Source organism: Budorcas taxicolor, chromosome 8 (genome assembly GCF_023091745.1).
Source record: "Budorcas taxicolor isolate Tak-1 chromosome 8, Takin1.1, whole genome shotgun sequence".
NCBI lineage: Eukaryota > Metazoa > Chordata > Mammalia > Artiodactyla > Bovidae > Budorcas > Budorcas taxicolor.
The window spans coordinates 34,927,756-35,216,113 of NC_068917.1; the positions used below are offsets into that span (position 1 = coordinate 34,927,756).

The following is a 288,358-nucleotide window of genomic DNA, read 5'->3' on the forward strand; positions in this document are numbered from 1 at the left end:
CTCAAAATTCTCCAAGCCAGGCTTCAGCAATACTTCAATTGTGAACTACCAGATGTTCAAGCTATATTTAGAAAAGGCAGAGGAACCAGAGATCAAATTGCCAACATCTGCTGGATCATCAAAAAAGCAAGAGATTTCCAGAAAAACATCTGTTTCTGCTTTATTGACTATGCCAAAGCCTTTGACTGTGTGGATCACAATAAACTGTGGAAAATTCTGAAGGAGATGGGAATACCAGACCACCTGACCTGCCTGTATGGGAAACCTGTATGCAGGTCAGGAAGCCACAGTTAGACCTGGACATGGAACAACAGACTGGTTCGAAATAGGAAAAGGAGTAGGTCAAGGCTGTATATTGTCACCCTGCTTATTTAACTAATATGCTGAGTACATCATGAAAAACGCTGGGCTGGAGGAAGCACAAGCTGGAATCAAGATTGCTGGGAGAAATATCAATAATCTCAGGTATGCAAATAACACCACCCTTATGGCAGAAAGTGAAGAACTAAAGAGCCTCTTGATGAAAGTGAAAGAGGAGAGTGAAAAAGTTGGCTTAAAGCTCAACATTCAAAAAACTAAGATCATGGCATCCAGTCTTATCACTCCTGGCAAATAGATGGGAAAACATTGAAAACAATGGTGGGCTGACTTAATATTTTTGGGCTCCAAAATCACTGTAGATGGTGACTGCAGCCATGAAATTAAAAGACGTTTACTCCTTGGAAGGAAAGTTATGACCAACCTAGACAGCATATTAAAAAGCAGAGGCATTAATTTGTCAACAAATGTCCATCTAGTCAAGGCTATGGTTTTTCCAGTAGTCATGTATGGACGTAGAAGTTGGACTATAAAGAAAGCTGAGTGCCGGAGAATTGATGCTTTTGAACTGTTGTGTTGGAGAAGACTCTTGAGAGTCCCTTGGACTGCAAGGAGATCCAACCAGTCCATCCTAAAGGAGATCAGTCCTGGGTGTTTATTGGAAAGACTGATGCTAAAGCTGAAACTCCAATACTTTGGCCACCTGATATGATGAGCTGATTCATTTGAGAAGACCCTGATGCTGGGAAAGATTGAAGGTGGGAGGAGAAGGGGATGACAGAAGATGCGATGGTTTCATGGCATCACCGACTCAATGGGCATGGGTTTGGGTAGATTCTTGGAGGTGGTGATGGACAGGGAGGGGCATGCTGTTCATGCCTGGTTCATGGGGTTGCAAAGAGTCAGATATGACTGAGTGACTGAACTGAACTGATCTTTGTTTTCCCCAAGTTTATAAGTCAGGTGGCTGGTTGTGGTATGCTTTTCATGGTATATCTTCTTAGCTTCTTAAGCTAAACTAGGTCTTTGCTTTCACACTTGCATTGATTTTAATGTTGGTTTTTATTAAAGGTCTCTTGTGTTAACTTTGTTGATAAGAATTTATATGCTTTTAGAGAATTAATGTAGATTATCAGATCCATTGTATCCTATTTTACAAGTTGTTGTGGCTTATCCTTAATGACTTTATGGATACAAAACTCACCTCAGAAGAGACTGCTGGGGAGTTCAGCCATATTCCTATCTGTCTCTTTCTCACTTCAACGGATAAAATATTTAGATAGCTTACCAAATTACATATTGATTTGAGTTAAAAGACATTGATCTGTTTTTACTTGCAGATATCTGTATTTCCAGAGGGGCCATTTTGCTTCCTAAAATCTTGTTCTCCTAGTAGTTCTCCCCTACTACTTATCTTCCTAAAATCTTGTTCTCCTAGTAGTTCTCCCCTACTACTTATCTTTCAATGTCCTACTTATTACAATTCTGAGAAAATTATGATTTGCCAGACTAATAGGAAGATGTGCTTTTGTGTTTCAGCATATCCTTATAAGGTGTCTTTTTGTCTATTTAACTGTCATTTTCTATTTTAGATCCTTAGTAAGTCAAATGCATTAGCAATTAATCCAGGTTGTTTAGCTTTCACTGTAAATAACATGGCTATTGAATTCTCTGTATCTTCAGAATCAACTGGCCTCTGCTGCTGCTGCTGCTGCTAAGTCGCTTCAGTCGTGTCCGACTGTGCGACCCCATAGACGGCAGCCCACCAGGCTCCCCCATCCCTGGGATTCTCCAGGCAAGAACACTGGAGTGGGTTGCCATTTCTTTCTCCAATGCATGAAAGTGAAAAGTGAAAGTGAAGTCGCTCAGTCGTGTCTGACTCTTAGCGACCCCATGGACTGCAGCCTACCAGGCTCCTCTGTCCATGGGATTTTCCGGGCAAGAGTACTGGAGTGGGGTGCCATCGCCTTCTCCGCAACTGGCCTTAGGGATACATGAAACCTGAAAAACAATGTGATATTCACTGTCTGTAATCTTTCTGCTTCACTTAATCTATTTGTATGGGGAAAAGGAATGAAGAGAACTTTTAGAGAAGGAATTAGATTTCTCTGTCTGTTCAGCACTTGATGCATTCCCTCATAAAATTCTCTTAATGATACTAAAAACCTCTATCACTGTCTCCACTGTCTAGATGAGTTAGTTAAAATTTGCAGTGTGCTAAGTCGCTTCAGTTGTGTCCAACTTTGTGCGACCCTATGGACTATAGCCCATCAGACTCCTCTGTCTAGGCAAGAAAACTGGAGTGGATTGCCATGCCCTCCTTCAAGGGGAGTGAGTTAAAATTTGGAGAAGTTAAATATCAGGCTCCAGGTCTTACAGCTGATAAGACACCATCAGGATTTAAAACTAGGTCTGCTGATTCCATAGTCTGCACTTTCTCACTAATCAAATTGATTTCATAATTTTGCATTTTAGGTTACCTTGTGTTTTCATTATTTATATGTATATTATTTCTTCTTTTTAGATCAATGATTCTCAAAGTGTGACTCCTAGAGTATCAGCATCAAATTCACCCAAGCTGAGTGTTTGAGTACCAATTTTTAGTCAGATCCATCAAATTGTAAAATCTTAGCAGAGGACAGAATCTGTCTTACTAATACGAGTCCCAAATAAATCTAATGCACAATATAATTTAAAGCCACCCTTCTGAGAGCCATGTTTGATACATCTATTCATTTTCTGCATTTCCCAGGTTAGTGTCAGATAGTTGGTGCTCTGTAAGTGCATTTCACATCAGATTCTGAACATATTTTAGAATCCTTGAGTAAGAAGTTTGATTTTCTTTTATATTAAATCAATCAAGTAATTGTCTATGATGTTGGCTACCAGAACTCCCCTATAATTCCTTTAAACTGTAGCCTTTTGGATTCTAGAAGGCAATGCAGAGAACATAGAAGACTAGATTACAGAATTTTACAAAAGCATATGGACCGATTGATACCATTTGACACACAAAAAAATAGCAATGTGAATATCTCAAGTCTAGTTTAATGAATAGCTTTATAAAGAATTATATGTTTGGTATGCCCTATTGATAGTGTTCACCATTATGCTATTCTCTTTGTCCCTTTCCCTTCACCATTAAAAAAAAAAATCAGCCCATGAGATATTGTTAAGGGATATGGGAATAGATAGGATTTTATTAGGAAAAATAAGACGGAAAAGCCTAAAAATATTTTAGAAGCTTAAAAAGCTTTCAATACAAACGTTTTTGTTCAGGAATCTTTTCTTGATATCTTTGAAGCTTCAGAATTTTTAAAATAACCAGTGGGCACTGAAAACTCTCCCTTGGTTTCTAGGCTTTCTATACGTCATGACACCATGGGACTCATTTGGATTTCACTCCATATATTGAATTAATTGTTTCAGTAAGTATCAAAATTACATATCAGCTTTGGAAAAGTTAAATTGAAAAGTAGTCTGTGATTTGTGAAAATGCTAATTTTTAAAAACTATTTGGTCTAATGGGTGAGGTCCATGGTGCCTCCACCAAGAGATCAAAGATGTCTTAAGATAAATCTATTGTAGTCTCTTATAGATTCTTCTGATCCTTTTTTGGGGGGAGCCATGCTACATGACTTATGAGGCATTAGTTTCTCTACCAGGTATCAGACTCCTGCCCCTGCAGTGAAAACACGGAGTCTTAACTAGTGGACAACCAGGGAAGTGCCTTGGCTCTTCTAATTCTTATGCAGAGGACCAATAAGCTCTTCCAAATCCAAATGATCATGCATTCCATATTAAGGCCCTCTCAATATCCATGTGTCAATAGATGTAGTTATTTTCTGTCATTCATAGAACAAAATAATGGAATCAGTTATTTTTCTAACATATTCATTTGCTATTATGTTTGGTTCATAAGACAGTAGTATTATAATATAGGGAAAAATTTCATTATTATATCTTATAGATATATTCATTGCAGTGCTTACCACATAGTCTTCTAATAATTTGTTAATCATTTCTTCTTGACATATTTTGAACATATGTTAACTTCACTTCAGGGTGTCTGGATGATATTTTTCTACTATCAGATATAAAAATAGCCAATTATAATAGATTTCAAGCAATTCTAAAAGTTAAGAGAGTATTGAATTTCAGTTCACAATTTATATGTGATTGTATGTGAAGTCATATGCATCCAACCCTCACCTTTACATTTTCCTAAAGGAAAAGTGAACTTATGTAACTTTATCTATTTAATTGTAAAGAGTGTTTAATCTAGCAAATGAACAGACAGATATTCATGGAAATGTCTTGAGAAAAAAGAGCCATGGAAACAATTGAGGAGAATTTCCTATTATTAAGCGGTTGGTATTTTATAGCTTTCTGACCTAGAATATTTCTAGAATATGATGATGACTGTATTTATTCTACAAGTATGTATTTCCTGCAGGATTTTCTTTGCCTGCTTACACCGTGGTAGCTAGAAAAGCAAAACACTTTCTTTTTTAGTCTCCCTTGCAAAGTAGGGTGTCAGTGTGATATATATTCTGGTTAATGAGATGTCAGTGAAGCCTGTTGGGACGGCTAAGAAAGTTTTTACTTCTTGATGTAAGCAGCATATGTCACCCAACCTCTCTCTCTCTTTCATTCCTTCTCAAGTTCACTCATCATGGTGGGATCTTTAGAAGCTACCTTGCAGGAAGGAAGGATCAGAAAAGGAAAGAGCAAGAGACTCTGTGACATCAGCACTATTTTTATTGGTGACCTAATGTCAGAAGCTCTATAATCATAGATTTGTTATTTTTGTTTTTTTAAGAAAAGGAAGGGAGGAAAAAAATATCTGTGATTTATATAAGCCACTGAACTTCGGTATTCTGGTGCTTATAGCCAGATGCATTCTGAGTCATGCCTTTAACCCTTATGGCAGGTAGGAGATGTATTTGGACATCATAGATTTGTCTTCTAACACTTGGGAATTTTGTAGACTTGTAAGACTTTTCCTTATATTTAGAATTCATATAACCTGTAAAGAAAAATATTTTATCCAGGATAGGAAAACAGAATGACTTAGAAAATGATCAAATGTTTGGAGTAGTTTTTCATTCTAATTCTTAGAAGAAAATGGAGGTACAAATTATAATAGCAGGGAAAATAGAATATATTTTTAAAGTAACATTAATGATAGACATAAGTTAGCATTCTGATTATGATGAAAGTTATTCCTTAAAATGGTACAGTGTATATGTTTTTTAATTTATGTATACTAAATGCAGGGGACTATCTAGGATAAGATTCTGAAACAGCAAAGAGACTTTATTGGAGAGCAAGTGAAATCCAAATAAAGTCTTCAGGTTAGTTAATGGTAAGCCATTGATGTTAATATTTCACTCTAACCAATTCTCAGTTATTTAAGATGTTAGCATTAAGGGAAACTGAATGAAGGGCCTATGGAAAACTCTTTGTCGACACTTCTCTAAATATAAAATACTGTTTCAAAAATTTTAAATGTATTAAAATTATATATACATGTAAAAGTATGTACATTTTCCCTCTGTGGATAATGCAAAAGTTCAAGCTATTCACGCATATCCACTAGAACTATTGTAACAGAGGTGTTGAACTTGCCTTGTTACCTTTTGGTAAAAGGACCACTCCCAGTGCTGGAGAACTTACGTGTTTCATTCAGGAGAGCATACGAGCAATATTTTTCAATAGACACGTTCATTTTGTGAGAAGAAGCCTTGGGTAATATATACTCATGTCATCTTTGTTCCTCAACCACAGTTTCAATAACAGTTGTCACCAAGTTCACCCTCCCGTGTGGTTTGGTGTTGTAATAGCAAGACTGTTAGGCAGCCTCCTTTGAAACTTCCGCTTATTATCCTTCCTTAAGCTGGCAGGAACAACCTTTACTTCCCACATCACTTCCACACTGAAATGTCCACCCCACTGCCCTGTGGCAGGTACAGTGGCTCCCCGGTGCACACTGGCTGCTGTGACTTGTATTGAGCTTTATGCGTGCAGATACTTTTCAAGAGAATAACACACTCTTCTCAAATATTGAATGGATTCAATTTGTGTTCCTGCTGTTAGAAATCTATTTCCCATGCTCCTCAGTTGACTGCTTTTTGATTTAGGTATCATCAGGAGTGGCTTAGTGAGGGTTATCCTAACATAGGCTCTCTTTCAGGAAAAACAGGTTTTGTGGTTTACCGCAATCATGCCCCAGAGAAGGCAATGGCACCCCACTCCAGTACTCTTTCCCAGAAAATCCCATGGATGGAGGAGCCTGGTAGGCTGCAGTCCATGGGGTCGCCAAGAGTCAAGACATGACTGAGCAACTTCACTTTCACTTTTCACTTTCATGCATTGGAGAAGGAAATGGCAACCAACTCCAGTGTTCTTGCCTGGAGAATCCCAGGGATGGGGGAGCCTGGTGGGCTGCCGTCTATGGGGTCACACAGAGTCAGACACGATTGAAGTGACTTAGAGCAGCAGCAGCAATCATGCCCTTTTCAATATTCAGTTCAGTAGGTCAGTCGTGTCTGACTCTGCAACCCCATGAACCACAGCACGCCAGGCCTCCCTGTTCATCACCAACTCCCGGAGATCACCCAAACCCATGTCCATCAAGTCGGTGATGCCATCCAACCATCTCATCCTCTGTCGTCCCCTTCTCCTCCTGCCCTCAGTATTTCCCAGCATCAGGGTATTTTCAAATGAGTCAGCTCTTCGTATCAGCTGGCCAAAGTTTTGGAATTTCAGTTTCAGCATCAGTCCTTCCAATGAACACCCAGGACTGATCATGCCCTTTTCAATATTATGGTACTGTTAAATAAGCATTATAAAATGAATTTTAATAATTTACCCCAAATTCCTTGCCTTAAACCACTAAGCATATGTTTTCTTCACTTTTCCTTTCAATCACTTATCACATATCTACAGTTTTTGTAGTTTCAACAGTCATGCCAGGGAAATATTCTTTACTTAAAAGTAAATAATTTCATTTTGTGAGCTCATCATCTGTATGATTTTAATTGATGCAGTCTGCTTCATTAGTTTAATATATCATCATTTAATTATATTCAACATACAGTTTATTATTGTTTCTTCTATGTGGATTATGGTACTGAATGTCTGTTATGAGTTGAATTGTGTTCCTCCATTTGTCCATTAGCTAAATTCATATGTCTAATTCCTAACCCCCAGTACCTCAAAATGTGACCTTATTTGGAAATAAATTTGCTGCAGGGATAATAAGTTAAGATGAGGTCACTGGGGTGGGCCCTGATCCAGTGTGACTGATGTCCTTATAGAGAATGGGAAATTAGACGTAGAAACCCACACATGTACAGAAAGAACCCCACGTAAAGATGAAGACAGAGGTCATGGTGATGCTTCTACAAGCTGTGAATTTTTAAAGATTGTCACCTATGTATCAGAAACTACAGAAGAGGCATGGCACAGATTCTTTCTGATGGTCCTCAGAAGAAACCCACCCTGCAGATATCTTGATTTGAAACTTCTGGCCACTAGAATTGAGAGGTGATAAACTTCTGTTGTTAAAGTCACCCAGTATGTGATACTTTAGTCATAATAAACTAATGCAATGTCATTGAAATATCCTATTTGATTAGTGTATATCAATCTTGTGTTTGGCTCAGTGCCTATATTTATACTTTCTTACTCAGAATAATTTTTGGTTAAGCTTCCCTAGTTAAAGAGTAAACACAACTTATAAATCATATATACTTTCATATATACAAAAATATATGTCTTCATACATAAATATGTATATTTACATACAATGTATCTTTAAAAAACATGTGTATGGACATGTTCAGACTGTGGCACAATTGCACACATTTCACATGCTAGCAAAAGTAACGCTCAGAATCCTTCAACAGTATGTAAACAGAAATTCCAGATGTACAGGGAGGGAGGTGGGAGAGGGGTTCAGGATTGGGAACACGTGTACACCTGTGGTGGATTCATGTTGATGTATGGCAAAATCAATAAAATATTGTAAAGTAATTAGCCCCCAATTAAAATAAATAAATTTAAATTAAAAAGAAAAGGCAGAGGTATCAGATCAAATTGCCAGCATTCGTTGGATCATAGAAAAGGCTAGAAAATTCAAGAAAAACATCGACTTCTTCAGTGACTATGCTAAAGCCTTTGACTATAGATCACAACAAACTGTGGAAAATTTTTAAAGAGATGGGAATACCAGACAACCTTTCCTGCCTCCTGAAAAACCTGTATGCAGGTAAAAAGCAGCAGTTAGAATTGGACATGGAAAAACAGACTGGTTCTATTGGGAAAGGAATACGTCAAGGCTGTATATTGTCACCCTGCTTATTTAACTTATATGCAGAGTACATCATGTGAAACGCTGGGATGGATGAAGCACAAGCTGGAATCAAGATTTTTGGGAGAAATACCAATAACTTCAGATATGCAGATGATACCACCCTTATGGCAGAAAGTGAAGAGGAATTAAAGAGACTCAATGAAAGTGAAAGAGGAGACTGAAAAAGCTGGCTTAAAACTCAGCATTCAAGAAACTAAGATCATGGTATCTGGTCCCATCACTTCATGGCAAGTAGATGAGGAAACAGTGGAAAGAGTGACAGACCTTGTTTTCTTGGGGTCAAAAATCACTGCAGATGGTGGCTGCAGCCTTCAAATTAAAAGACACTTGCTTCTTGGAAGAAAAACTATAACAAACCTAGACAGTGTATGAAAAAGCAGAAACATTATCTTGCCTGAAAAGGTTCATATAGTCAAAGCTATAGTTTTTTCAATAGTTATATAAGGATGTAAGAACTGGACAATAAAAAAAACTCGAGCCCTAAAGAATTGATGCTTTTTTTTTTTTTTTTGCTTCATCCTCCTTTTTTTTTTTTTTAATTTTTATTTTTACTTTATTTTACTTTACAATATTGTATTGGTTTTGCCATACATTGACATGAATCCACCACGGGTGTACATGCATTCCCAAACATGAACCCCCCCTCCCACCTCCCTCCCCATAACATCTCTCTGGGTCATCCCCATGCACCAGCCCCAAACATGCTGTATCCTGCATCAGACATAGACTGGCGATTCGATTCTTACATGATAGTATACATGTTTCAATGCCATTCTCCCAAATCATCCCACCCTCTCCCTCTCCCTCAGAGTCCAAAAGTCTGCTATACACATCTGTGTCTTTTTTGCTGTCTTGCATACAGGGTCATCATTGCCATCTTTCTAAATTCCATATATATATGTTAGCATACTGTATTGGTGTTTTTCTTTCTGGCTTACTTCACTCTGTATAATCGGCTCCAGTTTCATCCATCTCATCAGAACTGATCCAAATGTATTCTTTTGAATGGCTGAGTAATACTCCATTGTGTATATGTACCACAGCTTTCTTATCCATTCATCTGCTGACGGACATCTAGGTTGTTAAAACCCTAAAGACTCCACCAGAAAATTACTAGAGCTAATCAATGAATATAGTAAAGTTGCAGGATATAAAATCAACACACAGAAATCCCTTGCATTCCTATACACTAATAATGAGAAAGTAGAAAAAGAAATTAAGGAAACAATTCCATTCACCATCGCAACGAAAAGAATAAAATACTTAGGAATATATCTACCTAAAGAAACTAAAGACCTATATATAGAAAACTATAAAACACTGATGAAAGAAATCAAAGAGGACACTAATAGATGGAGAAATATACCATGTTCATGGATTGGAAGAATCAATATAGTGAAAATGAGTATACTACCCAAAGCGATTTACAAATTCAATGCAATCCCTATCAAGCTACCAGCCATATTTTTCACAGAACTAGAACAAATAATTTCAAGATTTGTATGGAAATACAAAAAACCTCGAATAGCCAAAGCAATCTTGAGAAAGAAGAATGGAACTGGAGGAATCAACTTGCCTGACTTCACGCTCTACTACAAAGCCAGAGTCATCAAGACAGTATGGTACTGGCACAAAGACAGAAATATAGATCAATGGAACAAAATAGAAAGCCCAGAGATAAATCCACACACCTATGGACACCTTATCTTTGACAAAGGAGGCAAGAATATACAATGGAGTAAAGACAATCTCTTTAACAATTGGTGCTGGGAAAAAAGGTCAACCACTTGTAAAAGAAAGAATTGATGCTTTTGAACTGTGGTGTTGGAGAAGACTCTCGAGAGTCCCTTGGACTGCAAGGAGATCCAACCAGTCCATCCTAAAGGAAATCAGTCCTGAATATTCATTGGAAGGACTGATGCTAAGCTGAAGCTCCAATACTTTGGTCACCTGATTTGAAGAGCTGGCTCATTGGAAAAGACCCTGATACTGGGAAATTTTAAAGGTAGGAGGAGAAGGGGACTACAGAGGATGAGATGGTTGGATGGCATCACAGACTCAAGGTACATGAGTTTGAACCAACTCTGGGAAATGGTGAAGGACAAGGAAGCCTGGCGTGCTGCAGTCCAGGGAGGCACAAAGACATGACTGAGCAACTGAACAGCACTGGCAACAGTGTCAGTGGCCTCTATTCTATTAATTAAAATTAATGACAGCATAAGAATATCCTCTCATAAGCATCACTCTCAAATATTAACTTATTATTTTGAATGCTTTTTATTAAATTATTTTTTCAATAGCATTATGAATTTGTGGACCATTCATAGTGTCAACTACTTTTAATAATCTGTAATTATTTTTAATTTTTAAATGATTTAATTTGATCAGGAGTAGGCCTCAACAGGCAACAGCCATCAGTGGCTGATTTTGCTTTCTAACAATGTCCTTGTCATTCCTGAAAGCAGTCTTAACATGTAATAAATGGAAGTTACAGACCTAATCTGAATTTTCCTACCTCAGGAAATGGAGTTATCCCCCTTCCCTTTCAGTGGAGAATGTTCTTAGAGGGGTAGTTCAGAGCACGTGTTGAACTCATTAGCATTGGTGGTAAATGCTAGTGTTGCTACAGTTGTTTATCCAGTTTTGTGAATAAAAATGAAAAGGTGGTTTTTTTATGTGATCACAGGTTCATATCTATCCTTCTGTCTTTGCATTTGACATACGTTCCTCAAAACTATTTTTGTCTTTGCTTTGAAGTCTGGTAGGCTATTCAGCTTTTGACTCCAGTTAGAGTACGGCAATGGAATTGGGAGCTGTGGACCAAATGGATGGTAGAGGATGTCCTAGAGGTGTGGCTCTTTGGATTCTAACTTAAACAGAAAGGAATTTAATATAAGGGTCTCAGGTTAGTTTGGAGCATTGACAGGAAGGCTGAACAAGCCGGCATGGGACTCCCAGGAAGCACAGGAATATCATGCAGCAGAATGGAAATACCTTCTTGATCATCACAGGTGTACCCCTTTGCCATGAAGAAGACTAGAGAATCTTGTCATATAATTCTCCTAAGATATGCCCACAGAGTGCAGGAGAGTGCTGAGTTATATGCCAAAATGTGGCTGGGCCATCAGATGTATATCTATTTTAAGAACAGAAAGCATTCGAAGGCTATCAAAATGAACTAAGTGAGAAGTCAGCTTTACCTAAGAAAAGGGTAGTGGACAAGGAGAAAAGAAGTGGATAAAGGGCAAAAGAAATCAAAGCTATCTGATTATGTTAGAAACTCTTCAAGGAATTATGAGACAAAATGACATTCCCAAATGTGGTATTAATATATTGGGTCACATTTTTCTTGTATTTTTCTTCTCTGTAAAACCTACCAGGCCATAGACTCAGGAAAGCATCACTCTCCTGTTGATCAAAATAGTAATATTAAATGATGATAAAAAGTACATGGTCAAGGTATGGTATGTTTTAGCTCAATATATATAAATTTCCTTTTATGAAAAGTTATGGTAATTTGTTGAGAAACCAGGAAATAGTGAAAGGCAGTGAAGCCTGGGGTGCTGCAGTCCATGGGGTCACAAAGAGTCAGATACGATTGAGTGACTGAACAACAACAACATGAAAATTTGTTGAAAAACCTGAGTATATATTAACTGATGATGCATTGTTTTCCTTGAATCCAGGATTTATTTAAAAATAAGAACAGAACAAGCAATGGTATAGCAATGCTATCACTGTTATCAATAAGGAGCAGGAGAGAAGGAATAAAATGATTGGAAGGTTATAAAACTGTTAAATCTGGCTGGGATTCCAGTGACTAAAAATAGTGCACTGAAGTTTAGGACAGAAGACTGAGATAGAGTTTGGCATCTGGCTATATTATAGTCACATTTAAAATGATGCATTTAGATAAGATTATTAAGAGAGAGTTCAAAGTCAGTGAAAGCTTAATATTTGTTCTATTTAGGAGAAAGAAAAGGAAATAATAAATAATAAATGTGGCAGAAAAGGAGATTATTTCATTTTCCCCCTTAAGAGCAAGAGAAACATCTCATTAAAGGAGAATCAATATGGCTCTCCATTTTATAATCATACCATATATAATTTATAGATAGATTAACATTATGGTGGGCTTCCCTGGGGGCTAAGATGGTAAAGAATCTGCCTGCAATGTAGGAGATGCTGGCTCAATCCCTGAGTTGGGAAGATCCTCTGGAGAAGGAAATGGCAACTACCTCCAGTATTCTTGCCCGGGAAATCCAATGGACAGAGTCGTCAGACATGACTTAGCAACTAAGCAACGACAACACACATTTTAGTAAACTAATTGGTATATGATTGTCAAAGCACTTTGAAATCTAAGATCAAGAACAGAAGGAGTGGCCATCTTCTAGGGTACATGATGAAGTGCTTAAGGGCAGAGGGTTTGGAATTAGAAAATCCTAGGATTGAATCCTGATTCCATCACTTATGAACTCGGGTGAGTTGCTGAAATTTTGTAAGCCTCATTTTTCCACATCTATCAAGGTATTGTACAATCTTTCAAATGCATTCTGTTATCTGACACATTTGTTATATCACCTTACCACCCACATTTATTTGGCAATTTATATTTGGATACAATAGAAATAGATCTGACTGATAGTTCACAAATTACCACTAAAATAGTCTTGCTTGTGGAGCTGTTATTTAAAATGTGACTGTGTGTTGTTTGGTATGCAGATTCATTTCATTTTCATTTCCATTCCTTCTCTATGAAGCTGTAATAATCCCACAGTCAAGGCCCCAAATCTAAAAAAAAAAAAAACATGAAAGCAATAATTAAACCCCGTACAGAGATAAAATTCACAGGCCTGAAGAAAATGAAATCAACTCCATCTTGTGTATGTTCATTTACTCAGTTTCCAGGAGTTTTGTGGTTATTGGGGAATTTGTAATGTCTTTGCTCTCATCAAACAAATGTTTTCTTTAAAGCTAGTGCAATGGGACAAGGAAGAAAGCAAAGATGATTTAGAGCCCCGGAAAACATGAGACAGCAAAACTCAGTCACGTGTGCTTGTTTGTTTGTATGTTTGTGTGTGTGTGCATGCACATGCAAGCTGGGGGAGGGAGAAAGCTGTTGGAAATAATTTTGAAAAATATTTTAATTTTCTAAAATAACCTCTAGTGTTTCCATTTTAAAGCTATGCATTGTATGCAGGGCTTTTCAAATAGCAACCGAGAATAAGAGACATGCACGATCAGAATTAGTATGGGAATTGACCTTTGCCAAAAATTTTTGAAGTAGTTTTTTAATGTCATTGATTTCCTTTTGTAAGAGCTATAAAAATTGTCACCACCCCACCCCACCCAGTATACTTTCTGCCTGCACTGGACTTCTTTTACTTTTTCTAATGTTTCACAATCCCTCTGTCTCAGAGCTGTTTCCATTGTGTGAAAGAACTTTTTCCCACCTCATCAGGTTATATCATTAATTCATACATATTCTTTTTTAAGATACTCAGTAGTTTATAGTGATTAAACTCAAGGCCAAGAGGGATTTCAACAGGGTTAGGTTTAAGTAAAAGGAATATGATTTCCCAGTAAGGAGATTGGAAATTTGATTGGCATTTAGATTAGAGCGCAGAGAACCAGATTCAGGTAGACCTTGTCCCAGCCAGATATTAGAGACCACTTGAAAGGAGGCATCATACTCAGGAGAAGCTTCAACATTCTAGCTTCATCTAGAATTGCAGTAAGCATTGCACTAGAATGCAATAAGTATTCTTCTATCAGGGAGGAAGCATCATTGAAAATATCCTTTAGAATCTAATCACGGACATAATAAAAACCTGCAGTCAAGGGCAAGAGGTTTGTAGGATTCTCCTATGACCTCAGCTTCTCTTATTGGCATTTCACCCTGTGCATAAGCTTCATCAAGCCCTGTTTCATGTCTTTGTTTCTTAGACTTTAGATAAATGTGTTTAGCATTGAAGTCAGTATGTTATAGACATTATAGACAACTGTTGCTGTTCTATCTGTAACAGCATAGTTGGACAGGGGGCTGGAAATAGACGTAGCTGATATTTCCAGAAAACAAGATCACCACCATGAGATGAGAGCTGCAGGTGGAACATGCTTTGTGCATCCCAGCAACTAAAGGGATCTTCAAAACAGGTGAGAATTCTCAAATAAAAGATGATGATGCATGAAAAGGGGATCATTATGAACACCAATTCTTCTGTCATTACTGTGATTTTTTTTTTTTTAAGAAAATGGGAGGAACATGGCAATTTTAGCACTGACTGATCATCACAGAAAAAGTGGCGAATGGCACTAGAGGCACATAAGCCTCTTGATGAAAGTGAAAGTGGAGAGTGAAAAAGTTGGCTTAAAGCTCAACATTCAGAAAATGAAGATCATGGCATCCGGTCCCATCACTTCATGGGAAATAGATGGGGAAACAGTGGAAACAGTGTCAGACTTTATTTCTTTGGGCTCCAAAATCATTGCAGATGGTGATTGCAGCCATGAAATTAAAAGACGCTTACTCCTTGGAAGAAAAGTTATGACCAACCTAGATAGCATATTCAAAAGTAGAGACGTTACTTTGCTGACTAAGGTCCGTCTAGTCAAGGCTATGGTTTTTCCTGTGGTCATGTATGGATGTGAGAGTTGGACTGTGAAGAAGGCTGAGTGCCGAAGAATTGATGCTTTTGAACTGTGTTGTTGGAAAAGACTCTTTGAGAGTCCCTTGGACTGCAAGGAGATCCAACCAGTCCATTCTGAAGGAGATCAGCCCTGGGATTTCTTTGGAGGGAATGATGCTAAAGCTGAAACTCCAGTACTTTGGCCACCTCATGCAAAGAGTTGACTCATTGGAAAAGACTCTGATGCTGGGAGGGATTGGGGGCAGGAGGAGAAGGGGACGACAGAGGATGAGATGGCTGGATGGCATCACTGACTCGATGGACGTGAATCTGAGTGAACTCCAGGAGTTGGTGATGGACAGGGAGGCCTGGCATGCTGCGATTCATGGTGTCGCAAAGAGTCGGACACGACTGAGTGACTAAACTGAACTGAAGGTGAATTAGTTGGTCAGGAGAATGTGGAGGGAGTGGAGGTTTGGAATGCAGATGGAGAGGACCAAAGCAGAACACAGCCTCTGTGGTTCATGATGGTGATATAGCTGAAGGGATTACAGATGGCCACACAGTGGCCAATGGCCATGGATGCCATACATATTCTTTATATTACACTTTAAATATCTCTTTCTTGAAAAATCTTCCATTCCATATAGATTACATCAGTGTTCTTTGTTATTTAGACTGCGTCCTTTTTTTTCATACACTTATCACAGGACTTAGTAAGGCATTTTGCACAAAGTAGGCATTTAATGATGACTTACTCAATGAACAAAGAAAATATAAGTGACGCTTATATCTGACCACTCAGATGACTTGTGACCTTGCTGGAGCACTCGGATTCCATAAAATAATATTTCTTCTATCATGTTAGTGGTTTTAACACTTGATCCTGAGTCTTTAATGCCACATACATCCTCTTCTCTTCACTTCCTAATTCTATATTTGCAATGATAGGAAGTTGACCATGAGTGTCAAATTAAAATTCATGAACAGCATCTTTTCATGTGTTTGTTAGCCATCCGTATGTCTTCTTTGGAGAAATGCCTATTTGGTTCTTTGGCCCATTTTTTGATTGGGTCGTTTATTTTTCTGGAATTGAGCTGCATAAGTTGCTTGTATATTTTTGAGATTAGTTGTTTGTCAGTTGCTTCATTTGCTATTATTTTCTCCCATTCCGAAAGCTGTCTTTTCACCTTGCTTATATTTTCCTTTGTTGTGCAGAAGCTTTTAATTTTAATTAGATCCCATTTGTTTATTTTTGCTTTTATTTCCAGAATTCTGGGAGGTGGATCATAGAGGATCCTGCTCTGATTTATGTCGGAGAGTGTTTTGCCTATGTTCTCCTCTAGGAGTTTTATAGTTTCTGGTCTTATGTTTAGATCTTTAATCCATTTTGAGTTTATTTTTGTGTGTGGTGTTAGAAAGTGATCTAGTTTCATTCTTTTACAAGTGGTTGACCAGTTTTCCCAGCACCACTTGTTAAAGAGATTGTCTTTACTCCGTTGTATATTCTTGCCTCCTTTGTCAAAGATAAGGTGTCCAAAACACATGAAAAGATGCTCAACATCACTCATTATTAGAGAAATGCAAATCAAAACCACAATGAGGTACCACTTCACACCAGTCAGAATGGCTGTGATCCAAAAGTCTACAAGCAATAAATGCTGGAGAGGGTGTGGAGAAAAGGGAACCCTCCTACACTGTTGGTGGGAATGCAAACTAGTACAGCCACTATGGAGAACAGTGTGGAGATTCCTTTAAAAACTACAAATAGAACTGCCTTATGACCCAGCAATCCCACTGCTGGGCATACACACCGAGGAAACCAGAATTGAAAGAGACACATGTACCCCAATGTTCATCGCAGCACTGTTTATAATAGCCAGGACATGGAAACAACCTAGATGTCCATCAGCAGATGAATGGATAAGAAAGCTGTGGTACATATACACAATGGAGTATTACTCAGCCATTAAAAAAATACATTTGATTCAGTTCTGATGAGATGGATGAAACTGGAGCTGATTATACAGAGTGAAGTAAGCCAGAAAGAAAAACACCAATACAGTATACTAACACATATATATGGAATTTAGAAAGATGGTAATGATGACCCTGTATGCGAAACAGCAAGAGAGACACAGATGTGTAGAGTGGACTTTTGGACTCTGAGGGAGAGGGAGAGGGTGGGATGATTTGGGAGAATGGCATAGAAACATGTATACTATCATGTAAGAAACGAATCGCCAGTCTATGTTTGATGCAGGATACAGGATGCTTGGGGCTGGTGCATGGGGATGATCCAGAGAGATGATATGGGGAGGGAGGTGAGAGGGGGATTCATGTTTGGGAACTCATGTACACCCGTGGCAGATTCATGTCAATGTATGGCAAAACCAATACAATATTGTAAAGTAAAATAAAGTAAAAATAAAAATTAAAAAAAAAATTCATGAACAGGTCAACTCCCAATACGGAACATTAATTTTAGTACCCAATATTCAACTTCCATGAAACTGTAAAAAAAAAAAAAATTCTCTAAATTCCAGAAATCCATGTTTTTAAAAAGAAAGAAAAATACTTTCAGTTATCTTTCTGAAGTGTACAGTTTTTTTCTTTTTAACAGCATCTAATCTATTTTTAAGACTACTTGATGAACAAAAACCTCACCTTTTTTTCAAATTTGCTAAGAATGACTAGGAGTGGAATTATTAACAGTAAAATTATGTCATTTCTTAGTCACTCAGCTAGCTTACTTTTTTAAAGAAATGCTACCTTGAGATCTCTGCACCTGAAAGGAAAAAAGAGAGATTAGGGACACATTTGCTATTTTTTTCAGTAGAAATGGAAGAGGTGTTATATGTCTGTCCTCTCATAAATACTTTAAGAATTATTTTTAATGATATAAGTTGTAGGAACAAGTTAAAGAGAGCAGAAAGTATCAAAATAAGCTAAACTTAAAAGCCAGCCACTTGTGTGATCATTCAAAGTCAACAGCAACTCAGATGTAATACATTCTCATGCATAGGAAAAAGCATCAGGTTTTAAAGATGGAGATACAGGTAATATCCCAATATCTCCTGTTGACCTTGACATTCATGTAGTAAGGCATAAATGTAGTTTGAGACTTGATAAGTTTTTATTTTTACTATAAAATTTCCACCAATACCCCCACTTAAAGGCACAATATTCAAAAAGTATCTGCAGAGAAATAAAACCTCCTCAGCATTATGCAAATTTTAGATTCATTTTGCCCCTTAGATTCAAGGAAAAGTAGCAATACACTATTGAAATACATTTTAAAAATCTCTCACAGAAACAAAGCAAGCAAAACAAAAACAACAACTTCCAGCTAGATATGAAAAGTAGAGGTAAATTATAAAGGTTTGGCCAAGGTCATACTGGAAATCTCTCTCCAGAGGTTATGCAGAGGTGCTTCTATTCTGCTTATTTTCTATTGTTTCCAGTTTCTTTTTCCTCTTTAAAAATTTGTGTAAAAATTCAACCTTGAAGCTCTTTGTAAATTAAATACTTACATTTCTATTATAAAGTCTACATTTAAAATTTACTAATAAGCTTACATTAAAGGTAACAAAGCAGGAAGTATACATAATTAAAAGCCTCATTATAGGGACTTCCCTGGAAGTCCAGTGGTTAAGATTTAACCTTCCAATTCAGAGGGTGCGGGTTCGATCCGTGGTTGGTGAGCTAATATCTCACATGACTTGTGGCCAAAAAACTGAAGCAATATTGTAACAAATTCAGTAATGATTTTAAAAATGGTCCACATCAAAAAACATGTCAACAAAACAAAATAAACCTCATTACACATTATGGACAATGGGCAACTAATTGTTAAATGCTTGATTTCAAAGATATCTAAGCTAAGTGACTAATTCTGTTCTAAATACATTATATTTTGGGGGGCAGCTATGTCAATATGTTTATTGTTCAGTGATAGAACAGTGATTGACAGTAAAGATTTACTTTAATTGTAAAGTAAAAAGTCACTAAGTTTTGTTGACTTCATACTTACATTTTAATTTTCAGTGAAGAGTCTACATTTTTATCTCAAGGAGAACTGTATATAATTTTGGCATCAAATAAGTAAAATGTTAAAAATCACGTTTTGGTGAGTCTGTAGTCTAACATAGGGCCCTAATTTTGATGTATATTGTTTGAGTAGGTGTGCAGGAAAGGGATAGGCTACCCACTCCAGTATTCTTGGGCTTCTCTGCTGGCTCAGCTGGCAAAGAATCCACCTGCAATGCAGATGACCGGGGTTCGATCCCTGAGTTGAGAAGATCCCCTGGAGGAGGGCATGGCAACCCACTCCAGTATTCTTTCTGGACAGAGGCACCTGGTGGGCTACATGGGGTCACAAAGAGTTGGACAAGACTGTGACTTTTACTCATTCTTGACAAGGGAAGAACATGACTACATGCTAAGGATTGGAATTAAAGGGGATAACTGATCAAACTAGAAATAAAGGCAGAAACACTAAGAAACTTGGGAGATTTTAAAATCCTGACTATAGAGTGGACATGGTAGAGGTGGTGGTGGTTAAGGCACTGTTGTAGAAAATATAGTTACAATAGCAAATAGTTCAAATTCCCTAGTCTTAGAGAAGTTTAGGATTTACTAGGCATAGAAAGGCAAAAATAAACTACAATATAATGGATGAATCAAGAAAGGTGGAAGAGAATGGATGACATTGGAGAAGGGGTTATTTACTGAGATATTTTCTTGGCTGCTGTTAAGGGTATGAGGGGCTACTTTGAGATTTCACACTAGAATGTAGTTGATGTGAAACTACTTAGCCCATTTCACTAAGGTGAATCTGGGAACACAGACAGCCTATGTTACGTTATCACAAAATGATTGGTTAGACCACATGCTCAGAATATTTTTAGTAGAAATTTGATGGTCCTACTTGATTGCTGAAAGTGAATTGATTTCAAACAGAATGGGCATAAAGAATGGTTTCAAGAAAATGAAGTAAAAGAATGATTGATGACTAATGAAAATGTATAGTGAGAGAGATCTAGGTTTATGGAGAGGACATTATTTGTTCCTATAAAAGTTACTGAAGAAAAGTTACATGAAAACACATTGTAGTACTGGTCAGCAGTAGTTTTAGCCCAAGTGCCATGTAGAGTAATTATGCTTCAGCAGTTTCAGTACAGCTAGTTCACCAGTGTCATTGTTGGGAAGTTGTATGAAATAGTGCAAAATGAAAGGTTTAGATATCAAACAGATACAGGTTTGAGAGTAGTTCTGCCACCCAGTGGTTAAGTAGGAATTAAGTAGGAAATATAAAGATTTGCTTGGCCCTGGCACAGGTTGTACAGGGGTAGACTGGTAGTAACCTTTATTCTAGAGAGTTATGTAAATGATTCAGTTCTGTGGATAGTTTAACACTGCATTTAGTGTGCAAGAATTTCATGGTTTCTATTCTTCTCACATTGCTCTGAAGTTCCATGTACACAGATGGAGAATAAGACATACTTTAAACTTGCTACTTCAGTGTTTTATATTTTGCAGGTAAATATTTTATATATCAAAAGCTTAGCCCAAGTCACTGCAAAGGAGGTTGAGAAATGCAGCCCAGGACACTCTCAAGAAAAGGAGGTTATGTTTTGGTTAGTGCATAAAGTCACTGGCAGTAGTAACATTTTTCTCATGTTTTTGGTGCTTTCTAATCACCAAATATACCTTTTCATCTCCTTGTCAGGTATGAACACATTTTCACGTCCTAGGAGATGATAAACTGAAGGTGAATTGAGTGTGTGTAGAATGCTTGCATCCACCTCAAAGTTTAAGATGTCTTGAAGAGGCATGATTCTGTTCATCTATTAAGGTTGCATTTCCTTATAGTCTGGTGACCTCTAGTCAATCAAATAAGCTTTTTGTCCTCACCCTCCATAATCCAAACTCCTAATTTATAATGATAGAGTAAGCACAGGATTATTGCAAGTACATACATACATAGGTACTTACGTACACACACAACATTGTGAAACATACAGCAGTCACATGTTTATACCAGTGGTGGAAGCGCCTTGGGCAGGCAGTGGAAAAGCCTCTAGCCTTGGCAGTGGCGTCAGTTCCTTGACGAGATGTAGCATATACTTTGTGGGAATCTCCAGCTTCTAGAAAACTTATCCTTGTCTATTTTCAACCATGAACGCACAAGTTGACAATCGAAGAGGGAGAAGCTTTGGGGGCTTATGCATCCTGCTTCTTCTGGTATTGAAGAAATTCAGTTGAATTCTTGAACTGCTTAAAGTTCAAGGATTGTTTTGTAGATCAAACAGTGAAAGGATGTTCTAGACTTTCTCCCAGGGAATTTACTCAAAAGCATTTTAGACATCTATTCCACTTGATTCCAATCACCTCCACATAAACTTCTTTCCTAGATTAATTTTTATTATCCTGCTTTATTTCTTCACTTCCTTCTCTGAATCCTGTCTCTTATTAGTTAGTTGATTATTGTCATCTAAAACCATGTGGATGGGCTTCACTGTAGGCCTGTGCTTGCCTGAAGAAAGAGCCCTGAGTCAGCAACGGGGACATCAGTGGTGTAAAGAATATGGGAAGCTTACAAGTCTGAGTCAAGGTCCCGAAGCATCAGACAGTGGGGCAGGACAGTCTTCATTGTGGGGCAGAGGAAGGTTAGCAATGATGGGGGAATTGATGTCAAGTTGGCTTACTGTTTACCAGGGAAACCAGAAGAGGGGCATGTTCCTCAACTCTTTGATAAGCATAGTAGAGAGTTCTGATCTAAAGCTAGAACAATCATTAGCTGAGTCCTGGTGCAAGTATGTAGGAATGTCAGTCACATGAGTAGGGTGTAGGTGAAGCAGGTGCTGGTGGAGCAGAGTGCATGAAAACAGCCTTGAGTGGTGTGACCAAATAATGGTCTACCCTTTGTCTGTCTTTGCCACAGAAATGAGTTCCCTTATAAAACTGAGAAGTCTTAATGAGTCTTTGCTGCTCAAAATTATAATCTTCATTCCTACTCTGGAATTCTCAGAAGCAGTAACAATACCCTGTGAGAGTATAAATTTTTGGCCACATTCTAGTCCCCTTTATTTCTGTTTGCAAATTCCTTGCCTGATTCCTTGGGCTTCCCTGATAGCTCAGATGGTAAAGAATCTGTCTGCAATGCAGGAGATCCCTGTTCAATTCTTGGGCTGGGAAGATCCACTGGAGAAGGGATAGGCTACCCACTCCAGTATTCTTGGGCTTTCCTTGTGGTTCAGCTGGTAAAGAATCTGCGTGCAGTGCGAGAGTCCTGGGTATAATCCCTGGTTTGGGAAGATCTCCTGGAGAAGGGAAAGGCTATCCATTTCAGTATTCTGGCCTAGAGAATTCCATGGACTGTATAATCCGTGGGGTCCCAAAGAGTTGGACATGACTGAGTGACTTTCACTTTTACTTTGTCTGACCTCACCTCTTTCTTTAACTACTTTGTTATAAAGAACAAGCAGCCAAGGGTAAGCACTAAAATATAATTCCTTCTAGTAGCTTTTCCTAAAAATTAGAGGCTCTACAGGCATGACTTGCCTTCTAATCATAATAGGCAACATTTAATCACATGTTTTATTACTGTATAACATGAGTCTCTAGCTTCTTGGCAAAATATATCATTGATTTGCATTTAGTATCATAAGTTTTGCTATGATAGTAACTCACTTTAAGTTGCATATTTTCTGTACTACTATATTAAGCTAAATTTCAGCAACAAATAACCCCAAACAGTATAATGTAGCAAATGTAACAAAATATATTTCTCACTTTTAATAGTTCAAAGCAGGTATTCTGATTGGACAGCCTTTTTCCCCTATTCATTAATTTACAGACTCTGGCCTTTCTGTCTTGTAGAGATACCCATACCAAAACCTTTTCAGCATTTCCATCCAATCAGGAGAAAGAGAACTTGAAGGGATACAGTTTCTTTTTCAGATCTTTGACCTGGAGAAAGCACATTACATACCCTTGTATTCCTTGGGACAGTTTCAGCCATATTACCAAAACTGGCTCCAAGAGTGACTGAAACATATGATATAGCTTCTGAGCAGAAAGAAAGGGAAGTGAATCTTGGGGAGCATCTAGTGTCTTGCCACCTTCTCCCACATTCTCTGTGCTCCAGCGGCACAGACTTCTTTTCAGTTCCTTGGCAATGACATACTCTTCTGTGATGGAGAATATGTCCTTTTCACTTCCCTCTACCAAAGTGCTCTTCCTACTACTTCTGTGCTTCTACTAACTCCCAGCTCTGTGTTATATTTTTTCTTATGCAAGTCTCTGTCAGGTCACATTCTATTGTCTGTGTTCATCCTGGCAAGGTCCTTCACTTCTGTAAGGCCACAACTGTCATCAAAGAGCTCTATGCTATTGTTCGTGATCGAAAGAGCATCAACTTTCCCAATATCGGAAACATCACTAGTTATTGAATGCTGAATAAATGAATGAATCAGTGCATATGTGATATTCTAAAAGCTTATTGTTAGGATCAGTTGACAGAAATTATATAAGAAGGAGGAGACAGAGGATGAGATGGTTGGATAGCATCACTGACTCAATGGACATGATTTTGAGCAAACTCCGGGAGATAGTGAAGGACAGGGGAGCCTGGGTTGCTGCAGTCTGCGGGGTCACAGAGAGTCAGAAATAACTTAGTGAACAAACAACAATACCATGCCCTATTTTTAGTACCATTAGTTATGTGAGAAACAGTGCTGGGTATATGTAGAAGTGGAAACAGATGTTTCTGAGATTAGTATTTCTGTGCACAAAGTTATACAAATGATATTAAAAACAAGTAACTAAATGTAGAGTGGGAAACAAACACAGCTGATGCTTTGCTATGTGATAATTAAGGATAGGGAATGTAAAGCCAAACCAGAAATATTTAAGAAGGTATTGACTTAACCATCATTTTCAGTACTTTTGCCACTAAAGCCTTTTCTTAGACTGATTAAATAAAGGTAAACATTATAGGCTTGAATCTTTATCTTTGGTAGTTTCTTTACTAATATCAGTTCAGTTTAGTTCAGTCACTCAGTCGTGTCTGACTCTGTGACCCCATGAATCGCAGCATGCCAGGCCTCCCTGTCCATCACCAACTCCTGGAGTTCACTCAAACTCACGTTCATCGAGTCAGTGATGCCATCCAGCCATCTCATCCTCTGTCGTCTCCTTCTCCTCCTGCCCCCAACCCCTCCCAGCATCAGGGTCTTTTCCAATGAGTCGACTCTTTGCATGAGGTGGCCAAAGTACTGGAGTTTCAGCTTTAGCATCATTCCTTCCAAAGAACATCCAGGACTGATCTCCTTTCGAATGGACTGGTTGGATCTCCTTGCAGTCCAAGGGACTCTCAAGAGTCTTCTCCAACACCACAGTTCAAAAGCATCAATTCTTCGGCACTCAGCTTTCTTCACAGTCCAACTCTCACATCCATACATGACCACTGGAAAAACCATAGCCTTGACTAGATGGACCTTTGTTGGCAAAGTAATATCTCTGCTTTTCAATAAGCTATCTAGGTTGGTCATAACTCTCCTTCCAAGAAGTAAGCATCTTTTAATTTCATGGCTGCAAACACCATCTGCAGTGATTTTGGAGCCCCCAAAATAAACTCTGACACAGTTTCCACTGTTTCTCCACGTATTTCTCATGAAGTGATGGGACCAGATGCCATGATCTTTGCTTTCTGCATGTTGAGCTTTAAGCCAACCTTTTCACTCTCCCCATTCACCTTCATCAAGAGGCTTTTTAGTTCCTCTTCACTTTCTGCCATAAGGGTGGTGTCATCTGCATACAATTGTAATTACTAACTTTGGACTACATTTGACCTTATTAGGCTAATTGCATATCAATTCTATCTGGCAGCTGATAATTTGAAGTATCATTTATTTAACACTCTTAAATTCTATATTCTCACCAGTTTCCCATCTATGAACCTGTGGTTGTATATATTTTTCTTACTAATGACGTTGAGAATATATGTAATTTCGGCTCTTTAAGTGGATGAGAGCAAATATTAGGTTGTTGCAAACATTATTATGATTTCAGACTGTGAATTTTAAATCGTTATGACTAGGCTGAAACACGTCTTTATTAATCAAAATAGGAACCATTGCAATCAACAGATTTTTGCCAATGAGAAATAAATGTTTATTCCTGTAGTGTAAAAATCCATGCTTCAGGACGAACTCTTGGAAAGCATTTTTCTGCCTCTTGTTGGTTGTGGAAACATTTTCCTTGCAAAAAGTTGTTGAGATGATTGAAGAAGCAGTGGTCGTTTGGCCAGAAGTCAGGTGAATATGGTGGATGAGGCAAAATTTCACAGCTCAATTCACTCAACCTTTGGAGCATTGGTTGTAGGACGTGTGGTTGGGCACTGATGTGGAGAAGAAGTGAGCCCTTTCTGGTCACCAGTGCCGGCTGAAGTCTTTGCATTGTTTGGTGCATCTCGTTTATTTGCTGAGCATACTACTCAGACGGCATGATTTCACCAGGATTCAGAAAGCTGTAGTGGATCAGACAGGCAGCAGAACACCAAACAGTGGCCATGACCTTTTTTTTGGGGTGCATGTTTGGCTTTTGCAAGTGGTTTGCAACTTCTTCTCGGTCCAACTACTGCCTTGATCATCACTGGCTATGATATTATAATCCACTTTTCATTGCACATCACAATCCAATTGAGAAATGATTTTTTATTTTTGTGTAGAATATGAGAAGATGACACTTCAAAACAATACTTTTTTTTGATTTGCAGTCAACTCACGAGGCACCCACTTGTCGAGCTTTTTCACCTTTCCAATTTGCTTCAAATAAATGCCAAATGACCAGATGGTTGATGTTGAGTTCTTCAGCAACTCCTCTGTATCTGTAAGAGGATCAGCTTACAGCAATCATCAGGATGGATGATATCTCTCAATTGGTTGTTGTCAACTTCCGATGGCAGACCATTGCACTTGTCATTTTCAAGGCTCTTGTCTCCTTTGCGAAACTTCTTGAACCACTGCACTGTACATGTGTTAGCAGTTCCTGGGTCAAATGTGTTTTTGATGTTGCATGTTGTCTCTGCTGCTTTACAACCCATTTGAAATAAGAAAATTGCTTGAATTTACTTTTTGTCTAACATCTTTTCCATAGTCTAAGATAAATATAAAATATTAATAAGCTAAGTCACTTCAGTCGTGTCCGACTCTTTGCGACCCCATAGATGGCAGCCCACCAGGGTCCCCCGTCCCTGGAATTCTCCAGGCAAGAACACTGGAGTGGGTTGCCATTTCCTTCTCCAATGCATGAAAGTGAAAAGTGAAAGTGAAGTCGCTCAGTCCTATCTGACTCTTAGCGACCCCATGGACTGCAGCCCACCAGGCTCCTCCATCCATAGGATTTTCCAGGCAAGAGTACTGGAGTGGGGTGCCATTGCCTTCTCCAATAAAATATTAATAATAACCAGCAAGTAAAGGTCATTAGTAAAAAATATAAAGTGGGAAATATGCAGGAAAATGATGTATAACATAATCATATTTATTTAGAATGTATTCTAGTATCAAACCACAAATTTCAACAATGCATAAACCATAACTAGTTTTGCACCAACATAATATCTTACCTTTCTCTAGTAAATTATTTTCTTTCAAAATTCCAATTGCAAAGTTTGATTATAGGGAGATGGAAAAAAATTCTGAGACCAAAGTGCTTAGAACTTTAAAATTAGCTTATGAATATACAAATAATTAATGCTATTTCATTCATTCATTTAGAAAATATTTATTTTTCCTAGTTGTTTTCACTTAAATGACAAGGAAGAATATTTTCTGTTGTCATAGAGCTTCCATTAATCATGTATCTTTTCTTCAGCCTTGCACATCTTACCATGTTTATTGAATACTATTAGAAGCTAGTTGCTGTGCTAAATGTTGGGATAGCATGGATTAAGAGGCCATGGTCCCTGATATCAAAGAACACACAGACCAGTGTATGCAGTACTTCTTTAGCATTTAGTGAGCCAATATATTTTAAAAATAAGCTTGGTAGGTTAATTGGGCTTCCCAGGTGGTGCTAGTGGTAAAGAACACAACTTGTAATGCAGGAGATGTACGAGATGTGGGTTTGACCCCTGGATCAGGAAGATCTGCTGGAGGAGGGCATGACAAGCCACTCCAGTATACTTATCTGGAGAATCCCATGGACAGAAGAGCCTGGCAGGCTACAATACATGGGGTCTCAAAGAGTCGGACATGACTGAAGAGACTTAGCATACACACATGAGCCAGTATGTTTTAAAAATAAACTTGGTAGATTAAAGAATGGAAGATATGGAATTTTTTGGTGTGAAGATTTGGTTGAAATTTATTTATGGTGAATAAGTATTTCTGTGCTTATTAAAAAATAATCTCATCCTAAGGAACCTACCTATCTATATATAGGGCATGTAAGATGACAGAAAGTGTCTCAAAAGAGCTTAGGAAAAATATTTCAGCACTTGAAAAGTTACTGGCACATAGCAGTAACAATTGAAATGAATATCTGTGCAAACTTAAGTATATATTATTTAATGCCAACCAGTGCTGTTAACTATACGCCATACTTTACTTTTCTAGTTCATATTACATTGTGCCTCTATCTGCTTTCACTATAAGATTTCTATTTCAGCCTGAGATAAGATAGAAGGTCAAGACATCAATAGAACTTCCCTTGTATTTCTAGAAAAGTGAGTGCAGTCTTTTCTTCTCAAGAGTTTATCAGAAATATATCCATGTATATCACTTGAAATAAATTTCTTCCTCTGCTTATAACTTTTAAAAATTTCTGGCCCCTGTTAGTCTCCAAGGTTGTAGAAGCCTTTACATTTCCAGATAAAGGACATAAGGGTATAATTTAAATCCTATACAGATGCCTATCTCTCCAAAATAGTACATCTAAATTCAGAATCAACAAATAGATTGTGGCAGAATAAACATACCATTTTCCTCAAATGGTGAAAACATTTTACAAATAATTATATAACTTTGTAGTCAAGATGCATGACTAAATTATCAGGATGCTCTACGAAGCTCATGGAGAAGGTCATTTGTAAACTGATAAAAGTATTTTTCAAAAAGCAGGCTAGGATGTTATCAACCTAGAAACACATGCAAGCTTCCTGTGCCATTTCATTCACTGTAACGTACATTTCATTTTACAAGCATACGAATCTTTATCAAATCATTTTTGTTCTTCTTAATGGTCAACTTTAGCATTCATTTCATGGGTTTCAGAAATGCATGTGAAAATCCTTATCTGCAACCCTTTCGGCATTTAATCAGCTTCTCTTGAAATTTGTCCTTATATTTTAGACTTATCAGATGCCATTGTTTGCTATAATGAACATGATACCAAGTGTTATATTCATCAGGCCATCTTTCTTTCCTGAGGTATTCTCCAGATGCTTGCTGCTAAGACTCTTCTATCCATACAAGCTCTGTTGGAGCCACTATAAAAAGAAACTGTTCAGGGACTGGGAACCCACTGCCTGTGGGTTCCAGCCTGAACTGTGTGGTAAAACACAAATTTGCACAAGCCTCTTCTTCATCAGCATTCTCCCCATTTCTACCCAGGGCACCAGGTAGCATCAATAGACCAAGGACTCCAAAAAGTTCTCCTCCATTAGGACACTTAGAGACCTTAGCTCATTAACTGTTCTGTGGGTTGAGAGAGAAAATATTGCCTGCCATGTCAGTAAACAAAAGATGTTGGAGCCATCAAGCCAGCACATTGCTGCCGCCCTGACAGTGAGCTCTGAGAATGGGAGCAAAGGATGCCTGTCACCCAGCAGTCATCAGACTGCAGCTGCCCCTGACGGAGCAGCTTGAGGAAACTCCAGAGGAGAAACGAAGGATGCTGGTTCCAGCTGGCTGAGGTACATAGCAGAGGAATGATTTCAGTGAGTCCAGACTGTTGTATCTTCTCATACGTAAAAAATTGCTAAATTCCTTAACTTGATAGTTTTCTTTTATGAACGGTAATCTTTTATTCTGACTACCTGATATTATTGCAAAAACTCCTGTATATCCTGGCTTCCCACCCATCCTCTTTGGAAGAGTTTTTTCAGTGTTTTCTCATCTCAGCATCTGAGATACTGTCCCCTGGGCTTAAATTCCTAAGAATGTCTCCTGAATAAAGGTTGTGCATTTTTTTTTTTTTTTCAGTTGACAAGGGGCAAAGGCGGTTTTCAGCAGAGTTCTTATCTGTCATGAGGTTGAGAAGTGTTGTATGAATGAGCCGAAGGTGGCTTCTGTGTATTGGCTCCTGGGTTATTTCCTCACTGCAGGCTGGAACTGTTAGTCCATTAGCTCATACATTTAAAAAAAATATAGTACAAGCAAGCAAAAATTTACCTTGTTAGGGTTTGCTTATTTATGTGCCCTGTGAAACCTCTCCATGATAGCTATCACCCACTGAAAAGACCTAACGTAGCTATAATGACCCAAGTCCCTGCTCCCCTTCAAAGTTCTCTGACCCAGAGATGCCCTGCTGTCCTGATAAGTGACATCACCTAGGTACTTAAGCCCCCTCTCTGATCTTCCTCTCCTTGAGAATTCCCTTTTCTTCTTCCCCTCTGGGTAGTAATACTTCCATCCTCTCCCCCTCCCCTAACCCACCCAAAGCATCTAGACTCCCCCATAGGCAGACATGTCAGAGCTCAAGTTGGTGTGTGCTTCAGCCACCTGACGGTAGGATCTTTCCCCTAGAAAGCGAAAGTGAAAGAAAGTGAAAGTGACGTCGTGTCTGACTCTTTGCAACCCCTTGGACATAGCCTATCAGGCTCCGATGTCCATGGGATTTTCCAGGCAAGAGTACTGGAGTGGACTGCCATTTCCTTCTCCAGGGGATCTTCCCAACCCAGGGATCGAACCCAGGTCTCCTGCATTGCAGACAGATGCTTTACCATCTGAGCCACCAGGGAAGCCCTCTTTTCCCTAGATTAGTCTCCAAATCCTTGGAACTTCTATGAAAAGCTATTTTCCCACAGAAACAGTAACAAGAAAAAAAAAACCAAAACCCTTCAACCAGACAATGGCTTGAAATTGTCATTTCTGGGGGAGAAATCTTCACAAAGGCTGAGATAGGAGAGGGGGGGAAAAGGCAAACATCAGAAGATAGCTGAGAAGACTTGGTGGCAGGTATATGTAGAAGGTATCCTGCATTGTATTAGAAATAAATGAAAAATATATTTTAGTGAGGCTGAATTCTTACCATATAGGATAAAATGAAAGTCAGAAAATAGACATGAGTTACCTTTAAATGTTCCATATAGTCACCATAGAGCTTCTACTTGTCAGGGCTTTCTAGTATGGGGACTGACCCAACAAGCTCGTACATGATGCCATAAACCCAGCATCCTATACTGTGAGAATTTTTACCATGTGAACAGGGGTTCTTGACATTGAATCTGTGAGACAAATTCTTGGGATAGGCTTCAGGAGGAGAGCTTCATAAACCACCTGGAATATGAGTGCAAAATGTACGGGTGCATGTCCAATGCATGTGGCAGAGTCTGCTGGTGGTCTCTTAGCTTCCATCTTCCTAATCTTCCTTAGATTTTGCAGCCTCTCTTGAAGTTGGTGTGGTCATACATTTCAACCAATGAAATGTTAGTAGAAGTAAGATGAGAACTCTGTGAAGTGACTTTTAAAGAACAGAGGATGTCCTTTATCTTTCCTCCCCTCCTGCTGGCTTGAATATAGACAAAATGGTAAGAGCTGCACCACTTCCTGGGGCCATGAGAGGTCTCAGAAATGACAACTGTGCCCAGTAAAACCACAAGATGGAACTAGCTTGGCTCCCTACCACCATGTGGATGCCAAATTACCCCTGGACTGCTTATCTACATGAAAGAGAAATGATCTTCTATCTCTTTTGTTTTGAATTCTGTTTCATCCTAGATTATTTTTCAGTGATGCAGTGCATTTTTATGGGGAAAGTTTTCACATTTTTTCATTAGTTTCTCAAAAAGGCTTCTGATGTTGAAATATTTGCTAACTTATTGACTAAAAGAATATATAGACCCTAATAGGACAGACTCTGGTAAATAAATTACCTCACACATACTTTGGGGAATTTTGTGGGATCCTGATCATTTGACAATAATGAATGAAAGTTAAGCCGTTAGTACTGATGAGTAGTCCCTCTATATTCAGATTTAAGAAATGACTGTGGTTTATATATTTTGAAAACCAAGTATCTGGCATTTTAGTAATTTTTTTTCATGAGCTTCAGATTGTTACTATTCAAGAATACTAGAGGGGCTTCCCAGGTGGTGTAGTGGTAAAGAATCCACCTGCCAATGCGGGAGACGCAAGAGACCTGAGTTCAATCCCAGGGTTGGGAACATACCCTGGAGGGGGAAGTGGCAACCCTCTCAAATATTGTTTTCTGGAAAATTCCATGGATAGAGGAGTCTGGCAGGCTACAGTCCATGGGGTTGCAAAGAGCAGGACATGACTAAGTGACTGAGCACGTATTAATACACAAGGATACTAGAACAAATTATCTAGTTATTTTCTGATGGGCAAAGATTAATAGAAAGAAGCCACTGAGCTGAAGTGGTAAAGGAAGAAACCAGTTTAAAAAATTTTGTGGTTGGAAGTACATAGAGGTTCTGAGAATAGTGAAAAGTTTCATCAGTTATAAAATATTTATTTTGAAAGTAGTACTAATTTTCTCCATGTGTGCATGCTAAACTGCTTCAGTATGTCTGACTAATTTTAGGGAAAGAACAACTTTTGAGGCAAGGGGAAGTGGATTAATCTATGATGTTCAGCATATAGAGTATATTACATATATGAGTAGTGTATGATGAATTAGTATAAGACTTCCTGTGATTTCCTTGGCTGATGCTTCTTCTTGGTCTTTTTAAATATAGCTATAATTTATTATTGATAGTATCATGAATAGATTAATTGTATTTTGAGTGCTAATCTTACAGTTAACTTATTTTCTCTTTAAAAGGTCCTTTACTCTTTATGGAAATAAAACCAAAAATAAACAAATGGGACCTAATTAAACTTAAAAGCTGTTGCACAACAAAGGAAACTATAAGCAAAGTGAAAAGACAGCCTTTGGAATGGAAGAAAATAATAGCAAATGAAGCAACTGGCAAAGAATTATACAAGCAACTCCTGCAGCTCAATTCCAGAAAAATAAGTGACCCAATCAAAAAATGGGTCAAAGAACTAAACAGACATTTCTCCAAAGAAGACATACAGATGGCTAACAAACACATGAAAAAATGATTAACATCACTCATTATCAGAGAAATGCAAATCAAAACCACAATGAGGTACCATCTCATGCTGGTCAGAATGGCTGCTATCAAAAAAGTCTACAAACAATTAATGCTGGTGAAGGTGCAGAGAAAAAGGAAACTTCTTACACTGTTGGTGGGAATGCAAACTAGTACAGCCACTATGGAGAACAGTGTGGAGATTCCTTAAAAAACTGGAAATAGAACTCCCATATGCCCCAGCAATCCCACTGCTGGGTACACACTGAGGACACCAGAATTGAAAGAGACACGTGTACCGCAATGTTCATTGCAGCACTGTTTACAATAGCCAGGACATGGAAGCAACCTAAATGTCCATCGGCAGATGAATGGATAAGAAAGCTGTGGTACATATACACAATGGAATATTACGCAGCTATTAAAAAGAATGCACTTGAATCAGTTCTAATGAGGTGGATGAAACTGGAGCCTATTATACAGAGTGAAGTAAGTCAGAAAGAAAACAACAATGCAGTATATTAATGTATATATATGGAATTTAGAAAGATGGTAACAATGCCCCTATATGTGAGACAGCAAAAGAGACACAGATGTGAAGAATAGACTTTTGGACTCTGTGGGAGAAGGGTGGGATGATTAGAGAGAATAGTGTTGAAACATGTATATTATCGTATGTGAAATAGATCACCAGTCCAGGTTCAATGCATAAGGGTGCTCAGGGCTGGTGCCCTGGGATGACCCTGAGGGATGTGATGGGGAGGGTGGTGGGAGGGTGGTTCAGGATGGGGAACACATGTACACCCATGGCTGATTCATGTGAATGTATGACAAAAACCACAACAATATTGTAAAGTAATTAGCTTCCTATTAAAATAAAACAAGCAAACAAACAAAAAAAGTTCCTCTACTCTTAAGTCTAACTTTATAAAATTTGGGAATCCAGTATTTTTACTGAGAAAGAAGTTTCATTTTAAAATAAATATTGATAGGAAGTCAGGTTCAATAAATAAAAAATGTTATACTTTCTCAACTTTTGAAAATATATGTAAAATTTTTAGACAGATTCACAGTACACTCTAAAAATATCAGTTTTATTATTATTGTTAATTGACATAAAATGGTATTTTTAGTAAAAAATAAAGTTATTCAGTTATATCTCTATTGGTAGATATTTGAGTAAAGTATTACATTCCAGTTTTTAGAAACTTTTTGCTATGAAAGTCAGAATAGATTTTTGTATAGAAAATGTTGTTAGCTAAGATTAAAAACAAACAAAACTTAGGTTATACACACAATCTATCAATGCTATACCAAAATCTATGACAACTTTTCTTTGCCTAAAATTAATACTAAATAATTTATAGAAAATACATTTAAGAGTAGAAAAATGAACCAGAATGTTTCATTCAGTTCAAATCACTGTTAGCAATTTCATATACATCTAACTCAAAACTGTATATTACCAAATGGGATAACTTGATAATATGCAGTTGTTTCATAAGCAATGTTATGGCTTTTCCACTAAATAGTGTATCTTATTCATCTTTCTTTATTCTTTAATAACATTATATCAAAGGACTTCAATCTTATATGTGCAATTTATAATTTACCTATATTTTTGAATTTGTCATTTAGATTACTTACAACTCTTCCCCCATGTATACAATGCTGTAACATCTAGTACTAAATATTTGTACAAGATGATTTCTCTAGCATGGATTTCTAGAGGGCTGAGATGTACTCATGCCTAAGAAATATATTATGTGCCTTGCTAAATTTTGCCCCAAACATCTTGTGTAACTTTCTGTGGCCCTTAACATTGTAAGACATTACATTTTAAAATACCCTGGCTGACACTGGGGAGTCATTTCCCTTTCTTCTCCTCTTCTTTTCCGTCATGTATTCTTTTCTTTCTCCCTCTTACCCTCCTTCTTCCCTTCCTTCCTTTCCCCCTTCCTGCTTTCTCATTCCCTATTCCTCCTTTTGTAACTTTATTTACTGTTTCTTCCATTTTGCCAATTCAGTCATGAACAAAAATGGCACTTTACTCTTTTCAATTTTACTTGAATCACAGGAGTTTGAATACTTTTCATGTTAATTTTTTATTTATGTTTCTTCTTTTGTGAATTGTTTGATCAGTTATTGACATATTCAGTTTTATGAAGCTCTTTAAAGGTGTTACCCTTTGCCTGACAAGAATTTAAAATTTTTAGAGAGACATTTCTGGTCATTTTTATAGTATAATGTCTACTTACACATTAACAGGTTTTGGACATGTTCACCTGTATTTCCTTTCAGTATTTTTAAATTTTTTGTTCCTTCCATCTGTCCGTATTTCCCCCAATAATTTAAAAATCTTTAATCTACTCACATTCCTAATTCTTACATGACCAGGAGCTGTTTTCAGGCTCTGTTGCTCTCACTTCCTCCATCTCTCTCTTTTTCCTTTTGATTTATCTGCCTGCATTTTGCCTCTACTTGTACAATAGTTTTAAAATTACAGTGTCTCTATATATGTTTTGATAGTTTCAGAGTTAGTGACCCATTACTACTCCATTACCTTAGTTATCCATACTCATTTATAAAATATATAATTAAAAAATTGCAAGTCAAAACTCAGAATACAAAGGTCAAAAGTTTAGAGTAGTTCAAAATGCAATGGAACCAAAATAGTAATACTCTATGTATATGGATAAGTAAAAACATAGATTCAAAGATCTGTATATTCAAAGATGTAATCTGTTCACTATTTTGTATATCCAAAAGGGTACCAGAATCTCATGTGTGTTCCAAGCATGCATGTGCACTATAAAAATGAAAGCGGAAAATTTATACTGGACATTGAAATTTGTCTATTATTAGAATATAGATTAATACACCAAGGATGATTTCTTATTGTGTTTTAGGTAGGCTTTATTGATAATTTATGATGCTTACTAGAGCAGAAAAAATAAATGAACCATTATATTCAGTATATGTCACAAAATATTGTCAGCTATAGTGCAACCATTTAAATAAATGAGACTAAATTAAAGTTAGCAGCCAACCTTTTGGTTACTTAAATTGTTTCTTGGCCTAACTTTCCAAAATATGTATTTCTACTTAGCACAGTATCTGTCACAAAAAGGAAAGCTTTACATTAAATATATAGGAGTAATCTCTTTAAAAATTAAAAAAAATTTTCTCATATTTTCCCTCTAATGTTCACCATATTCAAATTGAAACAATTCCTATTAGAGCTAGTTATTTTATTATTTTTCAATATTTATAATAGTCATGCTATTTAAATAAATGACTAAAAATCTTCGAACACTTAAAGTTTCAGAAAAACATTATGGTTACCATAGAAGTACAAGTTTTTTATCTGTGAATTTCAAAATGAGTGCTATATGTGATTTCTTTGTACCATATTCTAGCCTGATGATATCAATAATGATCACTGCTGATACTTTATGTGTAATGAATTGATGGTTTTTTATAGATTATAGGACTTTCCTTCAGTTTGAGAAAATTGCAATCACAATTATCATTAACAAGAAAGAGAAAACAAGAAAGAACAATGCCAAATAGAAGAAAAAAGAAAAAAATTAAAGATTGGTTTCAAAGCATAAGAAAATAAGTGAAAACAAATCTGTAACAAAAATAATATGACATATTATGTACATTCAGTCAGGTTCCTAGTGTTGACTAATATCACATTTCTCTCTGCACACACACAAAAATACAGCTCTTTTATTCCATATGAGTTAGAAAAAGATGCTGGAAGTTTCAGTTTCTGCTGTACATTCTGGCACTGTTCATTTTCTTTTTGTTTACTCTCAGTTGAATTGGTTTGAAAGGAGCTAGATTAATAGCCCCATAAACATAACCCTATGCCATTATGCAGTTAGTTTAGTTTTGTTTTCTTGAAATATGCTCTTGGATGGAAGACTTAAATATATGTTACATGTAACAAACCCGTGACCCAATGTGGGAGTCTCACTATTTTCTACCTTAAGAGTTCATTAGATAAAAGGGAATGTATATTTTCTTTCTCTTAGTGTTTGCTATCAGATATAACCAGGCACTCCATAGCAAGCAAAGCAACCCTTCCTTAGTCCTCCAGAAAACAATTCACCATGTGTCTGCATTGACGTATTTTGTCTTTTACCTAATCCTTTCTCCTCACTGCAGCCTCTCCTTTATTCTCTTACTCTATTTCAGTCTTTTTAATCTTCAGACCAGTTCTAGTTGTTTTATTTTTCAATATTGAGAAAGTAATATTTACTTATTAAATTATAGCCTTCCAAGTTCTGAATAAATTTTATTGTCAAAACCATTCATCCCACATCATATTAAACACACTAAAATGTACCCATGGTCCACATTAAATATAATTTATATGTAACTATAAAAGTTTAGTTATTATGTATTTTAAGTTTTGAATCAACCCTTTATTAAGTTTAATTTCACGGTTTTATTTTTGCCTTTGGAGCTAATGCTTCTTTTCAAATAGTAAATTTATTTTGCAGGCAGTGGGAAAGCTCACAGAGTTTAAGCACTGTGTCTAACAAATAAGATGGACTTGAATTTCATAGCCGATGGTCCCTACATCTTTTTAAATTGTCATCTCTCTACTGAAATAGCTATCACTTTCAGTCTATTTTGCTATATTCTGATCACCTCTCACTCATTGTATTAGTGATGGAAGGATCTTCTGCTCTAAATAGTCTGAGATAATTGAATGCCTGATATTTATCACTGGGCAGATGAGATGGGCAGCAGTTTATTGGCCACATGTGCTCACATTCCAGGAGAGGGTGTCACTGCAGACCACACAGGGCCACGTGGGGGCTGTACTCAGAAGCAGACTGAACCAGTGGGTACTGTGGGGGACAAGCTGTGTAGTGACTAGAGGGCGAGGTGACCTTCGATTTCCTCAGAAGCTTGTGATTGGCTTGTTTGTATAATTTTGTGTCTGACAGTCAAGTGAAACTCACTAGATTAAGGACTAAGTGGAGTGCAGCAAGTCTGGGTTAGAGAGGGGAATCAGTGGGTAGGGATGGGGAACCTTCCCTGCTGGGCAGGGGGGCATATCTAGTGAGAGCAGGAGCTCTCACGGTGAGGCATTTGGGAGCCAGTGACGGTCACAGATATCAAGGCAACACATGAAATGTCAGACCTTACAAAGCACACCCAGTTTGCAGACTTTGCCCTTCTTCCCTCCCTCAATCCTTAGTGACCATATTATTCAGGCTATAGATGTGGCCCACATAGGAATTCCTTGGTGGCTCAGATGGTAAAGAATCTGCCTGTGAAGCTGGAGGCACGGGTTTGATCCCTGGGTCAGAAAGATCCCTGGAAAAGGGAATGGCAACCCACTCCAGTATTCTTGCCTGGAGAATTCCATGGACAGAGGGGCCTGGTGGGCTACAGTCCATGGAGTCACAAAAGAGTCAGGCATCAGACATTACTGAACAACTAACACATAGAGGGATGGTCTGTACTGAAGTTCCTGTTCACTATAATATGACATTGTTTTTCTTCTTAAATGATGAAAAATGTGCTGTCCAAAAGAGAAAGCTGTATTTCAGCAAGGATTATCAAAATAATGAAATTTGGCATTCTACGTTTCTAGTCGGTATGGGTTACAAATGCTAGGATTCCCACCCTCCACTCCCAATCCAATATCATTGAGTTTTCTTTTCCCTTGTTTATATCTCAAGTAGAAGATAAATTTATATCTCTATAAATTTATATCTCAAGTAGAAGACTCTGGGAAGATACCTAGGTTTTAGCTTAATTTATATCTCATTTATAAATTTATATCTCAAGTAGAAGACTCTGGGAAGATACCTAGTTTTTAGCTTAATTATTGCCATTTAAAAATAACCATTACTTTTGGACTCAGAGGGAGAGGGAGAGGGTGGGATGATTTGGGAGAATGGCATTGTAACATGTATACTATCATGTAAGAATCGAATCGCCAGTCTATGTCCGACGCAGGACACAGCATGCTTGGGGCTGGTGCACGGAGATGACCCAGAGAGATGTTATGGGGAGGGAGGTGGGAGGGGGGTTCATGTTTGGGAATGCATGTACACCCGTGGTGGATTCATGTCAATGTATGGCAAAACCAATACAGTATTGTAAAGTAAAATAAAGTAATAAATAAATAAATAAATAAAATAAAAATAACCATTACCTATGGCTGTTACTAATACTTCAAACTCTAGGTGTGTGTGTGCTTAATCAAACATTATAGTAATTTTCATAATGAATAATACATTTATTTTCCACAATAAAACATTATTTGCTTCAGTCAGTTCAGTTGCTCAGTCATGTCTGACTCTGCAACCCCATGAATTGCAGCACGCCAGGCCTCCCTGCCCATCACCAACTCCCGGATTTCACCCAAACTATTGTCTATTGAGTTGGTGACGCTATCCAATCATCTCATCCTTTGTCGTCCCCTTCTCCTCCTGCCCCCAATCCCTCCCAGCATCAGAGTCTTTTCCAATGAGTCAAATATTCGCATGAAGTGGCCAAAAATTGGAGTTTCAGCTTTAGCATCAGTCCTCCCAAAGAGCACCCAGGACTGATCTCCTTTAGAATGGACTGGTTGGACCTCCCTGCTGTCCAAGGGACTCTCAAAGAGTCTTCTCCAACACCACAGTTCAAAAGCATCAATCTTTCGGTGCTCAGCATTCCTCACAGTCCAACTCTGACATCCATACATGACCACAGGAAAAACCATAGCCTTGACTAGACGGAACTTTGTTGGCAAAGCAATGTCTCTGCTTTTCAAAATGCTATCTAGGTTGGTCATAACTTTCCTTTCAAGGAGTAAGCGTCTTTTAATTTCACAGCTGCAATCATGATCTGCAGTCATTTTGGAGCCCGAAAAAATAACTGACACTGTTTCCACTGTTTCCCCATCTATTTTCCATGAAGTGATGGGACCAGATGCCATGATCTTCGTTTTCTGAATGTTGAGCTTTAAGCCAACTTTTTCACTCTCCTCTTTCACTTTCATCAAGAGGCTTTTGAGTTCCTCTTCACTTTCTGCCATAAGGGTGGTGTCATCTGCATATCTGAGGTTATTGATATATTTCCCAGTCTTGATTCCAGCTTGTGCTTCTTCCAGCCCAGTGTTTCTCATGATGTACTCTGCATATAAGCTGAATAAGCAGGGTGACAATATACAGACTTGATGTACTCCTTTTCCTATTTGGAACCAGCCTGTTCCATGTTCAGTTCTAACCGTTGCTTCCTGACCTGTGTACAAGTTTCTGAAGAGGCAGGTCAGGTGGTCTGGTATTCCCATCTCTTTCAGAATTTTCCACAGTTTATTGTGATCCACACAGTCAAAGGCTTTGGCATAGTCAATAAAGCAGAAATAGATGTTTTTCTGGAACTCCCTTGCTTTTTCCATGATCCAGCAGATGTTAGCAATTTTATATCTGGTTCCTCTGCCTTTTATAAAACCAGCTTGAACATCAGGAAGTTCATGGTTCATATATTGCTGAAGTCTGGCTTGGAGAATTTTGAGCATTACTTTACTAGCGTGTGAGAGGTGTGCTATTGTGCAGTAGTTTGAGCATTCTTTGGCATTGCCTTTCTTTGGGATTGGAATGAAAACTGACCTTTTCCAGTCCTGTGGCCACTGCTGAGTTTTCCAAATTTGTTGGCATATTGAGTGCAGCACTTTCACAGCATCATCTTCCTGGATTTGAAATAGTTCAGCTGGAATTCCATCACCTCCACTAGCTTTGTTTGTAGTGATGCTTTCTAAGGCCCACTTGACTTCACATTCCTGGATGTCTGGCTCTAGGTGAGTGATCACACCATCATGACTATCTTGGTCGTGAAGATCTTTTTACAAACTTACTGTATCATATATTAAAAGGCTTGATCATGTGGGACAGTTTGTCTGTGTATTCTTTCCACCTCTTCTTAATATCTTCTGCTTCTGTTAGGTCCATACCATTTCTGTCCTTTATAGAGCCCATCTTTGCATGAAATATTCTCTTGATATCTCTAATTTTCTTGAAGAGATCTCTAGTCTTTTAGGCAAATAATAGGAAACATAATTGTTAGAAACAATTCAAAGGTACATGTTATGATTAATTTTGGTATTGTTTCTAATACTTAAAAGTACCACTTCCCCTCCCCCCCCCCCCATCAGGGATTGAGTTGTTAAAGTGAGCAGGATAACAGCAAGAGGAGTCAGCCAGCTTTTTAGTTCTTACCATGAGCATTGAAATCCAGTCTCCTCTCAAGATAGACTGAAAACCCAAAATATCTGCTCTTGATTAAACTGAGGAGATGATATTAAAAATATACAATTCCAGTATACCACGGGCACTGACACTGAACACTGTCTGAACAGGATGAATGCTATCTATTTGGACTCAAGCAAAGTCTTGTGGACCTCTGCAGAGCTGGGCCTGAAGTCCTTTGTGACTGGACTGTGAGGAGCTTGTGGGCAAGGATGCCAGCAGAGGGATCTGGTTGAGCTCGCCTGAGTATGCTTGGTGTTTGAGGCTCAGGGTGTTGGTTAATTACCAGCTGTTGTGGAGGCATTTTAATATTTTAGTAACCAACATGGGGTACCAGTCCATCGTGGTTAAATGACTGCCAACCCTGTAACCGCAGAATAAGGATAAAGGACCTAATCTGAATCTTAATAATTATATAGCAAGATATGTTCTGTCTATTTTGTAATCAGCATGGACTGAAAATGGTTTATGCTGTTAAATTTGGGCCATTAAATTATTTTAAGTCCTCATAACTTCCATTTTTAACCCAATATTTATATTACTGAAGAGGCATGTTTTGCCTAGTTGAATTAGTCATTTTTCAGAAATTCAGTTTTACAAACGAATGAAACAGATAATATGATGGTCTGGTGTCTATTTTATGAATGTTTCTTTACCTCAGCACTTCAAATTTAGTACTTTTAAGGCAGCATGAGAGAACTTACAGTATCATATATTAAAAGACTGAAAGCTTATGTCTTTGTTTGAAATGCTTCTCCCTTTTTTTGCTACGTGCCTTGAGTGATGGAATGTGTTTCTCTACCCTTTTAGTTTGGGGCTTGACCATGTGGTCTTCTTTGGCCAATAAAATGTGAATGGGAGTGAGAGCTTATCAGTTCTGCACAGCCTTTTTGTACTTCTACTATTGGCATGAAAAAAATATGACTCAGCTGGCCCTTTGCTTCAAGGACAGTGGGAAGCACATGGGGTAAAACTGAATCCAACTCATAGCTTGCTGTCTAGCTTAGCAATCCCACTGATGGATGAGAAAAAATAAAAGATTGTAGTTTTAAGTTATAGAGGTCCCAGGTGTTTTTTTAAAAAGCAGTATGTTTGTATCATTACTTTCCTGATGCAAAGACCTATTAAAACACTGTACTAACTGAGAATGCATCCAAATGTGTGGAATTATGAACTTTAACACTTTAAAATGCATCAAAAATATACATAGCCAAATGTTCCAGAAGTTAAGGGATCAAATAATTCATTCTAATAATATGCTAACAGAGAGATGTGTTCAACTAAATCTGTAGAACTCAGAAGTGAACCCCTAGAAAATACACCAAACATTTTGAACCCTTACACAAACTACTGAAGTTTCTATAAACCAGAATGAAATTTTGAGGTCATGATCTCCTTGGATATTTATGCTCTTTAAATAATCAGAATAAAATCCAAGATCTGTCACAATAATTGACAATAATACCTGAGATTGTGTGGTTTCCACAATTCATATAGCCATTAAATCCAGGAACTGAGTCTTATCAAGAGGAGCTAGGTTAAAAAAAAAAAAAAAAAAAAAAAAAAAAATTATTCCGGATTTTGCAGTATTTAAGTCTTGGTTATTTGTCTGAGATCAGTGTCAACTCTAGTGGCAAAGTTACTAATTAACAGTTCACCCTGAAAATTGCTTAGGTAGCTGCTGAGGAAAATGTGGGTGTGAAGAAGTGACTATGGCAACATGATTTATTTTCCTGGGTGTCAAATATTATTTTATGAGTGTTTCATGGTTGTTACCCTAAGAAAGAATCTAGACTTTTGGAAATCAGTTCCCAGTGCCTTCATGAACAGAGGAGACAGGGTTCCAGTCAGACAAATAGAAATAAGTAAGTTGTTTTAAATTCTGGAAAAATAAAATTAATTACTTGAAGCAGGATTTCCAATAAAAGCATATATTCTAATCAATGACTCTTGAACCTTTTAGTCATTAGAATTCATGATGGGGAGAAGTCTGAACCACTTAAAGATGTTTTACTACCAAAGGAGACTGATTCATTACAGTTTTACCTGCATACAGATTCCTCTATTGAAACCATGTCAGTGATGATTCAAGGTCTCCCCCTTCCAAAATAAAACATAATTTAAACCATGCCATATTATATTAATTGAGGTACCTGGATCCTTTTTAACCTAGCAGTGATGAATATTACAACACTGTTTATTTTTATTATCTCGAGACAGGTGAATCCTCACTCCATTTGGAAAGATTATTTCTTGCTTCACTACTCACTGATTACTCACTGACCCAGAAAAAAACAACTTCATAACAACCCCTCACTTTTTACTGAGTTAGGAAACATGCATTTTAAAATAGTGCTAAGAAAATCATTATGGAGTAAGTCTCAACAAGCTATTTTCCAAGCACTGCAGGTCTGAGTTATGGAAGTGTGACATAACAAATCTAGTTTTGACAGAAAATGTATGGTTAAGGGTTTATAGAATCTCAGCTTTGAAAGAATTCTTCCTAATCCTTTATTTTTTAAAGTCTTTCCAGCTGGATAGATTACATTTTAGTTGCTCCTTTCCTCCTTTCAGGTTATTCTTCTCTTCACCGTCTATATTTGTGTTTCCAAAATTATCTAGTGTTCAATAGCCCATAAAAGCTTTGTTTATTGTTAGGTTTGGGTTTTAGGTTTTTTTTGGCTAACAAAATAGTTTCCTCATTACTTTCAGTAAAATTTGGATGTAGGTCAAGGCTGAATCTGCATGCTCTGCTGTAATATTCTAACTGTGGCATTTATTTTATAGTTCAGATGACTAATAACATGTTGGACATTAAGAATGACAGGATGTGAGTAGTAGAATCAGCCCCCATTACATGGCTTAGGGCAACAGATTTATAAGAAGAAAGTTATAACACAGCTACTGTTGCCTCCTGTTGTTTAGGGCTAAACTCAGGGCTGAAAGCAAAGGGTAAAATTAGCTTTCACTGTGACAATTTGGTGTCTTAACAAAATGGAAGAGAACAATGTTCTCCTAACTGATATTTTAAAAATTTTAACTATTGTAATTTTATAGTTCTTTGAGTTAGACAAGGATGTGGTAACACCCCAAAAAGATGTCATTTTCATTATAGGGGACTGGAATGCAAGAGCAGGAAGTTAAGAAATACCGGGAGTAATGGGCAAATTTGGCCTTGGAGTACAGAATGAAGCAGGGCAAAGGCTAGTAGAGTTTTGCCATGAGAATGCACTGGTCACAACAAACACCCTCTTCTAACACTAGAGAAGACTCTACACATGGAAATCACCAAATGGTCAATACCAAAATCAGGCTGATTATATTCTTTGCAGCCAAGATGGGGATGCTCTATACAGTCAGCAAAAATAAGACCAGGAGCTGACTGTGGCTCAGATCATGAACTCCTTATTGAAAAATTCAGAATTAAATTGAGGAAAGTAGGAAAAAACAAGAAGACCATTCTGGTATGACCTAAATCAAATCCCTTATGACAACACAATGGAAGTGACAAATAGATTCAAGGGATTAGACCTGATAGAGTGCCTGAAGAACTATGGATGGAAGTTTGTGACATTATACAGAAAGCAGTGATCAAGACCATCCCCCCAAAAAAGAAATGCAAAAAGGCAAAATGGTTGTCCAAGGAGGCCTTACAAATAGCTGAGAAAAGAAGAGAGGTGAAAGGCAAAGGAGAAAAGGAAAGCTATACCGATTGGAATGCAGAGTTCCAAAGAATAACAAGGAGAGATAAGAAAGCCTTCCTCAGTGATCAGTGCAAAGAAATAGAAGAAAACAATAAAATGGGAAAGACTAGAGATCTCTTCAAGAAAATTAGAGATACCAAGGGAAATTTTCATGCAAAGATGGGCTCAATAAAGGACAGAAATGGTATGGACCTAACATAAGGGAAAGATAAGAAGGGGTGGCAAGAATACACAGAAGAACTATACAAAAAAGATCTTCACAACCCAGATAATTAATATGGTGTGATCACTCCTCTAGAGCCAGACATCCTGGAATGTGAAGTCAAGTGGGCCTTAGAAAGCATCACTACGAACAAAGCTAGTGGAGCTGATGGAATTCAGTTGAGCTATTTCAAATCCAGGAAGATGATGCTGTGAAAATGCAGCGCTCAAATGCCAGCAAATTTGGAACACTCAGCAGTGGCCACAGGACTGGAAAAGGTCAGTTTTCATTCCAATTCCAAAGAAAGGCAATGCCAAAAACTGTTCAAACTACTGCAAAATTTCATTCATCTCACATGCTAGCAATTTCAAATGCTAGAATAATGCTCAAAATTCTCCAAGCCAGGCTTCGACAGTACATGAAACCATGAACTTCCAGATGTTCAAGCTGGATTTAGAAAAGGCAGAGGAACCAGAAATCAAATTGCCAACATTCACTGGATCATCAAAAAAGCCAGAGAGTTCCAGAAAAACATCTATTTCTGCTTTATTGACTATGCCAAAACCTTTGATTGTGTGGATCACAACAAACTGTGGAAAATTCTTCAAAAGATGGGAATACCAGACCACCTGACCTGCCTCCTGAGAAATGTGTATGCAGGTCAAGAAGCTACAGTTAGGAGTGGACATGGAACAAACTGGTTCCAAGTCGGGAAAGGAGTCTGTCAAGGCTGTATATTGTCACCCTACTTATTTAACTTATATGCAGAGTACATCATGAGAAAAGAGTACATCATGAGAAATGCTGGGCTGGATGAAGCACAAGCTGGAATCAAAATTGCTAGGAGAAATATCAGTAACCTGCAGATGGCACCACCCTTCTGGCAGAAAGTGAAGAAGAACTAAAGAGCCTCTTGATGAAAGTGAAAGAGGAGAGTGAAAAAGTTGGCTAAAAACTCAACATTCAGAAAACCAAGATCATGGCATCTGACCCCATCACATCAGTGGCAGACTTTATTTTGGGGGGCTCCATAATCACTGCAGATGGTGACTGCAGCAATGAAATTAAAAGACGCTTGCTCCTCAGAAGAAAAGCTATGACCAATCTAGGCAGCTTATTAAAAAGCAGAGACATTACTTTGCAAACAAAGGTCCGTCTAGTCAAAGCTATGGTTTTTCCAGTAGTCATGTATGGATGTGAGAGTTGGACTATAAACAAAGCTGAGCGCTGAAGAATTGATACCTTTGAACTGAGGTTTTGGAGAAGACTCTGGCAATTTCCTTGGACAGCAAGGAGATCCAACCAGTCCACCCTAAAGGCAGTCAGTCCTGGATATTCATTGGAAGGACTGATGCTGAAGCTGAAACTCCATTTCTTTGGCCACCTGATGAGAAGAACTGGCTCATTTGCAAAGACCCTGATTCTGAGAAAGATTGAAGGCAGGAGGAGAAGTGGACAACAACAGATGCGGTGGTTGGATGGCATCACTGACTCGATGGACATGAGTTTGAGCAAGCTCAGGAGTTGGTGATGGACAGGGAAGCCTGGCGTGCTGCAGTCTGTTGGGTCGCAAAGAGTTAGACAGGACTGAGTGACTGAACTGAACTGATAGTTCTTTGAAAAAACATCTGAGGTCTCACTAAAAGTAAGGTATGTATGTATATTTGTAAGTAGAAGCACAAATTAGCCTGAGAGGTTGTTGTAATGTTCTTTATTAATGTTATGTGTATTAGTTGACTTTCTGTGGATTGATATCATATAGGATACTTTCAATAAACATCTATTTTATTGGATACTAAACCAACTATGGTATTTGCCTTTCAGATTTAGTTTAGTTTATAACTGACTTACAAAGAGAGGGCAGAAAAAGTTAAGTTTCAAAATGTAACTTAAGAGTAGACATAAAAGGGTTTTGGCATATAGTACCTGAGCATACCCACACAAATGTATTAAGCTAGAAGTGAAACTGTGATTCGCTCAGTCATGTCCAACTCTTTGCCACCCTATGGAGCTTGTCAGGCTCCTCTGTCCATGAGATTCTTCAGGCAAGAATACTGGAGCAGGTAGCCACTTCCTTCTCCAGGGGATCTTCCTAACCCAGGGATCAAATCTGGGTCTCCCACATTCTAGTCAGATTCTTTGCCATCTGAGCCACCAGGGAAGACCCTAGACCCAGTTAATACTTCAGTCAAGTTAGAATCTGAATATTTGGGCATCTTATTAACTTTATACGGAGAAGGCAATGACACCCCACTCCAGTACTCTTGCCTGGAAAATTCCATGGATGGAAGAGCCTGGTGGGCTGCAGTCCATGGGGTGGCTAAAGAGTCAGACACAATTGAGCGACTTCACTTTCACTTTTCACTTTCATGCATTGGAGAAGGAAATGGCAACCCACTCCAGTGTTCTTGCCTGGAGAATCCCAGGGGCAGGGGAGCCTGGTGGGCTGCTGTCTATGGGGTTGCACAGAGTCTGACACAACTGAAGTGACTTAGCAGCAGCAGCAGCAGCATTAACTTTATAACAGAGAGTGGCAAAATGTTCTCCAGACAGAAGACTGAGCTGCTTAAAAGTGTATGTATGGAATGAGGGGGTGGGTTAGAGAAGTGTTGATTAGAGGTCTCAGTGCTGGGAAAAATGTGAGGGTTTATAGTACCAGATGTAATAACACTTTAAGGGAATGTCAGGTACCATATTTCAATGTTCAGATGTTTATACAATGGTTCATTTGTTTGTACTGATTCAGGGTCCAAGTATACTAATCCCATGGTGACTAACCATTTAAAAAACCTTTTATTTGATTATAGATGGATATTAATTCCTATTATCATTAATGATGGTGATTATGAGATTTTTATCCATATTAACAACTCATCGATAATGATAAACCTGATAAATTATATAAGGATTTTTGGAATAAAATAGTAAAAAAATAAAACAATGACAAAAAGTTGCATGTCAGTCAGTCAGTTCAGTCAGTTCAATTGCTCAGTTGTATCTGACTCTTTGAGACCCCATGAACCACAGCACTCCAGGCCTCCCTTTCCATCACCAACTCCTGGACTCCACCCAAACCCATGTCCATTGTGTCCATGATGCCATCCAACCATCTCATCCTCTGTAGTCCCCTTATCCTCCTGCACTCAATCTTTCCCAGCATCAGGGTCTTTTAAAATAAGTCAGCTCTCTGCATCAGGTGGCCAAAGTATTGCAGTTTCAGCTTCAACATCAGTCCCTCCAATGAACACCCAGACCTGATCTCCTTTAGGAGAGACTGGTTGGATTTCCTTTCAGTCCAAGGGACTCTCAAGAGTCTTCTCCAATACCATACTTCAAAAGCATCAATTCTTCAGCACTCAGCTTTCTTTATAGTCCAACTCTCACATCCATACATGACTACTGGAAAACTCATAGCCTTGACTGGACGGACCTTTGTTGGCAAAGTAACGTCTCTGCTTTTTAATCAGCTGCCTAATTTGGTCATAATTTTCCTTCCAAGGAGTGTCTTTTAATTTCCTGGCTGCAGTCACCATCGGTAGTGATTTTGGAGCCTGGAAAAATAAAGTCAGCCACTGTTTCCACTGTTTCCCCATCTATTTGTCATGAAGTGATGGGACCAGATGCCATGATCTTAGTTTTCTAACTGTTGGGCTTTAAAACAACTTTTTCACTCTCCTCTTTCACTTTCATCAAGAGGCTTTTTAGTTCTTCAATTTCTGCCATAACGGTGGTGTCATCTGCATATTTGAGGTTATTGATATTTTTCCCAGTCTTGATTCCAGCTTGTGCTTCCTCCAGCCCAGTGTTTCTCATGGTGTACTCTGCATATAAGTTGAATAAGCAGGGTGACAATATACAGCCTTGATGTACTCCTTTTCCTATTTGGAACCAGTCTGTTTCACGTTCAGTTCTAACTGTTGCTTCCTGACCTGTGTACAGGTTTCTGAAGAGGCAGGTCAGGTGGTCTGGTATTCCTATCTCTTTCAGAATTTTCCGCAGTATATTGTGATCCACACAGTCAAAGGCTTTGGCATAGTCAATAAAGCAGAAATAGATGTTTTTCTGGAACTCTTGCTTTTTCCATGATCCAGCAGATGTTGGCAATTTGATCTCTGGTTCCTCTGCCTTTTCAAAACCAGCTTGAACATCAGGAAGTTCATGGTTCACGTATTGCTGAAGTCTGGCTTGGAGAATTTTGAGCATTACTTTACTAGCATGTGAGAGGTGTGCTATTGTGAGGTAGTTTGAGCATTCTTTGGCATTGACTTCTTTTGGATTGGAATGAAAACTGACCTTTTCCAGTCCTGTGGCCACTGCTGAGTTTTCCAAATTTGTTGGCATATTGAGTGCAGCACTTTCACAGCATCATCTTTCAGGATTTGAAATAGCTCAACTGGAGTTCCATCACCTCCACTAGCTTTGTTCGTAGTGATGCCTCCTGAGGCCCACCTGACTTCACATTCCAGGATTTCCTGCTCTAGGTGAGTGTGAGTGATCACACCTTCATGATTATTGGGTCGTGAAGATCTTTTTTTGTATGGTTCTTCTGTGTATTCTTGCCACCTCTTCTTAATATCTTCTGCTTCTGTTAGGTCCATGCCATTTCTGTCCTTTATTGAGCCCATCTTTGCATGCAATATTCCCTTGGAATCTCTAATTTTCTTGAAGAGATCTCTAGTATTTCCCATTCTATTGTTTTCTCCTTTTCTTTGCATTGATCATGGAGGAAGGCTTTCTTATCTCTCCTTGCTATTCTTTGGAATTCTGCATTCAAATGGGTATACCTTTCCTTTTCTCCTTTGCCTTTCACCTCTCTTCTTTTCACAGCTATTTGTAAGGGCTCCTCAGACAGCCATTTTGCTGTTTTGCATTTGTTTTTCTTGGTGATGATCTTGCTCCCTGTCTCCTGTACAATGTCACGAACCTCCGTCCATAGTTCATCAGGCACTCTATCTATCAGATCTAATCCCTTAAGTCTATTTCTCACTTCCACTGTATAGTCATAAGGGATCTAAGTCATACCTGAATGGTCTAGTTACTAAATAGAAACAAAAAATTGTATTAATTGCACAAGCTCTATGTATTGTGATTAAAAACAGAGCAGGTAAATGTTTGATTCATTACAGTAATGCACTGTTATTCATAGTGTTGATCCATACCCTCAGTGTCTTGAGGACACTCATACTCAAGAAATTAAATGATATGCCTATTTCATAAAATTAATAAAAAGCTACCTTGGAATTAAAAGTTAGGTTTCTCTTAGTTCTAACCAGTGTTTTTTCTATTCTTCTGAATGATCTTAAATATTTCTCCATCCCTCCCCTTCCTTCCAGGTTTTCCCCCTCAGTACAATCTCATACTAAACCATAACATAGGAAACAGTTAAAGTCAGAGCCCAAGTTTGCACAGAAGACAGTGACATGGAGCTCTCATCTCTCTCCCCATCTCTGCATCAGCCTGAGGCACCTCCACACAACCCAGCTTGCTGCCCACCAACAATACATGGATGCTCACTGCCCAGTAGCACTCTCCCTCCAAAGTGAAGGGAATAGAAACTAGGAAACTAGCAATGACCATGTGCCTATTAATCCCCAGTTGTTGTGCATAATTTAAATCATGTAATTCTCAAAAAACAAAACAAAACAAAAAAAACCCCAAAACCAAAGTAATTTAAATGTGGCTAAATCTATCTGAAGCCACTCAGTGTCCAAGAAGTCATGGGCTAATTGGATCACAAAACATGATGACATTAGAACTGCATATGGAACCTACCGAAACTTATTGGTGAATGAGTAAGTAAATTTTATTATTTTATATTGTCAATGTCTCATGACACTCCAGATGCAGGGTTTGCTGGTAAAACAGTTCAAGTCCCCAAGGGACTCTCGTTTGCCTCATCTAGCTCCCAGACTGTAGAGGTTGACTCTACAGTCTAGCTGCCCATGTCTTCCTGCTCGTGTCTACTTAAGGAGACATGATAGGGCATAAAAGTTCCAGAATCAAGTCACCTGGCAGGAAGTATGGGATGGAGAAGAGGTGGAAATGTTAGCTTTCTCTGAGATGAGGGAGTATGGAATATTTGGACATGTTTTCTTCCTTTGCCCTGAGAGGGCTTCCCTGGTGGCTAAGAGGGTAAAGCGTCTGCCTGCAGTGCGGGAGACCTGGGTTTGATGCCCAGGTCAGGAACATTCCCTGGAGAAGGAAAAGGCAAGCCACTCTGGTACTCTTGTCTGGAAAATCCCATGGATGGAGAAGCCTGGTAGGCTATAGTCCATAGGGTCGCAAAGAGTCGGACAGGACTGAGCAACTTCACTTTCACTTTCTTCCTTTGCTCTCGCACCTACCCCAGTGAATGTGACTCCATAAATGCCCTGGATTTTGAATCATGAGATCTGTACTTTCTTTTCCCTTCGGCCAAGGCAGAGGGTCTTTAAAATAGGTGTAGAATCATCCTATACTCCCTACCTGTCACTGTATGAAGTAATAGTCATTAATCTGGTTTTGTTTCCCTGTCATCTTTTACTGCATCATGATCAGAAGAGAGCAGATCTGGGTCCTTCTTTCCATTAAAAGATAAGAGCCCCCCTCCTTAAAAAAAAAAAAAAAAAGGAGTAAAGAATGTATGCTGAGCACACATGCAAAATGATTGATACAAACAATCTGATGGTTCTCAGGCTCCCAACAGAACCAACTAAAGGAGGAGCCTCTTTTTCTTATTAGTACGGATGAGGGAGATGGTGGAAACTGTCTCATTCTTATGTGTGTGTGCTTAGTAGCTTAGTCGTGTTCGACTCTTTGTGACCCCATGGACTGTAGCCCGCCAAGCTCCTCTGTCCATGGGATTCTCCAGGCAACAATACTGGAGTGGATTGCCATGCCCTCTTCCAGGGAATCTTCTCAGCTCAGGGATCAAACTCAGATCTTATGCATTGCAGGCGGATTCTTTACCTTCTGAGCCACCAGGGAAGCCCTCTCATGCTTATGCTGTGGCTGTAAACGACCTGATGAAAGGACTCTTGATTTGCACCACATATGGGTAGCCCCCAAAAGCTGTTTCTCAAATCTCTTACACCAAAAAAAAAAAAAAAAAAAAAAAACAACCCATCTCATTTTCTTAGATAATTTAATTCCTAGACAGCTGTGCTGATGTCGGAGTCTTTGCAATGGACCCTCAGAGGAAAATGCCAGAGATTTTAAAAAAAAGTGAAAAAAAACACCTGGTTTTGGCAGACTTTTCTCTCACCAGAGGAGGCAGGTTTGAGTGCCATCTGGTCAGCAGCCATGTTCTGCTTGTCCTTCTCTCCAGTCCATCTCCCTGTGGGTCGCACAGGGCCAGGCTGGCAGCAGATTGCAGCGACCCCAGCACTGCAGCTATCCTGGGACTTGGAGCCCTACAGCCTGCGGGCAGAAGTCATCCCTCCAACCTGTGTCCATCTGCGGCCTCTCCTTTTGACCTTCCTGAATAGTATTTACAGCAGCAATTAGTGACTCTCCTGAGTCCAGCAGCTGGCCTGTTTAAAATCTTTTCAGTGTTTGAATACATTGTTTTAACCAGTTGACCTTTATTTGTACCAGTGAAACTAGATCAAACAAACAAACAAAACAAAGTATTTTGGTTTGTGACTAAAAACAGAAATTGCCATTTTAGGACTTTTTCTAGAGTCCTGCTTACCCCTGCCTTTAGCTGCCAACAAATCACAGGAAAACAGCCAAGTGTTCAGATGCACCAGCTGTGTGTTCATTCACTCTTCATATAACACCTCAGTTTCCAATGTGTTCTGTGGTATTTCCTAACAGCTATTGATTTACAGTGTATTCTGTTTCATTCAGATTGTTATGTTCTTAAGAAATAACTAATATCCTTTCTTAAAAAAAAATGAAATCTGTTGTGGGAGAAAGGTCCATTCTAAAAAATATTGGAGTTTTCTGATATGCAATACTGGGAGAAGCTGTTTAATTCCTCCCCACCCCCATTTTCAGGTTCATTTTGTCTGTCTTTTGTTAGTGTAACCTCTATGTGGCAGTCTTTTCCCAGCCTCTGTTACAGTTTTCAACATTTTTCTTTCCCATTGATCTTCAGGAAGGACAAGTGCATTGCTGTAAATTCAGTCCAGTAGAGCAGAAGTGATCACGTCCTATTTTACGGACATTCTGGGGAAGAAGATAAAGAAGGGAGTTTACATACTTTAAAATATCCTCATTAGGTGTTTTCACTCTGCTGAAAGTCTTGCATCTCTAATTTTGGGGGACGGGTCTTGTTTCATATTTCCAGATCTTTAAAAAATGTAAATCTGTAATGTATGTAAATTATCTATATATTGCATTACCTATGCCTCTCAAATCTTGCATCACTTCACTCACTGCACTCCCCAGAAACAATGGAACTTCCAATTATTGGAATCTGTCCTCTGGAGAAGGCAATGGAGATTATAAATAACTGCTTCGCCTTTTTTTTTTTTTTTCCTGTTATGCTGACATACCATCTACAAATTCAGACAGAAATAAGCTTATATAAGGGAGCAAAATTGGTGCAAACTGTGCCAGGATGGTCCCTGAGCTGTATGAAATTCATACTTTCAAGAGATAAATTCTAGCTGCATACTCCACATTGGAATATCTTCTCCTTACAAAACACATAGAAAGGATTTTTTAAGCATATTTACATATTGTTTATGAAGCAACTTGAAAAGAAGATAAAAACAACAATAACCTCACATTTCTTTGTACCTGTCTTGTGATCATTGGCAATTCGCTTTTCTTGCTTACACTGATTTGTTAATATTTCTGATATCATGATTTCATATCTCAATATTCAGTTATAAATTCATATTCTAAAAGTTACACTAAGAAAAAATTCAGAAGAATCCAAATATGAAATGAATAATTCACGCTTTCAGTGCAGGAAAAACATGTTCAAATTGGTGGGTTTTTTTTAACTTAAAGTAACAATGGTTCTAATTCCAGTGGAATGGTGGTTCTTGAGGAAAATAGGGCCTACTTAGCTTATTGTATATGTAAATCATGTTAAGCAAGATAAACAAGGATTTCTGTTCCTGCTGATGTTATGTGGATAAAAGGTACCTTGTATAAATACATCCTTATGGATCCATCGCCAGTTTTCTTTGTTTAGCTTCATGGCCCAGTGTGACTCTCTATGTGGACCTTCTTGGGGCTGCTTTCTAGAGTAGGCATCCAGGTAACCCTATTGCTAAGCTATTGCCCAGATGATAACCAGTGCATTCTGTTATAAAGAATTAATGCTGGAAAGTGATCTTCAAAATTCCCAAAGGTAGAGACTTTTATATATTAAATTCAAGATAAAATAATAAAAAATAAGTATGTCCTCTTCAATCTGTTTTAATCCTCTAATCAACAAGGTGACTGGTACTAATTTAAGTAGCTAGGTTGGGTTGGGTTTTGTAGGCTTGGGCTTACAAAGAAATTTTTTTGTGTTTTGGAACACTCAATTATGTCCGACTATTTGTGACCCATGGACTATAGCCCACCAGGCTCCTCTGTTCACAGAATTCTCCAGGAATCTTCTCCAGGGGATCTTCCAAACCCAGGGATTAAACCCAAGTCTCCCTCATTGCAGGCAGGTTCTTTACCCACCAGAGAAGCCCCTTTTTGGAATCTAGGTGCCAATAATTTATACTTACTGAGTATTTATCATACCCAGGCACTGGTTCCAGTGTGTTCTGTGTGGGACGTCTTTTATTCCTCATAAAGACCCTATGGGTTGTGTATAATTACAGATAAGATACAAACTGAGGCACAAAGAAAGTAAGCATCTTGGTGAAGGTCAAACAAACAGTGTGAAATCAGGATTTTCACCTAGGATGACTTGAGAATCTGTGGCTTTAAACAAATGCTAGATGGTAAAGAATTTGTCTTCAATGCAGGAGACCCATGTTCAATCCCTGAGTCAGGAATATCACCTGGAAAAAATGGTAACTCACTCCAGTATCATACCTGGAGAAATCCTTGAACAGAGGAGCCAGGTGGGCTATACAGTCCATGGGGTCTCAACCGAGGGACAAACATAAGCCCATAATTATAGAACACTCAGGATGCAGAATGAGTAGGTTCAGAGGTCACAAATGAAAAAGAAGCCCAGCAAAAAGTGTTACCAAACTGAAGTTCCCTGGAGGTTGACATGCAGAGCTCAATATTATATTCTCCTATTTTCCCTTTTCAAGATAGCCACTTGCCAAAATTGGAAACCTAGAAATCATGCTTTTTCAATTCCCCTCACCACCTACCTCTAATCATTTACTAATCTGTGTTTATTCTTCCATAGAAATAGGTCTTAAATCTCTTTTTTTTGTATTTCTGCATGATGCATCTCTAATAAATTTTATTATCTATTAAAGCTTTAGGAAGTCATTCTGTAAAAGAAAGAGTTGAATTTGATAACTGAATTGGAAAAAGCCTATGAATTTTCTCATCAGAAATTGAATCAGTCCTTAGGATAATCCTCAGATTCTTCTCTTTTACCTTAGAGATTCTCTATAAACTGGTTCCACACTGTATTCTAATTCTGTCCTCTCTTGTCTGAGGAAGGGACAGGCTTGGCTCAGACAGTAGAAATTCACAGTTAGAAGTGGATAGAACAAAGCTTCCCAGGTTCTAAAATCAGGAAAATCAGTGACTTCTAGAGAGAAGCCAGGTATAGCAACTGAAGAAGGAAGTCTTAAGGGGCAGCCAAAATTTAGAGCCCAGAAGTGGAAAAAAGAATAGGATTTAATATACGTTGTTCATAATTGGTGAAGGAAAGTGGGATAAATAACAAATTGCTTATAAAAGGACAGGAATGAAGCACAAACCAATGTTCCTATTTATCTGACTCATTTTCACTCTACATTCAGGGTGTATGTACATTCATTTCTTCACCTTTGCACAAAATGCTTCTGTTTTCCCATTAGGGACCTCTTTCCCAGAATAACTTCCAGTCTCTTCTCTGCTTATGTAAGCCCTACCAATTAAGTAGGTCATGCCCATCCCTTTATCATGGGGCTTCCCTTGTGGCTCAGTGGTACAGAATCTGCCAGCAGTGCAGGAGACACAGGATTGATCCCTAGGTTGGGAAGATCTCCTGGAGAAGCAAATGCCAACACACTCCAGTATTCTTGCCTGGGAACTTTCCCATGGACAGAGGAGTCTGGTGGGCTACAGTCTATTGGGTCGCATAGAGTTAGACGCAACTTAACAACTGAGCACACACGCATCCCTTTATCATAAAGCCTTCTCCAGTATGAATCTGGCCAGTTGCTCTTTTCCCTGAATATGTTTGCAGTACTTATACATGTTATTATTGTAAATGGTTAATATTACATACTTTAAATTATTTGTATTTTTTAACCCTTTTCATAGTAGGTTTTTCCCTCGGCCAAACTTTAGGTTTCTTCAGAATTATATATAGGTGAGGATTAAGAACTTACTTTTTTCCTCGTCTTTCTTTAGGAGAAAAGTACTCATCTAATGGGGTCATATTCCATAACATGATTTGGGTTATATTTCCTTCAGTATGTGGTGACAATAAATTAAAGATTAATTAGCCATTGGTGTTTTTGTTCTGTTTACTTAGCCTGGCTTCCCTTCAAAGCAGAGCTTGTGTCAAAGGGTAATATATAAATATTTTATATGAGAATATGTTTCCATAGGTTAGGGCTGAATTATAAGGAGAAGAGAAATAGGGAAGGAAAAAAAATAAAACTGAAAAAATACATTTTCATGTTCACTAATACAATGGATAGCTAGTCTTTGATCCAGTGTAACTCTTACCCTGATGCTGTGAAAGATTGAAGGCAAAAAGAGAAGGGGACAGCTGGAGGATGTGATGGTTAGATAGCATCACTGACTCAATGGACAAATTTCAGCAAACTCCAGGAGATGGTGGAAGACAGAGGAGCCTGGTGTGCTGCAGTCCATGGGGTTGCAAAGAGTCGGACATGACTTAATGACTCAACAGCAGTGAAATTTACCTCAGAACTGTCTCCCTGGAGGAAGAGAGGGGAAAGCATTTGTCCAGTGTTTCCCTACCTCCATTAGTCAAGAGAAGCACATGAGTATTCATTTGCACAGATTCTCATGTGAGCCCTGGGCATTTAGGCAGATGATCTGCTAAGCTAGTGTGAGGAAATGAACCCTGAGGCAAGATGAAAGGGTTCTATGATGTGAGCCTGATGCAAAAGTACTGACAGTTTGCACCTGTGCAAAAGTGATCCACGCTTTGGAGCTGTTCCTGCAGCAGTGACTGGAGCAGGAAATGAATATGTGTGTTTGTGGTGGGGAAGAGGCATCAAAGTGTGTATAAGAGAATCCTATTATACCACATGAGATTATTTCTGTTAGAGGACTCAGGTCTTATCTCTGAGCAAGCCCAGAGAGCTCTTTTGTTCACTCTTTTGCTCTCTCTTTCCAATACGTCAAATTTACAAAGTCCTGACTGAATCCTAGCAACACAGCTCTTTGGTCCTCACTTCTGTTGACTGCATCAAGGCTCAGTCATATCTTTTGAGCTCAGTGTTTATCTCATGGTAAGATTAAGACCTGGCTGTAGGGAGAAGGTAAATATCTGCTTAGTCTCTGAATTTAAATCACAGCTTCTAGACGGTTCTGCAGTAGGAGTTCCAACATTAAGCTAAAAATAAGATGGCAGCTCATTTTTCCATTTTCTCTTTGGTGTGTTTATATCTTCTTAAGTAGTTAACAGAAAAGGATGCCTAGGTCAAGATAAAATATGTTATTTAGGACTCCTTGTATGTAGTACTATTAAATAGTGCCTCAAAACCTACTGTGATTTGTTTATTATTATTATTTTTTTTGTAACTAAGACCACAGTTGTCTCCCACAGACAACCTCTATTACCTTCTCACTTGCTTAGTCACACACACACATACATGAGACTGACATATTGGGACAGACAAAAGCCTGAATTTAAATAATTGAATTTGGATGTGAAAAAGTCTGGTTTAAGAACACAATGAGAGTGAAGGAAAAGAATAAAAATGTCATGTTCCTTTTTTCTTTGGGAATGAAAAGTGATGAAAAATTCATTAATATGTATATAGTAATATACTCTAAAAATTCTTACATCAAGAAAATCTAGGGTTGCAATCAAATGAAATGTATAATAAAATTAAGCTACTGATAATTAATAACATTTATTAAGATATATTTGGGGGAAATTGCTAAGCATATAAAATTAAATTTGAGTTCATTAAAAACAAAAAACTCAGTCTTTCTTAGCCAAACACAATTTCCTTGATTAAAAAAGAAGGCAAGGACACCATATTACTAGATATTCATATAATATTTTGCCCTAGGGATAATAATTACTGTTTATACTGCCAGATGAACAGCATTTAATACTCAAACTGGAAAATGAGTCTTGTTTACAATACTTTTAAGTTTTTGAGAAGAAATTGTACATTACTTGATCAGTAATGTACAATTTTAAAGATTAATATGTTAGCAATGTGTAGACTCTCTAGAAAAAGGGAAGGGGACAGAGTGAGGGATGAAATGAAAGAGTAGTATTGACATATATATACTACCATGTGTAAAATACATAGCTAGTGGGAAGCTGCTGTGTAACCCAGGGAGTCTAGCCTGATGCCTGTGGTGACCTAGAGGGGTGGAATGGAGATGGTGGGAAGGAGGCTTGCAAAGAGGGAATATATGTATACATACAACTGATTCACAATGTTGTACAGCATCAACTAACACAACATTGAAAAGCAATTATACTGCAAAAAAATTTAAAAGTCATAAAAAAGGGAAAGAACATCTAGATTTCTGTGGATCCCAATTTGAAAATCATTGTCTAATTCAAGAAATTATCTTGAGATAACCAGCTAAACATCCAAAAAATTAAAACTTTTAATGTGGAGCTTTGTCACTACAATGCCTTTGGATCCATGAAAATGAGCATTAGTTCTTATTCTTGGCACCTAAAATCAGCCAATAAACAATAACAGGGATTCTAACACAATAGAGTCACAAAGATAGAGAAAATAAAGCAGGTTCTTTATTTTAACTTAATATTTATTATTTTTTTTCCATATAGCTAAAAGCCAGAGGATAAGATGTTTGGATGGCATCACTGACTCAATGGACATGAGTTTGAGTAAATTCCAGGAGGTGGTGATGGACAGGGAGGCCTGGTGTGCTGCAGTCCATGGGATTGCAGAGTCAGACGTGACTGAGCGACTGAACTGATCTGAACTAAGAGCCAGAAGTGGTAGAGAGGAGTGAAAGAGATTAATGCAGGTATGTAGCATAAATATTGATATGTCCATTTTTTAGTGGAAAACAGGGGAAGAAATAGGGTGAGCTTTGAGTGAGGCAAATATAAATATTTTAGATGGACTTTATTCAAATTTTAGACTCTTTGCATCCTAGATTAGTGTGTCATGCAAAAACAATAATTCATAGGAGAAGAGGTATAAGGAGAGGAGATGAGAGGGAGAGAATTCCATTCTTTACTCAGACTCTGGAAATGCATTAAAAGGAAACTAGATGAGATTCCTAGCAACACTTTCTGGGCTTCCTGGCTCTCTGCCCCTAATTAACTTTATGCACTTTTCTCTCCAACACAATTCGGACCTTCTTCTTTATCAGACAGAGTACAAGCTGCCCTTTCTTTGCAATACTTCATTTTCTCTAACCCTTATTCACTTGGTTTTTAATATATTTCTCTCCCCCTTTTCTTATAGCTATTAAGTGGATTTGACATCTTCTTTTGGTTTAGGCTTTTAATTGACTGTTTCACAAGGAAGATACAAGGGCATTGGGAAGAATTCACAAATACTCTCAAAGCAGTTATTTTTCACCTACATACATATAACACATTAGAACTTTTGTAAATGGGAAGATTAATTTGAGGATACAAGGCATATATCCTACCAATTTTAAATAATAGCTAATATTAGTGGTAAAGAACCTACCTGCCAATCCAGGAGACATAACAGACACAGGTTCTATCCCTGGATCTGGAAGATCCCCTGGAGGAGGGCATGGCAATCCACTCCAGTATTCTTGCCTGGAGAATCCCGTGGACAGAAGAGCCTGGTGGGCTACAGTCCATAGGGTCACATAGTCGGACACGACTGAAATGACTTGGCACAAGGCACAAAACATTTACCATGTAGTATGTACTAGTAAACACTATGTGTCAGGTATAGTGTTTTTTTCTAAGCCTTTTACATATTTTATCTCATCTTCCAATGGCCCTCTGAGGCAAGTACTATTAATATTCAAATTAATGTTGAAGCTATTAATATTTTCTCGATGAGGAAACTGGGACTACTTAAATTATTGTTATATTAGCTTATTATTTGGCTTATTGTTATATTGGCTTTATTATAAGCCTATTTCCTAAGGAAATAGGACAGTTGTTGGGTAATTTATTCAAAGTCAGGAATAAGTAAGATTATTATTTCTGAATAATAGGTACAGAGAAATGTGAACCCAAGGAGTCTATATCCAAAAAACTTGAGCTTAACATTATAAGGCCTCACTCTTCATTTTTGTAGTTAAAGGATACTGCCTCATGTACTTATTTTATAGTGATAAAAATTTAAAATCTGTGTTTTCATGGATAATAGATGATTTCCTGCTGAATTGAATATCAGTTTAGTATAGGGAGAAGTATATCTTAGCAAGATAATTTTTACAACTCAACTAAAATTTCCTGAAGTTTTCTGCTGAAATACTCTGTCTTCTACTTTGTTACTTTTTACATTTACTGAGTTTTTGGAACCCAGAATTGGGGTAATTAGCAAGTGATAAATAACTAAATATTTGTTGAGTATTTACTATTATTCTGATTTTTCATTTTTCTAAAAAGAGCAAGAATAATAAGCCAATATAACAATAATTGAAAAAAAGAAAAACCCTACAGGAACTGTCCTCAAGGTGCTTGCAAAAATATTGAATAATCTGTAATAAAACACAGGGATATATAGAAACTAGAATTGAAGCTAGCAGCCTGTACAACTATTGGTATAGCTGCTATTCATCCTCCAGCAAGTTATCAAGGAACAATAAGCCACACTAGGGAAAGTTTCTAAACTTCCATTTTTTTGTGATAGATGAACTTAACACTTTTTAATCACAATAAAACTCTTAAACTCTGTTCAAGTGGAGAGATTGTTGGAGGGATTTGATGGTGCAATTTTTCATACTTTCCATTAGAAAATAATTTTGGAAATTCTACAGGAAAGTAAGTTTTTGGACTATTGAAATTAATTATCAAAGTGTGTTGGAATAATATATTCATTTATTGATATATAAAACTAATTTTTACTTTGTGCTTTAAATGGTCTTAAGCAGTGGATAAAGAATAGTAAACAAAACATACATAGCCTGTACCTTTGTGTATCTTACATTCTGATGAGAGAGGTAGGAAACAAACCGATGATTATATGACATATAATAGAAAATAAACAATATATGATGTCAGGTAGTGTCTGGTGTCATGGTGAAGAATGCAGTGAGAATGAATAGCATATTGGAGCTCATTGTTTAGATAGGGTTCTCCAAGGCAGGGTTTTGTGAAATGTAATATATGACAGAGGCCTGAGAGAAGCAAGAGACCATGGGATGGTAATATTCATGGAAAATAGAATCTCAGGCTGAAGGAATGGCAAGTTCAAAAGTCTGAGACTGGAATATGTTGGAAGAATGACAAAGAAGCCAATAAGATACTGGTGCATACAGTGTTGTAGAAGAATGCTTGTTGAAATTAGGCAATGCCTGTGATAAATCAGTTCAGTTCAGTTGCTCAGTTGTGTCTGACTCTTTGTGACCCCATGGACTGCAGCACGCCAGGCTTCCCTATCCATCACCAACTCCCGGAGCTTGCTCAAACTCATGTCCATCAAGTCCGTGATGCCATCCAACTACCATCTCATCCCCTGTCGTCCCCTTCTCCTGCCTTCAATCTTTCCAAGCATCAGGGTTTTTTCTAATGACTCAGTTCTTTGCATCAGTGATAAAGGAAAATATAACATAGTATCCAAAATATTAAACAATTAATTGCTATGTATAAAAGCAAATCAAACTATATGATAATGTGTGTTATATAAATGTAAAGATGTACAAATATAAGTAAAAGACTGTCAATACATATTGTAGACATGTACCATGTACCAGAAGTAATACTGATTATTATCTCTGGTATTTGTGACATTTTTCATATTTGCTTTTCTGTGTTTTAGTAGTTTTGCGCATTATGCACATGTTATTTTTAAATCTTAGCTTAAATTGATCTAGTTAGACAGCAGAACTTTAAGAGTTCTGTTATGCAAAGTCATTTAACCTCTGCTTTGACTTTTATGCATGGCTTTTACATGACAACAAAGGCAGGGTTAGAAATATAATAAAAACATATAAAGTCAAGTGAAAATGTTAGCGGCTCAGGTGTCCAGCTCTTTGTGACCCCATGACTGTAGCCCACCAGGATTCTCTGTCCGTGGAGTTCTCCCGGCAAGAATACTGGAGTGGGTTGCCTTTCCCTTCTCCAGGAGATCTTCCCGAACCAGAGATCGAACCTGGGTCTACTGCATTGCAGGCAGACTCTTTACCGTCTGAGCCGCCAGGGAAGTTCATAAAGACATAAAGCTAAAGCCAACTGGATGACCGAAAATTACAGACTAGAGAAAGCAAATGAATGTGCTGGGTAATAAATACAATAAATGAGTCTAAACATTAGACAAATTGCTCATCAGAGAAAAGCCAAACATGGACTAGAGAATGGACCTTGTAAAGATCTATAATGGACCGAGTAAAGCACGATTCTGGGGCTTATCAGTGTAGAAGTGGTATACAGCACTTTGATGGATAATCAGGCAGCACCTGAACATGATTGCTGGTATTAGCTTAATAGCAATACAGAATTAATGAAACATTTAGCAGAAATTTAACATCAATTCATCATTATGTATTATCTTTAATCAAAGGCATTTTTAAGGAGAACTTTCTGTGGTTTCATATGGTAAGTGTTTTTCAAAGGAGAGCTAAATCCCCAGTGTGTTAAACACCATCCACTGTATTTCTTTTATTCAGACACATAAGGCTGGATTACAGAAAAATAAGAAAACTTTTAGCTTTAGTGAAATAGCTTTTTATCAATCAAGCCAGAAGGAACAGCAGAGTGTTTTTAGTGTGTATTTGCTTGACTTGACACCAGTCAGTTTTGCATAAAAGAAAGACATCAGTGTGTATATGTAATCAGGATGCCTTTGAGTCAGGATGCTGCTTTCAAAAATGGAATTTTATTTTATAGCAGAAATAGACAACTGGCAGTTAAATGGTCCAGGCTCCTTTCTATTTGTGCCATTAGTTTTGTTTATCACCTGAGGCATAACAATTTTATTATCTGATAAATGAAGAAAGCAGCACTAGCCTGTGCCATGCAGAGAGAAAACAGTGATGACCATTTTATCTTGCAACACACACCGGTGAAAAATTAGTTTTCATCTTTATAAATAACGCAGGTTTTATATGGCTTTCCCATCTCCAAATATACCTGCAGCCTTTCTTTATAATGAGTGTATTCATCCTCATAGCTATTTAGAAGCGATCCACACAAGACAATAAATAAACATTTGTGTGGTTTATATCTATCATGTACCATAAATGTCACCCGTTTCCCCCCCCCACTGGTGAATTTTCTCGTTTTTTTTTTTTTTCGTATTCTACGTATTTAAGGTATTACATATGTATCACTAAATATTAATAGAATCACCTTAAAGGTAGCAGAGATACAACTGTAACTACTTGTAAAGTGAGTGTATGATAGAGACACAGCAGCTGCCCTTCTCTGACTGTGTTATTTTTATCCACTCACCCAGCCCACACCTGTGCATTGTTGGCTGAACTTCATTAAGCCCTGCTGTTACTTTCATATCCAACCCCAGTACAGAAGTAGGTAGGTCTTGTGTTTTTCCCAAATAGTGCAGAAAGGTCACTGCCCTGGGAGTCTTACTGTTTTGATTTGCTTCTTGTCTTTTCACTTATTGTGTAACCCAACCTTCCTAGAATTCTTTTTTTTTTATCATCTCTAATATGTGACTGATAAAAAGTTTTAAAAAGGACTGAATAGGCTAGTGTATATAAAGTCAGTTTTCAAAATATAAACCATTTTCCAAATGTGTTGGTAACTAAAATGTCGAAATTTAAAGGTGATTTGCCACTGTGTTTGTGGCTTTCTTCAGTGTTATGTAGGATTAAGAAATAGGAAGTAAGGTCCCAAGATATAGCTTATGATCTGGTTAAGGAAACAATACTTATGATAGAGTAAGAAAAATAAATGGGCTTCCCAGGAAGTGGAGTGGTAAGGAATCCACCTGCCAATGCAGGGCACTCAAGAGACACAGTTTCAATCCCTGGATCAGGAAGATCCCCTGGAGCAGGAAATGGCAATCCACTCCAGTATTCTTGCCTGGAAAGTCCATGGACAGAGTCTGGTGGGCTACAGGTCGTCGGGTCGCAAAGAGTTCGACACGACTGAGCAACTGGGCACAGCACAGCACGAGAGATAATACACTTGTTAGGACAGCATTTGGAAACTGTTGTAATACAAGAGTAGAAGGGGAGTCAATTGGTAATCGGTACTGATAGACAAATGATGATAAATGATGATATGGGCGATAAGTGTTATTTCCCAAGGGGGTAAATGGGCTTTGCAATGAGATGAATCCATTGGACCTTGTGGAATTGGGTAGGCCAGGAGTATGTGGTTTAAAGCCTTGCATACCAAGAGAGGCTTTAAGCATTAGCATGGTGAAGAATAGAGAATCTTAATTGGACCTCTCAATTTTACCTAGCTGTGTCTAGGATTACAAGTGGTAATATATATTTTTAAGAAAAATTATGTCATTCTAAATTGGAAACCAACCTTTTTAATGATTTAAAAACCTCATTCTGTGTTTTCAAAAGTTTATTTGCTAACAAATAAGTTCACCTAAAAAATGAGGTAACATATTTCATGAAGATAAATTCTACTTATATTCCTTTCATGTTGGAACTAAATCCAGGAAGCCAACTGGAGAAAACTAAGTGAGAAAAAGAAAAGTGAAAAAACAAACTAGGAAAATCTTACTATTATATTTCACTAAGGGTATTATATCAGGTTTGTGGCATTTGTAAGAAATTAGAGTGAAATATCTGTACTGAGTACCTGAGAAAAGAATAAAGATTTATTGAATGTCTTCAAGACCTCTTTGTTCTCCTCTTTGGTGAATGTTGAGCTGTATAAGGAATAACAGAATGGGGGTTGGACTTAAACAGAAAATGAAATTGTGATTGATGACAGAAGATTGTGATTGATTACAGAAGAAAGAAATCAGTAGAGAAACCATTGATCTCAATTGTAGAATGTTCAAATTTTGGTTTCCAAAAGAGATAGTTGGAAGAGGTAGGGGCTATATCCCAAAGAGAGTCAAAGTTGGAGGGAGATGAACATGTACAGACTATAGGGAACAATATTCACGAGGATTCTTTTAGAACCTGAACCATTTGAATCATCGCTACAGTAGCATCTCACCTAGAAGTGTTTTTGTGTGTGTGTGTGTGTGTGTGTGTGTGTGTGTTTGTTTTATTTTGTTTTTGTTCATCATAAATAGCCCAAGTAACTTTTCTGGACAACCAAGTTCTCTCCTATCTGGCCTACTTCCATCTCCAGATGATTCATCAACCCTGCAGTTGACAGAACTGTCTCATGGCATCTAGGATAATGCAAAATACAGAGTGCCCAAGCAGAGTAAATACTGAGGGTGGTGACATGAGATAATGATAGATTTCTCTTCCTGCTTCCTCTCTTGTTAGTCTTTCTCTGTCCTCATTTCTAACTGCTCTCTTTTCCATGCAAGTTGAATACCTATGGTGATTTAATCATCTTTCCTCCTCAGTCCTACAGACTGCTATTCTTTACATTTTTATTTACAATTTGGTTTAGGAGTATATTTTAAAGATTTATTTTCAGAGTGCATCAAATTTTAAATAAAACATGGAGTGAAATTCTAAGTTGTATCTCCAATATTCAAGTTATATCATTAATTCATTAGGTTTGTCAGTGACATGAATTATACAACTAACTTCTCAAGTCATACAGCTGATTTGAATCTATAAATATCTCTCTTAATAATAGCAATTTGTTTATAAGAACTGAGTTTATGTGTTAATCTATAGTTTTTCTATTCCTAACTATATCCTTTATTCCAATGTCACATTCAAAAATGACAAGACTGAAACAGATTTATATTCTCAGAAGTTATTTTGCTGCTATCAATTTGTTCATCCATACATACATCCAGCCAACCATCCATCCATTCATCCTTAGTTAGGTGCCCACTATAAAACATGCTGAACACAGGACTCATGATTGTACAAAAAACTATCATAGTCCTGGCAGCTATGTAGGCCACTAATATTGAAACACAAGAAACAAATATTATTGGTAATAGACCTGGGCACCTAGGGCCCCTACTTTTATTTCTATGCTTTTAGAGGGCCACATCTAGGTCTTCCTTTGGCTCTGCCCCCACTTACAGAGTCAAGTGTATGGAAAATACAGAGTCAGGTGTATGGAACCACATGCCCAGTACAAAGGAGATCATACTGTGGATAACCAGGACTTCTATACTCCCTGCAAAATAACCTTAAACTGCTTCCTTCCAATGCCTATTTCAGACTCTACCCTGGATCAGTACTTTGAGGTTCACCCAGCACCCAGTGATGTTCACACTCTGAGGCCTAAGGGTGTTAATGGGTCATGGATCTGGTATTCGAAGGATTGGAAGTGAAAAAAGAGTGAGACACATCATTAGCCTGAGGCCTTCATTTATTTTCTGGTTCTAGGCCTTTCAAACAATGGATGATACAACAGTAGGTCCTACAAACAAAAAATAATAGGATTTATATATAGACCCAAAAGTAATAAGATAATTGAAGGATGATATGTACGGATGTGGTTACTTTGCAGCTGGTATGTGGTAGCATTATGCTTATCTTTAGGGATGACAGAATTTTGGCAGTGAATCTTGGCCAGGATAAGAATGCAGTGTATGAAATAGTGATTTATGCAGTATAAAGTCCAGGACTCCTCTGGAGGCATCTTATAACATCTTATTTACATTGTTTGTTAAAATTTTATAGATTGGTATTTGGCAGTTGGGTTCCGAAAACTGGCTTTAGCCAAGTGACCAGTGAAAGAATAGTTAACTTGTGCCTTGAGACAGGAGTATCTTGCATGGACCATGGTGGTTTATAATCTGAAGATAAAAAGGATGGGGATTAAGGCCCAGAGCTACAAGAAAATGGTCCAGGTCATGGCTTCTGAACGTATCAAATTACATTGATGTTTGCCTTTGTTTTCTTAGTCCTTGCTATACAGCACCCTTTTTGTGCATGCTCAGTCACTTCAGTCATGTCCAACTCTTTGCGATCCCTGGACTGTAGCCCACCAAGTTCCTCTGTTCATGGAATTCTCCAGGCAAGAATACTTGAGTGTGTTTCCATGCCCTCCTTCAGGGGATCTTCCTGACTCTGGGACTGAACCTGTGTCTCTTACGTCTCCTGCACTGGTAGTTCTTTACCACTAGCGTCGGACATGACTGAGCGACTTCACTTTCACTTTTCACTTTCATGCACTGGAGAAGGAAATGGCAACCCACTCCAGTGTTCTTGCCTAGAGAATCCCAGGGATGGGGGAGCCCGGTGGGCTGCCATCTCTGGGGTCGCACAGAGTCGGGCACGACTGAAGTGACTTAGCAGCAGCAGCAGCAGCAGCAGCAGCATTACACACTTTATCTTTATTAAAGACTTAGCTTAGTATATGTTATAGAAGCTTGTGAATTCTTTTGGTTAGCTGACCCATACATATGTGAATGCTTTAAAACACATATATTTGGGATAGAAAATAATGAAACTACACATTCCTTTGGTTTGAGGGCCATGGAAGACTACCCTGAGTAGGTAATATTTAATCTAAAACCCTAACGGATAGAGCTGAAGTACATTCATGGGGAGACTGAAAATTTTTGAGGAAAAGGAAAGAACAGTAGATTATGAGGAGACCAGTTCTGATTTAGAAGAGTTTTGCTTTGTTTGGGATGGAAGAGAGGCTGATTCAACAACTTGACTTTTCAGCAAACATGCTCTAATGTGTCTTTTTGTACTTCAGGCTTTAGTATCTGTCCTCCAGAAAAGGACCACTTAGGTCCCATTTAGGTCATCTGAAGTAAGGACAGTTCCCAGCACCTAAGGCCTGCCTAAAAGAGTATTCTTTACATAGGTTCATTGTTAAGGGGTTATTTGAAGTTCTTGTAAGAGATGGTGCCTGTCTTTCACACTGAAGATAGTTTACTAGATCACAACTTGTCCTGCCCTGGGATAATTTTGTTCAAGTCTGATGTAAATAATTTCCAGTCTTATAAACTATCTAGATGTGATTTAATGATGTGACAGGACTTTCTAGAAGTACACTAATGTTACAGTCATAGACCTCATGTGTCTTTTGGAAATCAAGGGCTTTCTAAAGAGTGCTATAATAATAAAAAGTTTTTAAATGGCTCCATTTAGATACATGTAAGAATAGTCTATATTTTTCTCTTCCTAACTGTTTTGTCCTCACTGGAAATAGCTCAGGTAAAACTAAAGATATGTAGTATTACATTGCATCTAAGCTACATAGCAAGAGACTGACAGTTAAGGCTGTGTGTAGAGTACATGAGATAAAACCTATGTCAGGGTTGTCCAGAGAAACAGATTGAGCAGAACATATATATGTCGAGAATGAGATTTATTATAAGGACTTGGCTCACAGCTATGGAGGCTGAGAAGTTCCACGTCTGTGAGCTGGAAACTCAGAAAAGCCAGACAACTGATGCTATGGATTCCAGTCCAAGTCCAAAGATCTGAGAACCAGGAGTGTCTAATACAGAGGATCACCATCTCAGTTTGTGCAGTTAGGCAGAGTATGAATTCAACACTCCTTCACCATTTTGTTCTGCTGAGGAAACTCAGTGGATGAGATGCTGCCTGCCCACACTGGGAGAGCCACCCGCTTTACTCAGTCTGCTGATCGACATGTTAGTAACTTTCAGAAAGAGTGAAAGACACACTCAGACATAATGTTTAACCAGATTTCTGGGCTTTCCATAATCCAGTCAGTTTGACACATTAACTCTCACAAGGCCACCATTTGTCAGCTTGATACAATATGCATCTTCTCAAGCCAGACTTAATCTCAAAATAAAGACAATAACAAGACCAAGATTATTCTAACATGATACAAATATGCTCTATACAACCAAAAATGCAGTCACTGTTTCCCTAAAGAGGAGGTATGTAGAGTTGTTGAGAGGTATTTATTCTCCTTGGTATCCTGTAACTTAAATGCTAGGATATAAAATTAGCAAGTCTTAAGTACTATAGTATAAAATCAATACATCTTATATGATAAAGGGAATATTAGAAGAAAGAAAACAAAAGTATCTGATATATATTCATCTTTATATGTCATAGAAGCAGGAAGCAATGATTCTGCTAATGAGTACCTAAGAATTATAATGAATAGTGCCATTCTATTTCTACCCATTGATTCCTGGACCTGGGAATCTGGCTGTATGAGAAATAATATTTCTACCTAATAGAAATATTGCATGCTGATTCAGTGCATGTACAGCCTACTGGAGAATCTTACCCCAGCCCTACAAGATATACCACCTAGCTGGTACTGTAACTGAGTCTTCAAAAGACCATTCCATCATTCTATCAAACCAGCCTCTTCAGGATGGTGGGGGTCATGATAAGACCAGTAAATTTTATAAGCATGGGCCCATTGCTGAACTTCATTTACTGAGAACTGAGTTCCTTGAGCAGAAGCAATACTGTGTGGAATACCACGATGGTGGATGAGGTCTTCTCTAAGTCATTTTGGTAGAAAGTATTGCATGCAAGAATGTCAAATCTTTGTCTAGAGTATGTATCTATTCTAGTGAGAACAAAACATTGCATCTTCCATAAGGAAAGTCAAGCCGTGTAATCAGTGTGCCACCAGCTGGTTGACTGATCGTCCCAGTGAGTGGGGCCAATGAGGGACTCAGTGCTGTTCTCTGCTGTTGAAAGACTGGGTACATAGTAGTGACTGTATCCATGCTGATGTTGCTGAGTAGAAGTCTTTGTTGCTGAGCGCATGCATAGCTTCCATCTCTGCCACCATGGAAGCTTTGTTCATGAGCCCACAGCTGGAGAAAGAGGCTGACTGGTATTCATAAAACAGGTCATCCTATCCTCTTATTATCAAAATAGTCTTCTGAAGTCACCTTTGGTAAGTATTCACTTGGGACATAGGTATCTTCAGGATTTTTCCCGTTCAGAGAACTCGGTCTATATACTTCTTTCCTGGTTTTCTTTGTCACCAATTTCCAGTCGTGTTCCCTCCAAATCCATGACTATCCAGCCACACTATTGCTCCTTGAATGAATTAATATACAATTTTATATCTGGCCATTTCTCCTTTCTATCAAATTAGGCAACCAGATACACTGATTGAAATTCTGCACACTGGGAGGATTTCCCCTCACCATTCTCTTTTAAGATTATCTCAAAGAGGGGCTGGAGTGCTACGGCTGTGCATGCATCCGTGCAGAACCACCTGTGAATTAGGCCCAAATCGTCTCTTCCTCTGTCAGCCAATCATAGGGAACTCCCCATGAGGGTGCAGGGGACAGACAAGGCAGTGCAGCAGGAGAGGGAACCATGGGGACATGGGCCACTTCTTCGTGTAATTTACCTATAATTTTTGGGCCCATTTGGGCGCAGTCATGTATGTATCATTTGCATCTGATGATGGAGAGCTGCTGTACATGCCCAACTTTATGGCTTTGTGGGTTAATAACATCCAGGTCCTGACAGGCAGCTCAGGTTACACACCATCTTGGTAGCCCGTCGCTAGATGTTTAGTCTCTATAAGATCAGTTGTTGTTCAGTCACTAAGTTGTGTCCAGCTCTTTGCAATCTCATGGACTGCAGCATGCCAGGCCTCCCTGTCCCTCACCATCTCCCAGAGTTTGCCCAAGTTCAGGTCCATTGAATCGGTGGTGCCATCCAGCCATCTCATCCTCTGCCACCCTCTTCTCCTCCTGCCCTCAATCTTTTCCAGCATCAGGGTCTTTTCCAGTGAGTCGGCTGTTTGCATCAGGTGGCCAAAGTATTGGAGCTTCATCTATAAGGTCTAGTAGCAGACAAATAACTGTTTCTGAACAAGAGAGTAGTTACCTGATTTGGAGTTTTGCTCCAAAATCTTAAGGGTCTGAGCCATAGCTCATTTATAGGAACCTGCTGGAGGCCCCAGACATCATCCCTACCTGCTGTTAATACTTCAGCCACCATTGAATCTGCTGGATCTCATGGCCCAAGTGGCAAGGCAGCTGGTACAGCAACCCGGACCTGTTGCAGAGCCCTCTCCTGTTCTGGGCCCCACTCAGAACTAGCAGTTTGGCGGGGGCGGAGGGGGGGGGTGGTCACTTGATAATTGGGCCATGGTAACATGCCAAAATGAGGAATATGTTGTTTAACAAAATCCAAAAAGACTCACTAGGCATTTGCCACTTTTTAGGTTATGTGTGAGGGTGTCAGAGGAAGCAACTTCTCCTCCACCTGAGAAGGGATATTTCAACATGCCCCATACCACTGACCCCCTAGAAATCTCTCTTGGGTAGAGGTCCCCTCATGGTGTTTCTTAGATTTGTTTCCCAAACTCTGTCATGGGAATGTCTTATCAGTAAGTCTAGAGTAGTTGCTATGTCTTGATCACTAGATCCAATCAGCATAATAAACCAATGTAATGGATCAGCATTATATCTTGTGAAAAGGAAGAGTGATAAAGATTCCTGTAAATTAAATTATGACCTTGGGCCAGAGAACTGATATACCTGCTGATATAAAAGACTGGAAGTGTATTGCTGGTCTAGACAGCTGAATGCCAGTTGATTCTGGTGGACCATATTTACAAGGATGGGGAAAAATTCATTTGCCAGATCAATAGTTCCATACCAGATACAAAGGGACGTGTTAACCTCCCTGGTGGCTCAGATGGTAAAGAAACTGCCTGCCAGTGCAGGAGACCTGGGTTTGATTCCTGGGTCAGGAAGATGCCTTGGAGGAGGAAATGGCAACCCACTTCAGTATGCTTGCCTGGGAAATCTCTTGGACAGAGTAGCCTGGTGGGATACAGTCCATGAGGTCACAAAAGGACGGTACACAACTTTATAATGGAACAACAACAATAAAACCTGCTCAAACAATGAAACCACAGCTGACACAGCCACTATAGTTGGAGTCACTGCCTGATTAAGCTGACAGTTATCCATTGTCAGTTCTTTTGTGTCCATCCATCTTTTACGCAGACCAAACAGGTGAGTTGAGTGGTGATATTGTGGGAGTCAACACTCCTGCATCCTTGAAGTCTTTGATGATAGCTAGCACTAATCTCTGCAGTTCCTTCAGATATGTGGTGTTGCTTTAGGTTTACTAGTTTGCTATGTAGAGGAAGTTATAGTGGCTTCCATTTGGTCTTTCTCACCCTGGTAACCCTCACTCCACAGATCTGGTAACTAATGTGGGGATTTTGACAGCTGCTGATTATATCTATTCCAATTATTCATCCAAGAAGTTGAGAAATAGGATGGGTTCAAAGACCCACTGAATCACTGTGCAGATGGATCTGCACGAAAATGGTTGATGACCTTGATACCTTAGCAGTGAACGGTGAATAGTGCCGCGGATTCACGGTCTCCGAAGAAGATTTAACTCTGGGACCAAAGACAGTTTCAATCACTCAGAGTTTTGTGTAAACTTTTATTTAGAGTGAAAGTGACAGATAAAGCTTCTGATGTAGACATCGGAAGGTGGTAGGAGAGTACCTGCCTCACTAGTTTAAGCAGGGCCTTACCTGCTTTTCAACAGGCTGCTGAGAATAGATAAAAATAATGCCTCAAGGTTCTAAGAGTTCCACAAGACCCTTTCCCAAGGCATACTTCCTAAGACAATGTTCTACAAGATTAGCCAGGGAGACCTGGTTCTGAGTGAAGTCTCTGGGCAAGATACACTGTTGCTCTGTAACCAGGGGTACAAGTCTTGAGAAACAGGTTCCTGGGCAAGATTTGTTACAATTATGACCATAGAGCCTAAGAAATGTATTTCCATAAGACATTGTGCTGTGTGATCCTTAGTTCCCAACCTAAAGAAAGGCCAGTGCTTGGGCGAAATACATTGTTGCACCAGGCTTAGGGAAAGTATGAGTGACAATGTTCACCTCCTCCTTTTAGGGCCACAAGCTTTAACTCCCTCGATCTGACCTCCATAAGCCCCTAATGTGATTGATGGGGCACAGTGATGTTTGGAGGGCTCTTGGAATCATTGTCAGTTCAGGGCCAGTTTCCCCTAGTCCTTGGAAGACCTGATTATTTCTTTTTTTTAAACCAGTGCACAGTTTCCCTAGCAGAGGCTTTTAGTGCTTTCCAAAAGGTTGGGCGAAAGTTTAACAGAGTAAATTTTTGGTAGTACCTCAGGATCTTTCTTTAAAGAGACCCAGCCTCCTCCTCATGCAAGCTTTTCTGGGTCTATTGAGAGTTCATTTCTGGGAATTGAATAACATACTGTGACGCTCTAATTTTATAATTCAAGTTAGACTTTTATTCATTCAACCAGGAAATTTTTTGCTCATGGAGATCAAGGAAGAATTTAGTAGGCTTCCTGTATATGTTACTTCTAGGAACACTGTGAGCAACTAGTCAATACTGTAGGCCTGCTTGAGTCAGATAATACTGATTGCTGCTTTAACTCTGCTCATTAAAGTAATCAGGTACACCTTGCCTTTGGCAGTAGAGTGCCTGCACCTGGCCCCTTCTACACCAGGATCTAATTACTCCCACTGTATTTAAGTTTCCCAAGCAAGGTTTGGGCTGTAGAGAGAATCTTGGAGCTCTTTGGGGACACTGGGGCTCCCAGAACAAATTTGTTTCTCACAGTACTGGTGAAAGGTGCATTTTCTTCACCATCCCAGCAGGGGTGAGTAAAACTTTATTTAGCATGATACCCTTCATGGAAGCCCTGGGCCCAGTGAAATGCGTGTTTTTTTTTGTTTGTTTGTTTTGTTTTGTTTTTTTGACTTTGTGTGTTAGGAACTATGCAAAATGAGCTCTTTTGCTTACAAGGTAGTGGGGCTCCAGTGAAACTTATATGGGGAATTTTAGTACCCTTGTTTGTCGTTTCTAAAAAGTCTTCATTTTATTCAATGACTGCCGAGGTCTATTGGGTAAATTTGCCTGGTTTGCTTTATTTTTCTTTTAGTTGCTTTATTTCCATTCTCTAATTCTGAACCAGTGTCCCTGCTGAGAAGAATTCCATGCTCATGGAGTTTAGAAATGCCATGAGTTTTGTTTCTGAGAGTTTTGATGCTTTCTGGAGGATCTTTGTGTTTTCTCTAATCCCACTTCTGAATAAAGGGTTCAGGCTGTTCTGTTTATGCCAAGTGTCTCAATGGAGATGGTCCATCACACTTAAAACACAAAAACACATATCATTTTTCCCTTGCTTTTTAAACTTTCTCTTTAGGCTTCAGAAATTGAGGAAGAGAAATCTGTTCTTTGAACTAGAATTTCAATTTTTTTTTTTTAAGCTGGGAAGTTCTCTCAGATTTTATAATATGGCTATATTGCTTGCTATTTTTTTCTTTCTTCCAGTATTAGCTTTATTAGCCCTGTAAAGGGAGAGGGAGAGGGTGGGATGATATGGGAGAATGGCATTCTATCATGTATACTATCATGTAAGAATTGAATTGCTAGTCTATGTCTGACGCAGGATACAGCATGCTTGGGGCTGGTGCATGGGGATGACCCACAGAGATGTTATGGGGAGGGAGGTGGGAGGGGGGTTCATGTTTGGGAACACATGTAAGAATTAAAGATTTTAAAATTAAAAAAATAAAAAACCTAAAAAAAAAAAAAAGTCCTATAAATGGATTATTTTCCTAGAGTAGGAAATGGCAACCCACTCCTGTATTCTTGTCTGGGAAATCTCATGGACAGAGAAGCCCAGTGGGCTACATGCCATAGGTTTGCAAAGAATTGAACATGACTGAGTGACTGAGCATAAAGGGACTATTAATTATATTTTTATTAAAAAATTAATAGCAAATCTGTTTTGCCGATGGGATTTTCCCACTTTGACTGGTGGTGGTTTCTACATACAGCACTGAGAAGATTTGTTCATAGAAAAAGAAAAATAAATTTCATATGTTGCTGCCTTGAATTTTCAGTGTATGTTTAGTGGTGATTGTGTAATGCCATAAAAATCACCAACACTTTTTTGAATTCAAGGTATTCCTCTTCTAGTTTACAGCATATTAAAATGAAAGATAAATAGCTGATTTCTGAAGTAATTATTGTCTATTCCAGCTAAAGAATATGGTTCTATTTGTCCCAGCTGAACCACATAAGTACCAATGATGTGTAATTTCTTTTTACTTGAAATACTTCTGAAATTATCAGGGCTTTATTCTTGCAAATTAAGAAAGCAGCATTTTGAAAAACTGAGTATGAGAATGTGGAAAAAGGAAAAGAATAGGAGGTAGAGAAATGGAAATTAGAGAAAAATGGTCTACAACAACAAGGAGATGTCAGTTCCTATCACTGTGATGAATGAAATGCATACTGGAGGAAATTTAACTAAGACGTGTTATTGAGTGGTTTTTGTACAGGCTCCTCTGGAGAATGGTGTTGCTAAAGTCTGTGTAGCACAGTGGAAATGAGCATGGGCTCTCCGACTAGAATGACGGTCTAAGTTGCTGCTCCATGAAGTGTCAGTTCTGTAATCTTTGTGTCTCTTTTTACTCAGTTACAACACAAGGATACTGTTAGTACCTGACTCATACAGTCATTATGGATAAGAGACAAACTGATATATGTAAGGTGGATTGACGAGTACCTAGAATGTGGCTACTAATGCAGGAGGTGGGAAGTCTTAGGCAGGTATCCTCTACTGCAAATGAGTCATTACTCCCTGGCTATATTTCCCTCCTGTTTACTTTAGGAAAATATCTGATGCTCATTAAAATGTACATTCTAGCATGCATTATAATGCCAGAGGCGTATTACATGGTTTCAGTTAAAACAAGGGAAATCAATTCATCTCTGCAATATACTTGTCTATGTCTAAATATGATAAAGCAGATTACACTCCTTATATAATTTCATTGCTGCTTTCATTGCTTTGTACTGGGGTTTATTCTATGTTTGTTTTCTTTGTACTTGTTCAGCTTTTAAGATAGGTTTCGTTTTATTTGGTTTGTATCAAAGAGACCACATTGTAAAGGCTGATCATCATTGCATTCTTAATATTGTTTTGTTTGTACAAACCATGCATTGGTGATTAATAATCTTAACTCCCTAATTAGTCCAAAATACATTTTTATGTTCTTGGAAAAAGATTATTTCAAATTTATAACTTTTTGAGACATGTTAACTTCTTTTTATTAACTTGTGATAATATACATTTTTACAGATTATGTAGAGTTGAAGACAACTTTTGCTAATTTATGGGTGTTTTGATATAGTTTATTTCATCATTTTAATGGAAATAAAAGTTTGAAATTAGTTTGTATTAAAGTAGTGCTTTTCAAATTTACCTTTAAAATATACTTTAAAAGAAACAACAAAAATATTTTTACTTTTAAGTTCATCTGGATATCTTGAGTTTTGAGTTATAGAATAGTATTTCATGCCCTGTGCATCTAATGACATTTAGCCTGAGGCCTCCCTCCTAAAAAATGCGTAAAGTATTTGGCCATAACTTATGTTCTGCTAAGTCTTACTGCTTTGTTTCTGCATATTTTTACTATCCACCTCCAATCGCCAGAAATATTAGAGACTCCAAGGAAACTTTCTTCTTTGACATTATCCCTATTCAATGTACTGAATCTGCATTGGCATGTTTAAACATGATCCACAAGGAAATTTAGATAGCGTGGACATGGAAAGAATGAATGGCTTTAGCAAACAGAATATTTTGTCATAAATAGCCCTCTCTTAGTCCAGACGGTGGTAGCGGTAGTTAATAAGTGAATTTAGTGAAAAAAGGAAGATGAAAGTAGCCATTCTAATCAAATTCTGTCGTAATTTCTCAGGGGTCTGGAATTTATGGCACAACATTCAGCAAATCTCCAGTGATACATTTCCGTAACAGGAGTTGTAAATCCATTGGCAGTTTCATTAATCAGACAAAGAGCTGTGCAGTTATTGAAATAACTCCTCAAATAATTGCCAACTTGCCATGCAGTGACATTACTCCTAAGAGAAGTGCTTCAACAATTAATGATTGAGCCCTGGTAAATTAGCATTTCTGACACTGAAACATCATTGTTGGGCATACCATGGTTCCGAGGAAGCAATTCCTGGCATTGTTTCTCTTCATAGGCAAGATTTAAGGAGTGCTGATGATCAATAATTTCCTTATTTTACACATGAGAAGTGTGCAGGCTGTGCACTCATCCCTCTCTATGCTGCAGTTAACTACTAAGCTAGTATGTTACGATTGTTGTTCACTTGCCAAGTTGTCTCCAAGTCTTTGTGACCCGGTGGACTGCAACACACCAGGCTGAATGATATGGTACACTGGAGCAAATGCTGTCACAGAGGTTCTACCAACAGAGGGGAAAATATTAGTTATCTAAGTGGGAAGAAGATTGGAATGGGAGTACAGTTATGTGTTCTTAAGCTTTTTGATACTTTGTACCTTGATTTTTCACTTAAAAACAAATTGATTTCCTTCTATTTTTATGATGAGTTCCTAACTTAAATTTTAAAAAGTTAGAAATAGAATTTTGTGTGGGAGGAAAAAACCCAAAAACATAAATATTAAATTAATGGTATTTTATGTCTTGGAAAACTACAAAGACAGAATTTCAATATGTTTCTAGTAGATAAAAAGTAGTCATGTGTCATAGTCATATTTACATGATATAAAAATACTTTCTGCTGTTACTCCTTTTGTTTTTAATTAAATATTTTTTAAAATTTGCTAATTTATCTGCCTGCTCCTGATCTTATCTGTGGCGTGTGGGATCTAATACCCTGGCATTGGTTGAATCTGGATCCCCTGCATTGGGAACTTGGTGTCTTAGATACTGGACTGCCAGCAAAGTCCCTACATTATTCCTTTTAAGTATCTCGTATGTTCTCTTTTAGCTCTAGATTTAAATTTGCAAAGGGACACAATTACCCTCAGTGATCTAAAGACATAATAGTAGAATACAGTGGGCAGTGTATAATGCTTTATAAAATTTAACCTTTTTACCTACTTTATTTGATCCATTCCTTAAGATTCACATTTATTTTTGTTCCATTGCAAGTTGTGTCTGACTCTGCGACCCCATGGACTGCAGCACATCAGGGTTCCCTGTCCTTCACTATTTACTGGAGTTTGCTCAAAGTCCTGTTCATTGAGTGGATGATGCCATCCAACCATCTCATCCTCTGTTGTCCCCTTCTCCTCCTGCCTTCAATCTTTCCTGGCATCAGGGTCTTTCCCAATGAGTCAGTTCTTCACATTAGGTGGTCAAAGTATTGGAGCTTCAGCTTCAGGGTCAGTCCTACCATTGAATATTCAGAGTTGATTTCCTTTAGGATTGACTGATTTGATCTCCTTGTCCAAGGGGCTCTCAAGCTTCTGTTTCAGTATCATAGTTTGAAGGCATCAATTCTTCGGCGCTCAGGCTTTTTTATGGTCCAACTCTCACAGCTATACCTGACTACTGGAAAAAACATAGCTTTGACTATATAGACCATTGTTGGCAAATTGATGTCTCTACTTTTTAACATGCTGTCTAGGTTGGTCATAGCTTTTCTTCGAAGGAGGAAGCATCTTTTAATTTCATGGCTGCAGTCACCATCTGTGGTGATTTTGGAGCCCAAGAAAGTAAAATCTGTCGCTGGTTTCCTTTGTTTCCCCATCTATTTGCCATGACGTGATGGGACCAGATACCATGATCTTCATTTTTGAATGTTGAGTTTTAAGCCAGCTTTTTCACTCTCCTCTTTCACTTTCATCAGAGGCTTTTTAGTTCCTCTTCACTTTCTGCCATAAGGGTGGTGTCATCTGCATATCTGAGGTTATTGATCTTTATTCCGGCAATCTTGATTCCACCTTGGGCATCATCCAGCCTGGCATTTCACGTGATGTACTGTGCATTTAAGCAAGGTAACCGTATACAGCTCTGATATACTCTTTTCCCAATATTGAACCAGTGTTCAATGTTCCATGTCCAGTTCTAACTCATGTTTCTTGAGCTGCATACAGGTTTCTCAGGAGGCAGGTCAGGTGGTCTGGTATCCCCATCTTTTTGAAAATTTTCCACAGTTTGTTGTGATCCACACAGTCAAAGGCTTTGTTGTAGTCAATGAAGCAGAAGTAGATGTTTTTCTGAAATTCTCTTGCTTTTTCAATGATGCAACAAATGTTGGCAATTTGACCTACTTGCCTCCTTGTTCTACAGAAATTAATATAGTCTTTTGATTATGCATTAGTTCTGATGTATCAAATTGCTTTCTATAAATACCTATGAGGTTTTCATCTGTTTTTGTATATACAAAATAGTTAGGTGAAGCATCCATGATATAATTATTCTCCAAGTTGAATTTTGCTTTTGAATATATCTTATTAGTGTAAGCTGATGCAGTAAAACTTTATATAAAAATTCTGAATTTAAGAGCTGAATACTTGAAAATAAGAAGTTATACCAAAATATGGTGGACTATTGTAACAGAATATGTTCTTCAAGAACACTACTCAAATGGTCAGTGTTCACATTCACTTATATAGACTTTATCAATTATGTATTTATTGTCATGATTACCTGTTGTACTAAAATGTGTATATGTCGGCATTGTTCACCTCACCATTATGTTTAGTGATTATAGCAATGCCCGGCACATTGTATTACCATATAATTTGAGGAATTATGCCAAAATTATGTAAAATCAAGTATAAGTAGCTTTGTCAATTAAATGAGATTTTGTTGAGTATATGTGAAAACCTGAAATATTATTTTGCTGAATTCCTTAGCTTACTATTTGTTGCATTGGTAATAGAGAAATATCATCTTTTTTAGCAAATAGGCTGAGTTTTTTTTTTTCAAAGTTTGACAGTGAGTGAAGTAAATTAGAAACTAGATGTGATCTGTTTCTTGGTAAATCACTTCACTAAAATGTTAATAATGACTTTACTTTTCCCATCACTGTCAAACTTCTGACAAAGGTGAACTTTTAAAAGAAAAACTTACTCCTTAAACAGAATTATCTTTAGACTTGGTTGAGACCAGGATATCGAGAGCCCTAGGGATTCTTATTGTTTTCTGTAAATCCCACATAAAAATGACTGCTCCCCATATTTGATGTCTATACTTTTTGCTTACAGTGACTAATTTTGTGATAAATTTTAAATAAACTTAAAATTCACAATGCTTTGTCCCCCCCCCCCCCCCCTCCAAATTTGCTTAGAGATAGTCTTCATCAACTTTTCCTTTGGGCTGAAAGCTGGCAAATAAGAGAGGAAAAAAAAAATAAGATAATATCATGATTGTAAAAAGGTACCTGTGTTGAAACCTAATCCACTATAGAATTCTAAAGAAATGGTTTATCTACCAGTTATTTTAAGCAGTTCCTTGAGCAGGCAGATGTAATATAAGTTGCTTAAGTCTTGGGGGCAAAGGGGGTCAGGGAGATATGCCCCTTCCCATTATAGAAAGAGAAAGCAATGGTTTTGCTTATTTCTTACCTGAATTAAAATCATATGATTTGTGGATGAATGAATATATATCTTATTTTCTTTTATTAAAAGTAGATCTTAACAGAAAGGGTAAAAGAGCCTAATTACAGTACTGAGGAAAAGCCTACTCTGGGTATTCAACATACTTTATTCTGTGGAATTACCCCACCAGTCACACCTCACCAAATACTGTATCGCCTTTTGCTTACATGAACAGATTCAACAGTCTTTGTTGCAAACACTGGCACAGGCCAGCTTTCCATTGCTTCCTCTCATCTAAGTGTTTTCCTAAATTTGGGGCTTTAAAAATGTAAAGCTTTCTACTGCAAAACTGACATTTTGAGTAACTTCACGGATTAATCATTCAAGTTTAGCTCATCTCAAGGGCTCATGTCTTGAAACAATTATAAACTTGTAATTCTTTCCAAGAGGACAGTAATCCTCCTTAGGATAACATGATTATGAACATGCCACTTTTAATAGCCCATGGTAAAAAATAGGCTGTTAATAGGATGTTAAGTCTGACATTGTTTGAATTTGTTTGTGTCTAAATGAAAGCAAGATTTTCTTGAGGTTCGAGGTTAGTGTATGTATCTTCATTAAATTTTGTATGATTTGCTTCAGCACCAAAATACACATTCTATTTCAAAGAACAAAAGAAAATGGATTTTTAATTCAGTGCCTTTTTTTATACCATTGAAAGTAAAGACTAGACCCATCCTTTTGCTATGCTTTTATTTTATAATGCTATTCCCCCTTGACTTGTGTACAAAAGGTAGCAGATGCTTTGGGTTTTTGGAGCACACCTGGTTTTTATGCAAAGAAAATGTATAATTTGGACTATCAAGTGAGTAATTAATGTCAAATTAATTCAAGATGCATTATAAAAAAATCACGTGTGAGATTTCTCGCTTTCTCTAGGAACTGCTGATATAGGCATCTTTATTTTGAGTTTTCCTCCACTTCTCACTAGAAAATTCCACTCAAAGATGAAACATTTGTGCTGATTTTTCCCAGAAAAATTACATTTGCTGTTTTTTTTTGTTTGTTTTTTAAGAATATGTTCACTCTTGTAAAATGCAGGCTTTGTGATATACCTTGAACTGACATAGCACTTTCCAGAAGATGGCTATTTCCTGGGATATCACCCCAGAGATTTAGAAAAATGCCTGTGTCAGAGATCTGCCCATATTTCGATTATTAATGGCAGTGTCAAGATATATGCAGAAGGATTTGTCTTGTCATGTGCTTGGTATTTAGAATCCCAAATCTTGAAGTGATGTCTGTATTTAACCGCTGGCTTTCAGGGAATGGGCTGGGCTGGTTGTTGGACCAGTTATGCTGCAGAGTAATTTTGCTTTGTATGTCTACAGACAAATGAGTTTTTTGTTTGTTTGCTTTCAGATAAATGACATTAATTCTAACTACTTTTCCACCCCCATGCTTTTATTTCCCCCTACCTAGGGAGATATGAAAATAGTCAAAATTTCTTTCAAAGTATTTGAGGAGAATGGGGACAAATGACAAGAATTTGGCATGAAATTCTGTGGATTTAATGTCAACATATAAAAATAAATATTAAAATCTACCTGAAAAATGGGAGCGGGGGAACTTAAGTGTATTTTAAACTTCTAAATAAATAGCACTGTAAAAATAATCTTATCTCAGCTTCTAGCAAACTGATGTAATTTGCAGATGTTTAGTTAATAACAATTTTTGAAATAGTACTATACATTCATGGGCTTCCCAGGTGATTCAGCAATAAAGAATTCACTTGCAATGCAGGAGATGCAGGAGACCCAGGTTCGATCCCTGGGTCAGGAAGATCCCCTGGAAGAGGAAATGGCAACCCACTCCAGTATGCTTGCCAGGAAAGCCCCATGGACAGATGAGCCTGGTGGGCTGCAGTCCACAGAGCTACAAAGAGTCAGACACGACTGAGCGACTGAACATGTGTGCATTATATACATACAATGTGTGTATGAACATAAACCAGCCCTGATATTGGTAGGCCCATCACATTGCACTCCTCAGTGAGTATCTTTTACATCCACTGAAGCAAATCAGCTATTTTTTTCTCAATGTCTCTCATGCCTGATTCTCTCTAAAATGTAATAAATCAGGAGCTCTGCATTACAACCCACCCCAAAAGCTAATGATCCTTCCCTTTTCACTTGAGACTACATTATCCCATCAAATAACCATTCGTAGCTATAGTTTTAATTCCAGTTCAGTTAGAATGTCTGTGGGCTGCCTAAGGAAAGTTACTTCAAAAAAAATTTTTTTTTATATACAACAGTTTTGGCAGACTCTGCATGTCTCTCCATTCCATGTTTCCCAATAAAATGGTGAACTACTACAGAGCTTCACCTCCATCACCATATAAACCTTCTTCAGATCTTTCTATTTTAAATATCTATTACTGTGGGATACATCTGTGCTATTTCCATAGGAAGGTTTGGCTCTAAGTATTTCACTCTCTGCCTGTACTCTGAGGTCAAATATCTGGTCAGGCTTTAAGAAAACAAGTGCCAGTGGCTGCCTGGACTCTGACCCACAGATTCTGAGAGAAGATTAATCTTTGTTTATGGAGTGGGATGAAGATGGGGCTTCCAAAGCAAGATCAGCCTTCATCCATGGAGTCTGAGATTGCTGTCTCTTATTGCTGGGTTACCCTCTTAGAGAAGCACACCTTCAAAAGCTATTATTTTTTAACACCCACACTAATGTCAGTTTCTAAGAAGAATTATCTCCAATATTTCAACAAGGCGTTAACTTTATCCTTTAAAAAATAGGTTTTTGAGAAGCATTTTGACAATTTTATTTCAGTAACCACATTAATAAAACCCACTCTAAATGGTATTAGTTCTCTCTTTTCCAGTAGTCATGTATGGATGTGAGAGTTGGGTTGTGAAGAAGGCTGAGCAGCGAAGAATTGATGCTTTTGAACTGTGGTGTTGGAGAAGACTCTTGAGAGTCCCTTGGACTGCAAGGAGATCCAACTAGTCCATTCTGAAGGAGATCAACCCTGGGATTTCTTTGGAAGGAATGATGCTAAAGCTGAAACTCCAGTACTTTGGCCACCTCATGCAACGAGTTGACTCATTGGAAAAGACTCTGATGCTGGGAGGGATTGGGGGCAGGAGAAGAAGGGGACAACAGAGGATGAGATGGCTGGATGGCATCACTGACTCGATGGACGTGAGTCTGAGTGAACTCCGGGTGTTGGTGATGGACTGGGAGGCTTGGCGTGCTGCGACTCATGGGGTCACAAAGTCGGACACGACTGAACGACTGAACTGAACTGAACTGGGATCTCAGAGAGATTGTTTAGTTCAATTCAGTCCCTCAGTTGTGTCTGACTCTTTGTGACCCCATGGACTGCAGCACGCCAGGCTTCCCTATCCATCACCAAATCCCAGAGCCTACTCAAATTCACATCCATCGCATTGGTGATGCCATCCAACCATCTCATCCTCTGTCATCCCCTTCCCCTCCCACCTTCAATCTTTCCCAACGTTAGGGTCCTTTCCAATAAGTCAGTTCTTCACATCAGGTGGCCAAAGTATTGGCATTTCACCTTCAGCATCAGTCCTTCCAATGAATATTCAGGACTGATCTCCTTTAGAATGGACTGGTTGGAATTCCTTGAAGTCCAAGGGACTCTCAAGAGTTTTCTCCAACACCACAGTTCAAAAGCATCAATTCTTCAGCGCTCAGCTTTGTTTATAGTCCAACTCTCACATCGATACATGACTACCACAAAAACCATAGCTTTGACTAGATGAACCTTTGCTGACAAAGTGATGTCTCTGCTTTTTAATATGCTGTCTAGGTTGGTCATAGCTTTTCTTCCAAGGAGCTGCTGCTGCTGCTAAGTCGCTTCAGTTGTGTCCAACTCTGTGCGACCCCATAGATGGCAGCTCACCAGGCTCCCCCATCCCTGGGATTCTCCAGGCAAGAGTACTGGAGTGGGGTGCCATTGCCTTCTCCTTTCAAGGAGCAAGTGTCTTTTAATTTTAATTAGATTAAATCCCTTTCATGACTCCTCATCTTTGCTGATATAAACGGACGTAATTAGTTAAAGTGTGTATGCTGCTGCTGCTAAGTCGCTTCAGTCGTGTCCGACTCTGTGCGACCCAATAGATGGCAGCCCACCAGGCTCCCCCATCCCTGGGATTCTCCAGGCAAGAACACTGGAGTGGGTTGCTGTTTCTTTCTCCAATGCATGAAGGTGAAAAGAGAAAGTGAAGTCGCTCAGTCGTATCTGACTCTTAGCGACCCCATGGACTGCAGCCTACCAGGCTCCTCCGTCCATGGGATTTTCCAGGCAAGAGTACTGGAGTGGGGTGCTGTTGCCTTCTCCAAAAGTTTGTATAATATTAAATAAATACACAAATGAAATAGTAAAAAAACTGTTCTAAATGAGTGAATAAATATAACAGTTTCTGAGCATTTGGCAATATATACTGATAATCTTTGAGTAGATTTTCTGATGACCTTTTGGATTATATACAAAGCTATTTTTTATCTTATAATTTTTCTCTTTGAATTTAAACAGTTTCTTTCCATTTGCAAACCCAGTTCAGGAGGAACATCATGATGATTGAAAACTTCAAACTTCTAAGTTCTTTCTTATTGTTTTTATTAAAACAAGGTTAAATAAGATAGTTTGAATTCTAGAAAATGGATCTATATATTATCTTCATCTTTATTGTGTTCCTTTTTTTCTTACTTGAAACTTAATTTTATATAAACATAGAAAAATTTACAGATAAACAAGTTTATACCAATTTACATAAGGCGCAGAATTTATTAATTGTAATATTTCATAGTATTTATATCATGTATATAAAGAATTAAAGTATATTTCTAATCCCCATATCAATTCCTTACTTTTATCAGAGATAACTATTATATAAAAAGATACATGCAACATGCACATATGCACACGCACACACCATATTGTTTGTATCATATTGCCTCTTGCTTTGTTTGCTTAATAATTTAATTCTATTATTTATATGATATATATAGATCTCATTCATTTTAAAATATGTCTATATATTTATATTTAATATATTTATGCTATAAAATATACTAGTTTATATATATTTATGTTAAATAAATATATTATAATTTATTATGTTTCCATATGTGAATTGATAAGACTCATGGCCCCAGAGACTCAAGTTGCCTAACACGTAAATGGAAAAGGGTGAAGCCCAGCTCTAGTTTCCTTGGGACCCAGGGTCCTCCACAATTCCAAGTGCGAGCTTTCTTTATATTTTAGAAATATCTTTTAAATGTGAATTCTTGTGTAATTATTCAATCTGAGACTCTTTTGTATTTGCATATTCTGTTATATTTATTGGAAGTATTGATAGCGTGAGTTTTTCCTAATATCTTAGTGGTTTCCAGTCAACATTTTTTTCTTAGATCCACTATTTTCCATCTTCATTTTTCTTGATCAAGTTTTTCTGTTTATTAGCTTGGTTGTAATTCCATTTTACTGTTTTAATAGGTAGGATCATATTATCTGATGTATACTTTAATTGAAATACCTCTGCCTTATTATCTCATGGACTTGACCTGACAGACTTTAGAATGATTTGACATATGAACTTTAGGATGATTTACTGTTGGCTTTAAATCAGAAGTTGCATTGCTTTCCCAGTTTAAAATCATTTTCTTCACTTGATTCTAATGGATTATGAGAAGTCTTTTGTATAAAATATGTCTGTTATCATCTTATTTTTTATTTCTCTTTGTATTTGGTGTTCTTCATTTTGTCTAGAATATGTATAGGTGCTAATTTCTGATTTGCTATCCTGCTTGGGAATCAATCCTGCTTGGTGTGATAATCAAGTTTTGTGTGTGTATTTTTTCTGAATTCTATAAGAAATCATAGTCATTGCCTCTTTGAGAATTTCCTTTAAACTCATTTTCTTTATGCTCTCCTTATTCAGCTCTTCATAGTTAAGTTAATTTTCTATATTCTGCCTTTTCTATATTTAAAAAAAAATTATCTTTCTAGGTCTAAAATGATTATTTCTCTGGATCAGCATTCTAGTTCATTATGTCTTCAGCAAGACAGTCTGTGATTTAAGCTTTTCATTGTGTCGTTTAATTTTATAAATTTATTATATCTTATAGAGCAGTCTTCCTATATTCTATATTTTTATTTTATCTCTCTAATCATGGCAAATATTAACTTAACCATTGCAAAAAGCTTTTTGATGTCTCTTGATATTATCATGGATTTTCTTTGCTAGTTTCTTAATGTGATAAATTATTTAGCTTAATTTTCAAATGTTAAGCCATGCTTTGTGGTAAAACTTCCCTAATTTGGTATGATGTAGTATTCTTTTAGCATATTTAAAATCTAATTTGATAGTATTTAGTTAAGAGTTTTATGTCTTTTTCTGTGGGACATTGTGGTCTGTGGGATTTTTTGTTTTTTTAATTGTAATAATTTTCTGATTTTGGTGTTAGTATAATAGTGGCATCATAAAATGAGTTGTGAAGTGTTCTCTTCCCTCCTATTCAGAACTGACATTATGTTTTTATCCTTTCGGTCAGTTTGGAGTTTGCTTCATGGGAAGATTTTTAACTATGAAAATAATTTTTTAGGTACCTATGATGTTACAAATATTATGAAGTTATTCATGATTAAGATTTAGTATATCGTGTTAAAAGAATATCATTTAACTTGTAAAAATAATTGCTATAATATTTCCTTAATATTCTGTTTCATTAGTGATATTTTTCCTGTACCTTGAGTCTCTTTTCTGTTTTTCTCATCATTTTAGTAAAGTACTTTGAAGTGTCAAAAGTAGAGATATTTTAAAAAAAATTAGCTCTTATTGTATCTTTAAAATATTTATTTTAATTGAAGTATATTGTTTTTCTTGTGTTAGTTTCTGCTGTAGAACAACACAAAACATCTAGCTGCTGCTAAGTCACTTTAGTCGTGTCCAACTCTGTGCGACCCCATAGACGGCAGCCCACCAGGCTCCCCCGTCCCTGGGATTCTCCAGGCAAGAACTCTGCAGTGGGTTGCCATTTCCTTCTCCAATGCGTGAAAGTGAAGTCGCTCAGTCGTGTCTGACTCTTAGCGACCCCATGGACTGCAGCCTACCAGGCTCCTCCATCTATGGGATTTTCCAGGCAAGAGTACTGGAGTGGGGTGCCATTGCCTTTTCCGCAAAACAACTAGAGGTATACATATATCCCCTTCCTCTTGAGCCTCCCTCCCATCCTACCCCTCGACATCATCACAGAGCACCAAGCTGAGTGGTGCTATACAGCAGCTTCCCAGTAGCTACCTATTTTACGCATGGCAGTATGTATATGTCAGTGCTACTCTCTTCATCTGTCCCACCTTCTCCTTCCTGTACTGTGTCCACAAGTCCATTCTCTCCATCTGTGTTTCTATCCCTGCCCTGAAAATAGTACCATTTTCATAAGTACCATTTTTCTAGATTCCATATATATGTATTAATATATATTTGTTTTTTCTCTTTTTGACTTACTTTTTATGACCTACTCTAGGTTCATTTAAATCATAAACAATGAAAGTTAAATTCATTTCTATAGCTGAGTAATATTCTATTGTATATATGTACTAACACTTCTTTACCCATTCATTTGCTGATGGACATTTAGGTTGCTGCCATGTACTGGCTATTGTAAATATCACTGCAATGAACATTAGGGTACATGTGTATTTTTGAATTATGTTTTTCTTGGAGTGCATGCCCAGTAGCAGGACTGCTGGGTCATATGTTGGTTTTAATTTTAGTTTCTTAAGGAATCTCCATACTCTTCTCCATAGTGGCTATATCAATTTACATTCCCAACAGAGTAGAGTTTTCCCTTTGCTACGCATCCTCTCCAGCATTTATTGTTTTTAGCTTTTTTTGATGATGGCCATTCTCATTGGTATGAAGTGATACCTCATTGTAGTTTTGATTAACATGTCTCCAATAATGAGCAAAATTAAACATCTTTTCACGTGTTTGTTGGCAATCTGTATATCTTCTTTGGGGAAATGTCTGTTTAGTTCTTCAGCCAATTTTTTGATTGGGTTTTTTTTGTGATATTGAAGTGCATGAGCCACTTGTATATTTAGAAGATTAATCCTTTGTCATTTGCTTTGTTTGCAATTATTTTTTTGTCATTCTGGTGGTTGTCTTTTCATATTGTCTAGAGTTTCCTTTGCTGTGCAAAGGATTTTATGTTTAATTAGGTCCCATTTGTTTATTTTATTTTTTCTATTTCCATTACCTTAGGAAGTGGGTCAGAGGATCTTGCTGTGATTTATGCCACAGAGTGTTCTGCCTATGTTTTCCTCTAAGGGTTTTATAGGGTCTGGCCTTACATTTAGGTATTTAATCCATTCTGAATTTATTATTGTATATGGTATTAGGAAGCATTCTAATTTCATTCTTTAACATGTAGCTGTCCAGTTTTCCCAGCGCTGCTTATTGAAAATGCTATCTTTTTTCCATTGTATACTTTTGCCTCCTTTATCAAAGATAAGGCTTCCCTGATAGCTCAGTTAGAATCCACCTGCAATACGGGAGACCCTAGTTGGATTCCTGGGATGGGAAGATATGCTGGAAAAGGGATAGACTTCCCATTCCAGTATTCCTGGGTTTCCCTTGTGGCTCAGCTGATAAAGAATCTGCCCGCAATGCGGGAGACCTGAGTCTGATCCCTGGGTTCGGAAGATACCCCGGAAAAGGGAAAGGTTACCTACTCTGGTATCCTGGCCTAGAGAATACCATGGGCTGTATAGTCTATTAGGTCACAAAGAGTCAGACACGACTGAGTGACTTTCACTTTCAGATAAGGTGACCATAGGTGTGTGGGTTTATCTCTGAGCTTTCTAGCTTGTTCCACTGATCTGTATTTCTGTTCTTCTGCCAGTACCATACTGTCTTGATTACTAAGGCTTTGTAGTATAGTCTGAAGTTTGAGAGTCTATTTCCTCCAGCTCTGTTTTTTCTTTTTCAAGATTGCTTGGGCTTTTGTATTTATTATCACTATTATCACTCTTTTCCATTTCATTAACTCCTGCTTTTATTCTTATTTCCTATATACTGCTTGGGGCTTCCCTAGTGGCTTAGACAGTAAAGAATTGGCCTGTAATGCAGGAGACCAAGGTTTGATCCCTGGGTCAGGAAGATTCCCTGGAGAAGGGAATGGCTAGTCTCTCCAATATTCTTGCCTGGAAAATCCCATGAATTGAGGAGCCTGGTGGGATATAGTCCATGGGGTTGGATATGACTGAGTGACTAAGTATACATACTGCTTACTTTAGGTTTAATTTGTTTAAGAATTTTGGATCATTAAATCACTGAAATACACAAATAACTGAGTATTTCAATAGGAATCATATACGTACTAATGAAATCCATTCTTAACTGAAAAAAATCCCATGAATAAAACTCACAGGCCTTCATAGATGTCAAATAAGCACATGAGAAGAGGATCAGCACCATTAATTATTAGATAAATGCAAATGAAAACCACAATAAGAATCTGCTAAACACTTAATGATATAGATAAAAGTTTGACCATTCAAAATGCTGGAGAACACGAGGAGCAAGTGAAACTTTCATGTACTGTTAGTTGGTATGTGAAAAAGTGGTACAACCACCTTGAAAAATATTTTGACAATTCTTACAAAGTTAAGAATTTAGTTACTGTATGACACAGACACTCTACTCCTAGATATTTACCCAAGATAAAAATGTTATGTGCAAAGACATACACAAAGACAAATGTAATAGCCATAAGTTGGGGAAAATTCAAATGTCTATCATCAGCTGAATGGGTAAATAAACTGTAGCATATTTATAGTACCCAAACAATGGAATACAATTCAGCATTTAAAAGTAATAGATAATTGACAGTAGCATGACTCTGGGCTTTGCTGGTGGCTCAGGTGGTAAAGAATCCTCCTGTAATGTGGGAGACCTGGGTTCGATCCCTGATTTTAGAAGATCCCCTGGAAAAGGGAACAGCTACTCACTCCAGTATTCTGACCTGGAGAATTACATGGATGGGGAGCTTGGCCAGTCCCAGTCCATGGGTTCGTGAAGAGTCAGATGTGACTGAGCAACTTTCACTAACTAAACTAACATGAATCTGAAAATATTTTTTGAGTGAGTGAATGCAGATGAGAGAATGTTAATATCAATATTACATGATTCCATGTATATAAAACTCTGAAAAAAGCAACCTATGATGAGAGAGAGCTCATCAGTTGTTGCCTGAATATGAAGAGAAGAACTGAGATTTGGGAAGGGATTACCAAGGAGTATAAAGAAACTCTTGTGGGTCATGTTCGGTCCCGTTCATTCGCTCAGTTGTGTCCGACTCTTTGCGACCGCATGAATTGCAGCACTCCAGGCCTCCCTGTCCATCACCATCTCCCGGAGTTCACTCAGACTCACGTCCATCGAGTCCGTGATGCCATCCAGCCATCTCATCCTCAGTTGTCCCCTTCTCCTCCTGCCCCCAATCCCTCCCAGCATCAGAGTCTTTTCCAATGAGTCAACTCTTTGCATGTGGGTCATGTAGAAGCCCATTATTTTGTTTTCACTATTTTTTTTGTATACACAATGGCAAAAGTTATCAAATTGTTTTATTTAAATAAATATGGTTTTAATTTTGTGCCAGTTTTACCTCAAGAAAACTTTAGAGGAAAAAAGCACTAGATTCAGCACAAAGAAATGAATTTATACACGGGTAAGTTGGTCTTGATTATGCATTGGCATTTCCTTCTCCATCTTTAAAACAAGGAAAAAATAGTGGTTCTGCCTTGCTTATGCGGTTGCTTAAGATCAGACAGAATTATATCTATATGCTCTTTAAAAAAGTATTACGTACCATGAATCATTATTATAAAGGGTCTGGTTAGATTTGAGCAGTTCAGTTATGATGCACTGCATTTGCATTCGTGTGTGTGCATGTGTGTCCCATTGGCAGGATTCTGGCTATGTTCCCCCGAAGGTTCTGATTTCTTCTTTGCAGGTGCTTTGCTTTAGTGAGAAATGGGAAAAGGATAAATGGAAGGATACTAGCAGCTAGCATTTTCTTCGGTACACAAGATAAGCAAATGAGAGAAACATGATTGGATTGGCATGTGGGGATTTTCCAGGTGGTGCAGCTGATAAAGAATCTGCCTCCCAATGCAGGAGATGTAAGAGACGCACGTTCGATCCCTGGATCAGGAAGATCCCCTGGAGAAGGAAATGGCAACCTACTCCAGAATTCTTGCCTGGGAAATCCCATGGACAGAGGAGCCTGGCTGGCTTTGGTCCGTGGGTTCACAAAGAGTGAGACACAACTGAGCACAACACAACATCACCAATAAATGTTTAAAGGGGTGGCTGCCTGAGCAAGGTGGATGGCTATGTGGTAGATGTAGCACAGCAGCAAAGTACCCCACACTTGACTTTTTTGACCAACTCCGTCATTTCTCAAGTCCCGGTTTCCTTCAGCTTGCATGTGGATGGAGGATGAGTGTCTCCAAATTTCTAAATTATTGTGTGTAAGGATTCCAAGTCAGGGTTTATTTTCCTGGAGCTGCAGAAGATGGCTGCAAGAAAAATGAAGGAATATGTTTCCAGCTTTTACTATGGTTTGCATACAATGATTATCTTTGATTTTATTTGGAAGATGAATTCCAATACTGATTGAAAAAAAAAAAATGTTTGTTTCCCTTAGGAACTCTGCTTCTTAGCTTCTCTAAAGGGAAAATGTTTATTTAAGCTTTACAAAGACACAGACATGCACATTTACACAAACATACATTAATGTCACCAATGTTTGTGGGTCTAAATGTCATCAGAGGAATGTTGGAAATAGGTAATTAAAAAATAGACAGGAATGGAGCAATAGCCATTATCAGAAGCATGTCCCTTCAGAAGCAGCTGAGTAATGTTTAACAGAGTTGGAGTTGATAGAACTCCTTATCTACATATCTATAGCAGTCTTATTTTTAGAAACTTTAGTAAGAACTAATAATCTTTCTAATATCCAGGCTTACTAAACTTTGTACATGGAGATAGCTCATATCTGACAGTGACTGTCAATGTATTTTATATTCTGAGGTCAAAGAAATAGCCTCTTCTTTGAGGTAGATAAATCACCTCCAGATTTAGGAAACGGTAGCATTCCTGCCAAACTTGTATAGCAGACTCCTTGCCCTCTACTTTCTACTAATAGAATGAGGGCTGAAAGGTGAGGGTAGACTTCATAAAAGAGAAATGAGTTCATAAAGTCATAGACGATTTCTTCCTCCTGCCCTCATCCTTCAACTTGTAGCCGTAGAATGGAATACACTCACTGTGCTCACTTCACATTTGTGAGTGCTTCAAGATAAGACAGTGTGAAACTGGACACACCTGCATCTTATTCCTGGCAGGTTGTTTGCTGAGTCACTTTGGTCCTATCAGAACGTGGAGAAAGAATTGAGGAAGAGGGCAGAACAATGTCACAATTTGGGAAAGGGCAAATATTGCTTACCAGAGTTAGCCGAGGAGCCAGATCCACGTGTATTCTGTGGGTTTGAGTAAGGTGAGAAAAGGAGCTGAAGGCAAGTGTTGGCGGTCTACCACGCCACCGCCACTAGGGACTGTCCAGGAGAACAAAGATCAACCTTGTATGGAATGCAAATGTCCGGCATTGGTTAAGGGAAGCACTCATATTTCTCCTGTATTATTTGTTATTTAGCCTATGGTTAACATCTGCTAGGTCTTCAGTGATCAGAAAATGAGCTCTAAAATACAGCAGAGAAATAGCCACTGTAAAAAGTAGGAGGTCAGACTCACTAATGTCCCCAGCGACCAGAGTCAGCGGGGCCATAACAACAAACAGTAATACAGTTCTCCACACCTACCCGTGGCTCTTTCTCCATTTAAGAAAATCTCCCCACAGCTGCAGCCTCTATGACAATAAGAATGATGGTAGAAATAAAAGAAATAACTTGATTTTTTGCAAGTAACCTCATACATATAGACTAAGCTGAGTCAGGAGTTGATGTTTGTTGTGTAGTCACTACGTCATGTCTGACTCCCTGCAGCCTCATGCACTGTAACCTGCCAAGCTCCTATGTCCATGAAATTCTCCACACAAGAATACTGGAGTGAATTGCCATTTCTTTGCTAGGGGATCTTCCTGATCCAGAGATTGAACCCATGTCTCCTGCATTGACAGGTGGAGTCTTTGCCACTAAGCTACCAGGGAAGCCCTGGGTCAGTGGAGCTTTGATTATTCAGAGTGGACTAAGACTTGAACCAGGAAGTAAGGTTAAAAAGTACTGAAGCTGACATGGAAAAATCAGGCATAACTGAGAAACTATTAATCAGAAACTTTAGATTCCCCATCTTCCTTCATTAATGTAAAGGAATGAGTGGGGAGGTTGGGACACTTTGAGAATAAAGTTACTATTCATGTTTACCAGATATGTTATCTCAATGAATGCCACTAAATCTAAATTATAAAATAAGCCCAATTAAATGAGTTTCATACAGACAACACATATTCAACATATCCTCAATTAAATGTATTCATTACCTTTCGCTAGTCTTCCTTCCATGTTCCATATTTCAGTAAGTTGTGAGGCTGTCCATTTGGTGAATAGGGAAGAAATATTTTTCTCTTTGATTACTCTCTTAGTTAATTCTGGCTGCTGTAACAAAGTACCATTGATTGAGTGACTTATAAACAACATAAATCGATTTCTCTGAAGTTCAGGAGGCTGGAAGTGTGAGATCTGGTGGGAAACCTACTTTCCAGTTGGCAGATGGCTGTCTTCTCACTGTTCCTCACAGAACAGAGAAAACTCCTTGGGGGCCTCTTTGATAAGGGCACTAATCCCATTATTGAGGGCTCCCTCTCACAACCTACTCATATCCCAAAAGCCTCACCCTTTAACACCATCATATTGGGGATTAGGACTGCAACATCAGAATCTGAGGGGAGACAAAACCCTTCAGCTAATAAGCTACTGTCAGATAATTATCAATACATCTGACCGTTTTCCTCAACAACTCTCATGTCTACTTTTCACTCATTTTCCTCATCATTACCTTGGTTCAGGCCTGTGATTTCTCAGCTGTCATTATCTTAGGGCCTCATATCTTATGGCTCCTTGCCATGATGGTGAAAGTAATTTTTTAAAGCATAATGGGATCGCCCACCCTTGCCCCCTGAAAGTTATCTCATCACTGTCCTCAATATGAGTTTTAAACGCACATGTAACTTCAAAGGTCTACTCACATGTGAACTTCAATAATAATTTACAAAGTCCTTCACAGCCCATTTATCACTTTGTTTCCGTTTCTTCCTGTCATTTCCATCATGCTTGAGCCTCTAGTTTAGGGACTTAAAAGCCATGTTCCAAAGAATGTTAGGCTTTTACAACATACTTTCAGAGACTATTGGGTGTGTGTGTGTGTGTCTCTCTGTCTGTCTGTCGAGTTTGTTTTGAAGAATGCAGGAGCAATTGGGGCAGAACCTCACTCCAAGACTGCTTTGAAACTTGATGTTCAATCAGAGTAGCTATATAGGTGGGGAACGGGGAGAGGGTAAATATTGGGTCTCCATATGCATGGTTCTTTAAGGAAAGAGCGTCATGGCTTAAACACTGATCAAATAAAACAAAAACAACTTTCAGGACCACTACTCTGCCTTTCTGATCGATAAATATTTTCTTGGAAATACCATGCATTTTCTTTTTGAAGGTTCTTTTTCTTTCTGATAATCTTGTTCTCGAAGATTCCTATACTTTCTTTCATTCTTATCACCTAGTCACCTAGGTAACTCCCACTCATGTTTGAACTGTCCAGAAGCCAAATATTTCAGGAAGACTTCACTGAGTTTTCAAGATTAAATTCACTGTCTTTGTTTTTTTTCCCTATATTTTCAGCATTCATCATGGTTGATTATAATTATTTATCAGTAAAATTAAAGTGTTAAGTCAAGTTTGACTCTTTATGACCCCATGGGCTGTAGCCTGCCAGGCTCCTCTGTCCATGGAATGGAATTCTCCAGGAAAGAATACTGGAGTGGTTTGCCATTTCCTTCCCCAGGGGACTTCCAGACCCAGGATCAAACCCAGATTTCCTGCATTTCAGGCAGATTCTTTACTGTCTGAACCACCAGGAAAGCCCAATTTATCTGTGTTCCTCCCCAAAGGGCAAACTCATGAAGCCATGCAATATGCTGGTTTCATCATAGCACTCAAAGGTCCTAAAGGAAACTCCCAACATCTATTTATCTTAAGATACATAAACTCTTAAAAGGAAAGTTTAGATAGCCAAAGGGAGAAGATTGTACTCCATCAACTTTCCTCCAAATCTAAACTCAAATTTGACACTCTTTTTGAAGAAATAAGCAGGTAAAAACTGTTTCCTACAAAAGTCGCCCTTATTTTTTCCCAGGAATTTTTTTGCCTTTATGTCACTGCCTGTTTCAGTAGATTTTTCTGTATTTCTGCATTTGCGTCTTTAGGATTGCTGGCTGCTATTTGTAAATATACTTTGCAAAAGAAAATCTTAAATGAATAAATCATGACATTCATTTGCTTGATGGAAAACACCTTAAAGCCCTATAAATAAAGGATGCTTATTTGTTTGCTTAATTTATCTTATTCATATCTCTTTGAGAAAAATGTTTTTCAATATTTTTAATAAAGTATCAGATGTTTCACCTTAATTTAAAACCTTTTAAAATATTTTTCTTACAGATTTCTGACATATGTAAGGAAGACCAATGAGCAGACTAGGATAATGTGATTTCAGTGACAACAGATAAAAATAAACCAGGATCACTGCAAAAGGGTTTGTTTTTGAATAGAAATCCATTTACACTGAGACATGAAATTATGAACAATTAAAATGCATGCTCACTTGAATTGAAATGAACATTTATAAAGCAGCCAAAATAAAGGAGTACCAGGTGACCTTTTATATGTTTTTGGAAAAAAAGAGAAACAGAAATGGTAGAATCATTATAGAAAGCCATATGTAGTGAAATGATTTTGAATTCTTTCAAGTAAATAGGAGATTTACATTTCTGAGCATCTCATTAGAATGTTCCAATTCATTAAGCCATTTGCATTTAAAGAAAGAGTGTGAATCAACAGAAGTCTTGCTATTAGCTTTTCATGTCCTGTTATTAGGGTTTTTCAACTTGCAGAGCCTGATAGATCAAAATATCTTCAGTAAAACAATCACCAGGCATAATCTCACTCACACACCCAGAAGTATATGACCTTGTACAGATTGCATTACTTCTCTGACATCTGCTTCTCTTCACTGACAAATGTAGGTGAAAATCTCTACCTCGTATGTTCCTAAGAGTTTTGAAAGCAGTAATGCTTGCAGTATACCATACGCATGTGTGTATGCTCAGTTGCTCAGCTGTGTCTGACTCTTTGCGACCCCAGGGACCAAAGCCCAGGTTACCTCCTCTGTCCGTGGGATTCTCCAGGCAAGAATGCTGGAGTGGTTTGCCATTTCCTACTCCAGGGGATCTTCCCGACCTACAGATTGAACCTGAATTTCTCTGGCATCTCCTGTATTGGCAAGCAGTTTCTATACCACTGAGCCACCTGGGTAGCCCCATACCCAATATAGACCCTGACGTATAACATGTGCTCAGGGATTGACGTTTTTCAAACTGATGTCACAAGTCAAGGAAATAGATACCCTGGTATTGTTTTCACGTTAAGCCACTTTATGAGTAATAACTGTGATGGAAAAATCTTGAATGAGTGAGAAGAGGGGTAAGAACTGTGCAAATGGTTATTTGTATATATGAGTTATGCTTATTTCATAACCAGGAGTGACTGAGGACTGCAAATGAGCAAGAACACCCATAAACAGAGATTTCTAATTGACAGGCTACTGATAAAACAGTTTTTATTCTAATATGATGAAGCAAGTAAAGCAAACATGATTGAAGCTGCAGTGTGAAAAAGAATGCAGAGTATGCTTTTGAAGTAGAAAATGATATGTTTAATTACAGTAACTTTGATCGACATATATATTAATATATGTAGATATGTGTATGCATATATCATGTGCTATCATGTGCATGTGTGTATATAGAATGTTTGTATATGTATGTGTGTATACATATGTATTTTTATCTATCTGAAATCCTTAGTATAGTACAAGGCCCATAGTTGAGAGTTAAATGAAGACATTGAATGATTATGTGGCAAAACAAAAAGTGAGAGAGACTTCAAGAATAATCATCCCAATAGAAAACTGTTGGAATAGATAGGGGAAACATCTTAGGACCTAAGACTTGAAAATTATAACATGCATGTAACACACACCACACGCATACCCAACAATGTTTGATACAAATATTAGGAAGACAGGTATCACAAAAGAAAGGAATAAAAGAAAGACTTGTGTGTCATTTGTCATTATTGGTTTCTCTGTTGAAATCAACAGAGCTGATTTATACAGCTGTTTAAACACTTCTTTTTAAAAATTTCCCCTCATGTTTAAGCTTCCTGGGACTCAAAAATAGTGCTCCTTTTCAACTGCAAAATTTCAGCTTTCTCTTCTAAATCACATTTTATTTTTCCTTTATGTCCTTAATATCTCTCCTAGAATATAGTCTTGAATTCCTGATAAATATGACTAGCTCTCTACTTGCTACGTTTGGATTAAGTGTCATCTCTCATTATTCCTCTTCTGAAGGTACCTGGGTTATCCTCTCCTCAACTTTTTTAACTTGTTTTTTCTCTTTCTTCATCTGTCTGTTTCTAATGGTGTAAATTGTATAATTATTTCTAATTGTGCATGTGTGTATTCAAATCCACTTCCAGATCTTCCATCAATCTGGTTTTGTAGTTCATTTCCCCAGAAACAACTTGGCAGATCGAGATGGAGTCAAGTTCATATTTCTGAAGTCACTCAATACTATTAACATATTTCTTTAGTTTTCAAATACACAGGGGCTTCATGGCATTGTAAACATAAAACTGACATAAGATAGAACTAATTTCAAATACTCATACAGTTCTAACCATTATTTTTCTGCTGCTAAGTCATTTCAGTCATGTCCAACTGTGCGTGACCCCATAGAGGGCAGGCCACCAGGCTCCTCTGTCCCTGTGATTTCCCCAGGCAAGGACACTGGAGTGACTTGCCATTTCCTTCTCCAATGCATGAAAGGGAAAAGTGAAAGTGAAGTCACTCAGTTATATCTGACTCAGAGACCCCATAGACTGCAGCCTACCAGGCTCCTGTATGCATGGGATTTTCCAGGCAAGAGTACTGCAGAAGTTATTTAAAGCCTCTGGAACCTCAAATTTGTCATTGGTAAATTCATAATGATGTCTCATTTTCATAGAATATTTTAATATTCCCTAATTCATGTATGACCTAATTCAAATCCCTTATGATTATACAGTGGAAGTGAGAGATAGATTTAAGGGATTAGATCTGATAGAGTGCCTGATGAACTATGGATGGAGGTTCGTGACATTGTACAGGAGACAGGGAGCAAGACCATCCCCATGGAAAAGAAATGCAAAAAAGCAAAATGGCTGTCTGGGGAGGCCTTACAAATGCCTGTGAAAAGAAGAGAAGCAAAACGCAAAGGAGAAAAGGAAAGATATAAGCATCTGAATGCAGAGTTCCAAAAGAAAGCATTCCTCAGAGATCAATGCAAAGAAATAGAGGAAAACAACAGAATGGGAAAGACTACAGATCTCCTCAAGAAAATGAGATGCCAAGGGAACATTTCATGCAAAGATGGGCTCGATAAAGGACAGAAATGCTATGGACCTAACAGAAGCAGAAGATATTAAGAAGAGGTGGCAAGAACACACAGAAGAACTGTACGAAAAAGGGCTTCACGACCAAGATAATCATGATGGTGTGATCATTCACCTAGAGTCAGACATCCTGGAATGTGAAGTCAAGTGGGACTTAGGAAGCATCACTATGAACAAAGCTAGTGGAGGTAATAGAATTCCAGCTGAGCTATTTCAAATCCTGAAAGATGATGCTGTGAAAGTGCTGCACTCAATATGCCAGCAAATTTGGAAAACTCAGCAGTGGCCACAGGACTGGAAAAGGTCAGTTTTCATTCCAATGCCAAAGAAGGCAATGCCAAAGAATGCTCCACTTTACCGCACAATTGCACTCATCTCACAGGCTAGTAAAGTAATGCTCAAAATTCTCCAAGCCAGGCTTCAGCAATACTTGAACCATGAACTTCCAGATGCTCAAGCTGGTTTTAGAAAAGGCAGAGGAACCAGAGATCAAATTGCCAACATCTGCTGGATCATGGAAAAAGCAAGAGAGTTCCAGAAAAACATCTATTTCTGCTTTATTGACTATGCCAAAGCCTTTGACTGTGTGGATCACAATAAACTGTGGAAGATTCAAGAGATGGGAATCCCAGACCACCTGACCTGCCCCCTGAGAAACCTATATGCAGGTCAGGAAGCAACAGTTAGAACTGGACATGGAACAACAGACTGGTTCCAAATAGGAAAAGGAGTACATCAAGGCTGTATATTGTCACCCTGCTTATTTAACTTCTATGCAGAGTACACCATGAGAAATGCTGGGCTGGTGGAAGCACAAGCTGGAATCAAGATTGCTGGGAGAAATATCAATAACCTCAGATATGCAGATGACACCACCCTTATGGCAGAAAGTGAAGAGGAACTAAAAAGCCTCTTGATGAAAGTGAAAGAGCAGAGTGAAAAAGTTGGCTTAAAGCTCAACATTCAGAAAACGAAGATCACGGCATCTGGTCCCATCACTTCATGGGAAATAGATGGGGAAACAGTGGAAACGCTGTCAGATTTTATTTTTTCGGGCTCCAAAATCACTGCAGATGGTGACTGCAGCCATTAAATTAAAAGACACTTACTCTTGGGAAGGAAAGTTATGACCAACCTAGATAGCATTTGAAAAAGTAGAGCCATTACTTTGCCACCAAAATCTGTCTAGTCAAGGCTATGGTTTTTCCAGTGGTCATGTATGGATGTGAGATTTGGACTATGAAGAAAGTTGAGCACCGAAGAACAGATGCTTTGGAACTGTGGTGTTGGAGAAGACTCTTGAGAGTCCCTTGGACTGCAAGGAGATCCAACCAGTCCATCCTAAAGGAGATCAGTCCTGGGTGTCCATTGGAAGGACTGATGCTGGAGCTGAAACTCCAGTACTTTGGCCACCTCATGGGAAGTGTTGACTAATTGGAAAAGACCTTGATGCTGGGAGGGATTGGGGGCAGGAGAAGGGGACAACAGAGGATGAGATGGCTGGATGGCATCACCAACTCAATGGACATGAGTTTGAGTGAACTCCGGGATTTGGTGATGGACAGGGAGGCCTGGCGTGCTGCCATTCATGGGATCACAAAGAGTCGGACACGACTGAGCAATTGATCTGAACCGAACTCAATATACATATAGATATGTGATTTAAGTTGCTTTATGAATAATCGACACACAAACTTGTAGGTAAGATACTTATATATAAATATTTATATATACAGCACTATAATTACTGTATTGACATAATAACATAAAGCAGTCAGTTCAGCTCCTGAAATGCGAAATAGTACATAGCTATTATTTTCCTGATTTTTATCATATATGTAGTAGTTCATATAAAAGTGCCTATCTAAGTATCCATGTGTTATTGTGAACCCTTCTTCCCATATTGGTTGTCACCTTTCTTCAAAAGACCTTTTTTAAAAAAATATGAATTGTTTCTCTGACTTCCTGTTGCGTAACTTCCAGTTTTTGCATTGTGTGTTAGCTTTATGTCAGATGGTGAGATGACAAAAGGAGAGAAGACAAGCCCAGAATGATCCAGAGTCAGTAATTATTAACAACTGAAAATGTTTAAAGAGGAATGGTATTTGCTCAAACATGGAAAAGGTGTTAGGTCTGGAAAAAGTGGGAAAATTTGTTTCCTCTTCTCAAACTTCTTTTCACAGAAGGTAAAACTGAGAATCAGCTTAGAGTATTTGCCGTTATTTTTTTCTAGCAAAATCATGATATTGAATCCCAATTTCTAGCAAGATACTAAGAAATTCCTTCTTATTCGTCTTATTTCAGGTGTGGTGTAAGTTGAGTATTTCAATCTCAAAGAAACTATCTTAAGGCAAGGCTTACTTTAAATGTGTGTGACAATTAAATCCCACATACTAGAAAACAAGTTAATCACATGCTTGGTGTTTACATTTCAAGAAGAGTGAACAGTAAAATGGCTTTTTAGGGAAAGACGATTATAGTTTGCTTTGCTGTGCTCATTCAGTCTCTTTAGGGGATGCAGAAATTTGGTTTTCTTCTGCTTTATAACTTTTAGATGGCAGAAAGCCTGCCCACCTATCTTTATTCTGCTGTACTGTCTCCCAAATACTCCCTTGCCCTTGATGATATTAAGTATCAAGGACTTTTTGAATCCTTTAACATGGTTCTTAGCATCTACCCAGCTTCTGAGTAGCTCTAAAATATTGTTTGTAGTCTCTGTTATAAGAGCCACGCAGGACCAAGAAATGATGAATATTATAATTTAGATAGTACAGAAGTGACACCCACAGACCTAATGACTTACATGATATTATCAGACCTTTTCTTCATTAACTGGGCAATGAATATTAATTTTCAACAGCAGGCAAAATTACTGTGATTTATTTTATCCTCCTTTGTTAAAATCCAGGGCGGGTGGGTATGCCTGATTGCTATGTTTCATCATTTTGAAGCTATAAAAGTAGAGTGAAACTAGGACACACAGAAATGCTGAGTGTATAAATGCAAGGACGGATAGGAGAGTCCGGGGATCCTCATCACTGTAAAGCGACATTGAGATTATAGAGGACAATTCTGCCTTCTGGCTTTGCCTGAAGTTACTGGATTTGAACTAGGTTACAGTCACAGTACAAGTGAAATAAATAATATGGGTTGGATTTTGTGAATGCATTTGCTTTTTTCTCTGTGTGCGAAAAGCTGTAGCTTACCACGGTATTGGAAGCAGATTCCTTTACTGCATCATTTCTACCCTCCAGATAGTGGTAATTTTTATGACCTCGGAGAAAAGCTTCTTCATGATAGAACATTCAGAAAATACAAAAAAAATCACAAATGAAATAAAAATCTGTTGAAAAAGTCAGGGATAGCTATTACTAAAATCTTGCATGCGTAGTCATATTTGTCTCTTTATGTATATTCAGGATTATATTTGTATAATGTATATCTTTTAAATTTTAGGAAGTTATTTCTGTTTGAATACACATCCTTATATAATATTTCTAAACACCTATATATTTCCTAAAATTTAAGGAATACAGAATTCAAGCTTGAAATTGAGGGATAAAAATGGTTAGGGGATATTGCTGGAAAATACAAAACTATTTCTCTAAGTAGGGGTAGTCCCTAGGCTCTTGAAGACAAAAAATCAGCCTCACTTTTCCCTTTGCATGCTAAGAGCTGTTACTCATTGAGAAACTATAAAAGGATTCCAACACAGTACAGTCCATATATGTCTGCAAATTGCAGTGAGCACCCAGTAAAATCTTGAAGGGAATTATACTAAAGATGGAAATTTTTAATGAACTGGGGAACTGAAAAGAGCATATAATTCTATCCAAGATGTTTCCTATAAGTTATACTTACAAATGGGAATTGGTATAAACAAGAGAACTTATACTCATTTTCTAAATCACATATTTTTATGTGTAAACATGTATAGGTGACCTGCAATCCTGTCATATATAAACTTTAAAGTCCAAGGTCCTTACTGTCTGAATTCTTCATAGATATGTATTAATTAAATTTTCATACAGGAGCAATTTATCCTTTGGAAGGGACAGAAAAGCTTATTTTGCTAATAGTTACAATCCCTGGTGGCTCAGGTGGTTAAGAATCTACCTGCACTGCAGGTAGACCTGGGTTCAATCCCTGGGTTAGGAAGATTCCCTGGAAAAGGAAACGGCAACCCACTCCTGTATGCTTGCCTGGAGAATCCCATGACAGAGGAGCCTGGCACGCTACAGTCTGTGGGCTGGCAAAAAGTCGGACATGACTGAGCAACTAACACTTTCACTTCACGGTGTAAACTTAGGACAATTACTACATATGTTTCTATTTTCCTTTAGGTGGTAAATCATAATGGAATTTGACAATCTGCATGTGTAAATTCAGTTGAATCAACAGTGCTTTATGGAGTGTCTCTAACTTGATGGCATAACTGACTTGGTAGTTAGATTATAGAGGAGTGGAATGATGTAGGATAGAGTTTTATGTAGCATAACAGAGAAGGACTTTAAGAATAATTACCTTGACAATATGGCACTGTCCTTTACAATGGTCACTTACTGATAGGACTGTATTTGTTCAAATTGCCAATCCATTTCTGCATTCCACTTCAGAGCTCCCATTAGCTACTACTCATTGAGATTTTTCTTAATGTGCTCATTTCCAAAGGGGCAATGGCTGCAATATCAGCAGAATAGACAGAAATGGCAATCCAGACCTCTTAGAAACAGATGAGCTTATGTCTCTTAAAGAGACTTCTTTTATATGCTCTATTCCGGCAATGATCTTTTAGTATTTAATATAATGTGCTAAATACAAGTTTAAGATAAAGAAAAAAAAATATATATATATACACATATATTAAATAACATCTTTATTAAATAACTATTATATACCAGGCCTTCTGCTGTGTTCTACACAAATGTCAAGATTGACAGGAGAAATATCAATAACCTCAGATATGCAGATGATACCACCCTTGTGGCAGAAAGTGAAGAGGAACTAAAGAGCCTCTTGATGAAAGTGAGAGAGGAGAGTGAAAAAGTTGGCTTAAAGCTCAACATTCAGAAAACAAAGATTATGGCATCCAGTCCCATCCCTTCATGGCAAATAGACAGGAAACAGTGGAAACAATGGCATATTTTTGGCGGGGGTTGGGGGGTGGGGGGGGGGTGGGGGGGGGCGGGGTGAGGGACTCCAAAATCACTGTAGATGGTGACTGCAGCCATGAAATTAAAAGATGCTTACTCCTTGGAAGAAAAGTTAACCAACCTGGAGAGCATATTAAAAAGCAGAGACATTACTTTGCCAACAAAGGTCCATCTAGTCAAGGCTATGGTTTTTCCTGTGGTCATGTATGGATGTGAGAGTTGGACTGTGAAGAAAGCTGAGCGCTGAAGAATTAATGCTTTTGAACTGTGGTGTTGGAGAGAACTCTTGAGAGTCCCTTGGACTACAGGGAGATCAGACCAGTCCATCCTAAAGGAGATCAGTCCTGGGTGTTCATTGGAAGGACTGATGCTAAAGCTGAAATTCCAATAATCTGGCCACCTGATGTGAAGAGCTGACTCATTTGAAAAGACCCTGATGCTGGGAAAGATTGAAGGTGGGAGGAGAAGGGGACAACAGAGGATGATATGGTTGAATGGCATCACCAACTCAATGGGCATGAGTTTGAGTAAACTCGGGGAGTTGGTGATGGACAGGTGCTGCAGCCCATAGGGTCACAAAGACTCGGATATGACTGAGCAACTGAGCTGAACTGAAAACGTGTATCATCTCTGCATTTTTAATTTCATTGGTAACAAAATAATTGCACCTAACATTTATATCACACAATATAGACAAATATCCAATAAATTTATATATCATGTCTTATTTAATCCTTATAGGGATAAATATTTTAAGGTAAATACTAGTATTATCCTTCTTTTTTTGTGAAGAAACTGAGGGGCAGGTAGGCCCAGTATTACTAACGTACAATGTGGTGTGCCTGGAATTCCTTCTGAAACAGCCCTACATATCAGTTCAGTTCAGTCGCTCAGCCGTGTCTGACTCTTTGTGACCCCATGAATCGCAGCACGCCAGGCCTCCCTGTCCATCACCATCTCCCCGAGTTCACTCAGACTCACGTCCATCAAGTCAGTGATGCCATCCAGCCATCTCATCCTCTGTTGTCCCCTTCTCTACCTGCCCCCAATCCCTCCCAGCATCAGAGTCTTTTCCAATGAGTCAACTCTTCCCATGAGGTGCCCAAAGTACTGGAGATTCAGCTTTAGCATCATTCCTTCCAAAGAAATCCCAGGGCTGATCTCCTTCAGAATGGACTGGTTGGATCTCCTTGTAGTCCAAGGGACTCTCAAGAGTCTTCTCCAACACCACAGTTCAAAAGCATCAATTCTTTGGCGCTCAGTCTTCTTCACAGTCCAACTCTCACATTCATACATGACCACAGGAAAAACCATAGCCTTGACTAGACGGACCTTCGTTGGCAAAGTAATGTCTCTGCTTTTGAATATGCTATCTAGGTTGGTCATAACTTTTCTTCCAAGGAGTAAGCATCTTTTAATTTTATGGCTGCAGTCACCATCTGCAGTGATTTTGGAGCCCCCCCAAAATAAAGTCTGATACCGTTTCCACTGTTTCCCCATCTATTTCCCATGAAGTGATGGGACCAGATGCCATGATCTTCGTTTTCTGAACGTTGAGCTTTAAGCCAACTTTTTCACCCCTCTTTCACTTTCATCAAGAGGCTTTTTAGTTCCTCTTCACTTTCTGCCATAGAGTGGTGTTTTCTGCATATCTGAGGTTATTGATATTTCTCCCAGCAATCTTGATTCCAGCTTGTGTTTCTTCCAGTCCAGCGTTTCTCATGATGTACTCTGCATAGAAGTTAAATAAGCAGGGTGACAATATACAGCCTTGATGTACTCCTTTTTCTATTTGGAACCAATCTGTTGTTCCAAGTCCATTTCTAACTGTTGCTTCCTGACCTGCATACAGATTTCTCAAGAGGCAGGTCAGGTGGTCTGGTATTCCCATCTCTTTCAGAATGTTCCACAGTTTATTGTGATCCACACAGTCAAAGGCTTTGGCATACTCAATAAAGCAGAAATAGAGGAAAAAGAAATAGAGGAAAACAACAGAATGGGAAAGACTAGAGATCTCTTCAAGAAAATTAGAGATACCAAGGGAACATTTCATGCAAAGATGGGCTCGATAAAGTACAGAAATGGTATGGACCTAACAGAAGCAGAAGATATTAAGAAGAGGTGGCAAGAATACACAGAAGAACTGTAACAAAAAAAGATCTTCAACCCAGATAATCATGATGGTGTGATCAGTAATCTAGAGCCAGACATTCTGGAATGTAAAGTCAAGTGGGCCTTGGAAAGCATTGCTACAAACAAAGCTAGTGGAGGTGATGGAATTCCAGTTGAGCTGTTTCAAATCCTGAAAGATGATGCTGTGAAAGTGCTGCACTCAATATGCCAACAAATTTGGAAAACTCAGCAGTGGCCACAGGACTGGATAAGGTCAGTTTTCATTCCAATGCCAAAGAAAGGCAATGCCAAAGAATGCTCAAACTACCACACAATTGCACTCATCTCACATGCTAGTAAAGTAATGCTCAAAATTCTCCAAGCCAGGCTTCAGCAATACATGAACCGTGAACTTCCAGATGTTCAAGCTGGTTTTAGAAAAGGCAGAGGAACATCTGCTGGATCATGGAAAAAGCAAGAGTTCCAGAAAAACATCTATTTCTGCTTTATTGACTATGTCAAAGCCTGTGACTGTGTTGATCGCAGCCCTACATACAGAGCTTTGTTAATCAAACTATGATTTTGTTTTCATTGCTCTGACTGGTTAAAAAGAAAAAAAAAACTACACTGGGGGGCAAAATTCACATAATGATAAAGAACTGTATGGTAGCACACTGAGCTCTGATTCCAATCTTGCTATCATTTTCATTTTCCTATCTTAATTTTCACGTGTCATTTTTTTAATTAAAAAAACTACTCTTATTGTTCAAATTCTATATATGTCTTCAAGTTTTTCACTGTTTAATTCATTTTGGGAGAAGGTGGCATAAATAAGGAAATTTAGAAAATCATCCCATTGCTTCCACCAACTTTACTGCCTGGTTAGGTAGGTTTTTGTGAATTCTGGGATTAAAAGACACAAAATGTTTTGGTCAAGATCACACAGCTTTTAACAGCCTAACTAGGCTATGGTTCCTTAAACCCATTCCCTTTCATTCAACATTCATTCAACAGATATTTATTGATCACAGATGTTAATTCTTTTTCCAGGATTCCATGCTGCCTTTTGTTCACCAAAGCAAGTTTTTAATATTGGTGTCACTCAGATCTTTGTACTAAATGTGCATTAATGAGAACATAGCAGAAGGTTTGGGTGCTAATCTTTAGTGGTAACTGGTGGCTGTAATAGAGGATTCTGTGCTATAGGCATGCTCCACAGGCCTGTGTGCAGAGCCCTAACCTTAAGAAAGCACTGGTGAATATCATGTCTGACCAAATGCAGTGTAGGTATCTACTGTCCAATATAGTAGAAACAGGTCACATGTGTGGTTACTGAGAACTTGAAACATGGCTGGTACTAACTGGAATGTGCTGTATTTGTAAATTCCATGTCAGATTTTGAAGACACAGTAAGAGAAACAATGTAAACATTTAATTAGTGATTTTTATGTTGACTAAAGTTGAAATGATATTATTTTTGTTAAATGAAAATTAAAATTAATTATAAATTCATTAAAATTAAAGCAAAATTTACCTGTTATTTTTACCTTTTTAAATGTATGTACTAAAGTTTTATGTGGCTCTCATATTGGGCAGCACTGATTTAGAGCATAAAAATAACTTATTGTAACTTTCACTTTCTATTTCTCTCTTGTATTTGACTCAAACAAAAGAAATCATAGAATAGATAATTGCAGTCTGAAAACTCAACCATTTTGCAATACTCTGATGAATTTCTTAGCTTCTCTCAGGTTTACTTTTTTATTATGTATTAGTTGGAGCTGTTTATATATTTTGGATATTAATCCATTACATATTATGCCATTTGCAAACATTTCTGCCAATTATAGCATAAATTCTTAACTCTTTAATATATCAGAAGTCCCCTAATTTATAGTTAAAGAAGATTTTCATTTTTTCTGCAGTTAAACTTGTCATTCTGTTTCTCTATGACATCTTGACTATATGTGGTTTAGGAAATAGTGTCCTCATACCACAATTACAATTTTCTTCTATTTTTCTTTTAATATTCTTTTATTCATTTGACATTTAGCTTTTAACCACCTAAAATTTAATTTTGCATATTTTTATGTAAACCTCTCACCTACTTTTAAACTTCTTACTTTTGTATGGGTAAAACAATATTCTAATGTTATAAACTGAAAAGCCTATCTTTCCCATTTTTATTTTTAATGCAATCTTTATCATATAATACATTCTTATATAGTCATGGATTTGTCTTTGGATTATTAATTATTTTGAATCAGTTCTTGCAGTGGACTGATTGGATCTTCATCCAGTCCTCTCCATTTATATGTTGAAACTTTAATACTACTTTGATATTATTTGGAGGAAGGGCCTGTGGGAAGTAATTAGGTCATGAGGGAGGAGTTCCCATGAATGACTCTACTGGCCTTCAAAGAGGCTAGACATCTAGCTCGCCTTCTTTCTGCCATGTCAGAATATAAGTGGAGGTAGGAATTGTGGTGTTGGAGAAGATTCTTGAGAGTCCCTTGGACTGCAAGGAGATCCAACCAATCCATCCCAAAGGAGATTGGTCCTGAGTGTTCATTGGAAGGACTGATGCTGAAGCTGAAACTCCAATCCTTTGGCCACCTGATGCAAAAAGCTGACTCACTGGAAAAGACCTTGATGCTGGGGAAAGATTGAAGGCAGGAGGAGAAGGGGATGACAGAGGATGAGATGGCTGGATGGCATCACCTACTCAATGGACATGAGTTTGACTAAACTCCGGGAATTGGTGATGGACAGGGAGGCCTGGCATGCTGCAGTCCCTGGAGTCACAAAGAGTTGGACACTACTGAGAGACTGGACTGATGGAACTGAGGCAGACTGCAGACCTGAAAAGGGTCCTCAGCAGAACGTAACCATGCAGGCACTCTCATCTTAGAGTTCCAGTTTCCAGAACTATGAGAAATGAATGTTTGTTGCTTAAACCACGCCAGTCTATGGTAAAGTGCTATAGCACCTCAGAGTGACTAAGACAGTTATTATTATTATTTTTTATTCCTATGCCATATTTTATTCTTTCAATTTCTCTTGACTTTACTTTTTATCCTGGTGTGACCAGTCTTTCCTCATTATTCTTTTAAAATGTATGCTTTCCTCCCCACTAGTCTCTCCCTTCCAGAAGAACTTTGTAATCTGGAGGTCAAGATGCATAAACCATATTGTTTATTATTTCAATTACTTTTGATTTATTAAAAGAACTGTCATTGTAAAAATATTGAGTCTTTTGATGTAAAGATTATAAAAGATTGTAAAGATTCCCATGTGAAATGTAGAATTCCCTTATAGAATCCCTTTTCTCACATGAATTTCTTTTTATTAAATGTCCCTACTGATTTAATGTTAAGTCCTATATATTTTAAAGCTTAAATTGATATTACAATTTTCCACTACCTTTAATTGGGCATTACTGTTATTTAGGGAGCTGTTGATTTTTTAATTTTGCATTTATCCTTTTGAGTATGTTTGTAGCTTTTTGCTTCCATATTGTATTAACTAGGGCATTTAGCATACTGCTAAAACGTTGTATATTTATGGTTGTCTTTGAGTTGTTCTTGGCATTTGAATATTTTCACTTTTAGGGATCATTCTTTTGGAGTTTTAGTTCCTGTGCCTTATTAAAGAAGTCTCATTCTTTTTCCATACTTTTACATTCTGGTAGTGTATAGCAACAAAGAAGATTTTAAAAAAAAGTTTATTTCGTTGGTAAAAAAAAAATACAAGAGTTTTTATTTTGTTTTAAGAAAATTTATTTATTTTTAGAGAATATATCTAACACCCTACATCTTCTATCATTAAACACAAACTCTTCCTTCAAAATGTATCACAAATAAGCCTTTTCAACCCTCTCAGAATGAAAACAATTCCATTCTGCTGTGCTCCTATAGAAGTTTATATATAATTGCTATAGATGTATCTTATATATAATTCTTACATATATTTACTTTAAAAGTTCCAAATCTATTAGGAGTCATTGTTCAAGTAGTTATATATCCAATAGCTACATGAAAGTGAAAGTGTTAATCTCTCAGTCGTGTCTAACACTGCAACCCCATGGACTTGTAGCTCACCAGGCTCCTCTGTCCATGGAATTCTCCAGGCAAGAATACTGGAATGGATTGCCATTCCCTTCTCCAGGGACTCCTCCTGACCCAGGGATTGAACCCAAGTCTCTGGCATTGCAGGCAGATTCTTTACCATGTTAAAGCTGGATATGCAGCTCTTTATATTTAATTATTTGGGCTTCCCTGGTGGCTCAGTTGTAAAGAATCCACCTGCAATGCGGGAGATGTGGGTTCAGTCCCTGGGTCAGAAGATCCCCTGGAGAAGGAAATGATAACCCATACCAGTATGCTTGCCTGGGAAATCCCATTGACAGAGGAGCCTGGTGGGCTATAGTCCATGGGGTTCCAAAAGAGTCAGACACAGCTTAGTGACTACTGCTGCTGCTAAGTCGCTTCAGTCATGTCCAACCCCATAGATGGAGGCCCACCAGGCTCCCCTGTCCCCGGGATTCTCTAAGCAAGAATACTGGCGTGGGTTGCCATTTCCTTCTCCAATGCATGAAAGTGAAAAGTGAAAAAAGTGAAGTCACTCAGTTGTGTCCGACTCTTAGCGACCCCATGAACTGCAGCCTATAAGGCTCCTCCATCCATGGGATTTTCCAGGCAAGAGTACTGGAGTGGAGTGCCATTGCCTTCTCTGAGCTTAGTGACTAAACAGCATCAAACTAAACAGCACCAAATATTTAATTATGTATCACTACTTATTGCTTCATATGTGGCTTCCCAGGTTGCTCAGTGGCAGAGAATCAAACTGCCAAGCAGGAGACACAGGTTCTATCCCTAGGTCAGGAAGACATGCTGGAGGAGGAAAAGGCAACCCATTCCAATAGTTTTGCCTTTAAAATTTTATGGATAGAAGAGCCTGGCTACAGTCCATGGGGTCACAAAGAGTTAGACACAACTGAGCATAGAAGCAGCAACATTGCCTCATAGAGTTAAAGACTGGTATAAGTTGTACTGTGTAAAGCCAAAAAGTTTCTTGGAAGACTCAGGGTTCTTGTACATTCTATAGCTTCTGTTTTTTCTTACATGCTCCTCCAGTGCTATCATTCTATATATCTATACTTATCTCCTTAAAACGGAAAAAAACGTTTAGACAAACATATTTTTTATCTCCATCATTAATATAAATACAATGATTTTGAAGTTTCCCCCTCTTCCACACGATGTAGAGAATTCACATTTTTGTGACACCCTTTCCCAAAGCCTATGCAATTTCATACCTTCTGCACTAAGTCACATACTAAGTGGTAATAAGTTTTTAATTCTTGCTTTGGGCTTTAAAATTTTGACTTCTTAGTACACAGTCAGACTTATCATAGTTTAGTAGTAGAAGACATAATATTACTTCCCAAAATATAAATGCTAACAACTGTTTAAGACAATGCATGGGAACTTTATTTATGTATCTGGTGATGTTTTTAATTTGTAAAACTGTAGAAAAAGAGTTGATATTCTAAATAAATGTTTTCCTAAGGACAGGTATAAATCACATCAAAAAAAATTTTTTAAAGGTAATTAAAAAAAAATAAAATCCAGAACATTGTGGTCTCATTAAGCATAAAAATGGCTTGCTTATACATCATTCTTCCTTTAGTTGATTAGTAGGAGAACATTTTAGTAGACTTCATTTCTAAATAGAATCTTGTTTATTTTAGAGACATGAAATTTTCTCCTTCCTTCCCACATGTTCTTTGTTAATTATATCATTTAAAAACTATTTAGAGTCTATACATCTTCCTCAGAATTATAAAAAGTTCACAATGTAGAAAATTATAGTTGTAATAGATTTTAGAAATTGCCCAGTGTACCTCAACTAACATAATTTCATATTGTTGCATTTGTTGATAATATTTTATTACAATGTAATGAATACTATATTACCATTTCATTTATTGTAGGTGATATTTATATTTTAATATTTTATTATAAAATAAATATGACAAGTAAATATATGTCAATATGTTTTACTTATCGTTATTGGATCATTTTATATCTCTGTGTGTCATATATATTTAACATTTATTTGTCTTAATTCATCATTCAGGGCTCATCATTTTCTTGACCAGTTAATTAAAAAAAGTCAATATCCCTTTTTTCTGATTCTCATGACAAGACCCTGTAATGTGTTTCTATATTGTTTTCAATTCGATCCATTAGTTACTGGCTTAAAATGTTCCCTGATGCCAAATCATCTTAAATATATAAGATCCTTCCTGACTTGTCCCTTTTTCCATGCCTGGTTTTATCTCTTGCCATTCTAATACATATAATATAGATCTGCCGTTAGGAACTAAATTGTAATTTCACCAGCTACCACCTATTCTCCCCCTGCTGAGACTTTTCACGTGCTATTTTCTCTGTCTGTAACGCCTTTAAATCTCTGTTCTCTTCACTTTTATGATTCCTAATTGACCTTCAAAATTTTTCTCAAGTATATTACTCTGGGGGATGTTTTTTAAAATGTACCCCAAACCTAAGACTGCATTAATTGCTCTTTTTTGTGTGTGCTTTTATAAGGTTCAACATAAAACTTGATCAAATTCCTCATTACTATCCATTATAATTTTGTACTAGCTTGTGTTCATCTCCCATGAGACTGACATTAGGGATCCCTCAGCTGATTAACTCCAACTCATCTGTATTATAATATTAACAGTCAAGTCTACACACCAGCTTACTAAAGTTGTACATTATTGTATGTCTGTGTATATGTAATCTCTCAAAGATTATAAGCTTCCTGAAGAAATTCTCTAAGTTTGTTTCTCCTATATCTTTGGAAATATATAGCTCAGTGTTGAAGTATACCATGAGTAAGGACCAAGTTTTAAAACAGTGTTCAGCAGTGGAATGAGCAAACAGAAGTAGGTTTAAATCACAGATTTGTCAGTATTTAACTATTTCAACTTGCATATTTCATTTAAACTCTGAGTTTTAGTTTCCACATGTATCAATGGACATAATGTCATTTGCTTCATGAGAACCTTTGTCACTTTAACTGAATTAATGTTTATAAAATGTTGAGTGCTGTGTGGATGGTGGTTTAGTTGCTAAGTCATGTCCGACTTTAGCAATCCCATGGACTATATAGCCTGCAAGTCTCCTATGTACCTAGTATATTCCAGGCAAGAATACTGGAGTAGGTTGCCCATTTCCTTCTCTAGGTGATCTTTCCGACCCAGGGATTGAATGGGGTCCGCTGTACTGCAGGCAGATTCTTTACTGACTGAGCTACCAAGGAAGCTGTATTTATCTAACTTGGATCTTGTGAACTTCAAACCGTTCAGATATAGATACATTAATATTCCCACTTTGTGCATAAAATCTGAAGTGCTGAGAATCTTTTTAATGGGTGCTGTATTTATTGTTGGTGGTTGCTTTTGTTATATGAAAACATAATTTTAACTGGTAGAAAGTAATATCTACTATTCTTTGTTAGTATCCTTAACCTTAGTACTGAGATGTACAATAGTTTCTCAAAATATTTTTGTAAATATTACCCTTATAATGTAAAAACTTATTTACATTATGTAATAATTCCACCCAGATATTTATAATTAATGGTATATCATCAATGCTGACCAAAAACAGCTAAAATAAGTAAATTTGGAATTAACAAAAATTTGATCAGAATTTAGAGAAAAAAAAAGGCCACATCACAACTAAGAAAAAAATGTTAATTTAGGACATATATTTCTAAATGTTAAAGATAATGCTAAAAATCTTTTTGAAAAGTCAAAAGTTATTTTGTACTTTTAAGTTTGCAAAAATCAACCTATATTCAAATATAAATCATGGGAAAATTGAATATTTGCAATATCAGAATTGATGCTGCCATAATATAATACTCAGCAATCTTATTTTTTGTGTTAGGGCACAAAGCTCTTGATAATTGAAAAAAAACAAAAAGGAAAAATTTACTCATCAGTTTCCTGCAAATTTATGTATTCTAGGAACATATTTCCCCTACTTATATATTGATTACTATGAGGGAATAAGTCTTGAATTGAGTTTTGACTTTATGTAAACAGCATAACTTTTTCCATGCCTTTTTAATTTCCAGAATGCAGTAGACATTTAGTGTAATATAGATAATCTAATTAATATTAAATTCCAGGAAAAAAATTTAGTACTGAAGTTTTGATCTTGTTTTAAGTCAAAAGTTCAGTTCTCTATGAGCACCTTCTGAACTTTGTAATTTGGTATGAATATTATCATTTCTCAGAAAACATCTTGGATGTTGTTGTTCAGTCGCCAAGTCATCTCCAACTCTTTGTGAGCCCATGGGCTAAAGAACGACAGGCCTCCCTGTCCCTCACCATGTCTCGAAATGTGCCCAAGTTCATGTCCATTGAATTGGTAATCCCATTCAACCATCTCATCCTCTATTGTTCCGCTCTCTCAGGTTTCCCAGGAGGCAGGTAAGGTAGTCTGGTATTTCCATCTCTTTAAGAACTTTCCTCAGTTTGTTGTGATCCACATAGTCAAAGGCTTTAGAACAGACAGTGAAACAGAGGTAGATATTTTTCTGAAATTCCTTGCTTTCTCGATGATCCAGTGAGTGTTGGCAATTTGATCTCTGGTTCCTCTACCTTGTCAAAATCCAGATTGAACAGTTCTCAGTTCATGTACTGCTGAAGCCTCACGTGAAGGATTTTGAGCATAACCTTAATTGCATGGAAGATGAGTACAACTGTTCGAGAGTTTGAACATTCTTTTGTACTGCCCTTCTTGGGAACTGGGATGAGGACTGACCTTTGCCAGTCCTGTGGCCACTGCTGGATTTCCCAAATTTGCTGACATACTGAGTGCAGCACTTTAATAACATAATCTTTTAAATAGCTGGAATTCCATCACCTCCACTAGCTTTATAAACAGCAGTGCTTCCTAAGGCCCACTTGACTTCATACTCCAGAATGTCTGGCTCTGGGTGAGTGACCATACCATCATGATTATCGGTATCATTAAGATATTTTTTTGTACAGTTCTTCTGTGCCTTCTTGTCATCTCTTCTTCATCTCTTCTGCTTCTATTAAGTCCTTTATTATGCCCATATTTGGATGAAATATTCCTTTGACATCTCCAATTTTCTTGAAGAGATCTCTAGTCTTTCCCTTCTGTTTGCCTCTATTTCTTTGCATCATTCATTGAAGAAGGCCTTCTTGTCTCTCCTTGCTATTCTCTGGAACTCTGCACTCAGTTGAGTATACCTTTCCTTTTCTCCCTTGCTTTTCATTTCTTTTCTTTTCTCACTGTTTGTAAAGCCTCCTCAGACAACCACTTTGCCTTCTTGCATTTCTTTTTATTTGGGATGATTTTGTTCATTGCCCTCTGTACAACATTATGAACCTATGTCTTTAGTTTTTCAGATAATCTGTTTACTAGACCTAATCCCTTGAATGTATTCATCACATCCACTGTATATTCATAGGGGATTTGATTTAGGTTGTACCTGGCTTGACTAGAGGTTTCCCCCACTTTCTTTAGTTTAAGCCTGAAGTTTGCTATAAGGAGCTGATGATCTGAGCCCCAGTCAGCTCCAGGTCTTGTTTTAACTGACTGTAGACAGCTTCTCCATCTTCGGCAACAAAGAATGTAATCAGTCTGATTTTGACACTGACCATTTGGTGATGTCCATGTGTAAAGTTGTCTTTTGTATTGTTTAAAAAGGGTGTTTGCTATGACCAGTGTGTTCTCTTGGCAGAATTCTGTTAGCCTTTGTCTTGCTTCATTTTATACTCCAAGGCCAAACTTGCCTGTTACTCCAGGTATCTCTTGAATTCCTATTTTTGCATTTCAATCCCCTGGGATGAATAGGACATGTTTTTTTCGTGTTAGTTAGGAGGTCTTATAGGTCTTCATAGAACTGATCAGCTTCTTCGGCATTGGTTGTTGGAACATAGACTTGAATTACTGTGATTTCCTTGGAAACGACCCAAGATCATTCTGTTGTTTTTGAAGTTGTGTCCAAATACTGCATTTCATACTCTTTTGTTGAAAATGAGGTCTGCTCCATTTCTTCTGTGGGATTCTAGCACACAGTAGTATAATGGTCATCTGAATTAAATTCCTGTCCATTTTACTTCACCGATTCCTAAGATGTCAACGTTCACTATTGTCATCTCCTGCTTGACCATGTCCAGTTTACCTTGATTCATGCAATACTGTTCCTTACAGCACTGGATTTGACTTTCACTGCCAGACAGATCCACAACTGAGCATCATTTTTGCTTTGGCCAGACACTTCATTCTTTCTGGAGCTATTAGTAGTAGTCCTCCACTCTTCCCCAGTAGCGTATTGGACACCTTCTGACCTGGGAGGCTCATCTTATAGTGTCATTTCTTTTATACAGTTCATGGGGTTCTCATGGCAAGAATACTGGAGTGGTTTGCCATTCCCTCCTCCAGTGGATCCAACATTTTGGATGCTTATATCTTATTCAAGCTGCATCCTGCTCCTTGCCAAGCCTCCCACAGCCCTGAAGTCAGAGCAGGTCTCAGGGTGCTAAGACTTCCCAGTCACAGCAGTTTGTCTTCTCCTTTGCCCCATTCGCACTTTGTCATGGGACATGAGGAAGACGTGTGGCCAGCCCCCCTAGTGTTTCTTGGTCTGGGCCTTTCGAAGGCAGTTATCCCTTGGAAAACATACAAAACCTCTCACTGTTGCTTCAAAAATAGATGCCAACATCTAGTTTTTGTCTTTTAATAGAAGTCAAGCTTTTATAGCAAAGAAACATAGATTATAACTACTCAAATCTTATTCTGTGTGACAAGAGATATATAACTTCTACTTTCATACTTTTTTATGGCTGTGTTTTGTGCTGGCTGTTACTTAGATATCTGTAGGAAAAGAGCATAGCTAAAATCTTGCCTAATGCATTATTCAAAGAAAGGATCATTCATATATTTCACTCATTAATACAACCAAACTACAGAGAACATGTCTAAAGACTGCTTGATATCAGAGGGCTGACCTTTCTTGAGCAGTAAGTATTCTCGTTTGTGAAATATTTTGTGGGTCTTTGAAATTGTCAGAAAACTTCTGTAGCTCAGAGTATACTAGGAACATAAGAGAACAGGGCGAGTTATTGCATTTTAAATCTACAGATGTAGTAAAAATCAGTTGCAGCATGAGATGGAGTGCAATATAGTTTTCAGGTTCTATTAATAGATGAATGCATAAATTTTCAAGACAGTCAAATACCACTACTTATATTTCTTAAAAAAAAATATATATTGCTAAATTTATCTTAGCACATTAGCATTATAAGCCTTAAAATCTCTTCCTTAAAAATATGCTACCCATCTGTTTTTCCTGTATCTCTATAGATGCATTGCTTCTGAAAGTATAGATACACTTTTCACATATCAGGGGACATTTAAGTATGTTAGAGTATAAAATTGTGGCAAATATATAAATTCTTGAGTTACTGCATTTTTCCCTGGAATATTGGAAGATATGAGTACTGGCAAACACTGCTTCTACCAACCTTACTTCCCTAGATTCATTGAGTTTTAAACCAAATGATAACTAGTTGCATTTGAGTATTAGACATAAAGTGAATTCCAGTTCAAGAATTACCATTTGAGTACCTCATAACCACATTGTACTGAGGTGAACCCTGATAAAGGCTGTGATTGTTTTTATTTCTAACACCAGATGGCACTCGTACATTTGTAATCAGCTTTGATTTTTTTTTTTCTTTAACATTTTTCCCCACATCTCTCTTTTTCAGGAAGATTTTGCTTGAAAGATTAAAGTCCATATATGTTTTCTCTCATGTAAAACTTAGTTGAAGGCTTTCACGTATTGATTAAAACTCATAGCCCATTTTCACTTTTTTGTTTATTTCTTTTCCTTCATTGAGCAATATTGTTAAAGAATATTGAATATCACAGGAGTAACTGGTAAAGAGGATCTGCATTAGTGACCTGAGGGAGCTGTCCAAAAAGTCACTGTCTAGTTATTTAGCAATCCAATTCATTTAGAAATTGCTCTAATTTTCAAAGTGATTTTAGCCTGGGTTTCATTCTTCTGTCTTATTAGTATAAGAAGAACTACACTAGTAACTAGGAATTACATTTATCCATCATCCATAAGAGAGCCCTGTCTATGTGCAAATTAGTTTTATGTGAAGCCCCACGGGTGTGTGAAATTATTCCTCTTACAAACAGTCTCTTGTTCTGCCTTATTCTCACGTTTCAAGATCTCTGTCACTTTATTTTGCTTAAACTGTCAAACAGAAAATAGCATACAATTAGGCTCCATATTATAAGAGCATTAGCCATTGCTGCTGCTGCTTTTTTTTTTTTTTCCTTTCTCTCTCCTCTCTTTCCCTCTGAATTGATTAGAACTAATTTTTACTTAGTCCATGGGGTCGCTAAGAGTCAGACAAGACTGAGTGACTTCACTTTCACTTTTCACTTTCATGCATTGGAGAAGAAAATGGCAACCCACTCCAGTGTTCTTGCCTGGAGAATCCCAGGGATGGAGGAGCCCGGTGGGCTGCCGTCTATGGGGTTGCACAGAGTCAGACACGACTGATGCTGTTTAGCAGTGGTAGCAGCAACAATTTTCACTTGGGAGAGATGTGGCATGCTATAAAGAACATTCTCTATACCCTGTCTCTTCATTTTAACAAAAGCTTTGTAAGTGGGCCTTAAGCCCTTACAGCAGTTGCTTCCCCCCTGCCCACCCCCAAGAATATATCAACCCCCTCTGAGACACTAAGTTTAAACAGGGGTTCCCCACCAACAACAATAATAAGAGAAACACATATCCCTGCAATGTGTATTGTAGAAAACTGACAAAACTTTAAATTGAAGAAAACTTTTGCCATTTTTATTCTTTATTTTTGCCTTTTAGTGAAAAGTGGTGGGAAAATACAAAACATATTAAATGAAATTCACAGGACAAAGGCAATAATCACATCCTTTACAAAAAATTAGTCTGAATGTGAGAATGAGGAGATGTGTTTCTCAAAAGAAAAAAAAAAAAGAAAGAAACCCTATTTCCTTTCCCCTGGCTAAAATGCAAATTGCTCTTCTCATTATAATGAGCCCCTTATCTAGCTCAAGAAATTCATTTAGGAACTTGAAACTTCCCTTGTTATTAGTTGAGAGGATTATTGACCAAAGTGCTTTGGTTGACTTTGTTATGCTAATAGTAGCACCTAGATTGTGATAATGGTCTTACTACCCAGACTCCTGGACAGCTTTGATCCTATCTTTTCAGGAGAAGTCTATATTACTTTTTGGAAATATTCCCACATAAGCCACCAAAAAGTATTTTGTTTTAACAGACCGTTTTTCTCTTGGAAGCCCTTTCCTAATGCATTGAAACTTTATTCAGAATCAAAGTTAAAAAAAATTTGATTTAAAACCTTGTTGAAAATTGAGCAAGATTAAGGAAACAGAAGAGAAGGCTTTTGACCTTTTTCTTTTTACTCAACTGCTATAACATTAAGATTTTTACATTAGTCAATCTTCCACTTATTTGAGGAACTGGATCTCCTGCAACTCAATATATATTTTCCACATAGCAGCGTGTGTTTTTTTTTGTTTTTTTTTTTTTTTTTTTTTTAGTGATAATGAAACAGAACAGAACCCTGTAGGGGTACAAATCCTTTCCTTGTCCATATTACTTGTTTGTAGAAAATGGGCTTCATTCCGCTTTCTTGACCTTTCCTCAATTCTAAAGGGTAGATGCAAGCAGTTGCTTCTCAGGAAAGAAAGGGAGTGCAGAAACAAAAAAGGAGCAGTCAAGAAACAATAGTGAAGCCCTGGTCCTTCCACCTGATCAAGGAATACTCATAACAATACTTTTGAGTTCTCCTCTAGGATCTAAGGGCTTCCCACGTGGCCATAGAATCCACCTGCCAATTCAGGAGACAGGGCTTCTTCAGACTGAACACAGGAATCCTAGAACATTGCCTTGTTACCTCACCACCAACCAGTCAAAAGAAAAAGTGCATAAAGTGGAAGATAATCTGAACCAAGAACTGCCAGATGTACAAGCTAGATTTAGAAATGGCAGAGAAGACAAGATCAAATTGCTAACATCTGTTGGATCATACAAAAGGCAAGGAAATTCCAGAAGAACTTCTACCTCTGCTTCACTGACTATGTTAAAGCCATTGACTGTGTGTTTTACAACAAACTGGAAAATTCTTAAAAAGATGGGGATAACAGACCACCTTACCTGCCTCCTGAGAAACCTGGCAGGTTAAGAAGCAGCAATTAGAACCAGACATGGAATAAGAGACAGATACAAAATTGGGAAAGGAGTATGACAAGGCTATATATGGTCATGCTCCTTATCTAACTTACATGCAGAATACATTTTACATGCAGAAATGACAGGTTGGATGAAGCACAACTGGAATCAAGATTGCCAGGAGAAATATCAATAACCTCAGATATGCAGGTGATACCACCCTAATCAGAAAGCAAAGAGGAACTAAAGAGCCTCTTGATGAAAGTGAAAGAGGAGAGAAAAAAGCTGACTTAAAAATTCAACATAAAAAAAAACTAAGATCATGGCGCCTGGTCCCATCACTTCATGGCAAATAGCTGGGGTAAAAGTGGAAACAGTGACAGATTTCATTTTCTTGGGCTCCAAAATCACTGCAGATGGTGACTGTGAAAGGTTATTGCTGAGCTGTGAACAATGCTGGGGTTCTTGGCCGCCAGAGGAAAGGAATTCAATCCAGGGCCAGTGATGAGGCTAGATCACTCAGAGCTTTTGTGTGATAAAATTTTATTAAAGTATGAAAGAGATAGAGAAAGGTTCTGACATAGACATCAGAAGGGGACAGAGTGTTCCCCTGCTGGTCTTTAACAGGAAGTTACATACCTACTAGCAGATTGTTAATTAGAGAAAAGAAATGCCTCAAACCTCAGAGAATGACACCAGGCCCCTCACACACAACATGCATTCTAGGATAACGTTGGCACAAGGTGAGTCATCCTGGGCCATAGAATGATTGAGGTGGATCTTGAAGAAAGGGAGGTTTCCAAGCAAATACATAGTCTCATTAACATAGATTAGGAGAACAATTTTGAGTAAAACATACTGGTTTGTTGAGCCATTATCAGTTCTGAGTCTTAGGCGTAACTGACTTGAAGAAAGACAGAGTCTTGGGTAATACATAGTTCGTTAACATAGCTTAAGAAAAATATTTCCATAAGAAAAATCCATTGGTTAGCTCAAGGTTTGAGAAAAGTTAAGTTCAGGTGGAACCAGGGGCCGTCATGGCAACACAGAAGTTTAAAAGAAACCTCCTTTTAATTTTGTATAGAGAAGGGGAAAAAAATCTGACACTTGTAGTTTGCTTCCTCCTACCACTTAAGAGAGAGAGGAAAAACGTCTTACACTTGCAGCCTATTTACTCCTTTTGGGGACCCCTAGCCTTCTTGCCTGTTACCCTCTAACTGCAGCCACAAAATTAAAAGATACTTGCTCCTAGGAAGAAAAGCATGACAAACCTAGATAGCATATTAAAAAGCAGAGACATCACTTTGCTGGCAAAGTTCCATATAGTTAAAACTATGGTTTTTCTAGTAGTCATGTATGGATGTGAGAGCTGGTCCATAAAGAAAGCTGAAAAATTGATGCTTTTGTACTGTGGTGCTGGGGAAGACTCTTGAGTCCCTTGGACAGTAAGGAAATCCAACCAGTCCATCCTAAAAGGAATCAGTCCTTAATATTCCTTGGAAGGATTGATGCTGAAGCTGAAACTCCAATACTTTGTTCACTTGATGCAAAGAGCCAATTCATTGGAAAAATCCTGATTCTGGGAAAGATTGAGGGCAGGAGGAATAGGGGGTGACAGAGGATGAGATGGTTGGATGGCATTACCGACTCAATGGACATGAGTTTGAGTAAACTCCGGGAGTTGGTGATGGACAGGGAGGCCTGGCGTGCTGCAGTCCATGGGATCACAAAGAGCTGGACACGACTGAGCAACTGAACTGGAACTGGAACTGGATTGGCATCATTGACTCAATGGACGTGAATCTGAGCAAACGCAAGGAGAAAATGAAGGGTATGAAAGCTTGGCGTGCTGCCATGGGGTTGTAAAGAGCTGGACATGGCTGACAGACTGAACAACAAATGTTTCTGATGCCCTTCCCGCACAACTCTCCCTTTAAAAACTTTCATGGTCAAGCGGAATCTTCAGAGCTGGATTTTTGACCTGACTCTCTTCTCCCCAGGTTGTGGACCTCATGAATAAAGCACTCTTTTCTTTTAAACCAACACTTATCTCTAGAGTATTGGCTTTCAAGTAGGGGGTGGCTAAACCATAACAGCAAACAGAGCTTGTAAGGTTGCCTAGCCCAACCTTGACCAGTAAAGAAACTGCAGTAGTGTCCAGTGAAAGGACTTCTTCCATGTTTGTGGCAGAACTGGCATTCAAGAGACATTCAGTACTGATTTCTACTGCAGGGTAGTATCCTATTTATTATGTGAAGTTATTAGTATGCTTGTTTTGCCCCAGATTTTCCATTTCAGAGGGGAAATGGCGTCAGAGGGGAAGCCAGTGTTTCCATTTGCCTTAATGGATCTTATGATCCTATGCCATCTGGCATCTCCCCATTTCATTACCTCTCATCTTATCCCCATCCCTTCATCCCCACCGAAAGCATTGAAAGCACCCTGTTACAACCATGCTGGACTCTTTTCAGTACTCCCCAAACACAAACTACAATTGCAAGGTTGGGATAATATTACCCCAGATAGCTGCAAGACTAAATTTCTTTAAGTCTTTGTTTACCTTTTGCCTTCTCAATGAAACCTATTCTGCCTATCCTATTTTAAATTATACTCTTACCCTTGTGTCACTCTGGATTATTCTTCTCCTGCTGTCTGTAATTTTGTATTTATTAACACATAGCATATATTAACTCATATCCTTTATATTTTGCAAGACATTTTTGGTATGCCAAGATGGAGATAAGGGTAAGCACTCATAGCCAATTGAAATAGATATAAATAATACTCCTAAGTTTATATCAGTAGAATGCTTTCTTTATTAAGTTTAAATATGAAAAGATATCCTTGTTTTTAGACCTAATTTATTTTTAAAATTCAACAGTCACTCAATAGAAAAATGTTTGGATATGTCTAAAGATTGCCAGCTGAAAAAAAAAAAAGAAAGAAAGAAAAACACACAACCTAAAAGTTGTGAGTTAGGTTGTTTGGGGACCTTACTGAGGAATATAGCCTGGGAGGCAGCCTCTTGGATAGATCCGAGGAACTACTCCAAAGAGGTAAGGGAGAAGGCAGGATACATAGAAATATTTTACATAGGAGTACAAAAAAGTTCATAGTATAAATAAATAATGTAATCATATATCAAAGAGTATTGCTAATCACAAAAAGCTGACACCTCAAGGTAATGATTTTAGTGTTTTTCTATGTATGAGAAGACACAAGAATCAGGGTTTGTTGAAATTATTCCTTATATGTACACCTTTACTCTCTAGGGTTAGTATTCAGGGCAAGGAATGCCTCCTTTTTTTTCCCATCCTGAATGCCCCTGAGGATGCACCATGCGTGGAGGTGGGGGGCTGTAGTAACTGAAGGCTTGAATGCAGACAAACATGTATTGTTTACTGGAATGGCAGAAAACATTCTTTGTCTGCAGGATCAAGATCTCCTTTACAGGAGAATCTCATATTTTCAAGTGTGGAAATAAGTTAAGAGAACCCAAGTGAGAATGAACACAGGCTCTTATTTGGAGCTTGCTATAGTAAGGAAACCAGTAACTATTAATTGTGTTTGGCAGAGACTGAAAGGCAAACAGGGCAGTGAGAAAGCTTTGTTAATGAAAAACTAGGGAAGGTTTTAGGTTTGCTTTGAGTGAAGGTTGTTGGCATTGATCGTGGGGTGTCCATAATGCCCGCCCCCCCCCCCCCCCACAGCTTGTGTAAACTCCCCTGTTCCTGACTAAAAGCTCCTAACCCCTCTTTGCTTTCTCATGAAAACTTGGAATTGTAAATTCTCTTCTCCTTTGAGATGTAAATCTTCCATATCACAGGACTGTTTTTCTCAAGGACCTGGGAGTCATCCTTTTGAAAAATGAAAGTGAAAGCTGCTCAGTCATGTCTGACTCTTTGTGACCCCCATCAACTATACAGTCCTTGGAATTTTCCAGGCCAGAATACTGGAGTGGGTAGCCCTTCCCTTCTCCAGGGGATCTTCCTAACCTAGGGATCAAACCCAGATCTCCCTCATTGCAGGCAGATTCTTTACCAGCTGAACCACAAGGGAAGCCAGGGGCATTCATCAAAAGAAAGAGCCCCTCGCTCCCAGTCTCTGGGGGGTTAGGAGTTTAACTTTTATAAGAACAACTAGTAAACACAGGGGACTAAATCACATTGACATACCTCCCAGTCACCATCCACCAAAGTTTTATATTAATTCTTCCCAGCATTTAAAAATCCTTCTGCCTTTGGTTTCAGAGAGTTTAGTTCAGTTTCTCTCTCTTCTTTCAATGGTCTTGACCTCTATAGAAATAGTTTTGAATAATTCTTACACCAGAAAAGTCTGCTGTAATTTTCTTTGACAGAATGAGGAAGCTGGAAGCAGTCTAACTAGAAGCTAGGTTCTATGTGACTGATTGGAGAGTATATTTGGGTTTTTCTATAATAGTTGGTCTTGAATTGGAAGCAGGAGCAAAAATTAGAGGAGATGAAAGTCATTGACCAAACTCTTACCTTTTGCCTATTGGTATAGAAGTGTCAGCTGGCTTTCTGGACTATTTGCTGCAGAGACTGTGGGTCAGCCTTCTCTAGTAATTTATGGCCTGCCCATTGTCTGTATATTCAGTGTCTCACAAGAACACCGATATTACTGAATGTAGGAGATTCCAGCATTGAACCTGGAAAAGAGAAAGTGTGTATTATATATTATATAGGTGTATTTCTTTACTTCCACTTGTCCTATGGAAAATGCTAGAGGATCCCAGATAAGATGAAGCAATGATGTAACACTGAGAATCTACTTGGATAAAATTAAGGAGAATCTGGACTATTGCAATGCTGAATTGGAGTATGACAGGTCAGGGTTACTTCTTCACTTTTCAAGCAAGAATTGAAATAGGAAGACTTTTAGGGAATGTCATAACTTTAAAACAAGTGGAATATAATTTCAGTGGGATGGTAAAGACAGATGATGACTTGCAAGGCATATGTGAGAGGGATTCTTCGCATCCAGTGGGGAAACTGGTAGAAAGGGTTTTCAATAGGGCTGGCTGCTAGAAACCACTGGATAATCGTTCCCAGCACTCACTCCCAGACATAAGCACAAAGTATGTGCAATATAACAAAGATAGACTAAACAACATCAAACAACCCAGACTGAACAATATAAAAGCCACATGACAGTCACTTGGAACTAAGTGTTTACAGTGACTGATTTCTTACTTGACGCTTTATCTTGACCAAACTTCAGTCAGGCTCCTATTTCCTATAGTCCCCTGAACCCTGCTTACCTGCAGGCTTGAGCAGGCACCAAAAAAAAAAAAAAAAAAAAAAAAAAGAGGGAGGCACCTGTTATGGACTGAATGTTTGTATCTCTTCCCTCTCCCACCCAATTCATATATTGAAATCCTAGATCCAAATGTGGTGATCTCAGGAGGTGAGGCCTTTGGAAAATAATTAGTTCACAAGGAAGAAGTCCTGGTGAATGGGATTCGTGCCCTTATAAGAAGACACAGAACTCTGTCTCTCCACTCTGTAAAGAAACAACATGAAGAGAGCCATCTACAAGCAAGGAGGCAGGCCCTCACCAGGCAGTTGATCTCTTAATATCTTGATCTGGGACTTCTCAATCTCTAGAACGAAGAATTAAATGTGAATTGTTTAACCACCTAGTCTATGATGATTTATTATAGCAGCCCAAATTGACTAAGTGCCTTCTCCTGAGCTTTTCTTGGGACTCAGCTAAGCATCCAGTGAAAACTTTGCTTGTCAAAACTTTCTTGTCATTTCTCCTTGCTTGTTCAGCTTCCTCTCCAAAGATTCTGTTTACCCTTCCCTTATGTTATTTTTTTTTAAATTCTGATTTTATTTTGGAGTATAGTTGATTTACAGTATGTTAGTTTCAGATGTAGAGCAAAGCGATTTAGTTATATATGTAATCTATTTCAGATTCTTTTCCCATATAGTTTATTACAGAATATTGAGAAGTTTCCTGTGCTATGCAATGGGTCCTTGTTTTTTTTATTTTATATGTAGCAGTGTGTATATGTTAATCCCAACCTCCCAATTTATACCTCCCATCACCACTTTTCCCCTTTGATAACCATAACTTTGTTTTATAAACCCATGAGTCTATTTCTGCTTTATAAACAAGTTCATTTCTATCATTTCTTTGATTCCACATATGTGTTATTATATGATTTGTCTTTATCTGACTTACTTAACTAAGCATGAAAATCTCTAAGTCTATCCATGTTGCTTCAAATAGCATTATTTCATTTTTTACGACTACTATTCCATTGTGTGTGTGTGTGTGTGTGTGTGTGTGTGTGTGAGTGCACACTATATCTTCTTTACCTATTCATCCATTGATAGATATTTAGGTTCCGTTCATGTCTTGACTTCCCTGGTGGCTCAGAGGTTAAAGCGTCTGTCTCCAATGCAGGAGACCTGGGTTTGATCCCTGGGTTGGGAAGATCCCCTGGACAAGGAAATGGCAATCCACTCCAGTATTCTTGCCTGGAGAATCCCATGGACAGAGAAGCCTCGTAGGTTACAATCCACGGGGTCTCAAACAGTCGGACACGACTGAGCGACTTCACCTTCACCTTCATGTCTTGGCTATTGTGAATACTGCTGCAGTGAACATTGGGATGCATGCATCCTTTGGATCATGTTTTTCTCCAGATATATGACCTGGAGTGGGATTTCAGGGTCATTTGATAGCTTTTTTTTTTTCAGTTTGTTAAGGAATCTCCAGACTGTTCTCTGTAGTGGCTGTACCAGTTTACATTATCACCAACAGTGTAGCAAGGTTCCCTTTTCTGTACACTCTCCTCCGCATTTATTGTTTGTAAACTTTCTAATAAAAGTTTACAAACATTCTGGCCATTCTGACTGCTGTGAGGTGATACCCCATTGTAGTTTTGATTTGCATTTCTCTAATAATTAGTGATGTTGAGCATCTTTTCATATACTTTTTGACCATCAGTATTTCTTTGGAGAAATGTCTATTTAGATACTCCACCATTTTTTTGATTGGGTTGTTTTTTTTTTATTTTGAGCTGCATGAGCTGTTTTTATATTTTGGACTTTAATCCCTTGTCAGTGGCATCATTTATAAATATTTTCTCCCATTCTGTGGGTTGTCTTCTCGTCGTATTTATGATCTCCTTTGCTGTGCAAAAGATTTTAAGTTTAATTAGGCCCCATTTGTTTGTTTTTTATTTTTTCCCATTACTTTAGAAGATGGATCTAAAAAGATATTGCTGTGATTTATGTCAGTGTTCTATCTATATTTTCTTCTAAAAGTTTTATTGTATCCAGTTTTTTGTTTAGGTATTTAACCCATTGTGTATTAATTTTTGCGTGTGGTGTTAAAGAATATTCTAATTTCATTCTTTTAACATGTAGATGTCTGGTTTTCTTAGCAGCACTTATTGAAGAAAGTATCTTTTCTCCATTGCATGTTCTTGCCTCCTTTGTTATAGATTAATTGATCGTAGCTGCGTGGGTTTATTTCTGGGCTTTCTATTCTGTTCCATTCATCTATATTCCTGTCTTTACAGTAATCAAAACTATATTGTCTTGATTACTCTAGCTTTATAGCATAGTCTGGTTCCTCCAACTCCGTTTTTCTTTCTCAACATTTCTTTGGCTACTTGAGGTCTTTTTGTTTCCATTAAGTGCTATTAAATACAAGTTTTCTCTTTTATTTGAGACACTTGTAGACATGAATAGTCACAGTGTTTTTCCTGTTGCAATAGTCCCTTTTTCTCCCTTGCAATAATCCCTTTCTCTCCCTTGCAATAATCATTCTGAATAAAAGTCTCTACTTATTAAATCCTGACTTGTTTTTCTTCGATAGAGCCCATAGAAGTAATTAATTAACAAAACAGCTAACATTTCTGGAGAGCTTACTCTGTAATAGGTGATGTCCTATGTACCTTACATGAACTACCTCATTTAATGCTCCAACAAGCCTATAAGGTAGGTATGGTGATTATGCATTTTTTTTTGCAAGTGAGAGAACTGAGGATTAGACTGATTTCTTCTTCAATGTGGCACAGCTGAGAACTGACAGACAAGACCCAGACCTGAGCCGTTTGACTCTATATTTGGTCTCTTAGCACCACGCTCTATTACCTCCGAGGGGTAAAAAGAGAGAAGGAGCATGCTGCGTAGAAAATCTTTTACAAGAAGGTTAAATCTCATTGATTTGATACAGTACCAGTTAGGGAGGTCACATCATTTTTAAAGAGGAAGGTATTTTTTTCTTCCTCCTCAAAGCCCATCTGTTAAAAGAAAGCTTTTTCTCTCTTGTTGATTCATAAGACCTGGGTGCAAGTCAATATTTATTTGTCCTCTGCTCTTTTTCCTGATATGTGGAGATGAAAAGAACCAAGAGGTTCCTCTGAGAGATTTCCTCCATGTTTTATGAAAATGAGTTATGGCTTACTTCTCCTGGATAGGAATCTTTGAGCTTTTCTGCAACTGGTTGTGTTTCCCAAAGTGGAGTCTGACTGCTCCTTAAAAGCCAATAATGAGGCAAGGCTTGTGGAAAGGAAAGTTTGCTTTATTTTGGAGGTCAGCAACCAGTGGGGGAGGGTGGACTTCTGTCCAAAAGTCAACTCCCCCTGACTGGCAACCGGTGGGCAAGAACTTTTACAGATGGGGGGAGGGGGCCTATTTACAGAAACAGTACAGTCAGCTCTGACAGTCATCTTAAAATTGGCTATGCAATGGTCTGATCAGTGTCATCTTGATTGTTTAAAATACAGTTCATCTTTAGTTCCAGGATCAATTTTTTCCTGTTTCTTTGAGACCAGCCTTCTGAATTCTGGCAGCTTAACAGACTGGTTCCAAATAGGAAAAGGAGTGTGTCAAGGCTGTATATTGTCACCCTGCTTATTTAACTTATATGCAGAGTACATCATGAGAAACGCTGGACTGGAAGAAACACAAGCTGAAATCAAGATTGCTCGGAGAAATCTCAATAACCTCAGATATGCAGATGACACCACCCTTATAGCAGAAAGTGAAGAGGAACTAAAAAGCCTCGTGATGAAAGTGAAAGTGGAGAGCAAATAAGTTGGCTTAAAGCTCAACATTCAGAAAACAAAGATCATGGCATCCGGTCCCATCACTCCTGGGAGATAGACGGGGAAAGAGTGGAAACAGTGTCAGACTTTATTTTTTGGGGCTCCAAAATCACTGCAGATGGTGAGTGCAGCCATGAAATCAAAAGACACTTACTCCTTAGAAGAAAAGTTATGACCAAACTAGATAGCATATTCAAAAGCAGAGATATTACTTTGCTGACTAAGGTCCGTCTAGTCAAGGCTATGGTTTTTCCTGTGGTCATGTATGGATGTGAGAGTTGGACTGTGAAGAAGGCTGAGAGCCGAAGAATTGATGCTTTTGAACTGTGGTGTTGGAGAAGACTCTTGAGAGTCCCTTGGACTGCAAGGAGATCCAACCAGTCCATTCTGAAGGAGATCAGCCCTGGGATTTCTTTGGAAGGAATGATGCTAAAGCTGAAGCTCCAGTACTTTGGCCACTTCATGTGAAGAGTTGACTCCTTGGAAAAGACTCTAATGCTGGGAAGGGTTGGGGGCAGGAGAAGGGGACGACCGAGGATGAGATGGCTGGATGGCATTACTGACTCGATGGATGTGAGTCTGAGTGAACTCCGGGAGTTGGTAATGGACAGGGAGGCCTGGCGTGCTGCAATTCATGGGGTTGCAAAGAGTCGGACACGACTGAGCGACTGAACTGAACTGAATGTCTTGGTTACAGTCTGATTGGTTTTTATGTAGTTAACTTCTTCCATCTAAATAGGGGTTTAGTCTCTATAAGACAGCACACAGGACACGTATCGGAATATTATCTCTATCCCTTGAAGAGTAACTAAAGGCCCTTGGCCATATTTAATGATTAAACTATTATTAAGTACTCTTGTTGGACTGTTTTCCTTTATTTTTTCATTTTCTCACTTCTCTGAATAAGTTTCAGTTCAGTTTAGTTCAGTTGCTCAGTCATGTCCTACTCCTTGCAACCCCATGAATTGCAGCACACCTGGCCTCCCTGTCCATCACCAGCTCCCAGAGTTCACTCAGACTCATGTCCAACTAGTCAGTGATGCCATCAAGCTATCTTATCCTCTGTCGTCCCTTTCTCCTCCTGCCCCCAACCCCTCCCAGCATCAGAGTGTTTTCCAGTGAGTCAACTCTTTGCATGAAGTGGCCAAAGTACTGGAGTTTCAGCTTTAGCATCATTCCTTCCAAAGAAATCCCAGGGCTGATCTCCCTCAGAATGGACTGGTTGGATCTCCTTGCAGTCCAAGGGATTCTCAAGAGTCTTCTCCAACACCACAGTTCAAAAGCATCAATTCTTTGGTGCTCAGCTTTCTTCACAGTCCAACTCTCACATCCATACATGACCACTGGAAAAACCATAGCCTTGACTTTACTCTTTGGCTAAAATTGTTTCACAGACAAAAGGCAGCCTGAGAACTTGAGGGGCAAGAATCTTAGCATTATACTCCTTTTCAGTTGACTGTAATTTCATTATTAAGAAGGATGTTGGCCAGAGGAGGCCCCATCATAATCTTGGTTTTAAGCTGTATTCTTCTATTATTTACCATTAATCATGAAGTTATTTTCCTTTCCATGTACTTCCTATGTCACTTGCTCAGTTGCTTCCGAACACCAAGGGGAGACAGATTGTAATTAATTGATACCTTAAAAAAAATGTGCTTTCCATTTCATGTCACTTTACCAGCTTAAATATTTGACACAAGGTAAACTTATCTGCATTTCTAAGACTCTCTCCTCTCAGTCTCCTGGAGTTTCAGAAGGTTTCCAGAGGCAAAGTGGCATTTTCATGTTGTAAGTTCTGATGAGATGAGGTGGTGCTTACAGTAGAAACTCTTAGTAGAATAACTTGGATGGAACTGGGTGACTTAGAACTCATAAGGCTAGTAATGTTAGTGAAATGGACAGAAGATGCCATTGCATTAAATGTACAGAGTATATATTCTTTTAGCATAATTGTATTATTTTCCAAAGATGCATCTATATTTCAATAATGGCCATTTTTTAAGGATTTTAACCTATGTGGAACTCCATTATTATGTTATTAAAGTTCTTGGTTACCAGTAACACATTGCATGCACATTGCATACAGCCAGAAATGGAGATGTGGCTGATGGTGTCTGATAGTGATCATTGCAATGCTTCTGAATAGTCTGGCAATAAATATTTTGGCCACTGTTACTACCCTATAACAATGAGTAATTAATTGTTTAATAGCTTTAGAATGTATGTAAGCAGATGCTTTGTCTTACAAGTGGTTTTTTAAAAATGGAAGCTGATGAATTGCCGTTGATCTAAGATCACACTAGCTGGCAAAGTAACTTCAATCTTCTAAACCTCTCTGTAGGAATATGATTTTGTAGTTGAAGATCTGTCATAGTGCCCAAACTGGTTTTTCTAATGTTTTGTCACTTGCTAGTTATGGTATCTTGATATAAGTATAGCTTAATCTCTCTACATTTCATTTTATTTATTTATTAAATGGAGACAATGATACTTTCAGATTTATTTTGAAAGACTCTCTTCTGTTCTGAGATATGTTATTTGGAAAAAATGGTCTCTGTTTTTAGTTATATGGCTTGGATCAGAATACTTAAAAACAGTTAGGCCATCCCATTGATAGACAGGAACATGATCGTATTTGAGCCAATGAGACGTGAGGAGACAATGTCTGGGGCATCTGGGAAAAACATGTCTTTTCTTTTCCATAGAAGCTGTGAAAAGAGATGTTTGCTTGTCCTCCAGATAATGGAGTTAAAGATGTGTTGCCTCGGGGACAGTCCAGGGAGGCCGCAGTTGTGGTTTTCTAAGCTTAGAATCAGTGCTGAAAGAAAACAACACATGAAAAAGTATAGAAGTAAGAGAACCACAGTTAGACTTGAAATCTTGATGACTATGAATTTGCAGATCAAAACCTGTCTAAATTCACACCTACTTCTCAGCTTTTGTTTATATAAACCAGTTATTTTATTTGTTTATTTAAAGACATCTAAATTTTAAGTTGTTGCTAATAAGCAAAGAGCCTAAACTGATAGGATTACTTTAAGGATTAAAGGTAAATTTATAAAGACTATATAAATGGCCAGTTTACATATGGGAGCTATAGCTCTTAGTGCGGTAGATTCCTTCTTTAATTTTAGTGCCAAGGGAAAGAACTAAGACAGAAGTTATATCCCCATTAACACATTAAGTGTTTATGAAATGTAGTTTGGGGAGGATGTCCTTTAAATAAGGGTTTGTTTGAGGTCACATAAAAATGAACTGGAAGGATTGATCTCATTTTAAGATTAACTTAGAAAGAACATTCTAGAAAATATGTTGAATGGAATATTTAGAATCAACAAATTTTTGTAACTGAGAAGTAAGGGAAGTAAATCATAGTTTTACCTTATACTTTTAAACATCAGGATAAATATTAACCAATAGTATGGGGAGAGGGGAAATAGCCCTGATATTTATTAAAATTTACAGTCTTATTGAATTTCCTATGCTTCATATCAAATAATACTTAATATACTTGCACTTTTAACACACAGAATGTGTTATAAGCATTCTAGTGTTATTGCCTAAACTGAAAATCAAAACTTTAACTCGTTTTACACACTCAGATGCCCACCAGTCAATCCCTGACTTTATTTTTTCTATAATTTACACAAAGCAGGAGTAAATGTAAAGGGATGGCTTTGTTTATTAAACTGAATTTCTAGCAGGTTTTAACTTTAAAAATGTATATGCATGAGGTTTGCATGATTTCGTGGCCTCTCAATAATTAGTTGGTTTAATTAAGTCAGTGAGAGAGAAAAGACAAACTAATAGCTCTTCATCACTTGGTCCAAACAATTGGTTAATCAGAGTAAAAATAATAATGAAATATGTCATGTGTTCTCTAGACAGGATCTATGAGTATTCATTAGGATTTTAGCTGTTAGAGTCAGAAATTCCATTTACTTTGTTGAATCTTTTTCTATCACAATCATAGACCTATCTTACTACAGTAAATGAATACTATTTTGTCTATTATGTAGAAAGATAACTTTCAAAAATTAAGTTTTAATTCTTCTGATTCAAGCAGTAGAATTAAAAAGAACTTCAAGAATGCCTTGGTGAGTCCTATAATTGGATGAATTGCCTAGGATTGATCTATTTTACAACTTCAAGTTCACATAAAGGAACATACAATGGTACATATAAAACTGCTCTTTTAGGAATTTTCCAACATTGTGAAGCTACACACTGAAGATAATAGAGTTGAAACTTTTTAGATCTCACATTTTAATCTATCATTGTTTTTCCTTCTCATGGATGAGTATTTGAAAAGTTGTATCAAACTTTAACATGAGTGTTAAATGTTCAGTTGTGTCTTTATAAAATCTATATGCTGATAGCCTAACCACTAGTACCTCAGAACATGACCTTAGTTGGAAGTCATTGTAGACGTCATTTGTTAGGACAGACTGTCGTCAGGGTGGAGAAGGATGGGGTCCTAATCCAATATAATATGTCATTTATAATAAAGGGAAATTTGAACACAGAGTCAGGTATAGAGAAGATGATGTTAAGGCATATCTACACATCCTCAGGGAGGTGAAAGCCATCTACAAGTCAGGAGTGGAATAGAGCCTTCTTTCACAACCCTCCAACTATTATGACACCTTGATATTGGGCTTCTAGCTTCTAAAACCAAGAAACAATAAATTTCTGTTAAGATGCTTAGTTTGACGTACTTTTATATGACAACCCTGGCAACCTAATACAATCACCAAAGAGAGATCTTCAAAGAGGGAGGTAACTAGAAATTGGTTTCTTGTCCCTGGAAGAAATCTGGCATTAAGATGCTTTCTACCATGTACTCTCTGAAAAGGGAATAAAAACAAAATGGTACAAATAATAAAGTATCTTTGAAAAATATTCATTTCTTAAATATCCAGTGATTTATTCCTGAAAGTGAAAGAGTTAGCTGCTGAGTTGTGTCTGACGCTTTGAAATTTCATGGACTGTAGCCTGCTAGGCTCCTCTGTCCATGGGATTCTCCAGACAAGAATGGGTGGGTTGCCATGCCCTCCTCCAGAGGATCTTCCCAACTCAGGGATCGAACCTGGGTCTGATGCATTGCAGGCAGATTCTTTTCTGTCTGAGCCACCAGGGAAGCCCCAGTTTCTTTTTAAAGGTCCTTTTTCAAGATATTGTGTCAGTGTTTTGAGTTCCTTAGAGGAGTAAAGCCAGATGAATATAATTACAATCTACTTAATCATAATTAATAGTTAGGATGAAAACAGTTAATACAGTTCTGAGTGATTCATATCCAGCTACTACATTTTTTCCCCCAATATATATTTTTTCTTTTTAAACCGTTGCTCTACAGTTAAATGGCTCAGTTGGTAAAGGATCTGCCTGCAATGTGAGAGATCTGGGTTAAATCCCTGGGTTGGGAAGATCCCCTGGAGAAGGGAAATGCTACCCACTCCAGTACTCTGACCTGGAGAATGCCATGGACTGTACAGTCTTATGTGGCTGCAAAGAGTCAGACACAACTGAGTGATTTTCACCTCACTGCTTCACTACTTTCTACAGTCAAATGGGTTTTTTTTTTTTTTGCAACTAGATTGACTTTGAAGGAAACAGTTAACAGCATATAACTTAGAGAGGAAAACAAATTGGGTAATAACTGTGCCGTCCGGTGAGATAGGGAAGAGCAGACGCAGAGTGACCTGAGGTGTAACGTCTTAGATACCTGGACCAGGAAGCTTGAGCAGAGGCCTGGGGGCAAGGCTGTCTGGTGAGGTAAAGACTTTCTGACCAGGTGAGAGTGAACAGAGGAGTCTCATGGGGACTCATCGCCCAGATCGACGGATAGGGTTGGAGCATTGCTTCGGGGCCTGCTTCTAGGGGTTGGCAGCTAGTGATTATTTGGAGCTTACATTTCTCCGCATGTTTTCAGTCTTTTATAGCCGAGTAGGAAGGTAGCACAAACAAGTTTCTTAAACATGAATGCATCCTCTGAGTGAGCGGGGGGCAAAGGTTAACACTGATGGTCTTCAGAGTATTCCTCTTTCAGTTTTCTGTAACCGTGGTTTGCTTTTGTTTTAACAGTCTGCAAAACTTGTCTCAGGTACTGAGCTGTTTCTCTGACTCATGCCCCCAGTTGCTGTGAGTAAACATTTGAGAAATAGTTTCTTTGTTTATATACTGTAACTTTAATACTAAATAAATAAACTTTAATACTTTTCTGAACCTCTGTAGAGTATTCATGGTGAAAATAATATTATTCTGATTCATTGACAAGGTTGCTAAAACCCAGAAATATACAGTTATTTGGCAGTGGTGACAGTTTGGGCTGATTTTTGAAATCGGTGTTGGATTCTGCTCAGCCCTCAGTTGTCAGTAATGGCTGGCAAGATTGGGAAGAAGGTTGACATAGTTTGCCTTCTGTGTAACATCATTTTCCTCCTCCTTGAATTACTGCTCCATTTTCCTTCTTGATAATATTTTCATGTTTTCAGCTGGTGACATGCCAATCGCTCCTAAGCTTTTAGTATTTGATGCTTGCTGACGAGGACTTAAGATGGCACACCACTCAGGGACACTGTACTTGGAAAGACAACTTGTTACTGACAGTATGAAAGATCTCACTGTTGGAATGGCCAGCCATGGGATTGCTGCTCTGCGGGTGACACTGCTCAGAAAACCCTTGAATTACACCTGTGATTTGAACATCTCTTGCTTAAACAGTCATCACTAAATATTCTTTAACACAGATATTCCTATCCTATGTTTAAGACTGCAGTTATTGCCCACCAGGGCCCTAAATTTGGCATAACAAGCATGTCTAGGTTGAGAATTTGATCATCTTTGGAGCTCTGTTACTGCTTTAAGTCATGAGACTGTTCCTCAGTTTTCTTTGCCATCCAACTGTAAGAAATATGATTTATATGCTGCAGGGCAGCCCACTGGCTCCCATATTTAGCCTTTAATTGATAATTAATCATTTTTAGCCCTACATTGTCTCTCTCTAAAACATCAGTTGTATCCAATGACAATCATTCTTTTCCATTATTGTTACTACTACTATATCTTCCATATTCTTCGAATTTTGTAGATTTGTAGATTTCTAGTATAGTTCCTCCTACAAGCGTAACTTCTAGTTCATCAGCTATGTAACTTATATTTAATTACATAGCCACCTAGTGTCTGCAGCTAACTTTACCTACACACTCTGATAGAGTACACGTTTCCAGCTGTAGTGTGACTCGCAAAGATCTTCACACTAGTGTAAGCCTCTCCTCTTGAGTGTTGGATAAACCTCCTGATTGTTTCTAGCAAACAGAATTATGACAGGATGATGGGATGTCCCATCCATGATTTGGTTACAGAGAACTATGACTTTTCACTTGCTGACTTTTCACTTTTCACTTCTATCTTTTTTCTTGTTTGGTCTGATCCCACTGTGTATCATGAGTTATTCTATGGAGTGGTTCCCATGGCACAGAACTCATAAAGGATTCCAGCCAACAATTTATGAGGAAATGAGACCTTACTTCAGTAGTGCATGAGGAATGACTCCTTCCGACAACCATGTGTGTGAACTAGAAAGCAAATCCTTTCCAGTCAAGCTTTGAGATGACTGCAGACTTGTAAGAGGCTCAGAAACTGAAGATCTGGCTAACCTTTGTCCAACCTCTTGACACATCTTATCTTGGTAAAGTAATAAATGTTGTTTAAGGCACTAAATTTGGGGGTAATTAGTTGCATTTTTGTTGTTCATTCGCCAAGTCATGTCTGACTCTGCAACCCCATGGACTGCAGCACACCAGGCTTCCCTGTTCATCACCAACTCCCGGAGCCTGCTCAATTTCATGTCCATCAAGTTGGTGATCCATCCAATCATCTCATCCTCTGTCATCCCCTTCTGTTCCTGCATTCAGCTATTCACAGAATCAGGGTCTTTTCCAATGAATTGACCCTTCACATCAGGTGGCCAAAGTATCGGAGCTTCATCTACAGCAATAGTCTTTCCAACAAATATTCAGGGTTTATATCCTTTAGGATTGGCTGGCTTGATCTCCTTGCTGTCCAAGGGAATCTCAAGAGAATCAGTTGCACAGCAACATGTAACTAATCAGTTCAGTTCAGTTCAGTCACTCAGTCATGTCCGACTATTTGCGACCCCATGAATCGCAGCACGCCAGGCCTCCCTGTCCATCACCATCTCCTGGAGTTCACTCAGACTCATGTCCATCGAGTCAGTGATGCCATCAAGCCATCTCATCTTCTGTCGTCCCCTTCTCCTCCTGCCCCCAATCCTTCCCAGCATCAGAGTCTTTTCCAATGAGTCAACTCTTTGCATGAAGTGGCCAAAGTACTGGAGTTTCAGCTTTAGCATCATTCCTTCCAAAGAAACCCCAGGGCTGATCTCCTTCATAATGGACTGGTTGGATTTCCTTGCAGTCCAAGGGACTCTCAAGAGTCTTCTCCAACACCACAGTTCAAACGCATCAATTCTTTGGCGCTCAGCCTTCTTCACAGTCCAACTCTCACATCCATACATGACATCTGCCTTTTCACGAGGAATTGTTGTAGGCAGCCTACAAGATGGTCCCAGACGATTCCTGCATTCTATTATTCGTACTCTGTGTAGCTCTGTCCTACAATATATCAGGATTGCTCTCCAAGACCATAGTATACAGCAGACATGCTAAGTATGTTACTTTTGAGATGAGACTCATAAAAAAATGTGGCTTTGGTCTTGAGCTCTCAATGTCTCCCTTGGATATTTGTTTTGTGGGAAGCCGGATGCCATGTATTGAGGCATCCCCTTGGAAAGGCCTATGTGGTAAGAAGCTGAAATCTCCACCCAGTGGCCAATGAGGGACTGAAGTTTTCTGACAGCCACTTGAGAAAGCTTGGAAGCAGACCCTTCAGCCTCAGTGAAGCCTGAGATGAATGAAGTCCTGCCTGACAGCGTGATTGCCACCTCCTGGGAGACCCTAATGTAGAACCACGTTGCTGAGTGATTCTGGATGCCTAACACTCAGAATTTGGTTGAAATGATAAATGTTACAAACTGACAAATTTTGAGTAGCTGTTACACAGCAATTGATAACTAATACATGCATCCATCACCATAATACAATTTTAGTGTCTGCTATATTTTGGTCATTCCTAAATCAAGCCTTTTATGGAAGTGAGAATGCAGGAAATTTATTTAAGAAAGATATCAGGATATCAGAGACATCACTTTGCTGACCAAAGTTCATATATTCAAAGCTATGGTTTTTCCAGTAGTCATTTATGAATGTGAGAGTTGGACCATAAAGAAGGCTAAGTGCTGAAGAATTGATGCTTTTGAACTGTAGTGGTAGAGAAGACTCTTGAGAATCCCTCAGACAGCAAAAATATCAAACCATTCAATTCTGAAGGAAATCAGCCCTGAATATTCATTGGAAGGACTGATGCTGAAGCTGTAGCTCCAGTACTATGGCCACCTGATGCAAAGAGCCAACTCACTGGAAAAGACCCTAATGCTGGGAAAGATTGAAGGCAGGAGGAGAAGGGGGTGACAGAGGATGAGATGGTTGGATGGCAGAATCAACTCAATGGACATGAGTTTGAGCAAACCCTGGGAGACAGTGAAGGACAGGGAAGCCAGGCATGCTATTGTCTCTGGGGTCACAGAGTTGGATGCAACCTAGCAACTGAATAACAACAATCAGAATATCTACTTGTGGAGAGAAGGAGGAAAAAAAAAGGGGGTGACAAAGGAAGAGTTTTGCCTGAGGTAGAATCATAAGAAAACTTCACAGGAACCAGTAGAGGATGCTGGAACTAGGATGACCATCAAAGTTATCAACAATTTGAGCCAAAGGTCAAGTTTTATGTACTTGCAAGTGCTAGTAATTGGAGGTAGGCAACACTAGGATGAATCTTAAGTAAAGGAGATCTTTTCAGCTGAGCAAGTTCCCAGAGGCCTGACTGCTGATATTTTTCAACCACTGACCCTCCTGAGGACAGCACACTACAGCAAACACAAAGTTAAATTCAAGCATAATTAATCTCAAAGGAAAACGACATAATAGTCTTATAAAGCAAAAATAAAGTAATAGGATTCAGTGCAATTTTTCTGAACCAGAAGATTTGAAGCTACATTTTTTCAATGACATCAAAAAAAAAAAAAAAAAGGAAAATTGATCCAGCATAGAAAAAACTAAGACATAGGCTAGCAAGTTAGGAAAAAATGGGGCTTTTCTTAATCATCTCTAGGTAAATAAATTTGAAAAATCTTTACCAAGGATCAGTTCAGTTCAGTCGCTCAGTCATGTCCGACTATTTGCGACCCCATGAATTGCAGCACGCCAGGCCTCCCTGTCTATCACCTACTCCCAGAGTTCACTCAGACTCATGTCCAACAAGTCAGTGATGTCATCCAGCCATCTCATCCTCTGTCGTCCCCTTCTCCTGCTGCCTCCAATCCCTCCCAGCATCACAGTCTTTTCCAATGAGTCAACTCTTCACATGAGGTGGCCAAAGTACTGAAGTTTCAGTTTTAGCATCATTCCTTCCAAAGAAATCCCAGGGCTGAGCTCCTTCAGAATGGACTGGTTGGATCTCCTTGTAGTCCAAGGGACTCTCAAGAGTCTTCTCCAACACCACAGTTCAAAAGCATCAATTCTTCGGCTCTCAGCCTTCTTCACAGTCCAACTCTCACATCCATACATGACCACAGGAAAAACAATAGCCTTGACTAGATGGACCTTAGTCAGCAAAGTAATGTCTCTGCTTTTGAATATGCTATCTAGGTTGTTCGTAACTTTTCTTCCAAGGAGTAAGCATCTTTAATACCATGGCTGCAATCACCATCTGCAGTGATTTTGGAGCCCCCCAAAATAAAGTCTGACACTGTTTCCACTTTTTTCCGCATCTATTTGCCATGAAGTGATGGGACCAGATGCCATAATCTTCGTTTCCTGAATGTTGAGCTTTAAGCCAACTTTTTCGCTTTCCTCTTTCAATTTCATCAAGAGGCTTATTAGTTCCTCTTCACTTTCTGTCGTAAAGATGGTGTCCTCTGCATACCTGAAGTTATTGATATTTCTCCTAGCAATCTTGATTCCAGCTTGTGCTTCTTCCAGCCCAGTGTTTCTCATGATGTACTCTGCATAGAAGTTAAATAAGCAGGGTGACAATATACAGCCTTGATGTACTTCTTTTCCTATTTGGAACCAGTCTGTTGTTCCATGTCCAGTTCTAACTGTTGCTTTCTGGCCTGCATACAGATTTCTCAAGAGGCAGGTCAGGTGGTCTGGTAGTCCCATTTCTTTCAGAATTTTCCACAGTTTATTGTGATCCGCACAGTTAAAGGCTTTGGCATAGTCAATCAAGCAGAAATAGATGTTTTTCTGGAACTCTCTTGCTTTTTCCATGATCCAGCAGACGTTGGCAATTTGATCTCTGGTTCCTCTGCCTTTTCTAAGACCAGCTTGAACATCAGGAAGTTCACAGTTCACGTATTGCTGAAGCCTGGCTTGGAGAATTTTGAGCATTACTTTACTAGCATGTGAGATGAGTGCAATTGTGCGGTAGTTTGAGGATTCTTTGGCATTTCCTTTTTTTGGGATTGGAATGAAAACTGACTTTTCCAGTCCTGTGGCCACCACTGAGTTTTCCAAATTTGCTGGCATATTGAGTGCAGCCCTTTCACAGCATCATCTTTCAGGATTTTAAATAGCTCAACTGGAATTCCATCACCTCACTAGCTTTGTTCATAGTGATGCTTTCTAAGGCCCACTTGACTTCACATTCCAGGATATCTAGCTCTAGATGAGTGATCACACCATCGTGATCATCTGGGTCATGAAGATCTTTTTTGTATAATCATTCTGTGTATTCTTGCCACCTCTTCTTAATATCTCCTGTTTCTGTTAGGTCCACACCATTTCTGTCCTTTATCGAGCCCATCTTTTCATGAAATGTTCCTTTGGTATCTCTAATTTTCTTGAAGAGATCTTTAGTCTTTCCCATTCTGTTCTTTTCCTCTATTTCTTTGCATTGATTGCTGAAGAAGGCTTTCTTATTTCTTTTTGCTATTCTTTAGAACTCTGCATTCAGATGCTTATATTTTTCCTTTTCTCCTTTGGTTTTCGCCTCTCTTCTTTTCACAGCTATTTGTAAGGCCTCCCGAGACAGCTATTTTGCTTTTTTCATTTCTTTTCCATGGGGATGGTCTTGTTCCCTGTCTCCTGTACAATGTCACAAACCTCTGTCCATAGTTCATCAGGCACTCTATCAGATCTAGTCCTTTAAATCTATTTCTCACTTCCACTGTATAATCATAAGGTATTTGATTTAGGTCATACCTGAATGGTCTAGTGGTTTTCCCTACTCTCTTCAATTTAAGTCTGAATTTGGCAAAATGGAGTTCATGATCTGAGCCACAGTCAGCTCCTGGTCTTGATTTTGTTGACTGTATAGAGCTTCTCCATATTTGGCTGCAAAGAATATAATCAGTCTGATTTCGGTGTTGACCATCTGGTGATGTCCATGTGTAGAGTCTTCTCTTGTGTTGTTGGAAGAGGGTATTTGCTATGACTAGTGCATTTCCTTGGCAAAACTCTATTAGCCATTGCCCTGCTTCATTCCATACTCCAAGGCCAAATTTGCCTGTTACTCCAGGTGTTTCTTGACTTCCTACTTTTGCATTCCAGTCCCCTATAATGAAAAGGGCATCTTTTATGAGTGTTAGTTCTAAAAGGTCTTGTAGGTCTTCACAGAACCGTTAAACTTCAGCTTCTTCAGCATTACTGGTTGGGGCATAGATTTGAATTACTGTGATATTGAATGGTTTGCCTTGGAGATGAACAGACTGCATCCAAGTACTGTATTTTGGAATCTTTTGTTGACCATGACGGCTACTCCATTTCTTCTGAGGGATTCTTGCCCACAGTAGTAGAAATAATGGTCGTCTGAGTTAAATTCACTCATTCCAGTCCATTTTAGTCGCTGATGCCTAGAATGTCGATGTTCACTCTTGCCATCTCCTGTTTGACCACTTCCAATTTGCCTTGATTCATGGACCTGACATTCCAGGTTCTTATGAAATATTGCTCTTTACAGCATTGGGCCTTGCTTCTATCACCTGCCACATCCACAACTAGGTATTGTTTTTGCTTTGACTCCATCCCTTCATTCTTTCTGGAGTTATTTCTCCACTGATCTCCAGTAGCATATTGGGCACCTACTGACCTGGGGAGTTCCTCTTTCAGTATCCTATCATTTTGCCTTTTCATACTGTTCATGGGGTTTTCAAGGCAAGAATACTGAAGTGGTTTGCCATTCCCTTTTCCAGTGGACCACATTCTCTCAGACCTCTCCACCATGACCCGCCCATCTTGGGTGGCTCCACGGGCATGTCTTAGTTTCACTGAGTTAGACAAGAATGTAGTCTTAGTGTGATTAGATTGACTAGTTTTCTGTGAGTATGGTTTCATTGTGTCTGCCCTCTGATGCCCTCTTACAGCACCTACCATCTTACTTGGGTTTCTCTTACCTTGGGCGTGGGGTATCTCATCACGGCTGCTCCAGCAAAGCACACCTGCTGCTCCTTTCCTTGGACAAGGGGTATCTCCTCACTGCCACCCCTCCTGACCTTGAACGTGGAGTAGCTCCTCTTGGCCCTCCTACCATTTTCCTTATGAATATTAAAATGATGATGTTAGATAAAATATCAGTATGCAGAAGGAGATTAAAAGAATCATATAGTTTTAAACAAATGGATATTATTTTGGAAATGCAAGGGTAATGCAAAATTTAAAAATATTTTAGTATAGTTTATTATTTGATATATTTAAAGAGAAAAGTCATGTTTAACTATCAGATAAAGTATTAAGAAAATCATGTTTTCAATACAGTAGATCAACATCTCTCATTTTGAAATTTGAATACAAATGATTTTTTCAATTTCATTAATCAAAAGTTAGTTTAATTAGTCATCTCTAAACACTTTGTACTATGCTGCTGCTGCTGCTGCTAAGTCGCTTCAGTTGTGTCTGACTCTGTGTGACCCCATAGATGGCAGCCCACCAGGCTCCCCTGTCTCTGGGATTCTCCAGGCAAGAATACTGGAGTGGGTTGCCATTTCCTTCTCCAATGCAGGAAAGTGAAAAGTGAAAAGTTAAAGTGAATTTGCTCAGTCGTATCCGACCCTCAGCGACCCCATGGACTGCAGCATACCAGGCTCCTCCATCCATGGGATTTTCCAGGCAGGAGTACTGGAGTGGGGTGCCATTGCCTTCTCCCACTATATCACACAATTTTTCCATATATAGTACTTAATATTTACAACACAACACAAATGCTAATTACTTTTACTGTATCTTCAGCAGTTAAAGGTATTATCCATATTCTTACAAGTGGTAGAGCAAAAAAATAATAAGAAATGCAGAAATTGTATCAAAAATTGGGAGCTCCTTTTTTTTCTTTTTTTTAATAAGGCATTTGACTAGGCTTCCCTGGTGGCTCAGAGGGTAAATGATCTGCCTGCAATGAGGGAGATCTGGGTTCGATCCCTGGGTTGGGAAGATCTCCTGGCGAAGGAATTTGCAAACCTGTCCAATACCCTTTCCTGAATAATTCCATGGACAGAGGAGTCTGGCAGGCTACAGTCCACGGGGTCGCAAAGAGTCAGACACAACTGAGCTACTGATGCTTTCACTTTCTATGACCAACATATTTGCAGGAAAAGATAATTTGAAAAGTTCTGTAACAATTCTGGGTCATTCTTTTTTCTAGTAGGTTTTGGGCATATCTCCAGTCATAGAGTGAGGATGAACCAGTGGGGTGTTGGTATGAGATGCGACAGTTGACTCTGACAGCCAGATACTCATATACAGAATAACGACTTGGTAATAATAATGACCATATTATGTTATGGTATTATGTTGTTATAAGAGTCCCTAAGAGTATTTCATGTGCATTGACCCTTCAAATAAGCATAGATGCTATCACTTTTTTTTATTCCTCATTTCACATCTCTCCCAATGATACACATGGATATACTGATTTCCTATTGGTGATAAGAAGTAATGGCAAAGGTAGAAGAAGAAAACATGTCATTTCTTAAAGCTTTAGACAGTAATATGACCTATTATATTTCATTCAGTAGCATCTGATTTCTTCGGATGTGTGAATATTTACAAAGATAAGGCATTTTGCTATCTGTAACACTTTTTCACCTTCATGATAGTAAATTAACTATAATTTTCCTAAATTTAGCTTGAAAATTATTTGTTACAGAGTAAAAATGTTAAATATACTATGCCTCCTTTTATTAAAATAGCAATAAAACAATACAGTATCAAAGGAAGGAAAAACCTGAAATCGTGGTTGTTTATAGCTTACCATTCCACTGGAGTTTTATTAAACAGATAAAATTAAATGGATAAAATGAAAACTAAACTTAAAAAAATACAGTCCTTTTTTTGTTTAAATAATGACTGGAAGTCATAAATTATAACCATGACTGAATTAAATGATTCTAGTTCCATTTGTGTCTTTTCCCCATTGTTACTGCTTTAGAGTTTCAATAAAGTACAGGTGTGTTATGAGATTTGATCTAAGAATAACACGGTTAAGTCTATTGCATAGGAGAGAGTAGGTTTCTGCTTTGTATTTCTAAGGATCCATGAGTGGGAAGCATTGCATGAAACTGCAAAAATAGCTGTAGCTTCCTAGAAATAAGTAATTTAGGGCAAACTGAATAGTTAATCTCATTCAATTTTTTGAAAACTGGCTTGTATCAAAGAATGCTTCCCAGTATTTTTGATGACTTTCTGTGCAGTTACTATAATCTAGGGTGGTATGCCATATAAGGAGACACATTACCGCAGTGCTTCCTTTCAATCAGGTTACAGAATTCATCCTTAAGTAAAACTTTAAAAGTCACTCAGAACTTCCATAATTATTTTTATAGGCCAATATTTATACTTGTATCATGTATGTGATTTAAGTTTGAGGAGGATTAGTAGTTCTTTGTGTTTTTTATTCATTTTATATTTTATTTATATAAATACTCTTTCATTCCCAGCACTCACAGTTCCATCTGTATCAGTACCAGATTAATTTTTAAGCAAATATTCTAGTTATTTTCCTACTATGGACAAATACTAACAATCTTTTTTGGGGGAAAGAGGAACCCATAATTGTGTGAAGAGGAATTTGCTTTCTTTAAATTTATAGACTTGATATACATACACTTTATTTTTCAGAATGTTGTGTCTACCCACATTATTCTACAAGGACACCTTATAATAGGATACTATTAACCCGAATACCTAAGCATACACGTTAAATGTCCATGTGAAATACTCTGGAAGAATTGTATAGAGAAATTATAGGTATAAATACATTCTGACATCTTAAAAAGATTTTCAAAACTAAAAAGAGATCCTGTAAAATATGTGATTATTTACTTCCAAAAACGCATAACATTTTGCAATCTTAAAATTTAATTAAAAAAAGCCACAGAGATTTAAAACTCTACCATTTTAAAAATGAAAAACATGTTGCCTAGACAAATTCAGTGACTGTCTCATTCTTATGGAAAGTTAGATTCCATTTGGGAGACTGAGAGTGCTGTTGGGTGACACAGCTTGCTTCCAGTCATTCATTGGTGTGAGTTGATATATGTAAGGATTTGATAATTTGTTTTAAGTGGGAAAGGATTAGGGAAACCAATTTTGTGGTGGAAGGAGATCATATGTATGCAGATGCTCAAAATGAGGAAAGGATACATTAAAATAGAGACTAATATGACATTTGTCCCTGCCTCTAAAGAGATGGCACTAGTGGTAAGAACCTGCCTGCCAATGCAGGAGATGTAAGAGATGAAGGTTTGATCCCTGGGTTGGGAATATCCCCTGGAGGGGAACAGGGCAGCCACTCCAGTATTCTTGCCTGGAGAATCCCATGGACAGTGGAGCCTGATGGACTTTGGTTCATAGGATTGCAGACAGTCAGACAAATATTGAAGAATGAAGCAGACACAAATGAAGCAACACAGCACACTGAAAGATATCAGTATTGAACTCCTGTGGGTTTCTACATAGTGAAGAGAGTTGTTTTAACTGGAAAATACAAATACATGTATGTACATGAGATTTCTGTTTCATGTATTTTTGAAATCCCAGAAATAACTGAGGATACAGTGCGAGATGGAGGTTGAGTTTAGATAGTCTATAGAATCATGCTAACAAACTAATGAGGTTTGAATGGTGGTATTGTTTGTACCCCAAAATGGGTGAAGCTAGAGACATTGATGTTACTTTTTACAAAATGAATCTTCAAATTGCTGAAACTAAGGAAAATTTGTATTGACCTAAAAAATAAGTAACATATTTTCCTCTTCTTTTTTCTTGGAGTTTTGTGACTAGAGCTTAGCACCAGTCACATGGATGATCACTATATATTGTGAAATTTCTGGTTTGTTGTGCTTCACCTAAACTTTACTGTTTGTTTTTCACTCTTTAGACTTCCATTTCTAAAACACTTCTTCAATATTTGTAGGCAATACACAAATATACTTATATTTACGTTAGAAAAAAAAAAAGGTGAACTCCATGATGACAAAGGAGACAAGGGGTAACGTAGATCAGCGGCACATTGCTTCTGTCTGTGGCCACATAAAGATGGGGAAGTCAGTAGGCACATAGCAAGTTCTGTTTTCTTTAAATGACACCTAAATGCAAGCTAAGCTGTGGCTAGCTAATGCACTTAGGTCACTTTTTCTTAAGGTGCTGTCTTAGAGAACATTAGTTACCATCCTCAACCATTGCTTAGTTGGAATATAAAAGTGTGTGTGTGTTAATCATCCAGTCGTGTCTGACTCTTTGTGACTCCATGGACTGTAGTCTGCCAGGCTCCTCTGTCCACGGAATTCTCCAGGCAAGAATACTGGAGTGGGTAGCCATTTCCTTCTCCAAGGAATCTTCCCAGCCCAGGGATTGAACCTGGGTCTCCTGCATTGCAGGCAGATTCTTTACCATTTGAGCCACAGAATATGGAAAGTGAAACTATTACAAATGCAACTGGTTAGGATATAACTACCAGTTCTGGAACCTGAATTATGTATAAATCATACACTGCATCATAAGCCTGTAAGACTTCCATGCTTAATCCTATATGTGGTTCCTGTGAACACTATGGCTCTTAATGAGTGGCTAATCTTTCTAAATCATGATAATCCATTCATCCTTATGAAAGCAAATTTTAGCATGTAAGCTCTTTCCTGGGGAGGAAAAAAAAAAATCTTTTACTCTATGAAAAGGACACCAGCATGGTTTCTTATGTTTCTGTTTCACTTGATTCATTGACTGGAGTGGAATATGCAATTGGATTTGTTTCTGGAATTTTACTCACATAAAGGAGTCTGGCTCTTTATTGATTAAGAGTTACAATTTGATGACTAAAAAAACAACCAAAGACCAACAACAGCAAACATCTTTGGAAATCAGTTCTTGTGGTCTTAGTTCATTTCTTCCATTGACAAAGGACACTGCCTCTACCCATTGTAAAATCTGGTTAAATTACCTAGCAATACAGCTTTTACCTCTTTCTTTGTGGAGTGGGAGGATGGTAAAGTCTATCAGTGGCTTCTGCCTTGGATCTGGTCAGAGACAGACAAGAATGGATTCTTCACTGAATTTTTCAATTTAGTGTGCTTTACAACAAGACAGTGAGATATATGTGAAAGAAGATGGAGATAGAATGCAAAACTGGTTCTCTCTCATGTAAGGCAGGAAAGGATGAGGAGAAATGACAGATAAGGACGTGATTCTGTGTCAAGAGGGGTGATTCTGTGTTGAGAGGGCATAGGAAAGTTCTGGTGTGCTCACCATTGGCTTTTGCTTCATTTTGTCTTTCTCACTCTCTTTCCCCCTACTCTCCTCCTTCCTTTCCACAATTATTTGAGTGTTTACTTTGATTAGGAGATTAATATGCAAAAAACATTTTAATAAAGGCCCTTGCTTTAATTGAGAAAAACTCCATGCTTGGTATAGTGTATCTTTACAGATGCTCAAAAATTTTTTTTAATTTTTTAAATTACTTGTCCTTACTCCCAGATATCATTATTTTATTCCCTGATATATGTAATCCCCAATATAGGGTTTACTTCTCTTCTGAAAGCTTTCAATCAGCTCCCATGTTATTCATTTACTTTCAGTTACCTGGTTGAAAATTTTTCCTGATTATTCATTTCATAGAAAAGAGACTAACTCTCTAGCTCTCATATATATTCTTTAAAATTCATCATTGTGAGCAGTTCTTACATTTAGTATGGGTGCCGATACAGGAAAAGCTAGTTGGATTCATTCAGCCAAAGATATATCTAATGTAACAAAGCATTTTAACCATTAAAGATAAAACTCATACATTCTATATTTAGAATAAGGGTAATTCTTTTTATATGATTATATCCAAGCATTCATTCTTCTAAAGTATATAGCTATGACATCTATAATGTATAGGAGAAGAAAGAAATAGTGATTCCTATATTGGAAAGAGTATTGAGGAAGAAGTCAAAGATGAGATCTAAAGAGGAAAAGTGAAGTATTTATATTTACTGATTTTTTTTCCTTCCAGTAATGTAACACAGAGTTCCCACTGAGCTTTGACAGTAGTTTGGAGTGTTAAAGGGAGCTTAAGTCATTCATATTGCACCCTCTGGAGAGGTCATTTCTCTTGTGTGACTGGACAATAAATGAAGGTGCATATTCTGGACATCTGGGGCCAGATCAATTTTTTTTTTTTTTTCCTTCTTTGCTTGCCTGAGAAGTCTCTAGATAGTATTAGCTATTGTGGATAAAAATGGAATTCTTCACTTCTGTAATATAGAGACATATTCTCTTATGATTTTGACCTCTCAGATCTCTCCTTTATTGTTCCAAACCATAGCCATAGATTTAGTCCTAAGGAGGTCTCCCTTTCCTGGCATTTGTATCTATGGGATGGATGATGGTATGCTGTGACCTTTTTATGCCAACAGGCCACACCATCTTTTCTGTACTGTTGCAGATTTTTCTCTTAAGAAGTAGTGCTGCTCTGAAGACTCCTGGAGATCCTGACAACCTTTTCCATCAACTGGATCAACCAAGAAGCATTGCTACTTCAAGGAAGTAAGGTATCAATATGAATGTGAATTTCCTTATTTCCTGTTTCAAAGTTCATAAAGGGAATTTTCTTGATAGAGTTAAAACATCAAGGGTATCTGTTTATTTCAATATGAGATTCCTTGCTGTCTTGATGTTTGGTTTTGCATTTGGTAAGAAGATAATCTTAAAATCTAAAATGCTTCAAGTATCTTTTGCTTTGCTTGTATGCCTCTTTGAAGTATTATTTTCTTCATTGTCCCTGAACAAATAGAAATAGAGCCTCAGATTCATTGCAGGGTGTGAATAATAATTTTTTTCATATAAAATCTAGATGATCAGATAATATTTTATATACAGTCTCAGATAATCATTCAATGCAGGGTGCTAATCATAATATTTTCATATAAAATCTAGATGATCAGATAATATTTTATGTGAAAATTGTTATTCTTGTAACTTTCTATTAACCCTGTAAGATGTACTCAAGTTTTAGTTTTCTCTTCTGAGGATATTTCCTCAAGAAAAGGTTCAACTCAGGCTATTAGGCTTGGTTAGTAATTGCTAGTTTTTATGCTGAAACTTGTTCCTCTTTTTCCTTAAAATTGGAGAAGCCTTAATTACAAGTTTACTCTGCTTTAAAAAAAAAAGATAACTAAGTCTGTGGGAGAAATGCCACAGGAGAGAATAAGTAAGATTATTTTCTAAATTCCCTGAGGGCTCAAAAGACTAGAATTACTATGAATGTTTCTTTCCCTATTGGCAGAGGATGGGGGAGATATAAAGAACAATGATGACATCACTGATAACACAAACAAAATGATGTCATCATATAGGAGTCATATAGAAGACACATCTGAGAAAACCATATGCAAGTTTCTTGAGGTTTCAATTTTTTTTAAATTTATTTTTAATTGGAGCATATTTGTTTTACAATATTCTGTTGGCTTCTGTGGGTTTCAATTACATATGAACAGTCTACAACAAGTGAAAAAACTCACTTGTTCCTAGAAAACCTATAAAATTGTCTTGGAAAAGGGGGATAAATCTTTTGAGAGAAGAGAAAGTATAGTGTGTACCTAAAAATAGCAAGAAATAGGATGAAAAAAGGAAGGAAGAAAACAGACAAGATACTTTCAATACTTGGTAAAAGATCTTTTGGCTTCCTTCACCATGATAGCAGTCTTTGCTTCTCCTTCACAACGTTTGATACTTATAATTATCCAGGCGTGTATAATTAATTGAAGTAATTTGTCCTTGGGTTTCACCACTAAAGGACAAACTTTTTGAGATTATGATTTATATTTGCTCATATACTATACCTTTTCTTTGCTACAGTATGAAATGTACAGTTGGATGATATCCAGTAAATATTTCCTAACTAAATCTGTCTAAGAGGATTGTTTGAGAGATCAGAAGCAATCTGTATAAGGAAGGTTTTTAAACAGTAAATAAATGATAGCTTGATAACTTTATTATGTACATGGGTAGGGACAGAAGACTAAGGAACTAGTGTTGATGTTTCAAGGAAATTCAGTAGAAATTTATGTAAAACCCTAATGTAAACATGAAAGGATATATTTCAAAGTTTAGAAGTATGTTATAATTTAAGTTTAGTTCAGTTAGTTGCATAGTCATGTGCAACTCTTTGCAACCCCATGGTCTGCAGCACACCAGGGTTTCCTGTCCATCACCAAATTCTGCAGCCTCCTCAAACTCATCTCCATCGAGTTGGTGATGCCATCAACCATATCATCCTCTGTCATCCCGTTCTCCTCCTGCTTTCAAACTTTCCCAGCATCAGGATCTTTTCAAATGAGTCAGTTCTTCACAGTTCAGTTCAGTTCAGTTGCTCAGTCATGTCCGACTCGTTGTGACCTCATGAATCACAGGATGCCAGGCCTCCCTGTCCATCACCAATTCCCGGAGTCCCAAACCCATGTACACTGAGTTGGTGATGCCATCCAACCATCTTATCCTCTGTCGTCCCCTTCTCTTTCTACCCTCAATTTTTCCCAGCATCAGGGTCTTTTCAAATGAGTCAGCTCTTTGCATGAGGTAGCCAAAGTATTGGAGTTTCAGCTTCAACATGAGTCCTTCCAATGAACACCCAGGGCTGATCTCCTTTAGGATGGACTGGTTGGATCTCCTTGCAGTCCAAGGGACTCTCAAGAGTCTTCCCCAACACCACAGTTCAAAAGCATCAATTCTATAGTGCTCAGGTTTCTTTATTTTCCAACTCTCACATCCATACGCGACCACTGGAAAAACCATAGCCTTGACTAGATGGAACTTTGTTGGCAATGTCTCTACTTTTTAATACTCTGTCTAGGTTGGTCATACCTTTCCTACCAAGGAGTAAGCGTCTTTTAATTTCATGGATACAATCACCATCTGCAGTGATTTTGGAGCCCAGAAAAATAAAGTCAGTCACTGTTCCCACTGTCTCTCCATCTGTTTGCCATGAAGTGATGGGACCGGATGCCATGATCTTCGTTTTCTGAATGTTGAGCTTTAAGTCAACTTTTTCACTCTCCTCTTTCACTTTCATCAAGAGGCTTTTTGGTTCCTCTTCGCTTTCTGCCATATGGGTGGTGTCATCTGCATATCTGAGGTTATTGATATTTCTCCCGGCAATCTTGATTCCAGCTTGTGCTTCTTCCAATCCAGCATTTCTCATGATGTACTCTGCAAAGAAGTTAAATAAGCTGGGTGACAATATGCAGCCTTGATGTACTCCTTTCCCTATTTGGAACCAGTTTATTGTTCCATGTCCAGTTCTAACTGTTGCTTCCTGGCCTGCATACAGATTTCTCAAGAGGTGGGCCAGGTGGTTGATATTCCCATCTCTTTCAGAATTTTCCCCAGTTTATTGTGATCCACACAGTCAAAGGATTTGGCATAGTCAATCAAGCAGAAATAGATGTTTTTCTGGAACTCTCTTGCTTTTTCCATGATCCAGCAGCTGTTGGCAATTTTTGATCTCTGGTTCCTCTGCCTTTTCTAAAACCAGCTTGAACATCTGGAAGTTCATGGTTCACATATTGCTGAAGCCTGGCTTGGGGAATTTTAAGCATCACTTTACTAGCGTGTGAGATGAGTGCCAGTGTGCTGTAGTTTGAGCATTCTTTGGCATTACCTTTCTTTGGGATTGGAATGAAAGCTGAACTTTTCCAGTCCTGTGGCCATTGCTGAGTTTTCCAAATTTTCTGGCATATTTAGTGCACCACTTTCACAGGATCATATTTTAGGATTTGAAACAATTCAACTGGAATTCCATCACCTCCGCTAATTTTGTTCATAGTGATGCTTCTGAAAGCCCACATCGACTTCACGTTCCAGGATGTCTTACACTAGGTGAGTGATCACAACATCATGATTATTCATGTTATCACATCATCATTAAGATCTTATTTGTATAGTTCTTCTGTGTAATCTTGCCATCTATTCTTAATGTATTCTGCTTCTGTTAGGTCCATACCATTTCTGTCCTTTATCAAGCCCATCTTTGCATGAAATATTCCCTTGGTATCTCTAATTTTCTTGAAGAGCTCTCTAATCTTTCCCATTCTATTGTTTTCCTCTATTTCTTTCCATTGATCATTGAGGAAGGCTTTCTTATCTCTCCTTACTATGCTTTGAACCTCTTCTATCAAATGGATATCTTTCCTTTTCTCCTTTGCCTTTCAAGTCTTTTCTTTTCTCAGCTGTTTGTAAGGCCTCCTTGGAAAACCATTTTGCCTTTTTGCATTTCTTTTTATGGGGGATGGTCTTGGTCACTGCCTCCTGTACTGTGTCACAAACCTCCATCCATAGTTCTTCAGGCAGCCTGTCTATCAGATCTAATCCCTGAATCTATTTGTCACTTCCACTGTATAATCGTAAGGGATATGATTTAGCTTATACCTGAATGGTCTCGTGGTTTTCCCTACTTTCTTCAATTTAAGTCTGAATTTGGCAATAAGGAGTTCATGATCTGAGCCACAGTCAACTCCTGGTTTTGTTTTTGTTATCTCTTTAGAGCTTCTCCATTTTTGGCTGCAAAGAATATAATCACTCTGATTTCAGTATTGACCATCTGGTGATGGCCATATATAGAGTCTTCTCTTGCGTCGTTGGAAGTGGGTGTTTGCTATGACCAGTGAGTTCTCTTGGCAAGACTCTGTTATTCTTTGAGCTGCTTCGTTTTGAACTCCAAGGTCAAATTTGCCTATTACTCCAGATATCTCTTGACTTCCTACTTTTGCAATCCAGTCCCCTATAATGTAAAGGACATCTTTTTTTGGGTGTTAGTTCTAGAAGGTCTTGTAGGTATTTATAGAACCGTTCAACTTTCGCTTCTGGTCAGGGCATAGACTTGGGTTACTGTGATTTTGAATGGTTTGCCTTGGAAACCAACAGAGATTGTTCTGTCATTTTTGAGATTACATCTAAGTACTGAATTTCAGCCTTTTTTGTTGAGTATGATGGCTGCTCCATTTCTTCAAGGGATTCTTGCCCACAGTAGTAAATATGATGGTCATCTGTGTTAAATTCACCCATTCCAGCCATTTTAGTTCACTGATTCCTAAAATGTTGATGTTCATTCTTGCCATCTCCTGTTTGACCACTTCCAATTTGCCTTGATTCATGGACCTAACATTCTAGCTTCCTATGCAGTATTGCTCTTTATATCATTGAACTTTACTTCCATCACCAGTCAGCTCCACAACCGGGTGTTGCTCTTGCTTTGGCTCTGTCTCATCATTCTTTCTGGAGTTATTTCTCCACTGATCTGCAGTAGCATATTGGGCACTTACTGACCTGGGGAGTTCATCTTTCATATCTTTTTGTCTTTTCATACTGTTCATGGGGTTCTGAAAGCAAGAATACTGAAGTGGTTTGCCATTCCCTTCTCCGCTGGACCATGTTTTGTCAGAAATCTCCACCATGACCCATCTGTCTTGGATGGCCCTACAAGGCATGGCTCATGGTTTCATTGATTTAGACAAGGCTATGGTCCATGTGATCTGATTGGTTAGTTTCTGTGATTGTTGTTTTCTTTCTCTCTGCCCTCTGATGGAGAAGGATAAGAGGCTTATGGAAGCTTCTTGATGGGAGAGACTGACTGAGGGGGGAGACTGGGTCTTTTTCTGATGGGCTGGGCCATACTCAGTAAATCTTGAAACCAATTTTCTGTTGATGGGTGGGGCTATGTTTCCTCCCTGTTGTTTGACCAGAGACCAAACTATGGTGGAGTTAATGAAGATCATGGTGAGCTGCTTCCAAAGGTTCCATGCACACACACTCTTGCACTCAGTACCCTCAACCCTGCAGCAGGCCACTACTGACCCACACCTCTGTCAGAGACTCCTGAACACTCACGGGCAAGTCTGAGTCTGTCTCTTGTGGGGTCACTGCTCCTTTCTCCTTGGTCCTGGTGCACACAAGGTTTTGTTTGTCCTCTCCAAGAGTCTGTTTCCCCAGTCCTTTGTAAGTTCTGGTGGCTCTCTCATGGGGTTAATGGCAACTTCCTCCAAGAGGGCTTATGCCATACCCAAGTCTACCCAGAGCCCCTGCTGCAGTCCGCTGCTGACCCATACCTCCACAGGAGATAGTTAAACACAATTCTAGCTCAGGTTTTGTGGTGTGTCTGGGTCCTGGCATGCACAAGTCTTGTTTGAGCCCTCTAAGTGTCTCTGGCAGGTATAGGGTTTGATTTTAAAGGTGATTTTGTCCCTCCTACTGTTTGCTGGGCCTTCTCCTTTGCCCTTGGATGTGTGGTATCTTTTTTTGGTTGGATCTGACATTCTCCTGTTGATGGCTATTTAGCAGCAAATTGTAATCTTGGAGTTCCCACAGGAGAAGATGAGTGCATGTTTTCTACACTTGACCTAAATTATAATTTCTTGGTTAATAATGTGTTTCTCCTTAAGACAGCAAATTCAAAATATATATATTTCTCAGTGATGTTATTTTAATCATTTGCTTATTTTACTCAATCCCTCAGTAGATTAGCTCTTTTTCCTATTTTATTTAGTCATGGTAAATTAGCCAAAATTAGCCAAAAATGACAAATGACTTACTATATGCCTGTGGAGAACAAGATTACTTTTAACAATTGCTCCTTTTGAAATGAGAAATATAGAGACAGAAAAGAAAACAATTTAGAAGTCAGAAAAGCAATAATTTAGGGCAAGTGGAAGATTGGCTTATCTCTCTAATTTTTATACCTACTTACACATACCTAATATACATATTCATTTGCAAAGTAAATCAAGTTGACTATCTCAGAATAGTGAGACAATGTCTCACTATAGTGAGACAATCTCACAATATATCTTAAATCATGTTGATGATCTCATAATATATCTTGTATCTTATCTTATATCTCACAATATATCTTATATGTGTGTTATTGGTCCATAAATATTAATACTATATGTTTCTTAATAGTTTAAAACATTTTACTTTACTGAACTCAAAGACCATTTGCTTATTGTATCAAAACTTCAATGAAAACCTCTAGAGCCTTATTATGTGGGAGAACATATGAAACCTGCTTTTACTTTTTACAAATGTTGAAGTAGTTTTATACTGATAATGTTTATTGCAACATTTCTTATGTTCTCTCAGACCAAGTCAGAAGATATTTGACATCAATTAGAATTGAAACTCACATTTATGTGGAAACTTTAGTGAAATATTGTATTTTGGCAGTTGCTTACCAAACCAGCTTTGATATTTGCCCTTTGGATAAGTAGACCTGCTTTAATGTCTGTTTCTAGGCTATGTTCCATGGTCTTCACTTTTGCCAGAGAGCTGTACCAAAGCCCAGCTGGTAGTATAAGCCCTCGAATATGGTCCTTATTCTCAAAGATAGCAAAAAGGGGGAAAGGACATTGGTGCAAGCCAGCTAATAAGTGGAAGTCGACTATATTGTGGTTTGAAAGATTAAAGTGAAAAAAGACCAACACGCCCATCTCATCCAGTTGCCTGGGGCAACTGCAGTCTTTTTTCTATACTTAGCTTTTATTTACAAAGCCATTCACCAAGAAATGACATATATTAACTAATTAGTCTTCCTAATTTTTATGCATGTACTAACATGGTTGGATCACAAAAACAAAATATGGGAAACAATACCAAGACAAAAAACAAAAATAACAAAGACACCAATTTTTATTAGGTTCACATGAAAAATGTAATACTTAAAAAATATAAAGAACAGACTTTTGGACTCTGTGGGAAAAGGCAAGAGCAGGATAATTTGAGAGAATAACATTCAAATATGTATATTACCATATGTGAAATAGATGACCAGCCCAAGTTTGATGCATGAAACAGGGCACTCAAAGCTGATGCACTGGGACAACCCAGAGGGATGGGATGGGGAGAGGGGTTGGTTTGGGATGGCGGGACACATGTACACCCATGGCTGATTCATGTCAGTGTATGGCAAAACCACCACAATACTGTAAAATAATTAGCCTCCAATTTAAATAAATTAATTAAAAATGAACAAACAAAAAATACATACCTAGTTTGTATAACTGCAAAGGAAAGTAACAGTTACCTCTCTTTGGGAGAGAGAAATTGGATCAGGAAATGACACCTGCAACTTATAGGATGCTATCCAGCTTTCACTTTACCTAGATAACTAATTACATAGAGACATATGTACGGTTGTATTTACAGAGAGCTGCAGGGTCTGGGGACTAGAAGAGGAGCACATTCAACCTAATGCTAATGGGTGGATGATTTCCTCTGTTCCAAGTATCTGTTTGAATCCTTTTTGTTTGTTTTCCTTTCACTTCTATTCAGATAGAATCAAAATAACATTTTATAGTGTTATGGTGTATAACATGATAATTTGATCTCTATAAATCCATTGATTTAACCAGTGGCTAGAAAAGGCTTTAACAATTGTTACACATAAGTAAACATTTTTCAGATGTTCATTCAGAATGAATCATTCCTGCAACTTTTCTGTAAGTTTGAAAAATTTCAGAATAAAAGGGCAAAAAGGGTAAGAAAATTATTAATCACATGTTTAAAGACAAATCAGAATAACACATTGAACTTTCAGGGTCCTATTTTAATAAAAGTATCACCTAACATGGTCATTTCTGGTAGCAACCAAAACCCCCAAAAGAATTGGACCTTTGTGACAGTGGTTGGGTTCAGACATTTACAGACAAGGAGAATGTATTGAGGGATACTTGTGATAGAAAGGGGGAAAAAGAAAGAAAGAGAGCATCTTTCTGATATCAGTTTACCCTCATCCATTGGACCTTATAGCTTGAGAATCAGTCTGCCAACTTACATTTGTAAGTGCCTATTGATATTCCAGTGACTATGCTTCATTCACCTGTTGACCCAGCCTAACATGCTTGCACATACACACATGCGTATATAGATAATTATGTTATTTTTATAAAACATATAATTGTTATATATAATTTTTATATAAATTATGTTTATTTATAGGAAACTCACTAGAAAAGGAGAGACAGGTAGTCTGGATGTTAGTAAAGCTTGTGAGAAGCTAAAATTTAATTGATTTCCAATGTGGAGGACCTTGCTATAAGTATTTATGGTTTTTAGTTATCAAATCATGTGTGAAGTTTTATGGAGGGTAAACAGTGCTCCATCTGTGTCTTTGCAGAGCATGATTGATATTATCCATTGACAGTCAAACAGTGTGAACCAAAGCAAACAGGTGATTCTGCACAGCACCCTGCCCCCCTCCAAGGGCAGACTAGGGCATCTTACCACCAGGGATATTGTTAAACAGAATTTGAAATGAATTCCACTTAACAATTCAGATCTTCCTTGTTCTATTCTGCTCCACCTTTATATGCATCCATTAGATACCCAACCGGAGCAGGCAATGGCACCCCGCTCCAGTACTCTTGCCTGGAAAGTCCCATGGATGGAGGAGCCTGGTAGGCTGCAGTCCATGGGGTCGCTAAAAGTCGTCACGACTGAGTGACTTCACTTTCACTTTTCACTTTCATGCATTGGAGAAGGCAATGGCACCTCACTCCAGTATTCTTGCCTGGAGAATCCCAGAGACAGAGGAGCCTAGTGGGCTGTCATCTATGGGGTCGCACAGAGTCGGACATGACTGAAGCGACTTAGCAGCCGCAGCAGATACACAACACCTTTGTTCTCAGTTGCTCATAGTCTTCTTCAAATGATTGCCAATCCAGTTCCAGTCCCGTCACTCAGTAGTGTCTGACTCTTTGTGATCCCGTGAACCACAGCACGCCAGGCCTCCATGTCCATCACCAACTCTCAGGGTCCACCCAAACCCATGTCCATTGAGATGGTGATGCCAACCTATCATCTCGTTCTCTGTCATCCCCTTCTCCTCCTGTGCTCAATCTTTCCCAGCATCAGGGTCTTTTTAGATGACTCAGCTCTTCGCATCAGGTGGCCAAAGTATTGGAGTTTCAGCTTTAGCATCAGTCCTTCCAATGAACACCCAGGACTGATCTCCTTTAGGATGGAGTGATTCGATCTCCTCACAGTCCAAGGGACTCTCAAGAGTTTTCTCCAACATCACAGTTCAAAAGCATCAATTCTTCAGTGCTCAGCTTTCTTTATAGTCCAACTCTCACATCCATACATGGCCACTGGAAAAACCATAGCCTTGACTAGATGGACCTTTGTTGGCAAAGTAATGTCTCTGCTTTTAATATGCTGTCTAGGTTGATGATAACTTTCCAACTAAGGAGTAAGCATCTTTTAATTTCATGGCTGCAGTCACCATCTGCAGTGATTTTGGAGCCCCCCAAAATAAAGTCTGACACTGTTCCCACTGTCTACCCATCTATTTCCCATGAAGTGATGGGACCAGATGCCATGATCTTCATTTTCTGAATGTTGAGCTTTAAGCCAACTTTTTCACTATCCTCTTTCACTTTCATCAAGAGGCTGTTTAGTTCCTCTTCACTTTCTGTCATAAGGGTGGTGTCATCTGTCTATCTAAGTTTATTGATATTTCTCCCGGCAATCTTGATTCCAGCTTTTGCTTCCTCCAGCGCAGCATTTCTCATGATATACTCTGCATAGAAGTTAAATAAGCAGGGTGACAATATACAGCCTTGACGTACTCCTTTTCCTATTTGGAACCAGTGGTGTTGTTCCATGTCCATTTCTAACTGTTGCTTCCTGACCTGCATATAGATTTCTCAAGAGGCAGGTCAGGTGGTCTGGGATTCCCATGTCTTTCAGAATTTTCCACAGTTTATTGTGATCCACACAGTCAAAGGCTTTGGCATAGTCAATAAAGAAGAAATAGATGTTTTTTTCTGGAACTCTCTTGCTTTTTAGATGATCCAGCGGATGTTGGCAATTTGATCTCTGGTTCCTCTGCCTTTTCTAAAACCAGCTTGAACATCTGGAAGTTCACGTATTGCTGAAGCCTAGCTTGGAGAATTTTGAGCATTACTTTACTAGCATGTGAGATGAGTGCAATTGTGTGGTAGTTTGAGGATTCTTTGGCATTGCCTTTCTTTGGGATTGGAATGAAAACTGACCTTTTCCAGTCTTGTGGCCACCGCTGAGTTTTCCAAATTTGCTGGTATATTGAGTGTAGCACTTTCACAGCATCATCTTTCAGGATTTGAAATAGCTCCACTGGAATTCCATCACCTCCACTAGCTTGTTCATAGTGATGCTTTCTAAGGCCCACTTGACTTCACGTTCCAGGATGTCTGGCTCTAGGTGAGTGTGAGTGATAACACCATCATGATTATCTGGGTCTTGAAGATCTTTTTTATACAGTTCTTCTGTGTATTCTTTCCACCTCTTCTTAATATCTTCTGCTTCTGTTAGGTCCGTACCTTTTCTGTCCTTTATTGAGCCCATCTTTGCATGAAATGTTCCCTTGGTATTTCTAATTTTCTTGAAGAGCTCTCTAGTCTTTCCCATTTTATTGTTTTTCTCTATTTCTTTGCACTGATCATTGAGGAAGGCTTTCTTATCATTTTTCTTTTTAAACTTTTCATTTTGTATTGGGGTATAGCTGGTTAACTAACAAATTTTTGATTGTTTCATGTAGACAGTGAAAGAATTCAGTCATACAGAGAGATGTATCCATTATCCCCCTAACTCCCCTGCTGTGAGGCTGCCTCATAACATTGAGCAGAGTGCCACATGCTATACAGTAGGTCCTTGATGGTTATCCATTTTAGATATTGCTGTGTGTACGTGTCAATTCCAAACTCTCTAACTGTCCCTTTTCCCCCATACTCCTCCCTGGCAACCATAAGCTTGTTCTCAAAGTCTGTGAGTCTCTTTCTGTTTTGTAATTTCATTCATATAGTTTCTTTTTAGATTCCACATATAAGGGTGGTCATATGATATGTCTCTTACTCTGTCTGACTTGCTTCACTCATAATGGTACTCTCTAAGTCTATCCATGTTGCTCTAAATGGCTTTATTCCATTCTTTTTAGTGGTTGAGTAATAGTCCATTATATATATGTACCGCATCTTTATCCATTCCTCCACTGATGGACATCTAGGTTGCTTCCACGTCTTCGCCATTGAATGTAGTGCTGCAATGGACATTGGGGTGCATGTATCCTTTTCGATCACACTTTTCACTGTATATATGCCCAGGAATGGGATTGCAGGGTTATATGTTCGCATATAGCTTTAGTTTTTTAAGGAACCTCCATACTGTTCTCCACAGTGGCTGTACCAATTTACATTCCCACCAACAGTGTAGGAGGATTCACTTCTTTCCACAACCTCTCCAGCATTTATTGTTTGTGGATATTTTGATGATAATCATTTTGACTCATGTGAGTTGATATCTTATTATAGTTTTGATTTGCATTTCTCTGATAATTAGTGATGCTGAACATCTTTTCATGTGTCTGTTGGCTATCTGTATGTCTTGTTTGAAGAAATGTCTATTTAGGTCTTCTGCCCATTTTTTGATTGGGTTGTTTGTTTTGATGCTGTTAAGCATCATGAGCTGTTTGTAAATTTTGGAGACTAATCCTTTGTCAGTCACATCATTTATAAATATTTTCTCCCAATCTGTGGGTTGTTGTTTCATTTTATTTATTATTTCCTTTGCTAAGGCATATTATTTTTGATTCTTGATTCTTTTCATATTTCCAAAGATGTTTTTAAAGAATTACTAAATTGCTATTGTTGAAAATAGCTTTAAGAATCAGTTAATTAAGTAATACCTGAATATAAATGTTACCTAAGAGGTTCATAACATGTCTTCACTTTGACTTTTAGACTTTTTTTTCAGTTAAAAGTCCAATATTCTAAATAATTTGGCTTCTGTATGAGTGAGGTGTATAAACTTTGCCTCACAAACCATATCAAAGACAGGTTTTCAGACAGGGATATAAGAAATTTCCTCTAGAAAAATAAAAGTACTAAAAGGCCAAAATTTCTTATTGTCTAAAATTTCTACAACTTTGGGCCAAGACATTTTCTAGATGAGTCCCTTGAAATGCAAGGAAGGATGATGGATAAGACTTTACTAATTCTTATCTCTTTAATGTTTAACACTGGTAACAATGCTATCCATTTCCATAGTGCTTTTTAATCTTTATAAGATCTTCATAATCTTTTGCTATCAGTATATAAAGCAGAGGTCCCTGCTTAATAGACGAGGAATCAGAGACGAGAACAATTAAGTAAATCAGCTGAGATAACTCTTACATTGCCATCAGGGTTTGAAAACAGCTACTCTAACCCAAAGTCTTAAGTTTGAAAAAATCTAACCACCAGTGGACCAAGGCTGGGTACATTATATATGCCTGTGGTTTTCAAAATTATAACTGAGAAAGTCGGTCCTTTTCAAGTAGTTGTTTCTTTCTTTATGAGGCTCATGAGCACACTGGTGTTCATTGTTTCTCACTTTGTATGAAAAATCAGGTTTGCAATGAAATGAAAAACAAAGAGTGGAAAGATGTGGAGGGTCCTAACAACACTGAAGATGCTCATTCCCTGAGTTTCTAAGGTTGACCTGCATGTCTGCTTTTTACCAAGTGAGCTATTCATCTTGGTTGAATTAAAAGAATCAATCAATCAAAATTTCCTCTTACATGTCCTTTGGGTAAAAATTTTTGACTAATTCATACAGCTAGCCTGAAAAGTTTGAGAGTTTTCATACCATTTTTGTCTACTATTTAAATCAAGAATCTGTATTTCCTTTGGTGAAAATAAAAAATATACTCCTAATTGGCTGTGTGTAATGACCTAAGTGATTAAATTAGTGATTAGTTCAGCCCCACCCCTGGAGTTGGGCTTCCCAGATGAGGCTAGTTGTAAAGAACCTGTCTGCCAATGAAGGAGATATAAGAGATTGTGGATTTGATTCTTGGGTGGGGAAGATCCCCTGGAGGAGGGCATGGCAACCCACTCCAGTATTCTTACCTGGAGAGTCTCATGGACAGAGGAGCCTGGTGGGCTACTTCTGTAGGGTCACAAAGAGTTGGACGTGACTGAAGCATCTTAGTGTGCATGCAAAGATCTTTATTTAAAGAGAACAATCATGTGGCTGCCAGAGAGGAAAGCTTGGGAGTATGAGCAAAATAGGTGAGAGAGACTGAGGTACACACTTCCAGTTACCAAATAAATGAATCATGGGGATGAAATGTATAATGCGGAAAATTTTCATAGTAATGAAATATCTTTATGTGGTGACAGATGGTAACTAGACTTATCCTGGTGATCATTTTGTAATATACAGAAATATAGGATTACTGTGTTGTGTTCCAGAAACTAACACAATGTGTAGGTCAATTTTACTTCAACAAACAGACATGGAAATAAACTCATAGAAAAAATTAGATCAGATATTTGACTACCAGAGATGGGAGCTATAAGGAAGAGGAATTGGATGAAAATGATTACAAGGTACAAACTTCCAGTTATGAGAATTATTTACGTGTTGTTATATATGAAAGTTAAGAGTAAATCCTGAGTTCTGATCACAAGGTAAACATTTTCTCTTATATGTTTAAGAGATGATGGATGTCCACTAAACAAATGGTGATAACCACTTCATGATGTAGGTTACTCAAATTATTATGCTGTACAGTTTAAACTTATGCAGTGCTGTAAATCAATTACATCTCAACAAAATTGGGAGAAAAATTTATGAATGAGGAGCTAGATCACTAGGGAGGCTGATTTCAAAATCCAGCTCCTGTCACATTTGAAGTATGGTTTGGGGTTCAGACTATTGAAACTGAAAGGGGACTGTAATATGAAGGAGGCTTTTTATCACAAGCTTATCTCAGTGTTTATCCAGGAACCTACATGACCATCCCCAGACTCATTTCAGGAGTCATGACACTAGGAACTTTAAAAAGATTTTAAGGTTTTGTGATTCAAACTGCTTTGTTATCTTTAAAATTATCCTGGAATTCAGAGTCAATGTTTAGAAGGGTTCTTAGTTTTGCTAGAAATTTATTATCTTGTGAGGGTAACTGAGCCTGTACTTCCTATGTTGGAGGCTTTCAGAGATGAAGTATCTATTTTCTCTGCCTAAAGAAACTCTGACATTTTCCCCTGTCTCTTTTAATGGCTAAATCTATAGTTACATCTTGAACATTCAGCTCAGATAAGGAATTACATCTTTTGGACCACCTGAGTTTCTACCTTGGCTCCTCCATTTTATGAGTTGGATGTCCTACCTATAGTGCCCCAGCATCCAGTACAGAGCTCCACAGAGTCACTTACCATTACTCTGCATATCAGTTCACTACATGGTGATGCTCTGAAAGGCAGAGAGCATCTTCCATTTACTGGTTGCTAATATTGAGCATGTTGTTGGATCCTAGTAAATGTTTGCCAGATAATTAAATAAGGTGACAATAACTCCTTTAACAATTTATAGCACAGAAGTATCTGTCCAGTCTCTTGTGCTGATATTCTGTAGGAAATCTTTCTTTCTGAATATGTGTTACTTAACTAGAGAAGTCTGTGAAATATTACATACCGGATTTGTCTTCCTATCTCAAAATAAAAAAAATAAAATACATTGTGTTTTTGAATTGCTTCTTGTGTTAAAACTTTTGTGCAAATTAGAAATGATTTTTCCCTCAATTATAAAAAATAAATCATTAACATTAATCTATAATCACTGTTACCACTTGGGCTTTATTCTTTTATCTATGTACTCTCTCTTTTTGTGTGTGTGTGTACCATAATAATGATTATTATATGAAATATATATTATTTTGACTACATGCTGTGTCAGAGAAGATGCACTTAAAAATTTTTATATGCCATCCTCTTTTTGCTCTGAAAGTGGAAGTGAAATGTGCTCAGTTGTGTCCGACTCTTTGCAACCCCATGGACTATACAGTCCATGGAATTCTCCAGGCAAGAATACTGGGTAGCCATTCCCTCCTCCAGGGAATCTTCCCAACCCAGGGATCAAACTCAAAGAGTCATACATTTCAGGCAGATTCTTTGCCAGCTGAACCACAGGAGAAGCCCAAGAATACTGAAGTGGGTAGCCTATCCCTTCTCCAGAGGATCTTCCCAACCCAGGAATCAAACTGGGGTCTGCTACACTGCAGGCAGATTCTTTACCAACTGAGCTATCAGGGAAGCCCAGATCTCTAAAATCACTCTAGATGGTGACTACAGCCATGAAATTAAAAGACACTTGCTCCTTGAAAGAAATCTATGACCAACCTAGACAGCATATTAAAAAGCAGAGACATTACTTTGCCAACAAATGTCCATCTAGTCAAAGTTATGGTTTTTCTAGTAGTCATGTATGGATATGAGAGTTGGACTATAAAGAAAGCTGAGCACTAAAGAACTGATGCTTTTGAAGTGTGGTGTGGGAGAAAACCCTCGAGAGTCCCTTAGATTGCAAGGAGGTCAAACCAGTCGATCTTAAAGGAAGTCAGTCCTGATTGTTCATTGGAAGGAATGATGCTGAAGCTGAAACTCCAATACTCTGGCCTCCTGATGTGAAGAACTGACATATTGGAAAATACCCTGATGCTGGGAAAGACTGAAGGCAGGAGGAGAAGGGGACGCAGAGGATAAGGTGATTGGATTGCATTACTAACTGAAAGATATGAGTTTGAGCACGCTCTAGGAGCTGGTGATGGACAGGGAAGCCTGTGTTTTTGCTCTCCATGCCATTAAATACAGCTGGCCTAGTAAAAGGAAAACTTGAGATATTTCCTTAACTGTCCACTGGATGGCATCAGAGTTGTCTTCATAAATCCAAATGTTAGTGTTTTTCTCTGACATTTATGCTCTAGACTCTTAAAGCAGAAACTTTCTGATCTGAAGATTTGAGTATTCATAACATCTTTTTTATGGTTGGTCCTCATATCTCCATTTTGATGCTAATTCCCAGTGTAGTTACATGGGTGAATAATCAGCACAGCACTAAGAGGAAATAAAAAACTCAGCCTGAGCAAGCTTGAATAAATGTCAGGATTTAAAGCACTTACTAAATGCAAGGAGAAGGAAATATAGTTTTCTGATGGCAGGGGTACCAGCAGCTGACTTGTTGATTGGATGTTTAACAGAGCATATAAATTCAGCTACAGACAGTTGCCAGGAGCAGTTGCACAATTCACATGAAGCAAGTTTGCATCAGGGTAAGTCAAAACCATGCTTTGCATTTTTCAAGCTACACTTATTCTCAGAAAGATAATATCTAGTTTCTTCAATATTCGAGGGCTGTACAAGCACAGATATGAATAGACACTTTCTCAGAATAATCGAAAGCAAACTTGATCTCAACTTCCAAGGCATACTCTAGATGTAAGAAATTGGGACAAAGACACTTTTTCCATATTTCAGGTAGGAGCTAAAAATGTCTAGATATTCCCTTTTCTTGTAGCTGTAGTGCAGATCAGATCTGTGACCAGGCATCCTGGTAGCTGTTTTTTTTTTTTTTTTTTTTCCTCAGAAAGGCTTTGCAATACTGGGTGTTGCCTTAAGTTGGGAATCTGTGAAAGTAGAGCTTTCATTCTGGGTACTTTGCTAACTGTACATGTGATTTGAGACAAGCATTTTAACTAACCTCTGTCTTAGTTGTTTTTTCCTCATTTTAAAACTTAATAGGTGGAAACATATGGTCTTCAGGAAACCTTCAGCATCTCATGTTTTATGAGTGTATTTCTATTTGCATTAATGTTTCTGATCCTCACTGTTCTAATTAAAAAACACATTCTTTTATATTACAAGTCTGTATGTAAGTCACTTATTTAGAACTCAAATGATCTTTTTCCAGGAATGCAAACAATACATTTAGAGATTATTTTTCCTAATTAAATGTCTAGCAATAACAAAGGATAAAAGCAGGAGTTCAGTAGTAGGAAATTGCAAGGATCTTTGACAAAAAAAGTTTTAACAAGGGATACAGAAGAACAGCTGTGAAGGGTAAAGATGAGATGAGGTTTGGAGAAAATTTGCTGGTAAAGATTCTAGTGAATAAGCAACCTTTTCTGAGTAAAAGCAACTCTTAGAACTGTGGGTTTTTCAATAAAGAAGGAGAAATGAATACATTTGTACAAATTAGATGTCACCATTTGTATACATAGTTGAATTTCTAATCCACATTGTATAGGAGTACTATACCCTTTTATATATATTGTATATTCATAGAATAAAATATTCCACAGGAAATGAATGATAAAAATATGCTAAATTAAATCAAGTTAAGTTCCAATCAAAATGCATTGCCCATGTCATGAGTATGATATTTTGCAAGACTTGAGATGCAAAGATGGCTTAGATCACCTCTGTTTTTAAAAAGCATGTTTAAAACATTAAACAATATATAGCATAGTAATAATAGGATGAATAATTTTAGTATGGATGAGAATTAATTGAGCTATCTAAGGCATTGCAGAATCACAGGACCTGTTTTAATTGAAGTATAGTTGATTTACAATGTATTTATTTCTAGTGTACAGCAAAGTTATACATATATAAATATATATATATTCTTTTCCATTATGGTTTGTTACAGAATATTAAATATAGTTTCATGGGCTACACAGTAGGACCTTATAGTTTATATCTATTTTGTATATAGTCATTCATATCGGCTAATCCCAAACTTCTAATTTATACTTCCTCCTCCCTCTCTTCCTTTAGGTAACCACAGTTTGTTTTCCATGTCTGTTTTCGTTTTGAGAATAAGTTCATTTGTATAATATAGATTCCACATGTAAGTGATATCATATATTTGTCTTTCTCTTAATATGATAATCTCTAGATCTATCCATGTTGCTGCAAATGGCATTATTTTACCTTTTTATGGCTAAATAATGCTCCATTATGTATGTGTGTATAAATAAAACATCATATCTGTATTCCACATCTTTTTAATCCATTCTTCTGTTGATGGACATTTAAGTCGTGTCTGTGTCTTGGCTTTTGTAAATAGTGCTACATTGAATATTGGGGTGCATCTATCTTTTCAAATTATAATTTTCTCTGAATATCTGCCCAGAAGTGGAATTGCAGGGTTATAAGGTAACTCTATCAGGATCTGATTTCTAAGTAGAAATTTGACCATATGGTGATAGGGAGGAGATTTTAAGAAGATTTCAGGTATAAAAAAGGCAAAGGTATGAGTGAGCATCTTGAGTTTTGGGAACTATAGTTACTTTCCAAGTGGGTAATACTAAGAAAGGGAACAGGAAAGATTATTCTGATTAAGAAGGGTCTGGTATGTATGGTACATATACTTTTTTTATGGTTAATGGGAAATCATTTCAGGACATTAAATGTGAAAATCAGAGTACTGGAATTTCCTTTAACAAAAAAATCTATCTGGAACAGTATCAAATGAAAAAGAGGATTGTTAGTAATCATCTAGGAGAGAAAGTACTTTGACTAAGTCATTGTTAATATTTGGAAAAGAAAGAGGAGATTCTAGAAATATTTAGTCACAGAGTTTAATAAATGAACTCAAGAAAAATACTTCGTTTTTTTTTTTTAATTTTATTTTTATTTATTTTATTTTTTATTTTACTTTACAATACTGCATTGGTTTTGTCATACATCAACATGAATCTGCCACGGATGTACATGAGTTCCCAGTCCTGAACCCCCCTCCCACCTCCCTTCCCATACCATTTCTCTGGATCATCCCAGTGTACCAGCCCCAAGCATCCTGTATCCTGCATCAAACTTTTGGAAGAAAATTTTTTCCTGACTGAATTAGGATAGGCTATGCTTATAGTTTATATACAACTTGGGGTAAACAGTGGATTGCACAGGGTTTAACTTTGTATTCACTTAGATGCTAAATCAACAGACGAGTAGTGCAAAGGACACTCTTGAGTTGAAAGATATCAATGAGTAGATGCGACTTTCCCCGGTTTTTCATGGAGGTTTACATAAAGTACATAGGCAAAACACTCTCAGACATACATCACAGCAGGATCCTCTATGATCCACCTCCCAGAATTCTGGAAATAAAAGCAAAAATAAACAAATGGGATCTAATTAAAATTAAAAGCTTCTGCACAACAAAGGAAAATATAAGCAAGGTGAAAAGACAGCCTTCAGAATGGGAGAAAATAATAGCAAATGAAGCAACTGACAAACAACTAATCTCAAAAATATACAAGCAACTTATGCAGCTCAATTCCAGAAAAATAAACGACCCAATCAAAAAATGGGCCAAAGAACTAAATAGACATTTCTCCAAAGAAGACATACGGATGGCTAACAAACACATGAAAAGATGCTCAACATCACTCATTATCAGAGAAATGCAAATCAAAACCACAATGAGGTACCACTTCACACCAGTCAGAATGGCTGCGATCCAAAAATCTGCAAGCAATAAATGCTGGAGAGGGTGTGGAGAAAAGGGAACCCTCCTACACTGTTGGTGGGAATGAAAACTAGTACAGCCACTATGGAGAACAGTGTGGAGATTCCTTAAAAAATTGCAAATAGAACTACCTTATGACCCAGCAATCCCACTGCTGGGCATACACACTGAGGAAATCAGAATTGAAAGAGACACATGTACCCCAATGTTCATCGCAGCACTGTTTATAATAGCCAGGACATGGAAACAACCTAGATGTCCATCAGCAGAGGAATGGATAAGAAAGCTGTGGTACATATACACAATGGAGTATTACTCAGCCGTTAAAAAGAATTCATTTGAAACAGTTCTGATGAGATGGATGAAACTGGAGCCGATTATACAGAGTGAAGTAAGCCAGAAAGAAAAACACCAATACAGTATACTAACACATATATATGGAATTTAGAAAGATGGCAATGACGACCCTGTATGCAAGACAGGGAAAAAGACGCAGCTGTGTATAAGGGACTTTTGGACTCAGAGGGAGAGGGAGAGGGTGGGATGATTTGGGAGAATGGCATTCTATCATGTATACTATCATGTAAGAATTGAATCGCCAGTCTATGTCTGATGCAGGATACAGCATGCTTGGGGCTGGTGCATGGGGATGACCCACAGAGATGTTATGGGGAGGGAGGTGGGAGGGGGGTTCATGTTTGGGAACACATGTAAGAATTAAAGATTTTAAAATTTAAAAAAATTTAAAAAAAAGTGAAAAAAAATACAGTAATTTAATTCCATGAATTTAAAAATTTTAACAATCTCAAATGAATTTAAGAATCTACCATTTAGAAGACACCAGAACCCCAAGTTTGATGACTTTTGTGTGAGTGACTGAAAGGAGAGAAGTGAGTACTTACTGATATAACTCCTTAGCATATAAGGAAATTTCTTCTGAGCTAGGGTTACACACTTCTGTTTTTGATTTCTCACTGAGTCATAAGGCTTTGGCAGTCCTAAATTACCTATCATGTGGAAGAAAATGCAATACCATATGGGGACATATTTTAATAAGCTTAGCTAGAGGCATTTTTCTATTATTAAAGAAAAACATGAAGCTTCTCTCTGTAATTTCTCTGTAACCCCACATATTCCACATTCGAGCACATCTAGTACATAATTATATGGTTGTCATATATTAAACTTCCATTATTTTTTATGAAATATTTTGTGGCAGTATTGCAGAACATCTGTACATCCCATATCTCACACAACTGAATCGGAATGTTCACGGAGTGCATAAATTACCAGAAGTTGTATAATGAGAAGAGCCAGGAAGGTATCACAGAGAATTCAAGTCACATTCAATGGCAGATGACAGTAACACAGAATTTCAATTACTCCCACATTCATGGTAATAAGAATTGATAAATGACTTAGGAAGGCCCAACTATCTATGGAGATAATACAGGGCTAATTGTCTACCCAGTTCAATAGAAAATCAACAAGATCAGTCCTGCTAGCAAAGTCAGAGCGAACATGTTAACAACAGAAATGGTAGTAAGAAATGTGTAACTATAATGAGAGAAATTCAGATATGAAATAGTCTTCATTGCAAAAAGAAACGGCACCTATTGACATATACTTTTGAGAAGTGACTTAGAAAAAGATTGCATTGAAAAAAACCCAAGTTTTTAGTTATTCCTCATGTAGCACCTAAAATTTGAATAGCAATTAAAGAAGAGAATACAATATGATAATTTTAATTAAACCCAATTGCCAAAAATGACAACTGTAAAACTTTTATCAGTCAAGTTATGAGCAGCTTCAAAGACATGCAAGTACATTTGTGTGTGTGTGTGTGTGTGTGTGTGTGTGAATTTTTCAAAGTAGGATAGAGAAGTTAGAAAGAAAGCAATCAAATATTACACAACAAAGACAGAGGCTAAATAAGTTGAAAAAATGAGTTTAGCAAAACCTTGTTCTTAGAATTTTTATATTGGAATTTTTCTAACAAATGACAAAATAGCCCCAAACGCCTTATTTTCTTATTTAAGTAGAAAAGAACGTTGGCTTTCAGATTCTTCACACTCTAGAGCTTCATGAGAATCTGTTTGTATTACAAATTTTAGATGGAATGCAGAACAGTTTTGTAGCTTTATTTCACAGACAGTTGCCCAAAACACCATTTAAAAAAAAATATTACTGGGTATCTACTGTGAAAGATTTCAAGATAAACTAATTCTCCTGCCATGAAAAAAATGTGCAAAGAAATAAAAATCCAGTTTTATTAAAGCATAGAAAAAGGGCTCATACTGATCTGGAAATAGGAGATTCTTTCAGTGGTACAAGTTGCTTGAGTGGTGAAATTTGAGTAAAATTGTGATAGATAAAGTTTATGGGAGATTATTTCATTAGAGGAAACTGTATGAATAGAAGAAATGATCATGTATTAGGAGGAGCTTGTTTAAGACATTAAGTTTGATTAAAGAATACATTGAATATAAAAGTAGGACATATAAATTAGTAAGAATCAAATTTGAAAAGGTAATGGCTATACTAGTTAAGGATTGGGCAATGTTGGCTTTTATTCATAATAGGAAATTAAGAGAAAAGGAAGTAGAAATTGACTATTAAATATGTATCAGGTGCTTTATGTATTTTTATGATGTCATCCTCACAGCTATAAGGTGGGTTATTGAAAGTGAAACCCATGTAAGTTGCCCAGGGTAGTATACTTTGCAAGGAGAATTTTTTTTCCCACACTCCCAAAGTCTTATATAATAAAACATTTCCAATACTAGACAGATGGGGCTTCCCCAGTGGCTCAGTGGTCTAGAATCCCCCTGCAGTGAAGAAGATGCAGGTTTAATCCCTTGGTGGTGAAGATTCCTTGAAGAAGAAAATGGCAACCCCCTCCAGTATTCTTGCCTGTGAAATCCCATGGACAGAGGAGTTTGGCAGGCTACAGTCCATGGAGTCTCAAAAGAGTAAGACACAACTTAGCAACTAAACAGCAACAGCAAACAACAATTAATAAATAAATATAAACTCTAAGGCCATAGGCCTTAGAAAAATATTTCAAAAAAAGCCAACCTGAGACAATGAATGTTCATAATAGAAAATGAGAGTGCTGAATAGGCAGAGAAGTTTGAATAGCCAACCAAACTCAGGATGCTATAATGATTTTTTTTGGTCTGAAGGTATAGGCATCCTGACTTGACCCTCACAGATATTCATTTAGATATGATGGAATATGTTAATAATTAACACCTACAATAATGTGTTAAATGTTAAATACATTAAATATTTTTTCCTGGGAATATCATTTTAATTAATTTTTAATGTTCTTGTCTAGCTCAAAATAAATATTATTCACATTAACATTTAAAAACGCAGTTATAAAGTAAACACACAGACAGGTGTTCTGTAAAGTACAAATTATTTTTATTTCATAATATAATATAGCAAGCCTCTTGTTTTTAATTTAAATAGAATTTATTATGTAAAAGTATAGTTTAATCTCATCTAGTTTTCTCATTATGTCATATATGCTATTTTCATATTCATCTTTGTAAAATCTTTATTATGTATCAGATGAAAAATATTCTTTTCATTTATAACACATACTTAGTGAGTCATGTGGCAAAGTGATAAGAATATTTTGAATCTGAAAAATCATGTATACTTTGAATTATATCCTATACAGTTCTATAAATTGTAGTTTATATATTAAATCATTTGAAAATTTACAAAGTGCTTTTTATATACTATTGTTTCATTAAAAATTGATAGAAAACTATTACAGTGAGCCATGGTAGAATGTCTTGTTCTACCATTCTTGTTAGAACAAGAATGTCTTATTCCAACACAGAGTCTATTATTCTATTTATAACTTCATTGAAACCCCATTTCTTATATACAGGTAACTTACCACAGCATATTGTAACAATGTAGAAATGATGAAATAGTCTATATACATTTTAGGAGGATATGCACACCTAATGAGTAATGAAAATAAGTACCAGAAGATATTAAATGATAGTATATGTAGCTGTTGACTTTAAATATAGTGATTTATTTCTTTGATCAGTAGATTTGGTCACGATGATTTGTGTTTGTTAAATTAAAACATTTTTCAAAATTGTGACTTTAGAGTGATATCATAATGAAAACAGTGGAATGAGAGGTCAGAGTGGAGATTAGATACTACATCACACGGTTAAGCAAAGGATAGAAGTTCCAACAGCAAAGACTAGGATATATCCAGCAGGCAATAGGAGCAGTTAGCAGAGAGAGAGAGCGCGAGAGAGAGGAGTAGAAATACCAATAGGTAGTGTAGGGGAAAAGTTGAACTCTGTTCCTGTATGTTATTCAGACTCTGGAAAATCAGGCAAGATATGAGTCAGCTTTAAATTTACTAGTGTAAGTCACATTATATACAAAAAGGGTTACCGTTAAAATATAGAATGGGATTAACCACAAGGGCCCTGGGCTGAGTGATTGCTAAATGTGCCTGGCTCTGACATTTAGAGAAATGCAGGTATTAGACACAATCAGATAATTTACTCCAGCATTTCTGTTCCTGGAGCCTCCCCAATAGGGAACATGTCCTTCTCAAGTGTAATAGCTCAGTGTTATATAAAATTTTGTGTCATATGAGAAGATTGAAAAATATCCTTGGAAATGAAGTTTATAATACCATGTTAATTCATAATACCTAAAATAGTACCTTTAATATAATGAGCATCAATATATATCTGCTCATTCATTCACTCATCATTTTTCAAATTGGATTAATGCAATGTGTCAGGCACTTTTCTGCTCTGGAGAAGCTACAGTGAAAAAAAAAAAGCCAATCTTTTCCTTTTCTCTCATGGAATCTATGTTTCAGTAAGATAATTATAAAAATTATAGATATGTAAGTAGAGAATAGTATAATACATGTTATTTAAAAAACCAAGACTAAGGGGTAAACAGTGAAGAGAGTAATGTTGGTGGAGTATTTGTGCTTTTCATAATGCTTTGATAGAGCAGTCGGGGTGCATCTCAGAGAAGGTCACATTTGAGCTGAGACTTATGTTTAAAAAAGGAGCAAAACTTATGTATGCAGGTAGAAGGAAGGATAATAAGCACAAGGGCCCTGGGCTGAGTGTTTGCCAGTTTATGAGGAAATAGCAGACATCTATCTGGTGGAATTAGTACAGTGAGCAGGTAACTGACATGAGACCAAGTCACACAGTTGTGCAGTCAGATCATGGTGACCTTGTGAATTACGAAAGAAGCTTTTGTATGAAATGGGAAACCATTGCAAGTTGACAAAGTGCTGCATGACTTATATTTTATTTGGGTCATTCTAATAGGTGGAAATAAGCCGTAGGAGAGAGAGTAGGAGGGAAAGCAACAAGACCAGTTCAGAAGTGAATGTGTTAAATAAATGCTGTTGTATTCAAGCACTAGATGATTCCTACATGTAGCTGGTAGCTGGGGTTTCAAAACAACAACAAAAAAAGAAATAGGGACTTCCCTTGTGGTCTAGTGGTTAAAACTCCCCATTCTCAATGCAGGGGGTACAGATTTCATCGCTGGTTGGGGAGCTAATATCCTCCATGCCACGTGCCACGTGGTAGGGCCAGAAAAAACAAAATCTAGAAAAGAAGAAATATATTGACTCGTCTATTGTGTTCCCTGATGATATCACACTAATTATGTTTAAAAATAGGAATGATTTAATTTATACAATATCACGAAGAGTTGTAGGCATTTCAGGCTCCACTTTACAAGTGGAAAATGGAGTTTGAGAGAGGTTCTTAAAACTCTTGATTGAATTAGAATTGCTATAGAGAAAGGTAGTAGTTAAAACATGTATAAGCTTTGGAGTCATACAGACGTGGGTTCAAGGCACTTTTCTGACACAAAGCAGTAAGGTCAAGTCAAATTAAGCCTCTACTCTTGACATTTTCAGTTTCCTTCATGTTTTCTGGAAAGTGGACTTAAGAAAAAATTTACTCCAGTGGGTCGAAGCTAGGTTAAATGAGATGATTTATGTAAAACGCTTATTACCATGTCTGGAATATAGTAATTGCTCAGTCAAATGTTGCAGTTATCATTATTTTTAACCTCAAAAGTCATCTTTAACATAATTGAAAGTTTTCAACAGCCTGAAAGTTGATTCAAGATAAAGCTACACCATCAAATCATATGTCTGGTTTAAAGACATAGAGACATCTCCCTTTTTGAGTGGTCTGTATTTTTTCTTCTGGACTCCTGGATCCCTCCTTATATACTGGCATCCTTCAGATTCCTTTTTTTTTTTTTTTTTTTAATTTTAAAATCTTTAATTCTTACATGCATTCCCAAACATGAACCCCCCTCCCACCTCCCTCCCCATAACATCTCTCTGGGTCATCCCCATGCACCAGCCCCAAGCATGCTGTATCCTGCATCAGACATAGACTGCCGATTCGATTCTTACATGATAGTATACATGTTAGAATGCCATTCTCCCAAATCATCCCACCCTCTCCCTCAGATTCTTCCCACTAGGAAATGTCTTCCTTCTGGATTACAAAATCCTATGCTTTAAAAACTAGGAATTCAACAGGACACATTTCATAAATGTAAAAAATTATGATTTACAGTATCTCTGGAAATATCATGACTGCTATTGTCAAATAAAATTTTGAATGTGTTCTTGCATGCATGCACATTTCCATAAATAGGATACTCACCCCAAAGCAGTATACGTATATAGGGCCTATACATTCACTTATCTTTGGATTTAGCAAGACATACACTATAATCCAATTAGAAAGTAAAATAGGCTTAATTGCTTAGCTCAGATCAAAGAACATAAGCTGCAAAGAATCTAATTAAAATTAATAATATAATGGGTAACTTTATCTAATGCCTAATCTAGGGCATTTCATTTTAATTTAAACTCCACAGTTCTCAAATTCACAGGAAGGTGGCATCACTGTTGCTGATTATTATGAAACTGATAACCCTGTGGCAAATCTTTTCTGTGTATTTGTTGCCTAATTCTATGTAATAGATTTAACTCTGTTCTACAAAGAGAGGTCAGAAAGTTCACTCTGCTACATGTTTCTATTGAATTTCTTTAGCTTCCCATCTCTTATTTTAGCCTGATTAATATTCTTCAGATGTTATTGAGTAGCGTAGCGCAAATGATGTATGAAATGTACATAGCCACAAGCATATTTATATTGAATAAGAGCAGCACTTAAGTTAATCAGGAAGTCACATTAGTTCAGTTCAGTTGCTCAGTCATGTCCAACTCTTTGTGACCCCATGGACTAGAGTACGCCAGTCTTTCCTGTCCATCACCAACTCCTGGAGCTTGCTAAAACTCATGTCCATCAAGTCAGTGATGCCATCCAATCATATCATCCTCTGTCATCCCCTTCTCCTCCTGCCTTTGATCTTTCCCAGTATCAGGGTCTTTTCCAATGAGTCAGTTCTTTGCATCAGGTTGCCAGAGTACTGGAGTTTCAGTTTCAGCATCAGTTCTTCCAATGAACATTCAGGACTGATTTCCTTTAGAACGGACTGGTTGGATCTCCTTGCAGTCCAAGGGACTCTCAAGAGTATTCTCCAACACCACAGTTCAGAAGCATCAATTCTTCAGTGCTCAGCTTTCTTTCTAGTCCAACTCTCACATACATACATGACTACTAGAAAAACTATAGCTTTGGCTAGATGGACCTTGGTTGGTAAAGTAATGTCTCTGCTTTTTAATACGCTGTCTAGATTGGTCATAGCTTTTCTTCCAAGGAGCAAGCATCTTTTAATTTCATAGCTGTAGTCACCATCTGCAGTGATTTTGGAGCCCAAGAAAATAAAGTCTTGCAACTGTTTCCATTGTTTCCCCATCTATTTGCCATAAAGTGATGGGACCAGATGCCAGGAATTCACATGGATGCCTCTAAACTGCACAAGTACTGCTTATTTTAATGTTTGTCCTAAATTGATCCCCTGATAGAGCCCAACATCATTTTGTTGATAATCTGTAAAGAAAGAAATCTAGTTAATTTATGGATGTACAATCTTCACTGTTAACTTCCATGTGTGTGCATGTGTACACATGTACATCATAGGAATTACACATCCAGACCAAAGTGGTCATCCTTTTACCTTGATTGGTTAATGCAGGCCTGAGTCTGTTGTTTAACTTTCAGGCAAAATGACATATTTCCATCAGCTATTATAATTGCCTTAAACATCTTTCCAGGAAGATAAATCAAAACATTGTAAGTTGAACTTGACTATGAGCTTCATCCTTATTTAAACAAAGATTTTAGAGGTAATTTGATACCAAAACAGCAGCAATTGGGTCTGCAGTCAAAAGAGGTAAGAACTCAGGATATAGCCCCTTAAAATGTCAAGGGCAGCTTTGGGAGAATAAGCACAGTCAGATGCAGTTATCCAGATAAGAACAAAGTTATGGTAAAACAGGATAAGAGCCACAATGGATGGCTTAGATGAGAACCAAAGTGGGAAGAAGCTTTAAAAAGAAAATGGCGTTTTAAGAAAAGGTTACAAGTCTGGAGGCTTGCTGGGGATATTCTGCTCTGTGAAATGTATGTGCTGGCTCTCTTTTGACAGTTATGCAATTATGTTCTGACAGGCTTCCCTTCATGCATCTTACAAAGCCAAAGGTATTAAATCTTAGTGTCTCAGTGTACAGAAGTCTGGCTAAAGAGACCAGATTTCTAACACATGCCAGGAAAGAGAAAAATAAATCATTATGTTGGTGAATTATTTTACATAAAAATATTTTCTGTAAAAGTCTGATTAAGCTCCATTATGAAAACTAAACTTGCTTGAACTGATTGGCTAATACATCAAAGTGATTGAAATGCATGGTTATACACAGCAGGGTAATTCTATTGTAGAGAAAATTCATTTAGTCAATATCCTCCTTGTAGTGGTGCTTAGACTTCAGCACTCCCTGATTGTTCTACCTGGTTTATAAACTCCCTGAGAGTGTACATAATCAAACACTTGCGCTCGTAGAGGGTTGAGCCACAATATTATTTTGCCCTTGGAAATGTTTCTCTGTCTGCTTTGCAACCAACCACAGCAATTGTTTCTGTGTTACTCCAGTGGCTTTGTATCAATACAGCAGGAGACGTTTTGGGTACCTTTTGATTAGGCACTTTCTTGCCTACTACATATTAAACAAACTAAAAAAAATAGTTTAAGATGGATGAACGTTTATGTTATGGATGAACATTTAAGTTGTGAAAGTTCATTAATTTTGAGATAGTGGAAGAGAGAGAGAGAATGGAATACATTGGACAGATTAAACAGGATGATCTGATTAAATTTCCCACACACCAAAAAAGAAAAAAAAGAAATATAAGACTGATGACCACTAAGGGAAATTTTGTACCTCTATAGAATAAATGTTGTTAGGAGAATTCAAATATGAAGGTAGGAAAATATCATTATTGTGTTGAAACATTTAATACAGAGATGAATTAGTCTGCAGTACAGAGTACATAAAATACAAATACATCATGAAGGAGATGAACATTTATTGTGTTATTTTTTTTGAAACATATTGTGACATCTCTATTTTGAAAAAAAAAATGCACTTGCTTGCATGTTGTTAATTATGAAGAATGGAGAAAAATAACTGAATAATCCCAAGGCACAAAACACATAATCTTGTTTTGATTGGATTACCATGGCTGAATGTCAAGAGTGCCTTAAATTAATCAAATAACATAGTAATCTTCAGCTTTTTGAATATGTCAACTTGACCTTTGAGTCATCTTTGATAATATATTTGAATAATTGGAAATGTTTTGTCATTCATATTTTACCATAAAATAAAAATAATCGTAGAGTCTGGGTATTTCACATATCTTACATATACACTAGATCCCAGATATCAAACCATGTTAACAGAAAAGATTATTCATCAGGTTTTTATGAACAATGATTCTTCACAATTTCTTAGAATGCTAGCTATGTTGTAGAGTGACGTGGAATGATGAACCTAAATCAAATCAAACCAGTTTTTTAAAACTGATTTTATTCAAGGCTTTATGCCAGTAATTTTGGGGGAACAAAGAAGGTACAAAAGTTTCTACTCTCAGAATGCTTAGGATATAACATGTTAAATGAATACATGAGAGGTAACAAGGATATTTCCTGAGGAAAGGGAAAGATGGGACTTGTTTCTGTGTCACAAATAAGGTTACCTCAAGTCAGTCTCCATGGAGGAGACTTAACTGAACTGATGATAATTGTCAGGAATTTGACACAGGAAGAACAAAAGCATACCAAATGTAGGAGTTTTTAAAGAGACAATGGGATACAAAAATGCCAAGTGTTCTTGAGTAACGGTCACTCTTCTAGTTTAGTTGGAGCTAGTTGGTACACAGATAAGGGGAGGGAGGGATAGGTGGGCAACAAGAACTGGGAACAGATCAGGGAAGATTTTGATGGCTGTGCTGCAGAGATTGGACCGAATACTATAGACCTCAGTGGTTCATTAAATTGTACAGTGACTACCAGTAGGGTTCTGGAGGTAGACAGTGGTTGCTCAAATCCCCACCCCGACAAGTACCTAGGTAGCTGCCAAGAATTTAGGTAGGCTTAAACCTTCCTGATTTATCTAAAAAAATGGAGATGATAGTGGTACCAATGTGTTGTTTTGAAATCCACGGCAGTTAAATCTGCTGTGTAGCTTAGAACACTTCCTGACACATAGTGAGTGTTATATGTTACCCATCATTAGCCTTGAACCAGAAAGATATGCACAAAACACATTTGACAAGGTGAAGTATGGGAAATGTTAGAAATAATTCTTATTGGATTACTCTTCTGGAAGATTCACTTTGCTATTAATAATCACTTTTGGCATGCCAACCCTGTCAGGTTATTGATGGTCACTAGTATGTTACTTCTGCTAAGAACACTGATTTAAAGGATGAATTTTTTAAAAAACATTTACTTTTATTTTTTATTAAGTTATTTTTAATTGGAGAATAATTGCCTTACAATGTTGGGTTGGTTTTAAAACATAATTTTGAATTATTAATGAGAATTATTTATTTTCAGTTAAATATACAAGGTGTTTAGTGGGTAAAACCAGAAGCAAATACCACAATCAATGAAAATTTAAAAACAAGCAGAACTTAAAATAACTTTTTTAACCATTCCAAATAAAGGTAATTATATTTTTGTCTTTATACCTCCTCAAGATTTGCTTTGCTTGAAACAAGATTTTTTCCCTAAGCAAATAGTGTTATTCTCCCTTACTTCCAGTTTTCTTGGTTCTAAGAAGCCATCTAGCTGTAAGGTGACTCATACTTTTTATTTTAAATTCTCAGCACATCCTGGTTCTTTTTCTTAATTCTATATTAATAACATATACTGAAGAAGGAAAGAGTAAATATTGTATCATATTAGACAACTTTGAAAAATTATAAAATGCAATTGGTTTTAATGTGCCCTGAAAACCTACTTAAGTCAAAAAAAGGAAAATGTCACTTTGATAATTGAAGCAGTGGGAATAGTTAAGAACTGGGGAAGGACACATCAAATAAGATAGTAGAATTAAGGTTAAAATGCTGGGAAACTGCACAATTTCAGAGTTGAAGTAAAAATAACACTTTAATTGAGCACTTATTATGTGGCAGGTACTGTAATAAATGCTCTACATGAATTATATTATTTAATCCCTGCTATAACACCATGGGATATTTACCATTGTTTTTTACCAGTTTTGCAGATGAGTAAAATGAGGTATAGTAATTTGTACTCTTGCATAGGTAGAAAGTGATAGAGTGATAATTTGCACCAAGGAAGGCTAATTTGGAGAACATGGTTTATTAAACTATTATACTAAAGAAAATGATTTAATAAAGAAAAATGAGAAGGAATCAAAATATTTGCTCTGATTACCTATTGTTGTGTGGCAAACTTCTCCAAAGATTGGAAAAATAAAGCAATGACTACATTTCTTTAGCTCATAAATTGGAAATTTGGACAGGGCTCAGCAAGGACAGCTTGTCTTTGTTTCACTCATCAACTACAGCAACATGAAATCTAAAGGCTGGAATCATCTATAGGTTTGCTCACTCATATCTGGTGGTTGGTGATGACTGCTGGCTGAAATCTTAGCTTCAGTTTTGGCTGGAATACCTAAATGTGGTTTCTTCATGTGAACTTGGCTTCCTAACAACATAATGGCTGGATGCAAGGTGATCATCTCAAGAGAGAAAACCAGATGGAAATTGTCTGCTTTTTATGAGCTAACCTTGGAAGTGAAGTAGCATTCCTTTTCTACATTCTGCATGTCGAGGTAGCCAAACAGCTCACCTCATTTCAAGTAAAGAAGAAATAGGCTCACTGCTTGGTATGGTAGCAGCAAGGTTCTAGAACAGCATGGACTGGAATTATTGTTGAGGCAAGGTCTGGAAATTACAATCTGCCATAATTTTAGAGATGAATGAAGAGAGTGGGGCACTGATGTTTCCAACAGAAGAGGAAGCAGTGTTCAATAATAGAGGGAGTGTTTGTTAATAATGGAAATCAGTGGCGATAACTGATAGGTACAGTGACAAAGTCATTTTTCCAAGTATGTGGAAGCCAGGTCACAGCGACTTACAAAGTGAATGGGAAAGAAGAATATGACCAATGAAGTCTTGCATACTCTGGCTGTCATCAGTTTCTCTGGGCTTATCTCAAACCCCATAGCTGGCTGTGTGCTCCAGGCACAGTGGCTTTTTACCCAGGCATTGTGCTGTTTCCTCCCTCCATCCACATATTTTGTGCACATACTATTTTTACTGTTTGGGATGCAGTCTCTGCTTTTGTTTACCTGGTGTAATCCTACTCCTTATACTGATTTCATTTACTCTATCAAAGATTGTCCTGCTACTATACCAAGCCAGGTGTTTCATATTACTCTTTCCTTCAAAATAGTTATATTTGTAACTATCTTTTCCTGACATTTGATTAATATCAGTCTGCTTTACAAGATCTGAGTCACAGAGCATATCTGTTTTTGTTCAGGCTAAGAATCAACTAGAATGGATGAATCTAATTGTGCTCTCAAGTGATTTTTAAATGTGTTTTTGAAACATTTTTTGAAAGCTTCCATGTAAAAGGAAAGACATTAGTAGCATCTTAGAGGAAAATATACTATCCAAAAAATTCACTAGACAAATAAAAGTATTTTCAATCATCTTGAGAGAGAATTATTTGGTCACATTGTTAGTGTTGGGTAAGTCATTCTTTGTAAAAAATTACACCTAAAATGTATATTGGCTCAAACAAAAGAGAAGTGTATTTCTTGCTCAGTTACAATAAAAGGCAAATTCTAAAAGGCAGGCAGGCAGGCAGGGATGCTGTTCCACACAGTTCAGCAACCTGTACTGATATGTCTCTATTTTCTATGACACGTGATTTTCATGGTCACTCTTGTTTGTTATCTCCATATTATTCAGCCAAAAGAAGGAAAAAAATGTGATGACTTTATGGTTTGAGTTTTTCTTAGAGCAGGTTTAAGAATGGCACCCATCATTTTTTTTCTCAGAGTGAGCTAGGATCTTGTCAGATTACTGTAACTGAGCATAAGAACCTGAAAAATGTGGGCTAGTGATGCACTCAGAAGAGAAAACCAGTCATAGAGAAATGCCATTGCTTCTGCTACAACAGTCATCCAGCAATATCTTGAATTATCATGGCTTAGAAGCCTATCAGAATACCTTTCAAGAAAGCTGAAAATGTTTGCTGATATATAATTACTAAAGCAAATGCTACTGATCTTACAAGTTATGTGATAAAGCGAAACAGAAATACATCTGAAGCTGAAATGTGGGACTAGATAGTAGGAACGATTTGTTAGATGATCACTAAAGTATCCAGGGGAAATTGTCCTCTTTTTCAATTACCCAAGCAAAGGCCAGAATGTCTTCTCTGAAAACCTAACATGACTGCTTGACTGATTATTCAGAATTTCCATGTACTACTCATCAGTGGTATAAGAAAAAAAATGTGCAAATGATCATTTAATGATGCAGCTTCAAAGGGGGCTAGAGGGAAAGGGAAAACTAAAATCATTAGACTCTCAAGATCATAATCATAGACCTGATTTTTAAGCAGGGAATTTTTCAGACTTGAAAAAGATTTTTAAAAATCTGAGTATGAAATAAACTGAATAAGAAAGGATAAATATCACTAATGTCTTTTCTTTACCTCAAATATTCCTTTATAGAATTAAACCTTAAACATTATTAAAGTATATAAAATGTTCTATTAAATTTGACTGCTCTGTATATCTATATATATATAGAGTATGACTGAGAACTTGCATTTTAAAATACTGATGGAAGGGTTGTAAACTATTTCTGCCAGTTCCTTCTTCCCTCTACATTCAGGGACCAATTATTTCTCAAAAGAGAGCTAAGCACCTGCAGTGGATACAACTCTGTTAAACTTGGTATGGGGAAACTGTATTAGTCAAGATTCTATTGAAAGCAGGTGACATACAAAAAGAAGTAAGAAGGATTTTATGATTATGCTATTTATTAATGTGTGTGTGTAGGTAGGACTAAGGGAGAGGAAAATGGGCTGGTAACAGTGAGGAGGAGAAAGGAGACAGAGAGGTTTACATGACCTACTTAGAGCTGCTGTTGTAAGAAAAGGGCTTCCCAACTACAGGACACAGCCTCTGTCTACCCTCTGCATTGTGGGGATTGGGGCACAAGTAGCTCAGCCTCTCTCTACATCTCACACTGGTTTCCTGCCAGTATAGCCTTCCATTGGTCAAGCCAAATGAAAGCTAGAGAGCCAGGTAGCCTGATGGTGAATTCAGTCTTCTGGGGCAAGGCATAAGGTGGAGGATTGTGGAAAATATACCTAAGAGGACAAACAGAATATTCAGAATATTTGTGTGAGAGAGACTAATAGTGTAGATATTAAAGCAAACTCATTTATATATTCCTGAAATCTATATTTTGTTACTGAGAAGTATGTGAAGTTATTTTCTTTGAACAGAAATTTGAAAATTTCAAAGAGAAAGGATTGAATCTGTAGAAGATCTCCATATCAAAAATAGATAAGGGTTCTGAAGTGTGATATTTGAGCCATTGCCTGATCATGATGTAACAGAACAGCATAGGAGATGCCAAGACTGAGAGCCAAGAGCCGAAACATGAGTCTGTCTGTACTCCATGTTCACTGAGGGAAAGAGGGAAGAAGAATCAGAATGAGGACCTAGAAGAGGGATAATGTGCAAGTCTGGCAGAAAGAATTGGCAGAATAATGGTCAAGGTACCCAGACTGATGATCAGGGTCTAGATTTTCTATCCCTGCAGCAAGGTCACTTGAAGATTAATTGGCATCAGTCTGGTTGGGAATGGCCATAACTCAGGGTTATACACACGCACATGTTCAGAGGAGAAAATTGATGATGGATCAAGCAAAGATGAGAGATCTTGGCAGGCAGGCAGAGCTCAGAAGAATCTGGCAAAGGGCAGCGATGAAGGAGGTCTACGAGATTGCTGATTGACCATAGAGAAGTCCATCACAGTGGCTTGATTAATATCATACAGATGGTAGATGCATGAGTAGAAGGTCAATTCCAGATCTTTTTGTCTCAAATAGAAATTCTGTTGTAACATGTGGCCTACAGCAAAGAAGAAATAAAGATATCATCAATTAAAATGAACCATTTTTAACAAGTCTGAAAGTTTTTCCTAGCAACTGAATCTTTATCCTTCAACCAAAGCAACAATGTATTTGTAGTGTACAGTTGTACAGAGAAGGATACAATTATAGTCGATCACATCTCCTTGCAAAGAAACACTTTGATGATAGACACAGACGTTTGGTCTTTAAGATGTCTATCTTGCATTAGATTTGTGAGCTAGATATTTTTATACTTTAAGGGAAAATTTTGTATATTCTAGATAATTGTTTTATTGTCACATCTGAAGCTATTTTTTTTTCCAAATCCCTAATAAATATCCTAACAAATAAATGAATTTACTGGGCTTATTCCTCAGATATTTTTGTATCATCAGAAAGTTTTGTAGGAGTCAATGATTTTTACTTTTATAGTGAAAATTGAAGAAAATATTTCCATATTTTAATTTAGAAACAAAATACTTTGGTTGAAAGCTCTACTGTAAAGTTAAATGATGTATAATTTGCAGTATATTTGAACCTTTGTTTCCCCTTCGAAAATCCTGGGATACTGTAATCTGTTTCGCTTGGTTCTTTCCTAGTCCATAAAGTCTATGAAAGGATTTTGTGATTTGTGGGGGTCTTAGGAAGGCATGATTCTTTTCTAAATGTCATTTGCTGGCTATGTCTCAAAGAACATAATGATAATCAAGCCCCGTTAAAAAAATATTGTATATTCCAGGACTTAGTCCTATAGGTATGATGGTGTCACTGGAAAGCTTGAATGCTTTGATAAAATGTGTTATGGTTGATAGAAACTAAAAACTAATTCCTTGTACATGCCTGGAGACTCCAATAACCTCTTTTTTTTTTTTTTTTTCTGATATATGAGACAATACTACTTAAATTGATCCACAGAAGAAGATATGCCAGAGTACAGAGAATCCCAAGACAGTGCTCCATTATCCCCGTTGGTCACGATCACATGTTTTCTTTTGTCTTCTAGTTCACCTACACACATTTACCAGTACTAAAAACAGTACAGAAAACATATACAATCCGGATATTAATAATGCATCTAATATCCAATGGTTCCTAGTTACATTACTTTTTGTTGCTGCTGCTAAGTCGCTTCAGTCGTGTCCGAATCTGTGAGACCCCATAGACGGGCAGCCCACCAGGCTCCCCCGGTCCCTGGGATTCTCCAGGCAAGACACTGCAGTGGGTTGCCATTTCCTTCTCCAATGCAAGGAAGTGAAAAGTTTAAGTGAAGTCGCTCAGTTGTGTCTGACTCTTAGCGACCCCATGGACTGCAGCTCACCATGCTCCTCCATCCATGGGATTTTCCAGGCAAGAGTACTGGAGTGGGGTGCCATTGCCTTCTCCGTTACTTTTTGTTCAGTTCAGTTCAGTTGCTCAGTCGTGTCCGACTCTTTGCGACCCCATGAATCGCAGCACACAATGCCTCCCTGTCCATCAACTCCCGGAGATCACTCAAACTCACATCCATCGAGTTGGTGATGCCATCTAGCCATCTCATCTTCCATCGTCCCCTTTTCCTCCTGCCCCCAATCCTTCCCAGCATCAGAATCTTTTCCAATGAGTCAACTCTTCACATGAGGTGGCCAAAGTACTGAAGTTTCAGCTTTAGCATCATTCCTTCCAAAGAAATCCCAGGGCTGATCTCCTTTAGAATGGACTGATTGGATCTCCTTGCAGTCCAAGGGACTCTCAAGAGTCTTCTCCAACACCACAGTTCAAAAACATCAATTCTTTGGCACTCAGCCTTCTTCATGGTCCAATACATCCATACATGACCACAGGAAAAACCATAGCCTTGACTAGACGGACCTTTGTTGGCAAAGTAACATCTCTGCTTTTGAATATGCTATCTAGGTTGGTCATAACTTTCCTTCCAAGGAGTAAGCATCTTTTAATACCATGGCTGCAATCACCATCTTCAGTGATTTTGGAGCCCCCCAAAATAAAGTCTGACACTCTTCCCACTGTTTCCCCATCTATTTGCCATGAAGTGATGGGACCAGATGCCATGATCTTCCTTTTCTAAATTTTTGTTAGTTGGTGCTTATTCACACAACAGTGATGGGCCGGAGTATCAGAGCATTCAGTAATTTTCAACCTCTGCTCTGGCCACACCTAGTATTTTGAGACTGAATCATAGTACGTAGTCAATCCTATTGATTAAATCAGCATAATACTTATATGTCTCTTCCAAGTGATTATAGTTTTAACAAATCAAGAAAAAGCCCCTTCCCTGTCTTACATTATAATTTTATGAGAGTTCATTTATTTGTTATATCATTGTAGCATTTTTAAATTTTTCCTATAGAGGAAATTTTTCAATGAAAAAAATATACTAACTCAAAATATAAATATGTGAACAATTGCTTTTTTGTTATTACGTATGTGCTCTCTTATGATGCAAATCCTGATGTTTTGTTTTTTTCTTCAGAACCAACCTGGTCTTTCATTAAAAATCCAACTCAAGTCCATATACATTTTCTTCCATATTTTTATAACAGTGGAATTGGTTTCATTACTAAGTTGGATAAGGTCACATTAATTATTTTTAAGTAAACACCTTTTTATTATAAAATCTCCATATAATCATTTGGAAAAAAGCTATATCAATCTCATGTCCCAACAATTTAGTTAATTTACCCTTGAGAAATTGTAGCCCAGGGACGTTGAATGACTAATTCTAGATCAAATAGTAAGTCAGGAAAAGTGCCAGAACTAAAATTGTATCTTCTGTCATCCAAGTGTCATATTCCAGCTCCACTCCCTAATTCAGAGCTAATTGACACTTCATGTGTACATACAGTTGATGTTGGTGATACAACCACTGTTTATGTTAAGGACCAGATCCCCCCAAAATCAGTAGAATCCCTTGAGAGGGACTGTTTGTAGAATTGTAATGGGAAATAGATGGGGAAACAGTGTCAGACTTTATTTTTGGAGGCTCCAAAATCACTGCAGATGGTGATTGCAGCCATGAAATTAAAAGACGCCTACTCCTTGGAAGAAAAGTTATGACCAACCTAGATAGCCTATTCAAAAGCAGAGACATTACTTTGCCAACTAAGTTCTGTCTAGTCAAGGCTATGGTTTTTCCAGTGTTCATGTATGGATGTGAGATTTGGACTGTGAAGAAGGCTGAGTGCCGAAGAATTGATGCTTTTGAACTGTGGTGTTGGAGAAGACTCTTGAGAGTCCCTTGAAGTGCAAGGAGATCCAACCAATCCATTCTGAAGGAGATCAGCCCCTGGGATTTCTTTGGAAGGAATGATGCTAAAGCTGAAACTTCAGTACTTTGGCCACCTCATGTGAAGAGTTGACTCATTGGAAAAGACTCTGCTGCTGGGAGGGATTTGGGGCAGGAGGAGAAGGGGACGACAGAGGATTAGATGGCTGGATGGCATCACTGCCTCGATGGATGTGAGTCTGAGTGATCCCCGGGAGTGGATGATGGACAGGGAGGCTTTGCGTGCTGCTATTCATGGGGTCGCAAAGAGTCGGACACGACTGAGTGACTGAACTGAACTGAACTGAATAAATGTATGGACTCTGCAGCCAGCCAGCCTACATTCAAATCTCAGTTGTGTCTTCAGTCACTATAAGACTTCAATAATTTATTCCTCAATCTTCCTGTGGTTTAGTTGCCTAAAATTTAAAATGAAACAATAATAGCACTGATTCAAGAGTTTTACATAAAAATTATTTTATGCAACTGCCTGGCAAATAATAATAGAAAGGCTCTATTAAAATGTTGACTGACAAATAAATAGCTACTGTTGTTGTTATGGCCATCCAGTTTCACATACACCGTAACAACATTAAAGCTTTGATTAAATATTATAGATATAAAATAGAATTTAAAATTTTTTGTTTTTCAAAATTTTCTGTGAAGCAAAATATTGAGTTGCAAGATTTAATTCTAAAGGAGGAGTAACCTTAGTCATATTTTATATTAACTGACTATGTTAAGAACTGATATTTGAACATGCTGTGCAATCTTTTAAAGTTTCTTTTTTTTTGAAGTATAGTTGATTTACAATGTGTTAATTTTTGCTATGGGCTTCCCTGGTGTCTCAGATGGTAAAGAATCTGCCTGCAATGCAGAAGAGTTAGGTTTGATCCCTGTTTTGGGAATGTTTTCTGGAGAAGGGAATGCTACCCACTCCAGTATTCTTGCCTGGAAAATCCCAGGGACAGAGGAGCCTGATGGGGTACAGTCCGTGGAGTCACACAGGTGGACATGACTGAGCGATTTCTGTTATCTAACCAAGTGATTCAGTTATACATACACACACACACACACACACACACACACACACACACACACACGCGTGCCAAAGATTTGATGCTTTTGAAATGTGGTGTTGGAGAAGACTCTTGAGAGTTCCTTGGACTGCAAGGAGATTCAACCAGTCCATCCTAAAGGAGTCCTGGGTGTTCATTGGAAGGACTGATGCTGAAGCTGAAACTCCAATAGTTTGGCCACCTGATGTGAAGAGTTTACTCATTTGAAAAGATCCTGATGCTGGGAAAGATTGAGGGCAGAAGGAGAAGGGGATGACAGAGGATGAGATGGTTGGATGGCACCACTGACTTAATGGACATAAGTCTGGGTAAACTCCAGGAGTTGGTGATGGACAGGGAGGCCTGGCGTGCTGCGTTTCATGAGGTTGCAAAGAGTTGGACATGACTGAGTGACTGAACTGACTGACATATGTACTTTTTCATATTATTTTCTTTCTTCCCCCCCTGGAAAATTATTATTTAGATTCTACCAGCTGTACAATCTGTTTTATTAGGCCCCTTCTTCCTTTGAAATTCAGTCCTTCTCAAGTGGTCCCATGAAGGCTTTCTTTTCCTCACCGTATGGAAGCAGCCATAGCCAAATTTGGAGATGTTGTCAATAAACTTGAGTTTGATCTCCAGGACTTTCTCAGAGTGAGCACTTGCTTCTTGGTTCCCACCACACAGCCTTTGAGCATGACACGTCATTGGCACTTCACTGTGGTGGATGAAGCCTCCTAGAGGGTTGATGCTCTTGTCAGACAGATCACAATCAGTAGAGGAATTTTTTTTTTTTTTTCCGTCCTTAATGAGGTAGCCCTGGCCAATCTTGTAGATCTTGTTGATCTCAGTGCAGTGATAGTATCCTTTCTGCCCAGCCCAAGCCACAGAGAAGGCCACCCGGGCAGTATGCTATGCCCCAATACAGGCAACCTTGCACAACACTTGGTGGATCTTATGGGGCAACTTCTTAGTGTGCCAATGGCTGGTGACCCCTTTGTAGTCTTTGCCTTTGGTCACCCCAGTGACCTCAGTCATTTCATCCTGGCTAAACAGTTGGTTCACATGGACCTGCTGCTCTAGCCTCTCACAGGCCCAGTCCAGTTTTTCAGCCACAGTGCCTCCATTCACCTGAATCTCCATGAGGTGGGCCTTCTTCTGGCACAGAGGAAGCAGGAGCATCTGGGTGACGGCAATGACATGGATGACCTGGAAGTATTTCTTCTTGCTACTGAAGTCCCTTTCAAGTTGCTTCTTGCCATCTACATCCTGCCACTTCTTACAGTATTTGGTGAAGGCTTTCTTAGATTTATGCCAATTCTTATAGAAGCTCCTTTTGCACTCATTGCTGATATGCTCAGCAAAGATGGTCTTAAGGGTCCAGAGGCCTCGGGGTGTTTCCACATAGCCTACAATGCCGCAGTCAACGTGGTGGAGTCTTCACCATGGTCACAGCCTCCACAACTTCCTTCTTGTTCACCTTGGACCCTGGCCTATCGACCTCCCTCTCAGTGTGGGTCATGCCTGCCTTGTAGCCGAGGAAGGCGGTGAGGTGCAGGGGCTTGGAAGAGCCATCCTTGGGGAAGCTCCTCACCGTCCTGTGGTGCTGGCTACTGTGCTTCTGAGGCAGGAAGCCCAGGGACTTGTGCCTGGGAGCAGAGAACTTCCTGTGAGACATCCTGCCCGTTGGAAGCTGCCGGTAGAGCTCATATTATTTTCCATTATGTTTTATCACAGAATATTCAATAGAGTTCCCTGTGCTATATAGTAGGACATCATCGTTTATCCATTATATATATAGTACTTTGCATCTATATATAGTACTTTGCAATCCAAAACTCCCAATATACCCCTCCCCTACCCCAACCCCTCATAACCACAAGTCTATTCTCTGTTTCTGCAAGTCTGCTTCATAGCTAAGTTCATTTGTGTCATATTTTAGATTCCACATGTAAGTGTTATATGGTAATTGTCTCTCTGACTATTTCACTCTATATGATAATCTCTAGGTCCATCCAGGTTGCTTCAATTGGCATTATTTCATTCACTTTTATGACTGAGTTGTATTCCACTGTGTGTATGTACCACATCATCTTTATCCATTCATCTGTCAAAGTTCATTTAAGTTTTGTCTGTGTCTTGGCTATTGTGAATAGTGCTGCTGTGACTGTAGGAGGGTATGTATCTGTTTGAATTAGAATTTTGTCCAGGAGTGGACAAAAAATATTTTTTTTGAGTGATTTTATTTTATTTTTTAAAATATAAAGTTTTTCATTTTAATTGGAGGCTAATTACTTTACAATATTGTATTGGTTTTGCTATACATCAACATGAATCTGCCACGGGTGGACATATGTTCCCCATCCGAAATGACCCTCCCTCCTCCCTCCCTGTACCATCCCTCTGGGTCATCCCAGTGCACCAGCCCCAAGCATCCTGTATCCTGCATCAAACCTGGACTGGCAATTCATTTCATATATGATATTATACATGTTTCAACGCCATTCTCCCAAATCATCCCGCTCTCACCCTCTCTCACAGAGTCCAGAAGACTGTTCTATACATCTGTGTCTCTTTTGCTGTCTCTCATACAGTGTTATTGTTATCATCTTTCTAAATTCTATATATATGTGTTAGTTTACTGTATTGGTGTTTTTTTTTTTTTTTTTTTTTTCTGGCTTACTTCACTCTGTATGTTAGGCTCCAGTTTCATCCACCTCATTAGAACTAGTTCAAATGTATTCTTTTTAATGGCTGAGTAATACTCCATTGTGTATATGTACCACAACTTTCTTATCCATTCATCTGCTGATGGACATCTAGGTTGCTTCCATGTCCTGGCTATTATAATACAGTTCTGCGATGAACATTGGGGTACACGTGTCTCTTTCAATTCTGGTTTCCTTGGTGTGTATGCCCAGCAGTGAGATTTCTGGATCATAAGGTAGTTCTATTTCCAGTTTTTTAAAGACTCTCCACACTGTTCTCCATAGTGGCTATACTAGTTTGCATTCCCACCAACAGTGTAAGAGTGTTCCCTTTTCTCCACAAACTCTCCAGCATTTATTGCTTGTAGACTTTTGGATTGCAGCCATTCTGACTGGCATGAAATGGTACCTCATTGTGGTTTTGATTTGCATTTCTCTGATAATGAGTGATGTTGAGCATCTTTTCATGTGTTTGTTAGCCATCTGTATGTCTTCTTTGGAGAAATGCTGTTTTGTTCTTTGGCCTATTTTTTTGATTGGGTTGTTTATTTTTCTGGAATTGAGGTGCAGGAGTTGCTTATATATTTTTGAGATTAGTTCTTTATCAGTTGCTTCATTTTCAATTATTTTCTCCCACTCTGAAGGCTGTCTTTTCACCTTGCTTATACTTTCCTTTGTTGTACAGAAGCTTTTAATTTTAATTAGATCCCATTTGTTTATTTTTGCTTTTATTTCCAATATTCTGGGAGGTGGGTCATAGAAGATCCTGCTGTGATTTATGTCGGAGAGTGTTTTGCCTATGTTCTTCTCTAGGAGTTTTATAGTTTCTGGTCTTACGTTTAGATCTTTAATCCATTTTGAATTTATTTTTGTGTATGGTGTTAGAAAGTGTTATAGTTTCATTCTTTTACAAGTGGTTGACCTTTTTCCCCAGCACCACTTGTTAAAGAGATTGTCTTTTCTCCATTGTATATTCTTGCCTCCTTTGTCAAAGATAAGGTGTCCATAGGTGTGTGGATTTATCTCTGGGCTTTCTATTTTGTTCCATTGATCTATATTTCTGTCTTTGTGCTAGTACCATACTGTCTTGATGACTGTGGCTTTGTAGTAGAGTCTGAAGTCAGGCAGGTTGATTCCTCTAGTTCCATTCTTCTTTCTCCAGAATGCTTTGGCTATTCGAGGTTTTTTGTATTTCCATACAAACTGTGAAATTATTTGTTCTAGCTCTGTGAAAAATACCGTTGGTAGCTTGATAGGGATTGCATTGAATCTATAGATTGCTTTGAGTAGTATACTCATTTTCACTATATTGATTCTTCTGCTCCATGAACATGGTATGTTTCTCCATCTATTAGTTTCCTCTTTGATTTCTTTCATCAGTGTTTTATAGTTTTCTATATATAGGTCTTTTTTTTTTAATTTACTTTATTTTACTTTACAATGCTGTATTGGTTTTGCCATACATCAACATGAATCTGCCATGGGTGTACATGAATTCCAAATCCTGAACCCCCCTCCCACCTCCCTCCCCATACTATCCCTCTGGGTCATCCCAGTGCATCAGCCCCAAGCATCCTGTATCCTGCATCGAACCTAGACTGGCAATTCGTTTCTTACATGATACACATGTTTCAGTGCCATTCTCCGAAATCATCCCACCCTCTCCCTCTCCCACAGAGTCCAAAAGACTGTTCTATACATCTGTGTCTCTTTTGCTGTCTCGCATACAGGGTTATTGTTACCATCTTTCTACATTCCATATATATGTGTTAGTATACTGTATTGGTGTTTTTCTTTTTGGCTTACTTCTCTCTGTATAATCAGCTCCAGTGTCATCCACCTCATTAGAACTGATTCAAATGTATCCTTTTTAATGGCTGAATAATACTCCATTGTGTATTTTGTTTCTTTAGGTTAAAGTATGATAACGCATTTATAGGAGACTTGGAAAACAAAATCAGGTTACATATGGTTCCATTATATATTACAATTTTTTAAGTAGACAAAATAAGATTTTTTAGTTGGAGTTTCAATATCAAACTTGCACAAATTAATAGAATGAATATACAGAGAAGTAGAAGGATATAGTAGACCTGAAAAACACTGTTACCCAATTCAACATAATTAAGATTTATATAATTTTCACACAGTAGTAGGTTACAAATTCTACTCAACTTTCCATGGATTATAAACTTGGAGACACTGGAACATATCCACAGACATAAAACAAGGTTCAAAAATTTAACAGTCTAAAGGTATGTCTAGTATTTTGTGAAACCTCCATATTGTTTTCTGTAGTGGCTACATCAGTTTACATTCTCACCAACAGTGTAAGAGGGTTCTGTTTTCTCCACACCCTCTCCAGCATATATTGTTCATAGATTTTTTTTTTTTTTTTGATGGTGGCCATTCTGACTGGTGTGATGTGATAGCTCATAGTGTTTTTGTTTTGCATTTGACTAATAATTAGCGATGTTGACCATCTTTTCATGTGCTTGTTAGCCATCTATATGTCTTCTTTGAAGAAACGTCTACTTATGTCTTCTATCCATTTTTTGATTGGGTTGTTTTTTTATTGTTGCTGTTGAGCTGCATGAGCTGTTAATATATTTTGGAGATTAATGCCTTGTTGGTCACATCATTGGCAAATATTTTCTCCCATTCTGTGGGTTTTTGTTTTCATTTTGTTTATGATTTCTTTTGCTTTGCAAAAGCTTTTGTTTAGTAAGGCCCTCTTTGTTTATTTACTTATTTTTCTTTTATTTCTATTGCCTTGGGAGATTGACCTAAGAAAACACTGGTACAATTTATGTCAGAATGTTTTGCCTGTATGCTCTTCTAGGAGTTTTACAGTATAATTTTCTGCTTAATTCTTTAAGCTGTTTTGAATTTATTTTTGAGTATGATGTGAGAGTATGTTCTAACTTTTTTGATTCACATACTGCTGTCCAACTCTCCTAACATCATTTGCTGAAGAGACTGTTTTTCTGTCCATTATATATACTTTCCTCTTTTGTCAAAGATTAATTGACTCTAGGTGTGTGGGCTTATTTCTAGACTCTGTGTTCTGTTCCATTTATCCATATGTCTGTTTTTGGGCCAATACCATGGTGTTTTGATTACTGTCACTTTGCAGTATTTTCTGAAGTCTGGGAAGATTATGCTTTCAGTTTTGTTCCTTTTCCTCAGGATTGCTTTGCCAATTCTGGTTCTTTTATGGTTGAATATAAATTTGGGGATTATTTGTTCTAGTTCTGTGAAACAGGTAATTTGACTGAAGGATCTCAATAAATCTTTAGATTGTTTTGGGTAGTATGGCCCTTTTATATTATTCCCAGTTTAAAGGCATGGATCATTGTTCCATTTCTTTGAATAATTTTCAGTTTTCTTTATTAATGATTCATAGTTCTCAGTGTATAAGTCTTTCACTTACTTGGTCAAGATTATTCATAAGTATTTTATGATGCAATTTAGAAAAAAAAACTTTTTTTCATTTTCTCTCTGATTGTTGATGATACACAATTTTCTGCTGATCATTATTTTTCTTTCTCCCTTTTATCTTTCAAATCTGAAACCTGCAGATAAAAGTCTGCTTGATTCTGTTTTAAGCTTTAATTGAAATAAGATTTGAATGTCATAAAAAAATTAGAAAGCAAAACTTTAAATAGCTTCTTCAGCTAAAAAATATAAGAACTCATGTGAAATTGCACCTTCTGAAATTTTGTCCAGTGGGCAATCTTGCCTTCCCTAAAAACACATGAAATGAATTTCCAAGGAGAAAGCACATTTGCTTTTACTGCTGGAATGTTGAGTTTATGAGTCAAATGGAGTCACTCAGAAAAAATAAACAGCGGCATAATGATGATTACATACAGGCTTATGTTTGTGTACCTCTGCCTTGCTGTAAGGCCTTTCACAGACTGTCTTTCCAATCTCCTTCGTACATCTGCCAAAGACAGAAGCAGATAAGGACTAACTTCGAAGATTGCATGTGAATAAATCACTGACATAAACCAATGACTAATTTATTTTAGGCTACATTTCAAATCAATGCCAAACCTCAAAAAAATCCTGACATTCTGGGTTTCACTTTTACTACCTTGAACACAGGGAAAATGCTTTCCTTTTCTAGCTATTTCTGAAGTTCAGCATTGTTGGAAGGGAGGCTAGAAGGCACACAGCACGGTGGTGTGATGTTTGATTATCTCTGGCTCAGTTCAGTTCAGTTCAATTGCTGTCGCTTCCGACTCTTTGCAACCCTATGGACCACAGTACACTAGGCCTTCCTGTCCATCACCAACTCCTGGAGTTTACCCAAACCCATGTCCATTGAGTCAGTGATGCCATCCAACCATCTTATCCTCTGTCTTCCACTTCTCCTCCTCCCCTCAATCTTTCCCAGCATCAGGGTCTTTTCAAATGAGTCAGCTCTTTGCATCAAGTAGCCAAAGTATTGGAGTTTCAGCTTCAACATCAGTCCTACTAATGAACACCCAGGACTGATCTCCTTTAGGATGAACTGGTTGGATCTTTTTGCAGTCCAAGGGACTCTCAAGAATCTTCTCCAACACCACAATTCAAAAGCATCAATTCTTCAGTGATCAGCTTTCTTTATAGTCCAACTCTCAGATCCATACATAACTACTGGAAAAACCATAGCCTTGACTAGACGGACCTTTGTTGGCAAAGTAGTGTCTCTGTTTTTTAACATGCTGTCTGGGTTGGTCATAACTTTCCTTCCAAGGAGTATGTGTCTTTTAAGTTCATGGCTGCATATCTGCATCAACTCCTTGTAAAACCACGCTAAAGCAAAGTGAAGGTACTCTTCATTTCTTCAGAAGATATAAAGCATCAAAAATATTTTTTCCAAAATGGCTTATTTGACTCAGCAGCTTCATGAAATATGTTCATTTTAAATTTCTTATAGCCTACAAAAGAAAAGGAATTAACAGAGATGGAATGCTCAAACTACCGCACAATTGCACTCATCTCACATGCTAGTAAAGTAACGCTCAAAATTCTCCAAGCCAGGCTTCAGCAATACGTGAACTGTGAACTTCCAGATGTTCAAGCTGGTTTTAGAAAAGGCAGAGGAACCAGAGATCAAATTGCCAACATCCGCTGGATCATCGAAAAAGCAAGAGAGTTCCAGAAAAACATCTACTTCTGCTTTATTGACTATGCCAAAGCCTTTGACTGTGTAGATTACAATAAACTGGAAAATGCTGAAAGAGATGGGACTACCAGACCACCTAACCTGTCTCTTGAGAAATCTGTATGCAGGCCAGGAAGCAACAGTTAGAACTGGACATGGAACAACAGACTGGTTCCAAATAGGAAAAGGAGTACGTCAAGGCTGTATATTGTCACCCTGCTTATTTAACTTCTATGCAGAGTACATCATGAGAAACGCTGGACTGGAGGGAAACATAAGCTGGAATCAAGATTGCTGGGAGAAATATCAATAACCTCAGATATGCAGATGACACCACCCTTATGGCAGAAAGTGAAGAAGAACTAAAAAGCCTCTTGATAAAAGAGGAAAGCGAAAAAGTTGACTTAAAGCTCAACATTCAGAAAACGAAGATCATGGCATCCGGTCCCATCACTTCATGGCAAATAGATGGGGAAACAGTGGAAACAGTGTCAGACTTTATTTTTGGGGCCTCCAAAATCACTGCAGATGGTGAGTGCAGCCATGAAATTAAAAGACGCCTACTCCTTGGAAGAAAAGTTATGACCAACCTAGACAGCATATTCAAAAGCAGAGGCATTACTTTGCCGACTAAGGTCCATCTTGTCAAGGCTGTGGTTTTTCCTGTGGTCATGTATGGATGTGAGAGTTGGACTGTGAAGAAGGCTGAGTGCTGAAGAATTGATGCTTTTGAACTGTGGTGTTGGAGAAGACTCTTGAGGGTCCCTTGGACTGCAAGGAGATCAAACCAGTCCATTCTGAAGGAGCTCAGCCCTGGGATTTCTTTGGAAGGAATGATGCTAAAGCTGAAACTCCAGTACTTTGGCCACCTCATGTGAAGAGTTGACTCATTGGAAAAGACTCTGATGCTGGGAAGGATTGGGGTCAGGAGGAGAAGGGGACAACAGAGGATGAGATAGCTGGATGGCATCACGGACTCGATGGAAGTGAGTCTGAGTGAACTCCGGGAGCTGGTGATGGACAGGGAGGCCTGTTGTGCTGAAATTCATGGGGTCACAAAGGGTCAGACACAACTGAATGGCTGAACTGAACTGAGCTGAACTGAAGGCTGAAAGGAACATTGAAGACCTCCTTATTGAACTCTCAGATTTCATACATTGGATCAGTCTGGTGATATTACTTGCTAAAGCTCATAACTTGAGCATTTTTTTAGAGCGCTTTGAGTCATACAGAGCATTATGCCTTCGCTCTTCTCAGCCTTTCAGAGGAGTAAAGAAGAGTGTGCTTCTCCACGCAGCTGTCATTCTTTTTTCCCCCTCATTCTTTGGCTTGTTCCTCTCATTTTCTCTATTAGTCTTTATATAAATAAATCCTCAATTAGTAACCTAGAGAATATTTGGAAAGTCATCAAAGAACTTGAAATTCCTCAAAATTACCTCTTGATCACATCTGTCCTGGGAGCCCATCTGATCCTCTTCCTGAAGGTCTGTGGGGGGAATAATGGCTTATCTCTCAGATTAAAAACATTTGTTTTGTTTTAATTTAACAAATGCAGTGTTGTTAATCCTTCTTCAAGCATAACATATTCCCAACTTTTGATACTGTCCCTAAACTGTCAAGCTGATCATAAACAGCGTCTCTTACCCCTAAGTGACAGTACAACATAGAATGTTACAGAAACTGAAATAGCAAGGGTGTACTGTGCATGCTAAGTCACTTCAGTTGTGTCTGACTCTGTGATCCGAGAGTTGGTGTAGCCCATCAGACTACTTTGTGGAATTTTCCAGGCAGGAATAATGGAGTGGGTTGCCATTTCCTTCTCTAAGGAATCTTCCTAAGGGATCTTCCCTTCCCTACTGAGGGCTGTGAAAACAATAGCTATAAACTGAAAGAAATTCAAGTAGGAAAGGTAAATCTGATCACCTTTTGCACAATTTCCACTTTCTTTTCATACGTATAAGATGATCATTCACTTCCCCTTTAATAGTACTCAGAGAAGTGTTACTCACCCTGTGGTATCCAAAAGAATTATACTGTTTCTTCTATAACTTGGAGTTTTTGTGTTTATGTTGTTTGTTTTATATTATAAGTGAAATAATGATAGTTCTTCTACTCTGTTAAGTCTGTTCTCTGTTCAGTAACCTGTGCCTGATGCCATGACATTGTAGATGAGAAGCACACAGCACAAAATTTTGTTCCAGAACTTCTTCATATGTCTACTCTTGGGAGCTGGGATTCTTTCCAGATAGGGTAATTAGTGTCAGAGGAGCGAATTCATTATCCTAGTGCTGAGTATGAATTGAACTGACTGTATCATCACAAGGATTCTTTAACAAAATAGCTATCAAGCTTTCAGAGGTGAACTTGAATATACTGAGCTTCTCTGAGTGATAGCCAATGACTGTGGCTTCCCATTGCTTTATTAACTAGCAAATGTATTGATACTAAGGATAAATTTTCTGCTTTGAATGATAATCATTATTATTATTATTATTTGGCTGTGCTGGATCTTTGTTGTCGTGCATGGACTATCTTTAGTGGTGGCTACTTTCTAGTGGTACCTGGGCTTCTCACTGCAGTGACTTCTCTTGTCATGAAGCACAGACTGTAGACATGAGGGCTTCAGTGCTTATGGTTCCCGGGCTCCAGAGCACGGGCTCAGTACTTGTGGCACATGGGCTTAATTTCTCTGTGGCATGTAGGGTTTCTGGACCAGGGATCGAACCCATGTCCCCTGTATTGGCAGATGGATTCCTATCCACTGCATCACCAGGAAAGTCCCCAATAGTCATCATTATTCATTTATGGCTATTTTCTGTTGTAGGCTTGATTTCAATACGGAGTAGCTTCTTTCTGATACATACACATCTTAGAATACTTATCTGGCTCTCTGTTCCCTCCAATACAAAGTAAAATTTTCAGTGAGAAGTGACTCTGGTAATTATATCCTTCTACTCCTGTGTCTGATACCAGAATGAACCCCACAGATGGATCACACACCAGGATTTAGTGCCTTTTCAGTGGAGACAAGTTTCAGAGTGTACTGTTTGACTAGACTTCAGAAGCAAAAAGAATAAACAAGAAAAAAATTCTAGTGTTTTTGTATTTCCATCAAGGTCAACAATACATATAGCATACTGGTAGTGCTTTGCACTAGAGTTGATGTTAAAAAAGTTAGTTAAGTGTAGCTTTTCCACAAATCTATCAGAATCTGTACATCTTATTTACCAGTATCCTTTCCCTTATTTCTGATTTTCATCAGAATCTCACATATTTTTAAAACAAAAATAATAATAATAATATATTTCCCATAGCCTATAATAATTTATAATATTACACATGGTTTTTAATATTCATGTTACAATAAGAATGTAATTGAATACCAAGATTCATGTATCAAATTAATAACTAAAATAGGTTATAATTAATACTGGGCTATTTTACTTTAGAATGTTATTCTAAACAGTAATGGAGATTGTGAGTAGTTAATTAATAATTGGTTGATGTCCCCTGTAGGCCAGAAATAGATATTTCTTATCATCTGCTTCATACAGTTGTTTTTCACTCATGAGGTGTGCCAAACACTTGTGAAAATACTGTATTTTCCTTGTCCTGTATGTATTATTTCTTGGATAAGAGACACATTCATTTATGTAACAAACATACACACACATTGGTTCTTTCCTTAGCAAAAGGGTGGTTGTGTGACTTAGACCCAGCCCTCAAAAGTACCCCAGACTTAACATCTTTCTCTAGTACATATATAACAGAAGAAAATTTGTCTTTTGAGGTTGCTTGTGTTGGGTTTCTATAAGAACAGACCCTGAAGCATAGATTTAAAATAAATTAATTTATTTGAGAGGCTATCCAAAGAAACACTGGTGGGGCACAGGGAATGATCATGAAAGGAAAAAGAATCGTTTGAGGGTGTGCAAATGAGCAGGTGATTGCTTTGGGAAGTGAACGCTCAATCCCATTGAGAACTTCTTGGCAATGGTATAGAACAAACCTTGAAATTAAGGTTGCTCCAGGGCTGTTAACTGCTCCACACTTCCAGGTTGCCCTTGCTCCAGCAGCCACAGAAGGCCCCCAGGTAGAGAGACTGCAGATGCTTGGGATAAGAAGCCACTAGCATGTACAGGAACTACAAGTGCCAAAGGACAATTGGCAGAGCACCAAGAGCATCCAATACATTGGTAAACTGGAAGGAAGAGACTCTTGGGTAACTGGTGACTATAGGACTTCAGTGTGTATTGAACCTAACCAACGTTAAAGATGAAACAGAGAAAATTAGAAGCAGAAAAAAGTGGATAAAGGAGATACACAGAGAAACCAAGGTGGAATATTATTTGAGTCCTTAGACCCAGCTGTTCTTCAAGATTGATCTCCAGACATCCTAGTAACATGAAGCACTACATTCCTTTCTGCTTCCCCTTCTTAGTGTGAGTTTCTATAACTCATCACTAAAACATGTCTTAATTAATATACCCACCATTATGATTGTTAGGTCCAGGGCTTTCTAAAATCTTAATTATATATTAAAAGAGGATAGTGAAAAAAGTTGACTTAAAACTCAACATTCAAAAAACTAAGATCATGGCATACGGTCCCATCACTTCATGGCAAATAGATGGCAAAATAATGGAAACAGTGACAGACTTCATTTTATTGGGCTCCAAAAATCACTTCAGAAGGTGACTGCAGCCATGAAATTAAAAGATGCTTGCTGCTTGGAAGGAAAGCTATGACAAACCTAGACAGCATATTAAAAAGCAGAGACATTGCTTTGCCAACAAAGGTCCATCTAGTCAAAGCTATGGTTTTTCCACAGTCGTATATGGATGTGAGAATTGGACCATAAAGAAAACTGAGTGCTAAAGAATTGAATCTTTTGAACTGTGATGTTAGAGAAGACTCTTAGGAGTCCCTTGGACAGCAAGGAGATCAAATCAGTCAATCCTAAAGAAAATCAACCCTGAATATTCACTGGTAGGACTGATCCTGAATGTTAGCTTCCATAGCCCATTCTTGAACTTGCTTTCTGGTAAAATAGAATTCTTGATCAGAAGGATCAAAAAGTTTTATATTCTACTTTAGTGGAATGATGAGAAATACAAGCAAAATGCCAGGTGAACTGTCTAAGATAGAAAAGTGCCCTAAATAATTAGTTTCCTACTTAATATTGTTGAAGCTCTCTATTTCTCTTAGAAATTTTTATTTTTTGTGGGATTTAAATCAGTGTGTAAGCATGTCTTGAATCAGACAAGTTGATATTTATGGAAAAATGTCATTTATAGTTCATTGCTTCCAGTAATATTGGACCCACACATATTCTCCATCACATCCCCATCTCTACTTCCTTTTAGGGCACGTTTCTTAACAGTGTGCCATGAAGGAACACACAACACACTACAAATGTGATTCAGGATCCTTTGGTCAAAAGTGCCTAGTTCCCTTTCACATCCTCAGGTATTTAAGTTATGCTTGGTTCACCATTTTTTAGCACTAGCCGATGAATCCCAGTGTCTGTTCTCAATGAGGCAAGTTTGATATGAGCAATCCTTCTTTTTCCTGATTGGTACCAGTTGATTTCCTATATTTTGAGTTCTAGAAAATAAAAACAACTACCTCAGCCTACCTTTACATAAGATAAGGAATTTATTGTACCAAGAGTTATACAGTGCAGTACATGAGTAATTATTACATCTAGATTGAACTGTAGTATCATAAGTATTTATGAAATCCTACCTGCAAGAGAAATTTCCAAGATGAATAGGAGATTTTCAATTTGAGCCCTAGACTTCTGTTACCAAGCATTCTGCTTTTGCTTATGCCAGAGAAACAGGATCTTAATCATTTTTTTTCTGTCTCTAGGGGTTTTACTGACCTAATAAACTGAAAGATCTGAGTTAGAAAGAATAAGCTTGCCTTCATAATGAGTAGGTTTATGTTAGATGAAGCAGTCACAAACTCCTCATGACTGGTCTAGTTGTTGTTGTTGTTGTTTTTGGCAAAAAAGATTTTAAATTTATTCATGTAGTTTTTCCTATTTACTTTCCCTTTATGCCTCCTATTGAATATAGGTAAATCACTTTATTTTGTCTTAATTATTTTCAAATCATGAAGCAAATAATATTTGACATGAAGAAAAATAGGTTTATCATAGATTGTTTCTACACCTGTAACAATTGCAGTTATTTTAATATAAAGGAAATTCTGAAAATGATGTAGTGGGTAAGAAGCAGAAAGATGGAGCAGGGATTTCCAAAATCCCATTCTTCCATAAAAAGTGATCATCTTTATAGTTTTATCACATGATTTTAAAAAAGTAATAGTTATAAATAATTAGAATGTTTCATAAGGAAGGGGGAAATTACCTTAGAAGTGTAAAGAAAGCTGAGCACTGAAGAATTGATGCTTTTGAACTGTGGTGTTGGAGAAGACTCTTGAGAGTCCCTTAGACTGCAAGGAGATCCAACCAGTCCATCCTAAAGGAAATCAGTTCTGAATATTCATTCGGAGGATTGATGTTGAAGCTGAAACTCCAATATTTTGGCCACCTGATGCGAAGAACTGACTCATTTGGAAAAGACCCTGATACTGGGCAAGATTGAAGGCAGGAGGAGAAATGGACAACAGAGGATGAGGTGGTTGGATGGCATCACTGATTCGATGGACAAGAGTTTGAGCAGCTCCTTGAGTTGGTGATGAACAGGTAAGCCTGGCATGCTGCAGTCCATGGGGTTGCAAAGGATCAGACAATGACTGAGTGACTGAACTGACTGACTGACCTCAGAAACTGGCAGCTAGGAGTTCTCAATAAGGATATTGTGTTTCTAACTGATATTTATGGAGTATAAACAACACTCAAAAAATTCACTCTGTAACCATGATGGAACAAGACAGGGACACATACTCTGAGCAACCAAAACTTGTAATAGTAATAGAACTAGTAAGCCTCCTTCTTTGGGCTAAATTTCTGTGGTTATTATTTCTTTACCCTTGGCAACTATACTTCTCCTTTAATTTTCAGGCTTCTTAGGCAAAAATTACTGAGATAAACAAGAAGCACACTGTCTTCACTTCCTAATGGCCGTCAATCTAAGTTGACACCTGCTTCCCTACATTTGCCTTAAAATTACCCAGAATAAGGACAAATACTGTAATATACCCCATCAACTCCCTGGTGCTGAGATTCCCATGGTTCCTCTGGTACATGCTCTCAGTCACTGCAGAAGGCTAAGTAAACCTAAACTGTATGATTGTAGGTTTCTAGTTGTCTTTGATCAGTTGACTTCGTTATTGGGATTATGGCAAAAATGGACCATCTAAACTGTCTCCGTAAAGTCTAATTTAGAGTGTAGTCTGAAACTATAGGCTAAGGTTATGATTTGGTTCCTCATTAAAAATGAAGTTGGGATGGTATTAATAGAAGGGACTCCAGTGGTATTGACTTAAATTTTCTATGCAGTGAGAGAAATTTGAAGTGTAGAAATCCTCCTGGGTTTCTCCAATTAATACCAAAATTAGTATCAAGTTTGCCATAATGGAAGTATTTTCTCACCTTTGCTACAAATTTGAGCATTGATTCTTTTTTTTTTTTTTTTTTTAAATTAGGAAAAACAAACAAACAAACCATAAAATCACTAGAGGGGCAAGAATAATAAACACCATGGAGGTTTAATCTTTTTAACTTTCCCCTTCCCTGAATGCCATACCCTATTAGTTTATTTTCATTTTAAACATTTCAATCAGTTCAATTTAGCAAATGCATACTGAATGACTTCTGTATGTCTGGTATTATACTAGTGTTGAAAGTGTTAGTTGCTCAGTCGTGTCTGACTCTTTGCGACCCCATGGACTGTAGCCTGCCACGCTCCTTTGTCCATGGCATTCTCCAGGCAAGAATACTGGAATGGGTAGCCATTTCCTTCTTCAAGGAATCTTCCCAACCCAGGACCTGAACCTGTATCTCCCGCACTGCAGGCAGATTCTTTACCATATGAACCACCAGGGAAGTGGCTGAAGGATATTCCAACATGAGCAGATACCACTTCACAGTTTCAGAGAGTTCATAGGTTAATAAAAGTTAAGAGAGGAACTAAAATAAATGTGAATAATTTTGCACATAAATTCAGTGAAATTTTAAACCCTGAGATAGTCTGATTCACAGAGCTTTAGCAAAATAATTATATAATTGTAGCTTTCACTTTTTTCTCTTAAATGTCATTTTCATGAAATGAATAACACAATTACACATAATGAAAGGAGATAATTATTAAACGTCATCAGGTGTTTTATATTTTACATGCCAAGATCCTGGGTTGTTTCTAAAGAGAAAATTAGTGTTTTGAATGTTATCCACGATTTGAGGGTATAATTATAGAAGATTGTAGGGTATTTTATTCTTAGATTCACCTGAAGACACTGGTTACAACACCCTGTTTAAATGTTTTCCCTTACAGCCTACACCATGCCTCAAAAAAGAGTTTTTATTGGGGGTTTTCTTTAGAAGAAAATAAAAATCTATTAGCTTTCTGAACATATAAGTTTATATACTAGGAAACTGAATTCCAAGTCCTCCACAACAGTGTTTGGCTGGCATCTAGAAATGCAGTCTCGTGGGGATGGGATTTATCCATATCATTGAGGAGAAGGAGTAGCACCCTGTCAAACATGGGGAATAATAAAATGGGTTATCCTCTCGTGCTAATTTCTCATGAAGTGAGTAAACTAAATATACAATAAGTGCATATTGTTCTTATTGTAGAAATATGTTTTAACTTCTTTCCTTGGCAGGTCCTTTAGAAAATACAAATTTACAGTTCCAAGCTATTATATGTGAGATTTTCTTTTAATCATCTTTTAATAGAATTGGCTTTATTATCTAATTCAGCTAGGCATAAGTACTTATAGATATTTGTCAAATGTTTAGTATGAGACCTGGACCATTACAAATGTATCTCACACACAAAAAAGTAATTTTCATTTTCTTTCCAAATGACAGTGTGGTTATTAGACTCCATCTCTAAAATGCCTACAAGCAAATTTAATTAGTCAGTTAAATGAAACTGTCAGAAATTTAAGAAACATTTTTATAGTAAATTATAGCCCTAGGTATTTCTTAATTTGCTTTGTGTAACTTCAACTGGAAAGTATGTTTATAATATTCTATTTGTTCAGCATGGATGAAGGTCACTTCACATTTACTTTCATCTTCAAATCGCCTGGCCATTTCACAGCTGTTTGAATTTTAATAAGAGGGAACCAGTTTGGAGAAAGGAAAAAATAATAATACCACTTGGCATTTATGAGGTTTATCGTAATTCTGCTCTTGGAAACTATGGAACAAGGCTGATGTTTTTGTTTCAAGTCATAAGTTATGGAAATTAATTCTACAGACAAAATTAATAGGTGTAAAATTATGGTAATTATAGTCATGGTAACCAGATATCTTTATGCATTAAAAGCCAGTTCTTGTACCGTGGGTCAGAAATGGTATCACAAAATCATAGCCCTCGATTAAATAAACCCTTTTATGTAGTATATTTAAGTGTTGTACTAAAATCATTCAGAATGCTCCTCTATTAAAGAAGGATAATCTCCTTCCACCAAAAGAAAAGCCAGAAATAAATGAAAAGCTAGAATGAGTCCAGTAGGCAACCACACGTGCAATTAGAAAGACCTATTCATCTTCATGGCTTTTCATCATTTAATTTTTTTATATATATACAGAGTCAGGAGCTTGAAAATCTTTTATCATTTTCTTTGAAGTTTTATTTTAAGATAACAGGTATAGAATGCACTCGAACATTTTTCAGTCAGGTACTTTGCTTTGACATCAAACTTCTTTGTGCCTTTTATTTTCCTCTTTTAAGTAAAAGTTTTGAGATTGAAGAAGAAACTGAGAAAACAATATATGTATAAAAGAACAATGATGAAAGTTAATTATTCCCAGAGAAAATAATATTTGATACAGAAGTAAGCACATAAACATGTTTCAATAGCAACAATGTATCTATTTAGGCAGCAGACATGTAGCATAAACAAGTTGTTGTTTAGTTGCTGAGACATATCTGACTCTTCTGTGACCCCTTGCACTATAGTACAGAAACTAGATATTTGAGTAAAAAGTAAAATGTAACTAATGATCATTTTTCCTTACTGTCTTTATGTAAAGTAGACTGAAGTTAAAACTGCCTGTTGTTAGTAGAACAGTGAGCCCCTTGTTATTTTTTCTTTCTGAAAAGTTTATGAAGTTTATTTTTTGAGGTACAGCAAAATAATCCAATGGCTTCTCAGGTGGCTCAGTGGTAAAGAACCCACCTGCCAATGCAGGAGACACAGCTTCAGTCCCAGGGTTGTGAGGATCCCCTGGAGAAGGAAATGGTAACCTACTCGAGTATTCTTGCCTGTAAATGCCATGGGCAAAGGAACCTGCTGGGCTACAGTCTACGGGGTTGCAGAGTTGGACACACCTTAGTGACTCAAGAACAACAGCCAAATATACAGTTTGATTCTTTTTTAAAAAAATAAATGACTTTGAAACCTAATCAGTTCAGTTCAGTTGCTCAGTCATGTCTGACTGTTTGTGACCCCACGGACTGCAGCACACCAGGCTTCCCTATCCATCACCAACTTGTGGAGCCTACTCAAACTCATGTCCATCATGTCAGTAATGTCATCCAACCATCTCATCCTCTGTCATCCCCTTCTTATGCCTTCAATCTTGCCCAGCATCAGGGTCTTTTCCAATGAGTCAGTTTGTTGCATCAGGTGGCCAAAGGATTGGAGTTTCAGCTTCAGCATCAGTCTTTCCAATGAATATTCAGGATTGATTTCTTTAGGATGGACTGGTTGGATCTCCTTGCAGTCCAAGGGAATCTCAAAAGTCTTCTCCAGCATCACAGTTCAAAAGCATCAATTCTTTGGTGCTCAGCTTTCTTTATAGTCCAACTCTCATCCATACATGACTACTGGAAAAATCACAGCTTTGACCAGATTGACCTTTATTGGCAAAGTAATGTCTCTGCTTTTTAATATGCTGTCTAGGTTGGTCATAGCTTTTCTTCCAAGGAGCAGGTGTCTTTTAATGTCATGGCTGCAATCACCATCTGCAATGATTTTGGAGCCCCCCAAAATAAAGTCTGTCACTGTTTCCACTGTTTCCCCATCTATTTGCCATGAAGTGATGGGACTGGATGCCATGATTTAGTTTTCTGAATGTTGAGCTTTAAGCCAACTTTTTCACTCTCCTCTTTCACTTTCATCAAGAGGCTCTTTAGTTCCTCTTCACTTTCTGCCACAAGAGTGGTGTCATCTGCATTTCTGAGGTTATTGATATTTCTCCCAGCAGTCTTGATTCCAGCTTGTGCTTCTTCCAGCCCAGTGTTTTTCATGATGCACTCTGCATAAAAGTTAAATAAGCAGGGTGACAGTATACAGCGTGGATGGACTCCTTTCCTGATTGAAGAGATGTAAACTAAGCTCTTCTCTCTCTCATGTCTTGTTTTAGTCATAAAGTACCCTTACCACTTAAAACTCATTGTAGAATGTCTGAAGTTTAGGAATAAAGAAAAGAAAAACATCTCTGGATTTGGATTTCTAAGACCTGGGTTCAAGAATGGAACCCTCTTTTCCTAGTCATGATGCCACTCTCATCTCTATTTTTTTGTGTCTTTGATTTTTAGTATTTTTATTTTTGAAATATGTTTGCTGATACTTCTATTACAAGCTGTTGTGAAGATCAGATTAAAGGGTCAGTGAACGTATAGCTACTTTGTAATATTTAAAAACTTTTTCAGAAATCTAAATTGGGTTTTATGTTTCTAATTATCAGAGTTTTTGAATATCTTGCTGTGATTGTCTAATGAAAGTCATAGAATATGACCTTTCTTAGAAAATAGGAGATATAGTCACTCTTGAAAGACTATTATTATTATCAAAGATAATCTCTGCTGTTTAGTCACTAAGTCATGTCTGACTCTTTGCAACCCCATGAACTGCAGCATGCCAGGCTACCCTCTCCTTCCCTGTCTCCTAGAGTTGTTCCAACTCATGTCCATTGAGTTGGTGATGACATCCAACCACCTCATCCTCTGTTGCCCCTTCTCCTGGCCTCAACTTTTCCAGCATCAGGGTCTTTTCCATTGAGTTGGCTCTTCACATTAGGTGGCCAAAGTATTGAAGTTTCTGCTTCAACATCAGTCCTTCTAATGAATATTCAGAGTTGATTTCCTTTAGGTTTGACTGGTTTGATCTCCTTATTGTCCAAGTCATTCTCAAGAGTCTTCTCCAGCACTGTAGCATCAATTCATTGGTGCTCAGCCTTCTTTATGGTCCAATTGTCACATCTGTACATGACTGCTAGAAAAAACTATAACTTGACTTTGTCAGCAAAGTGATGTCTCTGCCTTTTAGAATGCTTTCTAGGTTTGTCATAGCTTTTCTTCAAAAGAGCAAGTGTCTTATTAATTTTGTGGCTTCATTCACTGTCCACAGTGACTTTGGAGCCCAAGAAAAGTTAATCTAGGAATTAACAAATAGGAATTCTCAAATCTGGAGAGCTGATGAGAGAATACTGACAAGAACAAGATAGAGGCAGGTAGTCCTTATAGACCTCTGCTCTGGAGTTTGAGGGATCCAGTGGTGCTTGGGTATACTCCAGAGCTAATTGAAGCAGATGGTTTCTGTCACATCATGAAATGTCCTAGATAGAACTAGGTGGAGAAACCTTCTATAGTGGCCATTGATAACATTAATAATTATTATAATGTTGAATATTTATTAAACAGTATCTCCCGGAAGCTGTTCTAAGTATATTACACATATTGAATTTGACCTTCATAATACTATGTGGTGAGCACAGCTGTTCACCCCAGTTTACAGATAGAAAGATGGAACCAGTCATACCTCCATAAAGTTTATAAAAAACAAAGTGATGATGATATCCATGTATATGCTGTTAGCAGATTATACTTTTGAATTGAAGCTATTCAACTCATATATTATTATGGGGTGGAGTCTTTCACTGTCTACCACAACATTCTGAACTTCTAAGATATGTCTTGTATTATTAAGTTAGATGTGAAGCATCTTTGAAAAGATATTTGTATAAAGTTCTTAAAGAAGTGTAGCAGAGCGCCTGGCTTATATGAGGTACTGAATACATGTCAGCTATTGCTGTATGTCAGCAACAACAAAAGATGTTAGGTTCTTGGCTCTCTCCAGAAACTTTACTGCCTAAGAATATGATGGTGGACCAGGGAGATGTGACCCCACATAGTTTATCTAGAGCTGTGTTGTCCAATATGTGCTATTTAAATTTAGAATACATAAAATTAAATAAAATTTCAGTTTTCAGTCAAACTAGTCATATTTCAAGTACTTAGAAGTCATACATGATCAGTGACTACTATATTCCACAGCACAGCATTTAAAAATTTTCATCTTCACAGAAAATCCTACTGGAAAAAACTGCTCTAGACATTCCATCCCTTTATGTTCCCTGAATACAAAACTCTGAGATCAAGATTCCTCATGGTACTAGCTGTGAGGTACAGTTCTAATATTATAAAACGTCTAAGGGAATATTTTGGTGCAATCTCAAAAATGACAGAATGATCTCTGTTCCAAAGCAAACCATTCAGTATCACAGTAATCCAAGTCAATGCCACAACCACTAATACCAAAGAGCTGAATTTGAACAGCTCTATGAAGACCTACAAGACCTAGAACTTACGTACAAAAAGAATGTCCTTTTCATTATAGGGGACTGGAATGCAAAAGTAGGAAGTCAAGAGATACCTGAAATAACAGGCAAGTTTAGCCTTGGAGTACAAAATGAAGCAAGGCAAAAGCTAACAGAATTTTGTCAAGAGAACTGGTCATAGCAAACACTCTCTTCCAACAACAAAAGAGATGACTCTACACTCAGACATCACCAGATGGTCAATACTGAAATCAAATTGATTATATTCTTTGCAGCCAAAGGTGGAGAAGCTCTACACCGTTAGAAAAATGAGATGGGGTGCTGACTGTGGCTCAGATCATGAACTCCTTATTGCCAAATTCAGGCTTAAGTTGAAGAAAGTAGGGAAAACCACTAGACCATTCAGGTATGACCTAAATCAAATCCTTTACAATTATACAGGGGAAATTAGAAGTAGATTCAAGGGATTAGATCTGATAGAGTCCCTGAAGAACTATGGATGGAAGTTTGTAACATTGTACAGGAGGCAGTGATTATGAGCATCCCCAAGAAAAAGAAATGCAAAAAGGCAAAATGTTTGGCTGAGGAGGCCTTACAAATAGCTGAGAAAAGAAGAGAAGCTAAAGGCAAAGGAGAAAAGGAGAGATATACCCATTTGAATGCAGAGATCCAAAGAATAGCAAGGAGAGATAACAAAGCCTTCCTAAGTGATCAATGAAAAGAAATAGAGGAAAACAATAAGATGGGAAAGACTAGAAATATTTTCATGAAAATTAGAGATACCAAGGGAATATTTCATGCAAAGATGGGCACAGTAAAAGACAGAAATGGTATGGACCTAATAGAAGCACAAGATATTAAGAAGAGGTGGCAGGAATACACAGAACTATACAGAAGATATCTTAATTACCTGGATAATCATGATAGTGATCACTCATCTAGAGCCAGACATCCTGGAAAGCAAAGTCAACTGGGACTTAGGAAGCATCACTCTGAACAAACCCAGTGGAGGTGATGGGATTCCGGCTGAACTATTTCAAATCCTAAAAGATGATGCTGTGAAAATGCTGCACTCATATGCCAGCAAATTTGGAAAACTCAGCAGAGCTCACAGGACCAGAAAAGGTCAGTTTTCATTCCAATCCCAAATAAAGGCAATGCCAAATAATGTTCAGACTACTGCACAATTGAACTCATCTCACACACCTGCAAAGTAATGCTCAAAATCTCCAAGCCAGGCTTCAACAGTATATGAACCATGAACTTCCAGATGTTCAAGCTGGATTTAGAAAAGGCAGAGGAATCAGAGATCAAACTGCCAACATAAATTGGATCATAGAAAAAGCAAGACAGTTCCTTTAAAACATCTACTTCCGCTTCATTGACTACACTAAACTCTTTGACTGTGTCAATCACAATCAACTGGAAAATTCTTAAAGGGATGGGAACACCAGACCATCTTACCTGCCTCCTGAGAAATGTGTACAGGTCAAGAAGCAACAGTTAGAACTGGACATGGAACAACAGAATAGTTCCAAATCAGGAAAGGAGTACGTCAAGGCTGAATATTGTCATCTTGCTTATTTAACCTGTATGCAGAGTGCATCACGTGAAATGCCAGGCTGGATGAAGTACAAGCTGGAATCAAGATTTCCGGGAGAAAATATCAATAACCACAGGTGTGCAGATGACACCACCCTTATAGCAAAAAGTGAAGAGGAGTTAAAGAGATTTGATGAAAGTGAAAGAGGAGAGTGAAAAAGCTGGCTTAAAGCTCAACATTATAAAATGTAAGATCATGGCATCCAGTCCTGTCACTTCATGGCAAATAGATGGGGAAACATTTGAAACTGTGAGAGACTTTATTTTCTTGGACTCCAAAAGCACTGCAGATAATGACTGCAGCCATGAAATAAAAAGACCCTTGCTCTTAGAAGAAAAGCTATGACCAACCTAAAAAGCATATTAAAAAGCTTAGTCATTACTTTGCTGACAAAGGTCTGTCTAGTCAAAGCTATAGTTTTTCCAGTAGTCATGTATGGATGTGAGAGTTGGACCATAAAGAAAACTGAGCATGAAGAATTTATGCTTTTGAACTGTGGTGTTGGAGAAGACTCATGAGAGTCACTTGGTCTCCAAGGAGATCAGACCAGTGCATCCAAAAGGAGCTTAGTCCTTACTATTCATTGGATGGACTGAGGTTGAAGCTGAAACTTCAATTCTTTGGCCACCTGATGTGAAGAACTGACTCATTGGGAAAGACCCTGTTGCTGGAAAAGATTGAATGTGGGAGGAGATGGGGACGACAGAGGATGAGATGGTTGGATGGCATCACCAACTTGATGGACATGAGTTTGAGCAAGCTCCGGGAACTGGGGATAGACAGGGAAGCATAGAGTACTGCGGTCCATGGGGTCACAAAGAGTCAGCAACAACTGTGTGACTGAACTAAACTGAATGGAATATTTGTGCTAGGATAAATTACTCCATGAGCCCACTATTAGTGACAGAAATATATGGAACTGGTAAGTTCCATATAGTGGTTTTCTCATAGGTTTGGAATGATTCAAGGAGAGAATTTTTGTCCAATACTTGATGGTACCCTGAGTGAACAGAAATAGCAGTTGAAAGAAAATAAACCATAACCCAGCATTTGATGGAACTGAGAATACTGAGGAACAAGGATGCAGATTGACCATTTGTAAATCTTCTATGTAGGCTCAGCTGGCACCAAGTGCTGATAGACAGTATTATGGTTAATGCCCCTCAGTTTCCCTTTGTGGTAATATCTGTTGCCACTCTCATCCAAGGAATTGGCACATAATCAAGACCTTGTCAAATCATGTAGTTCTGCCCAGTAGCTACTGTGAAACAGTCAGGGATGGGCATGAAGAAAATGAAATTTAATTCTAGGAATTTTGTTGGAACTATTGGGAAATGGAAGGTAGGGGTGAGGATGATGCAGAGTTAGAGTTGCCAAAGGTCACCACAGAAGGAAGTAGCCTAATAATAAAGGAAAGAAATGACAGTGAGTCTCATATCTAGCCCTAGTGCCAGGTAGTACCCCCAAACCGATATTGTATTATATTTTGTACAAGGTAATTTTTTTCTTAAACAAGTATCACATTTCTGTTATTTGAAACCAAAACAACTTGACACTCCCTCCCAAAAATATATATCTAAATTTGAAGCTAGATATGACCTTGCAGTTCATATAAAATTGCTGCTTTTTTTTTTTTTTTTCTATTAAGGGTCTTGGAAGCATTAGTCAAAGCAAACTTGTATAAGCCCAAATTTCTTTGAAGTTTTATGTTTTATTTTAATACAGCATACATATTTTGCATTTCACTCCATAATGTGGCTCTTGGGTATATTTGTCCCTTTGATAATTAATATGAATAATTTTATAAAGGCTTAATAATCAAATAGAATTGAAATAGCATTATGTTGGAAGAAGAGCTTTAAATTTTCCTATTTTCGCATTAATCTAATTATTGTCTAAAGAATTTATGGTTTCAAAGATTTTAAATAGCTTTGTATATTTGTAATGCCTTTTTTGTTGTTGCTGTTAATTCTTTCTGTTCCCTAACTAATTACTTTGAGATACCACTCTTATTTTTTCCCCATGGTACTGGCATCAGCCCATTTTGGCATATAATATTCAATTAATGTAAGGCTTAATATCTAACTATCTCATACTCTGCCGTCCCCTTCTCCTTTTGCCTTCAATCTTTCCCGATATTGGGTCTTTTCCAGTGAGTTGGACTCAGTGAACGTGACATAGCGGAGGACAGGGAAGCCTGAGGTGCTGCAGCCCGTGGGATCACAAAGAGTTGGACATGACTTAGTGACTGAACAACAATATTCAATTGATATTGTCTTTAAAGTTCAAAAATTTAGCATTTTCAATCAGTTATAGAAATTTAGAGGAATTATATCTTCAGACAAGATAACATTAGCAACCTTTCTTTATACATTTTTGTTAAGCATATAGTCAGGTAGGCTACTAGGAAGATAGTGTAATATTATGAAAATACTTTGGTTCTTTCCTTCTCTTACATGGTATGTTAGTAACTATTGTTGGATTCCTATAGATGATGAAAGCAGGCATTACACAAAATCTCATTATTTTTCTGCGAGAATAGTTCTCATTTTAAATACATTAGATTCTCGGTCTCATAACTTCTACAACAGGGAGACATTTGCTAGTAGTCATAATATTTTACATCAGTAATCATTATTAAGACTGAGGCTCAGGGAATATCTGTTATATATTTTGCAACTTTGGATAATCTCCATCTCACCCCCAACTGAATAATCGTGTGTTCTCTGACACATATTTAAAAGTCAACATGTAATATATTAAATGATAATCATGCTTCTAAAGGGTCAGAAAACCAGTGCTGTACCAGTGACAGTGGAAAGGGGTTAACACAAGATAGAAATCAATCAGAAGAGTTGATTAATGAAAACTAAAAAAAAAAAAAAGACGCTAACAGAAATAAATGCTCATGTAAATATATGTATGTATGTATATATATAAAACAATAAAGCTACATCTACAGACATGAGATATTACTACTTGTTTAATGATTCCATCCGAATGGTACAGGGTAGGTTTAGGCATTTATCCATAGCATTTGAATTTTATGGACTCAATATCCAGAGACACCCAATTATGAATATGTATTTATACTTTTATGCACATTAGGTACTTTAACCCTGTTGCTAGCAAATATCTGTTTATGTTATTACTCTTATGCTGATTCTCATCAAACCATCTGCTAATTATGTGCTTGTCTTTCCTTGTCACAGTGCACGCAGGAAGAGAATGCACTGGTTCTATAAATGCAAATATTTTGATTCACATGATAGTTCTCTTGCCCACATAAATCTATGCATTTTCATGATGGTTTTAGTTATCGGTGTTGGAAACATCATAACTGACCTTTGAGGGAATCATTGAAATGTGTTTACCAGTCAAGTTTGTGAGCATGGAAAGGTGAGACTAGCATTTGGACTACACTTAATTTATCAAAATTATTGCTTTTGGACTGTGTTTGGAAAGTTTTCTGATGGTAGTTCCACAGCCTTGCTGATTGTTGTCTACCAAATGTCTATATTAAAAATGAAAAACAAAATAAACACGTAGACTCAGGTAAGATAATTCATTGTCATTGGCCAAAAATTGTTTTAATAAATAACAAATCTATAATGCCTGTGAGAACAGTACCCCCATAGCTATGCCATCAATGTGCAGAATACAACGTTAAAATCTTTGTAGTGGTCAAGTGATTCTCTCCTGCCCTCCCTACTTGCTGGACTGTGAGTTCCTAGATATAAGAAACTTTACACTGATCTGTTGTATGCTTGCAGCAATTAAGAGTGCTTGCACTTAGAATTACTTAATATATAAATAAATTCATTAAGGCAAATTAAAAGTGAAAAGCACTATGGGTATGTGAATTCAAGAAGAAAATCTAACTTCAAAGGTGAATATTCCTTTTGCATACTTTGATCCTCACTAAAAGAACATCTAAAATGAATGACCCTGTTTTTAACTTACTAGTATCTCTCTTAAACTACAAGATAGGTTCGTTTCAATGAAGGTTATTCTTTATTTCTTTCATGTTATACCTGCAGAACTTGGCTTTTTTTCCATATCTGTACTTCTTTCTCCTTTCCTATAACTTCAAACCGGGAGTGATGGAGAAACTTCATTAATTAATTCCCTTTAGACACAGCAATAAACTGGCAAACTTCTGTTGCTTTTGAAAGGTAGAGATTTGTTTTGCATTTTTCTCTTCTTGCACTTAAAGTGATCCTCTGTTTGCTAAGGTACAACTGAAGAATACTGTTTGAAAATTGTTTAGGGGTACTTTTATAATTGGATCATAACCAATTCTATCTTTTGTGCTTATTAGTAGATTTTTTCAAGTTGTTATCCTTTGAAATCTCTATGAAAATCTTTTTTCTTCTTAATACTTACATTTTAAAAGTTTTCTTTATGCATCATGATACTTATCTGAACCCTCGAAATATAATAGTGTTTTTAAATCTGGTTGGAAAAGAAAGCTTGGCTTGTGATGCCTTAATGAGGGTGCTTAGTAATGCTTTAGATTTAACTGTTACAAAAGGCTGTATTCAGTGTCCTTGTGCCGACGTTTCTTCATGTTTTACAGATGATTCAAAATAATGCATTATTTCTGTGCTGTAGTTTTACAAGAGCAAGATTTTACTGCTTTATTCAAACACAGTGTTCAGTCTCATTCAAGTGCAGAAAAACTGCTGTGAGTACCACTGCTGTCTCAACAATGTAGTCACAACCCACTCAAATACTGCATGATCTGTAGTTCTCTTTTATTTTTGGCCTAGTGTGATATATCATTCTTATAAGGTTTCTCTTATCAAAAAAAGTTTTAATTTAAGTTTTATCTATTTACAATTCAATTTAAAATTTCTGAATTAATCCCTTATTTACATTACATTTGCATTATAGTTTCATATATTTGAAAGTGCTTTGATGAGAATTTTATGGCATGTTAGATGTAAGTCATGCTACTAGAGCAAGGGAAGAATTTGAAACTTCAGAATATGAAAATCAGATGTAAGTTTAGTCATCCACGAGAAGGAGGAACTAAGAGTCTGATATGAAGCATGCAAAATCCTATCTTTGGCTTTAGTTCAGCCTATCTTGACATCAAAGAGTCTTGCTAGTGAAAGATGAAAATGGAATTTGTTTGATATAATGAAAATGATAAAAATTGGATGGATACCAGTGTCATGTTTCCAAACAATTAACCTAAATAATTTTTCCCTACAGAAATACTCTTGAGGCAAAGGAGAAAAGAACAAAATAAATAATTCTTTAAATGTTTTCTTTTTGCATTTACAGGGAGAATCTTGCCCTCTTTCTAGGGACTTTGCATGGGTGTTAAATGTTGCTATGTATGGCTGTTGAAATAGTAGCACCAAGAAATTTGGTTAAGCTCATGAATGACTGTTTAGAGATATCCTTTCAGAACTGCACATTTTGTGCCAGACTGTGTTCCAAATCTATGACACTAGTCAAAACAAAAATTGAAGTCATGATAAAAATACTCTTGAAGGGCGTATGTCTAGCCCAAACAACAGTTTCTTGCTTCAACTCCTATAATAAAGATGTCTTACCACACCACAACAACAGCTTTGCAATGCACAGCTATGATTCCCAAGATTTCTTCAAGACTTCTTGCATGAATAGACTTTCAAATCTTTACTCATGTTATAAGTTTTGCATGGATGGAATTCCTTGGAGATATTTCCACCCTCATATGGCAAAACCATAGTCATTCTTCAAGATATATGTTAAAATGAACTAATAAGATGTAAATTTGAACCTATACTTTCCAAGACTGAATACATTATACAATCTTGAATTTATCCATCTTGTGTGTCTATATATTTTAATATAAATACATAACAACTTAAGTTAAAAACCATTCAAAGGCAACCGGATATAAGAAAAGCTCCTGCCAAAAGAAATCTTAAAAACACATAAGTTGGGTAGGGGGTGGGATCAAGATGGTGAACTAAAAAGACCTTCAACTCACTTCCTCCTATAAATACATCAGATCTTCAACTATACAGAGCAACTGTCATTGAGAAGAACCTGTACACTAGCAGAACAGCTCTTCTATAACCAAGACGTTAAAGAAAGAACAACAAGGAACCTGGCAGAAAGAGAAGCGATCTAATTGGGAACTGCATCCCTTAATGGGTGACCCAGAAGAGCAGGGGAATATCATTGGCTTGGACATCCTCACTAATGAGTGAGGGGTACAAGCCCCATAGAAGTCATCCCATCCCTGAGGTCTGACACTAGAAAGGTAAGTCCCCTTAGCTGGTTTGCAAACCAGTAGGGCTTAGAGAGGGCTGTAAGAAACAGACTTCACTGTTGAAGAGCACACACACAGACTTGCTTGCTCCCAGTTCCAGCGCAAAGGCACCAAATTGAAAATTACTGATGTTTTGACCACCCTGGATCCCATTTCACACTGTACTCCTGTTCCAGCCTTTTATGTTTCAGCATTAGTCCCAGCTAAGGTGAAATCCACTATTGACAATCCACTATTGTCAATGCACAAAGAAAATGAAAATGCCAATTTGAAAACATATATGCACCTCAGTGTTTATACGGGCATCGTTTACAATTGCCAAGATATAAAAATAACCTGTCTCCATCAACAAAGTAATGGGTAAAGAAGGTGTGATATATATAAATACACAATAGAATATGATAAAACCATAAAAATAATGAAATATTGTCATTTTTGACATGATGGAAAAATCTAGTGTGTATTATGCTTAGTGAAATAAGTCAGAAAAAGACAAATACTGGTATGTTTTCAATTATACGTGGAATATAGAAAATAAACTGAATGAATATAACAAAAAAGAAACATATGCAGAGAACAAACTAGTGGTAACTAATGAGAGGTGGGCAAGAAAGGTTAAGGGCATTAAGGGGTACAAACAACTAAGTATAAAATAGACAAGATTCAAGGAGAGCAGAGAGAATGTAGACAATATTCTATAGTAACTTTATATAGAGTATAATCCATAAAATATCAATACTATGTTGTACAGCTGGCACAAATAGAATAATGTACATTACTATGCAACATTACAAACATAAACAAAAAACCCCCATAATTTCAAATTAACTAATTTAACTCTATAGAGTAGAATCTACTCTGATATCTCCTAACAGTGCTTAAAAGTAAGCATCAAAAGATCAAGCTTAACTGCAAAGAAATCAACTTACTGTTATAGGGAAAAACAATGTTTATTAAGAAAACATCAGAAAAATTTAGGTGCTCAAGAACTTAGCATCATAAGTACAAGAATACAATGAAAACATTATTAAATATGTGAAGAATCCAGAAAATGTCACCAATAACTAGGAACAGGGTGAGTCAACAGAAAAGGATTGAGAAATGACAAAGACAATGGAGTCAGCAGTAAAGAAGGTCAGCCAATTATTAGAATCTTGTTTGTTAAAAACTCTGAACCTCACTGGAAGGCAATTCTTAGAAATATCTCAGTGCCTAGCTTAATCCTGGTTGTTAGGGACTTACTGTTCTTTTTCTGTGTTTATACCCTGAAAGCATGAATTGTGGGAAAATTGGAGTATGTCTGTAAATATTGTGCATAGTAGACATCAGGATAAAGAATATTTATATATACCAGAGACAGAGAGACATTTGGTAATGATAATGGAGTCAGTTCATAGTTGGAGATGTGAACACTTCTCATCCTGCAATGGATAAAACAATTAGACAATCAGAAGAAGACTTGAAAATATACCAACAGCTTGTGAACCTAATCAACATAAATAAATCACTATTAAGCAACAAACTGATAATACATATATTTTTCAAGTTCACAAAAAGCCATATATTATTTCATAAAATGAGATAATACATTTAAAAGAGTTAAATCATCCAAAATACATTCTCTGGCCATAACAGAATTAAATTAGTTATCAATTTTAAAGCAGACACTTGAAAAATCCCCAATTATCTGAGGATTAATATATTTCCAAATAACCAAAAGGAGAAATCAAATAATATTTTGAGATTAGTGATAATGAAAACATAACATTAAAATATCTACAAAAATGTTAGCAAGTTAAATCTTAAGTATAAGGATGGAAATATTAAAGAGCAGAAATCAATGGAATAGAAGATGGAAAAACAGAGATGAACAATAAAACCAAAGGACATGTCTTTTAAAATATTTAAAGTTGTTAACCCTGTATTGTTGAAATACAGACCAAGAAAAAAAAAAAGAAAACATAAAATACCAATATAAGGAAATACAGAGGAACACGATAGTAACACCATCAAACAATAAGCCACATACACAGCAGAACTAGGTAGTAAGTCCTAATGCACTCTAACATAGAAGCAGATGGAGACAAACCAGTAAGAGCTAAAGTTTCACCTTGTATTAATTCTATGTGGGAAGAAGAAGGAATGACCTGAAAGCGTATCTGAGATCCAAGAACAGAAGAACCATGGAATAGTCAGGAAGTATTTCCCAGAGAGTAGGTTTCTCGAACCTGAGTAAAACAGCTGAAACCTGGAGGGGTTTTGCCCTTTTTAATACTGGGTAATTGTAAGTGACCTCGTGTTAGAAAGACTGAGTAAGGCCTCCTGCCAAAAAATTTCATGTGTTAAAGTCTTCATCCTTATCTGAGGATGTGACTGTACAGGAGAGAAGAGCTTTAAAGGGGTAATTAAGTTAGAATAAAGTTATATGAGTGAGCCCTAATACAGTCTGATTGTTTTCCTCATAAGAAGGGAAGAAACCAAACCTACTGAAATGTTGATCTTGGACTTCTAGTCTGCAAACTGTTATTTAAGCCACTCGTATTCATGGTATTTTGTCATAAGTAACAGGTAAGAATGCTCAGGGACATTAAGAAGCTTTCCTGAAACACGTGATTCCAAAAGTTCAGGAAAACAAATTTCACCTAAGAATCAGCAATCGAAATAGGTCAAAATTAAGTCCTATACAAAATCATAAAGGAAAAGAGAACAAGTTGCAGAATAACATTCTTGTTGATGGTGAAAACAGGCCAGAAACATGTCCTTAGAAAACTGACCCGTAACAATTAAATTACAAAGAACACAAGAATAAATGAAGATAACAGGTAATATCTCAAGATTAATAGAAGATTAAAAACGTGGAGGACAAAAACGTAAAAATCAGAACTAAAGTGTAAAATATATAGCAATTCTTGAAGAAGAACCTAAGTAAGGACACAGAATAAAAGTGAAAGGGATAGTCACTCAGTCATGTTTGAATCTATGGACTATAGCCCTCCAGGTTCCTTTGTCCATGGAATTCTCCAGGCAAGAATACTGAAATGGGTTGTTATTTCCTTCTCCTGGGGATCTTCCCAACCCAAGGATTGAACCTGGGTCTCCCACATTGCAGGCAGATTCTTTACCATCTAAGCCACCAGGGAAGCTTTGTGGAAACAGAATAAATATATTAAAATTCTGCAATTCAAGAAAATTTTTCTAAAATTAAAATTAAACAGTCACACAAATACACACAAGACTATCTATTGAGATAGATGTCATCTGCCTGAGAAATTGATCAAGATGTACCACAACCAGGACATATTCTAGAAAAGTTACTGTATTATTTTTTAAGGATGCTGCTCTGGGAATATATACCTACTTTTCCCTATTGCTGTTCAAAAGAAAACACCATACAAGTTCAAATTGAGAGACATTTTATAAAATATCTGACTAATATTTTTCAAATGTGTTAAGGATATGAAAAAGAAAATCAGGGATTTCTCATAGACTGGAAGAGACTAAATAGACATGATGACTAACTGTAATGTATTGTCTTGTAATACGTTCTAGAATAGTAAGAATATTAGTGGAAAAAATGGTAAAATCTACTTAAAACCTGCAGTTTAGTTACCAGTATTGAAGCAATGTTTATGTCTTAGTCGTCATGGATGTGCCATAGCTAAGTAAGACATCAACAGGGAAAACTGGTTGGAATTTATATGAGAATGTTCTGTACTGTATTTGCAACTCTTCTGTATATCTAAAATTATTTCAAAATAAATACTTAAAAAACTTAAGATAAATTTTTATTTAATAGTGAAAGTCTAAATTCTTCTCAACATCAGGAAATAACCACTTATATTTAACTTTGTGCTATGGATTCTATCACAAGCAAAGAAACAGAAATACAAGATATCCAAATTGGGTAGGAAAAAGTAAAACTCACTTTATTCACCAGCACATCTACAACATTTAGAAAACATAAAGGAAGCTAAAAACCAAAACCAACAAAAGAAAATCCCAACCCTGCTGGAACTTTAAAGATTTCAAAAGGTCAGATATATTCAAGGATCACGAAACTCCACAGAGTTTCTTCATGTTAGGCTTTTACTAAAATGCAAATATTTTAGGGCAGAGAATGTGTAAGCAAGCACAAGAAACACCCAGGGGCAAGCCTCCCAAGGTATTTATTCACACACAGATAGGCTTTGTTTTCGATTGAACCATCTACAGCTGTTTGATAAATACTGAAGTTGAGGCAGATGATCTCAGTGGTGATTTTTATGCATCTCTGTTGTCAAGATCAGCTGTCTAGCCAGCTATGTCCATTTAAAACTGTTGATAAACAAAGTGATATCCTACCAGTGTGATGGTGTTGTTATTCAGTTGCCCAGTTGTGTCCAACTTTTTGCAACCCCATGGACTGCAGTACTCCAGGCCTCCCTGTCTTTTACCCTGGTGGCTCAGATGGTAAAGAATCCTACCAGTAGACAATTAAAAATTTACAATGTAAACCTTAAAGATGTATTTGACAAAAGATGTATGAAATTATTTCAAATGTTTTAGTGTAAGCATATCTAATCTATGAATAAGTAGAGCAGTTATTGCCTCTATGAGTATGGGTAGTCATTGACTGGGAAGAAGCACGAGGGATCTTTCTGGACTGATGAAAATACTCTGTTTCTTGATTTGGGTGTGGGTTACCTGAGTCTTAACATTTGGTGAAAATCATCCAGCCTTACAGTTCAGGTCTGTGTGTTTCACTGTGTGAATTATACCTCAACCAAAAGAGAAGGCAAAAAATATTGTGAACAGAGGTGCTAAGGCAATGATTTACTTAAAGTTTTTTAACTACAGTGAACCTAGTTTTGTGCTTTAGTTCTGTTGTTTCGAATTTCAGATCAGTGAAAACAAAAACAATTCATTATTAAAAATTGTAGGACTTCATCCAGCTAGGTGAACTGGTCAGAGATAGAAAATACAGTGTGAAAGGATACTTGGGACATGTATTGTAGGCAGAATTCTAAGATGCTCTTAAAAATCCTTGTTACCTTTGTATACACTCCATAAAATTCCCTCTCCTTGAGTGGGGTAGGACTTAAGAACATGTTCACATTGTATGAAGAAAGTGGAGACATTTTGCAAGTTTAATTCAGGTCTAATTCAGGTCTAATGTCAGTTCCTTCTAAGTTAAATAAAAGAAAGTGATTAATCTGGTATGTCTGATCTAATTATGTGATTTTTCTAAAAGAGGGTCAGGCAATCTTTGAAGTTAGAGGCGTGAAGAGACAAAGATTCCCTTTGTTGTTGACTTTCAAGGAGCAAGTTGCCTGAATCACAGCTACTAGGAAATTATTCTTAACAGCCTGGAAGAGTTCACGGGGAATACTTCTCTAGTCCAGCTTCCATATTAGAATGCAATCTAAGACTTTGATTTCTTCCTTGAAATCAAAGAACCTGAATGGAGAAGCCAGCTAAGACATGCCTAGATCTCTGATATCTAGAAACTGTAATATAAATCATTTACTTCTAGCCACTGAAACTGTAGCAATCTGTGACCCAGCAATAGAAAACAAATAGAACAAAAATTGGAAAAGATACTGATGGTGGGCAAGATTGAAGGCAGGAGGAGAATGGGACGACAGAGGATGAGATGTTTGGGTGGCATCACCGAGTTGATAGACATGAGTTTGAGCCATCTCTGGGAATTGGTATTGGACTGGGAAGCCTGACATGCTGCAGTCCATGAGGTCACAAAGAGTCGGATATAACTGCACAACTGAACTGAAAATCACTTGATACATTTGTGGAAAACATTATCAGTTATTCAAAAGTTGCTTCCAAATTTTTAAATAATTTATACAGAAATAATAATTTTGTTCCCCTATTTTCTTACTTTTTGGTTAAATAATTTTCTTAATATTTAAACTGATGTCATGAAGCAGTAATATTTTGGGAAAAGTAGAGCAATACATGTCATTTGACAGTCAGCTCTGGACACTTCAGCAATCTGTGCTTAGAATATGTACTTTTTAGTTGACCATTTATCCAAACTGTAGCCTTACCATATGACAAGGATACTTCAGAATATAGACACAAGACTAACTACAGTCCTCCCAGAGTTTTATGAAGTATTATTTAGATGGTGTCAACATTTCATATATGATTTTCATATATGATTTTCACATCTCTATGTGATAAAGTTTGTAATTATACATTTTAAAACAGTCCCTATGTGGTATGATGCCTTAATAATCAATTTTGAAAAAATGTTTTTTCTGAATCCTTGCTAATTTTTCAATATTGATTTTATTTAGCTATGATGTATTTTAATTTTGTGATTTTTATGAAAAATTATACATTTAGAATTGCAAGTATAAAATTTCAGATCTTAGGAGTATCATCTACAATGAAAATTTTGCTCTTAAATATCCACTAGATACTGACACACAAGAATCAGACATAATTATTTTTTTTCTTTCTGTGCTAAATAGTTATTAATATATTTAAAGTCCCAGTTTTAATTTTCGCTCTTTACTATGTGTCTAGCTCATAGATCTTAGAAGTCAAGCAAGGAAAACTTTATTTATGGAAGGGAATCCGAACTAAACTAAGCCTTTCCCTGTGATTACAGAGGAAAATTTAGAGCAGTAAAAGTCCCACACCATTTCCTTAACACAATTGGCTAATTTATTGGTTGGCCTCCTGTATTAATTACCTCTTTTTTCATTTATGCCAGACTGTATTGATCTAATCTTCGATTCTCTTTCAGGGGTTGCTGAACTCATCCTTGATTCTGTCAAGCTATCCTCAATCTGTATAATTGGTCCCTGTGTGGTTGTAGGTAGGGAAACCCACTGCAGGATGTTACAGGTATTTTTCACCCTTCTTCAGGGACCTGTAGTCATGTAAGCCTATCTTACATTCTGTCATTTTCATGCTGCATGAAATAGCTCATATTTTTTCAGGTCAGTTTTGAAATGAGATACTTTATACTGAAGCAAATGAAAATATTCACCTGCATTATTGTTACTATCACTTTACAGAGAAAGGGAGAAATCAAGAGAGTGAATGTATATACTAGTAATATTTGAAATATGTTTTGAAAACACAATAATAAAAAATCTCTAAGAAATCTGTGTAAAATATAACAAGTCAGTTATGTAGTTCACTATATATCGTACTAGAAGCTTAATCCATATGACTATATAATAGTCATGTTACTGATACTTGTTTGAGAAGCTATATTAGAATATGACTCTTGCTCCTGACTCCAAATGACTAATATTTTGGACAAATTAATTTTTCTCACAGAATATCTGAACTCACAGGCCTGATCATCTGTTTACACAAAGGAAAATTAAATTTTATTGTCAGAATGAGGAACGCACTTTAGTGATTTGACCAGTGGCTTTATTCACAAAAGTACCAAATTAGCTAAATAGCATTCATTGGCTAATAAATAATCACCTCCAACAAAGAAGGGTTTTGTTCCTGCCACTGTTGCTGTGCCGAATCTTACTCAAGTTCAATTTTGTCCTTGAGCTTCAGAGCCAAAAATCATGTAATAAGGTGCAATGAATTTAAACATAGTTAGAACCTTTGGGGGAAAAAAAAATCAATACAGAATGCAGAAATAGTATATACATAGTCAATACAGAAGTAGTTTAAAGATTAACCTAAATAAACAACTTTTGGTGGAAAATTATAACTTTACTTCAGTGTATTGTACCTCACCCTTTGGCAGCACCAAATAAAACAGAAAGAAAATCAGACCTTCACTTTACTCACACGAATTCACACTTAAAACTTATCCTTTGACTTTACTAAATCCTGTCTTGAGGCATAAACTTAATGGATACACAGTGAGCTCCTACAGCTAAGAATATTTTTAAACCTATTTCCTGAGAAACTTAAAATATTGAATTTTCAGTTATTCTCTAGAGAGAGGTATTTATGAAATGTTCCATCTAAAAATATTGATACATATATATATATATATAAGTACATGAGTCAATAAGAATAAAAATATAGGGGCAATGGGCCAATGGACAGTGGTTGAATGTTTCACTGACTACCATCCAGTGTCCCTCGCCTCCAACCTGCAGCTGATCCTACATATACTCACATGATACAGAGGTACCAACCAGAGCTTGTCATAATGGCTTTCTTTTTTTTTTTTTTAATTTTGTACACTGATCACTTGCAAACATAAAGACATAATTTTCATCCTCTTGATTTTGTCTGGCTAAAAGACCATTTAGTGAATTGAGTGAAAAATCAGTTCATTAAAGCAAACCTGAATATTTCTACTTTACTCAGAAGTGACCCATTCTGAAGTTAGTGAAGCTGGAGACTTATGTTTTGGAAACAGTCCACAAATTTTATTTTCAAAATTCTTGAATAAAAAGCCCAAGCATCTTACTTTAGATTTTTTGCTAACTTGCGTACTCTCAATTATAGACCTTCAGGGACCAGCCAAGGGCAAAAGTGCTAATCTGTGTGAGAATGTACAAGTATGGAGATGAGCTATGTGTATGTAAATCATTTTGGTTTGGTTCTGCTTGATGGGAGTGGTATTGGTATTGCAGTGAACAAATGCTAAACCATTCATTCTTTCTCTTCATTTCCTTTCTTGTATACCAAAAAAATGCTGTTTTTGTTTTTTCACATGTTGTCTTTCCAAAAACAGTATTGTTTTCTAATACAGTGTTTCTGTCTCGCTTTGGAAAACTTAAAAATGATTGTTGTGGAATAGATCAACTTATATCTCAATGCTGAGGACTGCAGTATTCTTATTGACATTCCTATCTGTTACCTAAAATATCTAATTGTAAATTACTTATTAGGCCTATGTTTATTATATTTTATAAAGTAAAATGGTCACTGTACATAAATAAAAATACCCCTACTGTAGTAGTTGGTCTCAGATGGTGGGTGCTCAACAAGGGAAATAGTTTTCAATTTGCAGTGAGTCAAATTTGAGTTGAATCTATGTTCATATAAAAACTATAACATAACTTTGGGAAACTTATTTATTCTGTGATCCTGAGGGTTTTCATCTGAAAAATTGAGATAGTAATACCATATTAATTGTCACAATATTTTAAACATAGTAAGTAAATGGAAGGTATTACTTTGAAATAAGATATACAAATGTATTGCCTAAAACATGATCACATTAACTATGTACTTGCCATGTGTTGATATAACCTATTTGAGAAAATGGAGAAGTGTTCTTAATACCAACACCCTTTTAAGACAAAAAGGTATCAAAATGTAGAAGGGAGGTCTTTCAACAATATTATCTATAGTATGACTTTCATGTTTTCAAATTGCTAACCAAATTAAATCATACTGTTTCAGAATGCAAACACTCTGAAATTCTTATAGTCATTGTGCTAACTTAGGTTACTTTCATTAGCATTATCATTTGCAAAATTGTGTGATGGCATCTTCTGTGATTTATATATAAAACATTAATTTTTTACCTCAAAATTAAAAAAATTTGTATCCTCCAATTATTATAAAGCAGTGAAAGTTTCACACAATCCTCTCTAGTTTAACTCATTGCAGTTATTTATCTGAACCCCAAGAATCCTGAAATGCTAAATTTATTCATAATCGAACTAGAAATTGTTTAGCACTTGATACTGGACAAGAAGCCTTGAACTTTTCTTCAGTTTTACTGAAAACTAGATAGGCTGCTTCTTGCCTGTGGGCTACTAACTTCCCTCTCACCCTGACCCTAAGGAGTCAAGATGGTCTAATCAGACAGATTCCCTCCCCTCCATTTTGCTAGAACATTTGCTTTAGAAAACCTGTAACTGTAAATTCTTTCTCTGTCCCTTTGAGAATTTAAATATTTCAAGAATCTTCTTGTATGATCCAGCAACTTCACTTCTGGGATTTACCAGAAGGAAACAAAAACACATATTCAAAAAGATACTTGTACCCTCATATTGATTGTAACATTACTTAGATTAGCCAAGACATGGAAACAATCTAAACATCCATTAATGGATAAATGGATAATAAATGTGATGTATAAATATATATACATATATATACACACAAAATAAAATTCAGCCTATAAAAATATAATGAAATCTTGTCATTTGAGACAACACGGATGGACCTTGAAGGCATTACCTAAGTAGAATGTCAGACCGAAAAAGATAACTGCCACGTGAACTCACTTATATTTAGAATCTTAAATAAACAAAGTCAACCTCATGCATAGAGAGGACAGATTGGTGATTGCCTGAGGCAGATGGTTGTGTGTAGATAAAATGAGTGAAGGGGGTCAAAAGGTGTCTATTTCCACTTATAAAATGAGTAAATAATAGAATATTATGTATAGCAAGGTGACTATAGTTAATAATAATGTATTTGATACTTAATAGTAACTGTAAGAATGGATCTTAAAAATTCTCATCACAATAAAAAAAGTATGGTGATAGATGTTAAGTGGATGTAGAGTGGTAATCATTTTACAATATACATAAATATAAAACCATTTCATCATACACCTGGAATAAATATACTGTTATGTCCTTTATATCTGAAATACACACATACATACATGAATTCCTCTTCCTAGTTTGACCACCAGAGGCTGTCTTTCTCAAGGACCTGGGAGCTGTTTCTTTGAATGTATTAGAAATCACCAAGGAAGAGACTGTTCCCCAGTCTCTGTGGGAGGGTAGGAGCCTAACTGTGATGGGAGACTTGCTCCAAGTTGTAAAACTACCACCTGTCATGAAGATGCAAAAAAAGTTTACTCTGCCTTTGGGTAAAGCCAGTAGGCACACACTGAAGAACTACAGTGCCTGTCACAGAGCTCCTACAAACTCTTCTCTTTTGTTTCAGTGGAGCTAAGTTCAGACTTTGTTCTGGTCTCTTGTCCCTGTTGCCCAGAATGAATTTGATGTTGTCTAATACTGTCCAGTGTAATTTTTGTTTTGAGAATACTCAAATCATCTGGCTTAAAATTTTTTATTATAAAATATGAGCATAGTAACACATGCTCAGAGTGAAAATCACTTGGATAAACTTTTGCATAAATAATTATATTTGTACTGCCATACTTATAAGGAAAAACAGAAGAAAAAGCATGGTGAGTATGAAATAGCAAGGATTTTCCAAGAAAGGTTAGAAATAAATAATAAAATAACAAGCAGATAAAAGTTAAAAATATTCACAAAAATAAATTTTGTATGTGTGTTCATAAGACTTTTTTTTGGAATAATTAAAATCTAGAAACCATTTAAAGATCTGGTATTGAGCATTCAGGTCTTCCCTGATAGCTCAGTTGGTAAAGAATCTGCCTGCAATGTAGGAGACCCAGTTTGATTCCTGGGTCAGGAAGATCCCCTGGAGAAGGGATAGGCTACCCACTCCAGTCTTCTTGGGCTTCCCTTGTGGTTCAGCTGGTAAAGAATCTGCCTGCAATGAGGGAGACCTGGGTTCCATCCCTGAGTTGGGAAGATCCCATGGAGAAGGGAAAGGCTACCCACTCCAGTATTCTGGCCTAGAGGATTCCATGGATAGTCCATGGAATCGCAAAGAGGTTTATTTTGGTTTGTTTTCAAACCAAAAGTGGGGCTTACAACTAAATTAGTTTCTGATAAGGCTATGAGGGAGAATGGAATTTTCTCTCTTATTTGTCTCCCAGAAGCTGACTCTGAGGTCCAAAATTTAGACCACTTAGAATAAGTAGCTATATCGTGTATCTGAACATTATTCTCCAGTTATTTTAGATAGAGTAGTTTTAACACTAGGCCCCTTTGCTTGTATTTCCTGGGTATAAGCTAGGATACATTAGAATATAATTTGTACAAAAATTACACAAATAAGCAATGCTAGAATTGACACAAAATAGGATAATTATTATCTAATGCAAATTTTCATTCTGTACTTGGTGCCTATAGTATTAAACAAACGTTCATTTCCAGGAATTTGATGCTTTCCTATGATATTGCTTTCTTAAAAAAACTTTATATAATTGTTATTTATTCTGTTTTTTTCCCAGCTTTGTTGAGATATAATTGACATATAATCTTGTGTAAGTTTAAGGTGTACAAATTGTTGATTTGATATATTTATATATTTCAAAATGATTACCAACATAGTAATCATAGTGTTAGCTCTTTAATACTCCCATCCTGTCACATAACTACCATTTCCTTTTTGGGTGAGAACATTTAAGATTTACTCTTACCAGCTTTGAAGTACACAGTTGACCCTTTGAAGAAACACAGGTTTGAACTACATGGGTCTATTTGTATGTGGATTTTTTTTTCAGTAGTGATTATTGCAGCACTATAGCATCCAAGATTGGTTAAATCTGAGGATATGGATATGTGAATATGGAGGAAACACCTATATGAAGGAACCGAGTATATGGAGGGCCACCTATAAGTTCAGTTCAGTTCAATTCAGTCACTCAGTTGTGTCTGACTCTTTGCGACCCCATGAATCACAGCACGCCAGGCCTCTCTGTCCATCACCAACTCCCGGAGTTCACTCAGACTCAAGTCCATCGAGTCCGTGATGCCATCCAGCCATCTCATCCTCGGTCGTCCCCTTCTCCTCCTGCCCCCAATCCCTCCCAGCATCAGAGTCTTTTCCAGTGAGTCAACTCCTCGCATGAGGTGGCCAGAGTACTGGAGCTTCAGCTTTAGCATCATTCCTTCCAAAGAAATCCCAGGGCTGATCTCCTTCAGAATGGACTGGTTGGATCTCCTTGCAGTCCAAGGGACTCTCAAGAGTCTTCTCCAACACCACAGTTTAAAAGCATCAATTCTTCGGTGCTCAGCCTTCTTCACAGTCCAGCTCTCATATCCATACATGACTACAGGAAAAACCATAGCCTTGACTAGACAGACCTTAGTAGGCAAAGTGATGTCTCTGCTTTTGAATATGCTATCTAGGTTGGTCATAACTTTTCTTCCAAGGAGTAAGCATCTTTTAATTTCATGGCTGCAGTCACCATGTGCAGTGATTTTGGAGCCCCCCAAAAATATGCATGATCATAAACAACCCAATAAAATGTAAATAGATCTAAAATCATATAGTGTGTTAACAACCAGGGCAGAGGGGAAATGGGAAAATATTGGTCAAAAAGTACAAACTTCCAGTTATAAGATGAACAAGTTCTGGGAGCTATAGTTCAGTATGGTGGTGGTAGCTAATAACACTGTATTACACAGTTGACCTTCAAACAACAGAGAGATTAGGAGCATAAGCCCTCCACACATCCAAAAACTGCATGTAACCGTAAGTTATATGCATAGTGATTTTAGATCTATTTACATTTTATTGAGTTGTTTATGATCATGCATATTGTATATCTAATTGACTGTAGCATGTAAACTTAAAAAGAATGTGTTTTCTTCTTCTAAACGAATTTCTTTAGCAATGCCTATGGAGCAGTTAGGCTATTGCTGAATTCTTTATTTTCCTTCATTTGGAAATGCTTTTATTCTTGAAGGGTATTTTCACTGGTTATTTTTTATGTCCCAATCTCTTTCTTCTTTTGTTCTAGTATTCCAGTACATTCTTTTGGTAACATTTTACTCCAGCAGCTGTGTTCATTTTATGGAAATTGTATCTCTGTTCTATTCAGACTGTGTAATTTCTATTGACCTATTTTCAAGATCACTAGTTATTTTTTTGTGATACCCATATTCTACTATTGATATCGTCTTGTATTTTATTTAAATTCAGAAATTGTAGTTTTCAGTTCTAGAATTTCCATTTGGTTCTTATCTATAGTTTCTATTTCTCTCCTGAATATTACAGTAATTTTAAGTGCTTCATGTAATTCCCTTTGGTTTATATTAGTGAGTTATAATAACTGATTTAAATGTTTATCTGATAATTCCAACATTTAGATGATCTTGGAGATCACATCTTAGTTCAAGATGCCATATAACAAATATCATAGATTGGATTGTTTAAGCAATAAAAATTTCTTGTAATTCTGGAAGCTAACAGTTCAAAGATCAAGGCACTAGAATACTTGGTGTCTGGAGAGACCCCACTTCCTTGTTTGTAGAAGCCCATCTTCCATTGCAGCTTCAGATGGTGAAGAAAGAGAGGAAACAAACTCACCTGTGACTCTTATAAGGGCACTGATCCCATTCATGGGGGCTCCATCCTCAAACTCTCATCTAATTCTAATTACCTCCCAAAGGGCTGACTTTAGAACCATCACATTGGGAATAGGGTTTCAACATGTGAATTTTGAAGAAACACATTCAGCAATATATGCTAATTTTCTTTCTACTTGAGAAATGGCCACATTTTTTCTGGATTATTGTACATTGTGTAATTTTGGGTTGTATCCTGGAAATTTTGAATCCTTTCTTGTATAAACTCTGTTCCAGTTACAATCATCTTCTGGAGAATCTTATTTTTGTTTTAGCAGTTTAGCAATCCAGGTAGTTTTGGACTATAAGTTTTGTCTCACCTCTTGTAGGCAGCAGTTCAAATAGTATATCAATTCTTAAGTCTTTAGTACATTGGTTGAAATGTAGCAAAACATTCTATCTGAGCATACGTGGTTCACAGGCTAGTCTGAAGTTTGAGCAATGCTTCAAGTTGCTGTATAGCAATCATTGCCTTTACTCTGCTGACTTGGATTTATTCCATCTCTACATAGTTGAAGACTGAATAAAGCTACTATAAACACCTGTTTGTAGGTTTTTGTGTGGACAAAACCTCATTTTAAACTCATTTAGGTAAATACTAAGGACTGTGACTATTGGATCATATGGTAAGAGTATTTTTATTTATCTAAGAAACTGCCAAACTATCTTCCAAAATGGCTAAAAGTAGTGCATTCTTACCATCTGTGAATGAGAATTTCTTTTGCTCCACAGCTTTGTCAGCATTTGGTGTTGTCAGTGCCTTGGATTTTGGCCATTTTAATACTTGTGTTGTGGTTTTGTGTTGTTTCAATTTACTATTCCTTAATGACATATGAAATTGAGTATCTTTTCATATGCTCATTTGCAAGTTGTGTATCTTTTCTGGTGAGGTATATGTTCAGCACTTTTGTTTATGTTTAAATTGGGTTTGTCATTCTCCTATTGTTAGATTTAGGTTTTCTTTTTAAAAAATTTTTCTTCCTGAATTCCTTCTCACTTTCCTTAAAAATGAAACAAAATATTTCATCTTAAAATAATTTCTAAAAACTATTTATAAAGTTAGAAGTATGAGTAATTAAAACCAAAAGAAAAATAGTCTTCAAATCATTGTATATAATGCAACTATTCTGTTTACGCAATTCTGAAATGAGTGCAAAATAGCATTTCATTTGGATTAGATGCCTACCAGCCCCAGAATATTCATTGTTTTAAAAGTTAAAGGCAAGCATGATGCATTCTTTTTGGTAAAAGAAATGTTCTCCTTTTTCATTCTCTGTTTTAACCCAACAGATTGTTGAGTGACATAGTAAAGCAATGAGAGAAAATAATTCATTTATTTTTATTTATACATTTGGGGTTAATGAAACAAGTGGTTATGGAGATTGAAAAACAAAATCACTAACATTAAAATCACAGGAATGTATAGGAAAGAAAATCTAGGTACAATATGTCATGAATACCCAGTGAGTCCCATGAGAGACTGGGAGAGTCAAGAAAGATTTAATAAAAAGAGGATCATCGAACCATTTATTAAAAGCAGGAATAAGCAAAAAGGTAAGAGGAACAGAAGAATATTGTTCTGGTAAGAATGAAAAAATAATAAAACAGAGGTACAAAAATCCAGGGATGTTTAAGGACCTGTCAAATCAGGGGATGTTAGGAATGAACTACCATGTAAAGTAGTGAGAATGAAGAAGTTGAGAACTGTGGAAGGTCTAAAAATGAGAGGTCTTAGCCTCCTGAAAACATAACTTCACACACATACACAGCATTAGAGTTATCAAAGACTTTCTGAAAATGGCAAAGTATCTAAGAAGTTAATTGGGTAGTTTTCTGCTTAATTTTTATCTCTGTTGCTTAAAATCTATAAGATTCAGTTTGTTCTTTTCTAATAGTGGAGAAAATGAGAACTACCATTCCTCTAGATTCTTGTGTAAGTTAAAATGGAATAATTCTTTTTTAATTTCTCATTTTTTTAATTGAAGTAGAATTGATATAAAACATTGTACTAGTTTTAGGTATAAAACATAATGATTTGATATTTGTATATATGGCAAATAATAGAGGAAAATGATAGAATGGGAAAGACCAGAGATCTCTTAAAGAAAATAGAGATACCAAGGAAACATTTCATGCAAAGTTGGGCACAATAGAGGACAGAAATGGTATGGACCTAACGGAAGCAGAAAATATTAAGAAGAGGTGGCAAGAATACTCAGAACTATACAAAAAAGACCATGACCCAGGTAACCACGGTGGTGTGATCACTTAGCTAGAGCCAGACATCCTGGAATGCAAAGTCAAGTGGGCCTTAGGATGCATCACTGCAAACAAAGCTAATGGAGGTGATGGAATTTCAGTTAAGCTATTTCAAATCCTAAAAGATAATGTGGTGATAGTGCTTCACTCAGTATGCCAGCAAATTTGGAACACACAGCAGTGGCCACAAGACTGAAAATGTCAGTTTTCATTCCAATTCCAAAGTAGGGCAGTGCCAAAGAATGTTCAAACTACCGCACAATTGCACTCATCTCACATGTTAGCAAAGTAATGCTCAAAATTCTCTGAGCAAGGCTTCAACAGTACATGAACTGTGAACTTTCAGATGTTCAAGCTGGATTAAGAAAAGGCAGAGGAACCAGAGATCAAATTCGTAACATCTAATGGATCATTGAAAAAGCAGAGAGTGCCAGAAAAACATCTACTCTGCTTTATTGACTACACCAAAGCCTTTGTGTACATGACAACAAACTGTGGAAAATTCTGAAAGAGGTGGGAATACCAGACCACCTTACCTGCTTCCTGAGAAATCTGTATGCAGGTCAAGAAGCAACAATTAGAACTGGACATGGAACACCAGACTGGTTTCAAATCGGGAAAGAAGTACATCAAGGCTGTATATTGTCACCCTGCTTATTTAACGTATATGCAGAGTACATCATGCGAAATGTCAGGCTGGATGAAGCACAAGCTGGAATCAAGATTGCTGGGAGAAATATCAATAACCTCAGATATGCAGATGACACAACTCTTATGGCAGAAAGTGAAGAACTAAAGAGCCTCCTGATGAAAGTGAAAGAGAGCTTAACACTTAACATTTAGAAAACTAAGATACTGGCATCCAGTCCCATTACTTCATGCCAATAGATGGGTAAACAATGGAAATGGTGACACACTTCATTTTTTTGTGCTCCAGAAGCACTTCAGATGATCTCTGCAGCCATGAAATAAAAAGATTCTTGCTCCTTGGAAGAAAAGCTATGACCAACTTAGATGGAATATTAAAAAGCAGAGACTTTGTTGATAATGGTCCGTCTAGTCAAAGCTAGTAGTCATGTATGGATGTGAGAGTTGAATCATAAAGAAAGCTGAACACTGAATAATTGATGGTTTTGGTTTGTTCTTGGAGAAAGACTCTTGAGAGTCTCTTGAACTGCAAGGTGATCCAACCAGTTAATCGTAAAGGAAATTAGTCCTGTAAATTCACTGGAGGGACTGATGGTGAAGGTGAAACTCCAATACCTTGGCCTCCTGATGTGAAGAACTGACTCATTGGAAAACACCCTGATGCTGGGCAAGATTGAAAGCGGGAGGAGACAGGGACGACAGAAGATGAGATGATTGGATGGCATCACCGATTTGGTGGACATGAGTTTGAATAGGCTCTGGGAGTTGGTGATGGACAGGGAAGTCTGGCATGCTGCAGTCCATGAGGTCACAAAGAGCTGGACATGACTGAGCGACTGAACTAAACTGAACTGATATATGGCAAAGTGATTGCCTCAATAATTTATCCTAACATCTGTCACTATATATAGGTATAATTTTTTTTTCTTATTTGTCTTAAAATGAGGCCCTTTATGATCTACTGTCTTAGCAACTTTCAAATATGCAATATGGCATTATTAACTATCGTCACCATGCTGTAGATTGCATCACAATGGGGTAACATTTTTAATGTTCTGCCATTTGGCAAACATAAAAAATGATAATTGTTATCATAACCATTACAGCAATTATAAATGTTATTTGAATAAAAACTTAGAAAACTAAATTTTACCATGGTTCATTCACGTCCAGATGCTTAAACATATTTTGTTTTCCTTTATAACACTAAAAAGACTCTCCTGTGTATCTCTGAAACATTTATTTCTAAAAATCTTTTCCTCAGGTGAAAGTGACATTTATTTGATATGTTCACAGAATCTCAGAATATATTTGAGGCTTCAACTACTTTCACATTTTCCTTCCCTTTATTTCTCTTTGGGAGAAGATAAATTGATCATCTTCCCTTGAACAAATTGGACCAGGGACACTTTCATTTGGTTCAGAGATTACATTATATTTTGGAATTGGAGAGGACCCAGAGGTTTTTCTGATTGTTATTTTTGGAGTTTATTACATTATGCTCATCAGACCTCTCTTAGCACATGTGCACATTGATTAAAACAGCAAAATGATTAAAGCAATGCATCAAGTGACAACCTCCAAACAACTTGAAAACCCTCAAGAGCTTCCTTCCCCAAGCAAGACAGGCACAACTGTTTAGTATTCATTTTATACCATTGGCAAGACTATTTAAAAAATCTAGAAAACATAGTTTCAAATGGCCAAGGCTGATGTACAATGGGCTCTTTGAAAAATAGCTAACTTGTCCCTTTACCTCAAGGAGGATGTTGATGCAAATTGGTTACAAGTCCCCAGCATGATTTGTAAAATTCAAACACTCTACTTATTCCACAGTCATATTTGGTGGTGACTGTAGTGTGTAGTTAGGGGCTCATAGGTTAAAAAAATATATATACAAAATATTTAATAGTTAAAACAATATATATGATTTCATTCATTATTATTATAGATACAGAAAATGTACTAAATAAAATTAAAATATAGTTTTATATTGATATTATTATATCATGTATATTTTAAAAACTATTTAATGCCCCAGGATAAAAGGAAAAGAAGTAAAAATGAGTGTGTGCATCAAGGTATTAATAAATATCAGTAGCAATCAAACTGAGATAAAATCATATTGAAGAGAGCAAATCCAATTTTGGACACAGAATAAAAGTTGGATTTTGATGGCAAATCTGATTTTATAGTCATTTTTCAAGGAAAAACTAATCCTGAAAACAAACTCTATCTGGTCTTGATGTATCATGTTTGAGTGTAATACTTCCAGAATTCTTGAACCCTTACATGACTTGCCCTAATAGGACAGAGCTGGGGTGTGAGGCTAGATTGGAAAGGCAGAATGAAGAGAGACAATAGTGTTTGATTAGTGGGTATCTCTGGATAAGATGGAGAAGGAAATGGCAACCCACTCCAGTATTCTTGTTTAGAGAATCCTGTGGCCAGAGGAGCCTGAAGGGCTGCTCTCCATAGGGTCACATAGAGTTGGACACGACCGAAGCAACTTAGGATGCATGCATGCATTGGAGAAGGAAATGGCAACCCACTCCAGTATTCTTGCCTGGAGAATCCCAGGGACAGAGGAGCCTGGTGGGCTGCCTGTCTATGGGGTCGCACAAAGTCGGATGCAACTGAAGCAACTTAGCAGCAGCAGCTGCATAAGAAAGATGATATTTAAAGATTGGGAAAGAATTCTAGTAACTCCTTAGAGTATGTGAATAAAAAATGAAATGATGCTTTTTTTCTATTTGCTGACACACTCCCTGAGCAAACCAAAACTAAAAATGAATGAAGAGGTATCAAATAATCATGCAAAGGAGGTTAATGGTGAGGCTAATTTAGACTAATAGACTAAAGGTAGCAGTGATCACTGTCAAAATACCTAGCCTTCTCCTTTTGTGACAATTACCTCCTGACCACAGATTCTTTCTAATCTTTTTGCAATATGCTACCCAGATCTTTGCCTGGCTGATTGCCTCTTCCCTATCTCAACTTCTGGTTTTATCACTTAACTCTTGCTAGTAATATGTTTGACATATACGCTTTTTTTTTTTCCTCTCTCACCCCTGGAATAAGCCTCCTGAAAGAAGGGTCTGAAGAGGGTCACCCTTTTGCCAGTGTGTAGCACAGTGTAAGCACAAAGAAAGTAATTAATATACTTTATTTTTAAAGACTGACTTTTCTTTGAGTTTGTGAAACAAATTAATCAGTGGAAACACCTGGTCCTCATACGGGCAGTGTTGATTAGAAAGCTGATAAACAGTTTATTTACATAAATAGATGATACAATATGTATTTATAGCTGGAAAAATCAAGTCCACCTCCCACTAAATGGCCTCAGTTCATAATGTAAAACAGAAAACCATATCCACTTTTATTTTTCTGTGACTTGCTTCATCACGTTCACTGGCTCAGGTATGTCCTTCAGACTTCTGTACATCTACCCTAGTGTTTTGTCTCATTAGGTCTCAACTCTAAAGGTAACTCTACAGCGAAGGCTTCTGGATCACTTCAGTGAGAACTAATGGCATATTTTTATCCACCTCTCTGTACATAAAACTCAGCTTGTATTATAATTAACAAAATCTTTACTCTGCCTTATTCATTAGTTGTTTATGTGGGATAACTTCCCCTTACATAGCAAGCTAATTAATGAAAGAAACAGGGTTATTTATCTTTTGCATTATTGACTGCTTCTAGCAGAGTAGCCCACTATATGCCTACTATGTTCTGAATTAATAAAATTAGTATAATTAAACTAAGATGAATTTAAGATTTCTTTTCAAAGTGCTAGGAGAAATAACTAGAAAATTATATCTCTGAAAGTGTTTCTGTATAGCATCTTCTTACTAAGAAATAACAACTTACTAAGAAAGAACAAATTAATGTAGCTTATATTTTTGATAGGTGTTGTCTTGGTCTACATTGTCAGATACAGTGGGAGGCAGGGTAGAGTAGAAAACAGTCTATTGTGAGAAGGCAACAATGAAGTGACTCTTTCTTAACATAAAAATGGAATAACATTGGTAATCATTATTGAGGGAAATTTGAGAAATATGTATCAGTTTCTAAAATAAACATGCTCTTCGACTAAGATAAACCTTCAACAAGTTTATCTCAAGGTGATAAGTGGAAAGTATGCAAAAATGTGTAACTGTAAGAAATTCACCATTAAATTCTATATAATAGTGAAAACTTTGGCAAACCATATTATTTTTCAAAGTAAGTGTTTGGTAATAGACATGATGTATGAAAACATGGGCCATAAAACCATATTGACTAACTATTGATACAATCAGGCTTGATAATTACTAACTCTCTGACCTTGAGCAAATCACTTAACCTTTCTGTGCCTGTTTTCCTTGGTTGTAAAACCTGGTTAAAAATAGTGCCCTCTTTATAGAGCTATTCTGAGCATTAAATATGATAATATTGGTATAGTAGTTACAATAATCCTCAATTTATAGTATGAGCTAAAATGTTAAACTATACTAAATATTCTACACATACATGGAAGTAAAATTTGCAGAGATGTTTATAAGTTGCTATCACTAAATTATGGGTATAGAGTTGATTTTTGGAGAAGGCAGTGGCATCCCCACTCCAGTACTCTTGCCTGGAAAATCCCATGGATGGTGGAGCCTGGTGGGCTGCAGTCCATGGGTTTGCTGAGTCAGACACGACTGAACAACTTCACTTTCACTTTCATGCATTGGAGAAGGAAATGGCAACCCACTCCAGTGTTCTTGCCTGGAGAATCCCATGGATGAGGGAGACTGGTTGGCTGCAGTCTATGGGGTCGCATAGAGTCGGACACGTTGAAGTGACTTAGCAGCAGCAGAGATGACTTTAGAGTCCTCCTTTCCACTCTTTTTCTGTTACATATAAGCATTACTTTTACAATAATTAAAACAAAACTTGTTTTTAATAAGCTTCTTAATGTCAGTTTCTCAACAGTGCCAATGTTTGAGAAACAGAACATAATTATACATATGAATATTTATAGTGAGAAGATTCTTTTTAGTCAGCCTTCTTTCAAGCTGCAATAACTTTGTAGCATGACTTAAAAGTAACTACCCTTTCCAGAGGTTATTAATTCTTGACATCCTCTGTATAATTTTTCAGCTTGCTTGACTTTGCTGAAAATAGGTAACTGAGTATGGGGACCATCATAATGTTAATTTATCACTAGAAATACGAAGGAGTCCCTCCAATTCTTTACACAGTATTTTTAGTGTGTTTTGACAGAATCAATGATGATTCTGCCTGGGTTAGATAGCGAGGCACAATAACACTCAGGAGGGTGCTATATTTTTTGACATTTGTACAATTTGGGGGGGGAATAGTACCTCCTTTTCATTATTTATTTTTCTAAATACTTCTGGGGAAAAAATATAACCATTGGAACACAGACTATGTGTATTATTAATCTAAGCTTTTAGCAAAAAATTGAGGTTTCCTGAGATACAATAATTTCTGAGAGTGCTTTCACCTCTCCATCTCGGTAACTTCATGGGTAACAGCTAGTGCTTAATGAAAACATTTTTCAATGAGTTTCTACCTGCTTTTAAGGTTGCCATTTGATTCTTCCACTACATATTTTATCCTTCTTATTTTTTCCTGTACACATATTAAAACATTTCAGAAAGGATAACTTTTGGAAATAAACTTTAGTTCTCACTATCAAAGTACAATGTTTTACCAGCCAAAGTTAAACTGGGAAGGAAAACTTTATTCAGGGCTATTTCAATAGGAGAGAGAGGCCAGGCATTGGTTTTAACGCTACAAAAACAAAGCTGGGAAACTTAAAAGTGGGTGAGATAGGTCATGGGACATCTGTGTTTACTATTTACTTTCAAAAGGAAAACTAATCTTGCTTATATCTTCATGAAGGGGGTAGTTTTTCCACTTGGAGTAAGGCTCCCAATTCAGGCTCCTACCCTCCCACAGAGACTAGGGATTAGGAGCCCTATATTCCTTAATGACATTTCAATGAAATGATTCCTTTATACTTGAAAATGATAGCGCTCGAGCACAAAACTGGCAAGAGAAATTTTTGAAAGATTTATATCTTAAAGAGGATGAAAAAGAGTTTAGAAGATTTTCTTAAGTAAATTTCCTAAGAAAAGGGAGGAAAGGGGCCCAGAGTCAGGAAGAAGCCTATTTACAATATAGTCCAGCTGAGGGGAACATTAAGATCATCTTGATAAACATTAAATAATGAGCAATTTAAGCTTCTTGGTGGCTCTTTGATGCAGGTTCAATCCCTGAGTCAGGAAGATCCCCTGGAGAAAGAAAAGGCCACCTACTCCAGTATTATTGCTTAGGAAATCCCGTAGGCAGAGAAGCCTGGCGGGCTGTAGTTCATGGGGTTGCAAAAAAGTCAGACATGACTTTGAGACTAAACAACAATGACATGTGCAATTTAGTATTTTACTTTACATCAGATGAATAAGATAAGAATACATAAAGAACTTGTATTGTTTCTTATTATTTATATCCTTTTGTGCATAAACTATTTCACTGAAATCTCATGACACATGTTGTGATGTAGCTATTACTATTTTCAGTCTTAATTTACAGCTAAGCATCCTTCAGAACAGAAAGGTTAAGAGAAATTTCCACAATTCCTACACATGACAGAACTGGCGATTAAGTTCAGATGTCATGTTCCCAGGTGCTGTCATTACTCACTTATACATGAAAAAATAGTTTTCAACAGCTTGAATGATCTTTGAGGCACCAGATTAACTCTTGGGGATTGACAATCATGAACAGAAACAGTGTTAAGTGCAGGGCCCAGCACATGTAAGATCTTCAAACAACCTTTGTAACAAGATGAAAAATAACCCTTTCTTTTAAAAAACTCAGAGTAACTTTGGTGTATACTTTTAACAATGCCAGTGAAATAACTTTGGAATTTATTAAAATATTATAAAGTGTAAGATAGCTTATTGATATAATTATTGTCCTATGTTTTGTTTTAAAATCCACATTTCTGTTTTATTTTTCTTAAACAAAATCTAGTTGATTTTTATTGTATTAGATTTTTTTTTTTCTCCTGGAGAAATCACTCTATGAAACTGTAGCCAAATTTCCCAGAAGAATTCTTGTGTTTACTACTTGGGAGGACCATTGACTTCCTTAAAATTTTGCTAAAAAAAAAAGTTAATCATGACTGACTAAAAATGATTTTATTTTGAAAACATGCCTCCATTACTGTGAGGGGAATAAATATGTGCTTACTTAATCTGTCTGATTCATTAATGGTTTTAGCATTGCTACAAAAAGTATTTGTTACTCTTTAATGTGTGGTGTCCTAGGGTGCTCTTGGAAAGGCAAAGAAAGGGAATCAGATTGGGCAGAGTGATAAGCTGAGATGGAGAAGCGCTGAAGCTGCCCTGGCTCTTGAAGTCACCCTGCATTGTGTCCAGGCAATTGACATTTATACATAAGAGTGGATCAGTAACTGGATGCAAGCTTTCCTGGGGGCATAGGGTATGACACTGGACTCTCTCAAATCAAGGGCCATTTTTGAAGAAGGATGACGGCTGGAAGCTGTCAGTTTGAAGCACAGTCAGCAGTTTGAAGAATATGTATTTTAATCATGAATAGAGACTAGACTGATGTATCACAGCATCCAGTACAGTTGAATTTCTTAGATATAGAGATACTGATACATATATATGAAAAGAAATTCTCCTGAGATAGGAGAGATATATTGTTTCAACTCTTGTATTCATTTTAGAATTCATCACAAATTTTTGAAACATTATGCCTAGTTTTATAGTCATGTAATTGTGTATGAATTTCAATTATATAAATATTAACATGGATACTAGTAAACATATTAATCTTAATTGTTGTAGTCTTTTAATTAGTGAATATATATGGGAAATGTACATTTTAGGAAAAATTAGGGAAAATGTAATTTAAGTAAATTCTTTATTTTTCCTAGAAATCTAAGACTGGGTATTTTCCTTGTAATGAATGTTCTACTATTTAAAAGATTATTAATTTGGATTAATAGGATATGACAGTGTTATGGACTAAATTGCATGTCTCTAAAATTTATATGTTAAGGCCACAATCACCTATGTCATTGTATTTGTATTAATTACCTCTTTTAATTAAAGGGTAATTAATGTTAAATGAGGCCATAATGTTAGGGTTCTAATTTAAAAAACCGATATTTATATAAGACAAAGAATAGACAACAAAAGTGCAGGTGCAAGAAGTGGGCATGTGAGAGCACAGTGAGAAGGTGGCCATCTGCAAGCTGAGGACAGAAGCCTCACGGTAACCCTGCTTAGCACCAGGATCTTGGACTTTCAACCTCTAGAGCTGTGAGAAAATCAATTTCTGTTGTTTAAACTACCTGTGCTGCTGTGCTGAGCTCAATTAGGTCCAACTCTTTGTGATCCCATGGATGGTAGCCTGCCATTCTCCACTGTCCATGGAATTTCCCAGGCAGGAATACTGGAGTGGGTTGCCATTTCCTTTGCTAAGGGATCTTCTCAAGCTAGAGATCGAACTCGTGTCTTTTGCATCTCTGGATTTGGCAGGCAGATTCTTTACCACTTAGGGAAGGTGGGAAGCCCTTAAACCACCTAGCCTATGATACTCTTTTGTGACAACCCAAGTAGAATAGTAGAGAAAATGTACCAATATTATGTTGATATCATAATATTACTTGTCAGCTTGTATCATTGGAATGTTAAGAACTTCTGCTTCAGAGATAGCCCTCAATTTAGGTCAAGTACAGAACATGCTGATGCACAGGTATATAATTTGTAGAGTTTTGTAGTCCACTTTATACTCCTAGATTTATGTATATAGAAGGTTAAAGCAAACCAGAAGACATAAGTGATCATATATTTCTAGAACGTTTCATTATTTCCTAAAGAATCTAAAATTTTTTTTTTGCCGTCTTAGCTTTTCATGTAGAAAATAGAAATCAAGAAGTGGCTTTAAAGCTTATTATCTCTATCTATCTGTATCCTTCTTTGGTTAGCAGTTATAAATAATAGGGGGAAATAATCAACATGGAAAATAACAGGATTTGAAATCACAAGGGCTAGGATTAAATCTGGACTGTGCCATGCTATTCCTGAGCTAGTCATCAAAGATTAGAAAGGGATATATATATATATATATATATACATATATATATATATATATATATATATATATATACACATTTTTTCTCACAAACCTGGAGGACTTTTGAGGGCTTATGTTAAATGCAATGAGCAAATTGAGGTAAATGAGTTTAACTTAGTGTTTATAAAATGAACAAGGCACTCTGAAGATTCCCTAATATGTATCTTCATTTGATTATTAAAATTGTATGTTGTAAATTTTTTTTAGAGAAGAAATTAATTGAGACTTAGAAAGTTTAAATAACATTATTAATATTATATAGCAAATACCTGATGGAGCCAGTCTTCAATTCTAGGAAGTTTATTTCTTTACACTGTGCTGTTAACCCTTCTTTTATGCTATGTAGCTGACAACAATCATGATAGTAAAGATAACAATAGCAGAAATGAATGAAGTTGCTAAGTCGTGTGTGACCCTTTGCGACCCCATGGACTGTAGCTTACCAGGTTCTTCCATCTATGGGGTTTTCCAGGCAAGAATACTGGAGTAGTTTGCCATTTCCTTCTCCAGGAGATCTTCCTGATGTAGGGATTGTAGGATCTTCCTGGTCTCCTGCATTGTAGGCAGATGCTTTACCATCTGAACCACCAGGGAAGTCAATAGCAAATTTTACTCTTATTACAGTAATAATCTGCAAATAGCAAATTTAATTTATCTAAATAAAGGAGGAAGGATAATTAAAGAGGTAAGACCAATCTGGCTTGACCAGATAGATAAAGTATTCTAGACATATGACAATTACAGGTACAAAGAAAGGATCCTGGAACATGAGTCACAGGTATCTGAGAAAGTGACTTAAGGTCAAAGATGTCTACTTCCAATGTAGAATAGTCAAGAAGAGCAAACAGAGCTGTGGAAGAAGAGATTATGGTTATGTGAGTTTCCATGGTATCAGAAAGATAACAAGGGCAATGGTGTTGGCCCTGAAGGGAGTTGGGCATCATTATTTGCATTCAGTAAAAGTGTCCCTCACAAATGCACAACCCACCTTCTCAGGTTCAAGAGGGATATTTTTTACACCTGAAACTTAATAGGGTAGATTTTTTGCATATAAATCAATGTTGTTTTTAGGGTTCAGGATGTGAACTGGAGACACATTGCTAAACTCACCGAAAGAGCAAAGCTAGAAAAACAGAGCTTCTTTAAAACTGAAATAACACAAAAACCCCAGTTGGTGTTTTATCATTTCACAACAGGTTTATTAAGATATCATTGTTCAGTCACTCACTGGTGTCCAACTCTATGACCCCATGTACTGCAACACTCCAGGCCTCCCTGTCCTTCACCATCTCCTGGAGTTTTCTCAAACTCATGTCCATTGAGTTGGTGATGTCATCCAACCATCTTGTCCTTTGTTGTCCACTTTGCCTCCTGCTTTCAATCTTTCCTAGCACTAGGGTCTTTTCTGATGACTCAGGTCTTTACATCAGATAGCCAAAGTATTGGAGTTTCAGCATCAGTCCTTCCAACAAATATTTAGGACTGATTTCCTTTAGAATTGACTGATTTGATGTCCTTGCTGTCCAAGGGACTCTAAAGATTCTTTTCCAACACCACAGTTCAAAAGTGTCAATTCTTTGACACTCAGCTTTCGTTTTGGTCCAACTCTCACATCCGTACATGACTACTGGAAAAACTATAGCTCTGACTAGATGGACTTTTGTTGGCAAAGTAATGTCTCTACTTTTTATTATGCTGTCTTGGTTGGTCATAATTTTTCTTACAAAGAGCAAGTGTCTTTTAATTTCATGGCTGCAGTCACCATCTGTAGTGATTCTGGAGCCCAGAAAAATAAAGTCTCTCATTGTTTCCCCATCTATTTGCCATGAAGTGATGAGACTGGATGCCATGATCTTAGATTTTTGAATGTTGAGTTTTCAGCTGTTTTTACTTTTTTACTTTCCTCGCCTCTTTTTTACTCTCCTCTTTCACCTTCATCAAGAGGCTCTTTAGTTCCTCTTTGCTAAAGTGGTGTCATCTGCATATCTGAGGTTATTGATATTTCTCCCAGCAGTCTTGATTCCAGCTTGTGCTTTATCCAGCCTGGCATTTCATATGATGTACTCTGCATATAAGTTAAATAAGCAAGGTGACAATATACACACTTGCCATACGCCTTTCCCAGTTTTGAAACCATCCATTATTTAGATATATTTTGATCAATGCTATAAGATAATTCAGAGTTTGCTGAAGAGGCTTGATCAAACTGTACATGGCTTTTAGTGGAAATATGCCTATTTGAATGGATAGCACAGTATGGTAACATTGAATTTGGAAGAATACTTTACTGGTAAAGAATAAAAACTTAATTCCATATAGTCAATTAGTATATGTCCTGCCAAAGTGAGTACATCCATATATGAAATTAAAACACAACAATGAATGTTGTCTGTGAGATGGCATCAGATTTTTCGATCAGAAACCTCTGGTATTTATTAACCTACAGTTATTTTTGGCTCTTTGGACACAACATTCTGCATTCACAAAATGTATTTAGTCTGAGGAGTTGAAAGTTCTTAGCACCGAGAAATTCAACAGTACAACATCAAACAATATGCATAGCTACACTCTTATTTGTCCTCACTGCAAAGCACTGAAAGGTCAAGAGTCTTGTTAAAAGTCACTTAAAGGTTCTTTGTTTTAATTTGTATTAGAGAAGAAGCAGCTTCACAGAAAAGTCACAAGTGAAAGCTGGAAGTTGTGATCAAATACTGGACAATTAAGGCTACATTATGAAAGGATCTAAACGATAATCTAATTTAAGTAGACTATAATAGTACACGAGAATCCCTTGAAAATTTAAACATGTTGCCCTTGAGAGTGAGATGTTTAAAATGGTGCTTTAGGAAGGGTATAATCATACATATGCACAGTAGGACAAAGTGTCCAGAAAACCTGTCAGTGGAATAGTGTAATATTCCTAATGAATTAGGGAACCTGGAGTAGGAAAATGACAATGGAAAAAAGCAATACATTGCTAATTAAACATATTTATATAAAAGTTATAAAATCATATATAATTTATAAATATGATATATATCATGTGTAAGGCATATATTTTAATGAATATAGTTATAAATCATTAGTTCCAGGCATCATGATAGCTTTAAAGATATGAGACATGTATGTGAATGAAAGCAGACCAATGAGACTGTAACGGAAATTTGGTGGAGTAATGGAGAGGCTCTTTTGTTCTGGAATTGCTGTAAGGATAAAGCATGAGAGTGGAGCTGCTGCTAAACAAATGACCACTACAAGGGAATATCCCGCTTGAATGAAACCAATGTAAAAAGTAAAAAGAAGTTTCCTGTTAGTACTCGAGTCCTGTGTTCAGTAGTACCTAAAGCTATATAATATAGACATTTATGTTATGTGAACAGATCTTTGTCACATTTTAGTCTTCATTGGAGACTACACAGTCTTCAGTGGAGTTTTCAGTCACTGATAAGTGAAAAAAAAAATTTTTTTTTTTTTTACAAAGAAAATCCAAGGGAATGGCATTTTGAGAGAGACATAGTGGAGTTTTAATTAGCAAATTTATATGCTACTGAGTTGAAAATTTCATCATTTTGTTATTTACAGTGTTTTACAGCACAGTTTCAGTAAAATAGCAGTGGTTATAGTAAAACTTTAGTTTGTTAGAGTCTGTGGAGCAGGTAAGTGATGAATAAAAAGCAGCATTCAAGCATAGACAATGGCACCCCACTCCAGTACTCTTGCCTAGAAAACCCCATGGGTGGAGGAGTGTCGTAGGCTGCAGTCCATGGGGTCGCTGAGTCAGACACGACTGAGCGACTTCACTTTCACTTTTCACTTTCATGCATTGGAGAAGGAAATGGCAACCCACTCCACTGTTCTTGCCTGGAGAATCCCAGGGACGGTGGAGCCTGGTGGGCTGCCATCTATGGGGTCACACAGACACGACTGAAGCGACTTAGCAGCAGCAGCAGCAGCAAGCATAGGCAATCTTGTTGCAATATTATTAGATGAAGATCAAAATAAAAGGTAGCCAGAAAAGTAACCATGGCTGAAAGGTTTACTCAGGAAGCAGGGCAGTGGAGGCATTTGTAATTGAAGACAGTGCTGAAGCCAGAACCAGACAAAATAGAGAAAGGCCTTTGGGCAAAAAAAATATGGTATACACTCATATCATAAGGACATTGAATATTGCATTACTTATGATAGAAAAATCTCATAAGAAGGTAGGTACTATTAAATAATTATCACAAAATAAATTAGAAATATTTAATAGTACACAAAATGCTCATATTAAAAGGTCAAGTGAAAAGTCATAATGTGTATCATTGTATATAAAATGGAACAGTCTTAACAGTAAGAACATATTTTCTGAATTTTTATAATAGTTTGTAGTAAAATGCTTTTTAAAAGTGTAAGGATGTGTAGAACGCATAAAAGGGCAATGAGATAAAAATTTATAAAAGAGTTAACATTCAAGAGGGGAAAAGCCACTTGTCATTTGTCAAAACTATGTAGTGGTTAAAATGATCCAAAAACTGTTCTAATTGTTTTATAAAATAATTCTTATGTTTACTCAGTAAGGCAGATAACATATTATCTATTTGAATAAGAGGAAACTAAACAGAAAGTAGAATTAACTTAGTTAACATCATGTCTGAGATCTGAATTAAGACCAATCTGGCTTCAGAATCTACAAACCTAAAAACTATTCTATGTGGCTGCAATGTTTTGTTTTGTTTGTCTTTTGAATGGTGCAGGCTATCAATATAAAACCATATATTGCTGTCATAATATTTTCTTGTCACTTAAACTCTTTTATAGCAAAAAACCCTATAGACTTATTTAATTATCACTTTTCATATAAAGCTACAAACCTAGACTCTTAACTTTTTCTAAATATTATTTTATTGAAATATGGTTGATTTATAGTATTGTGTTAGTTTGTAGTTACAGCAAAGTAATTCAATTATGTGTGTGTATGTGTAAATATATATATATTTACATCTGCTAATCCTAAACTTCCAATCCATTCCTCCTTTCACCCCTTTCCCCTTACAACCACAAGTCTGTTCTCTATGTATGTGAGTTTGTATCTGTTTTGTAGGTATGTTCATTTGTATCATATTTTAGATTTTACATATAAGTGATATCCTATGGTATTTTTCTTTCTTTTTCTGACTTCACATAGTATGATAATCTCTTGGGCCATCCATATTGCTGCAAAGGCATTATATCATTCTTTTTTATGGCTGATTAATATTCCACCCACACACATACACACCCCCACACGTGCGCATAGATAGATAGATAGACATCACATCTTCTTTATGCATTTTGTCTGTCAGTGGACATTTAGGTTTTTTCCCTGGCTTAGCTATTGTAAATAGTGCTGCTGTGAATATAAGAGTACATGTATTCTTTCTAATAATAGTTTTATCTGGATACATGCTCCAGATGTGGGACACCAGGTCATGTGGTGACTCTGTTTTTAGTTTTTTGAAGAACTCCCATACTGTCATTTATAATGCTTAAATCAGTTTGCATTTCCACCTACACAATGCGAGAGGGTTCTCTTTTCTCCACACCCTCTCCAGCATTTGTTATTCATGGGCTATTAATGATGGCTATTCTGACCAATGTGGGTGTGAAGTGGTACTGTATTATAATTTTGATTTGCATTTATCCAGTAATGAAAAATCTTTGGCATCTTTTCATATGCCTATTGGCCATTTGAAATATACTCTTTATGTGTAAAATAGGAAGATGAAGTAAAAAATATACAAGGTTTAAATCTGGCTCATAATTCCATGAATCACAATACTACTATTAAAGAATAGGTGATACAGTGTGATGGAAATTCCCTGGATTAGTAGACATGTTTCTGAATTTTGTGCTTTATATACTATTGACCATAAGGGACGTTAATCAATGAGTCTCTTAATATCTTCAAAACTCCAAAAGAAGGGATTTAATCTTTTCTCAGTTCAGTTTAGTTCAGTTGCTCAGTTTTATCTGACTCTCTGTGACCACATGGACTGCAGCATGCGAGTCCATCACCAACTCCTAGGGTTTACTCAAACTCATGTCCATTGAGTCAGTGATACCATCCAACCATTTCATCCTCTGTTGTCCCCTTCTGCTCCTTCCCAGCATCAGGGTCTTTTCCAATGAGTCAGTTCTTCACATCAAGTGGCCAAAGTATTGGAGTTTCAGCTTCAGCATCAGTCCTTCCAGTGAATATTCAGGACTAATTTCCTTTAGGATAGACTGGTTGGACCTCCTTTAGTCCAAGGGACTCTCAAGAGTCTACTCCAATATCACAGTTCAAAAGCATCAGTTCTTTGGTGCTCAGCTTTCTTTATAGTCCAACTCTCACATCCATACATGACTACTGAAAAAACCATAGCCTTGACTAGACGGACCTTTGTTGGCAAAGTAATGTCTCTGGTTTTAATATGCTCTCTAGGTTGGTCATAACTTTTCTTCCAAGGAGCAAGCGTCTTTTGATTTCATGGCTGCAGTCACCTTCTGCAGTGATATTCAGTTTGGTTCAGTCGCTCAGTTGTGTCTGACTCTTAGCGACCCCATGAATTGCAACATGGCAGGCCTCCCTGTCCATCACCAGCTCCCGGAGTTCACTCAGACTCACGTCCATCGAGTCCGTGATGCCATCCAGCCATCTCATCCTCGGTCATCCCCTTCTCCTCCTGCCCCCAATCCCTCCCAGCATCAGAGTCTTTTCCAATGAGTCAACTCTTCGCATGAGGTGGTCAAAGTGCTGGAGCTTCAGCTTTAGCATCATTCCTTCCAAAGAAATCCCAGGGTTGGTCTCCTTCAGAATGGACTGGTTGGATCTCCTTGCAGTCCAAGGAACTCTCAAGAGTCTTCTCCAACACCACAGTTCAAAAGCATCAATTCTTCAGTGCTCAGCCTTCTTCACAGTCCAACTCTCACATCCATACATGACCACAGGAGAAACAATAGCCTTGACTAGACAGACCTTAGTCGGCCCCCCAAAATAAAGTCTGACACTGTTTCCACTGTTTCTCCATCTGTTTGCATGAAGTGTTGGGAATGGATACCATGATCTTCATTTTCTGAATGTTGAGCTTTAAGCCAACTTTTTCACTCTCCTCTTTCACTTTCATCAAGAGGCTCTTTAGTTCTTCACTTTCTGCCATATGTTGGTGTCATCTGCATATCAGAGGTTATTGATATTTCTGCTGGCAATCTTAATTCCAGCTTGTGCTTCATTCAGCCCAGTGTTTCTCATGATGTACTCTGCATATAAGTTAAATAAGCAGGGTGACAGTATACAGCCTTGATGTACTCCTTTCCCTATTTGGAACCAGTCATTGTTCCATGTCCAGTTCTAACAGTTGCTTCCTGACCTGTATACAGATTTCTTAACAGGAAGATCAGGTGGTCTGGTATTCCCATCTCTTTCAGAATTTTCCTCAATTTGTTGTGATCTACACGGTTAAAGTCTTTGGCATAGTCAATAAAGCAGAAACAGATGTTTTTTTTTCTGGAACTCTCTTGCTTTTTCAATGATCCAATGGATGTTGAATTTCTGGTCAAACATCCACTTTGATCACTGGTTCCAGCATTCCAATTTGATGTCTGGTTCCTCTGTCTTTTCTAAAACCATCTTGAAAATCTGGAAGGTCATGGTTCACATACTGTTGAAGCCTGGCTTGGAAAATTTTAAACATTACTAGCGTGTGAGATGAGTTTAATTGTGCAGTATTTTGAGCATTCTTTGGCGTTGCCTTTCTTTGGGATCAGAATGAAAACTGACTTCTTCCAGTGCTGTGGCCACTGCTGAGTTTTCCAAATTTGCTGGCATATTGAGTGCAGCGCTTTCATAGCATCTTCTTTTATGATTTGAAATAGCTCAACTGGAATGCCATCACCTCCACTAGCTTTGTTCGTAGTGATGCTTCCTAAAGCCCACTTGACTTCACATTCCAGGATGTCTGGCTCTAGGTGAGTGATCACACCATGGTGATTATATGGGTCATGAATATCTTTTTTGTACAGTTCTTCCATGTATTCTCGCCACCTCTTCTTAATATCTTCTGCTTCTGTTAAGTCCATACCATTTCTGTCCTTTATTGTGCCTGTCTTTGAATGAAATGGTCCTTTGGTATCTCTAATTTTCTTGAAGAGATCTCTAGTTTTTCCCATTCTATTGTTTTCCTCTATTTCTTTGCATTGATCACTGAGGAAGGCTTTCTTACCTCTCCTTGCTATTCTTTGTAACTCTGCATTCATATGGGTGTATCTTTCCTTTTCTCCTTTGCTTTTCACTTCTCTTCTTTTCTCAGCTATTTGTAAGGCTTCCTCAGACAGCCATTTTGCTTTTTTGCACTTCTTTTTCTTGGGGATGGTCTTGATCCCTGTCTCCTGTACAATGTCACGAACCTCCATCCGTTATTCATCAGGCACTCTCTCTATCAGATGTAATCCCTTGAATCTATTTGTCACTTCCCCTATATAATCATAAGGAATTTGATTTAGGTCATACCTGAATGGTCTGGTGGTTTTCCTTACTTTCTTCAATTTAAGTCTGCATTTGGGAATAAGGAGTTCATGATCTGAGCCACAGTCTATTCCAGTCTTTCTTTTCTTTTTCTTTTTTTGCTGACTCTATAGAGCTTTTCCATCTTTGGATGCAGGGAATACATCAACCTGATTTCAGTATTGACCATCTGATGATGACCATGTGCAGAGTCTTTTCATGTGTTGTTGGAAGATGGTGTTCTATGACCAGTACATTTTCTTGGCAAAACTCTATTAGCCTTTGCCCTGCTTCATTCTGTACACCAAGGCCAAATTTTCCTGTTACTCCAGGTGTTTCTTGACTTCCTGCTTTTGCATTCCAGTCCCCTATAATGAAAATGACATCTTTTTGGGTTATTAGTTCTGGAGGTGCTTGTAGGTCTTCATAGAACCACTCAACTTCAGCTTTCAGCATTACTGGTTGGGACATAGACTTGGAATACCATGATAGTGAATGGTTTGCCTTGGAAAAGAACAGAGGTCATTCTGTCATTTTTGAGATTGCATCCAAGTACTGCATTTTGGACTCTCTTGTTGACTATGATGGCTGCTCCATTTCTTCTATGGAATTCTTGCCCACAGTAGTAGATATAATGGTCATCTGAGTTAAATTCACCCATTCCAATCCATTTTAGCTCATTGATTCCTAAAATGTCGACATTCACTTTTGCCATCTCCTGTTTGACCACTTCCAATTTACCTTGATTCATGGATGTAACATTCCAAGTTCCTATGCAATATGGCTCTTTACAGCATTGGACTTTACTTCCATCACGTCACATCCCCAGCTGGGTATTGTTTTTGCTTTGGCTCCATCTCTTCATTCTTTCTGGAATTATTTCTCCACTGATCTCCAGTAGTATATTGGGCACCTACCAACCTGGGGAGTTCATCTTTCAGTGTCCTATCTTTTTGCCTTTTCATGCTGTTCATGGTGTCCTCAAGGCAAGAATACTGAAGTGGTTTGCCATTCCCTTCTCCAGTGGACCACATTCTGTCAGAATCTTTTTTAGTGTGTTTATAGTTCTCTCGTTATAGAAAACTATAGTTCTGTTCAGTTGAGAAATACTAGAGGTCATTTTATTTCTCATATCTTGGGGATCATCAATCATTGATTTTCAACATTTTATAAAAACATTGTTTCATATTTTTTATCTGATTATTAATATTTTCAGGTAGGTAGATGATAAATCTGTTTTTTGTTACTTCAGTCTGATTGAAAGTAGAAATCTAAAATGAGCATTTGGGATAAGATATGCCCACTGTCCCTGTCTTAACAGGCAATGATTTCAGGAACAGTAAGAATAGTAACAAAATTTGACAGACATTTACTCACTTGAACACTTCTGATATTTCCATAGCAGATTTACACCAGAGAATCAGTATTGCTGTCATGGAACAATGTAATGTTTTGACATTTTTAAAGTAAGATCAGAAAGTAAAACTTTGATTTTTGAAGTAGTTAATCACAACCATGAAATAAGAGGGAAATATGAAATAGAAAAATAACAGTAAAATGGGACATTTTTAAATCTCATCTGAAATCATAATAATCATTTGCAATTTAAGCAATGTTTGTTTTGCATGTATGTTGTATCATCAAAGGTGATAGAGTGAAAATGGACTTTGAAAGGTGCCTCCTACCACCTCTTCTGTCCCAATCACTATTATGAGAATTAACTGTGATTAAGACTCAGGGACTCCGCAACTTCTCTCTTGCTGGTTCAAATAAATATTCCTTATCCCCACTGTCCAAAACCCCTATTCCATTACATCTATTTCCTTCACTTGCTGATCATAAGTATTGTTTTGTCTTCCTTTTAAAAATATGATTTTTATATATGTCTTTAATGGAGACCTGGGAATATATATTTGTAACAAGTGCACAAATGATTTTGAGGCTGGTGATTTGATATCTACACATTAAGAAACATTGGTTTATGGCTTTCTTTCCTTTTGGCATTACAGAGTTATATATATTAGTACTGGGAGGAAGTGGGCTCAAAGAAGCATATTACTCAGTGAGAATTATTGTTCATGGCATAATTTCCAGTCCTCTATATCTTCTACTTTCTGCTTTATTATTACTTAATCCTGATTAAATGGATTAGAGTGAGGAAGAGAATACAAGGGAAAAATTCATTTTAAAAAATCCTGTCTATGGATTCAGCTATCACACTCTTCTTTCCTTCATAATCAGTGTTCGTAGTGTCTGCTTTTCTCTATACTTCCACTGCAGGCTGTGAGATTAAGTCCATGGTCTGGGAAATAAAATCCCACATGCCTTGTCACATAACATGGCCCAAAACTTATTTTTTAAAAAAGTCTGCTTTTATTCCTTGCTCTTATGTCCCCATCTTTTCATTAGGCCTTGTGAATGTATTTTGTGCTTCCAATTTTCTGTGAAGTCACTCTTGGTGAAGTCACCTGAAAACAAGATTGGTTGGTCATTTTTTCAGTTGTTAATGGTATCCAGTCTTAATTGCCTCTTCTAGCATTTAAGATTATTAAAAGGTGTTAAAATGATCCTTCTCTGGCCTCTCAAAGCATATTTTCTTTCTATTTCTGGTTATAGTTTATTGGTTCTTTATATATTACTAGCACTATTTCCATTATCACTCTCAAATGTTGCTTTTTAAGCATTTTGTTTCTTAGTCTCTATTCAGTTTGGCCTACTCATTCTCATCCATGGATATACTAGTCTCCTCTCTATTCCAGACAAGTTTCATGAAATGCCTCTGAATGCTTCTATCTTGTTGTTTCTAAATCACTAAAATATTATCAAAATCACTCATTATCTTTCTATCTCTACCAAAGACTAAACCTATGTCACTCCCATTACTTGTTTTGGTGAATAACAAAAAGACTAGTTATCTAATCTAGGAATTTTGGATTTTTTTTCTGTGAACATATTCTCACTGAAATCAAACTATTCATACATTTAGTTTGAGTTGGATATTGTCAGTTCAGTTCAGTTGCTCAGTTGTGTCTGACTCTTTGCAACCCCATGAATCACAGCACGCCAGGCATCCCTGTCCATCACCAACACCTAGTGTTTACTCAAACTCATGTCCATTGAGTTGGTGATGCCATCCAGCCATCTCATCCTCTGTTGTTCCCTTCTCCTCCTCACCCTAATCCCTCCCAGCATCAGGGTCTTTTCTAATGAGTCAACTCTTCACATGAGGTGACCAAAGCATTGGAGTTTCAGCTTCAGCATCAGCCCTTCCAGTGAACACACAGGACTGATCTTAATGTCTCTGTTTTTTAATATGCTATCTAGGTTGGTCATAACTTTCCTTCTAAGGAGTAAGTATCTTTTAATTTCATGGCTGCAGTCACCATCTGGAGTGATTATGGAGCCCCCCAAAATAAAGTCTGACACTGTTTCCACTGTTTCCCCATCTATTTCCCATGAAGTGATGGGACCAGATGCCATGATCTTAGTTTTCTGAATGTTGAGCTTTAAGCCAGCTTGGATACTGTAGCAGCATTTAAAACCTACTCAAACCAGCTATTTGGACACTACTTATTTTTCTTTCTATCACACAAATAACATCAAAGATGCTGAAAATCTTATTTAAATTTGGTTGCAGTCATATTTATTTAAAGTATTGATTTAAAAAATCTGTATGCAGGTCAAGAAGCAACAGTTAGAACTGGAGATGGAACAATAGACTGGTTCCAAATAGGGAAAGAATTATGTCAAGGTTGTATATTGTCACCCTGCTTATTTAACTTATATGCAGAGTACGTCATGAGAAATGCTGAGCTAAATGAAGCCAAGCTGGAATCAAGATTGCCTGAAGAAATATCAATGACTTCAGATATGCAGATGACACCACACTTATGGCACAGAGTGAAGAAGACCTAGATAGCCTATTGATGAAAGTGAAAGAGGATAGTGAAAAGGTGGCTTAAATCTCATCATTCAGAAAACTAAGCATGGCATCTGGTCCCATCACTTCATGGCAAACAGATAGGGAAACAGTGGGAGACTTTATTTTTTTGGGCTCCAAAATCACTGCAGATGGTGATTGCAGCCATGAAATTAAAAGACGCCTGCTCCTTGGAAGAAAGGTTATGACCAACCTAGATGGCATATTAAAAAGGAGAAACATTACTTTGCCAACAAAAGTCCATCTAGTCAAAGCTATGGTTTTTCCAGTAGTCACGTGTGAATGTGAGAGATGGACTATAAAGAAAGCTGAGCATCAAAAAATTGGTGCTTTTGAACTGTGGTGTTGGAGAAGACTCTTGAGAGTCTCTTAGACGTTAAGGAGATCCAACCAGTCCATCCTAAGAGAAATCAGTCCTGAGTGTTCATTGGAAGGACTGAAGCTGAAACTCCAGTACTTTGGCTACCTGATGTGAAGAACTGACTCATTAGAAAAGACCCTGATGCTGGGAAAGATTGAGGGTGGGAGGAGAAGGGAATGACAGAGGATGAGATGGTTGGATTGCATCACTGACTCAATGGACATGAGTTTGAGTAAACACGGGGAGTTGGTGATGGACAGTTAGGCCTGGTGTGCTGCAGTCCATGGGGTTGCAAAGAGTCAGACAAGACTGAGTGACTGAACTGACTGATGATTTAAAAATATAAAATGTTATTATAAAGATATTAATTATAAAAAAATTTCATTATTTTGCAATAGTACAAACATTACTTATTTTTTCAAAAGCACATACCTAGCTTTTCATATCCAGACATTGAATTAATTTCGTTTTCTTTCTGAATTGTTTTCTTTCCCCTTGGTGACAAAGTTTGACAGAATAATTTTTGTTTCAAATACATATATGTAAGTTTAGTGGGACTAAAATTCTAGCTTCATTTTTTATTACAGTAAGCTCTTAAAACAGAAACTTGACACATGAAGTTTTGTCAGGTTTTCTGGGATTGAGTTTAGAGTTAGCTTTGATGTCTTATACTGTGCTTTTCTTTCTTTACCATTTTCTGGTGAGTTTCTGTATTTTCTGTCTTGTTATATAGCCTAGTTTCATGTACATTTGTCGGGCTTTTTTTTTTTTTTTTCTGAGCACATATCAATAAGGACATAGCAAAGTGAAAGAGAGTTTCCATAAAGACATAAAGGTATATTATGAAAATGTAATTGGACATTTCAATGCAGTTTTAAAAATAACTATTAAAACTTCATATTTCTTAAATATACCCTTCACTCCATTGCTTATTGCATTTATTTTTTCCTCAAATGTAAAGTAAAAGCCCACTGTTACAAATGGCAGTCTGAACTCTTATGTTTATAGGAAAAGAAAACATGAAAAGCTGTATTTTTTTTTATGACTTCCACTTCACGTAATTCACTAGCCTGGCTCCCAGAAATGCTTCGACAAAATGTTGAATTCTGCTCAGAAATGGAAACTCGTACAATGAATGAACACTTTATGTAAAAGGAAGGACAGGAAACAAATTCTGACAGAAAAGAAAATCAAAATATAGATATTTATGATATTAAATCACCTATTGAAAACAAATTACAGACTGTTGAAAGTTAGTGTTCCTCTTCTGAGAAAGATTGGAAGAAGGTGTCAAATGTCTATCCTATCTTTATTTATGGAATAAAGCTATTCAAGGTGTTCTTAATGTACTTTTGTCTATGTGGCTTTAAATTTGGGAAAAAGACATAAGATTAATACATTAATTTCAAGCATGGTGCTTTGAAAATATACAAGGTAGATAATTGAATAAGAGCATTTCAAGTGATCTGCTATAATTTCAAACCTGCATAAAACAGAACAAATAGGAAAATAAAATATTAGTGTAAGGATTATGGTTCAGAACCACACTCCTGTGTCTGGCCTTTCTTAAGAGGAAATACAGTTTACTGTGTAGAGAACAAGGGAAAACATCTGGAGAGAATGACCAGAATGATATTAAAAAAAAAAACCCTCACAGCCATACTTTTAGAAAATAGATTAGTATGGTATTTGTCAATTTTCTGGCATATATGTATTCACTCATATTAAGAGAAAAAAAATTTTAATTATTTAGTTAAACTTTAAACTTTTATTTAGTTTAACTTTTATTTCTACTATATTACCTGAATAAATGTAAACCTGTGATTTATCATTTTCATGGAGCTGAATCCTCAGGATTGACAGAAAAATAATATATTTATTATCTGGAAAAAACCTTTTTAATTTAAATATCAAACATTTGTTTCTGAGCAATAACTGAAAACAGTTTAGCCAATTTAAAAATAACTTGATCACTGTATTCATTAACCAATAATCTCATGCTTAAACATAACCTGAAATTCTCCTTCCCTTGTTCCCCTACTATATTCCAAAGAAGATTTTGGGTCAGAATTCTCATGCCTTTTAGTGGGTAATGTTTCTATCCCAAGATTCTGTCAATTAAATAATTTTTGCCTTATTTCATTGTTATTCTCAAATTCTAAGAACCATCAGTAGGAGGATAGTCGGCAGGTTTGGGGTGGGAAAAGAGGCACGTTAAAAATATTACCTAATTTTCTTTGATATAGAACTCGTATCTACTTTACTACACAGCTGCTTCAGAAAAGATACTTATCGATCATTCACTATCATCATCTGTTTATCAATGAATCTGTCTATGTATCTATATCTGTGCTTGCTTTATAAGTGGTATTTGGAAGAAATCCAATCTTTCAAAAGATTTATTTGGTGTTTAAAATTATGCTAATGGATACTTTGAATTTTATGGCCATACTTAAGCTTTCTATCTTTATACATTATTTTTCAGACAATTCAATAACTTCTGTTAATAAACCATTATAGTTTTATTATTTATGCTTATAAATTATTATTGTGTAATCTATATATCAGTAGAAAAGTACAATTTTTAAAGTTTAAACAGGTTCTTTTTAAAAATGCTTTTCAGAACTTTTAAAAAGACTTATTTATGTTATTTTTGGCTGCTCCCGGTCTCCATTGCTGTGTGGGCTTTCTCTATTTGTGAAAAGTCGGGGTTTAGTCTTCTTTGCATGGCACAGGCTTTTCATTGCAGTGGCTTCTTTCTGCAGAGCATGGGTTCTAGGTGCGTGGGCTTCCCGTAGTTGCAGTGTGTGGGCTCAGTAGTCGTGATGTGTGGATTTAGTTGTTCTGTGACATGTAGGATCTTTCTAGATCACGGATTGAACCCATCTCCCTCTCATTGGCAGATGGATCTCTAACCACTAGACCACATGAGAAGCCCCCAAATTCCACTTTTATTTTATATTCAACTGTATATATCAACACTTGGGCTTGCCTTGTGGCGTAGCTGGTAAAGAATACGCCTGCAATTACAGGAGACCTGGATTTGATCCCTGGGTTGGAAAGATGTGCTGGAGAAGGGAATGGCTACCTGCTCCAGTACTCGAGCCTGGAGAATCCCATAGAGTCCATGGGGTCGCAAAGTCAGACACGACTGAGCAACTGAACAACAATGAATATTTATATGTATGTCCATCTGTAAATTAATCATGAGTTCATACTGATGTCTAGGATTATAATCCATCATCACGTGGGTAATTCTGTCTTCCTCTTGGTAGAACCTTCTACTCCAATGGTATAAAATCTGACTCCAAACATCTGCCATTTGTTTACCTAATTGTTCAGTTCCACTATGCATCTATAGTGGTTTCAGAATTGTCAACCCTTACCTCCAAGAGAAACAACTCAGCGAGAATATAGTGCTTATATACTGTTCTTTTTGCTTTTAATATTGTAGGCTCCACTCATTTCCATAGTTACTTAGGGAAGCTCCTTTCCCCTTATGTTCTTCACTGAGGCTGTGTCTCACATTGTAATACAGTTAAATATTCTGCCACATCCTGCATTCCATCCTGTGACCCACTGACCTCTAACAAAAGTAAATCTTCCAATAAATAAGTATAGATTATCTCCCCATTTATCAATTAGAGAATGTTTGATTTCTTTCACCAGTATTGTATAGTTTTCTACCGGTGTATTCTGAACATATTTTGTTAGATTTGTATCTGACTGTTTCATTATTTCGTTTCTGTTATAAGTAGTATTCTAAAATTTCAGATCTCAATTTTTCATTATTGATTGTTACAAACTGAATGTTTATGTCTTCCAAAATGCATGTTAAAGCACCAAATCCCATGAAGACTTTATTCGGAGGTAGAACTTCTATGGAGACAAATAAGGTTAAATGATAGATCTTTTGGGATTTTTAAGCCATATGTATTCAAGCATGGCTTTTGCAAATAAATGCAGTTTCATTTCTCCATTTCCAAACTGTATGCTTAATTTCTTTAATTGCACTAGAATTTCAGTATATTGTCAACATAAAAATGAGAGCAGATATTCTTATCTTGTTCCTAATCTCAGAGGAAAGCATCCAGTTTCTCATCACTGAGTATGATGTTAGCTATAGGGCTTCCCTGGTGGCTCAGATGGTAAAGCGTCTGCCTGCAATGCAAGAGACCCAGGTTCGATCCCTGGGTCGGGAAGATCCCCTGGAGAAGGAAATGGCAACCTACTCCAGTAATCTTGCCTGGAAAATTCCATGGATGGAAGAGCCTGGTAGGCTATAGTTCATGGGGTCACAAAGAGTCAGATAGGACTGAGTGACTTCACTTCACTTCACTTCACTTCACTTCACTTACAGAGTTTTTCTGGTAGATGTTCACTATCAAGTTGAGGAAGTTCTTTTACATCCGTAATTGGCAGAAGGTTTTTATCATGAAAGCTGTTGGGTTTTGTCAAGTGGTTACTGTCTCAAGTAATATAGTTAGAGTTCTCTTTAGCCTGTTGATGTGCTGGATAACACTGGGTGATTCTCATGTGAAACCAGCTTTGCCATGCATATGATAAACATGCTTGTGATGTGGAGTTCTTCTCATATATTGTTGGTTTTAATTTCATAATATTCTGCTGATTTTTGCATCTGTTATTCCAAAGAGATACTGATCTGTAGTTTCTTTTCTTGTAATTTCTTTATTGGCTTTAATAGTAGGGTGATGCTGCCCTAGAATCTCCTTGGAGAATTGATATATTTATCACTATGTAATGTCCTTCTCTGACTGATAATCTTCTTATTCTGGTCTGCTCTGTGTGAACTTAAAGCCATACCAGCTTTCTTTAGAGTGAGTTAGGATGTATTCCATGGGGATGGTCTTGATCCCTGTCTCCTGTACAATGTCACGAACCTCATTCCATAGTTCATCAGACACTCTATCTATCAGATCTAGGCCCTTAAATCTATTTATCACTTCCACTTGTATAATCAGAAGGGATTTGATTGAGGTCATATCTGAATGGTCTAGCGGTTTTCCCTACTTTCTTCAATTTAAGTCTGAATTTGGCAAAATAGAGTTCATGATCTGAGCCACAGTCAGCTCCTGGTCTTGTTTTTGTTGACTGTATAGAGCTTCTCCATCATTGGCTGCATAGAATATAATCAGTCTGATTTTGGTGTTGACCATCTGGTGATGTCCATGTGTGGAGTCTTCTCTTGTGTTGTTGGAAGAGGGTGTTTGTTATGACCAGTGCATTTTCTTGGCAAAACTCTATTAGTCTTTGCCCTGCTTCATTCTGCATTCCAAGGCCAAATTTGTCTGTTACTCCAGGTGTTTCTTGACTTCCTACTTTTGCATTCCAGTCCCCTATAATGAAAAGGACATCTTTTTTGGGTGTTAGTTTTAAAAGATCTTGTAGTTCTTCATAAAACCGTTCAACTTCAGCTTCTTCAGCTTTACTGGTTGGGGCATAGACTTGGATAACTGTGATATTGAATGGTTTGCCTTGGAGACAAACAGAGATCATTCTGTTGTTTTTGAGATTGCATCTAAGAACAGCATTTCAGAATCTTTTGTTGACCATGATGGCTACTCCATTTCTTCTGAGGGATTCCTGCCCACAGTAGTAGAAATAATGGTCATCTGAGTTAAATTCACCCATTCCAGTCCATCGACATTTACCCTTGCCATCTCCTGTTTGACCGCTTCCAATTTGCCTTGATTCATGGACCTGACATTCCAGGTTCCTATGCAATATTGCTCTTTACAGCATTGGATCTTGCTTCTATCACCAGTCACATCCACAGATGGGTATTATTTTTGCTTTGGCTCCATCCCTTCCTTCTTTCTGGAGTTATTTCTCCACTGATCTCCAGTAGCATATTGGGCACCTACTGACCTGGGGAGTTCCTCTTTTGGTATCCTATAATTTTGCCTTATCCTACTGCTCATGGGGTTCTCAAGGCAAGAATACTGAAGTGGCTTGCCATTCCCTTCTCCAGTGGACCATGCTGATCAAGACCATCCCCCTGGTAAAGAAATGCAAAAAAGCAAAATGGCTGTCTGGGGAGGCCTTAAAAATAGCTGTGAAAAGAAGAGAGGTGAAAAACAGAGGAGAAAAGGAAAGATATAAGCATCTGAATGCAGAGTTCCAAACAATAGCAAGAAGAGATAAGAAAGCCTTCTTCAGTGATCAATGCAAAGAAATAGAGGAAAACAACAGAATGGGAAAGACTAGAGATCTCTTTAAGAAAATTAGAGATACCAAGGGAACATTTCATGCAAAGATGGGCTTGATAAAGGGCAGAAATGGTATGGACCTAACAGAAGCAGATGATATTAAGAAGAGGTGGCAAGAATATACAGAACTGTACAGAAAAGATCTTCATGACCCAGATAAACATGATGGTGTGATCACTCACCTAGAGCCAGACATCCTGGAATGTGAAGTCAAGTGGGTCTTAGAAAGCATCACTATGAACAAAGCTAGTGGAGGTGACGGAATTCCAGTTGAGCTGTTTCAAATCCTGAAAGATGATGCTGTAAAAGTGCTGCACCCAATATGCCAGCAAATTTGGAAAACTCAGCAGTGGCCACAGGACTGGAAAAGGTCAGTTTTCATTCCAATCCCTAAGAAAGGCAATGCCAAAGAATGCTCAAACTACCACACAATTGCACTAATCTCACATGCTAGTAAAGTAATGCTCAAAATTCTCCAAGCCAGGCTTCAGCAAGATGTGAACCATGGACTTCCTGATGTTCAAGCTGGTTTTAGAAAAGGCAGAGGAACCAGAGATCAAATTGCCAACATCCGTTGGGTCATCGAAAAAGCAAGAGAGTTCCAGAAAAACATTATCTCTGCTTTATTGACTATGCCAAAGCCTTTGACTGTGTGGATCACAGTAAACTGTGGAAAATTCTGAAAGAGATGGGAATACCAGACCACCTGACCTGCCTCTTAAGAAATCTGTATGCAGGTCAGGAAGCAACAGTTAGAACTGGACATGGAACAACAGACTGGTTGCAAATAGAAAAAGGAGTACATCAAGGCTGTATATTGTCACCCTGCTTATTTAACTTCTATGCAGAGTACCTCATGAGAAACGCTGGACTGGAAGAAACACAAGCTGGAATCAAGATTGCTGGGAGAAATATCAATAACCTCAGGTATGCAGATGACACCACCCTTATGGCAGAAAGTGAAGAGGAGCTAAAAAGCCTCTTGACGAAATTGAAAGAGGAGAGCGAAAAAGTTGGCTTAAAGCTCAACATTCAGATAACGAAGACCATGGTATCCGGTCCCATCATTTCATGGGAAATAGATGAGGAAGGAGTGGAAACAGTGTCAGACTTTATTTTTGGGGGCTCCAAAATCACTGCAGATGATGATTGCAGCCATGAAATTCAAAGATGCTTACTCCTTGGAAGAAAAGTTGTGACCAACTTAGATAGTATATTCAAAAGCAGAGACATTACTTTGCTGACTAAGGTCCGTCTCGTCAAGGCTATGGTTTTTCCTGTGGTCATGTATGGATGTGAGAGTTGGACTGTGAAGAAGACTGAGCTCCGAAGAATTGCTGCTTTTGAGCTGTGGTGTTGGAGAAGACTCTTGAGAATCCCTTGGACTGCAAGGAGATCCAACCAGTCCATTCTGAAGGAGATCAACCCTGGGATTTCTTTGGAAGGAATGATGCTAAAGCTGAAACTCCAGTACTTGGGTCACCTCATGAGAAGAATTGACTCATTGGAAAATACTCTGATGCTGGGAGGGATTAAGGGCAGGAGGAGAAGGGGATGACAGAGGATGAGATGGCTGGATGGCATCATGGACTCGATGGATGTGAATCTGAGTGAACTCTGGGAGTTGGTGATGGACAGAGAGGCCTGGAGTGCTGTGATTCATGGGGTCGCAAAGAATTGGAACACGACTGAGCGACTGAACTGACTGAAGATGTATTCCTCCTGTTTCTAATTTCTTAAAGAAATTGCAGAAAATTGCAATTATGTCTGCCTTGAATATTTGGTAGAAATCATCAGGAAAACCCTCTGTACTTGCTGCATTTTATTAGGAAGGTTATTCATTGTTAGTATCATTTATTTGTTAAATTATGGATATGGTTATCTATTTTTGGTGTGACTTTTTGGTGGCTTCTGATTTCCTAGTAATTGGTCCACTTCTTATAAATTATCGAATTGGTGGGCATTTAGTTAATCATTTTCGAAATGATTTATTTTTTCCCTACTTTTCTTTCCGTTTTTGGGTCACATGCTTTGATGCTCTTTTGTTAGATGCATACACATTTAAGATTGCTATGTTTTCTTGAGGAACTGACACTTTTATCATTAACTATGCTCTTTTTATCTCTCTCAGGCTTCCTGTTTCTGAAGTCACCTTTAGGCAAATTTAATATAGCCACTCCAGCTTTCTTTTGGTTAGTATTAGCCTAGTATAACTTTCTCCATCTCTTCTCTGTAACTTACTTAAACATTGTATTTAAAACAGATTTATTTTAATTAATATAGAGTTGATAATTTTAAAATATTTTTAAAATATTAGGCTTTAGTAGCTGTATATATGTTATTCACATTTAAATTGATTATTGGTATAGTTAATGCCTACCATGTCTTTCTATTTTCTACTTATTGCATTTGTTTTCCTGGTATCTTTTTTCACTCTCTTTTTCGGCCAAACTGATTTTAATTGAGATTTTCTTATGATTCAATTCTATCTCACTCTTAATATATAAATTTTTACTTATTTTTAATTTGGTCATTAATACATAGTTATCAATACATATTTTAAACTACTGGAAATCTGTCTTCAAATATAATAATATTACATGTGTATTGCAGATGACTTATAACACTATTTCCATTTTCTACCTCATACCATTTGTGTCATTACTTCACTATTTTTACTTATATATACATATATATAAATCATTCAACTATTATTATTTTTGCCAAATAATTGTTCTTTTAATTCTGTAAGAATGATAAATACATTTTCCTTGTTTACTTTTTTTCTGGTGCTCTCTCATTCTCTGATTTCCAGGTAGTTGTATATTTCTGCCTTGTATCATTTTCTTCTGCCCGAAGAATTTTATTTAACATTACTCACATCAGCTGACAATGAATTCCCTCAGTATTTTTTTTGGGGGGGGGGGGTGGGTGGCGTCTGAGAATATCTTTAATTCTCCTTTACTTTGAAGGGTAATTTTCCTGGATATAGAATTCAAGTTTTGTAGTTTTTCTTTCAATAATTTAAATGTTTTGCTTTATTTTCTTTGTCCTTGAATGATTTTTGAGTAGAAGTCTGCTGAACTTATTATATTTGCTCCTCAATAGATATGATGTCTTTCTTGCTCTCTTCTTTCAATAATTTTTCCTTTATCTTTGATATCTTATAGTTTGACTATATTATACTTAAGTGTAAGATTTAAAAAAAATTAATATATATCCTGAGTGGTGTTCTCTGAGCTCCTAAATCTGTGGTTTGAGGCCCTTGATTTTAGGCTCTTAGGTATTTCATGATGATTCTTCTTCCTCTTCACCTGCCAGAGATATGAAGAAATTTAAAAAAATTTGTTATAATCTTCAGTGAAAACCTGGTGGGTTTCCTAAGGTTAATCCCATCAGAGTGTAGTGAGTTTTCTGATATTTTGATCCACAGGCATTTCTCACTTTTATTCTAATTTGTATTCAGCTTCAATAATTCATTGAACATAATGTATAAATGTTCCTTCCTCTTTTGGTGTATTGGTTTCTTCTCCAGGCTTACATATTTTGGTTGTGATTCTCTGAATGCACTCATGTCACTAGATTTTAGTTGGCAGTTTGGCCTGAAACCTTAGTTCCTCAATGGATCTCAAAATATCATTGTATTACAGTTTGTCCACTTGTATGGATATGTGATAACTTCCAAGGTCTTAACTGAACCGGAAGTCCTCTGCTCATAATTGTCCATATTTACTTTGTAAAAAGATATTGGTTGACCACTTTGCAATTATCGGTAAAAGACTTTATGACCCAAAAGATTTAAAAATAATAATAATAATACATTAAAAAAAATTTTAAGTTGCACAAGTGTGTATTTAGTATCCATCAATTCAAAAAGTCCACTTTAAGGTAGAATGTTCTATGTATCTTTCATTTTGTCTATAACAGTTCTTATAAAAAAATAATAATTTGAAATCATTTGTTGTGATGAGCAGATTGATAGAAGATGTTGAAGCTATAGAAGGAAACATACGTGGATTGGGGCCATATTAAGAAAACTTAACATTTAAGATATCTTAATGGTCAATTAATATCTAGTTTTCAAATATTTTCATATAAAATTTATTTCTCATCAAATTAATTTCCATAGTTTATAGTAACTTTGACATCAATGGAATTTCTATTAAAGAAATTGGAAACAGCAGCCAAGATTCCTGTAATTTAGCTATTCATTTAAAGAGGATTATCTTGAACTGATAGAATCCTCAAGTTTTAATGTTTATTTAAAAAGTGTTAAAGAAGAAGACAGGAAAGACCTGTTTGGGTTATCTTCCTCTGTTCTTTTTGAACAGTTTCTTAATTAAAGATTTCTATTTTTACTTAGGTTTGAAAGAAAAAGTAGAGCTGTGGAAGTTTAAATTTATTACATCCCAAGGGAATTTGGATGTGGAATAACTTAAATAATAAACTCATCTCTTTCCCAATTCCTAAGGAGATGTTTAATGGACTTTCAGTAGAAGATTCATAACACTTCACAGTGGGAAATCAGTTTTCATCTCAATTCAAAGAAGAAAATGACTCTTTGATCCCAAAGAGGTTTAAGTGCCCTTTGCTTTACCATTACAGAAAGAAAAAAATCTATAAATGAGTGAAAAGTGATTGTGGAAAGGAAAATCAGTTTGTAAAACCGCATAGAACTACACAGAAGTAAACTGCATAAGCCTGAAGTTGAGAGACCATATGATTAATTTATAATGTATAAGAATTTATTGTTTGTATAATTGTATCACTATCAAAGTGGCTCTACTTCAGTTAATTTTATTATGGCTCCTGTATTAAACACACAAACTGAGCAAAGATATGAACTTGTTAGTAAGTAGTCCTGTAATCTTTTATCAGCTTATGAGGAAAAGGTTCCCATTTGAGAGAAACATTTTTTAAAACCCTACCTTGTTAAATAATGAAAAAGCCCATTTTCTATGACTATGACTATAATCAACAAAGATGAAATTACTTTGTGTAATTTGCATGCTAGATCTCTTCAGTCATGTCTAATTCTTTGCGACCATATGGACCGTAGCCTGCTAGACTCCTTTGTCTATGGAATTCTCCAGGCAAGAATAATGGAGTGGGTTGCCACACCCTCCTAAAGGGGATCTTCCCAACCCATAAACCAAATCCATGTTTCCTGCGGCTCCTGCATTGCAGGGAGATTCTTTACCACTGAGCCACCAGTTCAGTTCAGTTCAGTCGTTCAGTAGTGTCCTACTCTTTGCAACCCCAGGAACTGCAGCATGCCAGGCCTCCCTGTCCATCACCAACTCCCGGAGTTCACTCAGATTCACATCCATTGAGTCAGTGATGCCATCCAGCCATCTCATCCTCCATCGTTCCCTTCTCTTCCTGCCCCCAATCCCTCCCAGCATCAGAGTATTTTCCAATGAGTCAACTCTTCCCATGAGGTGGCCAAAGTACTGGAGTTTCAGCTTTAGCATCATTCCTTCCAAAGAAATCCCAGAGTTGATCTCCTTCAGAATGGACTGGTTGGATCTCCTTGCAGTTCAAGGGACTCTCAAGAGTCTTCTCCAACACCACAGTTCAAAAGCATCAATTCTTCAGTGCTTAGCCTTCTTCACAGTCCAACTCTCACATCCATACATGACCACAGGAAAAACCATAGCCTTGACTAGACAGACTTTTGTTGGCAAAGTAATGTCTCTGCTTTTGAATATATTATCGAGGTTGGTCATAACTTTTCTTCCAAGGAGGAAGGGTCTTTTAATTTCATGGCTGCATTCACCATCTGCAGTGAATTTGGAGCCCCCCAAAATAAAGTGTAATACTGTTTCCACTGTTTCTCCATCTATTTGCCATGAAGTGATGGGACTGGATGCCATGATCTTCGTTTTCTGAATGTTGAGCTTTAAGCCAACTTTTTCACTCTCTACTTTTACTTTCAAGAGGCTTTTTAGTTCCCCTTCACTTTCTGCCATAAGGGTGGTGTCATCTGCATGTCTGAGGTTATTGGTATTTCTCCTGGCAATCTTAATTCCAGCTTGTGCTTCTTCCAGCCTAGCATTTCTCTTGATGTACTCTGCATAGCAGTTAGATAAGCAGGGTGACAATATACAGCCTTGATGCACTCCTTTTCCTATTTGCAACCAGTCTGTTGTTCCATGTCCAGTTCTAACTGTTGCTTCCTGACCTGCATATAGGTTTCTCAAGAGGCAGGTCTGGTGGTCTGGTATTCCCATCTCTTTCAGAATTTTCCACAGTTTATTGTGATCCACACAGTCAAAGGCTTTGGCATAGTCAATGAAGCAGAAGTAGATGTTTTTCTGGAACTCTCTTGCTTTTTCCATGATCCAGCAGATGTTGGCAATTTGATCTCTCGTTTCTCTCCTTTTCTAAAACCAGCTTGAACATCTGGAAGTTCATGGTTCATGTATTGCTGAAGCCTGGCTTGGAGAAATTTGAGCATTACTTTACTAGCATGTGAGATGAGTGCAATTGTGCGGTAGTTTGAGCATTCTTTTGCATTGCCTTTCTTTGGGATTAGAATGAAAACTGACCTTTTCCAGTCCTGTGGCCACTGCTGAGTTATCCAAATTTGCTGACATTTTGAGTGCAACACTTTCACAGCATCATCTTTCAGGATTTGAAATAGCTCAACTGGAATTCCATCACCTCCACTAGCTTTGTTCGTAGTGATGCTTTCCAAGGCCCACTTGACTTCACATTCCAGGATGTCTGGCTCTAGGTGAGTGATCACACCATCATGATTATTTTGGAATCACCAGTGAAGCCCAAAATTATCTAAGCACAAGAAGCAGATGAATTATCAAGCAGATCATAGATTTAGAAACATCAGGAATGGGTCAATCAAAGTAGAAAAAGTGTTCTCTAAAATAAATGCAAACATTAAAACTGCTGAGATTTGGAGAGAAAACGAGTCCTCTCCTGGGTTATCAAGTCCCTGTTTCCTCTGAAGTACACAATTTGAGACAAACTTTGAGAAAATGGCACAATCCATTTAGCCATACTAAGTTTAAAATCATTTTACAAAGAAATTCCTAAATGTTTCAATAATAACTGAGATGTATCTGTGATGGTCTGTAGAATAAATTGATACTCAAGTAAATTGTTTTCAGATGTCTTATTTTGTTTTGTGCTATATATGAACATTATAAAACTCTGGCACTTTAAATTACTGTTTCAAATAATAAGCTTTGTATACCCAAATGGCAACAGTTAAATAATGGGTGTTTGAGAACAATTATTTGCTGTACATGCTCAACTACCCTATTTAAAGTGACATTTTTGAGAAGCTGAGTAATGTTTCAATGTTATTGAATTAGTTGTAGTATCATTATCCAGTCATAAATACAGTATTAGTAGTTTATGTGATACTGATATCAAACACTATACAAACTCAGACTATACTAGCAGCCAACAAAATTATGGCCCTTATGCCATTTAGATTGATATTTAGTTTATATATAGGTTTTTTATTAAATCAAAATAGATGATAAGCAGTTTACATTATGTAAAGATTTGTTTATTTATGAATATCTAATTAGAAAATAACTAACTGACATTAAGAGGAGACCAATAATTTGCATTGTGAACCTTTACAAATATTAATAAACATTTGAATGCATTTATTGGGGTTAAACTTTTCTAGGCTAACTTAGCATATACTTTCCCTGGTGGCTCAGATAGTAAAGAATCCTCCTGCAATGTGAGAGACCTGGATTTGATCCCTGGGTTGGAAAATCCCCTGGAGGAAGTCATGGCAACCCACTCCAGTATTCTTGCCTGGAGAATCCCCTTGGACAGAGGAGCCTGTTGGGTACTGTCCATGGGGTTGCAAAGAGTCAGAAATGACTGAGTGATTAACACTTTCACTTTGACCTCTTTCATTTTATAAGACTAGATGACTGAATAAGGATTAAGGTAGAGGAAATTCTGGAATGTGATCAGTGCTGTGACAGAGGCTCAAGACTGTTAGCTGTTTTCATATAAACTAAAATGCAGACCACACGCTTCTTAATAATCGTTTTAGTTTAGGCCCCACCTACACCAAAATTTTGTTTCCAAATTGTCTGCTTGTCTGTGTCCAGAGAGGAACACTCAGGAGAGAAATACTTAATTTATGTTTCCATCTGCCAATCACTACCCAGGTGTCTTTTTTAATAAATAAAAATTATATATGTTTCAGGTGTTCAACATGATGTTTTGACAAATATGCAGAGTGATATGATTACTGTTGTTGCTGTTGTTCAGTTGCCCAGTCGTGTCTGACTAGGCAACCCTGTGGTCTGCAGCACACCAGGCCTCCCTGTCCCTCCCCGCCATATCCCAAAGTTTGCCCAAGTTCATGTCCATTGCATTGGTAATGCCATCCAGCCATCTCATCCTCTAACACCCTCTTCTCCTTCTGTCCTCAGTCTTTCCCAGCATAAGGGACTTTCCAATGAGTTGGCGATTCCCATCAGATAACCAAAATACTGGAGCTTCAACTTCAGCATCAGTCCTTCCACTGAGTATTCAGAGTTGATTTCCCTTTAGATTGACTGGTTTGATACCCTTGCTGTCCAAGGGACCCTCAGGAGTCTTCTCCAGCACCTCAGTTCAAAGGCATCAGTTCTTTGGTGTTCTGCTTTCCTTTTGGTCCAGCTCTCATAATCATATGTGACCACTGGGAAGACCATAGCCTTTACTATATGGACCTTTTTCAGCAGAGTAATGCCTCTGCTTTTCAACACACTGTCTAGGTTGGTTATAGCTTTCCTGCCAAGAAGCAATCATCTTCTGATTTCATGGCTGCAGTCACTGTCTGCAGTGATTTTAGAGCCCAAGAAGAGGAAATTAGTCACTACTTCCACCTTTTCTCCTTCTATTTGCCATGAAGTAATGGAGCCAGAATCCATGATCTTAGTTTTTGTTAATATTTAGTATTAAGCCATCTCTTTCACTCAACTGCTTCACCCTCATTAAGAGGCTCTTTAGTTCCTCTTTGCTTGCTGCCATTAGGGTGGTATCATCTGCATATCTAAGATTGTTGATGTTTCTCCTGCCTATCTTGATTCCAGCTTGGAACTCATCCAGCCTGGCATTTCTCATGATGTGCTCAGTGTATAGGTTAACCAACAAGATAACAGCAGACAGCCCTGTCATACTCCTTTCTCAATCTTGAACCAATCAGTTGTTCCATAGAGGGTTCTGTTGTTTCTTGACCCACATACAGGTTTCTCAGGAGACAGATAAGATGGTCTGGTGTTCCCATCTCTTTAAGAACTTTCCACAATTTTTTTGATCCACACAGTCAAAGGCTTTGGCGTAGTTAATGAAACAGAGTTAGATGTTTTTCTAGAATTCCTTAGTTTTCTCTATGATCCAGAGAATGCTGACAATTTGATCTCTGGTTCCTCTTCCTTTTCTAAACCCAACTTGGACATCTGGAATTTTTTGGTTCACATAATGCTGAAGCCGAGCATAAAGATTTTAAGCATGTCCTTAGTAGCATGGGAAATGGTTACTGTAGTCAAGCTAAGTAACATATCTGTCTCCTTATATACTTACCTTTTTTGTGTGCATGTGACAAGAACACCTGAAATCCACTCTCTCAGCCAGTCTCCAGGATATAATACACTAGTACTAACTGCAGTCACCATCCTGCACATTAGATCTCTAGAATTAATTCATCCTTTACAGCTACAGCTTGAAGATACTTTGTCCAACATTTTTCTACTTCCTCCTTGCTTCTGATACAGGACTCGTAAACTAACAAATACTGGCACTTTTCTTTTTAATTGTGCATCACATAAGTCAGCTATTTAAAGTGAACAATTCCATATGTGACATCTTGGCAATGTTGCATAACCACTACATCTTATCTAATTCCAAAATATTTTCCTCACCCTAAAACAAAACTAGAATCCACTAAGCAGTTGCTCCTCATTTTCTTCTGGCCTTTCTAGTCCCTGGTACTGCAGCCTGCTTTCTGTTTGCATCAATTTACCTAGTTTGGATATTTGATATAAATTGAATCAGTGGAATCATATAATATAATACCTTTTGTGTCTGTTGTCTTTAATTTCACATAGTGTTTTTTGAGTTTTATCAAGATTGTAACATGTATGCAGAGTTCATTCTTTTTTATGGCTGATATTATATTGCATGCATATCCCCTAGTTTGCTTATCTATTTATCAATTAGATGCTTAGGTTGTTTCTACCTTTGACTCTTTAAAGTGATCCTGCTATTATCATGCATTGTCAAGCTTTTTAAAAATCTTTTTATGTCCTGTGGATATATGTCTAGAATTCGAATAACTGGGTCGTTTGGTAATTCGTTGAGTAACTTTGTAAAGGACCCACTTAACTATTTTCCACATGAATAAAACACCACATTAAAAAAAACTATGCCAGAATATATTACAGAAGATTTTAAAAGAATACCTTGGGATTATAATCCTTCCTCAAATGATTCTTAAGTCATCTGTATACTGAAAACTCAAAGAGTTATTGGAGATGGCAATGGTAATCCACTCCAGTACTCTTGCCTGGGAAATCCCATGGACGGAGGAGCCTGGTCGGCTACAGTCCATGGGGTCACGAAGAGTCGGACACATCTGAGAGACTTCACTTTCACTTTTCACTTTCACGCATTGGAGAAGGAAATGGAAACCCACTCCAATGTTCTTGCCTGGAGAATCCCAGGGATGGGAGCCGGTGTGCTACCGTCTATGGGGTCGCACAGAGTCGGACATGACTGAAGTGACTTAGCAGCAGCAGCAAAGAGTTACACTTGTCTGTTCTGGCATCTGATGTACTTGTCAAGTACTCACGTGTATAAGTAAAGAACTTCATCATTACTGTCAACTCACTATCAATTAGGAAATGTTAAAATTGGGTGTTAAAAACATGTATCTTAGAATTAGTGAAATTAGAACTTCTAAGCCTCATCCTACTTTCAAATATATTTAAGAGATGCTTTTGTTTACTTAGGAATTGAAAATAAACAATGTTTAATAATTACTATGATAAAGTTTTTAAATGATAAGATGTTATCTCAAGATGAATTTCACCCTATCCTCTACAACTTAATGCAAAAATAGTTTAGTTTGTGTATACAATATGTTTATTTCACTTTATCTTAAATTTTAGTATGTATTTTAAAATAACTTATACAGATATGTATGGGATTTTATCTTCTCTACTTATTTATTTTTCTAACGGGATATTTCAAGAAGGAATGTCAAGTTGCTAGGCAGTAACAAGACAGGGCAAATTCAAATTCTAATCGTTCTTGATCTTTTAAAATCTGGATGGTTCTTTGAAAGAATAGTAAGAAATTATAATTGAAATTAGGTACAAATGTTAATGTTTATCTAGAATTAAGAAGGAAACACACAATAAATTCCAAGTTTTAGAATCTGTTGTTTTCCACAAGCATTAAAATCTCCTAGGAACTTGGGAGGTATCCACATAAGTGAGAGATCTTGAAGTTTGAGCTCCTTCCATTTCTCAGAAAATCCACCTGTATATTATGCACTGTGGGTAAACTCATAATTTTTGTATATTTTCAGGCAAGAAAAAAATGGACTGAATCTCAGAAACATGATAAATGCTTTGACAATGGCTTTGGACTGAAAGAGGCTCCATGTGTTTCATAATGAAATCATTTTGCTAGTGAGAAATACCTGTGAGGATGACATAGCATGCTGCCGCTTGAAGATGTAAAGGTATCTAATCTAATATTCTTTATTTATAGTTGAAGATGAGTCACAGAGATAAGAACTGACTCATATAATACTGTAATTCTAGCTAAAAGAAGACCAGAATGCAGCTTTGTCCAATTTCAGTATACTTATTTTTCTAATGTTGAAAAAATTAGACTTATCCAAACTTTAGTAATACTAAATTCTGTAAATCGATCCAGGTACGGAGACATAGTTAGAGAGGAAGGTAGTGGGGGAAAACAAAGGAAACTAGGAGCCCATGGGCATTACTATGCATTAGTATTAATAACTGTGCTGTTTTCGTTATAATATTGCCTCCTACTTAGTAATCACAAAACTGCTGTCCTCATTTTATACATGAGGACACTGAAACTCAAAGACGATATCTGACTTCATTCAGTTTTCTTTCTACTGCAAGTTGCCTTGTCAAAACAAGGGATCCCACGCATTGCTGCATGTATGTGCCTTGTCATTTCTACCTCTACATCTTTCCTTGATCTTTCATATATCTTTCTCACCTGTCAAATGATTGACTGTCCTTTGAACACAAGATTAACTGTCATAGATTCTTCCCAAACAATCCGTGGGAATGTATCAGTGTATTCACATGCAGAGCTCCCAGACAGCAAGCCCCCCAGAGTCAGAGGAAGGCTGACTTACCTCTGAAAGAATGCCCACCTTTGGGTTCAAAAGAACATAGACTACCTAGGTTGTACCTGGATCAAAATTTTTTTTCCTTCACTTACCAGCAGTGTGTCCTTGGCTTGTATTCCTTATCTGTGAATTGTGGATAACAGCATTTACTGTGAAGTGTTGCTGGGACGATTGTCCATCACCTTTGTTTTTCCTTGGACTGTTGGCCAACATCTGGAGCTTCCTTTCTTTTTTCAATTTATTTCATTGAAGGATAGTTGATTTACAAGGTTGTGTTAACTTCTGCTATACCACAAATTGCTTAAGTTGTATGATACGTATATCAATATATACATTTTTTCATATTATTTTCCATTATGGTTTATCACAGGATATTGAATATAGTTCCATGTGCTATAGAGTAGGACCTTGTTATTTATCCATTTTATAATATATATAATAGTTTCCATCTGATAATCAACTCCCAGTCCTTGGGACTTCTTGATCGGTCCTGGTGCTCAAAGTTATGGGCTTACTGGAATTCTACAGATGATGGCTTAAAGCAGACCTATATCATTTGGCTACAGTTTTCTTAAAGATTCTTCCCTACTTGTCTATTCCAACTACTGTGAAAGTCTATTTGCTTTTGCAGAAATGATTTTACTTTTCCTTTGTCTTTTATAAACCCCATTTTCATTTAAAGTATTATTAGACCAGGGGAAGGAGAGGGTTGATTATATATCTTCAGATCAATTAAACTCAGGTTTTGTTTACAAAATTTCTGCTTATAAATATTTCCCTGAGAACATCAGTGTTGAGAAAACTAAATTGCCTTGTAGATTTTAAAATACTTTAAGACCGCAAGTATTTTAACTCTATTTTATGATCTCCAACTTACAGTTCATGCTTTTCAAACACAGTGTAGTCACTATATCATTGGATCCTCAGGGCAACGGGATTATTATTTCCATTTTCTCCCACACTAGGGATATTTAGTTCAGGAGTTTGTGATTCAGCAGCCACAGAATGACATTAGAGTTTGGACTGCTGGTTCCAAATGCTGTGTTCCCAGTACTTCAACTTTACCATATTCAGTTCAATTCAGTTCAGTAGCTCAGTTGTGTCCAACTCTTTGCTACCCCATGAATCACAGCATGCCAGGCCTCCCTGTCCATCACTGACTCCCAGAGTTTACACAAACTCATGTCCATTGAGTTGGTGATGATATCCAGCCATCTCATCCTCTGTCATCCCTTTGTCCCCCTGCCCCCAATCCCTCCCAGCATCAGAGCCTTTTCCAATGAGTCAACCCTTCACATGAGGTGGCCAAAGTATTGGAGTTCCAGCTTCAGCATCAATCCTTCCAATAAACACTCAGGACTGATCTCCTTTAGCATGGACTGGCTGGATCTCCTTGCAGTCCAAGGGACTCACAAAAGTCTTCTCCAGCACCACAGTTCAAAAGTATCAATTCTTTGGTGCTCAGCTTTCTTCACAGTCCAACTCTCACATCCATACATGACCACTGGTAAAACCATAGCCTTGACTAGATGGACCTTCGTTGGCAAAATAATGTCTCTGCTTTTGAATATGCTATCTAGGTTGGTCATAAGTTTCCTTCCAAGGAGGAAGCGTCGTTTAATTTCATGGCTGCAATCACCATCTGCAGTGATTTGGAGCCCCAAAAAATAAAGTCTGACACTGTTTCCACTATTTTCCCATCTATTTCCCATGAACTGATGGGACTAGATGCCATGATCTTCATTTTCTGAATGTTGATCTTTAAGCCAACTTTTTCACTCTCCACTTTTACTTTCATCAAGAGGCTTTTTAGTTCCTCTTCACTTTCTGCCATAAGAGTGGTGTCTGTCATCTGCATATCTGAGGTTATTGATATATCTCCCAGCAATCTTGATTCCAGCTTGCGCTTCTTCCAGCCCAGCGTTTCTCATGATGCACTCTGCATACAAGTTAAATAAGCAGGGTGACAATATACAGCCTTGACATACTCCTTTTCCTATTTGGAACCATATTATGTTCTAGTAAAGATTATTCATGTGTGTATTAATAATAACATTGGCAAACGTTATAATAAAATGTTTTTCAAATCCTTTGTATATTCCTCAAAAAAAGAGCTCCCATAAAGGCACCATGTGCCAAGTTATCAATGTTAGAAAAAGGTTGTTTAAGATAACATCAAAGGGGTAAGTCTTTTCAGGATTGTCTGACCTAGAAAGCATCAGAAAAGCCATTTCATTGAACTACATTTTGAGGAATTGGTGATGAAAAGACATAGTATTCCAACTAAACCATGTGAAGTTTGAAAAGTATATCCCAACTTGGCTAAAGCAGAAGGCTTTCATTGAAAAGTGATGCAAAGAAATACTGACTACCTGGTTAGAACCTATATAAGGAGAGGTCTCTTTTGTTGACTATGAGGGCTATTCCATTTCTTCTAAGGGATTCTTGCCCACAGTAGTAGATATAATGGTCATCTGAATTAAATTTGCCCATTCCAGTCCATTTTAGTTCACTGAATCCTAACATGTTGATGTTGAATCCTGCCATTTTCTGTTTGATCACTTCCAGTTTACCTTGATTCATGGACCTAACATTCTAGGTTCCTATTGCTCTTTACAGCATCGGACTTCACTTCCATCACCAGTCACATCCACGACTGGGTGTTGTTTTCGCTTTGGCTCAGTCTCTTCATTCTTTCTGGAGCTGTTTCTCCACTGATGTCCAGTAGCATGTTGGGCACCTACTGACCTGGGAGATTCATCTTTCAGTGTCACATCTTTTTGCCTTTTCACACTGTTTATGGGGTTCTCAAGGCAAGAATACTGAAGTGGTTTGCCATTCCCTTTTCAGGGGGCCACATTGTGTCAGAGCTTTCCACCATGACCCGTCCACTTTGTGAGGCCCTACATGACATGACTCATAGGCTGTGATCCATGTGATCAGTTTGGTTAGTTTTCTGTGATTGTGATTTTCATTCTGTCTGCCCTCTGATGAATAAGGATAAGAGGCTTGTGGAAGCTTTCTGATGTGATTAAGTATTACTATTAAACACATTTCTTTTTCTTTTTTTTTTTTAACTGGTTAAAAAAGAGCAACACTCAGGAAAACTAAGCAAGCTTTCTAAGTGACAGACCAGGAGTAGGATTTGAACTCTGCAGTCAGAATCTCAGTGATTAGAATCTTGAATCCACACTAGGACACAGAGTCACCTTGAGACTGAACAGACTGCCTTCTTTTTTTTAAAAAATTATCTCACTTCTTACAATAATATAGCCTTTTAAATAGACTAACTCCTGAAGGGTTCAGACTCTGAGTTAAGTTTCAGGCCTGGTTCTGAAGATATAGGGGCCCAGAGGGCTTTCAGTATCAGAGTAATCCAAGTCTATGCCCCAACCACTAATGCCAGAGAAGCTGAAGTTGAATGGTTCTATGAAGACCTAAAAGACCTTCTAGAACTAACACCAAAAAAAGATGTCCTTTGAATCATAGGGCACTGGAATGCAAAAGTAGAAAGTCAAGAGATGCCTGAAGTAACAGGCAATTTTGGCCTTGGGGTACAGAATAAAGCAGGGCAAAGGCTAACAGAGTTTTGCCAAAAGAACGCACTGGTCATAGCAAACACCCTCTTCCAACAACAAAAGAGATGACTCTACACACAGACATCACCAGATGGTCAATAGCAAAATCAGATTGATTATATTCTTTGCAGCCGAAGATGGAAAAGTTCTATACAGTCAGCAAAAACAAGACTGGAAGCTGACAGTGGCTCAGATAACAAACTCTTTATTGCAAAATTCAGAGTTAAAGAATAAAATAAATAAAACTCTTTATTGCAAAATTCCCTATTGAAGAAAATAGGGAAAATCATGATATCATTCGGGTATGACCAAAATCAAATCACTTATGATTATACAGTGGGAGTGACAAATAGTTCATGGGATTAGATGTTATAGACAGAGGGCTGAAGAACTATGGCTGGAGGTTCATGACTGACATTGTACAGGAGAAACAGAATCACTATGAACAAAGCTAGTGGAGGTGATGATTTTCCAGCTGAGCTTATTCAAATCCTAAAAGATGATGCTGTAAAGGTGCTGCACTCAATATGCCAGCAAATTTGGAAAACTCACCAGTGACCACAGGACTGGAAAAGATCAGTTTTCATTCCAATCCCAAAGAAGGGCAATACCAAAGAATGTTCAAACTAATGCACAATTGCACTCATCTCACAGGCTCACACAGTAATGCACTAAATTCTCCAAGTGAGGTTTCAAAGTACCTGAACCATGAACTTCCAGATGTTCAAGTGGTATTTAGAAAAGGCAGAAGAACCAGAGATTAAATTGCCAACATCCACTGGATCATCAAAAAAGCAACAGAGTTCCAGAAGATCACCTACTTCTGATTTATTGATTATGCCAAAGCCTTTGACTGTGCGGATCACTACACACTGAGGAAAATTCTGAAAGTGATGGGACTACCAGACCACCTAACCTGCCTCTTGAGAAATCTGTATACAGGTCAAAAAGAATGTTAGAACCAGACATGGAACAATGGACCAGTTCCCACTTGGGCAAAGAGTATGTCAAGGCTGTATATTGTCACCCTGCTTATTTAACTTATCTGCAGAGTACATCATGTGTAATGCCGGACTGGATGAAGCACAAGCTAAAATCAAGATTGCTGGGAGAAATATCAATAACCTCAGGTTTGCAGATGTCACCACCCTTATGGAAGAAAGTGAAGAGCCTCTTGATGAAAGTGAAAGAGGAGAGTGAAAAAGCTGGCTTGAAACTCAACATTCAAAAATACAAAGATCATGGCATCTGGTCCCATTGCTTCATGGCAAATAGATGAGGAAACAATAGAAACAGTGGCAGACTTTATTTTCTTGGGCTCCAAAATCACTGAAGACAGTGACTGCAGCCATAAAATTAAAAGATGCTTGCTCCTTGGAAGAAAAGCTACTACCAACCTAGACAGCAACTGAAAAGAAAAGATATTACTTTGCCAGCAAAAGTCCATCTAGTCAAAGCTATGGTTTTTCCTGGTAGTCATGTATGGATGTGAGAGTTGGACTATAAAGAAAGCTGAGCACTGAGGAATTGATGCTGTTGAACTGTGGTGTTGGAGAAGACTCTTGAGAGTCCCTTAGACTGCAAGGAGATTCAACCAGTCCATCCTAAAGGAAATCAGTCCTAAATATTGGAAGAACTGTTGATGAAGCTAAAACTCCACTATTTGGTGAAGAACTGACTCATTGGAAAAGACCCTGAAACTGGAAAGATTGAAGCAGGAGGAGAAGGGGACAACAGAGGATGAAATGGTTGAATAGCATCACTGACTCGATGGTCATGAGTTTGAGCATGCTCTGAGAATTGGTGATGAACAGGGAATCCTTGCGTGCTGCAGTCCATGGGGTTGCAAACAGTTGGACACAGCTGAATGACTGAACTGAAGGAGACGTCTTAGTGCAAGCAACTTAGTTTCCATTAATAGCTAGATAGAAACATGTTAGACATTTTTACTGCGTTGACACTAACAAAGAAATACCTTTAAGAAGGTTGTCCTCAACAAGAAGGTTGTCTCTCCTCCATTAACGAGAGCAGAGAATAATAAAATGGCAGAAGGCAAATTAGAAAGTAATTAAAAGCAAGATAGCAATTAGAAATGGTATTGATATATATATATTATTAATAATGTTAACCCTACCATTAGCTTTTTTGAGAATGAAGTCATGCTTCTTTCTTCATGTTATGTACCCTATTTTTTGTGGCAGTTCTACAAATACAGAAACTGCTCCATTAGAATTCATGAATGACAGTTTATTTTCTAAATCTCTTGCTTCTCACCAGTACATCACTCTCCCCTTCTGATCTGACCTCTAATCCCGAGTCAATAGACCATGAGAGAGTGACATGTTCCTTTGACTCTTCCATCAATATGTAGGTGGCTTAGCAAAGATTAATAATGATTATCATCATTCTCAGTAAGTCTGACATTGTCATTCAGACATCTAAGAATATGGATAATTAGACCACACTCTCATTTGAAATAGTGAAACCTGAGGAGTTTCATAAAAATAAGAACTTTTTGATTGTGCTCAAACAGTTGTATTTTATGCTATATAACATACAGCTTGGAAACTATGAATTCAGTTGTACATTTATTTATCTGCTTATCAGCAAAACCAAAATAAGACAAATATACTTATTTTCTAGCTATGATAACGTTAAATAATGTGAAAATAAGTGATTCATGTTTTGGTACATTATGAAGATTTTTAGGAATTTCAGCTTGTTTTACAATGTTTAATAAAAATAATCTATATTTTTAATAGTTGGATTAATATATTTAGATTCTCTAAGCATCCATCATTTAAGAAGAATTCTATTGTAGAAATTATGAAGGAAGCAATTATTCAACCACACCCTGAAATTTTAGGAACAGATTAGATAAACAGAGTATATTGAAGCCAGCAGAAAATTATATATTTGGCATCCTAACCTAGACTCCTAGGTCTCTGGGAATGGTTCTCAGGGTTTTCAAGATTTGGGCTGGGACACCTGTTGTATAGTTTCCTGGGCTTGAGCCCTATATGTTGCAAGAGGTAGTTTGAGCGGGCAATGCTGATACTTAGAAAAGAATTTCTTTCTCAAAATTTGGTTAAAAGATCATGAACTTTAGAATCTATTCAGGAGACTCCTAAAGGGATAGCATCAGAGAAGACATTGTGTTGACTGCATTTTGAGAACTGATGATATAAAGACATACCATTCCAAGTAAACTCTGAGCAGAGGCCCATTGAATTAGAATCAGTGGTAGGAGAATGTCAAATCTACATGATTAACAATAGTATTCATGCACTTGGGTATTGAACTGCTGTCTCCAAAGTTTTGCTCGCATTACTCCTAAAAGAAATTTGAAGAGACTGCATTCCTACACATTTAATGTTTTTCTTCAAACAGTTTATTTTTTGTTGTTGTTGTTGTTATGTGACTAAGATCTACTCAGGAAATTTCGAGTCATGATGCAATAACTAACCATAGTGAGTCAGTGGAAGTCAATGGATGTGCAAATTAACTTGATTGTGTTTATCATTTCATAATATATACATCTATCAAATCATTACATCATATGCTTCACATCATATTGCACACCTTCAGTAATTACCAGTAATTATTTGTAAAAAGTGGCTCAGAACACTCCCAATTAGTTTTCCCAATTGTATTAATTTTAAAGCAGACCCAAAATATCGAACAATTTCATATATAAATCTACGAGTGTATTCATCTCTAAAAAGAAAAGACTTTTAAGACACAAATGTGTATAGCGGACTTTTGGACTCAGAGGGAGAGGGTGAGGGTGGGGTGATTTGGGAGAATGGCATTGAAACATGTATACTATCATGTAAGAATCAAATCACCAGTCTACGTCCGATGCAGAATACAGCATGCTTGGGGCTGGTGCATGGGGATGACCCAGAGGGATGTTGTCGGGAGGGAGGTGGGAGGGGGGTTCATGTTTGGGATTGCATGTACACCCGTGGTGGATTCATGTCAATGTATGGCAAAACCAATACAGTATTGTAAAGTAAAATAAAGTAAAAATTAAATTTTAAAAAAAATAATAAATAAAACAAACAAACAAAACCAGCTAACAACAAGGTCTTACTGTACAGCCTGGGGAACTATATTCAATATCCTACAATAAACTATAATGAAAAAAGAAAAAATAAATAAAAAATAAAAACATACCACAATTCATTTCAAAACATTGAAAATAATAGTAATTCCTTAATATAATTAAATATCAGGTTGTGGTTAAAAATTTCCTGCTTGTCACATAAATGTTGTGTGTGTTCTAAGTTTGTAGAAATAGGATCCTAATGACATCTATGCATTATATTTAGTTGATAAAGCTCTGAATTTCTTCCAGTTGATAGCATTGATGAGCAGAACTTTTTGTTATTATGGAAAAGTTCTGTATTGATGATCTCCATTTGTGGCTACTTGTGCCCTTAAGATGTGCTAGTATGAATGAGAAATGGAATTTTGTATTTATTTATTTATTAATGAATTTAAACTTAAATAGCCCCATAGAGCAAGTGGCTATAGTATTACATAGTGAAAATCAAATAAATGATCCTCCATCCCTCTCCCTGTCCCATCACTTCATGGGAAATAGATGGGGAAACAGTGGAAACAGTGTCAGACTTTATTTTTTGGGGCTCCAAGATCACTGCAGATGGTGACTGCAGCCATAAAATTAAAAGATGCTTACTCTTTGGAAGAAAAGTTATGACCAACCTAGACAGCATATTCAAAAGTAGAGACATTACTTTGCCTACTAAGGTCCATCTAGTCAAGGCCTATGGTTTATCCAGTGGTCATGTATGGGTGTGAGAGTTGGATTGTGAAGAAGGCAGAGCACTGAAGAATTGATGCTTTTGAACTGTGGTGTTGGAGAAGACTCTTGAGAGTCCCTTGGACTGCAAGGAGATCCAACCAGTCCATTCTGAAGGAGATCAGCCCTGGGATTTCTTTGGAAGGAATGATGCTAAAGCTGAAACTCCAGTACTTTGGCCACCTCATGTGAAGAGTTGACTCATTGGAAAAGACTCTGATGCTGGGAGGGATTGGGGGCAGGAGGAGAAGGGGACGACCGAGGATGAGATGGCTGGATGGCATCACGGACTCGATGGACGTGAGTCTGAGTGAACTCTGGGAGTTGGTGATGGACAGGGAGGCCTGGCATGCTGCGATTCATGGGGTTTCAAGGAGTCGGACACGACTGAGCAACTGAACTGAACTGATCCCTCTTTTTGCTTTTACTTACAATGTATCTATTAAAAATAATCAGATTTTTTTGCCTAATCAGTATCCGAAATCTGGATTATATTGACTGTAGCCTTGAGATTGTATTGAACAGTTTCCTCTACTCAGATATTTTCTGTATGTTAGTACTCAGACCTTGAAGTTTGATCAATTTAAGAATGAATTTTGGCAAGAATATGCTGTAGTTAGTTGCTGTTGGATTTTTCTATCAGGAGGTCTCTATGTCTAATTGCTTCCTTTTAGTGATCTTTGCCTAAATCCATGATTTCACCAGCAGTTGCAAATGTGACATTCTAATTCTGTTCCTTCTTTTCTTTAAGACTTCTTTCTCAATTAGTTATCCAGAAATACAATTTGTACAGTAGGACAAAATAAACTAATGTTTTATACCATTTCTTTCTAGTTTTCAAATTAATGACCAGTTTCTAGAATCGTATGCTAGTCAATTATTATTATTCTCATTTATAACCTTTTGAACTCATGAATTTAAATAAATGTGATTTATCTCAATCCATTGCAATTATTCTTCTTCTTGATAACCAAGATTTTCCATCTTTGAATTGTTAAGACCATCTTCGAGTTGGCTCCTGATTGTTTAGGTGATGGTAGGAGCCTGTGAAAACTTCGTTTTTCTTCATGGTAAGATATTACAGGCTCATCTAGTGTGTTTCCTGTCTTAGATCTAGAATCAGCCATATCTGAGAAATAAGGAATTATTTTAGTTGATAACGATTTTAGAGACCACAACGTGATCACTAGGCTGGCTACTTCCTTTCCTCTTAAAAGCTAGCAAAAAAGATTTCTGAAATGCCATTATGAGTTCACAACAATACTTCCCCCCAAATTCAATATTCTCAGATTGTTCCTTAACATCTTTGAAATTATGTCTCTCTACCCCTTGTCCAACATAGAAAATCCTAATTTTTAAAGTATAGCAACATAAACTAGTCCTATTTTTTACCTCATAATACATTCATAATCTTTTCTGGATGAAAAATGAAATAGTCTGTAAAGTTTTAGATTTTCAATAAAATAAAGGAAATCTTTACAGCAATATGGGCAGTGTTAAGCAAAATTCAACTGAGTAAATTAAATGAAAAACTTCTGTAGGCAGAAGGGAGTGGGAGCAAGGAAGGAATACTAGGCAAAAATATGAATTGGTTATGGGAAGGTTTTATCTGGTGTATGGAGGAACCTGGTAGGCTGCAGTCCATGGGGTTGCAAAGAGTCGGACATGACTGAGCGACTTCTTTCCCTTTTCACTTTCCTGCACTGGAGAAGGAAATGGCAACCCACTCCAGTGTTCTTGCCTGGAGAATCCCAGGGATGGTGGAGCCTGGTGGGCGGCCATCTCTGAGGTCGCACAGGGTCGGACACGACTGAAGTGACTTAGCAGCAGCAGCAGCAACCTACTTGTGGCTAACCTACTTGTTAGGTGATTGCTTATTGACTGTTTTAATATTGCTTTTATGGGAGAGTCAAAATTGTAATTAAGTCTTGGTTTGGTAATGTGCAGCTTAGCATAAGTGATTCCATTTTGAGACTGTTGTCTTGTTTATAACAACTGTAAAAAGTATTTATCTTTTGATACCACTTCTTACAATGAAACACGTATTTCCTTTTTTAGTTGAGATATGTATCTGCAGTTAACCCATTAGAATAATCTAGACCCTTCAACCAAGTGTAGGAAAGAACATAGTTTTCCTTCTTCCCTTCTAGGTTCTTTGGTTGGCCTAGTAATAACACTGATATAAGAGAGATCAGTTCAGTTCAGTCACTCAGTCATGTCCGACTCCTTGAAACCCCATGAATTGCAGCATGCCAGGCCTCCCTGTCCATCACCAACTCCTGGAGTTCACTCAGACTCACGTCCATCGAGTCAGTGATGCCATCCAGCCATCTCATCCTCGGTCGTCCCCTTCTCCTCCTGCCCCCAATCCCTCCCAGCATCAGAGTCTTTTCCAATGAGTCAACTCTTCGCATGAGGTGGCCAAAGTACTGGAGTTTCAGCTTTAGCATCATTCCTTCCAAAGATCAATGGGATAAAAAACATTAAATTGCATTTTTACAGAAGCCCCACAAAAACATGAGACTCTTTAAGTTAGTCAGGCAATTGAGGCTTAAATACTTGAGTGAAACAGAAGGTGGTGGGGATCTGGTTTCTCAAAGGAGAGGGAAACCACAAGCCTTTTATCCTCTTCCATTAGAAAGCAGACATAATGAAAACCACAATATCAGAAAACTAAAATAAGAGTAAATATTTGGTAAACGAATGTTCGATGATCTTGGGTGACCTCCACCTGCAGTGGCTTGATGCAGGAATTTCGTTCCTGACCAGAGACTGGAGTTGGGCTGCTGCTGCTGCATTCAGAGTGATGAATCCTAACCACTAGACCACCAGGGACCAGTGACAAGGCCCTGGCCCATCAGCTGTGT

At 37.4% G+C, this 288,358-nt stretch overlaps 1 pseudogene; it reads right to left on the reverse strand.

Annotated features, from left to right (window-relative positions):
- Positions 1 to 190,522: 190,522 nt before the first annotated feature.
- On the reverse strand, positions 190,523 to 191,689 carry LOC128052650 (60S ribosomal protein L3-like; annotated as a pseudogene).
- Positions 191,690 to 288,358: the final 96,669 nt, after the last annotated feature.